Below are 222,289 nucleotides of genomic sequence, written 5' to 3' on the forward strand. Positions count from 1 at the left end.
CCGGACAGCCCCGCTCTCCCCTGTCAGCCCAGCTCTCCCTGACAGCCCAGCTCTTCCAGGACAGCCCAGCTCTCCCCTGTCAGCCCAGCTCTTCCCGGACAGCCCCGCTCTCCCCTGTCAGCCCAGCTCTCCCTGACAGCCCAGCTCTCCCTGACAGCCCAGCTCTTCCAGGACAGCCCAGCTCTCCCCTGACAGCCCAGCTCTCCCCTGACAGCCCAGCTCTCCCCTGTCAGCCCAGCTCTCCCCTGACAGCCCAGCTCTCCCCTGTCAGCCCAGCTCTTCCCGGACAGCCCAGCTCTTCCCGGACAGCCCAGCTCTTCCCGGACAGCCCAGCTCTTCCCGGATAGCCCAGCTCTCCCTGACAGCCCAGCTCTCCCCTGTCAGCCCAGCTCTCCCCTGTCAGCCCAGCTCTCCCCTGTCAGCCCAGCTCTCCCCGGACAGCCCAGCTCTCCCCGGACAGCCCAGCGCTCCCCGGACAGCCCAGCTCTCCCCTGTCAGCCCAGCTCTCCCTGACAGCCCAGCTCTCCCCTGTCAGCCCAGCGCTCCCCGGACAGCCCAGCGCTCCCCTGTCAGCCCAGCTCTCCCTGACAGCCCAGCTCTCCCCTGACAGCCCAGCTCTCCCCTGTCAGCCCAGCTCTCCCCGGACAGCCCAGCGCTCCCCTGTCAGCCCAGCTCTCCCTGACAGCCCAGCTCTCCCCGGACAGCCCAGCTCTCCCCTGTCAGCCCAGCCCTCCCCGGACAGCCCAGCTCTCCCCGGACAGCCCAGCGCTCCCCTGTCAGCCCAGCCCTCCCCGGACAGCCCAGCTCTCCCCTGTCAGCCCAGCTCTCCCTGACAGCCCAGCTCTCCCCTGTCAGCCCAGCTCTCCCCTGTCAGCCCAGCTCTCCCCGGACAGCCCAGCTCTCCCCGGACAGCCCAGCTCTCCCCTGTCAGCCCAGCTCTCCCCTGTCAGCCCAGCTCTTCCCGGACAGCCCAGCTCTTCCCGGATAGCCCAGCTCTCCCTGACAGCCCAGCTCTCCCCTGTCAGCCCAGCTCTCCCCTGTCAGCCCAGCTCTCCCCGGACAGCCCAGCTCTCCCCTGTCAGCCCAGCTCTCCCCGGACAGCCCAGCTCTCCCCTGTCAGCCCAGCTCTCCCCGGGCAGTCCCGCTATCCCCGGACAGCCCAGTTCTCCCCGGACAGCCCAGCTCTCCCTGTCAGCCCAGCTCTCCCCGGACAGCCCAGCTCTCCCCGGACAGCCCAGCTCTCCCCGGACAGCCCAGCTCTCCCGGACAGCCCAGCTCTCCCTGACAGCCCAGCTCTCCCGGACAGCCCAGCTCTCCCCGGACAGCCCAGCGCTCCCCGGACAACCCCCGCTCTGCGGGCAGCCGCTGACCCGGGGCGGGCGGGGGCCAGCCCGGCCTCCCGGGCATCCTCCGGGGCGGGGGCGGTGCGGGGGGAGCGCAGCAGCCGCTGTGTCCCGGCGGAGCAGCCGCGGCCGCCCCTGGGCGCGATGGCGCTGCAGCAGGGCTCTGCCCGGATGCGGCAGCGCACGGTCCTGCTGGTGGGGATCGCCGTCCTGCTGGCCGCCCTCGTCCTCGCCGTCGTGCTGGCCTCTCTCCTGACCCGCGGAAGGCACGAGGTCAGTCCCGAAATGCTGAAGTGGAAGGACAGGGGGACCACTAAGAACTTGCAAGAAGTCATCCTGGGAAGATGCTACAACTACATCACGGCGCAGCACCCGGAGCTGGGGTGAGTAGAGGTCGGGGTCGTGCCTCAGGTGTCAGAACAGCACTGCCTCTCGCCTCCACCTGGCCGTGACCACTGCGTTTGCAGTGGCAGGGAGAAATCGGGCGGTTAAGGACCCTTGTTTTGTAGAAAAAATGTACAGACACAAACTCGGTGCCCCGGTGGTGGTTTTTTAAGGAAACGGCCTGCAGAGGCAATAAAAGTAACACTAATCCTAGGTCAAAGCAGAATCGTGAATGGATTTTGCAACTTCCCTAATGCCCGCTGAAATAAAAGCTGAATTCTAACAGGTTTGAGTATATGGAGGTGAAGCAATTTGCCGTAAAGCTGATCTGACAAAATCCTGTAATGTGACACTGCGGCCCTGTAGCCGGAACTACACGGGAGGGAAGGAAAGAGAAGGTTCAACACAGATATATAGGACAGACAAAAAGGTTAGAAAAACACGGAGAAGTATCTTGGGGTTATCCAAAACTGGTTTTAGCGTTTGGATAAGATTTCTTGATGAGCTCAGTGAGCTCTGAACGAAGAAACAGAGGTGAATCACAGTATCAGCTCAGCTGTCTCTGGAAACACCTTCCCCCGGAGGTGGTCCTTGCTCAGCTCATCACAGCAGGTGGTGCAACACCCCGGGCATCCCATCCCTCCTCTCCTGCAGAAGAGATTCCATGGGCCTAGGTCTGCAACAGTGCATTAGAGCTGAGAACTGATTTTCTGATCCCCTTCGTTGCACAGAAAGGCAAAGTATGGAATAAGGAGTGCCCCGGGCCCCGCAGCAGGCACTGGGGACAGCCAAACCCAGCCAGGGCCTCTCAGCAGGGAACCATCCATCCCTTCTGTGGCACCAGCCACTCTGCTTGTGTCTGCAGTGAGCCTCTGGCAGAATTTTCCATCACCCTGGGCTCAGTGCTGTGGGTCTGCCCCACACCTTGGCCAGGTGACAGAACCATCCTGGTCTTTGTCCCAAAAAATACAATTGCCGCCTCTGGTTTTCATGATATTGAGCTGATGGGAACAAAGCTATCGTTTGAACAGAGCATATAGTTTGCTTGCACTTGGGTTTCTTTTGGCTTTGGAAATCCTGCACTGTATGAAAAAGCTGATCTGCAGTATTTGAAGGGTCATGTGGAAAATCATGGCCTGAGCACAACAGAGACTTGTTCATGCTTTCTTTACATTAAATATTTGTGTGGCTTTAGTGAGGAAAAGGAGGATTCTTTTGCAAATAAAATTTAAAAGCTCCTGAAACTGGCAAAATCATATACATGTTTCTAAAAGTATAAATTAATTTATTAAATAATTATACAATCAATATTTAAATATTTAAATCTGAAATTGTTTTCAAGCCTAATAGCCTTTATTACAGGGGCTCATTTAATTCAATTTGGGGTGCTGAAGATGTGAAAAACATTTTTGTGTGAATATGCTTTCAGCCATGGCCACTTGTGTGTTCACTGACAGCACAGTCTGAATCTGGACCACAAATATGGAATTATTTGTTTAGGCAATTAATTCAAGGAGTGTTTTGAAAATATCACAAATCCATGATCACAAGTTTTCTAAAACATTTGTTATTACAAAGTGCAATATTTTGGGCTATTCATAATCCAACAGTGCTTAATATCTTTGTGGCTGTGAGCTCACTTTCTTTCAGATTAAATGACTTCTCTATAGTAGGACTCTTTTTTGTTTTGTTCTATTTAAGAGACAATTTCTTCTAAAGCATAAAGCACAGAAAAAGGAAAATACGCTTCTTTATGTACATCTGAACTGTTCAGAAGTTTCCTGAATGGAGAATTAAATGCAGGTGCTTTTCTGGGAGTCAAACCCAAGATTGCTCATTTCTGACTGCGCTGAGCTCTGTGCAGTTTGTGATGTGACCCACCACTTCTGTCACTGGCATTTTCTGATAATGACCTAGGTGCCTTTAGGACACATCAGAGAGTGGGATCTTTCATCCCTCTCTCTTTCATCATTAATGTAGGCCTTGAATCCTCTGTTGTATGGGATCTGTGGTGCACTTAATCAAAAAGAAGAGTAGGAACAGGGAACTGAGCTGATGGGCAGTCTTACGAGCTTGGCAAGCTGTGCCCTGTACTCTGCCAGGACTGCTCCTGTCACTACTTCCCACTATGGGAACTTTGTTATTTTGGTTAGATAGCTTCTCATTTTCTCATTTATTTGTCCATATTCTGTTCTTGCCCTTTTAATCTTACACTGACACATGCATTTTTTAAAAAATATTTGCTTTTAGTAAACTTATGGACATTTCCTTGTATTTCTATGTTATTTTATATCAGAGTCACTAAGTTCCACCTTTGATGATATTTTCTGAACATAGAATCAATTCATTGTGGTAGTTAGTGGCATTTACTATGTTTTGGAGTGTCGTGTTTCAAACTGGAATAGCTGGCAGGTTTTGAAAAAAAGGGGGATTGTTGACATATGACTATGGATATTACACTGTTCCTGGCTATCACAGATGGATTAACAGAGTTCTGCAGCCTCCATTTAGTTCTGCTTTTGCATCTGTGTGCTGTAAATCATTTAAGAAGGCCTCTGACATTTTAGTGTACACCTTCACTATCACAGCTTTTTAATCCTTGAACATACCTCCTTGCACTCTCCCCTGTCTTACTGGAGCCCTTACACCATGCCCAGCCTGCTCGCTCTGGTCGTACTCTTCTCTTTTCCAATACAATCTTTGGGCTGAACCCAAGCCCAGAGAGGCCACTGAAAGACTCTTGCTGTCTGCAGCCGAGTTTTGTAAACACCCCACACAATCAGATTTTATCCTGTTGATTTGCTTATACTTCAAATTCATCAAAACTCTGCATTGAACTTGCTCACAAAGGCTCATTTCTCTGGTACAGTATTGCAGCATCTGCCAGTAATGATTTTGTTCAACTCCTTGTGTGCAATGCTCAGGTTTATTTCTGCTGCTGGCTGACTCTTAACATTTGCACACATGCAATTTCCTCAGTCTTCCTGCATAAATTTTGTCATAACAAAGTTCATAAGAAAGAGGAAGTGAATACCAAACATTTCAATAAAACATTTTCAATATTAGCCCTATTTTTAAGGAAGAAATGTGAATGGTCTAGCAGCGGGCTTTAAGGGGCGGCGGGTTGTTCCCTGCATACAGACACCTACATGCTGACAGTAAAGCATGTAGTAAATACTTCTCTTTTGACATCCCTGGAAATTACTGACTACAAAGCAGTACTTTGTCACAGCTTGGTAGTCTTCCTTTTTTTCAACATTAACAGAAGCTAGAAGTTCTGATTTCACTAGTCTTGCAAAAATCCCGTGTGGCCATCAGTATGTATGGTAGTTTGGGCTGAATAAAGCCAAAAGCAGTTTGGTCTGAAGAAACAATTTGACCTCCAATGACCTCGTCCTCTCCTTCCCAGTAATATGGACTCCCTCTCGTGGCTGACAAACTGCTCCCAAGTCTCACCTCGAGTCTCGTGCTAAGCCAGGTTTCCAGGAATTTATCCCTGGTACAATCAGAGCAGGGAGCGCTGCAGGCTCACCTGCACAGGTCAGCGAATTCAGCAAGTCCAGTTGTGGTGACACGGTAACCCAGCCATCGCTCGCAGGGTGCTGCTCATGATGGTTTGGCACCTCTGCACCTGTTGGGGCAGAAAAAGTGGCAACAGCTGTAGCCCAAGTTAACCGGTTTAGGTTTCCTCTTCACCACATTTGAATTGGCAGGCTGAGGTCAGGAACCAGCAGTACTTTGTGACCTGGGGAAGGAGTGGAGAAGACACATTATCTTAAAGGTCATAGTCACTAATGCCCAAAGCATGAACAATGTTTTTTTTAGCATCTAGAAATACCTGATTTTACATTTGCAGCTCAAGAGAATTTTCATTCTCAGCTAATGACTGCTCCCCCCTTCACGTCTGCAGTTACTTCTTGGTCTTTAATTTACAGAATCACAGAATGGGTCAGGTTTGAAGGGACTACAGAAGGTCACCTGGTCCAACCTCCATGCCCAAGCAGGATCATCCTAAAGCACATTACACAGATTTTTGTCCAGAAAAGGCAAAGACCTACTATTTAAAATTTTTTTGAAGTTAAGCCAGCTTATTTTTTTGTCTAACTTCTAACAGGAAGAGAGCACCAAAGACACAGACAGGGAGCAGTTTCAATAACACATGTAACATCGTTTGACCACAAACAATGTGGCCACAGTGCCTGCCTAAGCAGTGCAAAAACATGATGATGAAGCTGAAAGTGTAAAACTTCAATATATTTTTATGCAATCTTGTGTGGACACAGAATATGTTTCCCCCTTAACTAAAATTAGATCAATCAATGTTGTTTTTATTGTTTGTGGCAAGTTCTATTGCAACAAATTTAACAGTCTGTAATTCCATTAACTTTAGTTAGAGTTGGTGCATGTCCAGGAGAGCTCTGTCTCCTGACTGCACAATCATGAATGTATTTTGCCTTCCCATTCCTTTGCAGCCTGTGGAGATGGAGATATATTTTTTTCAAAAAGAACATATGGACCATAATTTTGTGTGAAGTACTATTGATTTCACTGCATAATTTCTTCCCAAAAGAAATCTGGGGCTTGTTGTATGCTTACTTTTGCATTTTGCCTTCATGCTTTACTAGGTATTTTTAATCTAGTTTCTTTGTGTTTGTTCACTGATTATTAATGCTTTCACATCAAGCATGGTACTAAATAGCCATGTTTTGATTCAGTATCACAAAAATCCTAGCTTTGTTTTTATAGCCATGATATTATACTGAAACTTACATGAGATTTGTTTTTTCATTGAGAAAATATGCCTTACATGAGAGAAACCATTACTGAAAGTCTTCTGAAGAGTACAAGTTACTCCCTAATTGTAATGCACCCTCAGAGAGTGCTCTGCAGATTTCTAAAGTTTCCTAATCTGATATCCATCAAACTGTAAAGGACTTACTGTTTCTTTGTTTGTAAGAATACACTTTCTAAAAAAAAAATCTGTTATCATTGCTGCGCCATCTTTTTATGGTCCCAGAGCAAACAAAAGGCTTTATTTGCACTGTCTGTGGAAAAGGTGTCTTGATTTTGAAAGAGAGTTGTCTGCCAGGAAAAGCTAGAGCTTCCCTTGCAATGGAGAATGTAAACCCCCTTCCCTCCAAATTATTATAATTTTGCAATTAGGGACTTTCAGGCAAAGATATGGGAATAGGAGTAGCAGTTCTTTACTACGAATAATTTAAGAAAAAACAAAAAACCACAAATGTAGTAGTACAAAAGAAGCAATCAATCAAACAAAAGACCTGGAAAAACACTGACAAAGTCAGGGGTACAACCTGATACCCTGCTGGTCAGGGTGTTGGAAGCAGTCCAAATAAGTCCTCCTGGAGTAACAGATGTGGTTCTGTGGAGTAGAGATGGTCCTGTAGAAAATCCAGTGGTGGTGAGTGGGTCCAGTATTCCTCCAGGAATCCAGTGGAAAAACAGGATCCCTTGTGTTCTTCAGTCCCAGTTTTTATCTAGCTAGGAACAGCTGGCTCCCCCACACTGTGTGCAACATCTCACCATGGGATGATGGAATGTGTCATGTCATTGGTGGGCCCTAATGGCCCATTATCAGAAGATGTCCCCCTGGAGGATGGAGGGGTGGTGAAAGAGATAAGAAACACTGCCCCACCTGGTTTTAATGGCTGGGCCACTATCAGAAGGCATCTGCCCTCCTCCTCCCTGGAGTAAGAAGGATAAAACATCTCCCAAAAACCAGCTTTCAACAGATGAAATAGAATACACTTATTTTTTGGTTACATAACCCAAGACAAAAGGACACAGGGGTCTGATGACAAGCTGAATGTGACCCATCAGTTTGCCCTTGTGACAAAGCCAGTAGGCTGCATGAGAAGGAGCATTGGCAGCAGGGGCACAGAGGGGACCTTTCCCCTCAGCTCAGCCCTGGTGAGATGTATCTGCAGTGCTGGGTCCAGTTCTGCTCTTATCGCTACAAGGGAGTCAGGGACACACCTGGAACACATCTAGTGAAGGACCATGAAGGTGATTGAAGTGTCTGAGATACAGAGAGGGGTTGAGAGCGCTGAGGCTGTCCAGCCTGGAGAAGGGAAGGCTCAAGGGTATAAATATCAGATGAGGGGAGTAAAGAAGAGAGAGCCAAGCTTTTCTCAGTGGTATTCAGTTGCAGCAAAAAAGGCAATGGACATTAATTAAAGTACAGAAAATTCTATTTAAACATAGGGGGAAAAAAACCAGGTTTTTTTTACTCTGAGGGTGATAAAAGACTGGAACAGGTTGACTGGAGACTTTGTGGAGGCTCCATCCTTGGAGACATTCAAAACTAGAAGAATCCTGGCCCTGAGCAGCCTTCTCTGAGACAGAGGTTGGACTAGATGATCAGCAGAAGTGCCTTCCTGGTCTTTCATTTCTTAGGAAATTCTTTTAGTCTTGTAAGAAGTCCACTGGAAAACAAGGACAAACACTAATGAAGAAATGTTTTAATTCATCTCTAATGAAAATAGCATTGATATTTTTTTCCTACATCTGGTTTGTCTCTCAGCATTAAGACAGACACTGTATCATCATAGTAACACACTACTTATTAATATATCCAAGTTCTAACATTTGTGTATGCCATTAATGTTCCCCTCCCTATTCCATGTACTTGTGTGCTGACTTTAATACCTTTAATGTGTTAGCCTTTGTTATATGAAACCTGAATTGCTCTGGTTTTCTTTTCTTTTATCCGTCAATGTTTATAACACGATTTTCTTTCACAATTGTTTTTCCCTACATTGTATACAAATGACTTGACTGATCTTGTAATTTCTTGGTAGCAAAGATAACATTATAAATATTAACAATTGTTTGAGTCTTACTTAAAAGTACATTTCTATTGAAATATGCTGTACTGATCTTTAATGGGGAACTGGAATATAATGTTTAGTAGGCACAAATAGACAGTGATTAGTACTTGAGAATATAGAGGCAGGGTTACTGGTTTTGGAGTTTGTTCTTCAGAAGAGTTCTCATGCTGCTTAAAGCTAGTTTCCATAACTACTCTGGGCTGTAAGGTAGGACTCTATTTGGGTGTTGTTGTCCTCTCTTTCTAAAGGAAGTTCGTTAGAAAGCATTAATTTTCTTTTAGAAAGAGACAAGTTCATAGGGCAGTGGGTCGCTATAATTTATTTGTTCTTGGGATAGTTAATCACCAGCACATTTATTTCTGCTCTTCTGGAGTACAAATGCCACTTCTAGGCTATGAAAAGCCATCCAGTTCTGTGCAAAGCTCAGTTCTGTGAAAATCTACCCTCCCACACTGTAACTCCACAGGCAACGCAAGGTGTGAGAGTCCAGCAAGTGTAATGGGGAGCTGTCAAGAGGTACATTGACTTTTGTCCATGGCCAACATCAAGGTACTGCTAAGACAGAATGTACACAATGTACAGAAACATTGGGATCTGAATTTATCTCTCACTTGAAAACCATGTGTCAACTCACCTATCAGTTTTTTATATTGAGCTTTTATTGTATAAAAATTGTTATTAAATGACTCTATATTTCTCATATACACAAACATTTTACATTAATTTTACAGTGCATATATATTTAATGTTCTTGCTGCAAGATTCCATAGGATTTCAAATAATTTTTCACATTTGGATTAGTTTACACACATTGCATCACTATATTAAATATCCTTGCGGTCAAAATCTCCTTTGGTTTTAATCCCAGATACTAGGGAGAATATTATTCTGTCTGTACTGACCTTCCACATGTTAATCAGATGTATTTGCTGATGAAATACTTTTCAACTTAGTTTTCCACTGTAACTCTTTGTAGCTATTTAGTCGTGTGCAGTCAGCTGCCTGTTCTTTACCTTCTCTCTTGTTTATTGATCTTATAGAATTGACTCTACAGGGCAATATCTGGTGGCTGTCTAAATTATAGCACCACCCTAGGGTTGAAATTATTAAATGTTTTTCGTAGCTTTTTGCTGAAAAAAAGTTCTCTCCCACTTTTCCCTGCTTCTGTTCTCCTCTAACTTCTGTGGAGATTTCAGTGAAACAAACCCCACACTCAGAGGTGATACCATTCAGCTGTCATTGCCAACATATGGTTAAAGCTCAAGAGCTGTTTAACACCTCAGAACACCATGAGGAAACATAACTCTAGCTATCCATAGGGATAGGAGGAATAGATCCTTTTTCCCTCTACAGTCAAATGGAAGTCTGTCCCAAGTGTCCAAGGAGAAAAACATGCTAAAGATGGATTCTGTCTTCCCAGAAGATGACCACAAAATAAGGAATTAACAAGGATCTCACTCACAGATGTGCTATATCTCTGATCTATTCCTTCGTCTGTGTCCTGCTGACAAAGCCCACCCTTGAAGCAGGGACTTCTCCTAAATTTCTGCATTTATGCCACATCCCAGCAGCTTTAGTTTGATTAAAAACAAACAAAAAAGCAAAACAAAATAGAACAACGTAGTGCAAGTTAATGTTATAGGTGAGAAAAAGTGAAAGTGCATTAAGCCATTGAATATTTCCCTATATGTACTTTAATTTAGATCACTGTTATCAATGTGTTCTTAGAAGTTCAATATTAACATTAAAACTCTTCTACAAATACCTTTCTGATCAAAGGGTAAGATGCCAGTTAAAATTTATTCCCTCTGTGTCTGTTGATGACATGTCCCCTCACTTGGAAGCTTAAACTATAGACCAACTATGACCCTCTGTCAAAATGCAGTCCAGGTGAGACTTCTGCTCTTCTGGAGGCTCTGTTCCAATAACAGAGCGTCTCTGAAAACACCACCTGCTCTAGCAGCTTGGTTTTTTCACCCAGACAGGCTGAAATCCAGGCAGCAAAAGTGTCTGCTTGTAGATGAACCCTTCAGTGGTTACAGCTGCCGCCTCTTGGCTCAACCCTTCCAGGAAGGATGATAAGGCTTAGTGCTGTCCTGCAGCACCAATTCCTGACTCACATAACACACTCCAGGAGCTATAAAACAAAGCCACAAATGTTCCTGCCCTTACAACCTTCTTATTGCTGCCAGAGGTGAAGGACTGGTGTGATGAGGAGCTGGCACTTGCTCCAGGTCATTCTCTGTGCAGGAGCATGCAAAGCCCTGAGGTGCACCCAGCAGCAATCTCACTCAGAGCCTCTTTTCCCAGAGCTCCATCCCTCCCTCTTTGCCATGTGCCTACAGACAACCTTTCCAGAAGTCATCTTCCTGTGAGGCAGGGTTCTGCAAGTCCCTCTCTATGCCCAGTCCGTCCCTCCACCGCTTTGTTTACTGACTTATGAACTGTTTAATTAGCAGAAAGCAATACTTAACCAAATCAAGCTGCCAAAAAAAATCAAGCGTGTAATTTTCATGTTGACAGAAAGTCTGTTACCGTAAGTGATACGGTGGCAGACACTTTGCAATAATTAAACTAAATGGGAAACGAGAGGCTTGTGCTTATCGAAGACGCTGAGATTGACAGGTCTGATGTTTTTCCTTCATCTTTTTCCTTCCTATTTTTCCTCCTTTCCATTATCCCGATGCTAAAACCAGCAGGCAGTAGTGTCCTCAAATCCTCAGCAACGACAGTGTTTCGGCTGACCTCTCTTATTTCATATCTGTCTGATTTTCAGGACAAAGACCCCTGATGGGAGGGTTTAGGTGCTCCAGCAGTAAGAAGGAAGCCGATCCACTGGATGCACATCCCCATTTCTAGCTCCGTGCCCTGGAGCCGGGTCGCGCCGTCCCCCGGCACGGAGAGCGCGCTCCTTCGGGGCTGACCCCGGCCGCTGCTCCTCAGGAGCTCCTTCTCCCGCCTGATGGCACTGTTCTCCTGCTTTTAGCTCCCGGCCCAGCTTCTCTCCGGGCCCGCCATGGCAGCGGCTCCAAAATACTGCTCCAGGGCAGCAGTGAGGCACGGCAAGGCTGGAAGTAGGGAAGGGAAAGCCGAAGAAATAAACCCCCAGAAATATTTAGGGCAGAAAGGGTAGCAAAAGGATTCTGAGTTACAGAGGGCTTCCTCTCAACACAGGCATAAATATTACTGGTCCTTGTATAATTTCTGATGTAAAGACATAGCTACACGTAAGCTCACGTGAAAAAACAGGTTGGCTATGGACGTATAAATTTCACTGCTGTCTACAGCCATCACACAGTTTACCAAAATGCAGCAGATAAATTGACACAGGCAAAGATGGGTCTGTTAGAGGCAGAAATGTTGCTACGCCATTTAGTTCCTTCGATACGCATTCTCCTTCTGAGATGTCTGGGCTTTTACAGGTGAAGCCCGTGCCTTAGATCTCCAGAAGAGTGAAAATTTGCTGTATGTCTTTAAGGAGCTGTGTGATAACCACAAACATCTTGCTGGCTTTTTAAAGTGTCAGATTTCTGAGTGCTTAGGTTCATCACAGTTTTGGCTAGTGATGGTAGCAAACGAGAAGGATTTTCTTACACAAATGTAACTTCAGAGCTTCACCTCAGGGCCACAATTAAAAACTCAGGTGGCCTGAAGACATTGCAATGTTTTAGAAATAAAATTCTGGACCTTGGAAAATCTGATATTGATTGCAGGGGAGAAAAGGTCTCACCAGAAAAGTGTTTCTGCTTGGAAAGGTGATTTAAAAACATGGGCAGAATTGACTGAGTTCTGCAGAACAAAGTCTGGAAGTAATTCTTTACTTGTAAATTTGAAATGGGTCCCATACTTTAAGCATCTTTCTCAAATTCTTAAGTGGAAAACTAGAGGCAACACAGCCCAAGGGAACACTGCCCTTCTTAAGGTGTTTTCAGCATTCAGTGTCAATCCAGTGCTGAATCAAAGGCAAGACACTCTTCACAGTGTAATTGAAATCAGCGGGGATGAAACTTATTCTTGATATTATACCAATTAAATCAGTTTCAATTGGGGGTGACTTTGCTCTGTCAGGTCCAGCTAAAGAAAAAAAAAAAAAATTCTAAAGCAAAGCAAAAAAAATCTATAGTCAGAGTGATTTACCAGATACTTCAATGCTATGCTGTTCCTTTCAGTGTAAGGATATTCTTTCAAGGTTAGCCAGACCAGTGTATAGATATGAAAGAAATAATGATGAAGATGCTGTCCATTTTTCTAATATGCACATTAAAATTTGGCTGCTGGAATAAATGCTAATGGAAATACTTCTGGCCCCAGATTTTGCGTGATAGATTAATGTGATATTCATATACAAGGCAAACGGATAGAAATACTCAAATTTATTGGAAAATACAATTTCTACCCCAATGTAAGGACAAATGGAGGATATGCTCTGCAGTATGTATAACATTTGGATTTAATAAGGCAAAGTTTGTTTGTATCCCAGCCCTCATTTTATGCTATACTGAGTTCAGGGTAGAGTCTCTGGCTCAAAAAGGTCTTAAGGCAAGTTCTTCAGTCCTTGTTTTCCAGAGAAATGTTGCAGTTTTTAACCTTTCAGGTTTCTTGTGCTCTTTCTGTTAGTTATTATTTCAGGTTCACCAGCATTGCCCAAACTCTATTCATAAAAATAAAACTTGAAAAAATTAAACACAAATTTAGAGTACATTTATGTTACATATCACTGAATTTGGATACAATATTTCAGAGTCTTTAGTAGAATAAAATGCCTTAGCTATTTCAGCATAAACAAAACTAGCCTCAAAGGAAGAAGTCCATTATGCCTAAAGAGATTATATGGTATTTGCAGATAGGATGCAGAATTAGTTTGTACACAACCTAAAATACACAAACAAAAGCCAGAGAAAGAGAGTGCTCAAGGTCCACAGCAATGTGGGACATAAGAGTATTCTTCATGGACTCCAGAATTATCTAAATTAGATAAATTCAATTAACTGGTAGAGAGAGGATCTCTTTTGCAGCCTTTCTTCTGTAAATCCAGAAGGAACAATAAAACAACACATTCTATGACTTGAGAGCAGCTTTAAGAGAAAAGTTCATTTCTCAGGAATTTTTACTTGCCAAGGCACATGTTCTTGTTTCAACCTGAAGATATTCTTGCTGGAATTTTTAGCATACCTCTTGCCAGCAAACTTCTTATATTGTTTCAGAAGGCCCAGAGCTACAGAAAGTCTCTGCCCTCACCTCTGCTGGGTGTGAGGTAAATGCTGCATACCAGACAAGTATTTTCTTTCTGTGTTGTAAAAAGGTCAGGTGAAAATTTATTAGCAGAACCTACCTCAACAGTGAGACTGGAAAGAATGGTGCATCTTCCTGGAGAGCTGGGATATGCAGGTCCTCAAGTCTTCTCACTGCTTATTATAAGTAAAGCAAAATCACAGCTCTATATGCCTGATAATCTCTTTAAGATGTGAGACAAAATTTGTGTTTCATATCAGAGCAATATCTTTCCAGTGACAAATCAATGTTTTATTATTATTCATTTGTAAAAAAAAAAAAAACCAACCCCTGTTGATAGAGGAGGACAGCAAAAAGAAAAGGTGGTTTAGCTTTTTTATGTGGTTTTTTTTGTTTGGTTGTTTTTGGGTTTGGGGTGTGTTTGTTTGTTTGTTTGTTGGGGTTTTTGTTTGGGTTTTTTTGTTTGTTTTTTTTGCATTGATGACCTGTATATTTATTTCTTAAACAATGCTGAATTTGCCCACTTTCTGTAAAAGCCCGTCTTCATGACTTACCATTCCTCCCTGTGATACACTAGCAGTACCACACCGATCAGTAGCTGTAGAGGAGCCTCCCCCACTTGCAGGCTAAGTCCTACCAGCTTTTATGACATTAGAGATACAATTTGGCTCAGCTCTGCCAGGACTGTGCATAAAGGCTCTTGCCTCAGATATTGGTGACATTGACACACGTCAGTGCTGAGTTTGGTGTCTTGAAATGAGAGAACACTGATGTTTGGATTATTGACTCAGCAATCCGTCTTGGCATGATCATGTATCGACTGGATGGTTTTCTTTGTGCCTCTCATGGCCATGACTTGAGTCTAGCAGCAGAAATGCATTATATTGTGTCAGTCTTCTACCTCTCTGCTTTGGAAATTTAAAAAAAAAAACCAAACTGGTTTTTTATGGTTTCTTGAAAAATATTTTGTCTTCTGAGACCAGGTATAAAAACTTTGCCATATGACAGGATAAATCACTGGGTACCCAGCTGTCGCCCGTGGCTGTTAATGCTCTTACACAAAGCAGATTTCAGGAGTAGCTTAAACAAAAAGAAAAAAAGGTCTGCCTGGAGGACAAATCACTTGACAAATTAGAAATTGTGAACCATATAAATGTTTGTGAGATGTGCCTGTGCTTACAGCCAAGCTCTACAAATTGTCTTTATGATACCATTGACTGTGCAGAGCGAAGGGAACAGCTGCCTATTCTCTAATGTCACCCCTCAATCAGCAGGAGCCCTCTCTCTTGGAGGATTCAGTGTGTCCATGTTGTAATCCTTAGTGGCAGGGAGAGATATTTACAACTTCCTAACCCCTAAATAAAGTAGCAAATTTTGGAGCCTGGTCTGTGTGGGTTATTTACACTTTGCAGCCAGAGAAATGTTCCTCCAAGAGAAAATTGAATACACCCAAGTTAAGTTCTCCTAAATAAAATGTGAATTCCTGCTGACACGAGTGCAACAGCAAAACAATGACCGTGCTCCCTGCAGCACCCACAGCTTGGCTTCTTATTTCTACAGTGATGTAACTGAAAGTGCATTTAGACTCTTGAATGAAAGAATAGTCCTGTTAAAAAATCACCACTGTTACTCATCTGTATTCACCAAGAGGTAAATTTGGTTGATATTAATGAGAGATGTGGTTCCTAATGCAGCTGGGGCTGGCCCTGTGACACATAACACGAAATTTGGGATGTGCCAGGGCTGCCTCACTAGGCTGCTTAGCCAGAGACCCTCCAGGCTGATGTGCCCTGCCCCTGCTCCCAGCCTCAGTTTCAGAGAGCATTGTACAGTGGCACCTGATCTGGATCTTGGTTATACCTGTGCAAATCAAATGTGCCTCTAGCAAAGCCACTGGCTGCAAATTAGCACATAAATGAAAATAATCTCAGGTTCCAAACAGCTTTTGTTTTAGATAAAATTACAGATTTTTTCCTCTGCAGGGAGATACAGGACCATATTTTTGCCTTGCTGTATCTGACTATGGTCAAAGTCAAAGGACACAGCAACATACTGGCCCTCAGATACAACAAGGCAAGGTTGTACATTTTAAAATGTACAGCCTATATTCTGAGAAGCTATTTACTTCTCATGATTTGGTAAATAATGAATAATCAAGAAATTTGATCTTTTGATCATGTAAAATGAGGACTGATCGTTTTAAGGGATAAAGACCTAAATGACATTCAGATATTTCAATAAACTAATTTAAAATGCAGGAAAGAAAAATTATTTTGAACTGTTCATTCCTCAGGATATACGCCATCTGCTGAAGATATTTTGCTTTTGTAATGGATAATGTATTTGGTGCCTGAGCATAGTTGGAATTCTTCTAACATCTAGTCCAGAGTGCTTGACCACATCAGAGGGTGAACCTTTCACAGGCAGAAATACTCATAAATATTTATTAATTACGTTGTAATCTCTTGGCAGAGATAAGGATTGTCTAAAAATATGGGAATCATTAAAAGATGCGTTCATTTACAAGAATCCCTGCAATATCACACCCGAAGATTATCAGCCTTTAATGGAGCTAGCGAGCCATCCTGTACCCTGTAACAAGGTAACAGTGCAGGGTGGGCTGCGGGGGGATGCCAGGTCTGGGCAGCGCCCTGAGCAGTGGGATCTCACCCATAACAACTGTGAGGGTCTGGAGGCTGATGAGATGGCATTTTACTTTTGCACTTACTGCAGCAGTCCTGCAGTTACAACTCTGGACCCCAGTAACTCTGTCCATACTCTGTCACAGGGAATTCTCCCTGTGTGAGGCTTGCCTTAAGCCAGGATCATCCCAGTGAAGTGACAGGGATGTCCCTATTCCCTGAGCATATGGCTCTCTGTAAGGAGCATGCCACCATGCTCTTAGAGGGACACTGCTTCCAGTGCTGTTCCTCCATGTGCAGCTCAAAAGTAGACAAAAAATTTGGTATATATCCTATGAAAACTAGTCAAATCTTTCTTTCAAAATCCTTTAAAAGCTAAACATGTCCCTTTCCACCAAAAAAAAAAAAAAAAAAAAAAATCTGCGAATGAGAGTGTTCGAAAAAGAACTGACCCACAAGGGTGAACTTGCTGTGTTTCAATAAAACTAAAACTCCTTCATTATCATGAACTTTCTGGTTTTCTTCAGAAACATTTTCTGACCAGCTGTAGTATATCTATCACTTACCAGACATTGTACCTTATTTCACAGTCACTGTTTTGGAGCAAGACAGGTGACCTCGCTCATCGTTATACAAAATCCAATCAAAATTTCCTGACCTTGGAAGACACCTTGTTGGGTTATATGGCCGATAGAATTTCATGGTGCGGAGACCCCTCTGCCCCAGGTAATCTACACCTAAACACAATCCTTTTCACATTATTTTCTAGTGAATTAGTTTAAAATTTTAACTGTCCACTATTTTGGAAGTCTGAAAATAATACCTGTTTCTCAGGTTAAATTAAAAATCACAGCTTTGGATGTTATTTTAACACCAATTTGTTGCTTGAACTAATGGCCACATCTAGCTCCCTTTACTTTGTTTGCTTCCACCCTGTGGTTCCTATGGGAACTGGTTCCTGTGGGAACTGGTTCCTATGGATCGCTGACCATGTGACTCCGGGGTTGGTGCTTAAGGCTAGGAACCTTTAAACTGGGCTGGAATTTCTGAAAATGTCGGGCAAAGCTTAATTTTTCAATGCAATCAGACCAGGTTGTGAAGAGCCAGCTCGCTTCTCACATTTGGGACTCCGTGTTGTCCCTTCGCGATTTTCTGAGAATTATTTGTGATATGGGATCTGCAGCTGCCTCCCTGAAAAGACTGTGAGCAAACAGACCTTTGAACAGATGCACATTCCCTTTCCTTTTAGAGCCCTCTCCCCATTTAGCCTTCTTGCTTTGGTGCAGGCCAAATAGTTTTGCTCACAAAGCCACGTAAGCCTTGCAAAAATATTCCCTTTAACCTTAGCTATTCTATAAATGTATTTTTTCTCAGGAATCAACTACGAATCTTGTCCAAAACGAAGCGAATGTGAGAGCAACCCCGGCTCTGTGTTCTGGAAAATGGCATCCAAGCTGGTAAAATCTAGATTAAATCTCCCTGAGTCCAAAAGCAAGGAAAGGCACTAAGTTCCTGGCATTGCCAAAAAATATGATTTTGCAGATTGATATTAAAAGATGGAATAGCAGAAGTTGACAAAAGCTTTAGCTCCAGGTGTTAAAAATCATGGTGTTGGGATCCAAGGTCCCATATTTTATGTACAACATTTGATGTCCTTGTAGTTCAGGCATTCTTTTTGTGGTCAGAGGCTGGGTGTCAGTGTCTAGAACAACCCTTGGCATGGAGCTGGAGCTCTGCAAGTGATACTCACAATTGTAACAATTTCCTTAATTAAATCACAGAATGTAAATTGCTACAGTAAAATCTATTTTAGCATGCTAATCTGGAAAAGAGCACCCAGATTGGCACAGGCGTTTCCCAAGAGGCTGAGAATCCCCTTGCACTTCCCAGCATAAACCTGAAGAGCACATCCTCCCACACTGGCACCCAGCAAGGTTCCTGCGATGTCCCCACCCACAGACACACACCAGTTCCCATCACAGCAACGAGATCCTGCTAGTTCCAGTTAAGCAATTAGCCTGGCTTTGTTGAATCAGCACTTTGCAGGAACAAACTGCCAGAGAAAAACCTGATGTCTTGTATTACTGTAATTTTACATGTCTCTCAAGATTTCACCCTTGGTATGACTATTAGTAGATGACTGCCCAGGTGGAAAACAAGCATTCCTGTACACTCCAGCTCTCATGTATGTAAAAAAAAAAAGTTGCTTTGTGGGTAAACTAGGGGTGAAAATGGTTCATTTCCAGAGTCTGTGAGAGATAAAACCACATACAGACTCAGGTTTGCTCAGCTGCAGGCTTCCTTGCCATATAAATTCAAGATCTACTATAACTCATGCTTATTACATTTGAAAGTTATGCATGATGAAACTTCCTGAAACTTTGCAGCTCTCAAGATCTGAGTTTGAGCCACATTGTTTAAGAGGATGTGAAAGATTTGATAAGTAGTTACCTGCATTAAGCTTTTTAAAAATCTTTGCCTTACCAATGGATTATATATCTAGAATAGGTATTTTGCAGACCTTAGTAGTCTTTAAATATTCGGACATGAGTTTTAAAGAATAAAAAAGCAGTGATTACATGATCCAGTATATTAAAAATCAAATAAAACTCGGTGATAGTTTTACTAAAATATCAAGAGAGAAAAATCCCAAGTCACAAAAGAACACAGAACATGAGTCATGAGGAAACAAGGATGTGGTGGTCTAAACGTCTATTCTGGCTTGTCCTTACTTTCTCAATTAAAGCAGTCTGAGGATTTCTGTGACTTACCACAGACAGCTGCAGCTGTAGGGGCTCTGGAAAGCCCTATAAAAACTGAAACCAGACAAGGTGCTGCACCAGCCCCGTGCAGCCTTAGACTGCCAATTCATAGCTGTCTAATGAGGCTTTATCACAGTTTTGCCATAGCCTTTTGCACTGAAATATTCTGCAAAAATATTGCCCAGATCCTCTGCTTGTATTAGACAGTGCTGAGGACATCAATGAACTCTACCAGCCCCAAGTCTGCCATGGCACTGCATGTAGTGTCAGAGTGTAATTAATGTCCATTGGTTTGGTTCAGTTTGCAGAAACAGCATGTGGTGTGGTTCAAGTGATGCTCAATGGATCAGCAGAAGCTGGAGCTTTCAGAAGCAACAGGTATGCACTCAACACACAACAATTCATGTTTCTGTGGGGCTGCATGTGGTTGTCTGCCCGTGAGTCCCAGTGCAGAAGGGATTTTGGTAAACTCACCCCTGGCTGTTGTGATCCTTTCCACTCCCTCTATACAGAGATTGTAACTCAAATCCTTAGAGGGTATGTGTGTGGGGTGTCCAGTGTGCTCTTACTGCTCAAAGTAACTTGATTATTACACTTTCTTTGATTTAACTTTGCTAGACTTGGCTACCTGGCTGCAAGCGCAGTCTTGAATAATATCAAAAGATGAAGAATATGCTTTCTGGGGAAACAGCCATGGTGATTTCCCTGTGACCAAATAAATCAATAGCCAGGAAACTGAAAAGGAGAAGAGGCATTAAAGATGGCAGAACCTCAGCTTGTTTCTGTCTGCAGGCAGTGTCAAAAGTTCTCCTGAAAGTGAAATAAGAATGGGGACACAACATAAAGCAATTAAATAGTTATGAAAATCCACTGGCAAGATCGTGTTCTCTCTCTGAGTGTTATAGGAGCACTAATAAGCGCTAGTATTTGAGGAGCATACTCCCTACATCTTTCTGAGATAACTAAGACTGTTTTGCTGTTTCATGTTCCATTCTTACAGCATTTTTGGAAGTATTGAAGTCTTTAACCTGGATCCAGATAAAGTCTCTGAAGTGCACATTTGGCTTATGCAAGACATTGGTGGACCTCAAAGGTAAGTCACACGGGTGCACGGTGATGAGCAGTGTGTGGAAGGCACAGGGCACAGCTCAGGTCTGCCAGCAACACTGTCTTATACTCATGAAATCTGCTTTACGCTCACCTTCTAGGTGCTTACTTTGCAGACAAAAATAACATTTGTATTGTTGTATCCTCTAATATTTTTTGTTGGTACTGCTGAACAGTTAGAGGTAAAACACAGTGACATTTCCCTTGCTTTCAAGCAGTCTCATGACCTTTAAGTTCCTTTCAACTCCACTGAGGTCTACAGACCTTTGCTATGGGTGCAGCACTGAAGTCAGAGACCAGGCTGTGTCTGCAAGGATAAACATGTCCATGTATCCATCCAAACATGGGTACGTTTGTCCGCAGGAATAGTATAATTAATATATACTATTATATAGTAATAGTGATAGTTAATTATAGTATAAATAATAGTATAAAAGTGTAATAGTATAATAATGCTGAGCACAGCCATTTTTGAATGACACAACAGGTTGTGGAATCTCCATCTATGGACACACTCAAAACCTAACTGAGACCTGGGCAACCTTTTCCAGCTCATGTTGGTTTGACTAGGAGATCTCAAGCAGTCACTTCTTACCTAAACAATTCTATGATTTTTAATAACAGTAGTTCATTCAACTGTAGTTGAAATGTTTACCTTGGAATTACTGATACCACAACAGCAATCTCAAATCATATCCTTTAGGAGTGATATTTTTCATCCCAATCAGATTTATTTTCAGATCTGCCATATTTGAAACACTAAGCATGAGACTCTGTGCCTTTGACCCCTCCTTTGAGAGCCAGTTCTGTGGCTCACGTGGTCATAATGCACTGCCACAGTTTTTCCTATTCTTACCAATCTCCATGACAGGAACAGCAGCTTTGGTGCCATGGATCAGGAAGCAAGCTGTGAAGATGCAGTCCAGCTCAGGAAGGAGCGTGGACCTTGCTCAGACAGCCTCACTCTCTGACACAGTTCCAGCTCCTGTGTTGCAGCCCCTCCTTTAGCCCAGACACCCAGAAGGTGTCTAACCCTAACTCTAACCCTAACCCTTTCCACATGAGCTGGCACGCCTGCCATGGTTCACAGGTGTGCATCTATGCTGGGGTCAGCACACTAGACTTAGTCTTGTGCTCCTTTGCATAAAGGTTTGCTGAAGAAAAGGACACTGTGTAATCTTTACGTCAGTTTCCCCAGACATGGCACTGGATCCTTTGTCCCATGATTTCCCAGTATCAGAAAAGCCACCATGTTCCTCCTCAGCATCTTCAACAAGGCAGTGCCCTGCCAGCCCTCTTGCTAGACGCATCTTCCTCCTGTGACAAGTTCATAGCAATTTCCTTTTTATTTTCTGCTTGCTTCTAAGGAGAGAGTGGGGGAGCAGCCCCGATAGTATGTATTCCTTATATCTTCTGATTTGTATTCCACTTGAATCACTGATACTTTGTCAAGTCTAGTGAACAAAAAAGAGCTGGCAGTGCTTTCCACTGATGTCATATGCTAGGAACTGGATTTGTCCCCAGTAATAGAAGTGAGTCCTATGCTCTGGATGAGGGGATGATTTTTACCTTGAGGTAACAAGATTCTTCTGTGTCTCTGTCTGTGCCTATGACATTTGTCAAACCTCTTACTACAGCTTTGGAGCCCTTGGGCTAATAAATTAAACACAGAGATAAAGATCTTGAAGGTATGGGAGTGCTGCTACATGCTTCTTGAAACCTTTATCTGGATGGGAAAGAAATACATTAGTAAGGGCTCCTAGGCTGAAACAAAAAACAATTGAAACAGCTCCTTGCCAAAATAGAGCAGCAGCAGCAGCAGCCATAAACTGAGTCAAACATACAGCAGGTGCTCATAGCCTGCTTCCTCCCCTGCTTTCTATCAGTTTCCTCCTATCTTACTTCCTACCCGGGACTTAGCTGCTGGCTTTCATGACTGGCCTTTTCTCACATCGAGGACTTGACCCTTTTGCCCTTTGACAGATTTCAGTAAGCCTTGCATTGTGCTGCTGTGGGTGGAAGCCGCCAGCAGCAATGGAGCAGCTCTAGAGCACCCTGAACTGTGAACGGGACTGAGTCATGTCCCACAGATGTCCTCCTGCACAGAGCTCTCATGCAAGATGCACGGATGAACATAGTTTCTACCAGCAAGGGCCCAATGGTAGCCAAAGCTCCACAAACCCAATGGACTTCACTGCACTTTAGCAAACAAGCTTTTAAAGAATCTTACCTATAACAAAGCAGTGACGTAGTGTGGAATTTTCTACACACAAGGAACACAAGTAACTGAAGTCTTCTCCCGACAGTGAATCCTGCTCAGGTCATTCCATTCAGACGTTAATAAGCATTTTAGAAGAGCGAAACTTTAAGATCATCTGTGAAGACAATTACAGGTAATTATCCACTTTTATCGGTGATGACTTTGCTAACATAAAACTACTATTGCAGGTTTACAGTGAGCTAGCGCAGACTTTCTCCTTACTGCCATGACGTCCCTCCAGTGTGGCTGGGTCATTTTCAGGGGCTTCCAGCCAGGCTGCAGCCCTGGGGCTGGCTGGGTCTGGGGCTTGCTCTCTGCCCTACGCTTCCCATTGAGCATGTTCAGTTGTTTCCAGGGAGGGAGCAATCCAGCTGACAGATTTTCTTCTGACTGGGCTTTTACCTAAAATAATCTGAACCAAACAGGCAGCCTTCCTCCCTGCTGCATGCAGATAATGCAGGGTGCCAAGGGTGGTCCTTACCTCCTTCACCATAGTTTGAGTGTGCTTTCTGTCCTGCTGCTGTGTTCAGAGAGTGAGGCGTGAGACACGATAAGCATTACTAATTACTATAATTTGCCATTGTCAGGAGCGAAAAACAGGAGTCTGGGAAACAGCAGCCCAATTCCTGACTTGCCTGAAATCTCCATCTTCCTGCTGAGGAAATACAAAAGCCAGAGACCCTTTATCCCTATGTGTGGGTTCAGAGACCTTCACACAGAGGAAAATTGTTCTTTAGAGACATTAGAAAAGCAGCAAACATTCAATAATTCTCATATCTTATCTCTCAGGAAGAGCTTTTCAGTGTCAAGGACTCATACTTGGATAAGAACATTTCCAAAGTAAACATAGATTTCTATGAACTTTTGAGTTTGTGACAATAGTTTAAGTAAGGAAAAATTGGTCTGCAAAGAAGAAAAATGATAGGTCTTTAATTCTGAAGGCAGAGCAATATATTCCTGTCTGGGTATTGCTGAACCTGATTAATGGGTGCTCTGCACTTTGTGAAAAAGTTAGCGCTGGTGGGCTGCATAAATCTGCCAGATTGTGTGCTTACTTTCTTGTTGGATAAATGGAACCTTTCACCAATACTCCCAGGACCTGTAACTAGGCACAGATTATTTCAGCCTATGATGAACCAAGCTATGGGGAAATGTATTATAGCCTAGATCCCTTGTGGCTTAGCCCGGGGAGGAACCTGACACGCTCATTGCTGTGTCTCACATCTCACTTCTGAAGGCAAGTAACAAGTAGGGCTTTTAGTCAAAGCTCAACTAACATCTGTAAACAACTGGGTTAAGCAACATGGACAATTAATTGTACTATTTTAGATTATGAATAATAAGATAAGAAATTTACAGGTAAAGCCAAACTTTAGGATAGACCGTGTAAGTTGTCTTCACTCCCCTGCAGTCATCGCAAACAGAACCGTGTGGGTCTGTATCAGCTGAGCATCTGCCTTTGCATTTCATGTAGCAACTGGTGCTGGTCATTTTCTCTTGCTTTGTTCCATGTCAACAGTATCTTCCAGAAGTAACTCTAAAACTGGATTCACTGGATGCGTTAGAAAAAAATTCTCATATCTGACGTTCACAGCAACAGCTTTCTGTTGTAGCAGTAGGGTTTACCAATGAGTAAGACAGATGGTGGACTTCCAGCATGGCAGGAACTCCACAGTCTGTGCAAGAGATCTTCCTTCTTTTATTGTAATTCTTTTTTATATTGCAGCATAGGTGACATACTGTGAGGTCAGATCCTACTTTATTTTGTACTGACTCACCTTTGTCCCTAAAAACACCAAAGTTACCTTTCTGCAGCAAGATCAAAAAGAATTACCCTAAGAAAACCCATCTGCTTGATAAGCATGGATGTAACAGGCATTTTGACTTTCACATTGCATTCAGTAACCGTGAAGAAATTTTGTTGTACTTGCAAAGCGATTATTAAATATTTGTTGGGTTTTGTGTCTTATTTCAGGCCTGTTCAGCTCCTTCAGTGTGTGCACAACCCTGACCACACAGACTGCAGGCTTTGCACCAACAGCACAGCAATTCCATGAAACAGAGCTCTCCGCACTACTGAAATTTTTTTTTACTTGTGTGTGAAGCTGGAGAAGATGTGGCAACATAGCTAAGAGTGATAACAGTAGCATGGTGTGTCCTGAGGCCATAACCAGAAATCCTTGCTGTGATACTAACAGCTAAATAGCAGGAGACGATACTTGGGGAGTGATGCTGTACACAGACACACACACGAACACTGTTTCAGGTGGGCCGGGGCTGTGGCCAGCGACTGAAGGCAGGTGCTTGGCCCTGGTTTGCTCCCTCCTGCACAGATCCCCACTGGCACAGAGCAGGAATTCCCTGGAGCATGCACAGAGAAGAAAGAGACTTTCCAGGGGAGACAGAACTCGCCCAGATCAGTGCTCATCTTCCTTCCTGCTGAAAGGTTAAGCAGGAAATGACCAGGGCATGCTACACTTCCCCTGCATCCCGGTGTGACCTTCCCCAGAGGGGGATGTTGCCCAGTGGCACACAGAATAGATCATGGCTTTCTCAGGTCCTGTGACGCTTCTGACCACGTAAAGCAAGCAATGGAATAGGCAGAGCAGTTCTTGCCTTTTAATGGGTATCACAGTAAGCAGGTGGTGGAAAGACAGCTGAGCTGAGCCAAGAAAAAAACCAGAAACTGCTCAGAGGGTTGCCTGCAGCTGTAAGAACTGCTGACTGTGCAGCTGGAGAGAAAATAGTGAGACTGACTCAGATAGCTCCATTAAAATCCTACTGGATATATCATTGCTGGTCAGATTACATTTTGTTCTTAATATAGCAGTAAACAGTGGCCTTCCAACTTTCATAAAAGGTCCCTCAGGCTACAACTTGGCCATCCACCTGAACACAAACAAACATCAAATGGTTGCCACAATAAGGAGTCTCTCGACCTCAGTTTCTGCAGTGAAAGGCGATGCCTTGAGGTGCGTAATTCACAAGCACCGACTCACTGGTGTACTGAAACAGCAGATTTCACTGATTCCTTTTGATTTCTATTTTACCAGTCTCAAGTGCGGTGTTTATAGCAAAACAAATATCTGAGGCCAGCTTGTGGTCACAGCTGCAGTGCCTCTGTGCAGTGCCATTGACACCTAGAGAACAGAGCAGGCTTTGCTACAGATAGACTCCTAGGTGCTGAGGTGACAGTGTGACCAGCAGTTGCCAAACCTTTAGGCAGACTGGGGTTTCCATGATCCCACAGGGAGAAAGTTGTACTTCCACGTGTTCTAGTAACTACCCAGAGTGCAAAACATTGTTATGGAACTATACAAGCTGGTGTAATTTTTAGCATCTCTAGATAAACCTCGACTCTTTAATAGCAATAGAAAGCCTGCACTGAGCCTGGCTGGACCAACCCAAGACCTCACCCATAATGTTTACATTAAGTGAAATGTATTTTTATTTGCAAGCTGTTATGTAACTGCTTAGATGAATCAACATAGACACATACCAGTACTTTCAAATAGGTTATTTCTGACTATCAGTTAATAGTTTGTCTTCATGCTCACTTTTGTACCTCTTCTGTTGCAATATAAAATATTGACTGTAAAATCAAGATCTATAATAAAATTGCTGATGACAAATGTTCTTAATTCAGTTTCACATTGTACGTAACCCCAGAAAGCTAAGAAAGAAAGAAAGATTCTCAGAAGACCAAAATAGGCCACTTCCTAAAAACAATTCAGAAATCTGTTCAATGTATGAAACACTATATGCAACCACCCAGGAGAGCAGAGAAACAGAGCACATCCTCCCCAGGCTGTGTTCTCCCTCTGATACAGAGAACTGTCTTTTGTAGGTGGGTAGAAATGAAGAATCCTGAGTCTTTATCTTGAGCATAGATTATTCTTGGCCATAAGAGTTAAGAAAGATTGTTCTTGTCAGTAGTTATGTGCAAGATGCTAAGAAGAAAACTGTGCTTTTGGAAGCTGAGGTGCACAATTAATATGGGCAACTGTGCTGGAGTAAGTGATGCCTTTGTAATGGAGGTGGCTGGCAAGTCTGGGCTACTGGGATCACATGCATGGCAGAACATGAGCAAGCTCATTTCCAACAAACACTTTTATTATGCATGATCACACCTCTGAAATGCCATGCAGACATGCCCTACCAGAAAAGTATACTTGCAAATCCTATTGCTGTGCTAAAGACTTATCAAGCAAAAAACCCTCCCAAACCAATACAAAGTATTCTAAATTCACAGAAAATAAATAAAAGGAAAAATAACTATGCATTTTTCCCACTATTCAGAATAAATGTTTCTTAGTAAGTTTTGGAAAATGTTGGGATTTGAAAATATACTTTTAGTCTGAAAAAGCTACCTTTCATAATTTGTTCAGGGTAAATAGGCTGGCTTGTGCCTCGGGCCCACATCAAACACTGCTAAAGAGTGCTGCCCAGAAACATGAGAGGAATCTTAGTTACTGTGTGATAAGGTGATATCTATGTTATCACTCTCAGAACCACACAGGGCTGGAAAAGCTGCTGCTTTGACCCTATCACAACAGCATTGCTGCTCCCCTGGTCTTTGATGCACTTCACCTGACCAGAGCCTGCAATCATTAACCTTATTAGAAAACAAAGGAAATCTAGAAAGATTCCTTCTCCTTGGCAGCCAGCACTTGGCCTTATGTTTGATTTCACGTAAGATAGAATGGTTTGGTTTGGGAGGGGCCTTAAAAATCACGTAATTCCAACCCTTCTGCCATGAGCAGGAACACCTGCCACTAGATCAGCTTGCTCAAAGCCCATTCAGCTTGGCCTTGAGCACTATAATATGGGGGGAAATCTCTGAGAGGAGTTTTGATTTTGTTTATATGTATATTGGCAGCATATTGTGCAGTGGGTCTGGGTCCCCTGGACTCTGGTAACAGGAGAGCGGTTTTGGGTGGAGCCTGAGGTAGTGGCAGCACTGCAGCGTCTATCAGAATGAGGCAGAAACTTCCCCTTAATTTTTTTGGGCTTCCCTTCATGCAGGTACCTGGGAAGACTCCCTGATACTCAAAACAGTGACGCTCAGACGTTGCCTTGTGTAAAAGAGCTCAGTAGAATAGAAATATGAGATCAGCAAGCGTTCAGGTAGGAAACCCTGCGGACAGGCTGAATTTCAGAAACTTTCTCTTAACAGCAATATAATTTACAGTCTTAAAATGTCAATTGTGTGGACTAAGAGGCTGATCCTTCCTATTAAAAAGCTTGAAAGGAGCAATGGTCAATCTGAAGAAAATTCTTTGCGTGCAAAATACGAAGGTTGGTTGTCGCCGTGTCCTTTACGCGTGGCAGGCGCTGGCCACAGGCTAGCTCAGCCCCGCACTGCGGCTGACGCGAATTGGGTCGCGGTTGCAGGCGAGGCAAGTCACCTCCTACCTGTGGGGCCTTGGCTCCCCCACGCCGACGGCAGGACAAGGTGGCAAGGCAACGCTGGCAACGGCCAAATGGTCGACTCTCTTGAGCAGGGTATAACAAGGTTCATTAAAGGGGAGTCCGACCAGGAGCTCCACCTCTGACCACTGCTGCCCAGAGAGAGCCCCGAACAGAGCTGTGCGGGAACTTTTAACTGGGGGAGGATCCAGGGGTGGCGACAACGTGTCAGCCAATAAGGGAACATGGGGGGTGTAACAGGGAGTGTCAACTTCTGAACAATGAACAAATCACAAGAGGGGAGGAGGGGATTCCCCGGGCACCAGCCTATCACTCGATGCCTCTCCTGGATCTTTCCAGAAGCCAGGGAAGGGTCCTGAAGTGACAGACAGGGTGACCAAGAGGAGAGAGGGGGGATTGACAGGGACAGGTTGGGGAGTGGGCTGATTGGCATATACCCAAGGGTTATATAACACACACGTGGGGAAGGAACCATTACAGAAACCGGGGAGCACATTGGAACAAACCAATACAAAACTCAGTATAAAATACATCGAACAAATGAAATAAAACATGCACCGCCACAGTTGGTGAAAAGATTAAAAACAAATAGTATGTCTCAGTGGTTATCCCCTTGCTTTGCCCACAGAAATTTCATGAAATTCCTGATGAACCAAGAAAGGCAAATAGCCTGGGATGATACTTCTTTTCTTGCTTATGAAAAAAAAAAAAAAATCTTATATCTAATGGAAAAAAAGCTTTATAATTTGAAGAGCATGTTTATTTTCAGCACTGTAGTGTGGATCAGGAGAAGGCAGCTGCCTGCTTGCTGTTCCTCCTCTCTTGTGAGGCAGTGATTGCCCAAATCAGAAGACCCAAGAAGCACACAGAGCAGCATGTGCTCCACACCAGCATATTTCACAGCAATACAGCTGCTTTATCCCCAAGAGACTTAATTACTGGGATTTGGGTGTGCATGGAGGGAGAGCAGGGCAGAGAGGGTTAAAATCCATGCTAAATACTTTAGATTAGATTCCTGCTATTTAAGGTCAATCACCTGATTGTAGAGATTTTCTCTATAAAGGAGAGGACAAACCAGGCACCTCCTGAAAGCACTTATCCTGCTCTGCAGCAGTGAGGGCAGCACAATAGGGATGATGGGCACTCTAACACAAGATCCTTATCTCTCTCCACTCCTTATGAATATTTCCTAGATTATCAGCTCAAATTCATGAAATTAGCTTCCGGGTGGATAAAGTTGAATAAAAATTAACTTCAAATATATTTCCCTGTGAGAAATATTGCAAAGCAGCAAAGGACATCTGAGCATCCTCTCAAATGCAGCAGAAAAAAGGGGTTTTGCAGAATATTTAAAAATTATAATTTCACAATGTATTTTCTGAGTATCTAAAGCCACGGTCCTAAAATTTGCTGATGATTTCAGGAACTGACTGTGTGATAATTAAGTCTTGAGCATATCAAATGCAGTCAATTAGAAAATCTGCATTCTGTTAGAGAAAAACAAATTGTTATTAATCTGCTCACTCTCTATCATATCTTTTTTTTTTTTTTTTCTGTTGACTGCCTGAATTTCCAAGACTGAGATCACATTTGCTTGCTTTAGAGTTTTCTTTTTCTGCACATGCCATACTTGCTTAGATTTTTTGCCTTCTTTTTCCAATTTAGTTATAGGACCACAGCCAAAATTGTATATGGAACTGCCATGGAAAAAAATCTTACTATTTCTTTCCTATGGCCTAGTGGAATAAAAATCCAACAGGTGTAAATTATATTTACACCTTAAATAGTTTAAAGGATAGCTTAAAAATTGGGAGGGGGGTGGTGGTTTCTCAATGAATCTAGAAATTAATTAGTCAATACAAGAGAGTGACAATAATAGTTTGCAGACGATTGGGAAAACCCTGGGGGAAAACATTTTTCCATTCTTACTCTTCTTTGAATACTAATCAAATCAATAGCTCTCTATTACAATTAGACCTGGGAGCTCTGCAGCTGAGTTCTGAACCTTTGGGGAATGAACAAAAGGCCTGAAAACAGCAGCAAAGTTCTGCTCTCTGTGGGTCAGACACAGCGGGCATGTAACTCACTGAACAATCCTTTGGAGCCACACTGGGATGGATGAGAAACTTCTTGATGATGAGGCCTCACACAGAGCATAACTCTGTGCTACAATAGGCTACATCCAATGTTAGCTAATGAAGGAGTCAGCTTTGCTTCCCAACATCAGGCTTTCAACATCAGTTTGTCGTTATGTGCTTGGTTTACAGTAGGGAAACAATAAGAAATGGTCTAGACAGAGATAAATTATAGAAATAAACACAATTGTAATTCAGATTACTCACTCCCTGTGCTAAAAATGTTACTAAAAATAGGAAGTAGGAAGACAGTTACAGTCTCCAAATTCTTTATGTTCTCAATTTTCTTGAGTAATATCAGACACTCCTGATACGTGGCATGTGGGGCTGCTTCCTCTGAAGAAATAAAACAATAATACATGACTTGATAAGTTTAAGCAGGTCCTGGTATGCTTAAGTCTTTTCTTCATTAATCAACTGCATTTTTTTGTTTGAGCTGTAGCTGTATTGAATGTACTGTGTAGCCAGGGATTAATTTCTGTGGCTACTAGGGACTTGCTATGGGACACTAGGCAAACGATTTAATCTTCAGATCTGAGATTTCCTGCCTGAATGGGTGGCATGATGAGATGATATTTTACAATTTTAAGATCAGAAGGGTTATCATAATGCCTAAACTGACCTTATGAATATTACAGCTTTTTTGTTTCATCTTATGCCACGCCTCTGTTTTATCCTCAAATTGTGCTTTAGGTAACACAACTTTTGCAGAGCAGCACTGGTCTCATGCTCTGTGATACCATGAGGCAGTGGAACACTTTTCATCACAGGCTATTCCAGTAATTGCCTACCATCTTACTGGAAATTCATTTATGGTTTGCCTATATTGGCCTGGTTGGACTAGTGGAAGGTGTCCTGTTCACCCATGGCAGTGGGAATGAGATGATCATTAAGGTCACTTCCAATTCAGGCCATTCTATGATTCATTCTATGATTATTCTCAGGCGTTAACAACTTCCTCTTGTATCCTGTGTCAAAGATAATTTCTTCTGTGGGGAAGGGCAGCTTCTCTTCCTGATAGGAATTCTTAATCCAGGCAATTTTCACGCTCTTTTCCTGGCAAATTAGAGAGATCAACCTTTGAAAACATTTCAGGATGATACTTTTGCTAGAATCTGTATCTTTTTTCTTCACCCTCTCCCATTCTTTATTATTCTTTAATGCAAAGGTTCATCTTGTATTCCCTGTGGCCTGTTAACTGACACAGTTAGACTGAAATGCAGTCCCTACTTTTACTGTGTTTATCAGTAACAAGTTATAATAATATGATTACAGAAAGCATTCACAAGTTTGCTAAGGCAAAGTTGAAAGGCCAGTTCTCTACTATGTAAAACCAACCCAGTTGTTACAATAACCAGCAGAAGTGGGAGGACATTGTTGTTAAAATGCTTGGCTGCAGGGAAGCTTCAAGGAACCTCTCTTTCAAGTATCTTTCATTTGATCTATTTCTCACATTATTTTTCATAATGTAATATAATGGCATCAATTAACACATTAGTGTAGGCAAGATTTCTTTTTTTCAAATTTACACCAGAATACTCTCCTATCATTCAACCATGGTTAATTGATTACAAAATAACCTTTCCCTTTAATTATTAAGCCAAAAGTTCTAATTGAACAGAACTATAACAAGTTGCTGTTTTTCTAATCCAAACCTTTTATCACTCCATCCTCCTTGAGAAAAGGAATTCTTCACAATAATATACCTTCAAGTACATATTATATGTATCCAGCTTTACTTATTAGCCTTCCTTAAAGCCTAAAAGATTTCATCAGCATCAACATTTCTCTGTCTCATTTTACCAGGAGAAAAAGAGTAATCCTGGGAAATTAAAGACATCTTTACCAATGTCTGAGTTATTTCCTGATTTGAATACTAAGTTGAAGCCCAGAAAATCATGGAAACATAGCTATAGACATAATTATGCTCTGCAGTCACCTTTAACTTCCCAACCCTGCTCAAGTGCCACACTTGTGTTCTGCAAGTGCACTTCAAGTGTTCCATTTGGCCATAATTCTACACATTTTTCCTGTTTATGCTGTTTTTACTCAGTTCTCCTGTGGAACAGAGATCTCCATTAGTAAGGCAAATGGAAGGCACAGCACAGGGACTGTGAGACATAGCTGAACATTGAAGCCAAAAAGAGATGATCTACATTTCAAAGAAAAGGAACAAAATCACTTAATATTCGATGTCCTTTTGGTTTGGACTTGCCCTTTTGGCTTGGACTTGTCCTTTTGGTTTCACAATATTGTCTCAAAGGAGCAGAGATAGTTTGTTGGGAGATGACTGATTCTGATCTCGGGATGTGCAGCCTGACAAATCATGCCAGTTTAAAGGTAATTGCTTTTTAATAACAATATCAAAAATTATTCAGCGCACAGTAGAAACAAACCAGTCTGCCTCTCTAAAATTGCCTTTCACTCTTTTCACTAACATAATCTTCAGCTGGTTCCGGACAGGTTACTGTGGTCATGGCTTGACATGATAAAGCTTGATGTAGTGAATTAAAAATGAATAGGAAATTATTCGTTTATCACTCCCTGTGTTATGTTCAGCAGCAGGTGATTTGTTCTGAATATTAGTGCCTGGCTGTCCGGTGAGCTGACAGGCACCTGCGGGTCAACGAACCCGCGGCAGAGTCTGTTGCAAAACATCCCTACCCAGAGATAAGAATGTTGTTGTTACCTGAATTCAGTTGAAACCCTGGTTATTGTATTGACAAGGATATTCCAGTTAATCATTACTGAGACAGAGCCCAGCCTTTTGTGCTGCTTTGTCCCCAGTTCCGAGTCCGAGCAGGAAACAGCCCAGCCCCTGCACGCGGGAGGAGCAGAGCCTTTCGTGTCCCGCTGCTCTACCGCAGCCCAATCCATGGCACGCCAGCATTCCTGATGAACACCACTGCAAAGAGCAGTGCTGACAGCGGGACCCTGCCCAGAGAAGGAGAGTATCAGCCATTGCCTGGGCCTGCTTAAGCAGCTCAAACCTGAGGAAGAGGAAACAAGAACCACGGCAGGGAGGAAGGCCCCCTGTGGCTGGACAGGAGCCCTGTCACTACAGACCCAGCATTTCCCAGAAAAAAGAACTGTAGGCCGAGGGAAGAAATGTGATGAATCATTGGCAGTGGTACATTTTTTTTCCCTTTGTGACTGCCAGGATTTTTGATTGCCCTAGAAAAACCAGTTCTTGGTAAAAATGTTGAAATCTCTGAGAGGTTTCACCATGCACCCTGCAGCTGAAAGTGCAGCCAGAGGAGAGGGGGATTAGCCAGCTTCTCTGACCACTTTCACACTTGGCAGCCAGCAAAGCTCTCCAAACAGCCACTTTTTAATTTTTTTTTTGACGCTCAGAAAATGCAGTGAATTTAAATCATAAATAATTTCTTGAATGAAATAATACATATTTATTGGTAATTTACATACATTACTAATTATGATGATGGACTAGCACAATAAAGAACATCTAATTATGTAATTATGTATTTCCCTGTCATGGATATAGTATCTTAACACAGGTCTCAACAAAACCACAGCTCTTGCTACCAACTGAAACAGAACAAACTGTTCCCTATAGAAATAATGCTTCATGGGATGTTGCTGCCTGCAAAATTTGCAAGATAGCCTCAGGTAACGGCTCTTTTCCTGCCTATAGAACTAAGCAAACAAAAGCTGATTAATGTTGGATTTTGACCTGTCAGCTTCAGTTTTTTTTTTTTTTTTTTTTATTTTCTGCATTCAGCAGGTTCTGTGGAAAGTATGCTGTTTGCAAGCCTTAGGGTTATTTTGGGTAAACCTTTCAATGAAGTAGCACAGCAGTAACAGAAACTCAATCTGTGACCTGTAGGACCTTGGACAATGGCACGTGTCTAAACTGCAAGAAGCACAGATAAGATTAGCATTGGTGTCACACACTCCTAGAGCTGCTGTGAATTTGTCTCTGCTCTCTCTGTTTCCTCTAAGAAAAGTAACATACTTAACTGTGGTTGCAGGAAGCATGTGAAGTGACACAAGTCTGTCCAAAATATAATAATATACTTTGCATTGCGGTTTCCCTCAGCTATGTTTAAACTACGAGGTGTCCAGAATCCTGAGTGAATGCTGCAGTCCTCAGAGAAATCCAGGACTACATTTCTTGATGAAAAATAGGTGAAGTTCAGGAAAGGCCATGCACATTGGTCATATGGTTTATTTCCCCAAAGGAAAATCATGCTGCAACACGTTTCTCTTTCCCCTTATCTTTATAGTTTTTATTGTAGCAGGTTTCAGCTGTTACCAGCAAACAAGTTATTCAACATCCTCAGACAGGATGAGAGTGCCTGTGCGGGGCTGCTGGTGAGCTGAGCCCGTGCAACCTGTCCCATTGCCTTCTGCAACACTGTTCAGCATGACCATTGCTGTGGCTCTGCTGCTGCTCCTTGTTTCACGTCTTATTCCTCTCCCAGGTCTTGCTGCTGCTGATCCAAAACACCAACACCTTGCCCCATTCGGGTACTCTGTACTGCTGCTTGTAACTAAGCACAGCAAATATTTGGTTACACGCAGTCAAACACGTCCCTCATGTCCCGAGGCACTTCAGCTTTCTTCATTAACAGGTGATAGGGAATGAAAGAGTATGAATGAATAACTGTAGGCTTTGGACTAAACTGAAGACTTAGGCGTGACTGTTTGAATATTTCATTACACATTTGATCCACCTCTTCACAGGAATGGCCATTACATGAACTATCTAGCACCAGGTACTTGATTCTATTGTTATATGATTACTGCTCTCTGATTTTCCCAAAAATTTGAGTTAAGGCAATTATTTTATATGTACAGCTTTGTGATAACTGAGGTCTATTCCAAAGGCATTTAACTTGAATTTGTGTCTGCCATGCAGTGGGAGCACAAGCAATGTTCAGCTGTAAGGTGTTTGAAAGGGATCAACCTCCATCTCTGGGATCTTCCTTGGAATGTGGTGTTTTTCCTTCAAGGCAAGATGAATACTGTAGACCTATCAGTGTAGTCTAGAAATCCAAAGAAACAGTGAGGCCATGGAAATTATTTCTTGTAAGATACAGATTTCTGTAGTTTAAATGTGGACATAGAAGATGAAACTTTTTAAATTGTGCAGAAAATTCTAGGTTTTGCACAAGCATTTTAAAAGTCTGCACACAGTGGTGACTGGGATTGCTGGCTTATTTCATTTGTTGCACCCATTGGTCATGGATTTTGAGATGATGCCCGCAAAAGAGGCACATTAATTTCCCGGTGGGTGAAAAAGAGTATTTCTGAACTCTTTTTCCAAACTGAACTTAGCAGCTCACCAGTAATGATATCTTCATGAGACAGACTTCAGTTCCTATTAGCCTCACAGTGAGACCTCCTTAAATCTCAGTAAAGCAAACTGGATTCTGGAAAGAGCAAAGAAAGCATTGCTCATACGTCCTATGTGTTGCCAGACAGATGCATATCCAATGTGAAATAAATCAACTGGGTACAAAAGGAGCATTGGTAATTGTTTTTCTACAATGATTTTCAAAAGTGATTTCTTTTATGGCTCCAGTCTGGAGCCCCTGAAGCTCCTGAATTGTCTGCGATGCACTGCCCAGATTGCGCCTGTTATTTGTTGTTTTCTGTGCACGAGCAGTATGTCTGTTTGGTGATTTAGTACCATATGACTAAATGGAATGCAGGAGAAAGAGAATTAAACAGCTTCCATCAGAGCTCTGAAGCATAATACAGGTCCCTCCAACTCATCATCTGATGGATAAAGCACAGAGACCCCCGGATTCCATGAAAATATATTTTCTTATGGCATTGAGAGTTCAGAGGTCAAGTTTTAGACCATGTTGATTGACATCTGAGAACCCGAGGCATTTGGAAACACCACCACCCCAAATAAAGGAGAGAAAATAGGACCATGAAATTGCCCAGTCTCAAAGATGTTTCTTACAAACATCAGATAAGCTGTAGTCTCTTGCATACATGCAATTGGTCGATGAAATCTGAGGTGACTGTGATGAGCAGTAACTCGTCAGAGGTGGTTGCAGTAACAAGAACATTTAAACTAGTGAGAACATGCCTAAAGAAAGCAATCATTTCAAGTGCTGCTGCAAACAGTGAAGTTTGTTTCCTTCTGTATTTAAATTAGGAGGAACACTGTGACAGCAGCCTCTGGATTGAACTACTGCTCACAACCAATGATCAGTTGGACTTTGGGCTGCAGGAGAGTAACACCCTCAAGAATGTCCCATCATCAGCAAAAATCAGGAGCCCCCAGCCTAAGAGTGGGAATAACACTCCATGATAACTGGATGTCCCAGTCACAAAACCAGCCAGAATTAACACATTTGGATCTTTTTAGGCAGACAATGGTTCCCTGTCCATCAGGTCAGGTACATCACCTCTAGGTACCAGTGGTGTCATATTGACTGGAGTGTGTGCTGAACTCCTGCAGCAGCTGTGTCTTGTATTCATGAAGAAGCCTAAAAGACATGACCTAAAATACATGACATATTGTTACCCTGGTTTTTCTGAGTTTTTTATAGCCTTTTGATTTTTCATAAAATGGAGTCAGATCTTTTTAGTTATGGTACAACATTAGAAGCAGTTTTACCTTTTTCCCACAGATGTAACATAAACAAATCCTTTGTTTTTCATTCTCTGTCCTTTGTTTGCATATTTCTAACCTGAAAACAATTGTAACTGACGGCTAGTCTAGCCAGTTGGCTTGAGAGGTAAAAACTCTAAAAGCCAATCTTCTGCTAGACCCACAAATGTATAAAAAGTAAGAAATAAACAAGGAGGCTCTCTCTCTCTGCCTGGATTCAGCCTTAAGCCGGATCGGAGAAGGACCTCTGCCCTGCGAAACCTCTCTCTCCGTGTGACTGCTTTGTGTGTCTCAGTGACAACGTATGAGAGTGTGGAAAGAGAGAGCTGTTGAGAGAGACATTGATTGTGCCTCTGCTACCTTCTCCTTTGATCCTGTTTTCAATTTTCCAATTAATTCTATTTGCAAGCACCTAATTATTTGGCCTCTTCTGACTTACTCATCAATTGTAAATTACAGTAGCTATTTCGAAGGATAAAATTAATCATAATGATAGCCAAAGTTACTTCTGAGCTGTGCTTATGCAAGTCCAGAGGATCTTCATTAGCACTGAATAGACATATGTCCTTGAAAACTGCTTTTGTAAATGGCTGGAGCTCAGCAGGAAAACACAAGGCCACACAAGGAACACAAATACAAAGAGAAGTCAAACTCAACATTCAAGAGATAGGAAGGGTGATATATAGACCAGTGGTATAAGGAAAATAGGACAACTTTAATCTCCAAACACCTTTCTAGGCTTCCAGAGGGTGAAGCTAACACACTAATGGAAATGTCAGCTGTACTCTTGGCAGACCTGTTTACAGGAGCAAGTAAGGGGCAAATTCAAGTGAGCTATGTAGGTAGGATCACAAGCTCCTACAGTCTGTTTTCTGCAAATTACGCTTCTACTCCCCACTAAGCATTACTCCCAGGGAATCTCATGTGATTATTTCTGAACATTTCTTTTGCAGGTACATCTTCAATCCTTTCTTTTGAAAACGTAAACTTTACAAATGTAACTTCTACTAATACTGCTGGCATTCGATTGTCTGGTATCTCTTCTCACAGTGTAAAGTACTCAAAAGTTGTGGATCACCCTTATAGGATTAGGTTAGAAAGCAATTTTTAAGGTAATAATAAATAGAGGGCTCTTGGTGTTTGGAATTTGGCTTTTGAACTGCTGATGCAGACTTAATTACTTAATTTATGTTTTTAAGCTCACACTGTGAGAGCAAAGATACATTTTCATAAGATTCTATGGATTGTAGTATAAATGAAACATCAAGCACAAGGATGTTCAAGATAAAACCGCTGGATAAGAAAACTGCTTCTATCACACTTTTTTTTTTTTTTTTTTTTTTTTTAGTATCTTCTCTCTAAATAGCAGTTGAAAATTATCTTAATTACTGATGGTCCTTCAGACCTGAGGGACTTCAGTAAATATTATTCCAGTCTCCTGCCTACGTGAGATCAGCCATACCAGAGTATTAACAGTCAGAGCACAAAGCAGTTTAAGACAGTGAAGAAAGATGCATCTGATATGCATCTGATTGAAATTCCGAGAAGAGCTTGGGCAGCACAGTGTAATTACCTCTCTGGACATTGGCCAGAACATCATCAGCTGATGTCCTCACTTGCAGTGAGAGTGGCCTGGGAGCTGTAATAGTCCCTGTACAAGCAGCAACCTGATCACTAACCCAGATGGGGGACTGCACCCCAACACCCCATCTGCACCAGCAGGTGCAGCCCATGTGTCATGGTTTCTTTGGAGACAATATCTTCTCTGGAACTGCACAAAATCCAGCATCCTTAGTGTTCCAGCTGCTGTCTATCTCTGAGCTTACCCTCTATCTCTCTTCTGTGCCATTTGCACATGTAAGTGATGAATAGAGCATTTCTGAGTTTAACACCTACCTGGAGGCCTCCCTACTGGACACTGAGGACTGCAGGTACTGAGAAAAGCAGGAACAAGGCTGCCATGGCATGTACATCTGTAGGGATTTAGCTGATGTGGAGTGGGCCAAAAGCAGTGCAAGATTTTTCAGGGAACCACACCATCTCTAGAGTGACTCTAGAGACCACAGCACCTTCAGGCAAAAGATGTAAAGGTAACTCGTATTATTTAAATAATATTCTATTATCTAAGCACACTTACTACATATAATTAGTGCATATATTATGGATGTATAGAACACATTCCTTCTACAGATAATATTGTAATTCCTTCATTTTAAGAATAATTTTAACATCAAACGTTCTGGCTGACTGAAGCAACTCTCGTCCTTGGCATACACAAAACACCTCAGAGTACTTACATGTGCACACTGGTGGATGGTTTTGAACATGTCACAGGCTCTCATTATATAACAAACTCCCTTTGATGTGTCTGTTTGTTGCCTGGCAATCAGTGTGAGACTTACACGTTCCACTGGGAGCCTTGGGTTAATTAAGTTTATCATTTCCACGTGGATCTTGGTATGATCTGAGGCCAAGGCAGGCAGGTAACATTGGCTTGGTGGGAACATTTCACTGCTCTTCCACTTACTCACTATTACTTCTTTAAAATCCAAGTATTTCCAGTGGGATTGATAAGCAAGTTTGGAAGAAATTCTGGCAACTAAATAAAACACATACGTTACATGGATGTAAAGTACCTGGATGTATGTTTCCAAAGAAATCCTTTATGTATCAATCCTTGTTTAAGAGCTAAGCTGAGCCCTAATGCATCCTTTCCTGCTACAAAGCTCTGCAAACAGGTAAAAAGCTTTATGACATGGCCAGTCCACTCTCTTTATCTGTGAACATGTATTGTCTCACTGTAGCAATAGCGAGGGAAGGAGCAGGAGAGACACACAGGTATTCCTCCAAGCCCTCCGGGTGTTCAGTGTCTGATAACCCCGATCTTACTAGGAGTCTTGCACTCTGCTTTCTCCTCTGTGGCTCTTTGACTGCAGCCAGGGTTCAGAGTTCCCCTGCTTGGTCAAGGAGGGAGCAGGATGCAGTTCCAGGATATTAGAACACAGAAATGCCTTAGGATTTGCAGCATTTATGGTGATAACAGGCAGAGGACATGCATGCTCTCGTTAGGAGCATCATCCGAGCGGCAAGATTGCGAGGAACCCCTGCAGGCTGGAACTTGCTGAATTTCCCATGCTTGGAGCTGGATTTTCCCTTCTGATCATTTCCTGTTATGGTATCACTCTTGGAATAGCCTGAAGGAACAAACTATATAATATACTGAATTGGAATGCAAACCCAGTCAAGGTACGAGTGAGGCGCAGCAGCAACCAACAAGTGTTGAGCTGCCTCGCTCAGGGCAGCATCAGAAAAAATCAAGGCAAAAGTGGAAAAGGGAGGGGAATTTATTATCTAGGTTCAGCTCTGTCTACACAGAAGGAGGATGGCAGTGTGAAATGTGTCTTGTCTGAACACAGTCTCCACTATGGTTGGTCAGTTCCAGGTGAGGTGATTTCAGGTGGCAGATACCCATTGGCCCCCTCAGGGGAAGAGGAGGGTGGGGAACTCCTGGAAGCAGGAAGGTTGAGTCACTGGGTTCTATTCTCCTTCAAGTAGTCAAGCAACACATGAGATTAGATATGTAATCTGTCCTGTTGCCAAAGTGGTAAATGAATAAGGGAGGTTGCAAAAGGAATGGAAACTCATTCAAATTCAATTGTGTATGAAAGTGGGCATACAATACTGTGCAGTAAATAGTAATGAATAAAACTTTCAAGGAGCTGAAATTTTACACATCCTTAGATAGTGCTGCACTGCCAGAGCTATTTGCTGGGCATTAAAAATGTCTTCCCATATGTAACTTTTTCCATATAAAACCATGTTAGGAGATAATATATGGTTCAGAAAACGAGTAGGAAAAATTCCAAATTTGCCTCTTCTCTTTTTAAATTAAAATTGATTTTTTTGACTCTCTTAAATTTGAGGAGAGATTAAGAATTTTTGGGAGTATGTGGGAGTTGGGTCTCTCTAAAGATATCATCAATCATTGAAAGCATTTACCAATATATATTCCATATTGCAGGAGAAGAGAAACTCCCTGAAGCTAAAATGAGTTTCCTCTCTTCAAAAGCCCTATCTTTCTTCCCAAGTAAATTCAAATTATAACACCCAGGGTTGTCTGGAAAACAAACTGTATTTCCTAGAAAATAATCTAATTTTTCACCAAGATACTCCTAATAATTTTAAAATACCTAGAAGTTAGCTGGATATCTTCAAGAATCTGCAGTTCCTGTGCAGAATGCTCTAATGATGAGGCATGGGAGAAGGGAACCACTGGAACTCTAGACCTCTGCCTGGTTGCTGATCCACCCTCTGATATTCTTCCTATGCTTGTCAAGGTCATCCAGCCTTCCTGTACTTTGTTTCCCCAGGTGTAAAATAGGGCTGATTTTTCCATAACTCATGTTAACACTGAGAAGGCTGAGACTTAGGTTTTCAGTATGGTAGGACAGAGGACTTGGACCACGCACTCAGAATTTAAACCCATTCATTGTTTTCCTTCGCTGCAGTCCTGCTTGCCCACTAGAAGAGGTGCTAGAAAAGTCACTGCCATCAAGTTCTTCAAAGGTGATGTCCTGACACAATGACAGCTGGTGCACCTGGGACAAAGACTCAGAGAACAGAGCTCAGTTGTGAACTTTTTCATGACAAGCAGAGATCCTAAGGTGAACAATACCAGGAAATGTTTTATTGATGTTAAGTAGCTTGACTCCACAATCACCAAAGTTATACTGACTTCAGTGAGTCTGTAAATGCCTTAAAGAAAGACTCATGTGTGATTGCTATCGGGTGATTGCTTTTTGGATGTTGGCTGAAAAAACCACAAGGCTTGCTAAGCGCAATGAGACCTTAGACCCTCTTAGCTACAGAACGGTGGTCCGTACAATTATAGAACAGGATGTAATGGAGTTAGACTCCAGATAGATTTGCCTCAGACCCTGCTCTTCTGAAATGCACCCTTCTGAAGAACATTCAAAACTACACACTCATGGAGGAAAAATATTCTGTACTGTGGCTGAGACAGTTTTGAGGTCTTCACTCTCACATTAGCCCACCTTCTGAGGAAAAAGGCTGCACAGAGATCCCCTTTTTCTCCTGATGCTCCACACTGTCCTTGCACATCTGCTTGCATTGAAGGTGAAATGCACCCATGAACAGCTGAGAATAAGCATGTTTTCCTCCTGCAAAGAGCCACATGTGAAGATAAAAGTCAGCCCTGAATGGAAACAAGATGATGAGGCAGAAGAAATATAATGCATCCCTGGAGAAGAACGTGCAACTCCAACACATGGGTCCAGGTGCTGACGGTCCTGCCCATGGAGATGTAAGTCACAGCTCTGGAATGCCGGGCGGGAATTTGCTGTGGGCTATGTCAGTGGCCCGGTGTGCCTGGCTGGCTGGCAGCCACAGGGAGAGCAGAGCCTTCTGGCAACTCAGAGCAGAGAGATCCTGCTTCAGGCAACAAAGCCCTCACCAGTGCTCCAAGAGTAACAATAGCTAAGGTTAGGTAGCATTGGACATTTTCCAAAATATCTGGAGCAAGTAAGCCTCTTAAATCAGGCCTGCCCAGTGCTTTGGTTATAATCTGGAACTAATAGAAAGGTGTCTGTATACCACAGTAGACATTAATAATTAATTATTGCAGTGTTTGATTGCTTGGGCCAAATAAAGCTCCTAATAGTTCCTCTGCATTTTTGACTTATTAATGTGAAGGGGTATAGGCCAACACACAAAGTGTCTAGCAGTGACAATTTACCTTAAATTCCAGTATTTATGTAATAATGAAGAGGTGGTAGCTGTTTTCCCACCCTACTTGGCAGCAAAATGGCTGTGTCTTCCAGCCTCACTGTTAGTGTTAGTGTTGATTCCCCCTTTTTACTGGAATTTTTCTTGGCTGTGGGCACCAGTCCAACCAAATTGATCCTGCATGGCCTGCTTAGAGGCAGTGTTCGGGCACGCAGAGACTAGAATTTCAGTAAGAAGAATCTGCTTCTTTATTGACTTTTTTACTCAGTAAAATACGTCTGAATCCTTCTCAAACACAGTTTGACTGACTAATAGCAGCATCCCACATTCAACTCATAACTACCCATCTTAAAAATATTCTAGCAATGACATATTAACAGAAGGAAACAGGCTGTATTTTCTCAAGAGAGGGAATGCTAACTTAATTTGCTAGACATTATCAGGGAAACTGTTTTTCATAAAATTTCAAGTTCCCTCAAGTGGACCACTAGCAGAAGACCATACTTCTGTGCTCAGATCTACAAGAAAAGTATAAGTTGCATTTTACAGTTCTTCCAGCTGAATTTTCAAAAATTACCAAAGATCAGCTGTCATTATTTAGCTTTACATTTTCTAAAATCTTTGTTCTTGGAGTTTTGGGTGGGGTTTTTATATTGTGGTTTTTTGTTTGTTTGTTTATTTAACACAGATGAAGCATAACGAACAGAAAAATATTAGTGTCCTCCATACATAAAAATAAAAGAATATGGAATTTCAGAAAAACCCATGCAGGCAGTGTTGAATATAAGATCTTTATTTGTTGAATAAGGGATCTAGTCCTGGGCCTGTATACAAACTTGTATAACTCATTCTATGTTCATGTCTCTGTTTACCTACCAGAAAGTTTCTACAATGTGCTTCGGACTATAGGTAGGAGAAAAGAGGGAATTGATGTTTTCAAAGAGTTCTGACATCCTTTGGGAAGACTAAAAACTGAGTATTTGTACACATATTAACAAATCAGAAAATCTCATTGCCCTTCATTACTACAATGATTAAAATCTAACGATAATGTAGCACACCATCAAAAGCTGAAGTCTGCAAAGCTGCAGCAGTATTTTTATAACTATTTCATAAACAACACCTAGGTATTGTGAAAGGTCATTCTTTGACAAAGGTTTAGCACTTACAGAGAAATCTAGTAAAACACAGAGAGAGGGAGGAAATATTTTTAATGTATTTTGAAGTTTATTTTTCTTAATAATTTTTAGGTCAAAACCATTGTACATAACGAAGAAGTGCATGGCACTGAATTCATCACTTTGGCTAGCAGAGCTCAAAGAGGGCCAAGGAGATTTCTGATACACTTCTGCACAGAGTACGTAACATCCACTGGTAACACATCCAGCAATCTGTGGGCACATAACATCTATAACATCTTCAGATATGTTAGTCTGTTGTGTATATACAAAATCAGAAAAAATATATTCCTTCATGCTTATGTACACTATATAACATGAGAATAAAATCTGGAATGGTTTGCAGTAACTAAAAGAGACCAGACTTTCATGATCCAGTGCTTTGGAAACACTTCCTCAGCATCGTTTGTCTTGGACCATTGTGATAAAAAAGTTGCAGAAAGAAAGCAAGCTTTCTGGACAGTATTCCTCAGCCACCTTTTTCTGGTCAACGTAATCTACATCTTCGACACAGTCTTGAGGACTGTGTTCTAGCCTTTTTTCAGTCACAGAGGCATCTGCTGGAGTCTGAGCAACTTCTTTTGTGTGATGCATTGTGTTCTCTTTGGCAGGACCCACTGCTGTTAGTAGACTTGAGTGAGTCAACCTGAGGTGAGCACTTTGTGGGCCTTTCCTACATAATTTAGATTTTAGTACACTTTTAGGGTCTCGACAAATCTGCTTCTGCTTCTTTAGAGATCGGGAGACTTGTTTCCAGTAGGATTTCTGGTTTGCTGCATACTGTGCACAGCTAGAAGGGTCTCCAGAGAATTCACACCAGAACTCACTGTCACCATGCTTGCACTGTACGTGCACAGTAACAGCATTTGTGTCTGTCACTGACCAGGTGCACTCAGCATTTTCTTTGGTTTCAAACTTGCCTTTAGGAAATGATTTTCCTCCTTTTGACTTCTGCCCTTTTTCTTTTCCTTGGTTAGATTCCTTTTGGTTTTTTCCACCATGTTCTATGCCTTGTCTTCCCTTTTTTCTTTCCTTCTGTCTTTCACAGTTGGCTTGTAGCATCTGGGAGACCAGCATCAACACACAAAGGAGTCCAAAGCTTTTGATCTTCATGGTCTCTGTTCTGCTTTTTATCTGCCTTCAAAGAAAACAAACAAACAAACAAAATTATAAAAACATTTTCACTTAATGCTGTATTCCATTTGACAGTTGAAGCTTTTTAGACAGGGCATTGTACTGCCCTTTGGTACCTATTAAAGTAATGTTATCAGCAAAATTATCTGTCCTTTGTGTAAATAATACCTGGTTCAAATACCAATATGAATTATCCTTGTAAGAGGCTGTGGAGTAACTCTGAGTTACTTCATTATCTATGCAATGGGGAACAGAAGAATCACTGCCAGGACATGCTACTGCCCAGTGACTGAGCTACTTAAATTAAAATCCCTTCTGCAGTCAGAGAAGGAATTTGAACCTGGGATTTGTCAGTCTCAGATGGATATCTTACATTATAGCAATAAAACATTTGTTTCCACAATATCCCATTTTGCAAAATGACTCATAAGCATTTTTGACTCCAATCTCTGGTTACTCTTCAAAAAATATGCCAGACAGAAAGGAAACTGTTTGGTTCAAGTTGAGGAAAATAATTTTTTAGGTATCCTGAAAATCCTTGTAATTCACTGGTTATGCCAGTATTTCAAATATGCGCTGAAAAAAAAGTTATGGTTGTCTTTCCAGACAGGAAAAAGTAACTTGATGCATTCTTTTCCACCTTGACTGCTAAACAAACAGAACTACCTTTTGTCGTTGAAGATAACCTGCAATGTACTGGGCTGTGTTTAAAGCCACCAAATTCCAGGGATAAACGTGCAACCTCAGCTTTGAAATGTAGCTTGCTAGCAAATTATTATTAAGGTGATCCCGGCATCTGCACAGAGCATAATTATTTCTGTAGGTGTTTGCCTTTATAAAGCAGCTTTCAGGATCAGAGAGGGGTGTAAACTGGAATTTTGATTATTAAATCCCTAAATGTATTTTTTAGATGTTTCCATCATAGTTCTCTCTGTAGCCAAGTTTTTGTGTTAGAAAGCAGAAATGCATGTGCAGCCACGCTAATAAAGAATCTATTTCAACATTCAGTTATCTGCAAATATCTTTAGTTACACGAATACAGAATGTGGAATACACAGGTAGCAGCTTATGTGAGCAGGCTCTACTCAGTTCTTACTCGACTTGTTTCATGCCTTGTACTACACACAGATTTTCACTCCATAAACCCTCTTCAGGGGACCTGGTATGGTATTCACAGTTCTGTTGCAAACACAGCAAATGATAACATTAAAATGGGTAACGATTTGACGGTAGCCTTCTGCTGCAAGTGGAAGAGTCAGTAAGATAACTAAAGTAAGATGACTTAAACACATACCTTGCAGAGGGCTCGGAGACACCCAGACGCGACTCCTGATGCAATTCCCCTCTTTCAAAGGAGTCGGAGCTCGCTGGGAGAGGAGCGCGGTGTTTATAAAGGCAGGGACACACCTTCGTGTCTCTACAAAGACTGTTACAACACAATAGGATACTTCAGTGCCATGTTCGCTTACCTCTGACACACCTCCCTGGAAAAGTGCCAGTTCTCATTCTTAGTACGAAAAACGTGCCCGGCTACAGGGGTGACAAGGTGAGTTTGCGTAATTTAGGTGTTCCTTTAGCCAAGTCCTTCCTTCCTCTTAAACAATACGAACTTTTTTCAGATCAAGAGCTTCTCTAAATATATATTTTTTTTTTTTTTTTTTTTTTTACCAGCTATTGAGGGATGTATCCTGCAATGCCCTCAGCATGTTGCACTATCATTGTGTTTAGCAGAATTTGATGATGATAATGAAAACAATTCCACAAAGAATTTCAAAGTTACCTTTTGAACTTTTTTTACCCCGTGTCACAAAAAATGGTATTGAAGAGCTTCAAATACCCCAAATAAGTACCTATTTGAGTAGTAAGGAATTCCAGTCCAGAGGGGAGCCACTAAGTTGATCAGAGGGCACCTCTCCTGTGAATACAGACTGAGGCAGGCAAGTCAACCTGGAGAAGAGAAGGCTCCAGTGAGATTTTCCAGCAGCCTTTCAGTACCTAAAGGGGGTCTACAAGAAAGCCGGGGAGGACTTTGTACAAGGCGTGTAGTGATAAGACAAGGGCTAATGGCTTTAAACTGAAAGAGGTTAGGATTAGATGAAATATAAGGAAGAAATTTTTTTTATGATGAGGGTGGCAAGACCCTGGAGAGGTTACCCTGAGAGGTTGTGGACTTCTCATCCCTGGAAATGTTCAAAGTCAGGCTGGATGGGGCCCTGAGCAAACTGGTCTAGTGGAAGTTTCCCTGTCCATGGCAGGTGGTTGGAGCTAGATGTTATCTAAAGGTCCCTTCCAATCCAAACCATTCAAGGATTCTCTGATTATATGGCTGCATTTAGGACAGTGTTCATAAGCACGAAACTCAGAAACAAATTCAAACTCCTGCAGAATTAGTGACAGAGAGGTCTAAGGTTCAGCTGCACAGCAATGATCTATGTTCCCCCCTCTGCCAACTTTTGTGTGTGTAAAGGTGTGGGTTACATCATGAGTGCTCATTACAGGACCAGATTGAAAGAAAAAGCATTAAGTAAATCTAAAAACAGAGCTGGGCATAAGCATCCCTCTTTGTAGCTTAGCTGCTTCAGGTGGTTTTACTGAAGAATTGTGAGGCATTTGTTGTGTATGCTCGGAGAATATCTGAATAAAAGAAGGATAGAAGAAAAGAGAAAAGCAGAAACTGGTGCAAGATATAGACAGATTACAGAAAAAGAGCTCTTTGGTTCTTTCCCATCCAACGTGAATGGAATGATACAAAGGGACAGAGCTATATGCAAGGCATTGTCTAGACTGGTTTAGCAATGAGGAGACTGTTAACTTTCTTTAAAAAAAATCACGAACAAAAATTAAGAAGAAAAAGTGCAATTCTGCAGCACATGCAGGACAGAATTGTGGAGATGAGGATGCATTTATTTGAAATCCAAATGGTTTGATCTGTATATCAGGACTATCTCCTAAGACATGTCTGCTTTTTGATCGAGTTCAGCCATCAGATGTGTCTTGTGCACTTTTGGTTGGCATGAGTATGTAAGAAACTCATTGCAACAGGCGACTAAATGTGACAGATTTGTAGTTAACACTGGCAAGGGATGATGCATTAGGGGCAGGGATAACTCAGGGATCAGAAAATATATAAGAATGTGTGGTGGAAGGAAATCAGAGAGGTAGGACAATATAAGAGTAAGTAAGGGAGGCACTGTCATGCTCAGGAATCCTAAACTAATGCCACATAGTAGGTACAGTACCCTCTGAAATATTTAGTATTTAGCTGGGATCCTCAAAACTGTGCAGCTGCATTACTGTGTCTGTGTGCTGTAGCTAATGAGGCTCTCATCAGGACTAATTACTCTGGGGACACCACAAAGCCAAAGGGCCATGCTAACCTCATGTTCTGGTACTAATTTAGGTAGAGTTTTAACGTGCCTGATTGCTTGGGTAATGTCTTGGTTTGAAAAGACAGGTTTCTGCTAAGGAGAGGCAGGCCTCTCTAGGAAATGAGGAATTCAAATCCTTCCCTCAGTGTTATTATAATTTGGAAGATTAAAAAAAAACTTTTCAGTCAGAGCTATGGGGAAAAGGAGTAACAGTCCTTTACCAGTAAATATAACAGGACAGACAAAAAACCAACAGCAATTATAACAATAGTAGAACAGAACCAAGAACCCCGAGGGCACACGGTGGAAGCTCCGGCGCTGATGGCTGGAAGCCGGGCGCGGTGGGCTGTCCTCCGCAGGCAGGGGGTGTCCTCGGCAGGCAGAGGTGGCAGTGCCGGAGAAGCCGCAGCGGCGGGACCCGGGCTGACCCAAAATCCAGCAGGACAGTGGAGAAACTCCGAATTCCTGGGTGCTCCAACAGATGGTAAAATTCCCAGGGCCAGACTCCTCCATTAACCGTGGACTCCAGCAGCCAGCCGTGGCCCGATCCGTGCTCCCCGGAAGACTCAGAGCCGTGAGACCACCACCCTCAGCTCTCCCCGGAGCTTTCTCCCTCCCCCAAAACTAAGTGATCAGCTTCCTTTGTCCAGGTTAAGCACTCTCTAACTATCAGTATTTAGTCTCCTAGCAACTTGGGATGGGGGGGAAAAATTCTACAGGAAACTTAACCCTCAACAGGTAAACATACTATAAATTGAAATATTTTGACAGATGAGGGTAAAGGTTTAGCTATAAGAGCTTTGAGCAAGCTGGTCTTTTGTCAAGGAGCTGACAAAGACAAAACCTTCTCCAAACCACCAAGACATGCCTTCCTACTGTGGCTGAACTATGTCTTCAGACAGGTGAGAGAGGAAGGTTACAAGTAGGTAAAAACCATGGGAAATGTGACTGAGCACATGATTTACAGGAAGGAGCAATGTGTTCCTATTCCAGCTCTGTCACAATCTATCTCAGAGACATTCACGAGGAAATACCAGATAGTCTTCACCTGGAAAGGGTAAAGAATATCTGACATCTCCTAGTGACTATCTTATGGATTGTGTTGCAATGATTTTTTTGTCAGTGTTTACAAAATGCATTTATTGGTAAAACCAGCCACAAGGTATTGAAAATATTTAAGCACTCCACCATTTATCACTTCCAAAATTCCTGGTTTTGATAGCTTTGACAAGCAAAATAAGTTTCAATGTCAATCTCTGTTCAGTTGCCCCCTTGTCAATAGGACTTATCAACCTGGTCCTACTACTTCATAAAAATGGGGAGGACAGGCAAAGAAAAGGCTGCAAAAGTGAAGAGCTGCTTTCTGCTGCTTTGGCACTCCCTCCCCGAGGTTGTGGCAAGCCAGACATTTCAGCTCTTCCTGTCTTTAGTGTGAAGAAGCTCCTGTAGAGAATTCTGCACTCAGGTGTTTGTTGACACGAGCCTATCATCTTTGAGATAATCTGTCTTGAGCCATCTGGAGCTCTTGCCTGACCTGCTTAGATGATTTCAAAATCTCAGTAAACTAAGATTTACATATTTAGATGCATAAAAAACAGCCTCAAACTATGGATGTTGGTCTGGACATCAGGCAGTTTTATTGTTATGCCCTCAGAATATCTTTTTGGTTTGTTTTGTTATCATTAGATAAGAACTGATATTTTGTGTATGTCTTCTACCTTCCTAGGCATATAATACATATGCATCCTGTACCTCAGAAATCCTTCTGGGGGCTGTCCTAACAGGTGATCAGAACAATCACTTCCTTCTATTTTCACCCTGAAAAGAAAGTATGCAAAATTAAAGTATGAGTTCAATTTCTTAAATGCTTAATTGGCATCTAATTGCCAACAAAAAGCTTCTGCAACGACCTGTTTGTGATATGATTTCCAAAAAAGCATTTTTTCCTCTCATGCACATTTTCAAGTTGACCTTAGTTGTGCCCTTTGCTGAGCTGAAATGCTGTTTGCTTGTAAACTGCACATACAGTTTTGCCATAGAGCAAACCATGCAGACAATTCATCAAAACACAAATTGATCCATGCAACAAATGGCAAACTTGAACAGCTAATTTGGCAAGGTAAAACTTATGGAGAGCTGTTTAGTTATTAAAATAAAAAGGCATAGTAAAAAAATTGGCAACACCAGCAAATAAAGGTAGTAACTGAGAATTACAAATATGAATACCCAAATCCCAGTGTAAATTCTGTATGGAAAATCTCAGTCTGGAGATACTCCTGTGCCTTTTGACTGAAACTTCAGACAGGTAATTAGCATCTTTAGTTTTTCATCAGAACTGCTATAATTAGTTATAATACTGTTATAATTAAATCAATAATTAAGTTTAATAATAAGAGGGTTTTTTTTCCTTATTCCTAGCTATGATTCATTGGTTTGGAAGAAACATAGTATTTTATCGGTTATTTCTTATTACTGCTTAAATATTATCCACATAGATGTATTTTTTATATAGGAAATTATTATCATACTGTTAGTTGCAGTGGTGCATTATTTGCAAACTGCAGTTTCTTGTGGTGTTGTCTCTGTGACATCAAGAGGCTCCTGTTCATTCATGGCTTTTTCCTCACAGAATAAAACCTAAATTTTACATACAAACAGTAAAACCTTAATTTAATTTATGAATAGTAAATGGTTGATTGAACTCCTTTGACACCTAAAAATAGGGCTTCATAGAATATCAGCTATTTGTCAGTCATATGTGTGGACAACAGAATGTTCTTCTCTGTGCAAACGCTCAGGCAGAGCAAATTAAAACAGATCCAGCATAAATGATGTGAAGAGCTACTTACATTTCAAATTAAGGTCCATCAGCACTGTCCTGCAGCAGTCAAGCAATTTTTGGTGTATAGGTACACGCATCATCAATATGGAATTCTTACTGTAATTAAAACAAAGTAGCCTGTTCTTATGCTGTTCGCTAAGAAAATATAATTAGGCACAGGCTATAGGTGTACATCATTTCTCTAGGAATACCTGCTGAAAGACTAAGTGTGTTAATTAACAGATGTAGCAGTCTCACCTCTGCCTGCCAGTGCAATAACCTTTTTACAGTGACTGTGGGCTGTTCTCTGGCACGGCATTCCCATCCCTGGGTAAACAAGCTCCAGGCAGGGAACTTGTAACTTGATTTCCTTCTTGATTGTGTGAGGTAAGGATTTACAAAAGACAGTAAGCTATCAGCCCTGAGTGCTGCAGCGTTTTGACACAGCAACAAAATATTTGTCACACAGGCAGTGACACCATCACCAGTTCTTCTGCATCTCTCTGCCTGTGCCCAGCACTCCAGAAGAATATTCCATAGCCTATTGGCCTTCCTCTGGAAGTGGCTGTTTAATTTAAAATGTAGTGATGGTTTCAGTGCACTGAGATCTGCTAACTAATTATTCTACATGGAGGCACAGTTATTTGAAAGAAGTGGAAGCAAACTCATCAGTGAACAATTTTCAGTTACTTCTGACCTGGGGTTAAATTCATATTAGTTAAATAAATATGAAAAAAGGTCATCAGGTTCTCTCTGTCGAGTCTTTAATACTGTCTTATTATTTCACAAGCTGGCCAAAACTGACAACTGAATTTGGCAGAATAGCATCCAAATGAAAACTAATATCATGAAACCCAAATAAAAAGAAACAAACACTAGTTAATTCAAACAAGCATTTGCTGTAAGTTAATCACAGAACAACAGAAATCAAATGACTGCTTTATATTTTAAGCTAATAAAAAAAGAACACTTTACAAGGTTAAATAGCAAGGTTACTTTATAGCAAACTCCAGTTCATGCAGAGGTTCACATTTGCATTTAAGAACTATATTCCTAAAACATTAGTCAACTGCGTGAACACTGCTGCTTCATGCAGTGGTTATCTCTAAGTGAAACTAAGTTTGATCATTTTATCCATCAATTGTAACTCTAGTATTACTGTTTACCTTCTTCAGCTATGAAGTCAGTGGTTTTATTTGTGTGTTTCTTTATTCACAAGATGAACTATGTTGGCAACATTCTGATTAAAACCTCCTGACGTTCTCCACCACCGAGGTTCTGTTCAGCAGAGGTTCAGCCCTCTTGGCTCCCAGCTCCTGCGCGGCCGTCAGCAGCTGTGAATCTGTTTCTGACCTGCTCACTGGACACACTGTCACGGGCAGCCACGAAAAGCAGAGTTTGCTTTCAGCAAAGCAGAGCATTGCTTTATCTCTGTAGGCAAGGCCAGCAGCGTTTTCACAAAAATACAAGCTCTTTTGACTAACTCAAGCAGATCCAAGCTCGTGATAGAGGAATGTTCCTGAAATAATGAGGAAATTCATCTTGTTTAATGAGAAAATACAGAGAAAAATACACATATTATACAGAAGACCCAAAATTTTGACACTAAATCAAGTTTACAAAGTGTTTCACCTTGGCAGGAGGAGGCCCTCTGAATTCAAACAAGGGAAATTTGAGATGTCTCCTCTACCTTAATTTTATTGTGAAAGTATGTCAGGCCAACCTTAGAGAAAGTTTTCCTTGACTTTGAAACAATTCCAAGAAGTATTAATATTTGCCATTAAATAAACATGACTGCCCTCTTTTATACAGGATGTTAAATGCTGATGCCATGATAAAAATAATTGTTAGTATACAAGACACAAGAGCTGGAGGTAAACACATCCAAATCTAAGCAGACCCTAAGATTTTGATTGCTTCTGATAATGCTACAGGAACACCAAATAAGAGATAGTACTTGATAGATAAAAAACCTCACAACTGCTTTTTCTTCTTCTGTAGGATTTATCTTTCACAGAATAGAGGGGATACATTTTATATAAAAAGAAAAAATCTCAAAATAAAAATAACATGAAATAAAAGGATACTAGACTGAAATGTGTTTCATACTGACCTTTCCAGTATCAGTAAGAACTTATCCTCAAAACCTGAATTTGCTTATTTGCATTTACTTTTGGCTCTAGTACAAGTTAATCACTTCTCTACCTTAAGCAGAGCTAAGGATTCTCCAAGAACAGTCATTTCAAAGTCTTGTAGTTTAATTTGAGCAGGCTGGCTGCTAGATTTATTAGCATAGATTCAGGATATTCAGGACACGCTCAAGTTGGTTTGGCAGCCAGGGGAAAAGGCTATTGACTAATTGCTGTCTTAGTCTGCTAAGACTTTCAGAGCTTAGAGCAACACAACTCTGTCTGACCAGAAGAGCTTCAGAAATACCATCAGACAAAGGATGGATCTCTCACAGAGAGATGAAGTGAGTAAAATGACAAAACGGTGCCATGGTAAATTACTGACTGCCTTTAGTCTTCTCAGGGTAATTGCAAGTCATGCATAACTTATGAGAAGGCAGAAATGGACACATTGCACAAAATCATCAGACAGTATCACTAGAACATGAGGGATTGTCCTGTCTGCCATAAGCACTGAGCCTGATGCTCCAGCCTCTTCCAGCTCTCATGAGTGCCTGAGTTCTCTTTAAAACACTTCAGCAAAAAAGTACCCAGGTGCTTCCAGCTGAAGGGCAGAAAAACATTTTTGCATTAAGACAATACTTGTAGAGTTACTTCAGGAGGATGACGGTAAGAAATGAGATTCAGCCCTCTTCTAGTTATAATCCACCTTCTCATGAAGGTAAGATTTATTTTTCTTAGTGGGAATTTTAAATTACTTAGGTATTTGTTCTATGGTTTTTTGTGATGTATGCACTGGTCAATACTGAATTACTTCGTGTAGAAATACTAATTTCTACTAATTTCTTATACGGCAGAAATACTGATTAATCCTGCCTAGGTGAAGGGAACCAAGAGCAGCAAAGGGTTACAGTATGGAACATTTCAAATACTGACTAGATCAGTGGTGAAATTCTTCCACACTGTGATGTTATTGCAAAGTGACACAGGATCAACACGAGAGGAGTTGAAGACAGAGTATGCACAGGCCAAGGTGTGGTATATTAGAGAGACATTCTTCCCTAGCTGTTGACAACTTCTTTTGAGGCTGTGTCTGGGCTTCTGTAAACCACATATAATCTGAACCTTTTACTTTCAGAAATCAAAGACACTTGGATTTCCTTTCTAGTTTTTCTCTAATGCCTGGTCAGAGTACATGGACTTTCAAAAGTCTGGTAATTGTATCAGTGATAACTCTGGTCTTCATCTACTGTCATGACTCTTTCCATAAAGCTGAAATCTGTAAATAAATTAAGCTGTACCAATAAATATACATGTGCATATATAATATAATATAATATAATATAATATAATATAATATAATATAATATAATACAATACAATATGCATTGAATAATTTCTTTCTTTCTTTCTGTTATGGTAATTAATATTAATGATTTTATTTGTATAGTTGTCAAAAAGACCGGTGCATATTCTGTATGGAGAGAGAAGAATGGATGGTTCCACCTTGACTAAGAAACTATACTGCATAAACTCTTATGAGTTTATCACTGCCTTATAATTTTGTGCAGTTTAGCACTGGTTCCAAGAACAGCAAGATGTTTCTAGCACTTGCTATGGAATAAAGATTCATTTTACTTACACTTTTTAAGTACAGTGGGAAAATGGAAACAGGAACCAAGAGATTTTTCCAGGAAAAGGAAACCTGGAAAGAGGAATGAAAAACCAGGGACTTTATTATGTCGGAAACTGTGCTGGGTCTGGCTGGGATGGATTTAACTTTTTATAGCAGCCCATATGTTGCTGTGTTTAAATATGTGACTGGGACAGTGCTAATAACACATTACCATGTTTTAGCTGTCACTGAACAGCACAAAGGCCTTCTCTGGTTCTCACTGTGCCCCCTCTCCAGCAAGGCTGGGGGTGTGCCAGAGGTGGGGAAGGACAGGACAGCTGACCCCAGCTGACCACAGGGATATTCCATGCTGTTTGACAGTGCACACAGCACCGAAACTGGGGGTTGTCCTTCCAGAGCAACTCCAACTTGGAGACTTAGTGGGCACCAGCCTGCTTGGGGGAGGTGTGAAGTAAATGCCTTTGCATCTCTTGCTGCTGTTTCTCCCCTTTCCCCTTCACTTATTATAATGTATTTATCTCTACCCCCATTCTTTCCTCTCTATTTCTCTCCCAGTTCTCTCCTCCATCCCACTGGAGAGAGCAAGTGAGTGGCTGTGGGAGGCTTCACTGATGTCTGGGGTGACCCATCACAGAGACCTAAATCCTGCAAATAATTAATAGGATTTTTTTTTTTTTTTTTCCCAGTGCATTCCAGATGGAAAGGAACAAATACAGAACTTTTCTGTCAGTAAAAATACCGATGTCCAAGTTACATTGACACTGCCTTGGCTCCTAACTCCCACAGCAGTTATCCCAGCAAAGACAACAAGAAGGTGCAGTCACAGTTGTGACAACTATTTGACTGAGTTAGACTATTACTTCTTTAGAAGAAGCTATTTCAGCTACACAGAAAAAGTTGTCTTGGGCTATGCCTCCACAGGCATGTCAGCCCCAAAGTGGGACCTGTCCACTGACAGGAGTAGCCACAGAGTGAATCCTCCATGATTCTTGGGTTATCCTTGAAACACAGTATAAGCTGTGAGGCTCTGGAGCTCACATCTGGAAGGGGCTCAGAAAACTCCTGCTGAAAGCTCAGCCAGTCAGGAGAATGACCACAGAGGTCTGCACTTCACAGCTGCTCTCTGGGCTGGCAGTTCTCAGCATTTCCACATCTGGCACAACCCTCTGAAGGCACAGGGGAAGGACAAAGGAAATGGAAAAATCTTATTTGCCATTTTCATTTTAGTGATCTCAGCAGGTTCAGGTATGTAGTGAATAGAAGCCAAAGTAAAAAATAAAGAGGTTTCTTGATCTGTGTTTCCAAGTTCTAGTGCTACTTGTCATGGTTAGCAAAAGCTGAAAGGATGCACATACCTCAACATTTATGATGGATTTGGGGGTTGTTCAGTTAACCTGGAGAAGATAAGACGTCTCTGACGTGTTTTTTTCTGGGATCATTTCTAACTCTACGGCTCCTCCATGTGGAGACCATCAACAGACAAGAAAATATTAATCCTAAACATTAGGTATTAATACATTTTAATGGTTTTGCAGAGAACTAGCAATAATATAAATATTTAAGACTTTTTTTTAGAATAATTCAGTCCTGTTCAGCCAGAATTTCTCTGAAAATGAGTGGAAAGCAGTGCATCAGAATGTCACTGCTGAAGGTGTAGCATTACATTTCCAATTCTAGTTTAAACTACCACTTTCCCCTCTGATATCACATGAATTGCACCAAGTAACCTTTTACTTATTTTTATTTCTATTTGTCCTTCTGTGCCTGTAGAGGAATCTCACAACTAAATCCTACTTCATGCCATCAGGGAATTCAGAGATTTTTCTCCTGTACATGGGTAAAGAGGACCTAAGACCTTGTTAATGAACCTGCTGGCTGGGAGCAGGGCTGAAAGCTGTATCTATTAAGGAACAGCCTTTCCATAGCCACTTCCCACTTTGCCTGTCCACAGCCTTCAGAAGCAGAGTCCTAGACTATTTAACACAGTCTTTAATTACTAGATAGTATTATATGTGTATTATGGATGACACAGTCCAAATAACTTCAGGTTCTGCAGAGTGATCAGGACAGGCTGGATCAGGGGGCTGAGCCCAATTTTATGAGGTTCAACAAGGTCGAGTGCCAGGTCCTGAACTTGGGTCACAACAACCCCAAGCAGAGTCACAGGCTGGTGGCAGAGTGGCTGGAAAGCTGCCCAGTGGAAAAGGACCTGGAGGTGCTGTTTGACAGTGACTTAACATGAGCCAGGGTGTGCCCAGGTGGCCAAGAAGGCCAATGGCACCTGGCCTGTGTCAGCAGTAGTGTGGCAGCAGGACCAGGGCAGGGATTGTCCCCTGTACTGGGCACTGATGAGGCCACACCTCAAATCCTGAGTTCAGTTTTGGGTCCCTCACCGCAAGGAAGACATTGAGGGGCTGGAGTGTGCCCAGAGACGAGCAGTGGAGCTGGGGAAGGGGCTGGAGCAGAAGTTCCATGAGGAGCAGCTGAGGAAGGTGGGGGCGTTTAGTCTGGAGGAAAGGAGGCTGGGGGGAGACCTTATCACTCTTAGAACTGCCTGAAAGGAGGTGGCAGCCAGCTGAGGGGTGGCCTCTGCTTCCAGGTAACAAGTGACAGAATAGAAGGTCATATCCACAAGTTCTGCCAGAGGTTTAGATTGGATATTAGGAAAAAATTCTTTACTGAAAGACTGGTCAGGTATTGGTACAGACTGCCCAGGGAAGTGGTAGAATCACCTTCCCTGGAAGTGCTTAGAAGCCATGTGGATGTGGCGCTTGGGGATATGGTTTAGTGGTGAACACAGTGGGGCTAGGTCAGGATTTGACCTGAGATCTGAAAATAAATGGGGCTACTCAATTCCTTTTGACAATGGTATTTTACAGTATAGTTCTGCTCAACAAAGTACCCTTAGACCTGCCTCATTTCAGCAACAGTAAAAGTCTAAAAGTGCTCCAAACTAGCACAAGCTGCTGACTGAAGTGTTCTGTGTAACTGTGGTCTACACCAGAAAGGGCTCAACAGCAGACCCACTGCTGTGGTAGGGGCTGAGATGGGGTGCACCAGGCAGGATCAAGAATAAAAATTGCAACATTTGGACAGCTTCTGAAAGGACAAAAAAGAGATTTTTGAAGGTCAACAAAATTAATTAAATGATCTCACAAAATAATTTCAAACCATAATTTATTTAAGCATTACATAAAACAGAATAATTACAGAGGGCAAAAGCCACTTTTTTCATTGCTGTCTTCTTGCCATATAGACACTTGTAAATTTTAGTTTTGGAATAATCAATGAAACCTTGGCATCATCAAAGGCCATTTCCTGTTAACCCATCAACATGTCTTCTGGTGATCCAGCTACTCCAGACTAGCTGTTTAGTATTTGCACAAAGCTTTTTTAAAATATAAAAACACAAGGCTAAATTTTAAATATCATTTTTGTTCCTCTCCTTTTCAGCTTTTTCTTCCTTCTCCAAATCATTGTATTTAAGGTGATGAACAGAGAGAAGTGAAGAGTAATGGTTTTAATTAGGTATAAACAAAACCAAACCAGAGAAACACTGCTGCCTTCAGATGGGAGATTTATATTAAACCCTGTGCCGGCACACATAGGCAGGACTGTATTCACTAGGCACAACAGATATATTAGTGGCACACTATATATATCAATCTGCACTTCGAAGCATGACAGATTTGTTTGGAAGAAAAGGTATGGAGAGTGAGTACCACAAGAAGCAAGAGCTGAGAAAGGGGCGGTTTGCAGGGCAGTGCTGTATCCACGAGCACAGCCCCTGATGACAGCCAGCCAAAGCACAGGACAGGCTGGCTCTGCCCTCGCTGCGCTTTCGAGCCCAAAGCTGCAGCATGCGAGGCACAGGCTTTGCTCCCATGTGTGTACTCATCCAGCAGAATTACAAAACGGTGTGTTAAATTTTTGTTTCTGCTTAAAAGCACCCGTAGAACACATTAACATCCTATTTTCTGTTGACACATCTGCTGTCAGAGGCTCCCTTACATGTCTATTTCTTCTAACCTTTTAAAGACAGATAATGATACATGTCTATGTCACACAGATGCAAGAACCCATATTTATATTTCTTTTTTTCTTTAAATACCCTGAAATGTACAAATACAAGGGAATGTGGACGTAAAATGTATTACAATTGTAAACAATATCTACCACTGAGAAATTTGTAGCTGAGAACAGTATTCTGTTGCATTCAGTTTTCTTTTCCAGGTCTCTGGGCTGACAAGTGATGCACTCACACAAAGCTGTTGTAGAAAGCACACTACAAATTAAATACTACATGTGTTTTCATATGACAATATTTTTTTTTTTTTAATACATTTTATATATGGCACATGGAAGAAACACAGACATGAAAATCCTGAAGATGATCTTTTTAGGTGAATTTCTTCCTATCTCTCAGATATTTACAATGTACCTTTCTTCTCACAGATGCTAAAGTCAATCAATTTTCTACACTGCTTTCTAGTCCAAGATAGGTGTCTTTTCTTTGCTCACGTAAATTATGCTGTAGCTGCAAGGTAGTCATATACTATTCTTTGGTATTTGAGTTAAACTGAAACGTAAATGTTTAAAAAGAGCCATGATATACTCAGAATAATATTTTTTTTCTGGTGGTAAAGATTAAAAGTAATCTTTAAACACTTATGACACAATCCTCCAAAAAAAAAAAAAAAATTACTAGTAAGGAAGAAAAATATTGCTTGTTCCTTCAAATCATTATGATTGTTTCTATTGTGCTTCAAATGAAGTATGTTCTTGCCGAAGAAGTGAAATGCTCAAGTGAAATATGTAGAGTTCTGTAAAAGTTTTACAGTTCCCTAAGGTGAAGGGAAATGGTGTTTCTGATTTCTTTCACCTGCTGACTTACCCTGAGCCGACATGTCCAGATGCCACGTGATCAGTGTGAAGAAAAATCAAAGGATACTGAACTGATTCCAACTATGCAAAAGATTTCAGGCCCAAGAAGGCAGGGGAAGCACATGACTGCAGGTGATGTTCTATTGTTTAACGGCTCTTATCTCTCCTGGTCAGGTATATTGCAAAAAAATACCTCCTGTCACCCTGGAGTAGCTTCCCTTTGTGGCAGACACCATGTGGATTTGTGCACAGGGGCTTTAACAACAAGCCTTGGAGCATCTCCCTGATGAGAGGAAGTGGCATAGGACGGGTCATGGGGGCCAGGTCATTTGGGGAAGGTCTTGGGGAAATATCTTGTTCTGAAAAAACACATCTCCACCTGCTCTGGCACCCACCTTTGGGGCAAACCCACCTGCCCACAGCCCAAGTTTACCAATTTGACTTGAAAGACATTGGTGTCTCTCCTGCTGTGGCCTCCACCCTCCTGTAGGTCGTGCCAGCCAGCCCTCCCCTGAGCACAGCCGCTGCAGAACAGCCAGAATCCAACACCTGGCAGCAAACCCCCATCCTCAGCACTGCCCAGCACCCCAGAGCCAGGGCCCGAGCCCAGCACTGCAGCAAGGCCCCAGAGCATGGCAGGAGCGCGGCAGGAGGCGCGGCAGGAGCACGGCAGGAGCACGGCAGGAGCAGGCAGGAGTGTAATAGACTATGAACACGAAGAAAAGTTCCAATAGGAATTTATTACATTGCAGCAGGCAAAGCAAAGGCAAATACAGCGCTGGACGGCAGGGGAGTCTCGCTCCACCAACTGCCGTGAATTGGCAGGTTTTTCAGTCTTGCTTTTATCTTGCTTCTTTCCTCCGATGATGTATGTGTGACGTGTTGCTGGGAGGGTCTCTTTCTGTCCCTCGGTGGTCGCAGAGATGAAGGCTGTAGTTGTCCTCTTCCTTATATGGTAACTAAGCTGGAATTCCTGAAACTTAAAGCTGATTAAGCAAGTAGAGAGAGAGAAAAGAAATGGGCAAGGGTATGTTTGCCTATAAGCTTAGACAGTAACATAGTAACTTCCTGTTATCTTGAGTTATTTGATCTCCAGTGAACAAAAAATAGTTAATGTTTATCACAGGAGCAGGCCAGGAGCGCGGCAGGAGCAGGCCAGGAGCAGGCCAGGAGCACGGCAGGAGCGCGGCAGGAGCAGGCCAGGAGCAGGCCAGGAGCGCGGCAGGAGCGCGGCAGGAGCACGGCAGGAGCAGGCCAGGAGCACGGCAGGAGCGCGGCAGGAGCAGGCCAGGAGCGCGGCAGGAGCACGGCAGGAGCAGGCCAGGAGCATGCCAGGAGCACGGCAGGAGCAGGCCAGGAGCACGGCAGGAGCACGGCAGGAGCAGGCCAGGAGCAGGCCAGGAGCAGGCCAGGAGCACGGCAGGAGCAGGCCAGGAGCACGGCAGGAGCAGGCCAGGAGCAGGCCAGGAGCAGCCCCAGGCCCGGCTCAGCCCAGCCGCTCGCTCCGGAGTAGCCGTCCCGGAGGTGTGGGAGCTCCCCCTGCGCTAACGCTGCTGCTGCTCACACACTCGGCCTTCAGCTTCATCTGTGCCATCTGAGGCACCAACAGCCATGACAGGCTCAGGTTATGTTTTCTGCACGCAGATGTGGAAACCTTGCTCCATGGTCCTCACTCGTGTCACCTTCCCGCGCCGAAATTATTCCGAGGGCATCTCATAAGCGTCCCCAGCTGCAAACACACATTTGTGGATTCCTATGGTAAATTTCTGGAGTATAAGAAACGGGGTCACCTCAGGATCTCGGTGAGAGCACCCATGTTTTCTGCACCTGCCTTGGAGTGGAGTGAGAAGGGAGGATGGGGGCAGCACTCCTGCCCTCCTGTTTGCCAGAGGAAATGGAGAGGCCAGAGCCTGAATTTTGCCCACCATTTCCTTTGTTGTGAAGATTCTAACCTAGAACCTAGGCACATCCTTCACTTTATCACAGCTGCATTTGTTGGAGTGCCCTCATGTTAAAACAGTAAGACAAATAAAGGGGCAACCAATGTCACCAGCAGCACATTAATTTTTATGGGCCACAGCAGTAGTGACAGAGCAATGCAGGTTTTTTTTACATCTGTAGCCAGCAGAATCTAAAAGACTCCTCTGTCTCCCTTCCTGACTACAGTCACGGTAGCCCGAGGCGGCAGGGCCCATGGGAGCAGTGCCTGGGGCGAGCAGCGCATTACACAAGCAGTGTGAGAACCTGCTGAGGAGGGCAGCGGGGAGCGGGACGCCAACTTCTGCTCCAAATCAGACATCTGCTTAATTTTATTCTTGCTCTGTACACACAGTAGCATAGCTACTCTGGAAAACCAGACCCGGCCTCCCGCCTATCAATCGAGCAGTTTAATTTGTATTCAGGATGGGAAAGTGAACACATCCATGAGATAACCCCAATGTTCTGTCATCTACTGACTGCACCTCCTCCACCTTGAGCTCTTACTCCTTTTCCTGTATGTACCACTTCTATGTATGTACCACATACTTTTTGTCACTGTAAAATCATCTGTGAAGTCTGATTAGAACAATTCTCATTTGTAAGTGGAAAAGCAGAGAACTCCAAAAAAATCTCCTGTGCTGTGCCTGACTCCTCTTCCAAGAAGAAAGCAAAGGTTGGGAAAAGCAAGAGAAACAGAAAAACAAAAAGTGACGACCATAAAGCTTCTACAGAAGTGGGAACAGCAATGAGAAACATCAGGGAAATTTTAGTTTTTCCTCTGTCTTTTTGTGAGAGATATCTGTCCCTAAAATCCATGCCATATTAACTATGACATCTACTGAAAAATCAAGAATGCAAAATGTAAGGCTGCATACAATGCAAGAATAACCAGAGAACACACCTAATCAATTCTCTCAGTAAACACCAGAGTGCACCACTGCATAGCTGTCGTCAATTCAGAATACGTCGCTTTAAACTTTGTCCAGTTGGTCTTGAAAAGCTCCACAGATGGAGATCTCAGAGCTGCTCTGAGAAATCCATTCTCCTCCTTAATGTTTTCCCTTTCACTTAGTCAGAACCTCACCTCTATCAATTTTTAACCAGGATCTCTTCTTCTCCTATCACACACATCAGTGAAGGGCCTGGCTCTGTATTCTCTATAGCTTTCTCATATGGATTGAGGATCAGCTATTAGGTTCCCTCCCCAAGTCCTCAGGCTGAACAAAACCCAAGCCCTTGGCCTTTTGGAGCACAGGAGGGTCCTCCAGTCCTGACCATCTTGGTAGTTTTCCATTAGACTCGCTCCAGTCTTTTTTTTTTGATCTTAATTATTTGAGTCAAATACACATTCTTGTATACACACATTCTCCAAATGTTTCATTTGGCTTTTTTTGGAGGCTTCTGCGATCAAAGTAGCAAGTACTTGTGATGCTTCTATGGAAACCCAAACATGAAGATTCTGAAGCAGGTGGACACCTCACACTACACTGAATTATCAGCAGAAGTAACAGGCCTGGGTATCAATGGTCTCCCTGCCTGCAGGAATCCAGACAAACTTCTTTTCCCTGCTGTTCTTCTGTCAGGAAAATAAAAGCAGATTCCACCTCCACTTGGATTTCCTGAGGTACTTACATATACAGGACTAACTAATTCACCTCAAAGGAATGAAACAGCACGTTTCATTCATTCATGAGGCTCCCAAACATTGCATTAAACTCACCACAAGCACTCCTCAATTCATCCTTTCATTAATGAATAGCACTTTCATGCTCAGAAGGAAACTGAAATGTCACAAAAAACTGTATGTTTCTGGTACTGGACAATTAAACAGTAATGTAGCCAGTACAGTCACAGTGCTGTTACACTGGAGTATTTCAAAGAACATCCAATTTTTAAACATTTTGAAAGTAAGACCCTTCTATGTAACTGACTTGGTGAGGGTGCATAGTGTTGCCTAAAAAAATGCTATCCATGGCATGCATCACCTTCACCTCTTTCTAAAATGTGATGCTTCACTATGGTCCTGAGTATGTTACAAAAAGCATTTCAATAAAGGGGGGCCTTTGGTGCAAGACTTGGATTTCTGCTTTCAACAGTGAAACTTCAGGTGATCATTCCAGGCAGCACAGCACAGGGAGCCCTCTGCAGCAGAGTCCTGCTCTATTGAAATGAGACACAAGCTCCCTGGGAAATAGCGTGCTGGCGTGTGACATTTGCCCTCTGATGAGCAGACTTAGTGATGGCCACAAATTTTAGACTGTATCGAGTTCTACAAAGAGACAAATAACTGCTGCCTCCTGAGCTCACTGTGTACACAAAGAGAAGAGGGCATGAAGGGGAAGATGTTCTTTTGGTGAATGGATGAAACCTCCCCTTTTCTCCCGGTGACCAATTGTCCCAGACTTCCCCAATGCAAGTCACTGTCTCATTTTTGAGGTCATTACTGTTGTGGATACTATTGCAAAATACTCACTCTGCAGAGTGGATTGTGCATCATATGTAACAGGAGTTTTAAAATATTGAAAAGCACACTTCAAGGAAACCCTCAACCTCCCTTTAACACCGCAAACAGTTCTCTAATACCACTTTGATGCATTGTGCATGTTTGAAAATCAGATAATTATGTTAATTTCTATGACAGAATTAGGTGAGTAGGTGTACTACAACATGCTTTACTCATAGCACAAGAGACTGGCACAAGTGAAAATGAACCACAATGGATTCATGGCAGAGAAAAATACAGTTTAGACATCTTATCTACATTCAAATTATATTTCTACCTTGTATATAAAACCTCCTGCTCTGATCCTGTGTTCATGACTTGCTATTCTTTTCCATATATATTAAGAGATTAGTAGAAAGAAAAATATTTCAAGGTTTTTTGGTACAAGGCAAAAAGTTTAATGATGGGACAATCATGATCTGGAATTGTGTAGCGAGAATTACGAACTTGTGAGTAAAGCTAGAGAAGTACTTCAGTGAGAAGTACCTTGCAGAAACTTTGGAAGGCAAACACAGAGCACTATTAAATTCTACCGTATAAAGTATTTCCAGTTACATCCCAGCTGTGAAACACTTGGAAACAAAAGGGATCATTGTTAAATAATGATCTGAACAGGACTGTATTGTACTACGACAACAGGCCATTAGGTCTTGTTTTGTGTTTTGAGATTTAGGCAAGTGCTGAAGTTGCCAAGTAAGTTACTTTTCAGAATATCTACTGAAACCAAACATTGGTTTCGTGGTCCTGGTAACACCATCACTGCAGATGGTGAATACTCTATCACTGGTGAACACTTTTCATCTTCTATGTTCAGAAATGAATTATTACGTTACTCTCTTCTACTTTTTTTTTTTTTTCCTACTGGCTGAAACTCATTATTGTAATATAAACCTCATAACACTGAAAATATTAATATTCATGCAAACTTGTTCATAGTGGGAAAGCAATGACTCAGACCTGTAACTTCTCTTACATGTTCTACCAACTATCTCTTAAGAAAAAAATGTCAAATACTACCACTTTATACAAACACCACCAGTTAAAATTTCAAGAAAGCACACCACGTACCTTTTCAAAAATCTTATTTTTATTGTTTGTACTAACTGTATAATCACTAACAGCTTTCAACTCTAACAAACTGAAGCAAGTCAGTCCACACAAAAACCTATGCAAGGTCAAGAAGATCCTTGGTTACATAAATGCAGTAGACCTCAGTGTGTAACAAGCCTAGGGGCAGTTAGTTCCAACTAACACTTTAAGCAGAGTCACTCCAATTTTGTGAATTTTTAAAGAGCTGTTAAAAAGTCTCATTTTTTTCCTTTAAAAAGGAAACAGCTAAAAGATTAATACAAATTACACATTTTTAATCAAAATTCTTATGTCTAAATTATTACAATGCAGCAAGGACCCTTCTTCAGCTGTAATATCATTGCTCTGCAAAACAAACAAACAAAAAAAGATAAAAGAATTAGTCACTTTGCTGTATTAGGCATAAATCATCATTAGCAGCCTAAACACTTGCCAGCTTACACTGCATATATTCCCATTTCTTTCAAATTTGCCAGGTCCACTCACCAGCTCCTGGCTTTCTCTCTGAGCTGGAACAGAAGTGGGTATAAAACCAACCACTTCTGCAATAAAGGGCTTTGCCTTTTTAAATGCTGCCTGAAAACCTGAGACTTACCAAACAAGTACCTGCATGTGATCCCCCTATTGCCCCTACAGTAACAGACTCGCAAACCAAGACAGTCCACTTGGGTTCACTCATTTCTGCAAGGCGTTTATAAAATAATTTTGTAGATTAAAATATTTCGTTATTAACCAGCAGTTTTGATGAATAAGCTTTATTCCCTCTGAATAGAGTTTGTTCTAACTGATGCATTTGGCTGGATCTGATGCACTTGTTATTTATCTTACTTCCCTGGTGTAAATCCAGGAGTCAGCACAAGAGGGAAGGAGTGACAGAAGGCAAAAATTAGCCCAATTCAAACAGAATTGAAATACCATAGGCTTAACAACAGATAGGGCAAACATCTCAGTACATACTGAAGACCTCACAGGAGGCTGTATGGGAGTCCTGAACCAATACGGATCACTGGAAATTTAAGCTGCCCAGCCTCTCAAAAGCCACAAAACAGGCCTTGTAATATTAAATTTCAGCAAGCAAGCTTAGCACATCCCTGTTCACATCCCTGAGACCCTCAAAATCAAAATAACAGTACAATATAATTACGCTTAGGTATATCCTACAGTGCTTCCAGATTAGTTTTACCTGAAGCAAATCCTTAACCCCTAAAGATGCCAATGATGTAGGAGCAGACACCATGCAGAGATTCCCAGCAATGTTCCCGTGCCAGTTTCATTGCTTCTGTTTCATTTTCAGACCCTTGACCATGTTGGGTTGGGTCAGAGCTTTGCTCCACTTCTCTCATTGGAATGGAAGCTTCCTGGACTGATTTTTTCTGGTTTGTTAGATCTTCCAGCTCCACACCAGCAGCTATTTGCCTCATGAGAGCCTCTGGGGGAGCCTTTTGGCACATGCTCGTCTTCAACACTTCCATGGATTCGCAAGCATGCGGGATCTTTCTGAGTTCCGCGGCAATCTGATTCCAGTAAATCTTTGGATTGTTTCTGAAAGCACGGCAGACTGATGGCTTGCCAGTAAATTCACACCAGTAGGACATGCCTTGGCTTTTGCATTCAATTCTAAGTTTCATCTCCTCGTCATCGCCACTCACGGTAATTGTGCAAGCATCTTTGGTTTTAGTCCGAAATTTGATTTCTTCACCATTGCTTCTTTTCTTTGGCTTCAGCTTCTGTCCGAATCCTCCCATGCCACAGATCACAACCAGGAAAAGGAGAGCAAAACTCTTCATGGTGAGAGGAGTGAACCGAGACAACGATTCAAAGAAGTGAAAGCACTAAGTAAATGGCTGCACACAATTTAAAGTCTTGGTGCACAAAGAAGCCTCTTTCCAGCAAAAGACGGGATGTAAGGGTTGGGCATTTTTATAAAAATAATAAATCACACTTCAGTAAACAAGTGCCCATAATTTATAGCCTGAGGGAGTGTCAAATAACCTCGCGAGTGTGAACTCCCAGAAAGTAACAAGACAAGTCTTGTAAATGCAGATTAATCAGAATGATAGTTGTATAACTGAGAAGCACATTCCTCTTCAGGATGAACATGTCATATTTGATTTTTAACAGATATTTTCCATTCTCCAGCTGCTTTACAGCTATCTTCTTGCTAGAGCTTTTAAGACCATATCAAAGAAAAAAAAGAAGTGCCAAAGCAAGCTCTGCATCTGAATGATTATAAATGTCCCGATAGTGTACGGGTCCTGGCAGAAAAGTTGTTTGTGGAATGGGCTTTCTGTGGATTTTCACAGTAAGGATGCAACTTTAACTCTACTTTTTGTCCAATACAATGGGGATGCATGGAAGAATCAACTGCACATTCTTTGATCCACAGAAGCAATACGTATGAAGAAAAAAAATAAAGCTTGAGCAAAATAAGGAATTACAGGGCTAAAAACCCACCAAACATTTGTAAATTTTATCATCATTTTCACATCACGAGTCACTTCCAGCCGACAGAGCAAGACAGCAGAACTAACTTATCACAGTTCTCAGCAGCTGGGAACAGACCACAGAGCATGTCAGACAGATATTTGTGCTCAATCACTTTTTTTTTTTTTCCCCAAGTAGATGTTTTCCTGTTTATAGCAAGTGAACTGCAAAATGCTGTCAAAGGCAGGAGAACAGAAATCTTGTAGTGCAGAATCCTGTCCTAGCTGTTTCTGCTGCAGTAACTAAAAACAGAGCTAAGGAAAAATCACTGTAACTCCCTTAGCATTCAGAAGGTCATGAGGAAAAATCCCTCCCCTGCTGTGGTGATCCCCAGTACTTCTCTGGCTAGTAAGCCCCCCTCTGGCTAGTAAGACTAGGCAGCTACAGCCAGCCTGACCTGGAAAGGGCTGTTGGATTGTTCAGGTATGCTTCAGTAACTGTGGAGTGCTGGAAACCCTGGGTTTAAGACTGGCCATACATAATGGAACAGAACAGCATTTTCTGTGCTTAGTCACTCACTGGGTAGCGCTAAACAAAATGCCAAGGCAAAACCATTCCTTTTAACACAGATGACAACGCAAAATAACATCAACAACAACAAAAGCTTCATTAACGGAAGAGGGACAACAGTCCCTTGCTGATGTGACAGCCCAGATAACCTGAAAGCTGCCTGCTTGAAGCCATTCTGGGTACCCTAACCTTGTTCTTCGAGTCAAAGTGCCATCAAGTTCCCACAACTAAATACCATTTGATAGAGAGAACAACCTTGTTTTCTTTTCATTCCTTCTCCATGGCTGTTTTAATAACATTTTTAGCAGACCTCATCTCTAGTTTCTTTCCTTTCTCTTTCAAGGCACTGTGGTGTGGCTCCAGCCAAGTCTTAGGACAGCAATGCCATAAGCCTTCTTAAAACTTACTGTTCACTCTTCCATTGTTTTCTGGGGAGTCTTCTCACCCTTCAGCCAGCCAGACAGAAGAATCTTGGTTACCCACCTCACACTCGATTTCAAGGATTTCAAACCCCTACTGCAAGCACTCAAATACCTCCTTAATATTTGACAAACATGTATTGCTTACACTTTGTTATGCACACCAGCACTGAGAATTTTTCGATTTGCTGAAGAATCCAAAACAAAACAGATCTCTTGTTCTCAAAGTTTTTCAAGTCTAGTCATGAGAACAAATAAACTGCAAGGATAAGGAGAAATACCAAAGCTTAGACTCAAATATATTTATGTGTTACGGCTACGTTCCCACCAAGTGTTTGTCTCGTTCTAATCTGACATTTCAGTCCTGTCTGCCTGCGCTTCAGATGAAACAGTTTGTGGTCTCTCATATGAGTAGAAAACAATTGTCCTTTTACAAGGTAAGCTAGGATGCCAGCAGTGAACCATGGGAGCTGAAGAACAAGCAAATGTTTAATTCTGCTGTCAGTGCTATACAGAAACAGGTTGTACACATATCCTGCACAGCTCATTAGCTTGAATCCTACCACCTCTGCATAATTCACATTCTTGGTCTAAGTTAGAAGCTCCCTCATCCAGAGTCAAAGTTCTTTCAGCCCTTCCTGCTGCAAAAGTCAAATACAGCAAAATTTTTTAATCAGGGTAAAGAAATTCATTCTCAGAAGATTTTAACTCTGTGCAACACTTCTGACAGATGTCTGAGCAACAAAACAAGGAGAACCAAACATAAGGTAGTTAAGCAAGATCTTTTTTATTTAAATGAACTGGGAAGATTTTCTCAAATTAAAAATAGAAACTTTTAAAAATCTGCAGTTCTGAACATTACATATACACATATGCTACATACTGTCCATTAGAAATGTTTCCATTTATGACATAAAAATGAAAAATTTAAGGTTATTCCAGATTAAAGACTGGTATCACTTTTCATCTTTTCCTTAAAATTATAATAATGATGTACAGGATTATCTCTACTTCAAGACAATGAACCCTGTTTGAAACAAAGTTAACAGTACTGATAGATGAAGAAACACTATTTTAGATCAACATATTGACTACTTCACCTGCCAGAATGTTTACACTGGTAACATAGTTTTGGCCTTGTTGATAAAGTCTGCTGTTAACTAATTCAGCAATTCAACCATATGCCTAAATTCAAGGAAATAACTCTAACAGTACAAATGCTAACTCCAATTGCTAAACAGATTTGAATTTCCATATTGTAAATCACAGTTTAATATTATTTTGCAAAAATACTATCACTGCCTCCAAAAGAGCCGCAGTGATACTATTAAGGACATTACAGAAGGAGGTGTGAAAGAAAAGATAAGAGAATGTAAAGTATTCTAAAAATTGCCAACGTAGGACATCCCTCATGCTCTTTTTGAGTACTAGTGAACTCTAGAAAGCTGAGCTTTTTCACTATATTATGCATTCCGCACGCTCCCGACCCTCCCACCCAAAGTTTAAAAACAAACTTCTCCAAAAAGTCCCTTTCAGGTCTATATAGCAAAACCCACTAAATATTAAATAATTAAGGGAAAAAAAAAATAGGGAGAAAACAAAACTACAACTGAGCTTCTCAGACACAAAGAGACACTGTGGACCCCATTACAATCCAAATTTAGTCCAATGTAGTCATTCGAGAGCACCAAATAGCAACACTGATCATGCTGGTAAATTCATTTGTGAAGAGTATTATACAATATTAAAATCTTAACTAAACACTTAGAAGTTTTAAGAAAAATGTATATACAAAAGTCTCCGTATACAAAATGTATTTTTATGTAAACGTGTATGTACTGTATTTAACACAAATCAACAATTTAAGAACTTGAACAATTTTAAGAGAATTGCTAGGCAAAGGCTGTTAATCTAATTAATTTATATACTGTGATGTAAGGTAGAAAGCCCAGTGTAAAAAAGTAAAAAAACAAAAAAACATTTTAATTCAAGCCTTGAACAGTGGTATTTGAGAGGCAGTGCCCTGATCACAAAATATTCTGTACAGTAGTTTATGGCATAACATTCAATAGTACATTTGGGATTTACAGTACAGCTGACATAAAACAAGTGGCTCAGGATCTGTCAGATGAATGGAAATGCCAATACTCTTGGAAGAATAATGATGTACTCCCATAGAAGAGTCTTGAGCCTCACTTATATAGCCTGGAAATAATAACAAAACACAACTCAGGAAGAAATTTATAAAGACCAAATTTTAATGTAATTTAAACAGACTGAAGGGATAGATTTTAATATGAGCATCAATATGACTGAATAACTTTTTTTTGGTTTTAGACCTTACAGTCCACTCATGTTACAGCAATCAGAGCAGCCTTCCTAAAACAGTGAAGTAGAAATAGATCTAGAATTGATTTAAGCTTATTACTTACCCCTTAAAATTTCCAGTATGTGTTACCACTGTTCCACAGAGCTACACAAGAAAAAAAACAAAAACATAAAACAAACCCATCATTTTCTTCTGCCCACAAATGAAACAGAAATACTGTGTCTAACTTACGAGAGACAAGCTCAGTTAGCCTAAGATATTCTCAATGTTTTACTCATTTAATCAAGCATTTTTCAAACAAGAGGAAATAGATTCATGGCTTTCTCCACCAACCCTTCAGGTTATCTTTGTTTCATGATAGAAATAAATACTTGGATTGCCTATTCAACACCCCTCTTTTGTGAATTTAATCCAGCCTCACATTTTGCTCTCACAAAAATGGTGGCTGCATTTGAGGTTATTTGTGTCTCTGACACAAGGTAAATGTGTCAAGGTATAAAAATACCTTTGTGAGACGCATGTACCTCATGTAACTCTTACTCGTACTTATATATCTTAGTGTTATAAAGATATTTGCATCTCTTTTCAGCAAAATTATCCAGCTGATTTTGAAGGATAAAAACACCCCAAGCCCAACCCTATAGGATTCTTTTAAACCTGCAAAAGTACAGGTGTTCAGAGATCTATTCAAAGACATATCTCTCAAAGTATCTCCAAAAACAATCTGTAGGAAATGAGAAAAATCAATGATAGCATAAAAGCAAAGAGTATGCTGAAATGAAAATTAAAATCAAGATTTTATTCATATGAGAATGCCATACTGAGAAATTCAAGGCATGTATGCCACAATTAGCAGTTTTTCAAATTACATCTGTTAGTACATCAGAAGACAGCACTGCATCAAACTGCATCTCTAAATGTTTTCATTTTATCAAAGTCAGGACTGAACTAGTGGATCTCTGTGTAAAAGATTATTTTATGCTAGCAATTTTTAAGTTGTTCAGCAATGCTGAATTAAACTATTTACCAATGACTGAAGTATCATAAGAAGACATGCTATGAACCTCAAGAATATTAACAGTCATATTAAAGATTCAAAGACCAGAAAAGGAATTCTAAGGCCTGGAACTTATTCATTTTCTCTTATGTAAAATATTTAAAGTCCTTAAAACTGAGAGTCCTTAGATATGCCAGTGGAGAGTTCTTTGGCCTTCAACTCCTTGTCAGTTAATTTGGGGAGTAAGCACCCTTAAGGTGCAGAACAGACCACAACAATCGTGATCATAAATATCACTAGAAATATTGTTATATAAAGAATTCCTTCAGAAGGAGATATAGAATGAAGATTCGGTCAGTAAATAATTATTGTAGAATGCATTACTAAATAATAATAACCATCCTCATCCCCATAATCATCATCATCAGATGTAACCATGGACTCTGGCAAGACCCAAACTTCGAGCTTTCTCCATTCACCTGTTATTTAAAGCATAGTGGTATCTTCTCTATAAATACTCAACCTATACATTCAGTCATGAAGTTGCAAAGTAAGGCACAGTGAGCTACAGATTTCAATCATAAATTTAAGCCTTTCTTAAGCAACTTGCAGATCTTGCAAAACCAAATAATGAAGTTGTGGGATATAGAACATTATCCCTCTGGAAACTGAGTTTTATAGCTAGCTAATGTTTTACAGCACAGAAGTTGTAGAGGCAGAAAATAATCCCAATGTCCTCCTTTTTTCAAACATAACTTGAGCTTCCTGCTTTGTGATGCTACATTCTCGTCCTACCCATGCACCCCCATTTTCTATGTTCATGCTTTCTGCATACCAGGAACACTTGCCTTTTACACAGGAGATCTCTTCTCACCATTTAAAAAATAAACCTACTCAGGAGTACAAATGCATTTCCATCCTATCACTTTCATCTGCTATCAGAGCATTTTAAAAGGTTTATCAATTTAGGACCACCCACTCTGCTGATTAAATACCTGATTACATGGATTTTAAGATCAAATTTACCAATTACTTTGTTATGTTGCAGAAAATTAGTTCTATATCTGCAGTTATATAAAAAATATTTGAGAAACATATATCATACAGCATTTGCTATAGTAAACAATCATGCAAAAAAAACCCCCAGAGAATGAAAAGATTCCATTTAAAGCATGAAGAAAATTGGAAATGTGATTTAAAGAGAAGCTGAAGTAAGGACACATGAAGGCATGCAGTTTCAGACTTGGTTTACCTTGTAAAAACAGGATTGTGTATACCATATAAATGCTCTTTATGATAACCATTATTACCATTTTCCGTACTGTAATAAAATAAATACACCGAGAAAGACCATGTTAACTATAAGATGCACTATGTACAATATGGCTTCTAAGACATGTACATGGATGATGGTATTATATGCAAAGATAAATTGCGTCTGTACAACAGAATATAACTTTTCCTTTGTAACATTCAAGAGTTATGGCATAATTATAATTTTACATTTTACACTATTTTTGTATTTTTTTGTTTTTTTATATTCTCCAAAAACCAATTAATTATTTTTTTATTCTTGTTGAGTTGGAGACTCTAATATAATCTATCAAGTCTGAAGAAACACAACATGTTACCTCTTTTGAAGTAACATTAAAAATATAAACCTTCCCACATTAATAAAATAGTTTTAATAAATATCAGCAAAAATGTCTAATGTTTTCATGGGTATATTTTGGAAACTAAAAAAACACAGAAAAGGAGGAGTAATTAACTAGACACTAATAAGTGAGTAATTTCAGCTGTACATGCCTGTTTCTGCTCTACTGACTTGTGAATGTGCAATGAAAAACAACCACTTTGAAATGGGAGAAATGCAGTGCACAGGCTAACTGAACAATGAGCAAAACAAGAAGCAGAAAAGAAAACAGTAAAAAAAAAATAAAAATCTGATAGGAAAATATGTAAGAATAGTTATCATAAAGTAAAATGCCAAGTCCCTGAGACAGAGGAACTGCAATTGAAAAAGGAAAGACTGGTTAGGAATAACTAAGACAGCAAGAATGCAAATATTTAATTCAAGGAGACTACAAATCAGGCCCAATTCACTTTTAACAGGTTACATAGCAAAGCTAATAACGTGCACATCTGGAACTCATTTATATAAATGCTGCTCACAAAGCTCTGAAGACCTCATTCTGACATAAGATTTTTAAAATCAGAGCCAGCACTATCATCATTCACAGCAAGTCAAGGCTACCAAAGGCCACCTGCATGAAGCACTTTGCAGGCACTGACCCAAACCAGCAGCATTACACGTGAACATGCAGTTCCAACTTAGCAGCACAGGTTTAACAATTATAGAGCCTTCACATAAAACACTAGAAAAAACATTTTAATCCATTTGCCATTTAGCTTATTTTGGAATATATACTTACTCATCATAAACATCCTCTGTATCCATCCTACGATAGTATTTAGAGAGTTTTACAGCAAAAATTATGGCAGGAATTAGAAACATTGAAGAGCCTCCCAAACCAAACCAGAAGGTATTCTGAAACAAAAGCAATAGAAAAATCAAGGAAAAAAGGTCATGGAGAAAACTAATCAGTACTGAACCCTTGCTTCGTATTCTAACCGTTGTCACCAAAGAACACAGTAGAAATTAGTTCTTGCAGTTTTTGTCAAAATATGAGTTTCCAGCAGTCTCTCAAGGCACTTTATAACTTGCAAACTGCAGTCCTGTTTGTGTAACTAATTTCATTATTATACAGTTGAACTGACTTATCACCTGGTGTTAACATGATGATTTTCCAAATTTGATTTGTATTGGCTGGAGGCCTTTTGACTTCCAAGTGACTCAGCTAAGTTCTATCATCAGGAAAATCATGGTCCATCTCTCACAAGATGGGTAAAGGCTCCACAAAGGAGAACAGAAGCTCTGTAATGTATGAGCTAATCAATGAGTACAACATAGATTAGGAGGTTTTCATGGTTAAGAATTACCAAGATCAAATATTTCACAGTTAAGCATTATCAAGGCCAGAGTGTTTTGGCTCTGACTGATGAGATGTATTACTGGTTGTGTGATTAGGATCTGTCTAAAAGTGCCATAAAGCTAAGTTAGGAAGCATTTTAGGTACTTTCCAGGCACATAGTGTCTTATTTTACTTTTAATACATGCTGTCTTCTTTCCAAGTCCTTTCGGCAAGATGAAAAAGCCAATATTGCCCTTCTATTCTGCTACAAGTCATGCTCAATGTCTCCAACACACCAAAAATTAATCAAGATCTGTCTGCTACAAGTCTAGTGATAAAAACTCATTCAGGTTTTCTATATTTCAGGAAAGACACCTGAAGAACTTTTTCCTTGGTATTGTCCACTCACCTCCTGTCCACACCTCACCCCTGTAAGTTAGCAACAGTTACAGATTAAGCTTCAGATCTTTATGCTTTTCCATTTTCTGTTTCAAGGTGGTTCAGAATCAGTTAATTTTACAGAATTCTTGCTAATAGAAGCTTACGTTTACTGAAAAATCTAGAAAGTTCCGCACTGGTTTGTCATTGGACTTGACCCAGATCAGAATATTTTCCCTGCATAACTCTGTATGTGATACTTTATTTTCTTCAGAATAGTCTCAACAGAATAATTAAACACAGATGTATGTTGGAAGAATTTTCCCCTTGATGCCCTAATTCTGAGTAACAAAATGTTTCTTACCACAGAATCAGCTATATAGCTGCATAAAAAAATATCTACTGCTGTATCTATTACATTGGCAATAGGCTTGCACGCTGCTACTTCCATGGAAATCTGGAAAAGAAGATTAAAAAAATTACAGTTTTAAGTATTTAACAGACTAACATAAGATTCTCGAAACTTGCTTACAGTTATAGTTTACTAAATTGTCACATCTTACCCTATCCAGATTCAAAATAAATAACATTGGATATGCTATCAACTGAAAGTCTTTTAAACATCAGCTTACTTTCTCAAAGGCTGCAGCTGAAGATAGAAAAACAAAACAAGATGCTAACGACATCAATTTGAACTATGTAGGGTCAGGTTCGGTGTAGTACTAGCACAAATGGTAGATTTCAGGCTAGTCCTGAAAATGATACTGTTAAATTTGCACTGCATTCCAACCAACACATCTCATCATTTCCATTCTGCAAATGCAACAAAACTATAGGAGACTGATTTTCCCACTCACAGTACGTAAAAATGTATTAAAACCTAAAACTATAAAACACAATATCAAAGTAACATTATTATTATTGATTTTATTACTAATATTGTTTAGCTTTCTAATTTTTAAACACAGCTTCTCTCAATAAAGTAAATGCACCTTACCGACTCCTTGACCCACTCAGTGTACTGCTCAAAGTAGCCAATTATGGTATCCATGTACTTCTTTGTCTCCTAGGACCAGATCAAAGAGAACAAAAAGCAAGTTACCCTCTATCTCCATGACATCATAAATTAATGTACTTTGATCAAATAGAGCTTACCTGGACAATAACTTGAGAAGCATTGTTATTTATGAGATTCTGGGCAGCATTAACAGCGCTAATGACATTTTTCACCTTAACCTGGACAGAAAGAGATGGTGTTTAATATAAACAAATTCCCTTTCGGCTGTTGCAATGGCTCTATGGCCACTGCCAGGAACCTATTCTCCTGATAAACCACTGTCTTGTCAAAACCTGACAAAAAATGCAATTCCAGACAGAACATGAGCCTGCGCAAGGATTCATGATCATCTCAGTATTGTCTCATTGTGAAGAAGGACATGTCAGTGGTTATGATATGGTATCTTTTCCTGGAACCTACATAATTAATTTATATACTAGGATAGGTTTTATCTTCCACTCTCTTTCCTTAAATCAATGTATGTATATATACTACAGACACACAAAGTGCACAGGGAGAAAACAGTAGGCCAATATACCACCATAACAACTCTTGATGACTGAAGATACAGCCAAAATATGCCTCTAATCAATTACCTGAAGGACTGAGATGCTTTTTCATTATATGCACAACCCCATAAATACTCTCACAGAACACACACAAGGGACAGTGTATGTACAGCCTGAAAACATAGAGATGTTTCTTCAATATACATTAGAGTCAAACATCCCTTTCTTATCAATACCTTACATCATGGGTTCTCTCCTCACCCAGTTTCAAATCATACCTTCTAACAGATACCTAGGTGCTCTGCTGCTGTGGATAGGTGAAAACTGTAATGAGAAGCACTCAGGTAGGTAGGTATGGCCCATAATGCTGTTGAGACTATGCCACTAGTGTGGCTGGATTCTTGCTACGAGGGCCAAGGCAGGGTGGTGGCTGAAAACTTTTGCTTCCAGGAAATCAATCATCCTGTTGCTCCCTCTCTGGCAGAGTAAAGCCAGCTGGTCTCACTGTGGTGCAGGCACTACTTAGAGGGGAAACATGGGCTACCCTGGAAAAGCCTCTATACAGATCCAGGATCCCACAGCAAGGCTGATGGTGCAGAAGCAGGGATGCAATGAGTACAACCTAAAGAAACGGACCCCAGTGGGAGCTGGGCACGGAACAAAAGGTGGTTAAGGAAGTCAAATCACAAAGCTGTCTTTTGTCAGTTGTACTTTTGCATTGTTTCATGGTTGCTTCCCCCAAGTTTTGCTTTCAAGGGTTCTAGAAAAGAAATCCTTACATTCTGAGGAAAATTAATAACACACTATACAGACTGATACTGAAGCCTATTTTATCACCTGACAGTTCAGTTTACAATTCATACTCCCAAAACCATCCCAAAATGTTGGGGTTTTTTTATTTTTCTTTTTATGCAGAAGAGAGATCTAAATCCTTATTACTTTCTCAATGCATTATAATCTCTTGCAATAATGGAACAACTAGAAAAAGAAGAAAACTTTATTGAAAATATATGCCCTGCATATGTGGTGGAAGGCTTTGAAACACAGAAATGTTCCTGTTGCCAGAAATAAAAGCTTACCATAAGTTCAGATGATGTCCTCTTCAGCAACCTAATGCTCTGGTTTAAAGTGCTCTATTGGAAAGGAGAGGAGAAAAAAAGCTTCAAAGTCATTACTACAGGTTAAGTGCCCACCTGATTTAAGCTCATATTCGTGCTTTGATCTTCTATAGATTATTTTGTTATTAATACTATATATCACATTGTATACAACAGTAACAACAGCTGCATGAAAATTAATACATTGTGGGTTTAATCACTGAACCAGTACTTTACCAACAGCACTGATTTAACTGAAGTTAGATGCAATAAACTAAGTAAGATTGGAGGAAAGATGGAACAGTTAAACTCAGACCCAAATGTTCAGAGAATTCTATATTGTGCACTTTCTGAAGGGAAAAAGCACTTACCCTAGCTTTAACATATTTCTTGACAGTCAGTTTTGTAAAAGAAAAAAGAGATGAGAATAATTAGGAGTTAATTAGGAAAGAACAGCATAGAATCAGAGTGGACCAGAAGACCTGGTATTTTTCTGTAAGTGGCACAGACACACAGTATCAGATGCTAGGATAAACTAAAAGTCTTCATGTTATGCAGAGGAAAAAGCAAAACCTAACATGCAAGAGATTCACAGCTTGGTACTGTACAAATCTGTGTCAAAATCAAGCAGAAGTAGCTCTTTTGTATCTTTCATAGCATCAATAAGAAAAGACTTTGGCTCTACATACTACTCCCAGGAGTTTCCAATTCCAATACTATCGGGTGACTGCTAACTCTGAGAAATAAAGTGTCAAAGAGATAATGGCCTTTTTAACTGAAGACCACTGACAAGCAAAAAAAGAAAATTACTGATTTGGGGAGTTTTAGGGTTAAGAGCTTTGTAAAGTTCTCCCCTGCTTCCTCTTCTATTCATCTATAATCACAAATAGCTATTGAAAAAAATGGGGAAGAAAAAGGCTATTATTTGAGACAGCATTATAAAAGAGTAGCATTTTAAGTACGAAAACTATTTATTAAACACGTACTTCAGCCACATTATTCTTCATTGACACAATTTGTGCTTATAGAAGTCCAGCTTTCTAACCTCATTAAGAGATTTAGAGATTTGTATTTTCTACAAGTATGTTTCAGTATTGCTCTAATGTTTTACCATAGCTTGCTCCAGTGGAACAACTTGCTGGTTATGAATCATTCGAATGCTGTTTGCATGTCCTTTTAAGGCATTTTCCAGTGCTCCTTTTGGCTGAAAAAAATGCAATTATGCAATATTGTTCAGTAACCTCAACAAAGCAAAAAACAATCAAAGTTACATATCTACTCTAGAACAGCTCATGCTAAAAATGGAGTAGGGCAAACTGAATTCCTCAACACAAGGAGGGGGAAAAAAAAAATCACTGTATTAATAATTCAAACCTTAGCAACCAAACCAGACACACTACCTTGCTTTTCTGGCTATAACATTATCAGGACAGATTTAGCTGAAGAGAATTTTCACAGGATGCACTAAGTCATTTCAAATACAGAAGAGTGAGCACGTCTCACACTCGCCACAAGCCAAACTCGACTGCAAGAACCCTGCAGCATTGCACCCCAGCTGGGACAAGTATCTCCCAGCCATGGGTTCTTGCTTTTTTTTTTTTGAAATGTGCCTATCACCCTCTGCTTTCTGAGGGGCACAGAATTTTATGTATTTTCAGCCAGTCACTTGGAAAGGCACCTGTGAAGGATTATTTCCCCTATCTTTGTGGCTCCCACCTTTCACTCAGAAGATGTGAGTATCCGCTCTGATTTTCAAGTCCAAATGCCTGTCTGGAGCTCATGCTCATTGCCAAATACTATAAAATTTGAGTTTACTCCCAGATATAAATTTATTTTCCACTACCTTTTGGTGGCAAAATCATTTGGTTCCCGGCATACCCACTGAATACACACTGCTAACTCCATTCTGGATGTGTAATAATGGCAGACCTCAGTGCTCAGAGATGTGTTTGCTTCCTGTGAAGTGTTCATGTGAGCACTCAGCTGGGTTACTGAGCGATTTCAGGATGCTTCATCTCCTGTACTGCCAAAGTGAATTCATTTACCTAATGCCACATGTTGGTGGTATTGCTCGCTCCTCCATAGCCTGACCCCTTGGTTTGATCCAAGTTTTATTTTATTTGCTCCTTCCAGTCTAAAAAGCTGTGTTCAATTTTGTGTAAGGTGCCAAACAAGACACCCAAAATTAATTAATTATGTAAGTTTTATGTTTATTTTTTAATTGGTTCTAAGACCTATCACTAGTAACAAAGTGAAATTATAAAATATCCTTCAAAACCAGTGCCAATTTTTTAATAATCTAACTTTTATAATACATTATTGGGGTTTTGGCATCTTTTTTGAAGACATTTCATAGATTACACTAAATAGCATCTAAAGGAAGAAATAAAAATACACATTGTAACAGTGAACACATTTAGTTATTTACACTTTTTTTTTTTTTTTACATATGAAGAAATTATTCTGTCTGATCTACTCTCAATTCTGATGCCTCCTTAAGAGTCCTCTACAAAAAACAGGGAAAGCGACCTACCAGCACAGTACACTTTCCTTTATGGAACTATGTTTGAAGAACCCCAGCTCTCACTTAAACCTAGAGCTATCTAATCTTGACATGAGTGCATGTGTGGCAGGAAAAACCCTCGACCAAACAACAAAACCCAGCAACAAGTATGACTGAAGGATGCAAGAGGTAGAGCAAACACACCAGGAGCCTTCCCTAGTGCCGTCCCTCCACTTGAGGAGGGATGGATATCTGATACACTGCAAACAAGGTGGTCTCTCTCTGCTGTGTCCCTCAGCGATCCAAGCAATTGCAGCACATGTGCAACGTAACTCTTCCTCCTGCATCGCAGTGCAGGAATCTGTCTTGGGCCAGCATCCAAACCATGACCCTCACTCTGACAAGTGAGTGTGACCTGACCTGACACGCATAACAAACAGCTCCACTGAACAGTTGCTGTCTGTTAACGCAGATCTGTGCCACTTGCAGATTCATTTCTGGGCAATGCTGTAGCAATACCCTCTGACCGTTGTCCTGCAATCAAAAAGCCCTTCAGAGAAGACAGTTTCTTTTGTGCATTCTTGCTCCACAATGGAGCTCCAGTTCTCATTACAGTCCTTACAAAGCTGACACAGTATTAATTTTGTTGCTAATTAAAACATCGCCTGCTCACTAACTGAACAAAATTGATTCAAATAATTTTTTCCAGCGTGATCTAACCAATTTTTCTTCCAACTGGAACCCTAAAATGTAAAGGCCTTAATAGGAAATACTGAAATGGAGCACTCCCCTCACTGCCCAAGTAAAGAGTATAATTTAAGAAAATACACTTTCAAAGCAGAAAATGTACAAGACTATACAAAAATAATTAGCAACATTTAAAATACAGCTCATATGCAACATTGTTCTTGAAGAATGTTTTTCCTTACATGACCATACATTGCACCATGTATGTAAATGTTTGAAGTCCAAGAATTCTCCCATATAAAGTCTACCTTGCTATGTATTTATACTTACATGGTATATAACTGATATATTTTATGTATTATTATATTGCTGAATTGAACTTACCAGCTGGTCTGCTCTTGCTTCTAAATCATTAGCAAATGAGAGAAGATCGACCTTGGTAACACTTTTATTGATCTGAAACAAGATGTGAGCAGTAAGAAAAGGAGTACGTTGTTATTTTATTTACAGACAGTTTGCACTTAACTATACCACCTATTTACTCTGTCTACTCTTAATTTTTTTATTTATTAACTTAAACTTCTTAAGTGTTTTTTTTCCCAACTTGTATGAACATCCAAAACATGGTGTTTCACACAAAAGCAGATTTTGCTGTTTTGCCTGTTGGTAAACACATATTTTATTTTACGTTTTGTCCCAGTCATGTCTGTAGTTGACTACCAGTCTCACCTCTGTCAAATATGCTGAAAAGTCTATCCCATCTAATCCTGAAGAGCTGAAATTCAGAAGATTCTCCTTCCCAATTTCATCCAGCAGAATGATTTTGCTGAGGTTTATCTGAATGTGTTCAATTTTAAGAGCTATATCTTCTGTATACTGAGAGAGAAACAAAAGAAAGTACAAAAGTAGTTTGCAACCAGCACATTATAGCCCCTGCCCAAAGCATCCTGCTTTTGCTGACTCCTCATTTCCATGAAGAGGCACACATTGATTTTTGGCTCACATTAGTTTAATTCAATTAAGCTGAACAGAATCCACCAGGCCACATTCTAACCTACCTTTGTCTCTTTCATACCAATTACATACTCCATTCTGTTCTAACTAACATCCCTCCAGGAAATGTTATCCTTTAAGAATGGATCTACCCCGGCCCTAAGCAAGGAAACCTAGAGAAGTCGGTATCTCAGTTGTGGCCAGGACAGACACTCTTTGCCACAGAACTGGACGAGACTCCTTGAAATACCTTTAGTGGTGACTAAAGGTGATTGGTTATTTTTACCTGAACCTTTCTGCACTGCAGCCAAACTATGTTACCTGCAGAGCTATAGTTGAGGAATCTGAAAATCTGACTTCATTTGCAGCCTTCTCCATTAGTCCATTCTGGAAACTCAAAATAACTTTCCCTCCTAGTCAATCTGCCTCGTTAATTTTCATTGTCTGTTATCTGGGGCAGGAATTGTATCTGTTATGTGGGTACAGTGCCTGGCAGAATGGAACATGTACCCCCAAGGGGTTGCTGTAATGAAGACAGGTATTACAGGCAATCCCAAAATTAGTAATGTAATGACGGTGTAGGCATATAACATTACAGCTTAACTGAAAAGACTGTTTTACCCCAACTACTTCCAAGCAAAACCAGAATAATTCTTAAAACCAAAGGTGTATCATATCCTGGATCAACATAAATCTGACTAGAATCAGATGAGAACACACCCAGACAGGCATTTATATAAAAAGAAAACTGTCACTGAACACCACAAGCAGTCTTTGGAAGATAAGGCTTCAACCTTCCACACAAGTCTCCAAGTTAAACATTGTTATCAGCACATTAAAAAAAGGACATCAGAAAATCTTCCCTGGCCCACTGAGACTGGTAAAAAATATCTTATTTATAAATCAAATTATTTGTTTCAGATTAGCCTGGACAGCTCTTGCCTCCCTGTAGGACGTTTTGTGTATAAAAACTGAAAGCCCATAAACCCCAGATACACTATATGGTGTTCCAAGAGCGAACATCCTTTAGAATCATGCACTCACTCATAGTTTCTTTACTTACCATACTAATATTTAAAAGCTCATTAATATTAAACAGATGTTCTAGGTGAAGGGAAGTATAAATTCCTTTGTTTTCCTTGCAATCACTGAAAGAATACAAATACACAGGTCAGCCTAAAAACCATCTTGAGGACCAAGTATTAACAATATTTTCTTATTCTAAGAACATCAGTCCTTTAGAAAATAAAATACTGATTATATTTTTTAAGCTCAGTCAATAAGAGATGTGATTAACAGTTTCTGAAAGATGAAAAGTATTTTATCAATTAGCTTGACTGGTATTGTCATACAATAGTATGCTGACTATCTCTAATAACTCATATATAGGAACAAATAGTTTTTGCTTGTGAATCACTAGAATTAAAATGTGCAATTTTTGGATGTGCCCAACATATGAAGCATAGAAGATACCACAGAACCAGTATGTATAAATTGATTGAAATAAAAAAGAGTTAAATATTAACTGAATCAAATCTTAATCGTAACTCTAATACCTGTACACTTTTTCAAAAGTCAAGTCAACATTTGGATTTTTAAAGATGACGCCAGCAAGATAGTTTTTCCAGTGCTTATTTAGTAAGTAAGGTGTATCCAAAACCTAGAAGACAAAATTTGGTAATGTTACTGTAATTCCAAGTTTCTTTATGTATTTATTCATATGTGGTCTTTTGACACATAACCACATCTAAGCCTATCACCCACCCACTAACGAAAATACAAGCAAAACAGCGAATTCAAACTCTCTGGTGCAGAAAGTCCCCATTACCAAGGAACAACTGAATCAGAAAAATCTGTCTCCAACGGAAGACAGGCATGCAGTATTAACACTGCAAAGCTAATTAAAGTAATAAAGGATGAACGTCTCGATTTGGTTTGTAAGGAGGAAGTAAAACCAGATCCAAATTCACTTGAAGTGTCCTATAAAAATGATAGGCCATACAGAATGGCCAAGACCACCGGGCCTCATGGGGATTCTATTAATTGTTTAATAATATGAATAACCTCACCTTGAATAAGTTTTTATCTTCAAAGGGCTCACAGACCAATTTTTCTACATTTCCACCTGCGACAAAAGTGAGCACCACTACAATCATCAGCAGCCAGGAGAAAAGAAAACTGAATCCAACACCACTGAAAAAGAAGTTGAGTAAGTTTTTGGTTTATAAGAACACATTGTGTATACATATATATATACACACACAAATACTTGGGGCAAGAGTGAAGCCAACAGTTAGCAGCTATAACTGAAATAGGAAAACTGATGGTTGAAATAGTTCTGTTTTCCAAATATGTTCTTGCTCTCTGAAACATCTTAAATGTTTCAGCCCCGTAAAGTCTTTAGCTAAAATGCATTTGAAAACTCACACTAGCATTGGGAATGCAAATTAGTTTAAGAATTACATTTAAGGGATGCAAAACCAGACAATTATCTTTTTAAAATTCAACTCTTTAGCCTTGTGCTCTCAAGAAAGTCTTAGACTTCCAGATGCAAGCTTCTCCTGCACCCAGCAGAAACAACATCAAATCTCAAGGCACTTTTCAACCCCAAACACCCAGAAACACTCTCAGAAGGTCAAGTGTTTCTTGTCTCCCTGCATGGCTTTTTCTGCAACTCTGAACAAATGTTCCAAGTTTATTAGAAAGTTATGAATTTCTCCTAATATATTCTATTGTTTGTCCCCAGTTTTTGCAGTTTCCAAATGGACTTGCAAAGAAATTCATTCGCCACAGCACTTGCCTTGTAACGGCAAATTCAGAGGTTTTAGCCTTCAGCTGTGATCCTCAATGAAAGAACAACCCCAAATCCCTCAATATAAGTGTGTGAAATCAATATTTATTTCTACTTTTTCTCAGCAGATATACCTAGGTAACAAACCAAATTCTTTTCATACATATATGTCTTTGAAAAACTCAATCAAACCAGGTTTCTATGTTTATTTTCTTTTTCCCTGGTACGTGAAACTTACGCCATAAGAAAGTTTCCTCCAGTGTTGGAGATACAGCCTCTGGTTGTTGGAGAAGCCTGTTTATCATACCCACAGGTGCCACATAGCAATCCAAGGTAGTAAAACACCAGAATCAGAACTAACATGCAGCAAAGAATGAGACAACCCAGCCACCTAAGGAATAAAAAGTAAAGTTCTTGGTTATTTTCACATGAAGAACACACTGGAGACCTTCAGGAGACATCATGCAACACTATATTCCCAAATGTTCTGTTTGAACAACCAGTGTCAGCAAAGATAAATATATTTGCTATTAGCACGTATTTAGGGCCAGCACACTGTCACTGCTGGTTTGCACTCAGCTGCTACTGAAGGACTGGGGGACAAACACCACAGAACAAGGTTCCCCAGGTAATGCAGATCAACTGTGCTGAGGCGTTAAAGTACTCCAAGTGGAGCAAACAATTACTGAAAGGAAGCAGATGTTCAAACAGCAATTTAATCAAGAATAAATGGAGAAATTTATGAATGTGGACTGGCCATTGGTCATGAAGCACATAGTTGCTATTACTGTGAGGCTTACTAACATTTTGCAGACTGTGTTAAGCTTGTAATTGTAAATAACTATATTTAAGGCTGTAAAAACTTTGGCTATATGTGTCTGTGCTGGATTGCTTTCAACATACAGAACAGTTAATGGAACTGGACCAGAAGAAAAATCTTGGATTGGAAATTGTCCTAGGTTAAGATGTGCCCAAAGTATGTATTCTATCACCATCTAATGAGCTGTTGAAACTAGGTTGGGCAGTGTTTCCCTTGCCCCCTCCCTCCAGACCATCTTCTGTTAATGGCCCATCAATGCCCTGCTGCATGACTCATAGATAACTCCCTCCAGGAGCTATCTCTGTTTAATGGGCAATCAAGGACCCATTGCAAGGCTGATACAATGATATCAGCCCATTGTGAGATGCTCCCCCCAGGGGGAGGAGCCAAGCATTCCCACCTGGATATAATCTGGGATTGGGAACAGCACAGGCAGCCTTACCCACTGGATTCCTAGAGGACAAGAGCTATCAGACCTTTCTGCAGGAACACTGCTTCAACAAGACCACTTCATCTGGACTGCTACCACCACGGTGTCAGGTTGTATTCTGACCTGTCAGTGATCTTTTGTACTACTGCATGTGTTTTATTTTATTTTACCTTTTTTTTTCTCTCCTATTGAATTGTTTTTTCTGACTTGGAGTGTGTTGCTGGTTTTGCCTTCAAGCCAGCACAGAAATGAACTTTAATTTTTATTAATTACATCATCTAACAGTTCTATCTGTCCAGGTATTTGGAGCATATCCATTTATTCATGCATCTATCCTTTCATCCTCTCCCAATGCCCTCTGCACTTCTTTTTCCCTTCTGCTGTCAATTCTCCAGCTTTTATTTTTTAAGTTCCTTTTTCTCCTCCCTGCACTTTTTATAGAGAAAAATCTGTAAAAGAATATTGTAATGAACATGCATGGCCAATAAAAGAAAAACACTAATGCTGACAGGCATATTTATAAAAGGATACTTCTTAAGAACTACAAATAATGTGCACGTAATTAAGAAAGGAATCAATAGAAGGTAATTTGGACAACTACAGGCTTACTGAAGTACTGTTAGGTCAGGTTTGACAAAATTTAAGTGCCATGTAGACGAGATATATTCTCCTGTAGCAGAATGAAACAATATATTTATTTGATTAAACGCAATACAAGCTTCAATGAAAATATCAATAAATTTGTCAAATTATGGCCCACCACACAAAGTGTCAGATAAGAAATGGGCTAAAGGTAAGATTCTAAGCAAGGTTCTAGAAGTTCAGTTCTCTGTTCACTTTTATTTATCACTGCATTAAAGCCAGCAACACACATTCTGTAGCAGTGAAAGTGATTATGACACAAATGGAGAAGCAAATAATGATTATAAAGTCAACTAAAGTATCAAACAAATTGTAGGGAGAATTTGATGAGCCTGTGGACAGATGTGACTAAATCTGGACAAAGACAGATGGTATGAAATGAAAAGCTTTACATGTCAAAATATGAGGCTACGGTAAGAAATGCCATGTCTCAAAAAGTATGTTTTTCTCAAGGCACAATCGACCACAGACCAGTACTACACCAGCATGGGCAAGCATGAAAATATACAAGGTGTGAAGCAGAATCCCTGCTACTCCTGCTCTGCAGTACCAAAGGTGCAGTAATGCAGTAACAATGGATTGGCTTCAAGGCCTCTCTGGTCCTCTGCTCTCACAATTTACCAGAAACTCGATGGAAACAAGACCTAGATAAAAGGTCACCCTGGCATTATGAAATAACCAGCTCCTTTGGGTGGTACATCTTTGATGTCTACCTGGATCTATCCTTCCTGAAAAAGATCTAAGGGTCTACAGAGTAGAAACTATCTCTTGCTCTGTGGTGAGACAGCATCCAGTTATAGATTAATTGTGTCTTTCACTTTTACCAAAATGCCAGTACCAAACAACTGCTTTATACATTCTTCTTTCACTGTGTTCATTATTAAGAGTTTACTTACCTTTACAGAACATTAAAATATCACAAAATATTAACAACAGGTAGTGCTTCAGTCCTGCTTTATTTCTTGTACATACCTGTAGAAATCGTACTGCTCCACTAATGGAAAATAATCTTGAACGTATGCCTCACTCTGTGTAAGGTACACCATCAAATCTCCCAAAATCTTCTGAACAGGGAGAGCTCTTGTGAAGGTCGTAATATTTGAACCAATGGATTCCAGCACACTTTTGATATCTAAAAGAACAACCATATTTCATTTTTACAGATCCACAGAGGAAATTTACATTCCATGTATGCATTATAAAATGCTATTAAGCCATTTGCTACATATAACAAACAAGCCATGAGGACAAATGTGAAGAAGACACAAGCAGGCAACAAAAGCATCAAGCTTCAAAGTAGCACAAAGGCATTTCAAAATGCACACTTTGTTTTAGCATTCAGTTAACTGATTCAAGATGCAGACTTGAGTCAAGAGTTCTTCCTCTTTCCTCTCATTATAAGGAATGTGTCACTTTTTATCTAGCCAACTTAAATTTTGCCTTTCATGCAATATTGCAAATGGCAACACTGAGCAAGACAATTAGCCACCAAGTTAACAAAGAAGAACAAAATCTATTTAAACTCCATGCCTTGGGAATACAACACTGTGAAAGAAATTGAACTGCCTATATTGAGAATCTATACTAGTTATTTTCAATCTTATTGAAAGAGATTACTTAAATTAACTCATTCCAATTAGTTAGAAACACTCCTGAGGTAACAATCCATTAAGCCATTTCCCCCTCAGATTATGACCAAACATGTTACCCTCTACTTACAGTTTAGATAGCCACTATTTAGATGCAGAAAGACATGATAAATTCACTTACTATACATATTGTCTATGTGTAAAATGCAGTTTCTCTATACTTTTCCCTTCCTTCAACTGGAAAACTACTTGAAAAAGCAGGATGTGTAACTACAGGTTGTAATTTCATGGTAAGGCAGTACTTCCTTCTTTCTCAAAACACAACTGGACAAGCCTTTGTCTGTTTTGCTGATTACTCCTCAAATCCAACAGGTAACAAATCAGTTGTTTTAGAAGTTTACAGATAAATGCAATTTTTTTCTAGTAAACCTATTTATTTTATTTGCTTTTGTAACTCAAACTCAGTTTTTATACAAACAAAGCCTCAACAATTTATAAATAGATAAATTAAGATGCTTTGTCTGTGTTTACACATCTCAGATATGGAAAATGAGAAAATCTGCTCTAGATTTCCTAATGAAAAGTGTAATATCAGTAGAAAACTGCCTCATTACAGGCGAGTTCACACAGTACACTATGCTTATATCTATACTGTGCTTTATTTTACCCAGGAGGGAAAAAAAAAAAATAAACCAGAAAAACTTACAAGGAACAGCTGCTTATATATAATGCAGAACAGGTCCACAATGCAAGGACAAAAATTAAAATAGGTTAGTATAAATATGCTATACTGCCAAACAGGTACAGTCAAAGAGCAAAAAATGTAAAGGCCAAGTTACGAAACAACTGAGTCAGCCACTGAAGTTATCCTTAAGGCATATTTTGACTTTCACTTCACCATCCACCCCATTTTAATATAGCAGTGGGGAGGGGTCAGTTTTTCTAACATCATACTCCTAAATATGTCACAAACACATCAGTCAAGGAAAATCAGTTCTTCAAACAAATAAAGCATCAGTGTGAAGGGAGGATCACGAGATTTCTCATTACTTGAGCAGTAAAAAGCCTAACAGATAAAACTCCTCCATAAAATATCATATGGTCCATTTTTAGATTTATTTTAGAGTCCTCATCAAGACACAGTTGCTTTGCATTTTGTTTTCCTCAGGCACCAAATTTAAAAAAAATAGTTAAGTTTCATATTTCTATTTTTAATGATATTTAGTCAAGAAAATATATTGCCAACAAAAGACAATGAAAACATTAAACAAAGTGAAAAGATAGCTTGTCCTCACCTGATAAAATGTTCCTGGTTTGATTCACGACCAAGTCTGGAGTATCATTAAATGCTGCATAACCCTAATAAAAAAAGGTGAAAAAAATTTGGCATGTTTCTCATTGTCAAATTGTTTGCAGTTCTTTTTCCTTTTATTCAAGAATCAAAAGTACACATATACTAAAATGTATATGGTAATACTAAGAAAAATATGGTTTTATCACTGCATATTAGAAAAGGTGAAAGCAAAATAGGAACTCTAAGTATATTTCAGATTTAGTTTGGTCTCCAACATATTCCTTGGGGGAAAAAAAATCTGTATTTAAATAACAAGAATCAGTCACAGACATCTCAAACTTTGCTGCCTGAAAACCCAGAAACACACATATGATGATTCACTAAGTGAAAGGAGTTACTCTGTACCAGCCTAACACCTCCTGTTTCCAAGTCTATGCCTTCCAAACATGAAATGCACGTTACAAACAATGAAATCCTATTGCCTTTAAAGACATTGCAATGCATTCTTCAGTGAGAAGGGGAAAGAAGGGGTCCACACTATGGGGAGCAAGCTCCGTAGCTCATTGGGACAGAGAGGAAAAAGCATTGCAGTGGATACTTGAAGCTTTACTCCCTGCAAGCCTGATCCCTGCAGAAGCAGGAAGGGGCCTCAATCCCTACACACAGCCTTTGGCTTCAGAAAGTGCCTTCTATTTCTAGCACATGTTTTGAGTTTCCTAGATTTTTCCAACTGCTCAAACTACGCCATTCTTTTCCTTGGTGAAAATCATAGGGTTTTTCTGGAGAATCTTGCAAAAATACTAATAGCCATTGCACCAGATTTAACGTTAAATACGCACATAAAGAATTTGAAATAAATATTTCAAGATAGCTGGAATACAATAAAACTTATTAGGAGACCATGTATTTTTTTTTTTTGTTTGAACCAAAAAGTAGACGGCATGCTACTGGATCCATGTTTCTGTCTTTTCATTTTTTATGGACTGTTCTTTCAAGAAGTCAACTTGCAAAACATTTTAGATTTGTATTATCCTGGAGATACAAAGCACTACATTCATATTTTCAAGTGTTAAATCTTGGCCAAACAATGAGAGATATCCAACCATGAAGCAGGCTGAGGTGGCAACAAAAGAATTCTGCTTGAGAAACCAAGGGAAAACAAGTGATACACATATCCCAGTTTATTCATTAACAGTTTAATAATCTGTCAAGAAACATACCTTCTGAACCAGACTAGAAAGGTCTATTTTAAGGACATCATTGATCTTTGCAAGCTGTGAGCTCACACCTGGCAACTGGGAAGGAAAAAACATGCCTGAGTCTCATTAAAGTAGCAGTTTTGCTAATTCAGTAAATATTTCAAAGTTAGGAGAAAGGGTAAAGACACTAAAGTGATCTTTAGGAGAATCTTCCCAAACACTGAGGTGAAACCTCTGCTGTACAAAAGCAAAGCTTAACCCTCAGCATTTTTGGGAGGGCAGATTTTTTCACTGCCCAGACCAGCACTTTAACATAGCTTGACACACATTTTAACCTTTTCTACACAGAAGATGAAAACAATGACTGGAATTACCCAGAAACACACAAAAAGGGAAGGTCACTCACCTCACAAGTGACAGCACACACCAAGCCACTGAGTTGCAGAAATACTACTGCGCTTATTCAAGGCAATCACACTCTGAGAGTCTGAAAAGTATTATTAAAAGATCTTACCCCACTAAAATTGGCATTGATGTTCAGCTGACCTAACGAATTCCTGATGATATTGCAAGTTGAGGCAGCCTGAGCTGCATTGCACGCAGAGTCATTGAGGGTGTTGCTTAGGTGCATTTTAACATCAGTCAAGTCTGCATGAAGTCTCTCTGTTCCCTCCTGCAAAACCTCTACAGAGACACTCACATTTTCCAGAGCTTCCTTCGTTTCTCTGATGGCTGCCAAGATGTGAAATTTTTTAAAAAACACTTTTGTTAGAAAGCAGCCTATAGATACAGATATGAAGAGAAATGCATATATCATATCAACTTCTTAACAATACTGATTTAATTACTGCTTCCCTCCCAGAAAAACCCTCTAGTACAGAATATGTACTCATTGCATATAAAAATATACCACTTATGCACTCCTATAAAGAAATTAATGTGCTCAGGTTACTTTTATTGATATTTCATCCACTTTTCTACCCTTTCCCTTACCTCTCCTTCCTTAATAATTTCAGTAAAGAACTTTAATGCTTGGCCATTAGAAACTAAAAGCCCATATCCATCAATTTGCATTTTCAGTATTCTCCTTATAATCCAACTCACAAATCATATAGCTGCAAGATGAAAGGTAAGGAGATCATGTTGCATCAGCCAAGCATTAATGAGTGTTCCACACTGTCTGGCTTTAGATTCCATCCCAATCACACCAAACAAACAAAAGAGAAGAACCCCAAACATTGAATAGGTGTTGAGTACACAAGGAACCACACAGCCACAACTAAGAAGATACAAAGTTACAAAAATAAAGTGCACTTCACATCACACAAGGTTTTATTGTGAATTTTACCTTTGATAGCCCTTTCCACTTTGACTTCAAGACAAATAAGAGAAATAAAGCAAAAAGAAGGAGAACGATGACAAGTGCATGAGAAAGAATTCATGGATTAAAAAAAAAAAATCAAAACCAAAGTGACTCATGGATGCCTTCCCTTTGCTCTGAAAGCTGTATCTGATTCCTGAAAAAGGAAGCCTTAAATGGAAAAATAATAAAATAATATTTCCACTAAAGGGAGAGAGAACTAAGAACAAGCAGTGCCAAACTCAAAGATATAATAAAGAAATGCTGGTTAACACTCTCATAACTATCTTGGCAGTGTATAGGAAAAAAATCCCTCACCTGTTAAAGACGGATCTGCAAATAGTGCTGGCTATAATAACACAACTCTAAAAGGACAGTTTTCCTAGTCTCCCTTATGTTCAACAGAAAGGGACAACAACCTGAAGCAGGAAATTCAGATTTCATCTCTATTCAATGACTGCTAAAACTAAGTATCAACAATAGCACGTAAATGTTGATTTAGCTTTTAAATGTATCTATAAATCTTAAGAAGTCTGAAATCCTCTGTTTAAAAGAAATATCCAGGCATGTAGAAAAATGGTAAGTTGACCCATGGTGTTGCACAAAGCTATCCTATGCCGTGCCTGTTTTACCATGGTAACAGAACATTATACAACATGTACATCTTTACCTCCTGCCATTGTCAGAGCTGCATCGAGTGCAGGACGTACTTGTTTCCCCAGCTGTTCTTGAACTCTGTTTCCAAGCACACGTCCAACATCTGTAGTATGGAGAGATAAAAAAATCCCAACACATTATACACTAGCTCAATTTAAATTCCCTCTTAAACCCCCTGGTGTCAGACTCTACTTAACAAATACATTTATTATGTATTTACATATATGTATGCTTATATATCTATAATACATACAATTTAATTTATATACATATACATATGAATAAATATAGTTATATTATTGAAATTTTTCCAAGGCCTGACAGTCAGAACTTGAGTGACAGAAGGTAAAGGAAGTTCCACTTTAGCTAGTTATAGGCCTATAAATGAAAGAAGTAAATCAAAATATGGAGGAAAATATTCGTTTACACTTCACCACATGGGTAAAGACACGCAAGAATTTCAGGAACAGGATTTTTTCCACAGTTTATCTTAAAGAGGTCCAGCATCTGGACATGATTTTTGTGGCATAATCTTTCACTACACACTATGTTTTCATAGTACAAGAGAAATGAAAAAGTGGATTCTTTCCCTTTCTCCTGTTCCTCATGTATCCAGCAACATCAAGGTCACCCACGAGCCAGACCTGGGCGCCAGCTCCGCTGAAATCCCTTAAGCGCGTTAAGCCCCTGTACCCTCATGCAGAACATCCAGCACGGACACTCACAGCCCCAGCTACCCCCACCTCCAAACCCTCCAGTCCCACAAACAGAAATGAACCTTGGTTCAGCAAAGCAGCAGAGAAACCCTGAGCAGAGCTGGGTGAAGTATTTTAATGTGACACATCCTTTAAGTAATCACCCGCTCCTCTCCATTTTCAGAACACTGATTTTAAACTGATTTTTCAGTTGTTTTCCTTTTGATGAGATGGGAATACTACATGGTGCAGAGGCATCCCTTCCTGTCAGCACTATCATGTCTAGCTTGGGATGAGAATTTCTACCATGTAGAAATCACTTTTCAGCATTTCCTTAGGGTGGGCAAATTGAACTCATCTACAGCTCTCTAGAGATTTCTGCTACTGTTGACTCCCTTAGGAAAAAAATCATGTACCTAGATGGCACACACTTAATTCTGGTATTTCAAGAAAATAAAAGCTATCTCTATTTGATGATTGATCTCATCACAGACCCTGTAGTTTCTGTTAACTAACATTATAAATTTGCCTTGGGAACATTAAACATTTAATTTGAAATTTCAGTTTGGAGTGGCTGGGAAGCTTCAAGCTAATACTCAGAATACAAACATCATTTTTTTAATTATTATTTTTATTATTATCATATACTTAAAGATTACATCTATTTTTCAGACCAGAGTGTTCCTGCTGAGAATGAAGTAGGAAAGCTACTTAACTACTGCTACTACTACTTTCACAGGCATATTCGATGTGCAATAAAGCCTCACACAGACAGGACACATTAACCACCAGGGTATGCCAAGTTGGATAAATTGAAAACTAATAGTAATATACATTTTAAACCTACACAGAAGCAGAGATTCTAGGCAAGAAAATCAATTTATTATAAGTGGCCCAATGCCACAGCTGCACAGTTTGATCCCAGCAACAATACCTCAATCCAACAATGCAAACCCGTATGATTTTATTAATACCCGGTAACAATGCACCTTGAATCATTATTTGTACTGATTATGGACAGCCCTTTGTATTGGGAATTGTGGAAAGTGATTCTTGAATTAAAAAAAAAAAAAAAAAGTTTGTTTTCTGGTTGCTTTTTTTTACTGAGACCTTTAAAAGTGGTGCCTCATACTGCAACTGTACTGAAGGGGAAAGTGCAGCAGTTCAAGTTTTATCTCCTGCTCTTCAACTGCTTGTTCTGAAATGGCAAATACATTAAGCAGCTTTAGAAAGAAGATAAGCTTATACCTCAACTCTTAGCTGAATAGAGGACAAAGGTAGAACAAGAAAAAATAAACAGAGATCCCTCTCATTGGAACCATCACAACTGCTAATAGTTTTGTTACTTGATATTTGGCTCCAATTTAAAAACTGAGGACAAATATTCCAAAGTATTCCAAATATTCCAAAACTAAAAAAGAAAATAAAATATTAGCCTGACTTACTGGATAAAAAATTAATAAAATACTTTCATTTTGGGAAATACTATGCATTATACCAGCTGAGACATTTTGTGTGAAAAGAATTTTAGTCTCATTTACCACTGAGAAAAGCACATCTATTTGAAAATCATATTCTCATAAATAAAATTTCACTTTGCACTATGAGCTAAGATAATGTATTATCTTATTGAAGCTTTTAAATACACATTGATAACCCCCTTTAAATAAAAGTACTTACTATTTAGGTCATAGAGTGCTTTATCCTTAGTTGTGTTGTACTGGCTCACCAAGTAGTCAATTTGCTGAGAAGAAAATGATTAAAAAAACTATTAAAAGAACTGAAAAAAAGTAACACTTCTGAATGTGTCAAATAGTGACTTCGAAACAATCAAAATATTCGTTCAACCCCTCCAAACACTGGCCTTCAACTGTTTTCAACTAACTATTTTATTTGCTTAGAGAACTGCACATAGAGAAAGTGTTTAATTGGGACATCTACTTAACTGCAACATCCCTGTGGTCAGTAATTCAGCTCAAAAATATTAAGAAGCAGCAATGCTAGCCCTAGGGAGGCTTCAAGTCAGTCAGTCAATAAGGTTTTCCATGTCTTCAACTTTGGTACTTGATTTTCTCTCGGCACTAGTTCCTCCTTCATGGAAAGGTGTGGCATTGATGTGGTGGCAATTTTGAAACAATTCACCAACCCAAAGGATTTGTATTTGGGCAACCTTGAGCTTCTCTTGTGGAAAGGAGTCTTAATATAAACAGTTTTCCTTACCCCAAGTGGATTTGACCCAGTCTCAACTTGACCTCTACCAAGACATCATAACAATAAAAACCAGCAACTCAGTTACCACCAAATCCTGGGTTTGGAGAAAAGGCTAATGAAGAACCATCCCAAGTAGAAAATTTACACTAATTTTCAAAAGACATTATTGATTTCTGCACGTTTAAAATAACGCACTGTGAATTCTACCCCGACGGAGCTAAAGCGGTATAAAGGTTAACACACTTGACAAATGGATTTCCAATTTTAAGTATGATTCAAATGTGTACCAAAATGTATCTGGCTTGCAGTCTAAAACTTTCTGTGAAATAAAGAAAAAAAGACAAAAAATCCACCCTCGAAACAACCTATTGATTAGTGAAATCTAATTAAATGACAAAGTAGGGAGTGACCTCATTTTTCTAAAACGGGAGAAAAAAAAATTCATAGTTTCTTACTAAGAAGGCTGTAGGGTTTTTTTGCTTATTTATTGTTTTGGTCTATCTTGGTTAATCAAAGGACTAAAATTTTGCAGGGCTACAGGTTTTGCATTGTCTCCAGCAAAGTCCCAGACAAAAGGCGATTCTGTATAACAGTGTTGTTGCCCAGTACTCACAGTATGCAAATCTCCTGTGACACAAATTCTTAACACAGGACTTCTTTTTCAAATCCTCTTATATGCTGTACACACCTCATACTGAAGAGTCAAGGACATCAGTTTGAATTTCAGAGCTTTATAGACAATTAGTTGGATACTAGAACTTTTTTCAAAAAACTGTAGCTCTTTTCCTTCCCTCAAGAAATTCTTATAAATGTGTGTGTATACATGATACTCGTGCACCTTGTCTGAAAAAATGACTCAGGAGATACAGGTGATGACTGCATCAACAGCAAGTCTAGAAAAGAAAAGGTAATGATCCTGCACTGAAACTAAAAAACTACTAAGTGAGACTTTGACCAACCTCTGGCAAAAGTGTTCAAGTCCTGACACTTTTAAATTCAGTAATTAAGTGTTTTTATTAACATTTTAGCTAGTGTCTATTTCTTTTTCTTAAGGTAGTCACTTCTACATAACAGATTTTCTCCTCTGAAGATCCCAGCTGTCGGAACCCAGCACACAGTCAAGGAGACTCTGGTGGTTTCTGATGGGACTGGATTGATCCTTCTGTGCCCAGCATCATCTCCAGACTGACCAAAAGCACTCTGTTTCAAGAGGGATTATTGGCATGACCTCTTCCCATATACTTCCACCACCCATCTGTCACAACAACATACACAAAGTTTGGGGAACACCTCCAGACAGGAAAACATTTGAGGCATCCCCCAAGATGACTCCTGTTCTCGCACTGCCCCGGTCAGCAGAAAAGCGCCCCAGAATTACTGTGACTGGGATGCTACCATACTTGTACATTCCACATAACTGCATGAATTCCACCTATTTCTAATTGATCAGTCATGTGGAAGTAAAACAGATTAATAAAACTGAATTCAAATAATTAAAACTAATGAAAGCCAAGCTAATAGAACTGTCAGACTTCTTTTCCCCCCTACAAATTCACAAAGAATTGAAATTGCACATTGTCTACAAATCTTCCTAACTAGTATTTTTTTTTTTTTTTTTTCCCAACACTAAACAATATATGCAGAGGACTGTTTATGGAAGTTTAAGGAAAATTTGAAAGAAAATAATCTTTCCTGTTCAGTATGGTACAGTGTGACTCTGGTTTACAGAAAAAAACAGTCCAAAATATTCCTGGAAAAGAAGTTATTATGGCTCTGTCCCAGAGCCCACAGAGATATGCCCAAAACAAAATGAATTAGGAAAGAGCAACAAGGAATCCAAGTTTTCATGTCATACTTTTCTTTAATGTTTTCCTTTTAAAACCTCTTTTTTTCCAAATTATTTATCTTCTGCTTGTGCTCCACACTAGTTCAGTAGGAGAAAAAGGGCCTACAAGCATCACAGCAGCATACTCCCAAAGAACAGCTCAGAAGTTGTTCAAGGAATGCTGGTCCATCAGGATAACTCCCAAGCACTTACTGCTGTGTGAAAACATCTTACCTTGTACTGTTTATTCTACTTAGTGAGACTCACACACAAAGAATAAACAAAATACTGGTGTACAGAAAGAAAGAATTATTTTCTGCAGTATCTCTTATTTATATATCTTCCCTCCCACCCTCATTCCCCATAAAGAAAAAAATTCTTTACCGCTGGAGTGTCGTTAAGGAAAATTTTCAGATCTTTAAAATTACTGTTAACCAGTTTCTTTGCTCCTCGGACTTGGTTAGTTAAATGCTGGTTGGCCGCATATGCACAGAGCACTCCAACACTACAAAAAATATAGATAACAGATACTTGTTAATGTAAGTGCACATTCACAAAAAATTATAGCCAAAAAAAAGTCAGTAGCAAAAAAAGAAAGGCCTCCATAAATTATTACAGGTTCTCACACACACCATGAGACTGTAAGACTGAGCCAAAAGGGCCAATATTGTACTTCTAATTAAAAAAAAAAAAAAAAAAGAAAGGAAAAGCAATGTTACCACAAAGTCTTCCGAAGTTATGTACAACGACTAATCCATTTGCATGGGTACTTTCAGAAAATGTGTATAGCCTAAGCAAATTGTAGGAGACTTAGAAACATTAGGCTCTTTTACAAGTATCATTAACCTTGACACAGCTGCAAGCAAATGCTTGCCAGTTAACTGTGAAAAGCAGTATTTTTCATTTGATAACTTCAGCAAGATTATTAATAATAGCACAATTTACGTAACTGCATGGATCATTCAAAAGCACACAAATAATCCCTAGCAATGCTAAAATAATATGCATTTCCTGATACTGAAACAAAAGGTAGAAATTGAGCTAGACTTCTTGTCAGCACTGCTGTTGATTATTTTCTATTTGCTCACTCCTCACTGCAAAGTTCTCATTATGGCATGGCAGATCTGCACAAACAGTAAGGTCCCATGAGAGACTTCAAAGATCTCATCATACATGAACCTTAGTTTTTTGTTTAGCTTAGGTATAAAACAGACTTAAAGAGAAGGATGACTTTGAAATATCTCACATTCACAACAGCTAACCTTGCAGACAAGTACCAGAAAAGTCAAGAGTAACCACCAGAGTGGTAACAGCCTCAAACCGGGCTAACTACAAAACCATCTGATGGGCTAAGCACTAACTCTGAGATTTACCCAGCAGAAAGCTGAGATGCACTCACAGGCAGGATTTACCCCCAAAGGGAAGACACTGCCTGGAGGCTGCAGTTAGGCACATTACAGGCAATTCATGGTTGGGACATTTGTTAAGTCTCTTACTTTGTATTGCAATTCAACAGCTCAATACTAGAGAGGCAGCACCCCAAAAGGCCATTATGGACACCCCAACACAGGAGAAGGGAATCTCTGAAACAAATGGTACTGTACTCCTGCCTGACTGTCAATCTTCCTAAGCTGGGGTGTCAAGAAGACCTGGATACCAGTATTTTTAAACAGGACTTAAAGAAAACCTAATCCAGGCTCTCTATGGGGAAAAAGATACATGGTAAGTATAACTCTTGCCCCAAAGAATATACATTCCAAGGAAGCCATAATACAGGCACATAAAATGAATTATGGAGAGCTAACAGGAACCTAAAATAACATCACGTGTGCATCCTGGCAAGACAGAAGCAAACACCATGATTTATGATGCTCATCTCCTTCTTCAGTGAATCAATACCAAACCTTCATCTTTATTTTGCTTTTCCAAACAATGTAAAGGCTTGTCTTGGATTATGTAACCTAAAAGTTCTCCTCATAAAATTGGTCACATGTGCAAGAATTTGTTTCTCTGAAAAATATTCTCTGAAGGAAAATTCTAATTTCAAAGAGGGTCACAGGGAGAAATGGCAGGACTATATGCTACAGGTCAGACCTATTAGGATTCCTCTACTAACATTTTTCTCAACATTCAAAAATATTCATGACAGGATGACAGAGATTGACATTAAAAGGTTGCTTCTTTACCCTAAATTTCACAGCTATGTCTTCAAAACTGGCTGTTAATTAACCTTCCAGAAGTCACCAAGGAACAAAGGGACACACACATTTATCCTCTTACTTAACCTACAGCAAATGGCATATTTTTATTACCACTATCACCAACACTCAAGCAGACACTATTATCAGCTACCAGCCAAGGAATGAGAACTCAGAACGCCTACATACCAAGGAACTGAGTAACTTTCAATTCAAACTATTCTATAATTCTCTGACAAGCACAGTGAACAGTTTCATTTTGGATATAGGCAATATGTTACCTCTTTTCACTCTCCTGTGGTGGCAATTGCTATCAAAACATTTTCAGCTTTTCTGTTACTCAGAAGACAAACTATCTTGAGCCATCAGGAAAAGCAAACGTGTATATTGCTCTGAGGCTCAGAGTTTATAACCACATCCTCATTCTTTAGACAAGAGCATTTTTATGTCCTTTCAATTCTATGCTCAGAGATCGGAAAGGTCAGCTGGAAGCTAACAAAGCAGTACTTTGTAAATTTCAGCACAACCATCTTTCTCTTCAGCTTCCAAAATGGAAGGAGTGGGAGGAAACAAGATAGTGGAGTTACTTAAAGCAGCCACGGTACTCAGAACAAGTGTGACTATACTAACTAAACAAACACACAACATGAGAGGAAAAATCTATTTATTATGTAACTGAGCCTTGAGTCAACTTCAATAAGCAGATACAAGGAGAAAGTAAAAAAGCAGGAATAAAAAGGACATGTCACTTCTGTAACAGGTTAAGAAAATAGTTTTAACAGTTCTTCAGGAGTCCAATATTCCACACTCAAGTTTCTGGCCAGGTTTCACAGATGCATATAAAATGTTACTAAACCAGCTGCAGGGGAAATCCAAAGCTTTTCTTTAGCTGAGCTTGAAAAAAAATTTCAAGTCACAAAATAGAAACCTTGAGCTTATTTACATACAGGAAGAATACCTCCTTCCTCGCTGCCACATAATAAATTTAAGGAAATAATGGTATGGAGATTTTTGTAGTAACTTTTCCACCAAATCTTTCAGATCCTATTGATTTCCAGGTTCTGAATATGTATTACCAATCCTACAAAGCCAAGAGGACATATGTGAAGACTGATGAGGTACTTGCCAAGATGCCAAACACCATTTGGCTTCCTCCAGACTTGGATTTCCCTAACATGCATTACTTCAAATAAGAGGTTGTAACACAAGCTCTCTTGGAGGCACAGAAAACTGACTATATGTTTTTCTATGCAATAGCCAGGACACTTTCTATCACCAGCAAATTTGGTGTTGCAATATATGCTTTCTTAAAAATCAAACATTCCTTCCTTGCCTTTATAATGTACAAGAACTAATGAAATTACATTTCTTTCCCAGAGAAAACATGTTTACCTAAGCTTGCAGATGACCAGTGAGTAAGATGTAATAGCAGGTCTCTGGAATATCCAATCTACTTTAGCTATGTAGTTGATAGATTATTTCTACATCCTCTGCTCTTTAGCCATAGACTCTTACTTTATAGGGGAACATTCACATATAAAAGCTGTGAACTACCGAAAACACTGAACGCAGTTTTTACTCAATCTATAAAGAAATACTTCAAACAGAAAGTGCACGTACTGGAAAATGACAACCTAAAGGCCTATTAAGAGAAATAACTGCATATATAATCACAGGTTTTCTGACTTTTTCTTATACCCCTCCTTGAGGAAAGTGTACTTCTCACCTTAAGCTCTACCTGCAGAAAACAGATCTAGTTGGAGCCTTCTTTTAAATTGAAAGAAAAACCCCCAAACTTGTATTTCCTTTACACATCACTCCAGTAAGCCGAGTCTAAAACTTCATTCTAAATTACCAGTGCACTTCATCAGTGGAAATGTGAGAAGGAATATTCATCGTGATTAAAATCTACTGGCTGAAATATTCTAAAATCTGCATTAACAGCATATATATGTCAGTGTGAACTTGTATCCTGACACACAGGAAAATCCATACTCATGTTACTAGAGTTTTCTAGAGCTGTTGTCTAGATACTCGAGATCATTCAAGTTTTCATTCTTTTGGCTCTGTCTGCAAGTAGCCACAAGCATTTTACCCACACAGAACTAAACTCTTCAGGTTATTGTCACAGCTTACATATTCAGCTCTGACACAGTCCTTGAGAAGTGTGATTTTGGGAAGAATTATAGGTAAACCTTCCACCTAAACTGAAATTGCATAGGAACTTTGGGGAAAAGCAGGTAATAAAGTTTCCACAAATATGTCACCACAAGGACACTTTTTGAGTACAGTACAAAGAGTACATGTAGAAACAGTTTTAAGTAAACCTCAGGCTTCCCCCATTATTTTTTGTTGGGACAATGGCCACCAATAAGACTGTCCTTTTGTATTACAGCACAGCAGTAAGCAACCTGACATGGGCTTCTTCTCATCCCTTGTTAAAGAAGATCCAGGAAGGCAGGATCTGCCTTTATACAGAGGCATACTGGAGATCTGAGCCCTCAGTCAGTCTGGGATCAGTAATACTAGCCTTGTAAAGTTCTGTCCTGCCTTGCACATCACTCACAGCATTAGACACTTAACCAGGGAGTCCTCAGATTATCTCCACTCAACCTGCAGACTAATTTCAGGCAACACCCCCTGCTTAGGGTAAGCATCTGACACATCATGATGTGTCATACAAAACACAGGGAGGGGGGAAAGGAGAAATTAAAGAGGCAATTTCCTTAGTTCTGGAAAGCATATTACTAGGGATCTGCCAGTCATAACCTGGGAAGAAACATTTCCCCGTGCTGCGTATGCTTAATCCCACAAGGACAGCTGGCAACAAACATACAAGTTAAAGAGACCAACAAGGGGGACAATCTTAATTTCTCTACTAACAGGCAACATTCCCCAGCCATTAAAACCAGAAAGCAGCATCCTGCAACACAGCATCCTGCAATGTGGCGGAAAGACAGCTGGCAAGCTCCGTGATCTGCCTCCAGTTTCAACATGCTGAGAGGTAATTTAATAATTTAACTTACTGTCTTCAAGGCACACCTGAACGATAAAGAACTTTTGTCCTGTCATCATGGCAGGGATGCACCTATCACCCTACACCATTCAGTTTTTGAGTCTTCAAATTCTTGAGGGCCATGTTTGTTATTGATGTCTGGGAGAAAACAGCCTATCCTCTATTTGACTGTAAGCAAGGTCACCATTTGTCATGACAAAGAGTAACAGAAAAAAAAAGATATAATTAGATTACAGTGAAGTGACAAAGTACATCCCATATGACTGAACAGTCATGCTGTATAGATCAAAACACTTCTTTGTTCTTTAACAGAACCACAAAATAAGGATTGCAGGCAAGTGAAAACATTAAGAAGTTAAAGGAAAACAGAAAGCCTGAAAGCAAAAAATGTATTTTGAAAGCAGGAAGAAGTCTTGGTTGTGGCTCCTCACCACCCATTGCACACCCAGCAAAGGAGTATTTTCCTAACACAAACAGTGCAAAAATTACTCCAGATTCCAGGATTTACAGGGAGTGCATGCATGGTTTAAATAACACAGGGCCCAGAAGAAAACCCATTGTTTTGAACTGGTAAAAATATCTGGAGTACAGCAAATACTGAAGGAAGTTGCTTGCTTTCTTCACCACTACAACACTACAAGAAAAAAAACTGCATGTGATATCTCAGGTTCAATGGGGACTGATATGGGATGGGGACTGAACACAGGACGTGGTCTCTTGTGTTTGCAAGTGTAATTAACATTCTGCAACTGGTGTTTTGAGACTGACAGAAATGTAATTTGCCCAATACAAGCATAACTTTTTTGTTTGTTTCACACTCACATTCTGCTTAAGTAAGTACATAATGACCTGTGGACAGCAATGGTGGCAGCATTTTTTATAATGCAGTTACATTTTCTTTAATAAGCAATAATAGTACTTAATCTAATAAAATAATTTCTGCACCTGTACACTAATACAGTAATATTATTTGTCATTTGACACTGCAAAGTAAGTGCTATACCAAGGTTCATATTGTTCTCTTTATCACACTTGCCTTATTATTAAAGAAGCAACAAAAAGAAATGTTGCAAAACAGCTCCTCTGACAGTCAGCATTTTTCTTCTGTCTTTGATGCATTTCCCCACCACAGTTGTCACAGCAACGACACATACAGAAGCAAAGTCCCACAAGAGGCAGTAACAAAATAAATAGCAATCCCAAGGCTGCGGAGACTATAAAACCGATTTCATAGTAGATGGCCTGTAATTCAGACAAAAACAGTGGTAACAGCAGATATCACACAGTAACTGCAATCAATATAGAGAAAATAATTAAAAATCAAACTACAGACTAAACCATCTGCTAAGTTACTGAGGTTACGGACTTGGTATATTTTGTCAATAATTGACAACTTTTCTAACAAAAAGATACATAATATTGTAGATACTGATAGCTAATAAATATTTTGCTAGAGTATTAGCTAGGCAAACTACAAGAGCGAGGGCTAAGAGAGAAGTAGGCTCACAAGAAATAAATGTGAATCAGTGCAATGGAAACAGGTTAAAAATGAACACATCTGAATTCCCAGACAACGAATTTACTGTTTCTCACATCTGTTTCCAAATAGGCTCCACAAATGTCAGCAAAGCTAACTAGAGCAACACCCCATCAGGGGGAAAAGGAGGCTTTACTTTTTCTCCTTTTTATTCATTTAAGAGTAGAAAAATTCATCTGAACCCCAAAGGGAAGTATTTCACTGGATGATCGATTACAATAGCAGAAGTCACTCCTAAGTGCTGAATTTAAAACTGCTTAGGGACTGGAAAACATGAAGAAGCAGACAGATTTCAAGATCTCTGAGGTAAAGACATTTATTCTGCTGCCAAGCAGCAGAGCAGCAACAACTAAAAGGACGTTTTCAGAAGCTGGCGGGAGTGAAAGGGGACGATGCAATGCAATACCCTGACTTGCTTTCACGCTGCAAGAGCCCTGGCACCAAGGAGCTGGGCCAGGCAGCCCTGGCAGGGCCCTACACGAGGCAATGTGCCTCCCAGGGGACACACAGGGAGCTGGCCATGCTGTTTCCCTCTGCTGAAAACACAGCCCGGCCAACACTGGACCAGGGAGGTGTCTACGCAGAGGCAGCACAGTGTGGGCACACCCCAGGAGTCCTTCCCTGATAAATCTTTCTTCTCCTTCCCTTTCCCAGCCTTAGGAGAACTAACTCTCACACTACTACTTTGAGTCCTCTTCTGTTTCACGTATCCACCAGCACAAGGGCAATTTGGCAGCAAAAGGATGAAATTGAGGCTACGTAACTGTTCTGTAAAGTAAGTTACAATTTCTCACAAGATATCAATCATGCTCTAGTTCCAGCTTTGCTGATGCCCTTCCTCACAATTCCTAATTACCAGCTGAGCCAAATACAGCAACTACCACCATTAGCAGAGTTGCAAATTTCTGCCCTAATTACCAATTCTAGGATGAAAACTACTCTTTTAATTATTATTAACTGCTTGTTAAAACTTGTACTTCCTTCTGAAGAATATGAACTACGTACTTGAAAGAAGAATTTGGCTGGATTTTGCGAAAGAATCGCTGTTTTCTTTCCTATATAGCTGAACGCTTCAAAAATTATATGACAGCGTATGCTATTTTAAGATAGGTTAGATGGACAAACAGTATTTAAAGTCACATTAAAAATGGTTATGAATGTTTTAACAAGAGCAGTTCAGACATGGTTAGTTTCTTTTCAAAGCTGTACATCTAGCATAAGACATTACCTGAAGAGTCAGGACAACATTTTCTGGCTGTGGGAAGTCAAAACAGATGGAGAATGTGTATAATACACAGGCAGCATGCACAGAAAACAAATCCCGTGAATAATGAATAATTAACCATGACTACACCAGAACAATTAACAACACAGAAACAATAACAAACAAGGCACTAAAGTAAAATAATGCACAGAAGCACCATTAAATAATTATGGAAAAATATTTACAATAAAATACATAGCAGATATTTTCTGGTTTCCTTGGTGAATCAAAGGAATCTAGGATCTGCCCAACAAATACTTTCATCTTGAAACAATGACAGACCAGTAACTTCCACATTGAGCATGTTTCATATAATTCCCAATATATCTCGCAGAAGGCCAAAGACTAAATTATTTTGTGGTTTGATGACTTCTTCAGGAATTCCACCTGTCGTAACTGATACGATATTCATGACTAACTTTCTTCTCAGTGCTTATTTTATTTTACTAGCTCCAGTACTTTCGGGATTTTAACACATAACACACAATATTCACCCTCACTTTTAATTAACCATGTAGAGGTTCAATTTAAATTATTCAAAAGAAAAAAAGAAAAGGCATTCAAAAAAGATTGAAGAAATCTATTTAACAGTGCTTACCTATTTTCTAATCTGTAAAACTAGAAAAACACTGAAAATAAATATTCAATGACAGAATTTCAGAAGAACCCTGTTTCCCCTTTGTTTCCACAAAGGAAAATTAATTTCTTGTATTTTCCCCTTCATCTCTGCCTGCCAAATTCACAGCTGACGGTGCTTTCCCCTTTCCTCTAACTGGAAGAAAAGCAGACAAAGCTAAAGATGGCAAGACCCCTCAGCCCAAAGTCTGATGTGTGAGAATCAGAAATGTTCACATTTTAGCAATCTATTTATCAGTATCACAACCATCCTTTTGAAACCTCTACTGTACAGTACTACTTAAAATCTTAAAAATTGTATTTTGAACATATTTTCTCCTGTATCAATGGAAGGATGACTAACGCTTCCCCTCCCTTCTTAATCTGGTACCAAGTATGATTTTGAATGTTTCAAGCATGCAGCCTCCCAGCAGAGGCAGCAGCGGCGAGCTGGCTCCCCCGAGCACGCATGGCTCAGCTGCTGGGCTGGCCTGGCAGAATGCTGCCCCTGGCAGGGCACAGGCAGATGTTCATGGTTAGAATCCAACTGGGAACACTAGGACACACAGCACAGGGGTGGGAAGGGCCTCCTGGGTCACTAACACATTCTATAAATAGGTTAAAAAAAATGATACAGAGGAATGACAGCAGAAATTTAACAGGACAAATAGGAGAAGCAGACTTCCTGTTCCTGCTACTGAAGGGCTGTTCTCAGTTCTTGGTGAGCAAGTCGTCTCACATTTTAGCCCCCATGCTAGCACTGTATCTTGCCCAAGAAGCAGAACCTTCTTCCTAGTGTTTCCTATCCATATATATTTTAAAAGAGTAACCATACCTCTTATCAACTCTTTTCCTAAGCTAAGCAAACTCCTCCAGTTTTGTCCGAAGATCCACAGGTTTCCGAGATCACCCTAACAGACACTTTCTGAACTCATCCTAATCTGAATTCATTCTCCCTGAATCTGAGCGATCAAAACCACAGGTAAACATTTCTAACTACTTATTCACACCTTCAGCAACATTCACACTTCCCTATCTCCACTGGAAATTCTTCCAGGGGCATATCTACAGCCATGCTGGCTGTTTCAAAGCTGACTCTCATTGATGCTTCTGTCTTCCGAAGGACACTCTACTTGTCTTGATGTATTTTCCAACTTTGTTTCTAGATTTTGCACTGTATTCAGACCAGAATTTGGACTGATGAATGCCTACATCTGTTCTGCTTCTTAAGCACTCCTAATATTTTAACTGCCAGCCTATAATCACATCCCCTACACAGGACTAGTCTCAGACTTCTCATGACTTACGTACTAGTTACTAAATACTCTGCTTGTGGCTGGGGATACCACCTACAGTCTAACGGTTCTGTCCCAAGACTCTCCCATCCAAGACCTATCCTTAGGTATGCAGGAACAATCTGTGATGCACCACTCTCCAGAGTCCCACAAAGCAAGCAGATGGGATCAGCACGAGTCCCTTGATGCAGCACAACAACAAAACCCACACACCAGGGTGTCATGCAGAGCTTATCAAGCTACTGGAGACACAGGCTTGTTGTTGGGAAGACACAGAAGCACCAGTAAGGCCATCCTGGTCATAGCAATAGCTGAGTGTCTGTGTGCAGGCACCACACTCATCCTCCCGATGGGCGCACCGTACCACAAGCAAGTAGTTCACAGGAAGGAACCTGTCCATTGCCTGGGCACAGTTCAATTCCTACTGCAGTAACTCAACTCCTGATTCGAAAGTGAAACACTGTGCTCGAGAACAGCCTCCAGTATCTCAGGCACATTCCATTCCAGCCTCTTGCTAATATATAAATAGTATCTTTATAATATAAATTCAACTTTTGGAAAACAATAGACAAAGCTTACATGAGAGCTCCCTAAGTTTTCTGAAATAAAACCAGTATTTTTTAATATAAAGAGCCATCAATCTTTGTGCAACAATCTCATTACAGCTGGAATTTGTAAGTCATCCTTAACTATGAGTAGTTTCTTTACAGTGGTTGGTGGAATTTTCTTTATGAATTGGGCTCATATTTTTCATTAAATACTTATTATTAAAAACAATCATATTTTATCTATTCATATAATTTTAAAATACTAATTTCTGGTTTAGAAAAAACCCTGAATTTCAAAGTCAATTTTCATTATTTTAAGCAGATACACATGGAAAATTTACCTTTTGATAATCGCCGCGTGTATTTCCAAACTGCTGCTGTGCTAGTTTTCTGATGAGATCTGAAAATAAGCAAGAATATTCCACAGCTTTAAACAACATAGTTTATAAAAGCAGAGGAAAGAGAATAGTATGAATTCTACTATTAGGTTGGCAAGATGAAACTAAAAACAGCAATCAACAATATAGGCAAGCGTTTAAGTGCCTCCATAAATCTGTCTAGTAACAACATTTCTAATCAACTGTGTGTTTTATGAGCTCAGAGGAATATAGCCAGGTTGTCTATCAATTAATCAGTTGCTACTGAAATATAGTGAAGGTTTTTCCAAGGTCCTCCTCTGTACCAAAAAATCATTAAAACTTCATCACAAATGTATCAATTACTTGGACAATGTTTTGGCTATCAGCTTTGCTTCATGTTAATGCCAAGTACATACATGCATAAATATACATACACACAGCATTACATACCTAAAGTGCAGAATAAACATGCTAATGATGACTTTTTGACTGAGGGGTACAAAGAAGACCTTGACATTTTCCCAATCCTTCTCCACCTTTTTACTTTTGTATTTTCTTTTTTGATCTCTGGATCAACAGAGATTATGTAACACCACCAAAACAAATCAGAAAGCAATTTCCAATTTACTGTGCTATTACTATTTACTGTGCATTGATCCAACACTCACTGTAACTTATTCACAATACCAAAAAATAAAGCAATCACAAAAGAAATGGTAGTAATTTAACAAAACTAGTGCCACCTTCAGTAAACCCTGGCAGTTGCAACAAATGGGTCCCCTTTTTGGGACATTACCAGCCTACCATTACTGAGGTTTTGACAACCCTATAGAAATCAAGTTGGGAACTGTGGCTCCGAGTCACTTCTGTGACACCCTGCACTGGCAGGAGAGGGGCCCACAGCTCTGCAGACCCTCTGACTCAGAGAAGCACCAGTGGCCCTGGGCATGCTCCATGCTAGGCAGTGTAAAAGCAAGTGTTTGGAAGCAACCTCCAGCTGGAGCATAAAAACCTCCAGAAAGTTACCTAACCTGGGGATCCATAAAGGACCTGAAGGTGTAAAACTGACTGTTCACCTCCCAAAAACACAAGGCCTCTCAGAATTTATTGTAGCAGTTGTGAAGTACATCAGGAATTTCACAGGGGCTGTGATGTCAGTCCTCTGTCACCCCACACATGGCTCAGGAAAACAAATTCCTAAGCAAACAGTGTCCATAGTTCTCCCTCCTCAACACCCCACAGTGGGAACATGGACGTGACTGATTGCAGAGATCCTGAAGACTTCCTCACAGAAAACTGTCCAAGGAAAGAAAACACACAACAGCAAAACACAAAATGCTGTTTAAGGCATGGAGTCCCTGCAAGGGAACTGCAGCCAGAAAGACTGCCAATTAAAAAATAAAAATCTGTTAATGCATCAGTGAAGTGCCAAGCCACAACTCATTCCTTGCCTGGGGAGTACATTCCAAAACACCCAGAGAGGGGTGGTGGCATGTAAGCAAGGACTCTATTCTGAGGCAACCTCATTTTGGAAAGTCCATACAAACAGTACAAAGTAAGGCTGAATCCAACAGTAAGAGAAAAAAAAACAAAACATACACGGAATGAGCACCTGGGAAGCACAAAAGAGTTAATGATCCCCACAATTCCTTTCACACTCTACATCTTGGGAGTTACGAGACTGCTGGAAGAAAGGGCACACACCACTGCATGGGCAACACAGCTGATCCACTGCTGCAACTCTGAAACATCTTGCACACTGGGACAGACTCTGACTCCCTGCATCAAGACCTTCCCTGGCAGCATCTGTGTTTCTCCAAAAGTTTCACTAACAAAGAGATACAAATCTAAGTGAGGCAAAACTGCACAAACCCCAAAGACTTAATTTGCACCAGTTGTTAGACAATTTTTTCTTCGTCAGCAGAGGTAACATTTCTTTCTTCCTGATGATTTCTATGCTACACAAATAAATTTTAGAAATATGGCTGCATGAGATAATAAATGCAATTTTTTTTTTTTTTTTACAGCTAGATGGCTTTCAGCCATCATACAGGAAAAGAGGTAAAATAACTCTCTTGTTTGCATATTGATTCAAGTACTTAGCACTGTGTGACAGCCACTGATGAGAAAGTGACCAGCTTCAATTAGAATGTGATAGGAAGGAATAAAAAGCTTTTGTGATCTTCAGTGCATGAAGCAGCACAGACTGTGCAGGTGATCAGATGCAGGAGCCAACTGCCCAAGATTCTGTGGCATCACTCTCCTTGATGCTGCTCTGAAGAAAACCAGAAGTGCCCCCAGCAGCCTGCTCTCATTTCCATGCTGCTCCTAACTTCAAGGTTCATCTTGCTTTGGAAAACCACTGGTCTTGATGTCTGAAGATCCCTTTCAATGTGAATTATTCCAAAGTTGTCCTGCAATCACAATGACTTTCTATTATAAATTATTAAGTGCAGTAGTGAAAACACTGTGGGAAACATGCAATAAAGCAAGATTTTATTATTGAAAAAATGTCCTTTGATACATTTCCTACTATTGAGAATTGATACAAGAAAATCTTAGAAGCATTAGCTTTTTCCTGTTAAATAAAAATTGAAGGCATTTACCTGTTCTCCTAGTTGAGTGTCTTTCCCCATAGTAAGCTAAACATTTAAAAACCCAAACCCTCAAGTATGTCACATTAAGTTTTACATACTTGTATAAACACACAACCACACCCACACAGATTTAAGGACCTCTGTAGGCACACATTATGCATATGAAAGTAACTACTCAAGAGAAACAGAATAGTTGAAGGGACCCCTCAAGATCATCCAGTCCAACCTCCCAGCTCAGACCAGAGTGAACCCCACAGGTTACCCAGGGCCATGTCTGGTCAGGTTTTGAGTATCTCTGAGTAGAAGAGACAATACTTAACCAAAACAACCCAAAACTTGCCCTGATTTCTTGCGATATGCCTAAATTGCTGAGAGTGTTCCTGATTCACAGCTTTATTTACACTGTTTCTGTATTTTATAGGCTGTGAGTAAAATGACAGAAGTCAACCTGAATACACTACGACAAACTTATGCAGAAAATAGCACTTTGTGCTGTTTTTCTGAAATTTACAGACTCTAAAGCTTGTTCATCAGAAAATAAAACATCTTTAGGCTTGATAATAAACAAGAAAGCCTGAAAATTGGTACAAAAGGTTCCCATACGGACTGAGTAAATTTAATAGCAAGAACAATACAGGTTTCATGCACAACACAAGGGCTGCTACACAGCCCATTTTTTGCCTTAATTTTACAGATTGTGAGACTGCCCTGCTGAATAAAGATTCACTACTTAGATTACTTTGCAAGGATTTTTCAGAAGTAACATGACACTCCAGGGTGTTTTTGTTTTTCTAACCAAGCAGCACACAGTGACTGACCAGTCTTTACCACTAATTGATTATTTCAATCGCTTTCAATATCAACACATATCCCCAGCTGATTAATTTCAAATGAAATGTGGAAGTTGTATACAGTCCATAAAAAAATATTTTTGGCTAGAACTGAATGTGAGATTACCTGCAGTTACTCACCTATGTGCACACACAAACAGGCCTTGGTGAATTCACAGCACCGAAATCCTCCCTGCCCAGATGATCTTCAAAGGTCCCTTGCAACCCAAACCATTGTGATTCTACAGGTTTTATTGCACATTAATGATAATCACAGTTACTACTGCAGAGCTTAAGGGTTAAATGGGGGAACATCCTGTGCCAGGTACTGTGTAAACAGGAGCTACATATGGCTACACTGCTCACTGTAGCACAATGAAAAGACAGCTCAGCTCACATTTTGTTCAGCCTGGGATTTTGGTCCACTTTTATGAAGCATCCTTCCTCCCTTGGTAGACTCTCTCACCTCTAGCATTCAAATAAGCTCTTATTTACAACTGAATTCAGGTAACTCCACACAACTGTCTCTTGTATTATTGCAAAGTATCATCTTGAGGCCAATTTCTGTTTCAAACATAAAAGTGTTAGGAAAGTGTGATAAAAAGTGGTGCCCTTTATTTTCAAATTAACTGGATTACTTCCGAAATCTTGGCTTGACCAGCTGTACACATTGTTTAATAGGACCAGTAATCCACAGCTTTAGCACAAAACACATTTTATCATTGGGGTTAAAGAGATTTACCTTGTGAGGCTCATTTACACTGCTAATTACATTATTGCTTTGCTAAATCCTTTTTACTCTCATCACACATGCAAAATGCCATCTGCCTTAGTAAATCTAACTAGCCAGATGAACTCTTAATTTACCAATGCAATTTGTGAAGAAATATTAAGTACCTCAGAGGATCTCCAGTTAAGAAAACATAATCACTAACTCCTGCATTGCCGAGTACTGTGTGTATAGACTCAATACCTCATTACTCTGGCAGGAAAATGAGGTTATCATTAAGTGTGCTCCTTAGAACTGCTCTATAGAAAGGGATAGCAAAAATAACAGAGATTTAAAAATGAGCTGTCTGGCTATTAAGTACCAGTATAAATTAATTACAAATTCTTCTGCCAAGGAAGCTTTTCAAATCTAGGAAAATAGCTGGAATAAAACCTTTGGGAATGCTATGCTTCCACTTCAGTCAAAAAATTCCACTGAGCCAATTCAGCTGTAGTGTAACTCTACCATTAATCAAATTATGCCAGAAATTAATGTATTTTTATGCATAAATATAATATATTAGGGAATTATGCATAATATAATATATTAGGCTTCTATTCTGAAAGGTTTTCAAACAAACCAATAAGAACCATCAAGAATTCAAATTGCACTAAAAGAAGATGCTTTCCAAATTAAAAGAAGATGTTCTATGAATTCTGGGGAGAAATACATAGGTAATACAAATGATCAATTAGTAACTACTTTATTGTTATCTCATTCTCATGTATAAAACAGTATTTCAGTCCATTCCCGTTCATCTATAATAGATACAGAGTCAATGATTACATACACATTGAACAGTTCAGAACCTCTCTGAATGTAGGTCAATTAGTCTGACATCAATGAATGAAAATTACTTGAAACTTGGTGGTTTGTTTTTTTTTTTTCCTAATTATGAGTATAATGAATATCTCCTGCAAAGCCAAGATAACTAGGAAAGCCTTTCAGACTTATCAGAGACAAAAGCCTTCCAGCTATCATAAAGCAAGTTTTACAGCAAGTTCAGTTTACTGACATTTTAAAATACTTGCTTTGACTTGAGTGGGGCTTTGTTTGTTTCCCCAAAGCCTCAAGCCAATAGCCTCTACCATGGTCAGATTTGGCTCACACTGAAGACGTCTCCTTCTTAGGGTAACCCAAGGTGGCACCTTTGGTCCTCTTTACTGTCCCTGCCTCCATTAGGGCTCCGCTCACTCTTGCTGTCCCTAATCCCACAGTATCACTTCCTTGTGGCTCCACGGCAGAGCAAGGTGAGAGCTCAGGAACGCTGATGGCTGGGAAGAATCCATCAGGCAGGGTTGGCGACTGCAGAGAGGGAGGGCCCTGATACACTCACATTGCTCACCCCATGTGCTCTGCCCTCTCTGTGCAGAGCAGCAAAACTCACTCTGTAGGACAAGTGGGAAGTCTCATAGACAAGGAGATCTTCCCAATTCCCACAGAGTAAGAGATCACTGGTGCACAGATAAGGAGGCTAATCCAGGCATTCACTCATATAGTCTGGACTATTCCTTTCCAACTTCAAATTGAAAAGCTTCACTCCCCTCTTCACAATATTTTCCTCAGACAGGCCTGGGACATAGCCCTTGTCTTTAACTACGAAAAAACCCCCAGCCTCCTTAGATAATGTCCTCCCCGCCTCTTTTTAGGCAAAGCCTCTCTTCATACAATTCACTTGTTGTCTTTCCTTTGAGTAACTGGGAACATTAGGTTGATTCAGCTTCCACCCTCTTGTTCCTGCGATTCTGACCCTCCTCTCTTTGAGCACAACTCCTGAACAACACACAGATCTTCCCCTGCTTCAGTAGCCCACACACAAGATCACCCATTTCCATTAGAGAGGTGGTGAAAGGAAATTCTCTGTTCAGCCACCTATTTAGGTGCATTAAAGAAATAGTGAGCAAAAAATCACCAGGCCCTTTGGACAAGACAAAAATGCAAGTAAGAAAGGAACTCTGCTGCTGCACTTCACCACTCATGTGCAAAATAAAACCCTAGAACCTATTATTACATAATGCCCAGAACAACTTGTTTGAATGGAGACCAAAATGCAACAAATACATACTCAATTACTCAAGTATTTTAACCTCTCATCTGCTATGGCAATCTGTCTTGTCACCCTCTTCTGCCTTCAGCATGCAGTTTCCCCTCATCAACATGATCATCAACATGATTCATTCCCATTCTTTGACTTTGCATTTTTAATTACATGTTGTTATCGTACAGCACTCTGGCTGTCACAAAATTCAACAGCACACAATATGACACAAGCAAAAACACAATAAATACATTTTTAAGGTCTGAGCAGATTTATAAAGCATATGCTGCTTTATTCATAACTGAAAGGACAAGCTACCAGACTACCTAGAAATGCACCTTAGCTTTTACTGCGTGCAGTGCGGGGCAGTGTGAGAGACACAGGGAGCAGAGATGCAATATGAAGTGGTAACGAGGGGATGAACAGCTATGAGCAGGGCTGAAACTGTAGGAGTGGCTTAACAGGAAGAGCTTTAGCCAGAGCACAGGTAGGACTAAGCATGGTGGAACTGCTGAAGACAAGGAATTGTATGGCAGCAACAGCTTCCAAGGTAACTGGAATTGAAATTAAGGAGACTCCCTTTACACCCTTCCTAACAGAAAATAACACTGGTCTACTGAAGAAATAAATTACACAGCAGTGGATCAAGTAAAAGTAACAGTCAATGAACTTCGTTTACATACACAAAAAAGTTCCCCGTTTCTCCAAAATGGAAGTTATTTGTCAGGAAGACCAAACAGGTAATTTAAGTCTTCCACAGGAAATCCACACACCATACAGCTGCCCCTGTAAAACTGGAGGTCACTCTTCAGTGCAGTCACATTTCTCTTTAGGCACATTCTGCTTTCCGTTGATGTGCACAGACAACCTTAAAGAGCCTGGCCAAGGAAAAGGTTTGAAGAAAAAAGAAACAGCCACAATATCAACCGTTACAGTACGCATGGAATGAAAGACTTCTCCTTTGAAAATAACCTTTGCATGGGCTTTCTAGTTGTTCCTTGCTACAAAGAAAGTTCTGTTCCTGCTGAAGTTTTGGAAGAAGAAAAAAGAGAGAGAAGCCTTTAGAAAAATCCTTCCTTAGGAGGCTGCAATGAATTTGCATGCATCACGCAGACACAAAATGAAGCTGAAAGCTTTGAAGAAGTATTCCACACAGAAACTACATTCTCTCTTTTTCTGAAGGCAAAAAAACTTCTGTAGCACACTGTTTGTGCTATGCCAACTATTTTTTGCCACTTGCTTTGTTTGCAGTAGCTACCTCAAGTTCTCCCTCGGCCACCATCTGGTAAGGATTTACAACAGATTACAGGCAAAGATTTAACTTGGTGCACTGTATGTTTGTCTGGTTTAGCACACTGCACAGGCTGAGCATCTTCTTGATAGGTTTGGGTGTGTAGACGTACTGGACTTGCAACGTTGATCAAAGTAGTAAACATTTGGACTGTATGAAGAACATTTTTTTTTTCTTCCTTTATCTCCCCAGGAGTTGCTGTAAACTGAGGAAAACACAAAAAATCCTCTCTTGCATAACTTGGATTATTGGAAATATGAACAGAGATAATTAATTGAGAATGACATGCTGGAGCCCTGCTGACCAGATTACCTCAGTGACAGGCATTCTGGAATCTTCCCTGAGACTCCTCAGAACTCCCTTTCTCTGCTTCCCCATTTTTGCAAGAGCCATAACTTTGCACGTATGTTTGGTAACTGGGGCATACATATTGGTTCACTACAGAGACCACTACTTCACTCAAAAATCAAAGCAAAAGTAAAGATTGCTACTCTGAAGAGATGCTGATGCCTGATGCTTGGATTTATTCGACAAAGGTACAGGCACCTTTCAGCTGAGTTAAACAGCCACAGCAATACTTAACAGAAGTAGCAATAATCACATTCACAACTGTAATCTCATTTTGAAGTTCACCAAAATAAAAGCATTTTGTATATTTTCTGACAAAAGAAAGACCTTGACTATGTTATGATGCAGTACAAGTCATAATTCAATCACACAACTGTTTTTAGGTAAGAAATTTATGTGCTTATTGAAAAAGGTGTCCAAGTAGGCCTGTGGGGCCTTTTTATGACTGGCAGACTTACACTAAAATGTATATACTGATAGATTAGTCAGCTTAAACTATACTGACTGACATTTGTGGCACCTGGTTTCTAACATGAAGATAACTCACTTTTGGAAAAAGGAAGATGTATACTCAAAAGCTTTAATACATATATGGAAAACTGTAATACTGTTAAAATGATTTAAAAGCCCATTATAATTAATATTTACACATTTATTTTGCTCCAGCAACTTTTGAATATTGCATATTCACATGGAAAAGGCACCACTTTGGTTAAGATCTGAAAGCTACACAGACCATCTTGAGAGGCAAAAACAATAGTGAGAAAAAGGGAGAGGAAAAAATATCAATTGTCATTTTCAATGTAATGAAACCTTGACTAGCAGGACTGTGGGAAGATTTGTTGCAAAGATCTATCAAGCTGTCCTTACTTCAGCTGACATCATTCAGAAAAAGCCATCACTGAACAAGACTTACGAGTTTATTGTTCTGTCAACGACCACCTAAGCAAATTACCAGACAAATATAATAGGGCTAGGCTGTGCTATCTTATGATGATGGTCTGTAACAAAGAAAAGAGAGGCTCAAATGTTACTGGCTTTTCCAGTAACAGGCAGTCTCTGTACAGTATTTCACATGATTAACTCAAAATGCTTCATAACAGCCAAGATGATTAAAGAACTGAGAAGTCCCTTAGAAGCTTGTGCAAACATAATGGCAGTAAGTTCAGTGATATCCCCCCTCCTCTCTCTCCCTATTGGTTCCAGATCTACAAGTTAGAAATAAGAATGAGGTCCAGCACTATGTGGCAAGATAAGCCTGTAAAAATTAAATGAAGGGGCAGGATGGACAGCACAGTAGTAGCCACTGCTAAGCTGGGAAAACCACAGTGCCTCAGCAGATGACCCAGAAGATGTCTGCAGATGTTGGTAATTTTGGTTCCTCTATGGTGCCACAATGTGGCTGAGCCAAAACCTGTTCTGTCCCACTTCTCATTATAGGAGATGCTGCAGGTATGCTCTGCATGTCTCAAACAAGCTGTCGTGCTTTTAAATGGTATTAGAAGTGCAATAGTGCTAATTATCTAAATATATACATTTTTTGGAACATGGCATCTTTGCTTTTTTTCTTTAAAAATATTCAAACCCCACCAGTGAAGACTCTACTCAGGAAGACAAACAAGAAGGCCATGTTCACTGACAATACCATCCTGGACTCACACTCTTCCCTTCCTTGTTATCAGCACCCCAGATTTAGTAGCATCCAGAACTTATCCCTGAAGCAGGGAATGCTGCTCATCAGCTCTCTGGCTATATTTTGTGTCTCCCACTAACATCCACAAAGAGAACAGGGTCAGGACAGTTTTAAGGACTGTCCATGCTATAACTATCAGCAGGTTTCCTGAGTTCATCAGCACTCCACACAGAACATGCCCAACCCACTGGCCAGAAACGTTCCCACAGACAGAAAGTACGTAGCTGTCTCATTTGGAACAGGGAGAAGGCAGTTTAGATTGGGGAAATATGAGCTGTCTGAATACTGCATAACTGTAAGCCTCTTCAATTCATGATTATTATTAAACTCCAAGAGGCATGCCTGTCTGAGGTACCCTGCAGGAATTACCACAGACATCTGTGCTAATGCCACTTCTGAGTACCCTTCCCACGGAAAGTAGCACAATGCCCTCCAAGCTCTACCTGAGGTTTGTTTTCTTTAGTTTCTCCCTTCTGTCCTAAGTGTTGGAATTGCAAAGTTGAACTGATGTTTTCTAATTGCTGTTAAAGCATGTTTTTTCTCCTAGGCACAGCTGGCAGGGAGAATTATACCAGATCAGGGCAAGCACTGAGGATACTGTAGAGATAGGATTCCAGTTGGGCATAAAGAGCAAGAATTTCAGATTATCAACTATGCTATACCGATTAAAAAATTATTTCCATATTTTCCATAAAATGCCTGTCTGCAAAAGAGATTCCTTGTTTACATAATCTAAAAGAAGCAGGCAGGAAGGCATCAGAGAACCCTTAATGTTTGCAGCTGTAGTTTTCTGTGGTAACCTCCAGTAGATATCTATACAAGCCTCCTCTCCCTAAAACCCGTCTCCTCCCTGCCCACAGAAAGTCCTTTTGACAAGCAATCTGGTAGCCTGCCATTCTGAATAAATCAGGGGAAAAAGAATTACTCTTCTGATGCCTAAGAAAACTGAAAAGCCGGCCTTAACCTGCTTCAGAAATGTTCTCAAGACTGCTCCTCGTTTACATGGGCATGTGACGAAGCAGAGAAGCTCTTAACTTCCCAACACGAAATGAGCAGTGATTTTTTTAATGCTATTTCCTTAAATGTATACCAGTAGGCAGAGAAAAGAAGAGGCTAAATTATCTTGTATCTTCCTGCTGCTCCATCTTCCACAGTATTGCAAATATTAAGTACAAGAAATTTCTTTCACTGTATACACTGTATTTCCAAATAAAGGAGCACTGTTATCCCAGTTCCGCACCACCGCTGTCTGTAACATCTGTCACTGCATTTTTGCAGTGTACCTGTCACACCTGCATTTTTAATATACACACTTAAGCCACTATTCTAAATTCACACCACAGCTCTACTCACAGCTGTGGAAAAACACTAGAGGGATGGAGTGAAGGCACTGACTGTCAATTGACAACAGAACTGACCCAATATAACAAGTCAATCTAACAGCTAACTTACTAATGAGCAGATTGCTCTTCCCCTCTTCTCAGTTCCTGCACCAGTTCCACCTGTACTCCCAACCCAGCTCCAGCATGTAGCCTTTGAGAAAACTAACCCACCTGCACAGGAGGGTAGCTACCAAATACTAGCTCAAAAAAGTAGTACACCACATCCAAACTAAAACAAATTTCATATAACTGGAAAAAAGGATATCCTAAATTATGTTTTTTATGAAACGTCATAATGGCTGCAGGTACCTGGGCAAAATTTTATGGTGCTGGACTGTAACACCTGCAGAGTCAGAGCCGGAGCACAGTCCTTTCACCTTGTGCAAACATGCCCAACATTCCTGGGAAAATCTTAAGTTTAAAAATAAAAGGGCACTACCAACTACACATAACTGAGCTTAGCTCCATCATCCAGACACACATATTTGTTCCTGGAGGGGAGCTTTGGAAGACTTATTACCAACAGGAAACAAAATTAAAGTAAAAATGAGTACTAAAGAATTAGTTACAAAAGGTTGAGAAGCTAGTTTCACACAGAAAAAATAATTTGCATTACTAAGTTTAAGTGAGGGGGTAAAGTGTTTTGATTACTTGCTTTAGAACTTCAACACAGCCAATAGATTAGAAAAGTCGGTATCCTAGGAGCTCATCAGACCTACCCAAAACAACAGGGGGTTGGATATGCATTTTCTATTACAGCTACACTAGTTACAGATACTGTTTATTTTCACATCAAGTTACAAGGTTCTTTAAAATATCTGTAAATAATTTAATTGCTGAATACACTCATGTGATTTATTACTGAGATAACACAAGACTAACCTGGTGAACTTCACAATCTGCAGCTGCTTTAAAGGCTGACTAGATGAAAAAAAGACCAAAAGGGGTCAGACACAAGACCTGACATTAAAATAGTCAAGTTCTGATCCTCAGTCTAATTAAACTGTTCAGCAAGTAAGATTCCACAGTCAGAAAGAACTGAGAGGTGTAGTTCAGGTCTAAAAATCATCTTGATTTTGTTCCTCACAGCAAACAGTATATTTAACTCTTCATACTATCTTTTGCCCGGAAAGTACCTGCATTCAACCGTTTATGTACCTTTTATGTTAAAGCTGTACTCCCACTTCAGCAGAAATGCTTATCTAGAGTAAAAGTCAGAAGCTGGAGAAAATCAGTTGTAACTTAACTGGTAAAATTGCTCTACAGTATGTTCACCTACAGTAGGGTAAGGTAAACAAGCCTTTAAGTTTTTGTTTTATTTCACTCAAAAATAGGGGCAGGAGCTTTATTCCCAACTTCTTTCCTTTTTGAAGGCTTCATAGTTTTATTACAAGACACAAGTTGTGAAGCCAAAGATTTGTTGGGCACATCCTGCTGGCAACTGGAATCTCAGATTAACAGTCTCTTATTTCAACTAACAACTGTTTCCATGGGAACAAAGGCAAATTAATTCAGAGCAGCCACAGCATCAACTGACCATGCCCTGTCCATACCAAGTTCATATCTGATAGTTTCCAACACAACAGATTACAAGCACCATCTCACAACGATGAAGTGACAACTTTATCAATAAATCAATGCTACAGTTTATGAAAATTTTTATGTAAGAAAAAATGATTATTTGTTTTGTTACAATTCCTCTTTCTTAGCAATGTGATAGAAGCAACTTGTAATTTTCCTATTATCATCTCTTTATTTAAGTGGTGTTATTAACAAGAAGTTAATAACAGTTCTCAACAAAAGGAGTAGCAGCACAATCAGTACCATGGAGGAACAAAGGCATACTGAGATTAAAGTGACCTAATGAGCCTCAAGTAGCAAATCAGTGACCAAACAGTCTTTTCCACTCCAGTGTATCATTAACTCAAAGAGGAGGCTGCTTCCCTGAATAACAGTTTACACTTAAGTAAACACGTTCCCAATTACATCATATGGTAATGAGTAGAGAAATATCTGACTGCTGGAGTTGAAAGCAGAATCTATTTAGACTCACTGAAGCACTGCAATCAGATAACCTAATCCACTTCTTTTGAACTAGTTTCTTACCATATCCAAAGAGCACAGTGCTGGTACTTAAAGTTTCAGCAATTTAAAAAATCTTAAAGGCGTCACAGTTCCTTGCCTGGTTCTGTTACTGTACTTTACATGAGAACTATATTTAATCTAATTATTAAGTTATTAAACTTACTTACTAAATCTAAACTTAGGTTAAAGTTGTATTTCCACAAACTTGACGGCGTGAACAAATTTAGAAGGGAATAAATAATTACTTACATAGAAGTAACTGGAAAAAAACCATCTCACAAAATCTTTCTTTTTTTCTTTAAGTGAATATTTATACAGTATAAAGCATAAAAGCATAAAGACGTACTTTGGACTGAAGAAGTATGAACATTATCCTGCAACATATTCAGCCCTAGCAGAGCACTATGAGAAGATGACTTGCAAAGGCAGTACTATCTACATGCAATTAGACAATCCTATCACTTCTTTTCCTCACAGGTAAGAGTATTAATAGATTGGAAAACTGAACATTGAGTATTTCCATGCATTAGAAAAAAATATAAGACTACTAAGAGATTCAAAGGTCTCAAAGGTCTAAGAGATTGCTGCCAAGGCTTACACACAAATGATACTTCTCTATGTTCTGGTTATATGCAATACATTGGGGCATCAACCTCGACCTAACTGTTCTGAAGCACCAGTCCCATCAGAATGATGAAGTCTGAAATAGAAACATTAAAATGCTTACTTTCTATGCCCATTTGTCATCATGTTTATTTTCATCTCTGAATCAGAATTAACTCTATTTCAAGCCAGAATTTAAAAACAAACAAACAAACAAAACAAAACAACCATTTTGAATATGTAACTGCACCATTAATACACTGAATGTGAAAATAGAACAGCATATGGCAAAAGAGATTATGGGGATTAGCCAATTAAATGGCATGACTCAAACCAACATGATCCCTCAAATCTGTTTTGCAGTGAAGTATGTGGGGCCATGGGAACATGACTTCACTTAATGCAAATAACAAAGGCAAAGTTCTGAAAATAACTGATTTGGCAAAAAGTATCTTCAAGGAAGTAAGGCGAAGTATGAAATGTTCAAAGCTTACAAGCTAAGAACAAATTCTTTACTTCTTTAATGCTGGAATTCACAATATCAACTTGATGCAGAGCTTATTATGAGCAGTCCCACTGGACAATAACCTTGACCATAAAGTCTATACTCACTAATTATTCACAGGCTTAGGACACAGGATAATAATTTTGACATTCAAGCCTACAGACCAAATTCTTGGGAATATAAAAACACAGTAAACCTCTCAGTGAAATCAACTTTCCACTGTCGTAAGAGAACAAAATGTTCAAGCAGGGCTTCAGGCAGAGTGGAGGCCTGTTTCTAGGAGCTGAATGCAGATAGCAATCCTCACCGTCAGGTCTCAAAGAGACACAAATAGCTCACCTGCATATTTAAAAGAAGGAAAGAGGCAAAACAAGCAGAGGTACCTGGAAACAGTACCTCCCAAAGGAGAGATTCCTGTCACCTTCATGCAACTGCCCTCATTAGACCTTGTGTAAGACCTGCTCAAAAGACACATCCTGCAGGAAAACAGGCCAGGGTATTATTCTGTTGGTTAACCTCTGGGACTCTGAGCACTTGCCTAAACAGAATTCATTCATTCAAGTTCAGCTGGGCTCATTCTTCTAGCTGTGTCAGAGACGCATGATGAAATGTCAAAAATCCAACCAAACAGGAGTTAACAGATATCATACACATATGTGACCAATATGATGAGTGACCAATATGACGAGAGAATTTAATGCTTTATATTACTGAAAGTTTGAATGTATAAATTGAAAGCTGTATTACAAAATAATATAAACACCTTTTATATGGAGTTGCAGCTAAACCACCAAAAGGAATCAGTTACAAAACAAAACCATTCTTATATTTAATTAAAGGTTCACCTTGACATAATTTTAGGAATAACATATATTATATTATATTATATTATATTATATTATATTATATTATATTATATGACAGTATTATACAAACACATTAGCACTTTTTAGAGCTAAATTAAACAAAAAAGCCTGTTGAAAAATTAAGTTGGTAAAATTACCACATCCATAAAAACCAATTTCCAAAAGCACCTTTTTTATCAATGCAACCTCAATAAGGTTGCACACACTTCTCAAACATCTTAAGTTTTCCTTCAGAAGGGTCAGCTTAGTAGGAAACAAGCGGGGGGAAAAAAAAAGTCCCATTAAAGCAAGCGCAGTTTCAAGTTTTAACCTGACAGCTTTCAAAGGAACAAGCTACACCTGGCTATGTAATGGAATTGCTCTTACATAAACCTTGACCATGGAAGTACATATATAGAAACAAATGAAATTTATTTCAAATTTCCTGGGCTAAATCTTGTAATATTATAATCACCTGACTGTTTATTACAATATGCAAAACTAAGCTGTCTTTTATGGATTTAATGTTAAATACAAAGCAGCTTATCCTCTACTTCCATCTCATCCTGTTACAGTTAAGAAAACATGCCTCAATTCCATCAGTGACAGCTCTGAGATATGTAAGCAAAGTTCTTTGAAATGTCACCAACATTTCATTTTCATTAACAGCCTCCTCCCCATTATGCTTAGCAGAAAAATAATCTTTTATACAGAACTGTACAGATTTCCAAGCTGTAACACGTGCTACTTACAAAGCCCTTCATATGTTTTACTTCCTGATTATGGCCTAGGTATCTACAATAAGGTGAACACATCAATAACAAATACATCAATAACACATCAATAACAAATGTTTGCATTTTAAACAAAAGTAGTTTATCTGCTTACCTTGAGGAAAAGTATTTGGTTGTACTAAGTACAGGAATGCATGGACTATTTTAAACAGAATTCCTATTGCCCCAGGTTCATGGTATGCACCTGTATCATACGTCTTGGCTGGTACAAATCCAAAATCCAAAGTTCCAGGAGGTGGTTTGTATATAGGCTGTACCTCTGAAATAGTACTTCCACAAAACAGCAGCAGCAGCAAACAGAGTTCCACCGCCATAGCGAGCAGTATTCATAAAATTGGAGGTAGAGGTACTTGTCCGACCAAGTCTAGAAATCTTCAATACATTCACTTGAGGGGTACCTTTCTAGCCAGGAGAATGCTGCTGCACTCTCACACCTTCAATTCTTAAATGTATTTTTACTTCAGAGTGGTACAGCAGCCTCTCTTGAAAATGACTCGGCACACCATCTCTGGCAAAAAAAGAAACAGCTCGTTAAGGTGTGTGTAAGCAAACAGGAAAGCGCAAGACAACCTGCAATCATCTGTGAAAACTGAACATATCAACAGTTGCAAAAGTTAGCCTGATAGGACAGGGAAGAAAAAAATATTGGGGTTTGTGAATAATATGTTATACTACATACATTGTACTTGAAAGAGGTGGAAAAAGAATTATGCACAGTTCCAGGTCAGTGAGTTTTCAAAAACAAAGCAGAACGTTGGTACAGCTCCAAGGGAAACAAAACTAAAGGAGCATTGTATGAATTCCGCTTTTGACTAAGTACAATATGTCATGTCACAACAATTACATAATGCATTTAATTACCACCTGATGGTTCTGTAGTTGATTACACTTATTAGAAGTCATACCCTGTATTTTCTTTAACTTACACCTTTTAGCAAAACCTTCAATCCTAGATACTCTTAACTATCTTCCAAGATCGAGGAAAACAATTATACATCACTGAAAAGTTACCAAAACCAAAAAAACCCCAAACCAACAAAACATCACCGTCTTGACAGATGACCATGGTTGTCAGAAATTACTTTCTATTAATTCAAGCTATCTCAAGGCTCTCCTTAGGAATTGGAGAAGTCAACAATTTTTATTTACAGCTTGCTAAAGCTAAGTGTCATTAAGTTGACTTTGGATGGTTATACACATTTAAGAACATTCTGAATCTACAAAATCACAGCAGCCTAATCTAACACTACTTAAATGTAAACAGAAACACCCTTGGGTTTCCAACAAATCAAGTGACCATGTCTTGATCTACAAGAAGGCAGGTAAGACTCCTTCACTTCAGCATGCAGCAACAGTCTCTGAGGAAACAGACCAAAACCAACCAAATCAAAGGCAAGACAGAAACTGCTGCCCTTCTCTGATTCTGGAAGCTGCAGATACTTGATGAGTGAGCACCGTGCTGACTTTCCCATCCATCAGCCTGGGTCTCTTGGGGACGCCTTCGTTGATCCCCCGGAGTGCCACTGGCAGGGCTGTGTGGGAGCACAGTGCTCATGACAAGACATCACTTCCACATGGAGAGCACCCAGCACCAACCACCGTCCCCAGGCACAGCTGGGCCCCTGCTGCCCTTTGCAGCAGCACCACCCAACAGAAATGCTCTCAGTCTCCACCTTGGTACTCAGCTCATTCACCAGTAAGAATGACAGCAAAGTAACACGAACACCTCGTGGTTTCAGTCAGCCCAAGGCTACACCAACACCTTGACTTCCAAGGTACTTCCAGGTCAAAAAGATGTTGAAGACAGAAGAGTTAAAACCTATAGTAAGGTGATACTTAAATCTCTCCCATGCTTTACGGTCTCTGGTAAAACACCAGCTACCTTTCTGAAAACCAGTACTTTGCAAGAAGTCAAAAACACACTGCAAGCTTGTTTAGTAGTCTGTGCTGCACTCAAAGGATAGATCAAGAAAAATATGGAACAAAGGAATACAAGATCAGATCAAAGACCTAGAGAGGGTTTTGTTTTTTCACTGTTCAAATGAGTTGAGAGAACACTCAAACCTATATTTCATCCTCATGGCTTGTGAAAACCAAGAAGAATGAACAGTAATAATGCTACAATTAGCACAATTATCCAACATGTAATACCATGAGGATTTTCCTATCTGGAATTAAAGATTAATGAAAAGAAGGAAAAAAAGGTTCAAATCCAAAATTTTCATTTTCCTCCTTTAATTTTTTACAAAGACTAGTTTTCTTCAGCCTCAAAGATACATTTTAGTGAAGTTTTATAATATGCACATCTTGCTATAAGGCTGAACATAGAAATGGTCAAAAAGTGAAAACTGCTTAGGCTGAAGTTTATTTTCAAATCTCCAGAAACCATACAGGACAAAATATCATAAAACCACAACAAGGTAAAAAAAATCATTTTGCCTTTATGGGGCTCAAGAGGCAACAGTTCAATTTTTTTCCTTAAAAAGAGATCGACAATTTTTCTAACTCAGGTTTAGTTTTCTGGAGATTTCTGAAGTACAGTTGCAACACTTCAGTGAGTCAGGAGAAAAAGCTTACACATGGTAACTGAGCCTTGATTCCAAAAGTTAAAGAAAACAGATGCAAAAGCATCCATTTCAGTGAAATGTTAGTGAAATGTGGTTGAGAAAGATGAAATTGAGAAGACGATGACTTCTCTGTCTTAAGGCAAAGCTCTCTGTAGTGTGCTCTGTTACATTAGAGAGAAGGCAGAAGAAGATCAAGTACACACACAACTTTTTTAAGATTTTAGATTAAAGACAATTTAAAGTCTATCTAATTGCACTAATAGGCAAATAAAACAGTTAAAATGTTCTCCCAATACAGGACAACAATCACTACACCTTCTAGGAGTAAGTAGTCATGTATTAACCAAGATAAATTGGGGAGTTTTAAGACAAGGACACTAGTGAAATTGCAAGGACACTCCCTGTACTGTGAAAACTGACAATATTCTGCTAAGTGGAAACACACAAGTCTCCAATTCTACACAGTTTTCAGTCAAGCTTTTACAAAATTCAGGTGAGTTTCCTGCAAATCAACAAATCTGCAGAATTATGACCATACTCTCTTCATCTCCCTTTGTTCACAAATATATCACAGTAAACATCATATATACAATCTATACTGAGCAATTCCTCCAGACTGACACCAGTTCTTCTCTATACTACATAAAATACTAATATTTTCAAGGTTACATCAATAATAATAATCAGAAACTTGCAGAAACACTATTAAAACTATAACTTAAGATGCCTCTGAGTGTCTAATATGTATTCAACCTACCTAAAAATAACTCAGATGTAAAAAGCTCCCATCAGTTCTCCTTTTCTTGATATCTAAAAGAAACTTAGCTGGGAGCTTATTAGTAGTTAAATACGCTAGACAACCAGCATTAAAGAGGAGAAATCTATCCCTGAAATCTGTAATTCTCAGAACTTCAAAAATGACATACACAGGAGTGACACAAATAAAGAGAACTGAATAACAGTTTATGCTAATCTTCATTGCAGCATGAGGGCATCTCATTTCCTCAGACACAGTGTGGCATCACTGCAGTCAATGGGTTACAGGAACTGCCAGCACTCTCCAAGTTCAAGTAAACAGTGAATGAAAAGAAGCTGTGTGAAAATTTGAAGTGCTTACAGTAATTATCAAATAAGCTACCAATTTCATTACTACACACCCTGTGATGTACTTAACAAGTTAAAATAAATTCAAGATTTTCCTTATTATGTGTGGTTTGCAAATGTCCATTTGGAAGAGACTCAAGCTTTTGCATTTTATTCTGTGGTTGACACATAATATTCCATACAAGTGTACAAGTCACTAAGCATAACTCCTCGGGGTGTAAACACTGCCTGGGGAGAACACCATCACTCAAATATGCAACAGCATTATCATCTCAGATATCTCCTATCCTACCTGTTACTGAAAATATTTTCCAAAACCAACCTCTGCTTTAAATTTAACAAGAGAAGAGGAGACAGAGCTAGATGCTTTGGTTCAGCAACTTCCATGACACATCAACTCTGAATAACAGAGCTCAGAGGCAGCATGATGTCCAGCTCTTTGTTCCAATGGGACTGGCCTCCTTCTGTTCAACACTGCAATCCATGTGAATACAACACTGCAGTGCAGCGATGCGACCATGATTAACCCCGTGAACTGAAATTCAATCAACCAGGGGCTAGACTGCCAAAACTCAATGGGGGTGCCTGCTGGCAGTGAACCAGGACCGGCTGCGATAGTGGTAGATGCAGTTGCTCATAGGAAGCCCACACAAAGGTTCTGAGTAAATCTGTTACATTTTTTCAACTACACATTTGAAAATCCAAGTCCATAATCCCCAAGCACGGAGCCAGTAACCAGCAGAAGTGAAATTAACCCAGCCACAAAACACAGTTACAGGCAGAATGAAACTCCTAAGTCAGGAAAAAAAAAAAACAAACCCATACCACCACCTTCCCATTCAAGAGAGCCAATGCAGCAAGCCAAGTTAGATACTGGCAGGTTAAAAAGGTAGTTTTCTGTTACAAAATCTGCCGAGGCCTACCAACAATTACAACCTGTTGCCATCGGAGGATTAAGAAGCAGATAAACCTAATAAACACTAGGGACTGAAGAACAGAGCTAGGCAGCACTGAGAAAAACTAAACAAATAGCATCTCCCACACAGGGCAGTCTTGGTACCCATCTGATTTGCTTGCTGTATGTTCAAATCGAGTAAGCGCTCAGGTCAGGAAAAACTGAATATTCAGAATCCAGTTTGCTTTGAGCAGCTTCTAATTTCAAAATTAATAAACTAAAAAATCAAGATAATTTTTTTGGTTTGTTTTATAAGCCACAGCCATTTGCAAGCAGATCACATCTGCAAAAATTTCAGGTGACATACCTTCCCCCAAGTATAAGTAGGTCTGATTTTCAGCTGACTGCCTAAATATTTAAAGTACATTTTCACTAACCAAACAAAATAGTACATTTAACTTGATTCTAAGTGGTGCATTTACCCCAGTATTCATAGAGAATAACAATTCTTTGTTAAATTACTTTTCAGCATCACATAGAAAATTGTAAAACACAGTAAGTCCAGCCCATATACAGGCAGTTTTTGGCAAGTTGAACTGATAAGTGCTGTGTACGTGTCCCAACACCAAGGTACTGCAACACGACACACGTTTCCCACTAGCTGAGCCTTTCCTTCGCCTTCTTTCCAATCACTCCAACTGTAGACACCTCTTCCTCTAACAGGCTGCCTCGTCCTTATCTGCAAACTGCAGAGGAGCGCGAGTACCGCAGCTCTGCCTCTGCTGGAATACCGACCGATGTAGTTCCTTGACCGGTCCTCCGCATCTGTGTGCAGAAGGCACAGCCCACGTTTGCTGCCACAACTGCCTCTTCTCCACAGCTCTCGGATGAAGTCCCCGGCTCACTGCAGAGCTCACCTCTGCTGAGGAAAACGTCTGGCCAGCCGGGGTGGGCTGACGATCTGCCCAGGTGCACAGCGAGCAGCCAGCGGCAGCACCGCCTCAGGGAACTCCAGCGAGGCGGGCGGCATCCGCCGCAGCGCTGCCGTGCCCAGCGCCGAGCCCTCTCCCCGCTCACATCCACGGCAGAGGATGTGAGCCTCCCTGCCCACCCCCCCGCCCCTGACGAGCCGATTTCGAGGACAGCACAGCCCCGTCCCCGTCCGCCTCCCCGAGACGGCTCAGACGAGCTCCACTGCCCTTCTCCCCCGTCCTCGCCCCGGGCAGGTGCCCTCAGCGGCCGCCCTCTTCCTCCTTCTCCCCCCACCCCGTGGAGCGGCTTCCCCTCTCCCCGGAGATCTCCGGGGCTCTCTCCGCCCCGCTCTCGCCGCTCCTCTCTGTTCATCTGCCGGTGGCTCACAGCTCTCCCCGACCTCTCCCCCGTCGCCACACACGACCCCCGGGGAGGGAACGCGCACCCCGTGCCCGCCCTCCTCGCTCTGCTGGGCGGCAGACCCGCCCTGGCTCCCCGCGGACCGGCCGCATCGCCCCGCCGTGCCGCAGCCCCCTCCCCGCGGCCAAAGCCGTCTCTCCCGCCATCCCGCTCCCCAGCCCCTTACAGCACCGACCTGCCCGCCGGCCGTCCCTCTGCCCCCGCCTCACCCCGCGCTCCCAGGGCGCCTCCATCCCGCCGCTCCCACAGGTCGCTCTCCCAGCCCCTGCCGAGCCCCCTGGGATCCCTTCCCGCGGGCAGCCCCATTCCCTCGGGCACCCGCCTCCCCGCCCCCCCGGCTTCCCACGGAGCTCCCCCGCCCGCCGACGCTCTCCTCCCGCGAGGGAAGGGGCCGCGCTCCCCCGGCCAGGACCTCCCGCCCGCAGCGGGAGAAGGCGGAGGAGCCTCATCCCCGCCTGCTGCCTCTCACGGCCCCGCCGGAGCTGCCCGGGACCCCTCCTCACGTAGACCCCCCACCGCCCCGCCGGCAGAGCACTCACCGGTCGAGCGGGAACAGCGAGCCGGAGGCGGCGGGGCACGGCCGGCACAGCACAGCCCGCTCCGCTCCGCCTCAGAGCGCCGCGGCAGCCGCGGTGGCGATGCCGCCCGCGCATGGATTATGGAGGGCGGGCTCTGCCCCGGGCCGGGGCTGCGGGACCACCCCGACAGGCCGGGATGGTGGGGGGAGGAAGAGGAGGAGCGTGAGGGGTTTAACCCCGGCGGGATGTGCTGGGCCAGCGGAGCTGGGGGTAGCGGTAGGCTGCCTGCTGCGGCCGGTTTAACGCAGCCGAACGGGTCGGGCTGAGCCCGCACCCCTGTGAGTGCGCAGCCATCGGAGACCTGTTGCATCCCAGGCAGGCTCCTGCCCTGTTCCTGGCCGGCAAGGTGCTCCGCCACGCCGGGACCCGTGCCGGGCTCCGCCGAGGCACATCCCGCCTGGCCGTGCTGGACACGGCCGCGCCATCTGCCCTTGGCGATTGCCTCTGGGGGCTGGTTCGGGGTCAGGCGAGTTCGCTTTTTCCATCAAGATGACTTACCCCATTAGCTTCTGAAAAAAAAAAAAAAAAAATCTTGTTTTACTCCTCTCGAGAGGTGTTCTTATTTCCTGATGGGTCTAGCATTTCCTTTAGGGCTGTTATCTGTGTTCTTATGTGTTCTCTGTTCCCGAAGGCTAGCGATTTACTGGTAAAAGAAGAAGTGTTTTTCTTACAGGTTGCAGTACAGTGACATTTCCAAAGGCTGTTGCGCTTTCCTTCTGCCCTGTGCAGATTTTTTGTGCTTTTCATTTGCAACTTTGGTGTATTAATGTGGTTCCTCTGTTGCAACAGTGAAATATGAACATGATTCTTGCTTCTGTTACTACACTCTCTGTTATTCAGCATCAGAAATGCATTGCAATAGAAAGCAAGAATTTATGTTGGACATCCAGGGTTATGCTGGTTCCTTGGAAATCAGTAAAAACTGATGGAGAAGGCAGTTAGTCTCCTTCATGCAGGCAGAAACAAAACAAGGCTACAGCTATGGTGCCATTCTGCATTTCTAATTTAAGCCTGGCCAAACATCGAAGAGTTTTCCCACAGGTAGTATTTGGTGATGCTCAAATCTACCTGTATTTCAGCTCAGGGCATTTACCAGCAATGTACATCAAAGAGCAAGTTGCTACACTGGCTGCACACAGAACAATTATCCTGACCAGGGTTAACCTTAGCTTGTTCAGCAGGAGGATGTGTAAATGCACAACCCAAAATTGAGTGGTACAGAGCTCAGAGAAAGGCTCTTGTCCAAGTTCTTGTTATAGCTGTCATCAGCACCCTAAGCCAGGTGTCAGAGAGGAGCAACAGAGTGGCCTTGGGGAAAACAAAGCACCTTGATGGATGGACAAATGTGTTAAATTAGTCAGATAGTCTGACAAAGGGAATTACAGTTCCTGTCTTAAACTTTGGATGAAACTTGTTCTAAATACAAGAGAATTTTCCTTCCATGTAATGTGTTGTGAGTGCCCAACACTGTTAATGAGACAATACAGTGAGTTTGATTCCCTTGCTTCCATTCAGGGTTAACCCAGAAAGGCCAAGTCCTACTGACCTCAGTGACTCGCTGACTGATTTTAAAATGCAGAGTGAAGGCATATGGGTGTAGTGATAGATATCTGTAAGGATGGAATAGCCTGTAGGAACTCAAAGAGAATGTGGGAATGCAGAGGAGAAGAGTATGGAATGAAGCTGCAGAAAGCCTTGACTTGCTGGAGCCAAAAACATTTAGATTTTCTCTTGGATTACTAATTTATAGAAGTTATAGGTTTTCTGCCATTTATGGTAGGCTACCACAGTACTTCTGGATCGGAAATGTCTGCATAAACAAGGACATGAAACTAGAGTAACAGGAAAAAGATATTAGCTTTCAGACAGAAATTGAACCTGAATCAAGACCGACACTACTAATGGGGGCATTTCTTCAGCAGACTAAGCCAACACCTATTTTATGATTAGTATTACCCATGTATGACAGATCTCCTGCTTATTTTCATGGATGTTGCTATCAACATAAGAAAGTTTTCCATTCATATCTGAGTTTCTCTGTGTTATTGGGATCTAGCCTGAAGTAAAGGACTTGCCTAAGGCATCTGGAAGTGACTGAGTTAAGATAATTTACATTGTATTGGGTACTGAAAATGTGTTGTCTGAGTAGCACCTAGTTAAGATGTCAGAGCCTGTCACTGTGAGATGGTAAATGGAAGCATGACCTCTTCAGCTACCTCCTGTTACATTGCTGGCAACCCCAAGCGTGTGTCTGGCCTGAAACTGCTCTGAGCAGCTGGTGACCTTTCTTTGATGTTTCTTCTCTGCTAACTGCATGTCAGGTAGAGGCAGACAACTGTAAAGTGGGAAATACTGCACCAGTTTGCAGTCCTTTCTCTCTGTGTCCCTGCCATCCAAATCAGCTGTGCCTGGGCTTGCTTAGCTTCACACTCCTGTGGGCACAACGAGGGATGTGCTGGTCTGTGGTTTGCCTGCACGTGGATCACCGTCACATTAGAGAGGCACAATGTCTAAGAACAGGGTGGAGTCTTAGCAAGCTCAGAGGCATCAAGAAAATTTGTCCTTGAGGGAATGCATCATCTTCTATCTGTGGTCCTTTGTGCCTTATTAGGGCAATTGGGCTAAATTTAATCAGGATGCCTTCTAGCCCTGTTCTTTATGGCCAAAACTTTTAAATGATGTCAGCACTCAGAGCTGTGGTCAGGTTCCCAAGGCAGCTGAACCCTAATAGCACACATAAATGAGGAAGCAGTCTTTCAAACCACAGCACAGTAGGTGATAAGGCCTCCAAAAGCCTGCTGTATAAGCATCCAAAATAGTAACTGCTGGATGAAAAAACCTGACCCATACTCTGTGGTGAGCATTTGAAAACCTGGCTGCATCTCGATCATCTCTGTTATCTCAGAGGAAAATCCTCAGATAACAGGAAGATACATGAGATTTAGAGCTTAACTATAATGATTATATCATAGATTTTTAAGTAGAGCTTGTGATTAAAGGTCTATTAGATAAATAGCCTTTTTCATTAGTTGGAGTTAAGCTAGGTATACCATTCCCTGAACAGACTTAAAATCATAACTCCAAACTTTTCACCTCCCAAAAAGAAAAGGGACAAGGTAGAAAACATCTTATATTGTGTTTAGTCTTCCTCTGGATATTTATTTGGGGAGAGAAAGGTGCATGGAAGTATGGGAGAGGAGCAGTATGCCTTCCCCTGCACCAGGGCTGTGGAGAAAAGTGATTTATGTACACCCTTTGCCAAGAACATGTCAGAGTGACAGCGTTCAGCATTCTGCCAGCATCCCAAAATCAAACCAGTCTACTTATCCCTATTGCCAGCTCTGCCCTCTAGCCTGATGCCTGCCCACTTTTCTCTGCTTTCTATGGGTTACAGTCCCTGAGTCCTTCCCTGTCCTCTGCCACTGTGCACCCTGACTAGCTCTGCCCTTCCTCCTGCCCCTCAATACCACCCTTCCCTTCAGGCCTGGCTTCGCCCTTTGGATCCTGCCAGCCCTCCCAATTAGCAAATGCTGCCCAGCAGCACTCACCAGCTCCCTGCATAGCCCATGCCCTCCTTCTACTCAGCTCCCCATCATCACCCTTTCTCCCCTCCCCAACATCTACAGCTGCAGCCTTCCTCATCCTTAATTCTTCTGTGGGATGCAAGGCTTAAAGGATTACAGGCTGTATGAGTTCACAACCCGAACTCCAAGCTGTGAACTCTTTGAGGCTGGAGCCAGGCTCACCCAGGGCTGGAGTGAGAGCAAGCAGGAGGAATATGTTGCCATATTGACACAAAACATGCAAAATATGAAAGAATTATTGGAACCCATAAAAATGGTGGGAAACAGTACAATTGCTGTGTGCTTGACATATATTTGCTTAATTTCTTACTCCCAAGGAAAAATAAAAAAAATGTTAATTCTCAAGCTTAGAAAACAAAGTGATGTTTCATGGTAGACCTTTGATTCATGGCAGTTTAGGATATGATTTCAGTAAGGATTGCCTTCATTTGAATGGAAGATTTATATCACTTTAGGATGTCTTCAGAGAGTTGATGTTTTGTCAGCTACATGTCTTGCCATTACACTCTGTTATGCCCCTTTCTTGTGACTGTGATAAATCTGCACGTCAACTCATCAGGGAACTTAAAAATTATATTCTTGTTTTTCATCTGAGGAAACAAACCAGCAGTAGTTGCTATAACAGATTTCACAGCTATACAAAAATACAAAATGACAGGGATTACATGATGCATGTACTTGGAGCTTGTATCTTCTTTCATGAGCTGCCTCCTCCCCCACCAAAGACTGTTTTTCCAACATTTCTGTGTTTTATTTCTGCTTTTAGGCTTTGACTCTTGGCATCCTGATAAACTACAAAGTCAGGAATGCTTGAAACAAAAATGAGAAAGGCACATGTCTTTTTGACACTAGAACAAAATTAATAACCCAAAAGAAAATCAAAATTTCTTTCGCTCCAGCAAGTCAAGATTTTCTGCAGCTTCATTCCATGCTCTTCTCTGCATTTTCACATTCTTTTCAAGTTCCTGGTTTGGTTCTGATGCTTTTTGGTAACAGGCTGGGGTGCAATGGCCAACTCCCTGTCCCGATTTTGGTTCCAGCTCCAGCACCTTACACTTCTCAGGTGACAAAAATGTCCTGCTCAGCATCTCCAAGGTTCTTTCTGTGGGAACTGGATGCAATGAGTTGTCTGACAGAAAACATGGCCATATCAGCAAGGACATTTCAGTTTGTTAGAAAGCAACTTATGCCTTTGAATGAACAGTTTCAGATGAAGTCCTGAAAACTTCCTGCACATGTGTAATTTCACCAGATAGAGAAAGAGATTTTAAATTAGGATGCTCCTGTTTACAGAAGAGAAAGAGATTTTAAATTAGGATGCTCCTGTTTACAGAACTTGAACACACAGTTTGGTGCCTTCCCCTTCAGAAATCAGGGTACTGCCATGGGACATAGGACTGTCTGTCTCAATACTGGTAATCCCTTGTTGTGACCAGTTAAGCACTGGCTACCAGTACAGCTCTTTCTTGTGTTATATGGATATCTTGTAGGGGACATATAGGCTTCATCTGGGCTGGGTCCCACAGGCACAGTCACAAGGTTCAGTCCTGGCTAACAAATTCGTCTGTGCAGATGGTGCAAGTGGCCAGCAGCTGCATGTGGGACAGCACGAGCCTAGACAGTGACCTCAGCTCAGGCTACTGCCGTGGACACCTGGAGATTAGAACTGACAGATTCTTCTTCTCTCTCGTGGCTCACTTATTTTGGATTTTTTTAATGAATGCATTTATAAATTTCTTCCGAAAGCCAGGACCTGAGATGGACTGCTTGGGCAGAAGCAAGAGAGGTTGTAATGCATGGCTTACACAAACTATGAATCCAATAGAAGTATCTGTATGTCAGTAAGAACGGAACACTACAAAAATATTTAATCGGCCAAACGGAGTGCATATGTAAACACTGTCACAGAAGCAAAGTCATTGATCTGGATAGTCACTTTTCAGGAAAAAAACCTCTCCATTTTCATCTCTGTTTGTGACTCTCAGACAAGCAGAAGCCCCCTCAGCACAGGGTGACTATCCCACGCTTTCCACAAAATGTAATCCTACCTCAGGAGCTTAGCTGCTGCAGTGACCTTCTTTTGTCTGCTTGCTCTGTAGTAAATGCTGTCTGACGTGAGTAAAGAAGATTGGAAGAAGGTTATTTTTAATATCAGTATTAAATAATCTGTAGCACAACAAAATGCAAGAAAGAAAGAAAGGCATCCGTTCATTATGTTTTCAGGGAGAATGACACCACCACCTACAACATCTTGTGGGGAGCTCATAAACAGCACACTTCACAGGATTAACCTGACAGGGCCCCTTGCGCTCCAGTTTCTATTATTAACTTTACACCTAGTGCAAGTCTCCTCAAATGAACTATATGAGGTATAATGATTTACCTAATACAGACTATAGCTCAGTTGTAAATTTATTAGAAGGATAGTAAATGGCCTGGGTTTTAAAAGCCCTTCACAGAATTGTGCTGAGCACCTGCTCCCCAAGGTTCTTACAGGGTGAGTAGAGAGCAATTTTTATCATTGTCCAGGTTTCATGGTCTAGGTGATGAACGTTTCCCTCTCTCTCCTTGTATTCAGCTCCACACTTAAAAATTCCCCCAATATTTCTGTCCCCATCCCACGCTCCCAATTTCTGCTGAAAGGCTGGGATAGCAGTCTACTACCCACAAGCTATTATCCCACAAACAGGAGTGCAACCTCTCCCCTTTGCCACCTCACAGCTCCAGCTCCCTCCTTGGTCGTCTCAAGTTTGATACAAAACTGAGTATGCATTATGGCTGAGTGAAAAACTGCAGCCCTATTGATAACATGATCCAAGCAAAATTACTTTTTTTTCCTATAATGTAATGATTTTTTTTTCAAGGAAGGTATTTGCAGAATTTTGTGAAGATTGTCTCTTTCTTTCCCTAGTGCTCTCATTTATGTCCTGTATTTTACCTTCCGGCTGCTAAGCTATAAGAGACCAAGAAATTGTGAAGTATTTCTACTGTTGAAGCATGCAAAAGGTAAAAAAGAAAAGCTTACCTTTAGCCTCCTTTCTTTGTCTTTTTACATGTCAGAATATCAATTGGTTTTCATTTTATAAGTATTTGATGGCAACATTAAACCTTTGAGAACAGAGAACATGTATGTTGTAGGACACCTGAGGTTTGTTGCTTTAAAGTTAACTGTAATCTTAAATTGTAGCCTTAGTTGAAATAGCACACAGCTGTATTTGTGCAGGCAGCAGAGCAAGAATCAACCTCATGCTCCAAGAGCCACAGAGTGCCTCTTGGTTCCACCCTGCTGCAGGCTACAGCTTCCCTCCCTCTCTGCTTGAGTTCACAGTGGAGCTGATGAGTGCAGCAGGGCTGCAGCCACGTTGTTATGCTTGTTTGATCTTTGCTCAGGTGTCCAGTCGCTGGCTCCATAAGTCCACATGAGTCTCCAGACTGGAACAGTACAAGAAATAGCGGAATCTGGGGGTGCAGGTCATTCACCTGAGTACACCCTGCAGTCTGCACCCTTTGGCCTGGGAATGAGGCCCACATAGACACAGGAAACAGAGGCATTGCACACATCCTCCATGATCTGAGCAAAACAAAGACTAACTGTTATCAAGTTTGCTCCTCACTTGCTTTCACAGAAGGGACTGCGGCAAGCACTGCGCTCTTTGGTCGGTACTGCATGCTGTGAAGAAAGGAATGGTCAGGTGTTGTTTCATAAGCCAGAGAGGACTGTTCTGATTACCTTGTGTATGATTCATATGCACGACATACACAAATCCAGGAAGACTTATACTAGTTTTAATATTAAGCTAGCAGGTATGGCAGGCTCCTGGGAAGAGGGACCTGGGTGTCAGATGAGAGTAGACTTTGGTGAAATGTCTGAATGGACATCTTCTCTCATCATTAAAGACTAAAATTTGAGCCTTCACCTCAGTAGTCCAGTTTAATTTTCCAGTTTCTTTTTCACTCTTTTGAACACCCTCACAATAGTGATGACCAGTATAATGGATCCACAGTACCAAGCAATACCAAAGAATTAGGTGTGGTACCACTTGGTGGTGATAGTAAATCTTCGAGTCTGACCTCTACATCTTGGCCCAACACTGTTTGGTGCCATTTGACCTTTATGAAATTATTTTAGTCTTTTCCTTTGACAAACTGATTATGATTATGATAGTGTGGCATCATTCTTGACTCTTGCCAGATAGAACTTCAATGCTTTTCTCTTTTTTTTTTTCCTTAATAGAAATTAGAAATTGTATTAGAAAACAACAAGTTAATTAATGAATCAAGTTTTTAAAAAGGGGTCTGTCTGTTCTTGAAGCAGGCAGTAGTCCAAAGTGGACATGACAGATAAATTATTAGGATTTTGGTGCCAATTCCAACTAGAAAGCAGCAGTATTCCCTTCAGCATATGATGCCTGCAAATCCTCCACAGCTGCTAAGGTAGAAAAGGCCTTTTGACAAATCTAGAAGCCAGTATTTATTATTCTAATGCTTTATCTATAAATCTGAGCCTCACTCACTCATATTGTGGCAGTCTTTCTGCTCCTTAATTCCCTGGACATTGAATTACAGATATTTGAAGATCTGAGGTCTAACAGCTTAGAGCTTACATTGCAAACTCCTGTTCTCATTTCTCTTGCTAAATGGACACTTCATTAAATTCCTCTGCATTTCATTCTGACCATTTGATGAGGCAGCCACAGAAAGGCCTTACAAGGGAGTTAGAGGAACAGTCCAAATAATAGTAATTTTCACTGGTTTTTGCTTAAGCTTTCTCTGTTTCTGTTGCACCTTGCTCATCCTAGCATTTGCCTCTGTACAGGCTTGAATATTTGCTTTTTCACATTTGTAGCTGTTACCCTCTGCTATTTGTAGTATGGAAATAAATAAATTCCCAATTTGTGCTGTAGTTGTAGAAGTAATCATCCTATAAAAAGTAATCCACAATTCACTGCAGTAAAACGCATTAGTTTATATATTCTGTATGAGCTGAGAGTTGGTACAGTAAAAGCATGTAATTAAAAAGTGTTTGAGATGTATTTTGAGCTTTCCTTAGCAGCTGCTTCATATTATGAAACATGCACAGTGCAGTGGTTTTGTAATTGGATTTAAGTAGATTGCAGAATATCTCAATACACAGAGCAAAACCCAGCAAAATGTTATAAAAAATGTGCATAGTAATTCTGCCTAGGAGTTGCCAATGAAAGAGCAGAGAGATCACATCAAAAATATTTCCTGCCTATGTGAATCTATGAAAATTCCAAGAAATGCTAGGAAACATTCCCTTGGATGGAATGAATACAGTTTACACTAAACTCAGCAAGAGGGGATAAATGTGTGTTTAGCTGTCGGCCAAAGCTGAATTCTGGTATATATCAAATGTTATTAGTTTGTACTTAATGACACAGGATACCACATATACTTGAAAAATCCTTCCAGTTGATTTTCCAGCCTAAGTTAGTTTATATTATAGCCATTTTGATATTTATTTTCTGTAAGTATCTTGTCTTTTGATTTGTACTGAGAACCTCAATTTCTTTTTTAACATTTGGCTTCTTCTGGGATGGAGGAAGGGAGATAGTATTTTATAACTGGAAGCTTAAATCACAGAATCCTAGAATACCAGATTGGAAGGAACCTCAAGGATCATCTCGTCTAAAGTTCTTGGCAGAGGCACTTAAAGATTTAAAGTACATTATTTTCTCTATTTCAAAGTATATTATTTTCTCTCTTTCTTTAAGAGGGAAAAAAAAAATCTAAGATATTTTTGCTGCTGAAACAGCATTTGCAATACTACCAGGGACTGCTGCTCTATTTGTGAGCTAAGATTACTCTCAGTGAAATGGCTCAGCTCCCTGAGGTTCTCAAAATTTCTCTTATGCCTTTGCCAGATTCACAATAGTCTCGCATTTGTTATTACATTAAAAAGGAAAAAAAAAAAAAAAAGAAAAGAAAAGAAAAGAAAAGGGAAAATTATGTGTTTGGCTGAAATAAAAAGGAGAAATGTTTATGGCTGAAAATCTTCAAACGCAACTCCATAGAGCACCTGTGTGCTGAAGAGCACTGAGGATCATTTACTGCTTAACCAGGAGCTGTCCATCCCAGGCTTGGAAAAACAGACAGGGGGATGGACGTTGAGAATCTAAAGCCCCTCACTGGGAATCTGTCTGTCCCACTCGTTCTCACCTTGGGGAAAACACTGCACTTGCTGCAGTTCACTTTACTGACTGGCAAAATGGTTAAAATAAAACTTGCCTTGTTTCACAGATTTCTGCCAACTTATATTTCAGCAGTGCTTCTGGAGCCCTGTTTGAAGTGCAGTGTATGGTACAGTACAGTGTCTTGGGAAATCAGACAGATAAATGCCATGTTTAGAGATTATTTTTCTGTTAAATGAGATCATAATTGGTTAAATTGCTGGGTAGTTAAGGAATTCTTGCTCTTCTGGTTAGATAAACAGACTTTTATTGCAAATAATTCTTGTCTTTCTTAATCAGTTCCAGGAAACCCTACAATGTCAGTCACTATTAGCATTTGGAATAGCATTAAGAGCTTTATACAAGCTCATATTAATCTGTCTAGGTTAACCTTTGTATCCGGGCTGCCTCAGTTGCTGTATTTCAAATCTGCAGAATGTCAGTTCTTGGTGGGCAGGAAGAGGTTTAGCACAGATTTAGCAGTGCTTTGATCATAGTATGAAGTCATTTTGAACTTATTTGTGACCAAAATAATTTCTCTGGGGCACTTTTATTCATTCTTATCAACTGAGTTGTTTAATCATTTGTAGCAAACTTGTAGCCTCTCTCTTTTGCTCCAGAAGCTGCTATGAAGAACAGATGACTGTTGAGACAGAGAGTAGTGTCAAGAATATTACATTTCATTGGGTCAGTGGATCTCATAACAGGAGAAATACCACATGTGCAGAGAAACAGGATGGGAAGGGTCCCCAGTACCCCGCTTCCAGCTGCAAAGTCTTCCCAGAACATCCTGAGGCACTTGTCCAACTTGCACTCTAGCACCTCCTGGAAGGCAATGCCTCAGACCATGTCCCTCAGGCAGTCTGGTCCAACACTTAATTATGCTCATAATTAGAAAATTTTCCTAATACTTAACCTAAATATTCTTTGCTGAAAACCAGGGTAATTTCTGCTCATCCTTTCCTCAGTGGACCTGGGGAATAATTGATTGTCATTTTTATAACGGTGTTTGAAATACTGAAACATGCACTGCAACATGTTATTGTGTCCTTTCCCTGGTGTTCTGGTTTCTGGATCAAAGCCCAGCTCTTCAAAGCTGTCCTAGGGGTCATGTCATATCTGTCTTGTGAGCTCTCTCAAATTTTCATGTGGCCTTTAAAATGTATAGTTCCCCTGTGTAAACATGTTACTCCAGCAGAGAGCTCCTTTCCCGAGGAAAGCAACCAACAACGTCCCACATCATAAAGAGCCTCTTCTTCATGCACTGATGAATCTGCCTCCTTGGCAGGCACATACACAGTGTGTGTATTGGCTCCTGCAATATCCAGAATCTCATATGCAACACTGCTGGTAAGGCATGTGTTTTAGGGGTTGGGGTTTTTTGGGGGTGTGTTTTTGATTTTTTTTTTCCTTCTTTTCATTTTGCTTTATTTGATTTCATATATTTGATTTAGAACTTTGCTAGTTTCTAATAATTCTGTCTCCAAAATGTTTTTAATGATTCTGTCTCCAAAATGCTTGCTGTTGTCTCTCAAATTGGCATCAGTTGCATATTTTATAGGGACATCCTCCACTCCTTTATCTGTATCGTTAAGGAAAGTTTTGAAAGGCACAGAATTGGGCCCCCAAAAACTCTACTTGAATCAACTTCAAGTATTGTCACTGAAGCGTTGACACCAAACATCCTATTGTGTACAATGAAAAGAATAATGCACCATCAGTATTCTTGGTTGCACGTGGTGCAGGGTTAAACATGGTTTTGTGGGAATAGCACAAAACCAGGAGTCAGAGAGGTTTGATTTTGTTGGTTCGTTTGTCCCCAACTTCTAATACATATGGCAGGAAGTTATTATAACCTCTTTTTTCACTGATTCCCTTGTCTGTAAAAGGGAAGCAAAGACGTTTGTGAAGTGCATGGCTCCTCTGGAGAAGGTGCTGTTGCAGCGCAGGATGTCCGTGGCTGTGCTCTGGCCCTGTCGTCACTCATGCAGTTGAAACAAACCGTGCTGAGCCCGGTGAACCTGCAGGACATCCAGGGTTGGTGTCAGAACCCAGGTCTGCGCCATGCCCTGGTCTGCCCAGGACCCTTTGCTTCCATTTCTCCTTCTAGCTCCCAGCAGTGGGATGCATGTTTGTGCTTGGCTGGCGCTGGCGCTGTGTGAAACGTGGCTGGAAGCAAATTCTAATTGCAATTCCTCGCGTGCACCTGGCACAAACTTCAGCACTGCTAAAATGTACCAGCCACCAGTCAAACAGCGGGGTGGGATGAGACTGCCTTCACGGTTGTTGCTGTGATTTTGTAGTTCACGTTAAATCGTTCTCTTCTTTCCGTTCTGCTTTTAAGCTTCCTGATAGTGATGCAAACTAGGCTTTTAAAGCTTATTTGCAGTAAAAGGTTGTGATAATACAACAGCTTGAAGCCAGAGTGAGATTAGGAATCATGGGGGTAAACAAAACTCGTTCCGAATAAGAATGTGCTGGAGCGCTTGCTTGGTGCCCCACAGAGCAGCGGGAAACCGTGCGAGGCTGAGCGCAGCTCCAGCCCTGCGGCCCCACGCAGGGATTGCGCTGCTCTGCCAGGGACCTGGGGCTCAGCCCCGGGGGGGTTCTGGGCTCTGCTCCCAGAGCACCTCTGGCACAGCCTGTCAGACCCTGCCCAGCTTCCCCCTGCTCTGGGCTCACTGTGATGCTGAGCCTTGGAGAGCCGAAGAAGAAATGTAGATGATCCTGAAGGAATGATTAAAAAAAAAAGTTGATGTTTACGACTGGCTGGCTGCTTCTTATTTAAACATGCAGGGAGACATTTGATAAATATTTAAGTAGTACCAATTTATCTAGTGCTGTACATGTTTAACGAGATGAATACTAAAGAGGATAAATAGATTAAGATTTCCAAAATGATTGTGCCAAATATGTCTTTTTACTTTGGGCCTCTGTGTAGCAAGGATGGTTGCACCAGTGTAACTATCTCTTAATATATTAATAATCCATGTGCTTTGAAACCCCAACAAGCATATCCTGCTCCAAGGTAGCAATGCTGAACTAAGCAGTATTTTGTGCCACGGCAATACTTCCACGTGTATCAACAAAGCATCTTCAGGTCAGACCAGGCTGGGGATTCTACGCCTCTGCTCTGGCTGTCACCTTGAGCATCTTTATTCTCACCTTGAAAAGCTTTGCTTTGAAATGAAGACGGTTTTAATGTTTAATAGTTCCCTTGCACACATGCACACTTGTCTCAGCAAACTCACATGTAAATACATGTGTATATATATGAAAGGTGTGACCTCTGTGCATTTTTCTCTCAGTCACGTGTGGTGAGGAGTAAGTTTGAGTGTGGAAGATTAGCTTGAGTACTTTGTAAGACACATAAAACCCCCGTGAATCTCTCTTGATTAGTTCTCCTATCCTGACCCTAATACAGAGGTAAAAATATTTAATGGCCTGTACTAAATTAAGTAACACAAGACTGTGACTCAAGTATGCATGACTAAATCTAGTTTAGTGATTCTTATGCTGGAAGTGTGTCATCAAGCTACCCCCAGAAGAGAATGGCTCAGGTAAATACACTATGGGATCAGCTTGCGAAGGAAGCATTGCATCTGAATACGTGTTTATATTAGTCAAAACCATGCAAGAGCCCTCTGGCAGTACTAGGCTTTCGCTTCAGATGGTAGAATACCCACTAGAAATGAAATTGCAGTGCCATCATTGAGACTTGTTCCCTTTTGTTGTGTTTAGGTTGAGAAAAGAGACTGTCTTCAGTGTGGCAATAGTGCAGCTATCAGGACAACTGACATCAGGGCAGAAGATTACAAATATATTTAGCCCCTTTTTCATGCTTTTATTTGCTTCCCTCACCACATCAGAGAAGCTCAGCTGAGATCAGAGGATCATGTCATAAACACAGACTCATCTTCCACAGAGGTTCAATGTCACATGGGTCAGGACAGGACAAGACTGGAGCAATTCTTGATAGAGCAGAAAGAGCTGAACTTCTGTTCTCTCACAGTGAACATCTCCTGATACAGCTCCCTATGAAAAATGGGGCAGAGCTGCCTCTGCCCCCCACCAGAGCAGCCCTGCCCCACACAGCCAAAACCCTCACCACCAACAGCAATTCCTCTTCTCCTAGGCAAAGGTGGCAGTGGCTGCCTCTTGTGGGGTTTTTGCTGTCACTGTCAGGCTTCTGCCTTCACCAGCTGCTTCTTTTGCCCATTTATTAAACCACTTAAAGGAAGGGGAGAGTTTCCACATGATCTGGTGAATTCTCTTTTGAGCAAAACTGGTGCTATAAAAACCTTAAAAACGCTTTAGAAATTACACCACCATGTATGAGAAATATAGGCTATATGTCCATATATTAACAGGGATTTCATATTAAATGCATTTATCCTCATTCTGTCACCCATGGAAAGTTATTTTTACCATTAAAATTCTGCATGACAACTTGTTTATCCATTCTGAATGCGCTGGACGGGAGTTAGTTTTCCATATCCAGAGACAAACATACATCACCTTCAAGAACAAATATCACAAATATTTAAGATGTTTTCTGAAAGATTTACTTTCTTTATCGATTTTTTTAGCCAGCATATCAGACAGGGACAAAGCTCTGGGTTTTGTACTGTGGAAAGATCCTCCTTTGGTTTTATTAACAAACAGGAAGAGAGAGGCTGTTGAAGCTCCCTCCCCAAGAAAGGAAGGGACACTTCACCAGTGAGACAATAAAAACCCTAATGGGAAACTACCAAAGCCACACTATTATTTTATTTTGGAGCAACTTGCCAGGACAGCAGGAGTGCTGGTGCCTCAGAGGCAGGGGGCTGAAATAAAGAACAAAACACTGCTGCCAACTGGAGAAAGAGCAAGGCCCTTCAGCTTAGTCTCCTCCAGTTAATCTGTGGAAATCAAAGAGGAGGTAAAGGGGTTTTCTTGTCCTCTGTAATTGGGAAAATATGTAGAGGATTTATTTTCTCCAGGTTTCAAATGATGTGGTTACTTTTAGTTAGCAAAACAAGCAGGTCCGAAGGAGGACTCCCCAGCATGGAGACAACACAATTTTTCATGATTCTGCTAGGCAGAGTTACCTGGGGGACTCTCCACTGCCCACCCCATGGCAATTACCAGAGCAGAGAGGCAGTAGATAAAATATCAGGATATAGAAAACAATAGTTGCTTACTGGGTTCTGTATTTACAATTGTTTTGCTCTAAATACAAACACTGTGGTCTATTGCAAAGAGCCATTTAGGGATGTGGAAGCAGAGGAAGAGCTCAGGGTAAGTTTGTGCAGCTTTTGAGTGGAGTTTCAATAGCATATAAACACTGGCAATGCTCAGCCTCTTGCTGTGAATATCTTTTTTCCCTAGTCCTGGGGTGAATTGCAGTGTGAGATACAGCCTTTAGAAAAACATTAATTAGTATTTCAATCCACAGCATCTAGCTTGAGCCAGCTGTTCTTTTAAATTCATATACAGCAGCACATGCCCATTTCTGAGATTTTATAAATAAATTAGATTGTGCATATACTTGTTTTCAGTTGCACGTAGAGAGGACACACATTTTAGGTGAATTTTCACTCCAGCAACTGAAAAGTTCAGTGTTTGAACATCCTGCAATAGAAGCCCTCCTCCATAGATTTGCAAAAAGACCCTTGTGATGAGTGAGGGCAGGAGAGGTGAAGGAATCATCAAAATACCATTCCAAAATTGTCATATTGCCTTTGTAATGGCTGCTGGGAGCTGTACATGTTCATGCAGAGGCTCATTTTGAGCATTATTGTCAGGCTCTTCCTGGCACATTCTCCTCTGTTTCATAAGTAACAGGTCAGAGTTACTAAGTGATTGTGCATTATTTACACATCAGTGCTGTGCAATTTCCATCATCCACCTACAGATACTATCCAAATTCAACAGCATGCTTACTTATTCATTATGCATGACTTCCAGAGTCTCAGATACACACTTCAGGCCATACTTCCCAACTTTTTTTTCCCCCTATTTACTAATTTATACCTCCTTTGCCCTACAAATATATGTAATTAATTTTGAATATTTTATGCAAAACATAATACTAATGGGATTTGAGTCTTGCTGCTAAGGATTCAAGTTCCCTAACTGGTATCATACAAAACTTAGTCTCTAGGTTTCAAAATAGATGTGATCCACAGTGCAAAGCTGCTTAAAGACACAGAAATAACAATGCTTAAAAGAAGAAGAAGGAAAAAAAAGAAAAAAAGAAAAAAAAGAAAAAAATAAAAAAAAAAAAAAAGAGGGAGAGAGAGAGAGAGAGAGAGAATGACAGTGCTGAAACCTCTCCTATTACCCATTTGGAGAAAGATTTTAAAAAAGGAAAAGTCCATCCTCAAGCTGACAACTGGTTTATGCGGCAATAGTCTTGTTTTTCAGTGTTCGCCGTGCTCACCATCAGGGTAGCCAGCTTAAGGGCAGAAGATGACACCCTCCCCCCTCTGTTTTGGTGTAACAGGAACTCTGAAGTCATCCAAACCCACCAGTTATTTCAATTTCCAGTTGCAAAGAAACAGAAATATTTTTGTTCAGCCTGGCACCTTTTCTCAGTATTTTCTGGGTGCACCCAGCTATGCCGTGACCAAAAAAAAACAACAAAAAAACAAAACAACCACAAACAAAACAAACAAACACACACCACCCCCCCCAAATTAATATATATATGTATATATATTAGCTATTTGGTGTTTCATCTTCTATGGCCACCACTTTCTTACTGCCTGCACTTTGGCTCACTGGGGAAATTTGAATTGTATTTGCACTCGTGATATTTCCACTCAATGTCATAGGTCATAGTCTCTATCATACTGTGCCCTCATCACTCAGCATCCTTCTATTACCCCTGCTGGGTGAATATTGCCTCTCTTGTGGCATTCATAGATCAGGGAGATCTCCTCCATGCTCTCAAAATCAAACCAACCATTTCTATTTACACAATTATGTTCTACATAATGTGGGTTTTTTTCATACAATGAGACAAAACCCCAAGCCTACTGTTCTAACAGCCAAAGCAAAAGTATGGACACCTATAAAAAACAATGAAGCAGGGGCTACCCTTTATTTGCTAGTGCACATCATAAAGAAGATCCAGAGGAAGAAGAGATGTCTGATATCCAAAAATTGCAAGCCAAATGCTCCGTCTCAAGCATCTAAAACAGCCAGAGCTATTGCTGCCTTCACTTGTGCAGGACTACAGTCCCTGTTACATGAAGGAATCCAAGACTAATTCAGACACTTGTGGCTGTGCAGAGTAACACTGCAATCACCTGTACAGGAAATCACCGGTACTGAAATCACCTCTACTGTAGCTTGAAAACAGACAAGTTATCTGCCAGAAAATTATGTATCCGAGATGCAAAGATACTATTTTTTCAGGACTGAATACTTTCATAAACATTGGGAATTGACCGGGCTTCTTGTCAAAATAATATACAAGAAGTTTAATTTGTTTTCTAAGTAACTTTTTTTTTTTTTTTTTTTCAGATATTAATCAAAAGATTTTCTGGTGACAATGGTGTTTTTTATTTCTGAATTGGACATCAAACAACTACTGGACAGAGCAGCACATAAACCTGGAAAATTTCTCACTGGAGTCTTTTACAGATATCAAATTCCAGCTCAGTCTCTCAATTGTTGACAATCCGTGGGGATTACAGGAACTGCTTTTGCTTGTATCTGTGCAAGTGTCTTCCCTGATCATTAGAGCTGTTGGGAATATTATTGAATCTGGGAAACAGCAGCAGAGTGAGTCTAGAGGAACCTCCCCTGGCAGAACTCCAGCAGCTCCACTCAAACACTGCAGCAGCTTGTGCAGCACTGAATCTGAGTCCGAATCTGCCTTCAGAGCTCAGGTTTCCAACATACAGTGGCCATAAAAAGGCACAAACAACTTGCATTAATTGTGCAAGAGATAGCAGTAAAGCAGTAAAAATTTGGAAGATGAAAGGTGGAGAACAGATTAGTATCAATGCCACATGTTCTGGAAAAAGCGGTCCTGGCTGAAAAATGAGAGATTGTTGACAACCCAGTTTGTACACTAATGCACAGTTGCATTTATCTCCATCTCTCCACTGCTGCTAGTGAAACAGGGTCTTTGGAAAAGCAACTGCTCTTTGGTGTGCTAGGGCACTGTCCTTGTCTCTGATAACCTCACTTTTCCACGTGGGTTCTTCTGCTAACCCACAGTGGAATCACCAGGACACTGGTAGGTTAAATGAGATTATTCAGGTGTTAGAAGGGCCTTGTAGCAGGAAATAAACAAACTGAGAGGAGGGGCTGGATGTTAAAAAGGGGGTCAGGGTTGGTTTAGGGAGGAGAATGTGTGTGAAGCCCTACAGCAAGCGTTGGCAGTGCAATTCAAACTCATTTCTGCCCATCAGCCACCAGGACATACCGCATTGAAACCATGCCCAGCAAGGGAAGAGGGCTGCTGTAGTAAAGCCACGTGTGTCCCCGTTTCGGCCAGGGCAGGGTTAATTTTTTACAGGAGCCGGTTCGGTAGCACCTCACATCACCGAAGGTACGGGAGTAAGGGACTCGATCACTCTTGCAGGGCAGGGAAAAATGGTGTGGTGGGGAAGACCTGGTTGATACCTTGTCGTGCTTTTTCTGTGTAAATAGTTTCTTTGTCTTGTACCTTTTATTATTAATATTGTTGCCGTTACTTTCGTTTTCTTATCTCGATGTCCTTTCCAGTGAATTGTTCTTATCTCGCCCTGTAATCTCTGCCTCCGGCCTCCCGCCGGTGAGGGGGAAGGGGAGCACGGCCTGCCTCGGGAGACTCTCGGGTCTCTCACCCACGGAGTGCCCTTCCCAGCCCACGGCACGGGGTTTTCAGGAGTGCTACCGAGTTCAAGGGGAAAGCCCGGAATCTTATTAAATACAGGGTTTAGCCACAAAGCTCGCTTGGGCATTGCTTATGTAGGTGCAGGTACAAGCACGAGAGAAGGAAGAAGAGCTCAGAGGGGGCCAGTGGGGACTGCTGTGGGTACAGCTGCAAAAGCCCACACAGCAGGACCCTAAAAGAAAGTCTTTAAAGACAGGACTCTGGGTCCTGCTGTAAGGCTGATGAGATGTTAGAAAGCGTGGCCTTGCCCACGAGACTAGATGGCTGCCGAAGGTAAAGGATGAGTCTTGACTCTCTGGCTTGGTTGGATAGTTCTGCTTTTATTCTTATGTCCTGCTCAGCCTTGAGGCCCTGCCCGATGGAGAGCCGATGCCAGAGAGTGCCGGCCCCTCCCCTGCCGAGGCTTTTCCCCCAGGGGCAGGGCCCACAGGCAGAACCCAGAGGCATGGCCCAATCAGTGATAAAACAGGTTACATCTCAGTGAGGGGATGGGCACAGCTGGACGGGGACAGAGAGAAAAGAACATTACAAATATAAACCCAGTTAATGCACCACAACAAGAAAGGACACCAGCCTGTTTGGTCTTTTTCAGGTTCTGCTAAACAATGCCAGTCTTCGCCAGTATCCTGTTAAAGATGCATCCATATTCAGTTCCCTCCTGCAGTTAAAACAATCTGAAACACCTTTCTGATCTTTCACTGTCCAGCTTCTGTTGTGCAGCAATCCAGAGTGAAACCTATGAAGAGGTTAAGAAAATCCCTGAGTTACAAATTAAATCTGCACAGCAATCTGTGTTGCTCTAGGGCTTGTCTTTGTGTTACCATGAACAAGAAAATGAAGATGAGCATTATAATTCTTTCTAACTCTTGTAAGAAAGCCTCCTAATAAAGCTCTCTGAAATTAAGGGACCTTTAGTGTTCGCATTGAGGAATATGTGAAAAACAGCATTTGTTTCAAACAGTGTCACTATATCTTTGTTAAGTTCTATAAGCTAGAGAGGTATGTTTGGATTTTAAGACAGAAGCATTTGATTGACATTTTGTGATTTTTCTTGAAAACAAATAAATTTGAAGTACAACTTACTCAGTTTATTGAAGAGAATTGGTCTATCAAAATGTCTGAACAGCCAAAACCTGCCTTCTTTAGCACAAGAGAATTGCTGTGCTGTTATATTTTCATGCTCCCATTTAACTTCTGCAGGTGAATACTGCTAGAAGCAAATGGTACTCACCCAAGTCAAGTTTTCAGATCATCAGTTACTGTCCTCAAGTGCTCACACAGCTATGGTCATTCCCAACAGCATCTTCCCTGAAACTGTAGCACAGCGGTTGGCCTCGGCTCAGTACAGTTATAGTCACCAGATAACAAATGCTCCTGCTAGAGAGGGAAATGCCTTCAGTGCTCATCGCTGAGCATGTGACCAGTGCTGAATTTCATTTTAAATAACCATTTCTGGATGGCACAGACATACACATTGATGTGTTTTGGAGAATGTTGCTCAGATGAAATGAAAATAGAGGAAAATATGTTTTTTCAGTAGTTATCCAACCTGAATTTTACTGTTTGCTTTCTACCACGGCCAATGACACCTGCCAGATGAACAGAGGAGCTGCAGTAGAGCACAGCTGCCAGTCAGAACTTAACTGGTAGGTCTGATTAATGTGTACTTTACCTCACCAAAGTGGTACAATCATTTTAATATTGCCATACTAAATTTGGTCTAATTGTGCATCAGACCTGAAGCAGACCTGCCTTCTCACTTCTAATTGTACCATTCAAAGACATGGAGAAATCATATGGCCAGGACAGAGGAAGATTATTCTTTAAACTTAGATTTCTGAATTCGCAGACATGCATTGAAGGAAAGAGAAAAAATGTTCTCTGTGTTATGAGATTATTATTAGCTCTAGAGAATTGCATGTGATTGTAAACTCAAAAACTTGTGACAACAGTTCAGTCAAAGTGAATTGTTCTGCAAGTCATATGTCAGCTAACCCTGCTCACAGTCAGGTCTGCTCTAATTGCTGCCTTGAAAGAAAGCTGTGCACAGCCAAGGCAACTCAGTAACCTGCTCATTACAGACATGGGAATTAGGAGTTGTTCAGTTCTTACCATGATTGCTCTTAATAAGCCCATATAATTATGTGATAATATGATGCAAAATTTCTTCTGTGGGTTCTCTGCACTAAAGGAGCATTTCACCCTGGGAGAAAATGTTTCGTTAAGGTGGCAACCATTGTTTTTGCACTGCAGTCTCACAATATTTGTGCTTGCTGTATTTCTTGAGGCTGGAACTCCTGGGATCATCTGTTTGTACAGCAATCTGCACTTTATGTATTTATTTTTGAGAAAAAGTCTCCAGTTCTTAGACTTACAGACAAAAGCCTCCAAGTAATTACCTCTAATAAAAACGATGTCCTGGAGGTCCAAGAAAAGAAAGTGGCATTCAAGGCTTTTTGTTTTTCAGATCTCACTGTGTATATCAATCATGGTGCTTCAGACAGGGGGGAACCTGCCCTGAATTTTATCTGTGGAGAATGGATAATCCTGAAACCTGGTCTTGAAATTGCCTTGCACATTCACTTGGTGAAGCGTAACACAATGAGTAAATCTAAAGTAAATCTAAGAGTTTCTTTGCTTCAGGCAAGTGCTGTTGTTTAGAATGGACCAGCACTATAGGTACTTCTGACCTTGTTCCTTACTCTGTGACAGATTTTGGGTCAGTGAGCTAGATGTCCTGTTCTTCATTCCATGGATTTCTTAAGCAGAAATAGTCTTCTATGTCCCACTGTGAGAGAACGTGCTGCTGTGAGGCTTAATTGAGATTTGTTGGGTTTGAGATTATCGTCTGAAATGTGAAAGCATGATATTACATTTGCACAGGGATTTATTGCACTTTTCAAAAAGCAGGACTGTGGCTTAGGTGAAAGTTATTATAGAATTTGGGGTGTAGGTTTTCATTAAGTGTATCACTTTCAAGCAGACACAAACTTTTAAGTAGTGCCCGTTGTTTGCTGGAGGAGTGTCCCAGGATGATCTATAGTGAATTTCCTAATTAATTTCTTCAGATTAAAGATGCATTTAAATGTTACTGCATTGAAGAGAAAGCTATAGTGGTGCTTTCAACTTACAACCTAGAAATTACTAATAGATTTGTTTAAATTAGGAAAAGTCAGCTGCAATTTAGGAGCTGCCCTACATAATTTTGAAGATTTTTGGAAATTGCAATACCCTGGAAATTGCTAACATTTGCCTGATAGCAATAGTCTGGGGTGGGCTTTGTGGAATTTTGTGAGGTTTTGGGTTTGTTTTGCCTTTTGTTGTTTGTGGATTTTTGTTTGCTTGTTTGTTTTCATTTTCTGGTTTGTTTGTTTTTGTGGAATTTGTTACTCTTTTTTTAAACAAGTATTTGACTTTAGATTTTTTTTCCATTAGATTTTATAGACAAGATTGGGGTCTTTACACTAAATTAGCACTGTATAAAAATACATTCATTGCACAGAAAACCTGTCAGGGTGAAGTATGTCTCTGATTCTTTGTGGTCTGCTGGTATTGCATTGAGAATTCAGGCGCAAGGACTTAACTTCATGCCTGAAGTAATTTATTTCAATTCTCATCCAAAAATATAACCTCCAAGTCTTTGACACCTCGCTGGAAGCGTAAATGTAAAGATTATTGAAGTGCAAAGGAAATTGGGCAAAGCTTGCAGCTTTCATCTCCCGTTCGCAGCACTACATGGAGGATTTCATTGTCAAGATAGTGACATTGTAAGTGGAGCTATATTGCATCTCAATTACCTGCTTCAGGTCTTGAAATAAAGTGATGTTTGATTATCTGCAATCAAGGTGTCAGGGCCCCAAAGCCAAACCATTAATTCATATTTATGGGTATTACACCTGAATAATGAGAAATGCCAATCTCAACAGAATATGCAAGAGATCAATTTTATAAAAGCATTCTGGTGCTTAAATAAAAATAATTAAAATCTAAATCTTTTTAAAGTCCAACCCAGACTGGGTGCAATTTGGCCATGCTGCTACAGGAGAAACATCCAAATTTTATTCCGACAGAGACAACTCAATGATAGATTTGCTTTATCAACTATAAGTTACTTCCATAGAAGCATAACACGGAAAGGAAGAATCACACTGTTGGTTTTGTTCCAACAGAAGGTTTTCGTGAAGCCTTGACGGGAGGACAGCTTCTAGTCTTGGGACCAATGCAGACAAATTAGGGAGACTCTAGAGGAAAAAACCTTAATCTACTTTAGTCTAGGAAAAGAGGTGATCAAGAAGAGTCATGATAACAGTCTTCCACTAAAAATATAGTTAGGAAGAAAGTGATTTGTTGCTCACACTACCTGCTAGGGTAAGGAGGAAGGAAATGAATGTATCACAGGCTTCCTCTGCTTCTGCTTGTAGCAGGTAGCACCAGAATAAAGATGGTTTGTTATGCTGCTCCAGTACCCTGCCAGCAAGTAAGGATTCATTCTTTGTCGTATAAAAGAACAAATGTCTTGCCAAAAAAACAAATTGCAATCATCACTGCCATGAAAAAGCAGCAGGGGCAGGTGCAGCTTTCAGATGGATGTGATGGAAGGGCTCCTGCCCAGGAGACGTGTTCTCTGCACCCAAGCAACACAAAGATAATGAAGAGTCACACAGGAAGGGATCCTGGCCAGTCAACCAAGGTTCTTAGAAAGAGAAGGAGACAAAATAGTAGGGATGCTGCTCTAGACTTGTGTGTGATCGGGACACGCAAAGCAATCACACGGAGATGAGAGATTTTGCAGGGCAGCGACGTTCCTCCAAGAGAGCCCAGGGCTGAGCGAAGGCCAAGAGCCCTCTACCTGTTTATTTCTTACTTTTTATACATTTGTGGGTCTGGCTGTGGATTGGCTTCTGGAGTTTTCACCTCCCAGCCGAATGGCCAGACCAACTGTCAGTTACTATTGTTTTCAGGTTAGAAATATGCAAACAAAGGACAGAGAATGAAAAACAAAGGATTTGTTTATGTTACATGTGTGAGAAAAGGCAAAAACTGCTACTAATATTGTACAGAAGCTAAAAGGTCTGACTCCATCTTATGAAAAATCAAAAAGCTTTAAAAAACTCAGAAAAACCAGGGTGACACTTGTGAATCTTAAGCCTTCTGCTCTAGGGTCAGGAAAGCCCAAACTTCCTGGAGAGAACCACACAGGTGATGTTTCCAAGATGGCTTTGTCACCCTCAGCCATGGGATGGCATTGCATGAGCTGTTGAGGAAGATGGGAGCCCTCTTGACAAGGGAAGCTTCTTTGTCAGCTTTCCAGGGTGGGAAGGCTTTAAATCAGATTTGGGAGGAAAAGTGTAACAGGAGCCCACAGGTGAGCAGCAACACTTCAATCTCAGCTAAAGCCTAAAGACCAGAAAAAGTCAGATAGTTACTGTAAATCCAAGGGAAGAACAGGTAGGAATATGCCTCCACTGAACATTTCAGATGCTTGTGGAGACTGCCTGAGCTGCACACCACTCCATCTCCCTGAGACAGCAAAGGACTGGGACTGAGAGAGCCACAGCCCTTACCCTGTGTTTGAGGGTCATGGTCACTGACCATGACAGGACTTTGCTTTCTTGTTTCTCATCACTGGGCACTTAGGACATCACAAAATGCTTCAGAGATTTATCTCATATCTTCTCTATTCTTGCTGAAGGGCCTTTGGGAAACATAAATTCTGGTGACAGCTTAGCACTTTTCTCCTTTCACCCATAGAGGTAATCAAAGGCACATTAGTAGGGGTTTGCACTTCATGGGAGGTTCTTACTTTATTCATATCACCCTTCCCTGTGGAAACACCACACTAAGACAAAACACAGCAGTACAAACCCACCATTTTCCCTACCAAATATACCACCAGAAATCTCACGGGGAACTCATGGGGATCTTGACACATCAGTATGGAGGTATATGAGATTTTTCACTCAGCTCAGGTCTTATTCTTGGCACCAAAACAGAAAACTGAAAAGTGGCTAACAAAGCTGTTAGCAGATTTCTTGTGATTTAAAAGAGCAGTCTTTGGAAAAAGGAAATGATAGATCAAACTGCAGTCTTCCAAAGTTTTTCTGGGCACATAATCAGATTCGGGTTTTGTTCTTTTCAGCATTTGAAGAGTAACGTGATGATGAATGAAAGCCAGCATAAATTTGTCAGATCATTTCAAACCAGTGCATTTCCCTTCAACAACACAACATACCATAAGGTGAGAAGCAGAAGATAATTACAGATGTTGACTTTTAAGAGGCTTTTGATACTCCTTTATGTGATATTCTCAAAATAAGGAAATGTAGTAGAGATTAAAATTGCTTGGAGCAGATGATAAAGCTTCTTGGGAAATCCTGCTTGAGGAATATTTATCACTATTTCATCCTCACACAGCAGTAAGATTTTGCAGGGGTCTCTTCATGCTCCATTGCCTCTCAGTGTTTTCAATCAGTAATATTGGGTAGGTGCCAGAGAAAGGTGAAGTGCAGGCTGTGGATACACTACGCGACAGGAGTTCCAAACAAACTTGACTAACCACAGAAACAGATGGTAAAAGAACTTGAATTGAAGCAGCTCTAATACAGGATTTTACATTTTGGCAGCAGTATACTACAGCACAAGCGTAAGCTTGGGGATAATCACGCAGTTCCATTGGAAGCATGTTAATTCCTGCAGCACATTCCAACTCTCCTGGGTCAGAAGTGGTATCCTGTTTTTAAGAGGTAAATTCCATACCAGGATATGGCAGCTAAAAGCTGGCTGATGTAATCCTCAAGTTCAGCTCAGCTGGGATGGAAGGTATCAGCTGGAGTTCTGTGCTCAGAATGAGCATGGGACACACTCTCCACACAAACAGAAGCTGAACTCATTGTGGGAGTTTAGCAGGAGCCTGAAGGGAAACAAAGCAGTCTCAGCTGCCGAGGATGTAAGAAGAAAAGAGAGGGAGAGGTGAAATCTATTCTTCATGCCACGGATGGACAAAAAGTAGGGGGGATTAAATTTCAGTAAGGAAGACTTGAAACAGATAGTAGGAAGGTAACAACAGCATTCGCAGTGTACATATTTACTGTTCAAGAAGATTGTGGAATCTGTCATTTGAGACTGAGAAAGATGTTAATATCAGGATTGAACACTGCATTGGGCATGACCTGAGCTAGAATCAGTAGCTCTATCCAGCTTCTGATACTGTTGAAACAGGCTTGATTAACAAGATTTAAAAAACAGGTGAAACGAGCGCAGCAGTGAGCCTTGGAATTAAACAAGCAGACACCAGCTGAACAGTGCAGAGGACAAATCTCAGCTCTGGCACCAAGCTGCTCTCGTGGCAGGGAACCCAGGCATTGGTGTTGGACTGTGGGACAAGCACCAACACACAGCAACAAGGGGGAGCAGCAGCACAACAGAACCAGAAATATCCAAATTTTGACACTGGCTTTCCAGAACACTCCAGTTGCTCTAGCTTAGTGCGCTGGACTGTCTTCCCTGATTCTTTACAAGCTGTGACTGGCCCAAGCTTTGAAAGTCCCAGTAGTGTAAGGGCTGGAGCTGATGTAGCATGACTCCAATGCCTTCTACAAGGCAGGTAAATCAATTCTACAAAATGCTCTGATGCCATAAGCAAAACATTTCTGCAAAGAATCACTATGGGGCATTGGTCCTTGTTTTGAGAAATGAGGGTCTAGCACAAACACTGGCTGGAGAATTTATTCATACCCACATGGAAGCCAAATAGCTTGTGGTCAGTCAGTGAATGGCTGAACAGGCACCATAAAGCATTCCCTCAGATGCAGCTGAATTTGCTCTAGTCCAATATCAAAGTAATTTTAAGTGACTAACGACACAGAGTTTTTGACCAGCCCAACAGGTGGGTCCTCTGCTATAGTATTAAGGACATTGTCTCCATCAGTGGTTAGTGCTGAGTTTCAACACAAGGTTCATTTTCACTGCAGCTACACCTCGAGAGAATCCAAAGGGCAGAAAGCGTCAACCTGAATACTGTCCCACAGCTTCCAGGTTAGATACACACAATACTTCAGGAATTGTTCCCAGAAGAAACTAACTTATCACAGCTCCTGTTGCCTTGGCTATAAAGAGCTGGCTAGTGGCTGTATTTCTGCCTTCAACAGGAGTGTCAAATTCAAATCAAACCTGCAGGAGAATGTTGGTCTGACAGTCAGAGCTGTCACCAGGATTGTACTTGGTAGCATCCATTCACACACATTCCTGTGTCGATTTAGTGTATCAGTCCTAAGAATATGCTGGCTGATGTTGGATTTTAAGTTTCGTTTCACACTTCTCTGTATATCAAATGCATCACTTCCTAAGAATCTGCAATTCCACTTATTTTAAACTGTCAGCATCAAACAAGTGATTCCGGAACTACCTTGATACTTAATGTCAGGGACAGCAGACAGGGGGCCTACAAGATGGAGAAACTTTTTACAAGGGCATGTAGTGACAGGACAAGGAGGAATGGCTTCAAACTGGGAGTAGGTTTAGATTAAACATCAGGAAGAAATTCTTTACTGTGAGGCTGGGGGGACACGGCACAGGTTGCCCAGAGAAGTTGTGGATACCCCATCCCTGGCAGTTTTCAAGGCTGTTCAGGTTGGAGGTGGCTCTGAGCAACCTGGTCTAGTGAAAGGTGTCCTTGCCCATAGCAGTGGGGCTGGAATTAGATGATATTTAAGGTACTTTCTAACCAAAACCATTCAATGACTCTATGATCTAATCACCTGCCAGGACTGGGCATCACAGGAACATACTCCTGATATTGAAAACAGTCAATAAAGTTACTATTGCTCTTGTCCAACAAACTGAGCATGGATGGAAGAACAACCAACATGTCTTGGGTTGTAATATATAACCAAAACCATATATTTTATTCCCAATCTGTTGAAACCAGTTGAAGATGTGTTTTTATTCTATCTCATAACTCTGGGCGGGGAGGGATGGGTGTCTTCTGTTAATGGGTCAGCTGTTAAAACCAGCTGGAGCAATGTTCCTTATTTCTTCCAGGACCCATCCTCCCTCCAGGAGAATATCTTCTGTTAATGGGCCATTAAGGCTCAATGCATGACTGATACAATTACATCACTCCATTGTGAGGTGCTCCACCCAGGGGGAGAAGCCAACCATTTCTACCCAGATAAAAGCTGAAATTCAGCACAGCCAGTTTCCACTAGATTCCCAGAGGAAAGAATGGACCCATCTCACCACCACTGGACCCTTCTACAGGATCATCTCTGCTCCAACAGAACCACATCTATTACTCCAGGAGGATTTATTTGGACTGCTTCCAACACCCTGACCAGGGTGTCAGGTTGTATTCTGACTGTCAGTGTTTCTAGGATTTTTTTTTTAATTGTTTGTTTTATTACATTTGTATTTTTAATATTCCTAGTAAAGAACTGTTATTCCAATTCTGAAATCTTTGCCTGAAGGCCCTGAATTGCAAAATTAAAACAATTTGGAGGGAGGGGCTTTACATTCTCCATTCCATGGGAAGCTCCAGCTTTCCCTGGCAGACATCTCTCTTTTCCAAACCAAGACAATAAAACCTGAGACTTCCTTGAACACCAAAACCTGCTGTATTAAAAATATACTGCCTTGTAACATAGTTCTCATACCGCAAATTCAAGATCAGTAATTTCTGCCATAAAAATGTGGAAGCAGTAAACACAATATATAATGCATGCAACGTTTGCCTAAACAATACAGGATTTATCTAGCAAAGCTTGTAATAGAACTGCACAAGCCAGCCTAAAAAAACTAGAATCCAAGGGAGTGCTGCTGCAACCCACATCTTTGTACACACAGAAATTTACTCCTCTCTCTCGCTCTTCCCCCAGTGCTCAATATTTCCTTGCAGTTCATCTCTCAGACAGAACTGCCTCCAACTGAGAATGAACCTCAGCTCTGCTTGATAGCATCACTCTCCTAGGCATTGGTGATGAATGGAAGCAATGACAGCCTACACAGCCTAAAGCTGCAGCTGTGAGGCACAGATGGGCAGCAGAGTTACAAGGGCACAATTTAAAATCTGAGTTTATTTTATTGCAACTATGGTGTTTCTTAAAAGGTGTTTTCTAAAAAGAATTTTTTAAAAACAGGAATTTTTGATTTTTCTGTTATTATAACTGTGAGATTACTAACAAATGTTCTTTGGTGTTATATATTTATGATCTTTTACAACTCTGCTGGCAGTGTTTTCCTAAATCAGGGTATACTGAAGTTCTAAAAAAAGCCTAGACTCAGGCTTGGTACGTATGGTATGGTTGATGAAAGTTACTATGAAAAAGACTTACAGAAATGATACATCAAGTGTTTTCTGACAGCCTTCAGAGTCTGAAGTTTTATACCATTACATACAGGAAAATTTCCTCGAGATAAAGCTGGTCCCAACTGTAGCTCCCCCTGACAGCTGGTCATTATTTACACCCAGCTATTCGCTTCCCTGCAGTCAGCAAAATTAAGGAAGTCCAAATTTCTAAGAAAGCGCACTTACTCTGAAGAAGTTTTAAAAGCAAATTTTGTTTAGAATTTGTGAAGAGCATTCTGAAGCTATGACTCCTCAAGACTGAGTTGGTACAACTCCTAGTTTACTCACAATGGAGGAGCCCAGTTTATAAGACAAAATGCTGCAGTGTTTCAGGAGCTTCACAGAGTCTGATTACATTTGTGCTATAATTAAGTTGATCCATCCTTGCTCACCAACACCAAGAAGATTCACATCTCCAGCCCAACAGCTGAGCTGGCACAGCAGCCACAGCTGGGCAAATACTAGCCTTAACAACAGTGACCTCGTCACTTATGCTGAGTCACAGAAACAGACTTTGGAACGAATTATTAGACTACACAAAATTTTGCACCACAAAAAATTAAGACAAAGTTGAAAAGTTTCCACAAACTCACTTTAAGAGGAGAGTAAATTAACAGCATGCTTATGATTGTAAAACTACTATGCTTGAGGGGAAATTCTGCTTGGCTGATGAGCATCTGAAAGGCTTCAAAAGATTAATTAAATAATCCTGTCAAACCCAGTTGTTTCTTAATGCTCCCATAATGAATAATACTAATTATGAATATACACTGTACTCAATGTGTGCTTTTGGAATTAATTTGGCAACTGTGACTTTAGCTGAAATATCACTGCTTGCCTAGATTTTATTTTTGGAGGGATTTATCAATTGAAGAACTTAATTTATTCACTGCTTAACCTCTGATGATCTTATATGTATCACTGATAAGACAGGAGCTTTTCAAGAAAACCCAAATTAACAGCTGTATGTATCAAGGAGAAATTCAGTGTTGCAGTTTTTTCTTGTTTGGTGGTTGTTCCTCCTCAGCTATCTCTAGAGTTCTGAGAGGACCACCCAGGGTCAGAGAAGCAGCTGTGACTTTTCATTAAAGATGCACTGCTAGATATCCAAAGAATTCCTATAAATCATGAACAGAAAGATGAGAACAATCAGAGCTTCCAGCAAAAGGAAGGAATGCCCAGCTGGGCCCCCACCAGACTTGGGGAGTTCAAGGGGAAGCGCTGTGTTTGCCATGCCTTCTGCAACAGTGCCTCGAGTACACCTTTGCGTTACAGTGAGCCCAGGGCAATGAAGTCACACCTCCACAGCAGGCAGGGATATACCAGCCATACCCCAAAGCCCAGCTGGACTGCTTTAGATCCTGACACCACAATTCAAGTGCCAGAACAAAGCCTCAGGAGAATTCAGACCAGGACTCAAGCCCCAGTGCTGTGAGCCATTACCCTTCCACTGGCCACCACTGTGTGCTCAGCAAGGGCTTTGCCTGTGCTGATGCTGAATTCACACTTGGCTTCGCTGTGTAGGTGTAAATCCAATTGTAGTAACTGACTACAGAAATTACAGCTCCCCTGAGACACAGAATTTTTTCATTCACACGGTGTGTGCCCTTAAAAACCAAATTAATAATAGGATGGCATCAGTATTTTCTTTCTACAAGTGGCAACAACCAACTGCTACAGAAATAGATCTGAAGCCATTGATAACCCAGTTCTTACACTCATTCGCGTCCCACATTTGCAAGAATCCTACTTTATGGAAATTGGAATTTAATATATTAAATACTTTGTAAGATCACCAACTCTTGAATACTAAAAAAGAAATGTCAACGCTGTAATTTTCCTTTTTTAAACAAATATTACAAAATTGAATTTTATTGAGTTTCACACAAGATGCACTTATAAAATTGATACAGAATGTCATTCAACAGAAAAAAATGAAAGCAATTTTAAGCTTTCTTTAGCAACTGCTAAATAATTATAAAATAAGATACACCAAATTGACAAATAATTTTAATTTCAATGTGTGAACATCTCCAATTAGTATAAAATACATCAAAAATTAAAGATTTTCAATTTTTTCCACAGCACAAGTCCTCTTCTTTTTACTTTCATCCCTGAACATAACCACAGATTTTGGCCATTACTCCCACTACTCTTATGGGAGAGGAGAGGCTGAAAGACTGCAGCAAGGAGTTCCCACCAGAGCAGACAACCCTAAACTGTACAGCAGAGTTCTCTCAATATCAAGTCTGCTCAGACACGTAACTCTGTCCAACTGCCTCCACCTGCTATATTTCTGTAGTCCTGCAAGTTTCAGGGATTAGCAGATACATTTAACTTTCACATGTTCATACAGCAAATAAACTTCAGCTTTCCCATTCTGACAAATTATGAAATTAGCAAAGAGCAAATTGTCTTCATTTGTTCAGCACTGAAGTACTTTTATGATACCTTCCCTTGGAAAGTAAAATTGGTGCTTACTTGAATGTCTGAAAGGCATTTTGGAAGCTAATGATGTGTTTTTACAACATATGAAGAATTTATCATTAACTAGGGGTCTCTTCTGATAAAACTCTCCAGCCTATGTTTTGAGCTCAGATTTAATCCATTCTTGGTCTGAGGATTCCAAAACTTCTTTTTTCAACCCTCCCAACTTCGCATCTCACACCAGAAAATTAAGATGCATTGTAATGCTTAAATGCTCTTTATAGATCCAGTCCATCTACTTGACTACAACCAAACAATTGCATTAAATGGATAATTATGATTTGATTGTCAGTGTGAGCTTTTATAGGCATGTTCTCAGGCAAGTTAATACACAGATGTAATTCTTCTAAGAGTTAAATGCAAAATGCAATGTGTTCTTTACTGCTGTGTTAATGTCATACATACAGTTCCAACAAAACACTTGTTTGCTGCAATTAATGTTGCCGTTCCTTAACATTAGAAGTGCCCCTTCATTATTTTTTCCTACAGCAAAAAAAATCCTCAGCTTTTAAAAAAATTTCTAAATTATTTGCCTTGCAGGACACACAACACATGAAATGAATATGCTTCATATTTGCCCAGTTAAGCAGAACCTTCATTACTGTGATCTTTCCTTGGTGTTCAGCATTCAGATAAAATACTAAGCAGTAAGTCTTTCACTTAAAGGCAAAATTTTATTCTGATTACAAGATTTTCAAGATACATCTTGAAAAGATTTTTCTGTTGACAAGAATAACTATCTTGACTTACTGTTTTATGTACCAATGCTTTATGTGTTTGCTGATATAAGCACAAGTTTTGAATTCTGCTCGCAGATGTTTAATAAAAGACGGTAACTGGATAGGCAAGCTTCCGGTCAAGTCGCCATACATTTCCAGGAACATCCTTACACTGGAGGAACCTTCATGAAAAATAGTGTTCTGGAAGCATGGTTTCATAATGCAGAACAGGGTTATGCTTTTTTCCAGTCTGTTTTCCAGAAAAGTGATACTGCAGCTCTGCCACCTGGCTAGACACTCACGATCCACCACATTTTCCAAGAGGCAAGTTAGAGATCACTTACTTGACCTGACCAGATACCAAGCCAAGTTACTTGTAGAAAGAAATTAACAATTTTTTTGCCATTAATAATTTAAGTTTTTAAATAAATATTTATGTGCCTTTTGGCAATTGTCCATTCCGGTAGCATCTGCTGTCCCAACAGCTCAGTATCCTTAGCACATTGATTTAAAAAAAAATAAATTCTTAGTCAATTCTGTTTCCACAAATAGTAAACCTGTCTATCTCCAACAAGTCTTTCTTTGCAGACCTGTGTTTTAATTCTGAACTGTCCTGGCTTATATCTTTTTCTTCTCCATCAGGAGTTGTCAGAAATTGATCAGAATTGCTTGTTACAAGTAAAGATGGCATACTCTCCTTCTGATGCATTGGTTGATTGGTAACTGATGTAGAACCGTTTTCATCTGTGGAAATTCCTGTTGAAACAGAAGACAATTACAAAGATAATAATGTATTTAATGCAGGCATATTGACAATGTGCAACATCCAGATTCATCCAAAGGTATCATGAAAAAGTGTGCTGCATCAAGTCAGCAGAAGCAACAGAAAAATTCTTTCTGGAAGTCATTACCTCTTCCGAGCTTTACTGTAAGATATTTCCTTTTCTGATTTAGAAAATATATAGAAAATAAAGACAGAAAAAACAAATTCTACAGAAGTTTAAATAATCAGCAAGAGTATAAGCAGGAGAAGTTCGGACATACATGCTTATTTCTGTTGGCTTAAGCAAAAAGATTTCTGACAGTCCTTGTGTGAATCACACAAATGCTTGCTACTGAAATGAACAAAAGGAATTTCTGTGGCAGGAACTAGATGTGCCTAATCCTCTACATGAGTACAATAAACCTGCCTTCTCCAGGGATAGCTAATAAATGACTCATGCACTGCTATGCACTTTAATAGCACTGGCTCCTAAAGGAGCGCTATTAAAGATGTCTATTTTTATTCCTGTCTCTTACTTTAGTGGAACTGAACACTGGCTTCATTAACCTAGGATACTGGTAAGTAATATCCATGTATTTTTTCCATATTTTGTTAAAATGTTTAAAGAATTAAAATGCACAAGCAAATTACAAGGAGAAAAAAAAAAAAGATAAGAAAAAAAAAATCTCCTCCTCAGTAAAGATTGAGTTATTGTTTCTAAAGGAATCTGAAAAAGTCTGACTGCTGTGGAGAGTACTGCAGACCAACCCAAGGAAATGTTATCTGTCAGAATGGCAGCACTATCCAAATTACTACAAAAAACTTATTTCTGCAGAGTGTCTATCCACAGTACACCATCTACTACCTGGAGGTACATGGGTTACCCTCTACAATCCTATGCAAATTAAAGGTAGTAAACTTGCATTGAGAAAGGAGACACGTAATTTTAACTCTAATACTTGGTTACAAACATAAGCATTTTCTAACCCAGCAGCTTCCAGATGTATCTGGTCAGCCTATAAATGATTACCAGTAATCAGAGCTTTCATCCTTCAAGAGCAAGTTTAAGAATTTTATTATCCAAAATTTTAACTGTTTTTGTGGACAAAGTAGAAACTCTTAAAAATTAACTGACTTAAACTATAAGCTGGCAGAAAGGAGACCAGATGAATTAATTCCCTTACCCTCATCCTAACAAGAGATGGGTTGAGATGTATTGTAAAAACCTGGTAAGTGGGGCACAGAGATTAACTAACACTGCACAGCCCAGCAGTAATAATGCAAAAGCCAGGGGAAGGTAAAATCATTCTTTCATGTTACCAAGATTTCTAGTAAATAAAGAGGTGTTAAAAATATAAAATCCTCAAAAAACTGTAAAATTGAGCTTTTCCCATCACCAATGGAAGCTAAGAATACTCTGAATAAAATCCACAAAAGCTTTTTGGTTGCTACTTTTTGCTCAAAATCTTTCCATTGGAGAAAATGAGCATCCCCTCTACTTCAGCTCAAAACAGTCTCCAGGATTAATATACTGTAAGTTAAAGGCTCAATATAAGTAAGTACAACTTACTAAGTCTCATATCCAAATGTAGTAATAGGATGTTTATCATCATTATAATCCTCTAATGAAATACAAATTTGAATGCAAATATGAATTCAGAACACTTCATACCACATTCTTCCATCAAGAAAGTAAAGCAGCTGTATGAAATTCAAAGTAAACATTTGCACAAAGTTTCTGCCTGATGTGATTTGACACATGAGATACAGAGGTTTATGCCAAACACGGACAGATTCTTAACTCTCCCCTTGCTGGCGAGACACTCTGACGACTAATGAGCACCTTGCATTTCAAGCTGTTCAAGTTGTTGGCAAGCCATGGAGTGAACACAATAAAAGCCCCACTGTAAAGTTCTCTAAGGCTCTCATTGAGCTTTTCCCACAGGAAGATGCAATCCAATTCAGTTGATGGGAACAATGAAGGTTTCTGTTTCCTTCTATAATGTGTGACACAAATACAATAATGCCATATTCCCATTATAAATGAGAACCTGTAAGAGGAAATTGTGCTGCAAAGACTGGAAATGGGGTATAGACACACTGAAATTCCTATCTGGATTTCATAAAGCTTTTCATTATGTGTTCATGATAACTACAAGTAATTATACCTATGTGTAAACCTACCATGTTTTACTTTGATTTCCATGAGAAATACAGATCGCTTCCCTACTAAACTTAACCACTGTCACAGATGATGTGTAAATATTCACTTACTTGTGCAGTGACATGGCAGAGGGGGTTGGAATAGATACTCTTCAAATGTTCCTTCCAACTCAACCCAAACCATTCTATGATTAAGATTTTAACCATAGAATCTATGATTGCTTCTATCACCTCTTCATATCACAGAGATCTTATCAGAGATATGAGAATTTATCACCAAAAGAAGATTCATGAGCTAAAAGCAATAAATTCTGTTGTATTTATAGAATTGTGTTCACAGTGGTGCTCTGGCACAATTACGGTCCAGCAACAGGGTTTGTACAGCAAACATTGTCATGCATCTGGTTTAATATCAAATTTAGTCTAAAAAATTGTCACTGAAAACAAACCAAGGCAGTTAACCTTACCTTGGGTAGATTTAAATGTGCCTTGCTGTTTGCCAGCTGGCTTCCCTGGGGTGGCAGTCAGGACAGGATTGAATAATTTCTCCTCCATTTTTGCTTCCTTTACATATTGACATGATTTCCCCAGCAATACAATGCTGTTAAGGACTTTGAGAGAGATTAACCTGAAAAAAAATTAGTTTACATATTTGCATATTATTCATATTGCAATTATTCATATGAAAATAATTGCATATGGTAAGTGCGGTCTTAGAAGGATTAGCTAACAAATAAAATCCTTTAAATATCAAGATCAAAAGGTAATTTCCTTTTCCTAACAATTTGTTTCAGATTCAATGCTTTTCTTTTTCCTCCAGAAAGCATATAGAGGAAAGCATAAAATTTTATTATTTAACTAAAGGAGTACAAGGACAGTTAGCAGCCATTTAAGACATCAAATATTTAAACACAGAATTAAAAAGTGCCCTCAATACAGCAGGTCCAAAATAAATGCACCCAAATTAAGTGTGCCCAGCCAATAGTAGATTTGGAACCACAGGACAGCAAATACAGAACCACAGAATCATTAAAGCAGCACTGCCAAGTCCAACATCTAGCTTTTACAAACTACAGGCTAATCATATTTAGTCCTTTTTCACATCACAGAAGATACTCCATAAAACTCAACAAATCTAAAGAGGCTGCACTGCATTACCATTGGAGCTCAGTCCAGATGACAGCACGTTCTTTTCCTACTATGACTAAATTGCAGCACAAACTTCAGGAAATCACTGAATCCCTTTCAGATCTCCTCGTCTGAAGAAAAGGAAGGCTTCATCTACCATCAAGTGCTCTTTTACCATTCAACTAAGTTTTGCAAAATCTAATTTTCATTACTAGCAACACAACTCATAGAGCAATGTCCATTCCAGGGAGCGAAGGCTCACTGCAGAATGACAAGGAGAGAGTGATCTGTTCTCTGCAGGATGAATGAAATATTCTCTATGCAAATCAAGCTATGTAACAAGAGTGAACCAAATGCAGACTCCAAATTCATTCTCCACTCCCTGAAAAGTCTGTTTATCATGTACATCGTTAACAGACTAAAAAGACAACTTGCAATGAACATTCACAGATCTATGGAGCAGGTCTAACTGCTTAATCATTAAGTGACCCAAGCATGCTCCAGCAGCAGCTCCCCTATCCCTCTGTGTAAACAAACAGGAAAAGCAAACTACACTACACTTTTAAAGGAAAAAGTAAGTTTTGTTTATTCAATTTCAATAGAGAAATGGAAGAATGAGCAGAGCACATCACTTTCAGTACTCAGAAGAAAATGACATTTTAGTATCCAAGCAACCACAAAAGAGATATTTTATACAGGCTGAAAGCTGTGTTTCTCTTCAATTTTATTACATTATTGGGACAGATTTTATTTCAGAGAGTTGAGAAGCTCTCCTTCGTTTTTAATACTTTAGAGGTATTTTTCTTATGCTTCTTATGTAACATGTTTTTGTTCTGAGAGAGTAAGTTTCTACAGCATAGTTTGACTCTGATTTAATGAGATCAGAAGTGTAAAAGGCCATAAATCACCACTTCCCTGTATCAGTTCCAGCTTCTCATGGAAAACTATGCAAGAAATGTCCAGCAATTCTCCTTTATTCTTTTCTGCCAGCCTACCCCAGGCTCAAATTTCTAACAACGATGTAAGTTTGCAGTTGTTCAAAAGTCTAGAAAAAGAAAACTCAAGGGTTTTGTTGGCAAGAATCTTTTAAATTAAATTAAAGTTTAACTAGAGTTGTTAATAAACAACACAAAGTTAATTCATCCATAGTATAGGCTCAATTCTTTGCTCAGTTGCAAAAACTGCTTCCGATTTTATCATGTCATTTCCCATGTATCTATGCTATTACGTTTGTAGTCTATTAAAATTCTCACATCTGATGAAAAGCTGAAATTTATGTTCAGAATAAAAATTACTTGAAAGATGCAGGAGGTGAGCTATCTCCAAGTCTGAGATCACAGCAAAAGTAAATATTTGTTCTCACTTTTCAACAAGGACAAAAACAGACCAAAATGGATTTATTTTTGTGACCGATGTCTTTCAAGAGCGGCATTAAACACTCCATGTTAATCACGTTACTTCTTTCTGCCCTCCATTCTCCAAGCAACAGGGACAGTGAAAAATCCTGGGCTGCAGCAGTGGAATGGCACAGGTAGGAAAATATGACATATATTGGGAAAAGGGAAAAAACCACAGAGCAGGATGAAAGTGCTGACCTTGGTATACCACAGCTTGAATGTGATGATCAGGGCATAGAGCTTTGAATTATACAAAGCTGGCTTAAGGGAGAACATGGGCACAGCAAGTAGTATACTGGGAAAAAAAAATCTAAGTATAGTGCAGAGGAATGTGGCTAAAATTTTAGTGTTCGGCCTATGTGCAATATCTCAACGTCTCAGTTATCTGACACTAAACAGATGTGTCCCTACACTGATATAGACAAAACACATCTGATCAAGCTCTATTTTTTGCAGATCAGGGTCAGATTAGAGATAATAGTCTACCTATCAATAAAGAATGTGTGGTAATCCTGTTCTTTTCACAAGCTATTATAGAACAGTAGTCTCCTCTCTTCCAGCATGGTCTCCTCTCTTCCTGGTGAACCACTGCCTCAGTCTTAGAAGTCTTATGCTTCTCAAGCCTTGCTGCCTTCACTTAAAACACAACTTGGTAGGACACTGGAAGAAGTACTCCCACAATACCGCAGGCAGGTTCTTCTGTCAGAAACTTAATTGCTTATGATCAATTAAATTAAATCACTTAATTGCTTATGATCAATTTTGAGAGACAACAAACAATTACAGTGCAGTATAAAGCTTTCCTAGAAAAGTGGCCATTCACAGATAGCACACAGCAAGTGTCTCAAGACAGACAAACTAAATTGCATGTAAAGTACAGTTATGCAGCCTCAGAAGTACCTATCAACTGGTGAGAAGTTAAAGGGAAGACATGTATAAACTGAGCTGGCAGTGAAGGGTTGCTGAAGGGATACTTGCACATCATTGGCTATGGAAAATGAATTGCCATAGAACATAATATTTCTTAACTAAGATTACTTACAGACCCCACCCTTCCCAGGAAAGGTGAGCCTTGCCTGTATTTTTTTTTTTAACAGCAGTTTCCTAAACCAAAGTAAACCTTGCATTTAACTACCTAAGAAAAATTCATGATCTGCTCAGAGCACTTGAACTGCTTATTTTTGTTGGCTTATTGAATCTTTTGCTCTTTTTACAGAAAACTTCATTCCTTGGAATTCAATTTCCCTTTTTACACAGAAGTATGGCGCCTGTCTCTCAGATTCTCTGTCTTTTATACTGAGTTATTTCCATTACTGAAGTTACTTATTGAGGGTTATAATCCCCCAATGTAGTCACAGTACTTAGGGACAAATCTGCACTCTCAGTTTCAGATTATGAGCATACAGGTTTTACATTTATAGTCTACTGAATATAAACTGTGTTTATCCTTACATCCAGAAATATCAATAGAAACTGCTTTCACATATATAATCAAATAATGGTGAATACTTTTCAATTGTGTGGATTTACTTACCCACAGTAGAACAGCACAACACAAACATAAGCTAAGACTCCTTGTACTTTTATTGAGCTTGTTACGACTCTGATGAGCTGTTTTAAGAATAAAGTTAAAATTTAGCACACAGTTACTAATAGAATATCATAACAGATATTTCTTATTTGGTTAATTCAAGGAAAAGTAGAAACATTTAACAGAAATTTAGTCTAATGTTCCCCTTGGCAATACTAACTACTCCAGATTTTGGGTTGAATAAGTATTATATTAGCACTTAGTTGCAACTTTGCCAAAACCAGAGTCTGACAATGTTTCCCTAACACTGACTTTCAAGTAAAATAAGAAGTGGAAAAAGCCTCCGAAACTCAAGGGCTAGAAGGAGAGTTAAATTTTGAGGAAAATGTCAAGAGATGAAATGGAAAACAGAATCAGTGTTACACACTATGCTAACCCTATGATTACAAAACTGCTTTGTGGACAAGGCATATGACTCCCAAGTTTGACTAACAAATGGATCCTGAAATTTCAGTTTTATTTCAGTAGTTTAAAGAAGTCCTGTGAATAGTATTTTTCAACATCTCTATGGAAGAACATTACGTTTAAGTTAATTCATATTGCTATTCTTCCAGAAACATTGTAAATTAGCATATTTGCTGACAATGCATGCACAGATCCCCAGCATTATGATAACTACTGCTTGTCTACATATGGGTAAGGGGAAAGTCAGAGCTGCTATTTGGAGAAAACATTCTGCAATAGTTAATTCAGGACAGCATGTGGACACAGTTCCCTTAATGAAGTCATTCATTCTATAGCAACATGTACGTGTAACAAAGTCAACTATTTCAGAGCAATGTACTCAACAACAGCTCAGATCAGTGCCCCATATAAAAGAATATTGAGTCATTAAGCGTGCCATTACAGGGACAGCCACAAGGACTCCTATGAAAAACCTAAATAAACTGCTGCACTACTGCTAACCTTCTGGCAACCAGCTGCTATGACTATTCCAAATGAATGAATAGGATAACTGCCAAAAGGAATATATCTTTAGTAAACACAGATGTAGTTCAATTTCACTGGTACAATTCAAGTTCTTACCAATTCTACAAAATTAATATATATTCGATTTTCTATGAAAGGCTGAGAAACAACAATGCATTTGTGATGCCACAAGTAGTATGTGATATAGGTTATACTAAGTGTTAACTCAACCTTTGAGCATCATTTCAGTTACTACAGATGATAATTTCATCCTCAACACAATCAGCCAGCTATTGACAGAAAACTGATAGGAATGATACAACTTACTAAAACAGCAAGTGGAAGAGGAATGAAACCCATTCTTCTGGAAACTGAATCACTATAATCTGTATATGCCTAGGAAAAGAAGAGGAAGAATTATGAACTACTTATGCAAAGGAATGAACTTATTTTAGCTTGGCACACCCTCCAGATAAGAACAAAGCTCTGTTAACAAACACTATAGTGATATAAAGTGTACCTATTCACATTTTGGAATTCAGAGATAGCTGCACTCTCAGACAAAAATGTAATACTACCATGACTAGTAAGATTAGCTTCAATGCTCAAAATCAAGAGCAACTGGAGTATAATACAAATCTCTAAATCGAGAGCAATTAAGACACTGAATCCAAAGGCGCTATGATATTCCATCTGTACAGTATTACCAGCTTAGAGACCTCTCTGTATTAATTTGACTGATCCTCAAATACTCTACAGAAAAAACTGTTACAAGGATAAAAGAACAATTATCCACCACACTAGCAATTTTAAATCATTCTACAAATATCTATAATTAGCCTTAAGATGACTGTGTTAAAATTATTTTGAAAATGTTTTTACATTTGAAGTCAAAACACGAATACTTTGCATGACAGCTTGCCTGCAGTATTGAACATCAAACCAAAGTTAGTGCCTAAATGATGCTATTTTATTTCCCACAGAGGATCCTTAGGAACAGTACTGGAATTTTCAAAACTAATAATCTGGTGTTTTTATTATTAAGAAATTATTAACTATTTGTAGCTCATGGTGTCTAGCTTCTTTGTAAGACTTAACTACTGCATTCCTCACAACAGCCCAAGAAACAAGCCCAAGAAAACTACAGAAATCATAGTAAAAAAGTTCATCTAATAGTTAGAGCACACATCTAAAGCACTGATGAGTGAAATGCTAACAGGTGAAACCTAGCCAAGTCCTCATCCATGAAAGGTGTGCAGTAAACAGCTTTCCAAAAAATGGTACTAATTCAAAACAAGTGGTCTGTGTGTTCTATAAATACCCACGCCATGACAGTAGCCTGCATAGTACAAACATCTCTAAACATCTGTGTACTCTGTAAAGAAATAGAAATTCCTAATGAATACTGTGTTTTAACCCAACACAGCTAAAATACCATAAAAAGAACAGTAGTCTAAAATTACCTTAAGTTTACTGACTTCCCATGGATGTCAAAAATGTGAAGTTGTTACAACTGACCCCTTACTGTAAGTGTATTTGGAAGAGACTATTCAGCAGTATATTAAATAAAGCTCAAAGTGACCCGAACAACTAGATAAAATAATATAAATCATAAAGAAATATTTGTGTTATCTCTTATTAAAAACTCAGAGCAGAGTTTCAGTGCTGCAGGAGTGCAACAATACTGTATGTGTTTCTTTAAGTGTTTGTTCCAATAACCCCCCTCTAACAATTGTGTTAGTTAATACAGGAAAGTGCATTTTATTTTCAGGCTTACATTTTTCTGTCGACTGCTAACAAGGTCAAATGCAAGACTGGCTCTGTATTCACTGTAGACCTGGAAAAAATCCAGCATGTCAGATGTGTGATTAATTTATTGTCACACTTCATAAAAGCAACATAGACATTACTAAAATATTTCCATAAAATATTACAAAATTATGCATTTGCTGAAAGAGTCACAGCCAGTTTTTCTGAGGTCTAACTGTACTCTTCAAGAGATGAGCCTCTGTTTCTGCATAAAGTAATGTGTGTGTGTGTAAGAGAGATGAGCCTCTCTTTCTGCAATAAAGTACTGTATATGTGTATATATATATACACACGCACAATAAACAACACTATGGCTATGGCTTTAGGAATTGAATGAGACTTCATAAATTACTGAATTTCAGGATCATGAGAAACACAAAATAACAGAAATCACATTTAGTTTCTTCTCCCCGCAGTTCACAACTGTTTTTAAACTACAGGAAAGCTAGCCCTGGGATTAAATTAAACAAATGAGAGAGCTTTCTTATACACTAAGCAAATAATCCTATGAAAAAAAGCAAATTGCATCTGAAGATGAATTAAGTTTTTCCTTCTGTTTAAAACAGTTCAGCATATTAAGAAAGAAAAGCATCTATTTTAAGGATAAGTGGCAGGACAACTTGCTCTGCAGGTGTTAATAATTCTGGAAAAAGTCTGACCTAGCAACCATAAATCTTCAGCTCCATACATAAACCCCACAAAGTTTATTAAATAAACCTAGCAAAATTGCCAGTAACTACCCCCCATCCTCCAGCTGTTTCAGCACTCTGAAGCATGCTACATTTTTGGCTACCATGACTTCATTACTGCTCTATTCCACACTCTCCATATGGAAGTAGGGCATGCATAAATGCCTCTGGCATACAGGAGCTTATTAAGTTCATCTATTACACTTGTTTCTACACCCCACAATGTAGTTACTTTAGAGATGCTGAAAAAGAAAGCACTTCACAAGTTCTGATCTCCTTTCCTGAGAATTGGTTTTAATAGTCAAAATACACTAACTCTCATGTTCACAAGTTTAGAATTCACAGTGTGGAACACAAATGGTGCATGCATCACGCTGCAACACACGACTACCTCATCTACTGCTTTAAAAGAAGGACTGGATAATATATGCGGCCTAAAAAATTTCAGGAGTGGGAAACTAACATAACCTACTTCATATTAGTGCTCCAGGGACAGTGGGAAAAAATCTGATTTCAGATTCCACTTTTAACACACATGCAAGACCAGAATTAAAGCAGCCTAACAGGATCTGTTTTTCCAAAAGCCTGAATTTTAACCTACAATCCATTTTGTCAGGAAAGGCTATAAGCTCTGTCTAGACTGCAGAACAAATAGCCTTCTTTCAATTTAACTAATGATCACTTCACAAAATGATCTGCCAGTAATGTGAATTGTAGCTGTTAAACAACACTTGCAATAATTTATGCATCTGGAACTACTAATTTAGAAGCAGACGTGTTAGTTACTTAGAAGTATATTGTATCAGGAAATAAGCAAACTTTCCCAAGTGATATCGAACATACGAAAATAACAATTTTAATGTTTTCTGCACTGGAAACTTGTAGTATTAAAAAAAAAAAAAAAAAAAAAAAGGCAAAATTAAATACAATTTTAAATAGCACCCAGCTATTTTAAAACAGGATACCTACATCTGCCGTGATGTCATTGAATTTTGTTATAAAGGCATGTTTCACAATATCCACTGCAATTTCTGAAGCAACCACCATGCAAACATCTGGGAATAACACCCAAAGGTGATCTGCAGGTTGTGAAGAAACAAGTTAGGCCATTTAATTTAATGCCAGCATACAAAAATAATTATAGCCATTCTATTCAACAATGAAAAATCCTCATGAGTCTGAAGAATCTCTAAGTTTACAACCTCACTGAGCATGCAGTGTGCAAATTCTTGCTTATTCCACTGCAGTCCTCAAAACTTATCAGTACTGTACAATCACACCACAGTTAGGATCAGGCTCTAAACTCTTCACTTTGTGAAGAGTTCACTTCTTCTAGTAGGAAGACAGCCTTTGTAAGTACTAGATACTACATGTTCAGTATGTGTAAGACATAGACAAAGCATCTGCAGTTTTAGATACTTAATGTAAATTTAGGTAGACTGATGAGATTCAGGCAAAATATATCACAGATCAGGGGTCAAAATTACTAAAACAATGTTTTAACAAAATTACTATTTTACATAATATTTATTAAATATGTAATTAAAAGCCTAAGTATAATCAAAATTAGACTAAGAAATTATTTTTTAACATAATCTTTATCACATTTCAATCTCACTAGCCACTTTCTAGGGGTCCTTCATTCACAGTGTACTCCAAGGCTGGGAAGAAATTGTTCCAAACACTGCTTGAAAGATAACTATACATGTTTATAGCATAACAGTATATATTTCTAGCAGAAAGAACACACTCATTCTTAAAAGAATACCAGAAATAGAAAAACAAGAATCTAAAATATTTGACAAAATTAAGATTTGTTAATTAAATATGTTGATTACCCTTATCTTTCATATTGAGAGAAGAAGCAAGAGATATAGCTCTTGACAGCACAGGAGTTCTTCTTCTAGTTTACTCACCTGGATTCCATGAGAACTGTTCCATATTCCTTAGACATACAATTAGTAGCAACACGTAATTGGTGAACCTCTCCTTTATATCTAGATAAAAAAACCCAAAACCTGTCAGCTCCAAAGAAACGTATACTTGCATACAAATATATCTACTCATTCTGAGGTTCTATAATTTATTAATTCTTGGATTAGATAACATTTCCCACAAATTATTTAACTGAATTTAAGGGGAGGGGGAAATGCTGGGAACCACACTATGGACAGGATTTCTGCAGTAGGTTGTGACCTGGTCTGTCTGATGCTGCCACAACTTGGGGTTCCCAGCAGCAGAAGGGACTTGTGACTTACTATCACATCTTCTAATATATTAATAAAATAAACATTCTTCTTGATACAGTCTGTGTATTCCTTCTATGGTTCAGAAATGTTTCTTGTCCTATCTGGGGTGCCAGTTATTTCTGTCCTCTCCAGGGATGTCTGTGGCTTTTGTCCCATCTGGGGTGCCAGTTGTTTTTGCCCACTCAGGGACGCCAGTTGTCGGGGGCTCCTTTTCCCTGGAGTTTAAATTCCCCGGCATTCAGGTGGTTTTAGAGTTCTGGCCCTCTGCAAAGCTCTGTGCCAAACGCAGGAAAAGACGGAGTCTTCAAGGTTACATGCTTCGTTTATTAGTTCTTATCTTACTATTTTCTCAGTGTCCAAAAGATTTTTGCCATGGCTCGGACATCTGGTGACTCCCCCTGTCTCAGGGCTGTCCTTATCTTTTATACTAATTGCTACGTATTTCTTATTTACTACTTCTTACCAATGTCTATCACTATTACTAAAAAGGTCATCTTTACTCTGACCCAATCCTCACTAACTACTTTGTGCCAACATCACTGCAGAAATGGAGTGAGGGAACAAGAAGGAAGAAGAAAGAGACAACGCCCCAAATTCTCCATCTTGCCCCATTCACTTCAATGCCAAGAATCCCAAACTCACTGTTTTTTCACCCTGTGATATACTAAACTACTATTTTTACACTCTTGTGGCCTGCAAGGCTTCCTGCAGTGCAAGAAGCCTCTCCCATGGACTGAAATCAAATCCAGTGTCTCTCTGAGCCCTGGGCTCTGGGCTGGGGTCCCAGACCCCCCTGCCCAGGTCCCTGACCCTCCAGGGCAACCAAAGGAATGCCCTGGACTCCAACACAGAAAGAACCAACACTTCCTGTTACTAAAATGAAGAGAATATACCTATCTGTCCTTTCAAGCAATGAACAAGGTACATTTCATTTTCTACAGACCACAGATATCCAAATTGCTGCATACTGAGTTCAGTAGAAGGAAGAAAAAAATGTTTGAAGACAACTGTTACACTTTAGCTAGAAGGCTCCTACCAGTCTTTCACACTGCCATCTTAAAAGGGAAAAGCAGATGTACCAGAACAGTTCTCAAAACTCTAAGCACTGTCACACAAAAGCTATCTAATTAGGGACAAAGTCCTATGACTTGCCTCCCAGACAAGGCAATCTTTTTTTCTGTTTTGTTGTCCTGTTTCCAGAGATGACACACACAGCTTGCTTCAGGAAGCATCACATTTTTTAGCTTATTAAAAAACACCTTCCTGAAACTGTATTATTGAAAAACAGGGTAAAACCTGAAACATAATATCATCATATTTTAGGAAGTCCAAAGAAGTCTTTTTGGAAGACAGAGCTACTAAGGAAATCTGTGAATACACTGTTATTGCTTGTTACATCATTTTCTTAAGCACCTCCAATATTGCTTCTACCTACTGGCTTTGGGAAACAAGAAATAGAAATGTTCCAAAGAACACGCAGGGATTAAGCTGGACAAAAAAAAATTATTTGACTTTGTATCAACAGTTTCCATCACCTCTGACTGACTACAGGCCAACAGCAATGCTCATGGCTGCAGTTACTGCAGTATAATAATAGCCCTCAGAATAGAAGTTTGGCAATACTGGCAAGTCTGAAAAAAAGGGAGTAAAAAGAAAATAAGAATTCCTTCAGGAAAAGGAAAAGAAAAAGCACACAGAATTCAAGAAGAATGAGATTGCTTGCACAATATAAAAAGGCACATTTTGGGGTACACAAATTCATCTGTCAGTATGGGCTGGGAAAGGGAACAAAGAAGCACAAGCTTTCAAAATGGAATGAATGGCATATATGTTGGGGGGCGGGGCGGAGAAAAAGGCAATCTTTCAGTACAATAAATTTAAAGCAGAAAAAAGGACATAAGTAAAACCTAGCCAAAAATTCTTGATTTCCTGTCAATAACACTCCAACAAGTGAAGCACATTCTTCTATGCTTCTGAATTCACAAAATACCACCCAAATGACCAGAATACAGTATTATCTGAAAAACCTAATTACAAGATACTACTTGGCGCTGTCACAAATAGATGAAAATCAAGCACTCATTGATCTGCATCCTTAATCATGCCCATCAGTGACTTGGAAATAATCACTGAGTTTTCAGAGTTCTGCACAGAATTTCAAGATCATTTTATCTTCCACTTCCCACATCACATACTTCCACACTGCCATGACAGCAATATATAACAAACACAGGTCTCATCTTCAGTTTTTCAGGTCCCAGGGAGGCCTGTACAGGGAGATTTTCTCAAGTGGGAAGCAAGGGACCTTAATTCAGGCCTAACATTAAAGCATGTCTCAAGCTAATCCTCCAGATTTATTACCTGCTTTGTATATGTTAGCTTACCAGTCAACAGGATTAAATTGAGAAGGGACATTTTGGGCTTTAAATTTCCTCTTATAAGCTGTAATAATACCAATTTTTCTTCCACTAATTTCTGAGACTGGGTGACAGGCTGATACCTATTTTTCCCCTCTGCTTATTTTCCCTGTTCTCAGTGGCCTCCCTTCTAATCTGCTGTCTCTGCAGCCACAGCTGTTCAAGGCTGTTAGGAGGGAGAGGAATGACTGTGGCTGCTACTCTTCCTCCTCATCCCTCATCAACTGTCAGAGTTGCAAACAAGGTAGACAGGGCACTTTACAGCAACTTCAACAATAAACTCAAACAATTCAAAAATTCATTTCATTTCTCACCCTCATGGACAAAGACAAAAAAGGCTTCAGATCATCCAAAGTAACCACTGGTAATCAGTCCTAAATACCAATTAAAATTCTAGAGTACAAAATATGTACAGTAATGTTTTATCATTTATTAGGAACTTATTTGATGTTGTATATGTACATTTGGGTGTAGTGAAAGGTCACTTCTGGCCATGGAAGAAGTGTTGGAACCATAGATGATTTTTCAAGTCCCTTCCAACCCAGGCCATTCTGTGACTGATAGACTGCATTCTAACACCATGCTGAAGCTGCACTCATTCCAGGGCTGGTCCTGCAGCCTGACACACATCATGCTACATACTGCCTACACATGCTCCAGATAATTCTGAAAGATGACCCTATCTGCCTGTGCCTCTATGCATCCTCTAGTGGCGCAAGTGATATGATTAAATCTTTTCAACTGCCTTTAAAGTATGTATTTCAGTATTTTGAAAAGGGAAAGGGAGAATCAGACATTCCAAGACTTAGTACATCAGAACTTAGTGGTCACATGTCAAAAAATAACCACAATACATCCTTTTCCACTAAGGTAAGTCACATGTGCCTGTAAGGGTTGTCATATGAATAGAAGTGGTAAACATTTATTTCAAAGACATGTAATGCATATACTTCCATAAATGCAATAAAGGGAAAAAAAGAAAGATGTATTTTTTTTCCTCTTGGTTGTGAAAAATAAGGCCAAAAAAACGGACTGCACATAGCCAAATCAGATTTTAAACACTTTTGCCCCACTTACATGAACTCTGCCCTTCCAATTTTAATAGAATTTTATCCCCATATTAATAACATATTCTGCCCTTTCATAAATCCTCCTGAAAAATAGGAACACATACCCAGCAATTAATTTTCAGTGTGCCAGAGGGTATCACTGCTTTTAGAAAGCATGTAAAAGACATGAAACAAATGTTACTGGAAATAAAGATTCTTAGCACGGTACTGCATCTACTATGGACTAGTGTAATTACTTAGCCCATATCTCAAACAACCATCTACTGAACCCTGAAGATCTTAAGTACTTTGCAGTGGTAACTAAAAGAGACAGTGAGATCCTGAAGTGGGGTAAAGAGTCTTTAGAACACATAGCTATTTCCTTCCAGATTCCCTGACAAATTATGCAGGAATCCCAAATCAAAAAGGAAAAAAAAAAAATTATCATGTTATACCACTGTTTATATGTTTAGATCAAAAGCTAGTTATAAATTGTAGCATGTATAAAGTGAAACAAGATCTTTTACTTTACATCACAGCAACTCCTAAATAGCTATAGTGCCAACTACCCCTTAACAAGTGACCACAGCACAGGAAAGGATCAAACACTGAACAAGGAATCACCAAGGACACACCGATCTTAAACATAGTCCTGCCCCAAAATCCCTCATCCTTAGAATGAACAACTTGATTAGAATAATGGTATTAAAAAAACCCTAAAGCCACATGAGAAAGCAGTTCAAATTTCAAATACCAAAGGTAAAAATAAAGGCTATTCAATATATCGAAGTCAGAGACTGATAAATTTGGAACAAAGAAGAAGATCAGAGAAGAAAAAGTACAGAATAATAAAAAAGAAAACTGAAGTTCCTAAAACTCCAGAATAAATATGTTAATTTTTTGAGACAAGAGATTTAAAAAACAAGGAAGAGTCAGGCCTAACAACCAACTGAAGGAAATAACCTAATGCACTATATTTAATGCACTTCTTTGTATGAGGTACAATTGAGTTTTGCAAAAAAATTTAATTTAGAACACAGCTTGAAATTAAAATAAGACATTTAAAAGCGTAAAGGAAGGCAGCACGCTGGGCTTTCAACAAGGATGAAAGAACTTCTCTATATAATTTGGTCTCCTTGTTTTCTAATACTGACCCTACAGAATTAGTTTACAGGTAACTATTTCAAAAAGAGACTATACTATTTAAATGTAGGGGAATATTTCTTCCTGATACAACAAATAAAAGTTTTTTTGTATAGAAGTGTTTTCCAATGGCCACAGTGTTTAGATTGCCTGGGTGGACATAAATTCCCTTGCAAAAGTCAGGGTGACAATGCTAAAGTAGTTTTGCTGCAGCTGATAAATCAAAGCCGTGAGAACAGCATGGTTGAAGTCCCAAATTCTGTAGCTGCAGTCTCAAGCAGCTATACAAGCCCCAAGGTCTTTGTTTATCTGCCCCTAAAAGAAAACAGGTTTAGTTTTATTAGATAACAATTAACTAATGTATATTTCATGTCCTGTTCAATTTATTTTTATGTAGATGATTCAGTTATTTTAGTCTTGAAGTCTTAGAGAATTAGCTGTTACAGCAGAATTTTAAATGGTCATACAAAGGTGAGAAGGATCACTGACTCCACTAAGTCCAGAAATGTAAATACTGGGAAAAATAATACAGCCACACATCAGCGTACTATCCACCAACTGGTGCTGAGCACGATGCCAAGCGAAAATGATTTCACAATTTCCAGTTCTAAACTGGTAGCTTGGTAGCACTTCCCATACTGATGTCTTATATAGAAGCTTAAGCAGGCAGGGCTCTGCAAGGTATTTCAATGTGTGATACAGGACATGTCTTAGAAAGTAATGCTTACACGATTTGTTTCTGTTTTCACACTTCTACTTTTTTGAATTCTAGTTGTAGTAACTTTTGAACACAGTATCTACTCCTGTGATCATTGCTTATCTTTTCTGCTATGTCGTATTTTTCTTTTGATTAACATGTTAAATAAGAGAGTTTCACCTACTTGTGAGAAATTCCTCAGATGCCCCTGTAAGATTCCTGTTATTCTCCTTAAGAATGAGTATATTTAGCTACTGTGTAGCTAACTAGCTATTAATCAGTACCTTTACACTGAATTGAAAACAAATGTTTGACAACAGCAATATTTTGAACTGAGCCCCAGAAAAGGTGGGGCAAGGGGAATCCATTCAGCGTGTACAAGCCTAACCAGCTACTGCAACCATCATTACCCTACAGATGACTGCAGACCTCAGAAAACTCCTGGAAGGAGCAGAAAAGGTGGGAAATATATAGGAGCGCCTAGATTTAGTGTTTGCCTTCAGAAGTTTAGTTCATCCCAAGCATACAGTTTAAGCACAATGTATTCTAGGACACACAAGACACTCCAAAGGCTAACTGGAAGCTCAGCTGATGGGACCAGACTAGCCTTAGTTCCAGGGTAGGATAAAGTATTGGCATAGCACGCCAACACAAGATGCACCATCATTTCAGCTGCATGAAGTAATACATGAATTGAAACAATATTGTTGCATCCTTACTGAAGCTGTGATGCAGTAAATCTGCTCAAGTTCAAAAGAGGTGAAAAGCTCTACTAAAAATCTGTCTGCTATTTATCTCTGAGAAGAAAACAATGCTATTTATAACCATACTGAAAGGTGTTCCAGGAAAAATCTGTTTGAAAGGAATAAATTAGCTTGTTTTGTGCACTCTTCTATGTATGTACTCACTGCTTCCATCCCCACACTGTTTAATGAATAGCAATACTTCTTCCATCAACTGATAAAGGATGACCTGGTTTTGCTATTATGGGTCTTCAATAATAATGTCCAGCAATAAAATATTGATATCTTTTTCTTTTTATGGAGGAAATTACTAGCAATTTCTAGTATCAGTCCCTTGCTTATTTGAACATGAAAGAAGCTTGACCTTTAGGTAGGAGAGCTAGATGCATAGTTGTAACTATTTTCCGCATTAGTAAGAAATTTTATCTAGGATTTCTGTCAATAGTTAAGCAAATTTCAATTTTAGCATTCTCACTCTAAAGTTAAATATCTCTGATTTTATAAATATAAGTTATTAAATCTTGGAAGCAAAAATAATACTATTATCACAGAATAAACATATAATCAACATAGCTGATCTTTTTGGGGAGGTTTAAGCTATGTGGTATCTTAAAATTTAGTGTTAATTTTCTGATTCATAATTTTCTGTGACATATTTAAGGTTTTATGTAAATAGTCTTTCATCCAAAGTATGAGAAAACATTTGCATGTAATATTGCAGTTTGCAGATGAATTAGACAAAGGTCGTATCAATAGTCAGAACTCAAAACCTGATGAAAGCCTGTTGAAAATTTAACTTGTGATACAAAAATATGAATCATCTGTTTTTAAATAAGTAGCTATTTTATTTTTTTTAACCTATTGTACATTTGAGTTATCTGCTTTAAAAACTATGAGCTGGAATAAAAAGAATATATTCTATTTTCTTTGCTCATCTGTATAAACGAAAGTGGGGAAATTCAAATCAGATATACTTAAGAAATTCTTCACAGTGAGGGTGGTGAGGCACCGGCACAGGCTGCCCAAAGAAGCGATGGATGTCCCACCCCTGGAGCACTCAAGACCAAGGTGGATGGGGCTTTGAGCAACCTGGTCTGGTGGAAGGTGACCCTGCCCATGGCAGGGGGTTGGAACAAGATAATATTTGAGGTCCCTTCCAGTTCAGGACATTCTGAGATTCTACAAAAGTAGTACAAGCAAAGAAGCTAGCACAACCTTAAAGTGCATTCACTCCTACTGGCTTTGAAATCAAAAATTCAATAAATATTTCAAATGCCTGATATCAGTATTAGGAAGAATCTCCATCAAAGGATACCTGAACAACTTTTCATCATGAGACACACTGAGTTCGAGTTCCCAAAATTCATCCTAAGCAGCAAAATAGTTAAGAAGCGCCAGAAGCATGTTTTGTAATTACCCTCTACCTATTATTTTGAGATAAAATCAAAAATTAGAGTAATCTCTGGTACCTTCCTCATGTGTCAAGTACTTTGTTACACTGTTTTGTTTGTTTGAGATTTTATTTGTTTGTTTTAGGGTTAGGGGAAGGTATTTCAAGATCTACCTGACATCCACCCAACATGCACTCTGAGATCACTATATTAATACAGCACGCTATAAAGTAAATTTTTTGAAAACAGAAGACTTGATCACTTGGAAGCACAGGCATTTCAGCACAAAGCCTGTTCGAGCACCTCAAATAAAAACTTGCCATGAAAGGAGTAAGTGGTCCTTGAAGTGGATCTCAGTTTCATCCTACTGAACCAAACAGTAAAAGGGGTAATGAGGAATGCAAGTCAGAACACTTAAATGTACCAAGGTAGAATGTTTACAGTAAGAATATTAAATACATGGATTACATTAAATACATTAATGAATTAAATAAACAGCCTCTCTTCAAATTTTCTCCTGATCAGCACTGCTATACATACCACTATTTGACATTTGAAAAAGATTGTTCTTCTCAAACTTCTTGAAAACACTTCCTTTTATTTCGACGAACTGCAATTTTTAGAAACAGTTAATTACTTTTTATTCATAATAAACTGATATAAACAAAAATATTATCAAAAAGATGTTATTTAAAAATATTAATATTTAAGACATGATACATAGACAGGATTCTGAAACAAATTACGGTAGCTATATGAGAAAGCTACATACTTACATTATTGGACATCATGATGGTAAGCAGTGATTTATTGTGAGAGTTGAAGGCCACATTAAGGGTTGTTGCTTGAACCATTATAAGAATAGCATGCAGGACTGCATAGCAGGGTTAAGGAAGAATATTTGAAATAAGTTTTCTGCACAACACTACTGAAGAGCAGTGAAGCACAGATTTCCTATTTTGTTTTCAAAGTTTGACAGGAAAGTTTCCATATCCCTGTAAATCAGACTTACAGCAAGACAATACTTACATGTAATACATGCTTTGTAGCATGCAATAATGATGCTAATTTTTTCTTGTTCTAAAAGAACCCAATGACATTAATCATGAGAAACATCAGTACAATCTGAAGGAAAAAAAAAATCTGAGGTAAAGATTCAGAATCAGCCTAAAGATTTCAGAGAAAATAGGGAAAAATGGTAAGAATTCTAAATTCATTACTAAAACTACTATAGTCTGGTATCTCTTTAGATTCATCCTAAGATTATTTCACACAAGAACATTTGCATCCTGAATATACATGAGTTTATCCCTTCACTTTGAGAAAATATATTCAAGCTAGAGGCATTTAACGTTCCACTAAATAACAAAACTCCACTGTCTTTATAGGCCCTGTGAGCCAAAATACTCAAATACAAATCAGAAATAAAATTTTCCATGAACTATCCAATTATGGTTTTGCATTTTATAGGTACACCATCATGAAGGGATTCTTTTTTTTAAAGCAGGTGGTACTGGCAATCTTACTTTTCAAGTAAAGGAACACTGACTTAGGAATACTATCAATTTTTCAAACATATTAAAATAAATTAATGCAGAGCAATTACTCTAAAATTTAAGTTAGAAAATTTTGTAATTTATCAAAGAAAAAGGATACAGACATACAGCACTGCCATGAAGAAGTGAGGAATCACACCTATGTGAGCTCTTTTTCTTTCCTTAGGTTCTGTAGCTGTCCAATAAAGAGCATCCAAAATATCTTGTCCAAATGAAGAAATCAAACGATCAGCCACCTAAACAAGAACAACTTTACTGTCTTTTACTGACTACCTTTCTCTCCAACACTTGAGTATGCCCAGTTCAAGAACAGTTTAAACTAAAAGTACAACTCAATCTAAAAAAGGTTTCACACATATATCACTTTTGACCTCTGACTTATTCCATTTTCTCTCTGGATATCAAAGCAATATTGTTCCTTTCGTATATTAAGCAGTTTATTTTCCCTTTCAAACTTACTCTCCCCTTTGCAACAGTATTTGGAATAAATAATCATATATTGTTATCTTAGACAATTTCTTAAAGACACTCGAATACAGTTCAAACCTCAGCCTTTGGTAAGGCAGTTTGTATGTTGTATCAAACCATTTAAAATATTTTTCTCCATCCCTCAGGGTTTAATAGGAATAAAACCCCAACAATAAAAAGTGAATTCCAGAAGGCAGGGGACATTAGCTCACAGGTACAAAACCCTCTAAAATTAGACTTGGCTCTACTGTGTTCTGTATACTGAAGTATATACTTAATGTAAATGTCTGCATAAAGCAGAATTCAAAATTAAAAGTACTGTAACACAAAACCAAGAGATTAAGAGGGATTTGAAAGTCTGCCAAAAAGGGGAAAGATGTTGGAAAAACAACAAACACCTGGAGTATAATCCAAAAAATATATGCACAAGCAGGAAAAGAATGCTCTAGCAGTAATTCTAAAGATAGATAACATATGGACAACATTTTGAACTTGCAATTTAATATCACAGTAAGAAAGGTCACAGGGAGTTCCACCAGTTCCCAACATCAGCAGCAAACATATAAAACTGAAAATCATTACACAGCAAAACATTTTTTCTGCCTATACACTGCAGTTCAGTAATCTTAAAACCAAGCTGCACAGGGCAACAAAACCAGAACTTCAAAAATTAAACTCGGCACATGTCTGGCTAAAAAAAGAGCTGTCATTGCTTGCTAACTCAACCAAATGGAACAGTTAAAGATGACAAACTGGTTATCTCTACTTAAGAAAGACAAAGAATATTTTCTCTTAGTGTCTTTCTGTGAAACAACAATTTTGGACATGTTAAATCAACATGTAGCAATACAGAACCAGGTGCACAATGTATCTGCAAATATTGATTCTACTAAATAGAAAATGAGTTCTTGGGACAACACAAATCTAAACTTCAGATCATTTCCTGACTTTTTAAATTAAATAGTTCTCAAGGTTCCTCACTGACATCAGAAAAGTCGTACTTATTTCTGACACTATTACTGAATGAATTCCCTAAAATATGAAAATTGCATTAAAATTTTACAGGATGCCTCAAGTAAATGCACAGTGTGCTGCACTCTAAGAATAACTCTAAGAAATAAAATGCACAAAGCCATAAGCTGATGAGTTATCATAAATCTGAAGCTCCCAACCCCATCAGTTTGAGAGATATTTACAGTGGCCTTGTTTTCGGCTTTTAGATTTTGTAAATTGAGACTGTCTGCCTTATTTGGTTCCTGCTCATTGTGATGACCCATTGAGTAATTGCACCTGGTGTAGTTACAGCAGCTACAGAATGCTTAAGAGTTTGGTAAGTTTTTGTTCACAATATTGTGAGGGTTTTAATAGATAAAATGGTGGCTTTGCTTTCCTTTCTATTTAAGCAGTCCTTGCTCCTTTGCTGAAAGGATAGAAAATTTTAAAACCCACCACACAATATTGTTGCTTGCTTTTCCAAATACGACTTACCTAAACCCTACATGCCGGCTCCAGGCTCCAGCAGAATTCCATGGTGAGTGCTGTCACCAACGTAACGCACACTGGGGCTTCACAAGGAGCAGGAGCCGGTGGGTCTGAATCTAAAAAAGAAAAGTGTCATTTAAGCCAAATGTGCTGAATGCTCCCCTTAGCCTGTCAGTTGGGAGCATTCAGCACATAATTTGAAGATTTTGCATTCCTCCTATCTGTCCAGGACAATACTCCCTGGACTTGCCATCAGCCGAAAACATTAGGGCATTGTAAACATCTCTGTTGCTCAGTGATTTACTGGACTAAAATGATCCTCCTTATTCTGAAAACTCGTGAAAAAATGTAAAGCGTATTGCTTAAAAAAGGGCATTGTAAGAATTCCTTAAAAAGAATTGCTTTCATCAGTAGCAAAGACTTTTAATAAAAATCACCAAAGCAGCCTAAGCGAGCCAATACTCAAACTGTTGAAAGCTGACTATCAACCAAGTCTTTCAGTGGGATACCATGAACATTTTCTGTCAATATTGCTGCAACTTGTCATGGTAAAAAAGCCCCTTGAAAATACTCTGCTGGGCATGCTGGGTTTCATGAGACACCATGGAAGTTCAATACAGTTTCCAAATTCAAAGTCTAATGTAATTTTCTAATAACCATGAGTAGTAACAGACTTCCCTCTTTCGTAAAAGAAACAAACTCATGCAGCACTTTTCTCAGTTAAAACACAATTTTGGCTCTGCCAAACAGGAAAGTAATTAAATTCCTCATTCCAAACAGGATGACACATGGCTTCCAATTCACAGCAAACACTGCAGTATCACTTCAAACTATGTGGTAAGCACATAAAACTGAGAAAGTATGGTACTAAGTGATTTGAAGTAGTCTTGAAATAAAGAGAAATTACTATTTTAAGCACATGGATTTCTTTAGTAAGTGATAATCTCTCATCAATTATGGAACTATATATGGATGAATATTTCCCCACAAAACTAAAATCCAGATAGTAACTCAGTGCTGATTTAATATTTTAAATATTTTAATATTTAACATATTTAACATATTTTTCAGCAAATGTAAAATCAAAGGAAACAAAAACCCTACGCATTAACAGGTGGCTTGTATGATATTTATTCCACTTAGTATAACAAAGTGTGTTCCCTATGAAATATTTTCATATTTTATTAGGAAAGAACAAATGCCTTCAGACAAAATATTCTGATTTTGCAGAATGCAACCCTGTTTCAGCAGACTTCAAAGGTACAACAGATGTTCAAACAAGGATTAATATATCATTCAGGAATCCCAGAACCCTAGTAGAATATCTTTTGTGTACAAAGCTCTGACTGAGTCCATTTAAGAGGTTGTATTCCTACTATATTTGTCCTATATTTGCAGGATGGAGAAAAGATTGTGCCTATGAAAACATTATTTACTTTGTGAACCACTGATCATAGAAGTACAATTAAAAATCTTATCCTTTACTTTAATAGCAAAACAGAAATTGTTTTTCTCGACGGAATTTCTCTTGATTTTACCTCCCAAAACAGAATTTCCTTTTCTTGTGTCACTACATTCATTCATTCATTCACCTTATAGGCTTGTGTCTGCTAGCCAAGACTGAAGTAAAGCTGTAACGTGTTCTTTGCATACGTTGAAAGCTGTATTTGCATAATGATGAATTAAAACCCAAATTCCATGTTTTCTGTTATCCTCCTTCTCTGCTCTCTCTCAGGATCTTATCATTACTTCAAATCAATAGTTTCTACTATTTTTTGCAAGTTCAAAATCTCATTACCTGGCATTTCATGAGACACTTCTTTCATTTCCATTTCTCAAGTTTCTTGCTATGAAATTGATTAACAAGTTCCATAAATTAGGCATTATGAAACAGTACCTAAACCTTATTCTTCACAAACCTATCTTTTTCACTGCATCTACATTTATTATCTTAAGCGTGTGCAGATTTTTTGTGCCATATTTTAAGTACAAATACTGGAACACAAAATATTTTAGATAATCTGACAAAAGCATGCTTCATATTCTGATGCCAACATTCTTACCTCAAGCATGTTATAGATGATGTAGAGCTTTATGACAGACTGTCCCCTTATCAGATGATACATCATGGAGTAGTCAACATAGTGCATCATGAAGTAGCAGATGACCAATATAACTCCTTTGAGCATGTCACATACCTGAGCAGGTTGTAGCAAACGTCTGTCACTGAAATACAAAGGGCAAAAAATTCCACTAAATGTCATATACCCACAAAATACCGATGTTACTAAGTCAATATGATTTACAGAAGCTGTTCATCATAGATATATTTTAATGTAGTTTATTATGCCCCTTCCCCTGCCCTTCACTTCAACACCATGACTATGATACACATTTATAGACCACACTCATGAACAGGATCACAGTCTCTTACTTGCCACATGCCTGTAATTAAAACACTGTATTTGTTGAGAGCTCCCACTTTTTAAGAAGCTTCTGCATGCATGCCCTTTGATTTCTAATAGACCTTCCCTCTTCCACACAATTCTATGATTTTGACTTCTTCAGGTACAGAAATTGTATTCACTACAATCAAAAAGAAATGAAGCAGTCATCTTCAATTTCAGTATAATGAGCTTGATGCTAAGGAACAGGTTGTAAATTCTGTATCTTCATTTAGCTCTAAGCTCTGCAGCAGTAAATGCAAACAATTTGACATCAGAGCTGGAGGTTGACTGTGAACCAAATGCAGTTTTCTCTGAGTAACCCAGGAGACTAAAGGAATCATTACACAATTTCTTCCTAGTAAAACTACAGGAAGAAAATAGCTTTATTGGAATTGCCAGAACAGTATATATAAGCATAATGAAATTGCAAGGCCATATTCACTTGCCTATTTATTTAGTTTAGTATTAATAGGATGTAAAGCAGTTTAAAAGCTTTTGAATTACAACAAAAGGTTGAGAATTAATTATAATAAAAATGAGTAAATCATTTCTATTAAATATATTTATTTCTTTTTAAATACACTGAAGTGCTGTTACACAAGTTAATGTTTCAAAGAAGTTGCAAGCAATTAGCATAATTCAAGCTATGAATCTTCAGTTTCTGTATTCTTAAATCAGTAGGTCACCCAGTGATTAAGCAATGTTCCCATGAACTGATAACACATTTAGAAAAAAAAAAAAAGAATTATCTTGTAAAAATGTACTCCATTTGTAAAAAACATCCAAACAGTTACTTATGACCTCTGGAGTAATTCTACAGACCCTGCAGAGAGGTCAAAAATCCTTGGTAACTCACTCATTCTATTTAAATCACAGCTGGAGTGTTATACTTGGAGTTTCTTTGTTGTCTTCCATTCAAAAGAAAAACGCCCTGAAAACAACATTCATGCATTGTATCACTCCTGGAAGTACACAGTGACATTCCACAATGGGCAAATAGGTCATGCTCTTGTTGGGAGTACGAGCAAGAAAGTTTTCAGAACTCTCAAATTTACAGTATTGCACTTTGAACAGAGAGCAACTGCTCCTTTTATGATAAACCTTTAACTGCATAAACTGCATTAAAATCAATTACATTCTGAATAAAATAATTTGACCTGTTCCAGTGTACTAGAATTGCTTACAGGGGCTTTCTCTCCATAAGAGACATTTTCTTGCTTTCAGAAGTCCTCTAGTAACAAGCAATATTCACACTGTATCTTATTTCAGCCTAAGTCCTTGACAAAATGCCTCAGTGAATTTTCTTCCTTTCTCCAGTCCCCAAACCGAGTTTTAACTGCAAATACCAACTGAAAAAATTAAAGAAAACTGAACCTGTACCTTTTTCTCCCTGCTTAAAAAGCCTATGACTGTCTTTGCATGACACAGAAAAAAAATGCACCCTCCCCAACCTGTAAAATCACACTTTGAAAATGTACTGCCTTATTTAATTATATCTGACTTAAACGATTATAGATGTTAAAATATAAAAGCATATCTTGAAATATTTACAAGACTTAAACAAGCCTATGATTATGATTACTGTTCATATGCTGAGTAACAGCATATTCCTTTTTCTCCAATTTACTTCCATTTTGGAAGTGTATTTAGTCATTTCTGTACAACACTCAAACTCTGAAATACAGACTGGGATACAGTGGTAAAGGTACTGTTATGCAACAACAGTTGCCTTAGCCTTAGCACGTGAAAAAAGAACCAGAATTCATTACTCAGAAAATCAGCATCTTCATTCTTCCAGCCAACAAGTACCTTATAATTAGAGAAGTAGTGAGTACCTGACAGAGAAAACATGATGAACAGAAGAGACACCCACTTGAAAATCTCCTTCACGGTCTTTAAGTTACCAACTTTAACGATAGGATGGTCTCTTACTGAAATGCACAAGTGAGTAGAATCTGTTTAAGAAGCTTCTGAAGCAGTCCAGAAAGATTCTCACAGGAAAATGCTTTGATGTCCACAAATGAATACAGACTAAAAATATCACATCAAAGGTTTTCTGGCTTACAAGTAACATCAAAGATGCTCAGCAGCCACCAGTCACAAGTTGAAGATGTTCTGTACTGATAACTCTATCAGTCTTCTGCTTGTTTTGATTTTCATCTGTATGACTACACTCAAGAAAAAGCAACTCAGGAGAAGCAAAAGTAAAAGCATACAGCAAGCATCACAGGGGACTACAAATTTTGAGAAGAGACTACATAAAGCCAGGAGCACAACTGCTCTTCTAAAGGTGGTCTCAACTCTGAAAACTATTTCAGGAGACTAATTCTGTATGAAGGTGCATACTAACTTGCACACAGCATCCTATATACTTTGGGATTAAAATATTTTGAGAATGTGCTGTGTACAGAACAAACTTGATTATCACTGAGATTCAATTCAAAAGCTGCTCTAAAGAGTCAGGTCAATGACTCTTGATGGCTGTGCTTTACAGGAATTAAACTTTTGTAGAACAGATCCCATTCAAATAATGGTTTTAGAGAATTTTAGAATCATTTCGGTTGGAAAGGATCTTTAGAATAATCAAGTGCACCTGTTAACTTATCACTGCCAAGCCCATCATTAAACCACAGTCTATGCATCCTTCAAGTACCTCCACGAATGGTGATTCCACCAGTCCCCTGAGCAGCCTGTTCCATCACTTTACAATCATTTTGGTGAAGAAATTTTTACTAATATCCAATCTAAACCTTCCCTGGCACAATGTGAAGTCCTCTTGTCCTATCTCTCAAGGTGACTTGGATTTATTTTCTCAGTAGTCTGTCTATATGTCTAGGAAAAAAACTGCAATAAACAATATTTTTTCTGATACTTTAATTAAAAATACAATCTATTAAGGTTCTATTCAAAGCTCTATGTAACTTCTTGTGCTTCTCATCCACACGAGAAGCAGAACCAACAGTAATACTGTGACAACTTCAGAGCAAATGTTCTGGTTTGGGCTGGGACAGAGTGCCTTTTATTTTTAGTAGCTGTTTTTTTGGATTTTGTGTGTGAATGCTGATAACACACTGAATGTTTTGGTTGTTGCTAAGAAGTGTTTACAGAGTCAAGGATTTTTCAGTGTCTCTTGCTCTACTAGTGAGGAGCTGCACAAAAGGCTGGCACAAAGTGTAGCCAGGACAGGATGTCCCAAACTGGCCAAAGGGATATTCCACACCACAGAGCATCACACTCAGTATATAAACTGGGGGAGTTACCCAGAATGGAGTCTACCACTGTTCAGAGACTGGCTGGGTACCAGGCAGTAGCTGGTGGACAACTTATCACTTGTTTCTCTTAGGGCTCTGTTAGAGTCTCTCCTTCTTCTTTTCATTACTATTATTGTTACCATATTTAGTATTATTATTAGCATATTTTGTTTCAATTATCAAATTGTTCTTATCTCAACCCATGAGCTTTACCCTAACTCTCCACTACCCTTCCCCACAGGTGGAAGATGGAAGGAGTAAGCGAGTAGCTGCATGGTACTTAGCTGCCAGCTGCGACTAAACCACATCTCAGTCACAAAAATATCCTCACAGTTTCAATTTCCTCAGTTTGATGATAGAAGAGATGCCAGCATCTCAAACCTCTACTCAGTACAAGGGATTACTGCAAAGATTGACTACAGAAAACCGCTTTCAGGAAAGTAAGAAGAGTAAGAAGATCCTGGTATTTAAAATATATTCCAGTGTTCTTTCATTGTATACTAGGAAAGACCCTTTCATATTGACTAAGTAAGTAATCTACAGTGTACCACTATAACATGTTTCCAATTGAGAGAGATTAAAATATGCCTACTCCATAAATCCACAGAAGCATTTTTACTTGTAGCATAATCATCTTCCACTCTGTTTAATAACATTTAAAAAGGGATTTTGAGGTGAGGTTCTGAAAATCATATAGAAAAGGGATAATTATTTCCTACAAAGGCAAGGAAATCAAGTAAACAGATTAAGTCTAATGATTTGTCACCTTTTGGCAAATACACAGAACTGACTGCAAAGCCTGCAGTAATGAAATGATATAGTCGGTGTTCAGTGAGAGCTGACCATTGCAATTTTAGTATACAATCAGGCACACAGGTTTAATCTGTATTTGTCACATCATTCCTATCCTTTGCATTAAGCTGTTTAATACATACAAACACACACAGGCAATTTCATGCCTGTAACAGCATCCCAGCATTCTGTATTCATTTTTCTCAATATATGTTTTTACTTACTGTCTCCAGTAACTACTCAATGCCAACACTGAAAAGTACTTTCAGGACAACTTAAGCACTAATCAGACCTCGTGATTAGTATACCATACAAACTCATACTGCTGTAGTCATGCACATCACAAGTACCACAGAATCTCAAAGAAACAAAATTAAAAAGCTCATATTGGCCAAGCTATGACAACTAAAAAAAAAAGTCCAAAAACCAAACAACAAATACATAGCATAGTGCTGGTAATTTCAATACCTCACTTGAAAGTAGGGAGTCAAGTTTTAAGAATTAGACATTACTGAGGTGATGTGATATTGTACAACTTTAAAAACCATTGAATGGAGATATGAAAAGCTGAAACAGCTTAGCTCATTTCCAAACACTTCACATTTTTACAGTGGTGCATGAAGTATGACAGCGAGGAAGATTTCACATGAAAATTACATATGGGTCTTTTTTCTCACGAGTGACAAAGTGATAACAATAATTAAACGGCACTGCAATGATACAACTTCATTCTGGTAGCAAGGTACCAAAACAGCGGGCAGTAGAACTTTTCTGTAGAAAGCAGTTAGTCTTTTCCTTCAAAGCTATCCCAGGCATACAGTGATGCTGCACAACTGGTTTAAATATTAACATTTGCCTGGCTTTAATGAACTGTGCTCTGGAAAGACAGTATCATGAGAGCCTTTGTCCAAGATGTAGTTCCTCTAATATCCTACCACATTCCAGAAATAATGTTACATGGGGTCAAAATTTAGCTGAATATAATTCACCTCACGATTCTCACACCGCAAACCAGTAAATAAGAGGATCCAGGGTATGTTAAATGTACCTTATTTACATGATTTATAGCTTTTTGCCTAACTATTTTCTGCCATTATTTGAGCAACCTGGTTTAGTGGGAGGTGTCCCTACCCCCATGGCGGGGGGCTGGAACTGATGACCTTTAAAATCCCTTCCAACCCAAACCATTCAATGATTCTACGATTATTCCATTACTACTTTAAATATTTTTTGTTTTAAGTCATGCTCTTTAAGATGCTCTATACAAAATTTTGCAAGTGGTTTCATAATTCTAGATCTCAAGTTCCCACATTAGCTGTATAGCCTAGATTATCAAGGAATCAGATTTTAAAACTTCTTCAGACAGACAAGTACCTTAATACTAAAGAATAAGACTTATCCATTCTATTATCCACTATGTAAAATCTTATATTGCTTTACTATTACTAACACCGAATACACCAAAATGTTTCAACATGAGATGATCCTTCAATCTGCATGAATTCAATGAAAACGCAGGCATTCCTCTACAGAGAAACTCTCTTGCACTGTAATGTTAACCAGCAAATTATGACAATACAGAAACAAACCCTGCAGAGACTTCACCATTCTACAGCATGTACTTATCAAGATGTTCAAACTCCTCAGCCTTTGGCTCTATTTATCATTACAGTCAATCTACTAATTGACAGAAAACCTCCCGTGAAACAAAGCCTTACTTCTCAAAATAACATAAACACAGAAATCCATACTTAAGGGGATACACAGACTTAATATTCATTGAACATAAAGTGCAAGCCATACTACTACACCTCCCTATTCCACTACAGCATGCTTCTGTTTCAGCCCAGGCAATTGTGAAAAGAGCAGAAGCACGCCACACTCAGTGCTCATCCTGCAATATTTAAAGCAGTTGAAAGTCAAACTATGGCAAAATTTCCACAATGCACTGACTGACATCAACCAGGAACTGAGCAAATCAGTCTGTTACAGGAAAAACCTACTTTTTACAACACAATAAAAATCGAGGTTTAATACTCATGCTTCAAACTTTCCAATTTACGGTTTGTTCAGCATGAGACAAATTTAGAAAGTGTAAATCCAGGTCCTTCCTCAGTTTAGAAAAGCGTTTGATCTGTGTATGTCCTCTCCCTTTGGAAAGCTAAAAGCAAGCAAATTGCCTTTTAAATAGTTAGGAAGGATTACTTTGCTATTCTACAAAATTAAATTAAAATACTATCAAATTAGAATGTTACCAAATATCCTCACTACCCACAAACCTGGATAAATGTTAGGAAAAACAACATTTTTTTTTAAGATGACTTGTGAAACTTGTAAAAAACGTCCCCTCTGTTACAAAATCAATTCAAACTTATCTCACAAACTACATAAAACACATACCCAATGAAGAAAAATCTAGTGTGAAAACCAATGCTCATAATAAGCAAACTCTTTAAATAAGTGAAAGCTTAAGGAACAAGCTACCTATTTAATATTTAACATCATACTCAAAATACCACCATGAGCCACATTTTACACAGTAGTAAGAGTTCTGTCTCCATCTACTGGTTGAAAAGCATTAGGTTCCATCACCCATATAGGCTATGACTACCCAGATGGGCACACTACTGATCCTTAATGCTTGCTACTGGACAGCATGATGGATTTCACAGTACTTTCACCTTATTAAAGCAGCAAACCAGCTCAAGACTAAGTATTGGTATCTACCCGACCAAACTAGTTTTTCTTCCAACAGCTGTACAACTGAAGTCACTCAGCATCAAGCAGAGAGTTATTAAAAATAAATCAGAGTTTACCAATATTTGTCTTAAATATGTTCAAAATCACAAGTAGCTAATGCACAAGATTGCTTAAGCAAGTGATTTCCAAGAAAACCAAGATTGTGTGTTATGTATTTTAATAAGCCTTGCTTATTGAATTTAAAGTAGTTAAGCCATTTGGAACATAAATGAAACCTGGACAAAGAGAAATTAGTTCTTGCTGTATAAAAACATCTAAAAAAGTCTCACTACAGTTGTTTCTGGTACGCCTTTCAGTAACTGACACTACAAAATGAACAATGCTTTCACTACACTGTGTAATCTGCAGAATTGTCTGAGTAATTAGTTACTTTGGCATCCAACCCATATGCACTCTGAATATATTCTTTTAAACTTAACTGCACAAACTGTCACAAGATGTCATATGATTTCTTTATTTTTGTCTTCCAGGCCTCCTGGTGCTCCTCAATTCTTCACTTATCCGATTACATACGGTTTTCCAATAATCTTTTAAAATTGCTTGGGTTCTGATTGTTTTGTTAGTTTTTTAAAAAAAATCAACAGGCATTCAGGATTTTTTTTCTTGCTTATTGATACAATTCACTGCATTTTAATTGGTTTCTTTAGTTTAGACTATTTAGCCTCATCCAAATAATTCAGATTAAACAATTACTTCTATGAAGTCAACACATACAAAATTTCCAATACTGATGTCATACATACAGTAATTTAAAGATACAAATAATGCAAAAATGTTTTAGATGGATATTTCCATCTCAATAACATACACACATATATATTTTAAAGCTTTTGTAACAGTAATGTTTCTATAAACGTTGACACTTAAAAACCCCTTTTTACTTGGGTTTATTGTTCAGATAATAATGCACTGAAGAAGTCTTTTAGCAGGTTACAAGTTCAAGCATATTTTATAGCAAACCTCTTCTGACAGTATTATTTATGCAACGCTAACATTTTCAAACAGGCAACCATTGAGGTTTATAATATATTTCAGTTATTGAGATGGTGGTCTAGTTAAAGTTTTGCTTAGGTATTTTTTCTTTCTCTATTTCACATCAAAGATACTTGCACAGAAACTGAACAATGGGGTTTTGTTTTACATGTACTCTTTATAAAATTCTCAAATTCTTCAATATATCTTTCATTAATGAACTGTGGTGTCACAAATTTCTAAATTTACATGAAGCACTAACAAAAATTATTACATTAACACTTAAGGGGATATTTTCCTGTTAGCATAAGTAAAGATGTTAGGGAAAATAAATCCAAGCAAGGTTATCAGAAGGGTATACTTGCCCACGTAGCTACACACTACAATTTTTAAAAATGGACTATGTGATCTATTGGAAATATTTTCCTACAATTATGCTCAAGTTTGGTTTCAGGAAAAGAAGATATTTTGAGCAAATCTAATTTCCATTTTTTAAGAAGAGGAACACCTTTCAGTATGCATGACTTCCCTGATGTAAAATTGTGATTATACAGACTGATAAGAAAAATATGTCCCAAAGAATTCTGAGAAACTGAGAGCTGAGCTTGCCAAGTTTAGGTGGCACTGCATTTCTCAAACAAAAAGCCTCTACATGCACACAATACAGCACGAGACCATGCTAAGAATGAAACAAAACCAACCTTGCTGTTAGGCCCCGATGAGAGCTGTCTCAAAAAAATAAAAAAACAAAAACAAAACGAGGTTTCAAACAAGTGACAACTAGAAAAAGCTTTCATCAGGCTTTTATTTTTTAAATAACAGAACCAAATATAACTGAAGACAGTAAAGAAACATATGCTGAAGTGCTGCATTTTATTATGCATAGAGTTATTGGTTAAGTCTAATACTAAGATACCTGGCAATGAACTTTCTGAACTCCCTAAGACTGAGGGTAAGCATTACAAAAAAACCTGCTTTAAGTACACGCAAAAATATAGCTATGAACTTGACTGAAGCAGTACTTAAAAGAAACCTCAAAAAGCTTAAGGCACTATAAACTGAAGTACAGCAGGGGCTATAGTTTTTCCAAGATATCCTTTCTTAAACTGGGCCAAATTGGTCCACAGGCACTCTAAGTGAAAAATGTTTTAAATCTAAGATAACTTATTTTCACAATGACATGAAGTTACATTAGAAAATATACCTACCACAAATAGCATTTAATCCATTTCATGGGTTTATTATTAAAACTAAGTTGGTAGGTTTCTCCTTTGAGGTATGTTGTAATAGCTATACTATCCATCTGTAACCAGTCTTTTCACTGATTACATGTAGATGTGTGAATTTGGCTGACAGCACAGAAGGAAAAAGAAAATCAGGATTTACTCACCAAGGAGGAATCCCTGTGACACCACATTCCATCCTATAAAGGAAGTGAAAGTGCTCTTCCCTTCGGTCTGATTTACAAGAAAGAAAGAAAGAGAAGGTTGTAATGTTGCTACACTATGCACTGTTATGGAAAGGAGAAAGGAGTACTTGATCTGCAAGTATACTACAGAAAAATAATGAATGCATCTTTTTCTTGGTTGGTAGAATGCTACACATTTTCTGGGCAGATGAGCAACTTCCTCAATGATCTTCAGGTGACAATAGGAAGTTTATGGATGCCATAGCTAAATTCCTCAGGAAAAAAAAATAGACTTGGGAATAATTGTGCAACAGAGGTTCAAATTTATTTAACAGCCTGATAATACAAACAAATAAATAATGTCCATAAGAAGAATGCCATGTTTGTTTTATTCTTCCAGATGTGGTTTCCTTTTGGAATAATGCTGTTGTACTTATTTCCTACTGAAAAACATGAATCTGTGAATTCACAGAATGTCAATGGGAAGTTTAAGAGGTACATACAATATAGCTGAAGTTATGTTATTGCTGACAGCATCTAAATTCATTTATTTCAGAGAGCAGAGTAAAACAAAAATACAGAACATGTATTTATAATCTATCTGTATCTACTTCCAGATGGAAAAATGTACAGATTCACAGAATATTCTGAGTTGGAAGGGACCCACAAGGATCATTAAGTCCAACTCTTAAGTAAATGGCCTGTGCAGGGATTGGACCCACAACCTTGGTGCCACGAGCACCGTGCTCTAGTTCCTGGTGGGATTCAGCTCCGGTGCAAGGCATGTGAGGGGTATGTGGCTGCTGCACCCCAAAACAGGATCTTCTTGGGCTTCCACCATCCAGGTGCTGCCCTCGTCCCTTGGAAAGAGCCCAAAGGGTCCTGGACCCACTCCCAGCAGTAGCGGGGTGGGGAACCCCTGCAGATGAGGTGTGTGTGGGAGGTCTCTTGTAAAGGTTTTGTCAATCTTATCTTTACGTGTAAGAAAATCCATAATCTACTGTATTTTCTTGAGAAAACTAGAATTTAGAGAAAAGAATCTCACTTTCCCTCACAAATCCTTTCTTGCTCTGTGGAGATGATGTAAAATGCCTTTAAACATAATTAAATTGGGAGTCTCATCAGAGTTTCACTAACTAATTGCTAATGCAATTTTAGCTTTCATATCACGGTGTTTTACAAATCATGCGGAACAGCTTTTCCACATTCCCAAATCGCCTTTTATTGATATGCAACACATTTTCAAGAGAAATAGTAAGTTAGCTCTATGAAAAAGCTTCAAAACAGGCAGCAATATTAATCTACCCAAATTCTTTGGGCGTGAGGTATTAATTAAAAAATTGTCTGAATTGTAAAATGAAACTGTACCTTTCAACGTCGGGCAGAGTTAGTTTTAGGAACCTGACACCAAGGACTCTAATTCAAACAGAACTCCACCAGGTCTACTTCTCTGTCTACCTTGGCATGTACTTCACTGAAATAACAAACTTTTTATGTTGTCAAAGAATATTCTGATAAAATGAGAATAGTCTACAAAATTCAAAGAGAATAATTTAGGAAAGTTCTTTTCTTGTCTCAAAAGAAAATACAGTAGAGCTGATCTTTTGTAATTTCAGAAGATGTAATCTAATTCTGTGAATTGTGCGTGTTAATTTTTTTAAAAGCACCCTGCTGCTTATAGAGCATAGACATAATGAAGTTGCACCTGCCAAAACTGTCACCATGTGATGATTCAGCCTTTGCCAGTTTGATTTCAGTAATAAACAAAGCAGTTTAGTTCAATCAATGATGGAATCTTGGATTCCTCTGACTGAAGTTCTTGAAGTTTTAAAAAAATTGCTTTGTCAGCACCAAAATAGCTCTGACGAAAACACAGAACTAAATTTGCTCAAAAAGAAAGATCAAGTGATGAGGAAGAATGACAGAAGTCAAACTGAAGTGCTTACACTGTCTAGGCAGAAAAAGGAAACTATTTTTTTAAGATACATTACTCTGTTTTCCTTCAGAACTCTGTAAAATGAGATATTACAATGTGTGGAAGAGGCTATAAACCACTCCCTCTATATTTATGCACTTTGCATAATATACCATAAACAGGAATTAGCACATTTAAATAGAATCTGGTTTTATTGTTTAAAAAAAATAACGGGTAATATAATCTTTGTCTACATTGAAAAGAGATGATAGAATTACAAGGAAATAAATAAACTGAAGAGTAAACTGGAAGGGAAAGAGAATGCTCACTGCTCAATTGCTTCACTGAGATGTCGAGAAAAAAGTCAAGATGAAGGGAGGAGCACTTTTATTTACTACACAGAATGGAATATGATGTGGCAGGTTCAACTAACATCTAGTCAACATTTATTTGGTATTTGCAAGGAAGAGCAAGCTAAAAGATGAACAGCCACCTGCTTTTTAAGTACCTTTTGTAATTATAAATGCGCTTTACCTGTTCAACTCTATTTTGTTACAAATACATAAAAATTTCCTGAGCTGGAAGAAAATCACAGATTTTTTTTCTGTAACAAATAAAATCAGCATAACTAAAAAAAAAAAAAAATTTCCAAATGCAGGCTGCGAATACTTGGAAATAAGAATCATTACTTCTGAAGAAGTTCCATTACATGTTATAGACATGAGTCTTAATACTTTCAGTAAAATGTCACCAACTTTAGAACATGTATCAATTAGACAAAGCCCCAGTACTGAACAAGTAGAGATTCTAGCGAACTAAATTCCAAACACATTGGATAAAATTGTGGTGAAAGAAATTGCTTCAGGAGTTGTTACAGAAACAAAGACTTCTTCACTCAAGATAATGTGTTTCACAGCATCTTACTTAATAACACTTTAACACAGTCAAGTTCAATAGATTAAACTGGCTTCTATTGTGCCTTACACACAAAATACTGTCAAGCAAGCAGACTAAATATTAGCATTGCAGGTGCATGTATACAGATATACACATATCAGATACATGAGTGCATATGGTGCTTCAAATTGAACAATAATCTAAACCAGCAATTGGTCTTTGAAATCTTTAATTGTAATTTCCAAACAGCAGAAAACTTTCTTTGTCAAAAGCAAAGCTGAGTTTATATACAAGGAAGAAGATTTTTAAACAGAAAAAAGTAAGATTCAAACAATACGTTGTTTGAATTACATTTACCTGAATTTAGTATCCATATAATATCTACAAATAGCCACATAATCTGCCTTGTCGTCAGGCTAAAACCAAATAACTGTCATTTTTATACAGCTAAGAAAACTCTCTTGACATAGTAAGTCTGAAGTTCAGTTCAAAATTAACAGCACAATAAAACATTAGAGACTGCCATCTAGTGCCTGTGTTTAACATTATCAAACACAAACATTTCAACTTTAGACTGTATTTTAAAATATTATGTTTTTGTAACTAGACTAGCATTTGCTGTAATCAGAACATACATTTCTAAACTATGCATCTAAAAGACCTTCACATACAAAAGACAATACTGATAATGCAAATACAAACAACTTGTTTAAAAAAAAAAAAAAAAAAGTAACCATAAATCAAGTTTTGGAAAATTCAGAATAAAGACCTTGATGTCTTTATTTATTCAAGCAAAAAGACAACATCAATACAAGTGCTCCTTCTATTTCAGGCTACACTTAAGGTTAATACAAGCAACTTTACCATGAAGTAACAGATTTTATGAAGAAAAATAATTCTATCCAGTTTTTGATGCCTATGCCAGAGGGGCAAACTAAAAGCTTTATATGTATTAACAACTTCTTAGTATTGATATGAACAGAAAATCAAGGCATTAAGATCTAAAATTTCTTAATATTCTGATTGGTTTTCCTCCCCATGTTTCAGTCCCCAGGATTCATCAGAGGAAAGGACATTTTATTCAGGGGTCTTTTCAGCAAAATTTTCCATGAAAATAAGGAAAGCTTTTAAGAGCCTATCAAAAGGCATGAGCCAAGTCTAAGAATTTTTAAAATAAATGTTCAAATAGATGTCAGATAAAAGAACAAAACTATAAGGTAAGGTTACATCTCTCTCCTTTACTAACCTGAATATGCCTAAGTGGTGCTGTTTGATAACTGTTGTGCCTGAAGGAGGCAACGATGACAGTGACTGCTGGTAAAGCTTAAAGGTCCCCCACACACCTTTACTTTGGCTAGTTTAGACTGAGACTTCTATTTTACAGTGGAAGAAGTCATTAGTAGCTCAGATGGCACTGAAAGGCCATAAAATGAAGCACACACAAAGGTGACATACTATTTAAGGGTATCAACACCCTTCTCTTGAATCAACTTACCGTAAGCCATAGCAAGGCAAAGTGATGAACCGGAACATTGCCAGAAAAACTCTCAAAGGAAGCAGGGTGAACACATAAAGAAAAGCATCCAGGCACAAAAAGATTCCAAAAAACATCAACTAAATTACAAAAATAAAACAGAAGTATGTTAGTATCAAATTTACAAAAAATTTATAAATAATTATGTTATGAAAAATACATTTACACAAGACTAATTAACCAAATAAACACAATATTCACACTTGTTCAATCAGGTGAACTGTAAAAAAAAAAAAAAATTAACATGCAGTGAATTTGAAGATTATTCAGCAAAAAATTCTGCATCACGAGGTCCAAGCCCCAAAGTGAAGGCTTTTGTAGATATTCACAGCTCACTGAACTTAGTCTTTATTTAATATATAAACTGCAATTGACTATAACTGTAGCTCATTTTCCAATGGTGGCTTTCCTGCAAGGTTACCAAAGTTCATGTTTTAACCTTTGGGGAAAAAATCCATAGAGTTGTGCGTAAATATGCACAGCCATTTTCTGCCTACCTCCTTTTTCAACATTTCCTCCCCAAAAAAGTTTTCTATTACCTTGTAAATTTTCTATTGCACAGCCAATTACAGCTGTGTTAGATCTCTTTCAAAGAATAACAACCTTTTTCATACAAAGAATATAAAATATAAAGAGGTAAACTTCCAGTTGCCCCCAGTTTAAATGTTTTATCCTTAATTTACACAAACATTAAAGCCATTCATTGTGGCTACAAGCCAAGCAGCTCTAATTAAACTAGACATAAACTCCACTGCTTCAAAGCTCCTATATACCAGACTCTTCCCACATGACATTTCTTCTTTACGTGCTCTTTAAATGATTCTATATTCTATCTAAATTGAAGTCTAGAAAAATGGGTTTTATGCTTCTCTCAGACCATGAGGTAGTATTTTTTCCTGCAAGGATAATCCCATAGAAGCCATCTTAACTGGCTACATAATTAAGACTAGCAACATCTAAGCAAACCTAGATACCCATGTCAGATATGCATTTACATGTGAAAGCTGTATGCACTGCTGATGGGAAAAGAAGATACCGGGGTGGGGGCGTAAACCAAAGTACAAGTAAATTACTTTTATCTCTCACAATCCCTTTGCCTTTCAAAATACCTTCTTAGCTTGTACAATGGCCAGTTCCACGTCCAGTGACCCTTACACCTCATACATCCTCATAACTCTGAGAGCAACCCTACAGACTGCGCTCCAGAACAACTGTCCACAAGCCACATAAGACAACTGACTCGGGCACAACAGCACTGCAACCATCAACGTCTTTACTTTCCTTTATAAAATTATTTTAACCAATTCAACAACAGTAGACTACTTCAATACTGATGATGTTAAGGTCTCTTTCCTGATATTTACTAATTCACCTCCAGTACAATTTTCTAAACTTTCAGCATTTTGAGTTATTACTCAAAGTTATCGGGAGCAGTGGTTACATGAACTGTGGATAAATTTATGCACTGCCTTAATATGCCATTAAGTTATCTATTTCTTTTAAAATAACTTTTAAACTAGGTGTTGAATATTCAAGCACTGAAGATGACTGGAACTGAACACTTAGTATTTTTAAACTCCTTAACCCAAACAAAACAGAAAGACAGCCAGTCATTTTGCTTTTGTTCTTTGAGGACATCTTTATAATCTCAAAAATAACACTACTTTTTCTTTTTAGACAGACTTTGTGTCTATCCTAGTGCAACGATGGTTTTTCGCATTCTATAAACTTGCATTAATATTTGCAATTATTGTTTAATGTCCTCAGTTTCCCAATGTTTTTACTACACGTACCTGATGAAATTTAATCCGTGCTGAACCCTCTACTCCTTTCTGTAAACATCATTTTTTCTGCTCCGTTCCAGATATTTAGGAACTAACAGAAAAACCTACGGAGCTTTTCCATCACCATAACTATAATTTAACTAAGGAGCACAGAGTTTAATTTTGAGATCAACTAAAAATTGTTCCCTTAAGATTTATTCTCACTCTACCTGATTAGAGTTTTCATTCTTATTCTGTAATTATACTATTAGATAGTAAATAAAACAAGCCATCAAGAAAATTCTTCTCTTCCTTTACTAGTGTCTCACATGCTTTATTTCAAGTAAGCAGATTTTTGTGTCACATCAGCAAATGGTTTCTGCAACAGGTGATGATCTGTACACTATTTAGTTGATTGCTAGATGCTCAATTTGATATAGTTATTATGTATACTAACATAGAGTAAGCCAATGCAAAGAACTAAAAAAAAATTTCATAATCTCACTGTAAAAAGATAACGATCATTTTTTTAAATCTCTTTATTATTCCGTTTCATAATATTTCATATTCAAAGCACAGACTGAAGTTTGATTTACCATGCAAAACCTCTCAACTGCACCACTTACAGCATTAATCTTATTTATAAAAAGACTGCTGGATATTGCATGTTCTTACACACTGAAAGTTTTATTAAGAAGCTATGGTGACGATCCTTCAGAATAATTTCCGTGCCTTGGAGATATAATTAAAATGGAGATGACGTCAAAATGCTGCATTGCTTTACTGAGTCTCTGCCATAAGTGGAATATTCTATCATAAACTGGAATGGGTAAATACGGAGGATGTGAAGACACCATCACTGGAGATGTTCAAAGCCTGCAATCCTGAACAACCTTTTGTAGGTTACCCAGCTTTAAGCAAGGGTATGGACTACCCCATGGGTCCATCCCAATCTCATTCTTCTGTGATTTTCTGCAGTAACTGATTGGGAATTTAGTTTGGTAAAGCCAGGCCTCATCATGGCTGAAGGATGAAGTTAATAATACTGAAGGGGAAACACGAGCACTACTGACCAAGGGAATTCTGCCTACCCTTCCTCTCTCCTCCACTGCTCTTTCATCTTTAGTTATAAAGCTCCCCTTCTGTCCTTGTGTAGGCTCTAGATTCTCAAGAATACTGGCTGAACAAATCAGCTCACTATTCTAGCACAGAGCAAAGAGAGCAAGGAAGTATAACATTCACTGCCAAATTACGAGCGAATTTAACTCCTGGAATGGTCCAACAAGCACCACAGCTCAGGCAAAACTGGCAGTATGTGTAAAGCAGGAGACTGAAGTGGGAGGAAGAATGAAACAAGCTTCTTCCTTTAGTCTAAATTAAAATTATTTAGCCCTGTGTAACTTCATCTCTAGAGATTTTGGGAATTTTAACAGTATTAATTTTAATGCTATCATTACACTGCAGCCTAGACAAACCTTATTCTCAGTGTTGCCTCACTCATCATTCCTCAGCATACCACTTCTGCCACTGCCTCCCAAATCAACGTGGTTAAGCCAGAACAAAATTAGCTCACTGTAGGGCCAGAATGATCTCTAAGCTGACATAAAGGAGGTGGCAAGAATCCCTCAGAAAAGGCCGCAACATAGGGACAGAGAGGGGAGATGTGGTAAATAGTGGCAAGAAGCAAAATAAAACACGAAGAAAATTAAGTCAAAAACCTTAGAAAAACTCAACTGTCACCGTATTTTTATAAGACTGAAACCTTCCCATCCTCAGATAAATTTACCCTGGGAAAAAATCTGTGAAACAATTTTTTTTTTAATGTAAAATTACATTTTGCTGTAAAAAGTTCTTGATTATTCTTTTAAGGATCAGTGACATCTTTATATCTGAATTAGTTTGTCATCATCTGAACCTGTTTGTCTCTGCTAATAACAAGAGTTGCCAGCAGCAACAAGCAAACAGAGAAGAAAACCCTGAAACAAAAATGTTTAAGTTAGTAACATTGAAAAATAATCATTATAGAGGTTTACATCTTGTTTTTGTAGCAAAAGTGGTTTAAAAATTAATAATTCTTTAAATATTTTAATTCAACAGATTTAATTTCTGAATTGAATTAAATATTAAAGCATACTTCACCTTTTCCAGTTCTTTTGGTATCCGCATGCACGTGTACACTCTCTCTCGCCGCTCCGTGTACTTTGCTTCATTATGTTCAAGGAAATAACCTCTTGTTAGCTCAGCACTGATGAATCTCAGCAAGGAAAGATCTATGCAGAAACACAGTAAGCAGAAAACACTTCAGGCACGACCTCCAGAGGGTGAGAAGCTGCTATACTTTTGTTACTTATTACTTGCTACATGTTTCATTTACATGGCCTCTAACCCAGACGGTTTCTGCTGATGGTTAAATAACTTGGCAGGAAAGGAGTTATAGGAGATGTAAGTCCAGCTCAAGTCCATTCATTCCCCCGCTGCCTCCCAACACACAAGCCATTTTCCCAGCCAATCAGACACCCCACTTCTACAAAACACTGCCCAAAGCCGCTACCCAAAATCCAACATGCTGAGTGAATCTAATCCTTATAGTATTATCAGACCTAAATTTACTAAACTCTATTTTCAACTTCTTAAAAGCTATTTTCTCTCTCAGCAACATTAGCACTTGTTCTTTCTTTTAAAGAATAGTTTTCTGCAAGAGCCAAATGTTCACAGATACACAATCCCAAGCGATTCAGTGCACAAACAGTACAAACACACTACAAACACACTGGACCTTTGGTGATCGGGTCTTTCACAACCAAAACGGCGTCGAGCACTCACAGATCTCCTACGCTTTAATGGCTGTCGGTAAGTAACCTGAGGACCGACTGGCCTGTGTTTAAGCAGCTCATACGGCTTCTAAAAAAGACTTTGCACAGGGCAGTCTTACAAAATTAATAACATATGAAATTATAATTATGAAATTCAGGCTGTCAGCACAGGAAGGTTGAACTTAAGTTTCAACGCTCACTGAGGAGGTCTGACATTACCACCTCCTTGTGACATTTCAGAAGCGACAGAACACTACAATGAAGTTCAACATCTCTGGTTATTGTTACTTAAAACCAGAAACTCTCAATGTTGACACAGCACCCAGATGATGAAAATCACTTATCTAGACAAACAGATGAAAAGCTACAGACACTTACTATGATACAACCACATGTTCACAAACAGTAAATTCAAATTTCAGCCAAAGTCTTAGGGACTAGAGGAGGGAGAAGAAACCTCGCATGGTAGAATGCTCTACATTTTTCAGGGCAGGAAGAGGCCTTACATTCTTAGTAAAACAACTCAGGTAACAGCTGTTAAGAGGGGAATGTAAGTATTGACACCCTGCATGAAGAATTCACCCAAAACTATCTGAGGCAATGCCTTCTCAATATTTACCACATTGAAGATGAAGACTTTCGCAGTAGCCAGAAGATTACCAAGAGTTTTAAAGCAAAGAAGGAATCAGCTCAAGCAGAAGTATAAAAGAAGCAAAAGAGCATGTGTTTACAGCCTGCATTACCTTGGGTGGGAGGAGTGATTAGAATTTGGGGGGATTACAGGCACTTTGTTGTTTGTGGCGGTGCATTAATATTCTCTGTATGTGTGGCATTGTGATTTATCACATTGCTGATACTGATCACAGCTATAAAACTCACCAACTACCCGTTAATTAAGTATTGTTAATAAATCATGATTTCCTTTAAACTATGAGAACTGAACCATTTTCCCATGTATGAGCTTGTCACTGGATAGTGATTTTGATGATCTATGTATTACTGATCCACTTCTACTAAGTAGGCCAAACCACTTGAAGCCTTAAAGGGATTTATTTTAAAACAAACAAAACAACATGTTGCTTAATGAGTAGAAATAAACTAATATTTACTTATTAAGTTTCAATCAAAGTTCATTCCGTGAAATTACTGCTCAGACCTCTTATGAATTTGTTTCCCGGAGTCTTCCTTCGTAACACTATCATTTGTAACTTTTTTTGATTATGCTAATTCTTCAACGTTTAAAAACTTGAAAGTAAAAACAGCATAAACACACCAAGTAATTACTCTGTAAACTGCCTCAAACAACCAACCTTTTCTAACTTAAAGCAATCTCAAACAACTCAAGTTTCCTATACAGTAAATACATGCTTATGGGCAAGAACCATGGGGTAACTGAGAAGTCCCTGCCAAATTCAGATATTTTAAGATTTTAGCTAATGAGCTATTTGTTCCCACACCTCCTTATCTCACACAAGGTATTTTAGAGGCCTATAGCTGAAAACCAAATGATTTTAAGTTTTTAACACCTTAGACTTTCATGCCCTAGATACTGAGGGATAATCAATCCTCATGGAGGTTGATCAATACATAAGCACCAGAGTGTGACTGCAAAAATCATCTCTCCAGTGACAGGGGATGCACTAGAGCACACAGTCACCCAAGGGATGCACTGGAGCACACAGTCACTCAGCCACCTCCTCTCTGAGCACTCATTGCCACCCAGCACCAGCCTCAGCCCTGTGCCAGCTGTGAAACAGATTAGTGGCTGACCCTGTAGGAAAAACACAGTAACCAAAAGAACAGCATGAGACACCAAGGCAGAACAAAGTAATAAGTCATTTGAAAAACAGCTTAACTCTGCTATCAAAGCATCAAACAACATTTTCTTTAAAAAGTAAACTCTACCTCCTACTTCAAATTCCTTCCCTACTTCAAATTCCCCTCTTTTGCAGTCAGAAAGTTTTAGACTGTGGCCCATGCTTAATCTTAAGCATACTCTTAATGCTTACAGTATACTCATTTATCTCCACACCCCAGGACAGGAAAGCATAAGCATCTTCAAAAAACACGAAAGGACACAAATTCCTTCAAGGTAAGAAGACAATGATTTAACTAAGTTATACTTCAGTGCATAGCTGCACAAAGGACAACTATTAACCAGAAAGGAGAGGAAAAGTTGTGGAAATGTGAAATGCACTGCACTTCAGTAAGTTTCTATGATGTAATCATAAATTTAATCAAAAATACAACAATTCCAGGCATTCACTTCACTCCTGTTAATCCTAAATACAAATTTCTTCCACAAGGATGCCAATTAATCAATCAAGAAAATATATCTTTAAGAAGTATTTTCTTCTCCTCTAATTAACTTCTCTTTAAAGTACTAGTCCTGATTCATCAATGTGAAGAAAATCCTACTTCTATTATTTAACATATTGCTATCCTTAGATCAGTTAGAATTTTTAGTTGCTCAATAAAGAAGCCCATTCCTATGTTTTCTTGCCATGACGTGTCAGATAGCACCAAAGATTTTTAACTATTTTGAAATTTCAAATCAATTGCATGAACATAGTTAAGTATTCTCCACCACTTCCAGTAACAATCTCCTTTTTATAAAGTTATTTGTTCAGTTGTTTTTCAGGCACATCTATATGTATCTTGATCTCTTTTTTTTTCCCACCTCAAAGCAATTCATACTACTACAATCAAGCCAATTCCTTTATAACTGGAAATTACATCACCTTTACATTCTGTAGTGTTTGTTAACAGCACAGAACTGCAGTCAATGATGCTGCATGTCTGATGATATAACAGATCAGAAACAGACACAGCACCCATCAAACTCAAGGAATGCATTCAATTGTTGATACTTTAAAGTTAAATCCTAATTCCCTTTTTTTTTAAAAATAAGACCTGTATTATCACATTCAAACCAAGACTGAGAAAGCCTCGAAAGTTTACCACTTCAAGCACTTTCCAGATTTTCAGCAAGCCAATGAATTAAAAATACAGTGCTAATATAGTTATTTATAACCTTACCAATATTAAATTAATCCTGACAGGGTGACTGACAGCTTTTACAAAAACAGCACGGCTATTTACAAAAATTACTTGGTGGATACCCAAAATAAGCAGTAAGTGTGAATGTAAATATAGCTGCATATTGATTGCAAAGGCCATGACATTTTCCTTTAATTTTCCTTATAAGTCCCCAATTGGTAAATTTAATTTAGTTTAAATGACTTCTAATAATTTGCGCACAATCTCAAAGCTCTAACGGCATCGTTACTGCCAGCAGCAAAGACCACTGTAGATACAGCTGTGAGTGTGTAACAAGAACTGCTAAAACGACGAAACATTTCTCGCACTTCAGCAAGAAAGTTGAGCGAACCCGCAACCTGCCGGCCGCGGTGTGAGCGGCCCCTCTCCGCTCCAGTCACGCACTGCGCCCGCTGGAACCGGGCAGGTATCGAGCCTGACAGCCAGAGTCCCACCTTCAGGGCATAACACACCTGCACGGCGGACGCCCGTGCTGCCTCACACCTCCTGAGCAGCAGCAGTTGACAAAGTGCGTGACAGGGCACGGGGACCCGTCCGCCCGCGCTCCCCTTCCCCGACAGACCCGTGCGGAGAGCCGGGACACAGCCGGCCACGCCGACGGGCTCCACCGCACCGACCGGGACACTTCACGGAGCAAACCCACCGGCAGGGCTGAGGGAAAGCTCCCTGCGGGCCGCCCGGCGCTCCCGGGGCCCGGCCGGTCCCGCCGCACTTTCTGAAGTCGCTCGCCCAAGTTCGCGCGGGCGGGCGGCGGCGGCGCTGCCAAGAGCCGCCCGCCCCGGACAACCCCGCCGCGGCCAGCCCGGCTCCCCGGAGGGGCCACCCTATATCCCGGGCCCCCCTCCGCCGCCAGGAGGATGCCGCTCGCCCCGCCGCCGCCCCTCACCCGAGAGGCTCCGCTTCTTCTTCCTGCCCCGGTCGCTCTCGTAGAAGCCCAACGTCTCCGTTCGCTGCTGCGGGGACGGCTGCCCCGAGCCGGCGGCGGGCGGCCGCGGCTCGCTGCTCCCCCAGAGAGTTTTCGGCTCCCCGCGGCCGCCGTCCTGCCGCCCGTCCCCGCCGCTGGCCGGCGCGGCGGCGGCGTCGGCAACGCCGGCCATGTTCGCCGCCCGCTGCGCGCCCGCCGCCCCCGCGCCGCGCGCCTGCCGGTGACTCATCACCGCGCGACAGCCGCCGGCCCGGCCGCGCGCCACTGCCCCGCGCGCGGGGGGCGGAGAGGGGTGGGCCGGCGCGCCGCCATCTTGCCGCCGTTAACCCCTCAGGGACCGGGCCGTCTCCCGGCGCGCCTCGCTGCCCCGCCCCGAGGCTCCCCCTGGCTCTGAGGGTGCTGCAGCGGAAGGCAGTTTGCGTAAGGCGACGGAGCCGGCGGGCCCTCTGCCGTTTCTCGCAAAACGCGTGTGACGGTCACGGTTTCACGCCCCCCTTCCCCTCCCCGTGTGGGCCGTGGGACAGCAGTTCGAAGCGGCTGCTAACAAGGTGATTAAACCTTGAGCTAGGCAAATAAAGACCTTGTTCAAAAATGGAAAGCCGGTGGTGAATTATTAACTTTAAAGCCAACAGGGTTTCAATGAACTGGAGAGCACGAGTTGGCCTGGGCCGGGCGCTGGAGGTCACAGCCCCGCGCTGTCCCGGCCGGGCGGCCCCGGCGGGAGCTGCGGCTGCCGAGCCCGCTCCGCCCGGTTCGCACGGAGCCAGCCGCGCCCCGCAGGGCCTGAGGGCCCCAGCCCGAAAAACGGCCCGGAATGGCCCGGCTCGTGAGGTGCTGGAAACGCTGCTCGTACCTGGCAGCGTGGTACCGGCGGTGAAGAGGCTTGCTAGAGATCATACTAATGAAAAATGTTTTTTCCTGCCACAGACTGCTTGTAATTTATACACAAACGTGAGCATAAGAAGCAGGCAGGTCGAGGTAGCAGTGAAGCACTTGTTTGCAGGGGAATTCCCACGGGCACGGGACAAAATACCTGGCCTGAAATTCAAGTACGAGATCTCCTTCACATTCAGTTCTCGTGTTCTTATCATACATTAACAGGCCAGGTTCACTCAGCTTAATATTTAGCCACTCACCCTGGGAAAACAAAGAATGCTTTATTCTTTCTTTGGAAGGCCATAGTAGTCTTCATCTATAACTCCAAGTGAATTGTACAGTTGTCTCAAAGAGCATTTTGGGCTTTGGATAGACTGGATGTGCCCATTTCCATTGCCATGTAGTTCTAAACACCCCAAATCTGGCATTTCAATCCAAATCTTGTGTTTTCAATCCTAATTTTGTATCCAATCCAATTTTGTATTCAATCCAATTTTTGTATCCAAATCTAAATCTTGTGTTTTCAGGAAGTGGAGTGCTTTTTGCAGACAGTGATACTGTGTAATAAGAGTATCACAGAGGGGGCTAACAGTGATAGCTACTACACCATACATTATCAGTCTGGAGTTTCATCTTTTCTTTTTAGATGTAAAAAGCAGTTGGAAAAACAGGATGAAGAACAAATGCTCCAAAAGGAACAGAAAAATTCTCTCAGCTGAAGGGCTGGTGCAGTCTATGCAAAGTTACATGGTGCCCTGAGAGATGTTCTGCTTCTCTCCTTCCAAACGGTATAAGAGTTTTATCCAACCATAAGATGCATTGCTTGATATTTAAGGACAACAAATTGTCACAACCTCCTTATCAGTCTTATCGAAAAGAAGGTTTGCAGCATCGAGCATCATCTAACATCTTATTCAGGCCCACTGAGAAGCTATCTGATGAGTTGCTGGCACCATTTGTGACAGCACATACATTTTTGTCCTCAGGGGTTGACCCAAGACAACCTTGCTTAATTTACAAGATCTTCAGTTTTCTGCTTGAAGTAATTCAGCTGAAGGCACGATAATATAATGACTGCAATATGCTTCTATGCTTCAGCTAAGAATTCACTCTACTTTTGACACTTCAAAAGCACTTTGAGCAGATACCGTTGAGTTTCTAGCCAGGGACTCCTGCTTTTTTTTTTTTTTTTTTTTTTTTTTTTTTTTTTTTTTTTTTTTTTTTTTTTTTCCCCTTTCTTTCTGTATTTACATGCAGCTTATCGAAATGATTTGCTGGATTATTGGTATGTTCTTTTTCACATGCAAATACATGTATTCTAATTATTACATGTGATATTTTGGCACAGTGGCCACTTCTGGAAGTTCAGGCCAACTGCAGCAAAATCCAGTGTTTAGTTATTTGAGGTCTTGAACTAGCCAAAACAGAGGAGAAAAGTTGCTTGGTGAGAAACGTTAGCAGTGTTCATATAGGAAGTAGTGGTTCATTATGATATCTGCTGTTGGAAGTTATCTGGAACTATCTGCTGTTTGGGCAGGAAAACCTGAATTTTTTTGCTTTCCATAGCTTATCTGCTTTGAGATATGCTGTGGGGTGACTCTGCAGCAGGTCAGAAGAATCTGCTTTACAGTTTCATAACTGTTCATGGATCTTTTTCCTGAAACAATTTTCTTAGAACAAGACACAGCCCTGTCAATGTTCCTACAGCTGCAGTTTTACCTTTTCCCCAAGAGATAATTAGCAGGTGGGGAGGAGAGAGAGGTTTGTTTCAAAACAATGACTGCCTTCCAGGAGAAAATCCAGTCTCATTCATAGAACAGCAAAACCCACTAGGATAGTGAATACAGACTGAGAAGGGCTACTTAAATTTTATTAGGAATGCCAGCTCTTTTGATCTCTGGGGCTTTTCTTTGCACAAACTTCTTAATTTTTTGCCTTAAATTTTCCATACATATAGTAGACTAATGTTTGAACTACTCAAAAAGCATTTTATACGTAATCATTGCAGAGGGATTTTTTACTAATTTGCCATCAGAAAAGTTTTTCTGGCACTGTTAAGTATTAAAACTTCTATAATGTATCCATCTCAGCTGTGCTTTAGTCACTGGGTACTCATTGCAATTACTCTCTCTCCTAGTGAGGAGAGTTCTTTTACCCTGAAGAACACTTTACATGGTTTAAAACTCCTTTTTTGCAGTGGATTTTTCCCCCCACAAGACTCCACAAAAGGTCACTAAGAAGAAGACTCAGAAAATGCATAATAATTTTTTTTTATTAGTGCTTTTTGTTGGCAGAGCTTTGTTTTCTTTTCAGACCTTGCCTTCTATGTAATTCAGCCCCACCAACTCAGACAGCCCTCTTAAGAGAGATGATATATCAGTGATGTGTGTTAAAAAGAAGTAAACTAAGATCTTTTTAGGTAGTAGTAGAAACACGGAAAAAAGATCTATCACCAAAATTATATTTCATATGAGAAATTGTGGACCTGTGGTTAGGAAATGTGAAAGAAGTCTAGAGAAACTCAGTGTACTGCCCCAAGCAGAGTTAAGTGAAACAAGAATACATTAAGTAACAGTAAAGAAGAGGCAGGTATTAAAATGATGATGATAATAACAATGCAATATGAAACAGTTACAAGTAACTGCAATACTCATAACTGTGTGAAAACATCTGGTTTCTTTCCATTGTAAGCTTTTTGCTAGTGGGGCTCAAACTTCTTTAGACTTTGCAATATCATTCAAAACAGACTAGATACTAAAAATGCATGGTTTAATTATTTAATTTCTTGAGTCTCCTGCGAGAATGATCTTGAATTATGGTCTTGAATGCGATTTTCAATAATTTGGCATTTTTAAAAGTGTCATTGGTGTGTACACTTTCTGTGAGGAGGCAAGTTAACAAAATTCCTGGTGAATTCCAAGTGCAATAATGCTGATTTATTTCCACAATAAAATATTTTTGGCCCCTTTTGTAATATAAACAATTTATTTTTTGTTAGGTTTGTGACTTTTAGTTCATCGATCCACTTATGTGAGTGCATATTCATTCTTCTACTGAAGGCAATGCATCTCTTAGCAACAACTGATATTAACAAACTTAGTTCTAAATCTTTCAGAGTTGCAGCTGTCATATATTTTCAAGGTAAAAAAGTATTGGTTGGAAATATAATCTAATTCTGTCTCAGTCAGTTGTGTTTGGTGGCTGAAGTTAAAAATATCTGTTTACGCCCACAGGGGAAAAATCCCGTAAAGACTTTTTCCTCCATTTTATGTTCAATATCTAAGCAGCACATTAATTTTGCATGGGATAATCCTCAAATAAGAAAAATAATCAGTATAAGAAATTTTCATATGCTGTTTCACTTAAAAAAAAAAACAAAACCAAAAACAACTCAGTAGACAATAATAATGTGAGAGTTTACCCTTTTTTTTCCCGTGTTGTAAACGAAAGATTAAGGTGACTCCTAGGTAAGCTAAGGGCATTACTCAACATCAGCCTGTCCTTGAATAATGAAAGTACAAATCATGTTACACAATACTACAGTACCTGAAAGTCGAGTTTGACTTCTCACTGGTACATTTCCATTGTTTGTTTGCTTTGGATACCTCATTATATAGCACAGAAGCTATTGCAGAGTTAAAAATCAATGGTACTTTCCAGTGACGCGGTTGTCCACACCTGCCATCGTTGAAATTTTTGGAGAAATGGTTCTTTTGAGATACTTTTATATGGCATTTTATCCTGGGACCGTTGTTCGAGCAGGACTGAAGGGAAGAGGTACAGAAAGTTGGTTCAGTAATACAGGTTTTTAAATGCATGCTCACATTATCTTAAAAGTAAAATTGATAATCTTATTTGATTTTTAAGGCTTCTAAGAGTTTCCTTTCTGTGGCCATCAGTGATGGTGTTTTCCTGCCCATGACCTGATCTCCATTTCTCAGTGCCAAGATTTCTTCAGGTTTTATATCTTGTTTAAAATGCCACAACTAATACTTAAACTGCTGCCTCTGTTGAAGTGCGAATATCTGAACCTCTGACAGCTTTTATGTACAAAAAGCAACAGAGTGTCTTTTCAACATCAGCATCACTGAACTCTGTGATGGGGCATTTCCCTATGAAGTTCAAAGTAAAGTTTGAAAGTAGAGCAGTACCAAGATTCCTAAGTCTCTTCAATTCCTAGTTACTTTTATCACAACCTTCAGCATGAGATGCTGGAAAAAAAGGTTTTGTAATCTCTTCTTTTCTCTTTTTCTGATATTATGTGCCTGTAGCTGCATAACATTCAAAGATGGCTCTATACATGACAAGATAGTTTTAAGTGTTATAAAATAAAAGTGCAGCTGCCTTTGACTCCATCCTCAGCTGCTTCCTCTGTAAAGCTAAGGCAGACATGAAGTGTGAGAGAACTAGGTGGGAGGAAATTGGTGGAGAAAATGCAGATGGAAAAATGATTACAAAGAACTCCAAAAATCAGGAATTGAGAAGAGAGCACCTGGCAAATAGGGTCTCAGCACCTAAACATGAATTTCCTGTACCTTAGAATGAAACTTCCAGTATCCTACAGAAATTGGCTGGTGTTTTGTTTAGATGTCAGAAAATAAGTTACCTCTAAAAATGAATTTCCTAATGTATAAGTTTCAGTCTACCATTTCTTCATATTTTTCAGGTCCAGGTAGCAGAGGTGAAATCCCAAATTTAGAGTGTCTGGGATTTTATGACTGAATTTACATGATGAATTTTCAGTCATGTCAAATCCAAGTGGAGATGGAAATCTCTGTTACAAGAATCATTAGCAATCAGGTTTGCTGTAAATGGTCTTATTGGTTTTTAATAAGTTAAAGATCTCAATTCAACAAGAGCATTTTTATTATGATAATGTAAGAAGATATAGAGGTATAGAAATGTAGATATGTATAGATCTACTCATATAGATGCTTTGTGCCTAAAATTAGGTTGTGAGATCTCTAGATCTTAAGTCTCTTGCTTCTGGGAAACATCTCTACTTAGGAGAGAATTCAAATGTGTTAAATTTGAATTTAACAATAAAATGGTATTTTCTGACTTTGGGCAGTAAAAATCATAGAATCACAGAATGGGTGAGATTGGGAGGGACCACAGTGGGTCATCTGGTCCAACCTCCCTGTTCAAGCAGGGCCATCCCTGAGCACATGGCTCAGGATTTCATCCTGACACTTCTTGAATATCTCCAGTGAGGGAGACTCCACCACCTCTCTGGGCAACCTGTTCCAGTGTTCGGTCACCTGAACAGTACAGACAATCTTCTTCATGTTCAGGTGGAAATTCTGTGCATCAGTTTCTGCCCATTGCCTCTTTTTCTACTGCTTGGCAGCACCGAGCAGAGCCTGGCTCCATCCTCCTGGCACCCTACCTGCAGATACTGACAGACAGTGATGAGCTCCCCTCCCAGTTTTCTCTCCTTGAGACTGAGCAGGCCCAGCTCCCTCAGACTTCTCATAGGAGAGATGCTCATGTCCCTTCACCATCTTCATTGCCCACTGCTGGGCATGCTCCAGGAGCTCCCTGTCTCTCTTGTACTGAGGAGCCCAGAACTGGACACAGCATTTCAGGTGTTGGCCTCAGTAGGGCTGAGTAGAGGGGCAGGATCCCATCCCTCAGCCTGCAGTCAATGCTCTCCCTAAGGCACCCCAGGATACCAGTGGCCCTCCTGGCCCCAAGGACACACTCTGCCTCACGGGCAGCTTCCTGTGCCCTTCCACCAGGATTCCCAGGTCTTTTTCCACAGAGCTGGGCTTTCCAGCAGGTCAGAACCCAGCCTGTGCTGGTGGCCAAGTTTATTCTTTCCCAGATTAAGGACCCTGAACTTCCCTTTGTTGAATTTCAGATGGTTCCTTTCTTCCCATCTCTCCAACCTGCCCAGGTTCTTCTGAAGAGCTGCACAGCATTCAGGGGGATCAGCCCAAAGCTCCTCCTTGTGCTGTCAGTGAACTTGCTGAGGAGGTATCTGGACATTCATGCAAGTCACTCATGAAGAAGTTAAACAATCCTAAGACCAGTATTGAGCCCTGGGGGACACCCCTCCAACTAGACCCTGTGCCACTGATTGCAAAGCTCTGGGATCTGCTGGTCAGCCAGTTGTCATTTCACCTCACTCTCCACTCATCCAGTCTGCAGTTCCTGACCCTATGAGGAGGTTGTGGGAGACAGTATTGGAAGCCTTGCTGAAGTCGGAGTAGATAATATCCACTGCCCTCTCATTATTCCTCCAGGTAGTTGTTTCCCCATAAAAGGCAATCTGGTTGGCCAAGCACGATTTACGTTCAATGACTCCATGCTGACTACTGCTGATTACCTTCTTGTCATCCGTGCGAATAGAGATGGCCTCTGGAATGAGACACTCCATTACCTTTCCAGGGATAGAGGTGGGGCTGACTGGACACTAGTCCCTCGGGTCCTTCTTGTCCTTTTTGACATTTGCTTTCTTGTAGTCCTCAGCCACCTCTCCTGATCTCCATGACCTTTCAAAAATGATCATGAGTGACCTCACTATAATGCCTGCCTTGTATTCTTCAAAAACATCATGCCTCCTGTAGGACTAACTGAATCAATTAAGAGGTTCTGAGACACTAAGTTTAGATTTCTATTTGTGAAAATCATGGTTCATTTTGTAATTATACTTGCATGTGAAAACAATGAACTATAGCACAGTAAAGGAAATGTATTGCATATAAATGTAGGACTAATGGCTTTGAGACCAAATCTTCAGTAACTGTAAGACAGCATAAAACCGTGACCTTCACTGGACTCATGCAGTGTTCATGAGGTTGGGACTGGTTTTGAAATATTTGAAGTTTGAAAGAATAAATGTTTTATTGTTTGATTGTTATTTGTTATTTAAACAATGCTAGAATAGGTACAATGTGCACAATAAAATGAGGGTGGGAAGCTTCATACAGAACTGCTCTTCATGAATCCACATATTGTTTTATATATATAAACACACAAATGTTTATTTACATATATATGACAATAAAATACTGAAATCAAGGTTAACTGTAGGAGCTGAAATCAAGGTAATCTTTAAGTATTTTTTAACATAAAAGATATTCTAAAATCTGCCATTCTTGTTCAGGAAGGGGTTCAGTGCTGTGTTTTTTGAATAACAACCATCCCTTTAGATAGATTTTTGCTTTATTTGTTGGTTTTGTTATTAACTCTTACAACTCAGTTGACAATTGTGAGAACAGAATTTGGATCAAATTCAACTCTAATTTCAGTAGCACCAATATAGTCTATATGATCTTTTATATGTTAGTCTGCAGGTGTAGAGTTTTGATACATTTACAAACTATGTCTATCAATGTATCAAATTAAGTCTCTCAACAGCAGAGTTAGAGCATCAAGGGAGTGATTTCAAAGAGCCTCTGTGGAAGTTTGATGAGATAAAAACACATCATCAGCTGGACCTCAAAATCTCCTGTCCTTTTTTTTTTGCTCAAGTTTTGTATTTTAAGCAGGCAATTTTAATTTGGCAGTCTCCATACAAGTCCAATTATCATTTGGAACTGCAGGAGTATTGCTCTGCCTTGATGAGTAACAAGATCCAGTGGAATGTGTTGGATTGCTCTTTCAGCTCTGACAGATGATAAAGAAAGGCACTTGACACTGAAAAAGCTTGATATTCCTGCAGAATTACCCTACCCGCCCTGTATTTGAACCAAATAGCACAACAATAACTAAACATGTTTTTCCTTTCCATTTTCAAATTATTATTGTTGTGAGATTCTGTAATTCTCAACAATTTATATCCCCAAGAGTAATATTTTGAGTTGACAGAACTCATGGAGAGGCATCAAGAGTAAAACTTGAGATTCTGTTTGTCAGTTGCAGAGTTCACATTTGGAATACCAGAACATATGCATTGTAATCATCAAAAGTTAAAGAATAATCTAGCAATTTATTGAAACAAAATGAAATATATTCATGTTTGGAAAGTGAGATCACATTTTCAGACACAAGCAAATGACTAAAAAAAAGTCATGTAAATGATGTATCTAAACACTTTTACATTTAAAGTACTGACAACATTTGAGTTAGCAGGATTCACTGGGAAGTACTAGATTAACTTCTATCTCAGCTTTATGAATATATACTTCTTTACATTCTAATGGCTTGTTCTGGCCTAAAAAACTTGCACCAATATGCATTGATATTCATGTTTGTTTAGAGCACCTGCACACAGAGATGCACGTTCACCTGACCAATATCCAATATCCCATGGAGGTGTTGATGAAAACAAGCCTAGACAAGCAATTATTCAACCAGCTTGCACAAAGATGATTCCCATGTATAAGGATATTTTTGTGGGCATTAGTCAGTTGCTTGGTTATGATAACTTGATCCAAAGTCTGACTGGAGTTATTTTAGTGACCAGGGTGCACTATTTTAGTTCTGTATTATAAATCCCAATAATATAATTGCTGACAGAACCTTTATCGCAGCATTGCTAACAGGTCATCTATGATCATTATGGTCTGCCAGAAGACCATTTATTAATTCAATCCAGGAATAAAATGCTTGATACATAAATTTTAATAATTGTAGCCCTGCCCAGTCAGGATGACCCTTTCCGAATGACTGGAAATTACATGACTCATTCCCTCGTTTTTATATTCCCAACTGGTACATTCAGTTCCCTCCTAGTACTCCTATATTTCACAATCCATAACAATCATTCTCCTATTTCCTTAAGTGAGATTGTTTGAGATGAAATAAGGAGATTTATAGATTGAAATAAGAACAGTTGAATCCCTGAGTGTTGCCCCTTGGATGAATGCAAAGCTATCATCTTAATTGAAAGCAGCATACTTTATGGTAATATACAAAGTATACCCTTCTGATTATCCACAGAGCACAAGTGTACATTTAAATTGGAGCACCTGATATGGACTAAGAAAGAGATACCAGAGAATTAGCAGAAAGAAAGTTAATGATGTTCACAGAACTACTTTGCCTTATTATTTACTCTTTCCTACTCACACCATATTCTTGATTTCTGAGGCTGTGACTTAAGTGATGTGGAATCACTCAGTTTTTTTTCTGTAGTGCCTCCAGGGCACATCTTGGTTTTGCCCCCTTGAACATGCTTTGCTCAGGTCTTCAGCAGCCAAACTTTACAACTTGCCTGAACAGTACTGTGGGCTTTTCAGAGCTCTAGCCCAACTTGAGTGAGCGCATTTAACGCCTGGCTGAATCAGCCACATGATGAGCACCGCAGTGTCCAGCAGGCACAGCCAGGAGCTGCGTGTTTCACTCTGGAAAATAACTGGTGTCCTGGGAGAGAGGAGCACCCTCCCTTTTGTTTGTAATGACCGCTCAAACACTGTTATGCTAGAAGCTGTCTGTTCTAGGAAGTTAAGGAATAGGCTGATCCCGGGCCAGCTCTTTCTGTGCAGCAAAGCCCGGGTTCTATGGGCTTTCAGGGATCATTGAGCACATAATTCAGTGCTGAGAAAGTGAGAGCACTGTGTCCTGCTGAGTTAGAGGCAGTTGGAGGTGGTAAGCAGTTTTGCAAGGGGGACATTTTTATTTAAAATTTTAGGTCTGCGTTGTAGAGTATCATTTTAGATACCCAGGTTTAAAAGTTGGAACTTAGTTTTAGGTGTGGGTTAACAACTGGACTTTGTCTCTTGTGGGAAATGGATTTCTGGCTTGGGAACTACTCTAACAAGGCAGATTTCCCATTTACTAAATGTAGCTATTAATTTTATTTGGAATAAAAAGAATAAAGAATATGGATATATTAGTCCCCAATTACTTTAAAGGCAGGGGTATGATGAAGTAATTAGTTCAATGAGGAAATGATATTACGTAGTGGAAAGCTTGGTTTGCCAAGGATCAATTTGTTGACATTTGAATCCAACTAAAAATGAAATGTGTGGAACAAAAAGTATTTTAGTAAAAAGCCATCTCATCAATTTGGATACAAATTAAAAGCATCTCTGCTTCCCAGCCAGAGGGGCAAAGTAAGGGATTTCTCTGCAGCAGAAGACTCAAATGACCATTTAAAACAGAAGAAAAATAGAAGAGTGTATCATTAAGGCATAAGGAATGAGCATGTTTCTTTCTTTATTCCAGACGCAGAATCATTATAGCACTTTTTTCCTATGTATAAAATGAGGATACTGCTACATATGCCACCTTTTACCAGAACTGTGGTGGTTAATCCTGGAACACAGAATCATAGAACAA

The 222,289-nt window shown here is 39.7% G+C and overlaps 5 protein-coding genes across 14 annotated transcripts; 1 reads left to right on the forward strand and 4 right to left on the reverse strand.

Moving 5' to 3' along the window:
• The first annotated feature begins 1,486 nt into the window (after positions 1 to 1,486).
• Positions 1,487 to 25,369, forward strand: LOC120753523 (ADP-ribosyl cyclase/cyclic ADP-ribose hydrolase 1-like). Its single transcript, XM_040065809.2, has 8 exons — positions 1,487 to 1,726; positions 16,283 to 16,412; positions 17,043 to 17,178; positions 17,827 to 17,909; positions 19,516 to 19,592; positions 20,215 to 20,307; positions 22,628 to 22,714; positions 24,557 to 25,369. Exons 1-8 carry the CDS (start codon positions 1,488 to 1,490, stop codon positions 24,636 to 24,638), a joined length of 927 nt encoding a protein of 308 aa, XP_039921743.1. The 5' UTR covers position 1,487; the 3' UTR covers positions 24,639 to 25,369.
• Positions 25,370 to 44,034: 18,665 nt separating this feature from the next.
• Positions 44,035 to 44,792, reverse strand: FGFBP1 (fibroblast growth factor binding protein 1). The gene has a single exon (XM_040065415.1). The coding sequence runs from the start codon at positions 44,775 to 44,777 to the stop codon at positions 44,061 to 44,063; it is 717 nt and encodes a 238-aa protein (XP_039921349.1). The 5' UTR covers positions 44,778 to 44,792; the 3' UTR covers positions 44,035 to 44,060.
• A 20,415-nt stretch (positions 44,793 to 65,207) lies between these two features.
• FGFBP2 (fibroblast growth factor binding protein 2) lies at positions 65,208 to 67,592 on the reverse strand. Its single transcript, XM_040065080.1, has 2 exons — positions 66,392 to 67,592; positions 65,208 to 65,553 (listed from the first exon to the last, which is right to left on the reverse strand). Exon 1 carries the CDS (start codon positions 66,993 to 66,995, stop codon positions 66,405 to 66,407), a length of 591 nt encoding a protein of 196 aa, XP_039921014.1. The 5' UTR covers positions 66,996 to 67,592; the 3' UTR covers positions 65,208 to 65,553; positions 66,392 to 66,404.
• A 1,792-nt stretch (positions 67,593 to 69,384) lies between these two features.
• PROM1 (prominin 1) lies at positions 69,385 to 130,871 on the reverse strand. Of its 9 annotated transcripts, none has more exons than XM_040065071.1 (28): positions 130,766 to 130,871; positions 124,363 to 124,776; positions 108,471 to 108,529; positions 105,636 to 105,662; positions 103,907 to 104,112; positions 98,041 to 98,161; positions 95,301 to 95,364; positions 92,939 to 93,028; positions 91,423 to 91,640; positions 90,930 to 91,004; positions 89,711 to 89,774; positions 87,799 to 87,958; positions 85,173 to 85,325; positions 84,213 to 84,336; positions 83,700 to 83,803; positions 83,207 to 83,291; positions 81,880 to 82,026; positions 81,535 to 81,606; positions 79,072 to 79,164; positions 78,332 to 78,349; positions 77,943 to 77,996; positions 76,453 to 76,533; positions 76,295 to 76,363; positions 75,662 to 75,754; positions 74,380 to 74,495; positions 73,200 to 73,268; positions 71,054 to 71,094; positions 69,385 to 70,826 (listed from the first exon to the last, which is right to left on the reverse strand). In XM_040065071.1, exons 2-27 carry the CDS (start codon positions 124,580 to 124,582, stop codon positions 71,076 to 71,078), a joined length of 2,601 nt encoding a protein of 866 aa, XP_039921005.1. In that variant the 5' UTR covers positions 124,583 to 124,776; positions 130,766 to 130,871; the 3' UTR covers positions 69,385 to 70,826; positions 71,054 to 71,075. The 9 variants fall into 9 exon arrangements, with proteins under 9 accessions (XP_039921005.1, XP_058276679.1, XP_058276680.1 ...); XM_058420696.1 differs by lacking the exon at positions 130,766 to 130,871 and adding an exon at positions 130,436 to 130,491; XM_058420697.1 differs by lacking the exon at positions 105,636 to 105,662.
• A 30,760-nt stretch (positions 130,872 to 161,631) lies between these two features.
• Positions 161,632 to 211,355, reverse strand: TAPT1 (transmembrane anterior posterior transformation 1). Of its 2 annotated transcripts, XM_040065153.2 has the most exons (15): positions 211,145 to 211,355; positions 206,525 to 206,655; positions 202,584 to 202,702; positions 197,570 to 197,593; positions 188,710 to 188,872; positions 184,797 to 184,932; positions 183,917 to 184,014; positions 183,681 to 183,750; positions 175,368 to 175,448; positions 174,421 to 174,530; positions 172,731 to 172,790; positions 171,281 to 171,349; positions 169,988 to 170,064; positions 166,396 to 166,556; positions 161,632 to 163,758 (listed from the first exon to the last, which is right to left on the reverse strand). In XM_040065153.2, exons 1-15 carry the CDS (start codon positions 211,353 to 211,355, stop codon positions 163,529 to 163,531), a joined length of 1,740 nt encoding a protein of 579 aa, XP_039921087.1. In that variant the 3' UTR covers positions 161,632 to 163,528. The 2 variants fall into 2 exon arrangements, with proteins under 2 accessions (XP_039921087.1, XP_039921088.1); XM_040065154.2 differs by lacking the exon at positions 197,570 to 197,593.
• Between the last annotated feature and the right edge of the window lie 10,934 nt (positions 211,356 to 222,289).

The sequence above is a fragment of the Hirundo rustica genome, chromosome 5 (genome assembly GCF_015227805.2).
Source record: "Hirundo rustica isolate bHirRus1 chromosome 5, bHirRus1.pri.v3, whole genome shotgun sequence".
Lineage (NCBI taxonomy): Eukaryota > Metazoa > Chordata > Aves > Passeriformes > Hirundinidae > Hirundo > Hirundo rustica.

Bases quoted from the DNA above. Each gene is read 5' to 3' on its own strand.
- LOC120753523 (XM_040065809.2), top strand. From the start codon at position 1,488: ATGGCGCTGCAGCAGGGCTCTGCCCGGATGCGGCAGCGCACGGTCCTG. The intron at 1,727-16,282 runs GTGAGTAGAGGT...ATCTCTTGGCAG, and splicing joins GCGCAGCACCCGGAGCTGGG to AGATAAGGATTGTCTAAAAA. The intron at 19,593-20,214 runs GTATGCACTCAA...CCATTCTTACAG, and splicing joins GGAGCTTTCAGAAGCAACAG to CATTTTTGGAAGTATTGAAG.
- FGFBP1 (XM_040065415.1), bottom strand. From the start codon at position 44,777: ATGAAGATCAAAAGCTTTGGACTCCTTTGTGTGTTGATGCTGGTCTCC.
- FGFBP2 (XM_040065080.1), bottom strand. From the start codon at position 66,995: ATGAAGAGTTTTGCTCTCCTTTTCCTGGTTGTGATCTGTGGCATGGGA.
- PROM1 (XM_040065071.1), bottom strand. From the start codon at position 124,582: ATGGCGGTGGAACTCTGTTTGCTGCTGCTGCTGTTTTGTGGAAGTACT. The intron at 104,113-105,635 runs GTAATGTCTTAT...TCTGAATTACAG, and splicing joins ATGTTGTCCTGACTCTTCAG to GCCATCTACTATGAAATCGG. The intron at 75,755-76,294 runs GTAAGGTGCATT...CTTCTTTTCCAG, and splicing joins CTGAGTGGGTCAAGGAGTCG to ATTTCCATGGAAGTAGCAGC.
- TAPT1 (XM_040065153.2), bottom strand. From the start codon at position 211,355: ATGGCCGGCGTTGCCGACGCCGCCGCCGCGCCGGCCAGCGGCGGGGAC. The intron at 197,594-202,583 runs GTAAGTTGATTC...TTTTTGAGACAG, and splicing joins TTGCCTTGCTATGGCTTACG to CTCTCATCGGGGCCTAACAG. The intron at 171,350-172,730 runs GTAAGCCTGAAA...TTCTTTTCCTAG, and splicing joins TTAGCAGTCGACAGAAAAAT to GCATATACAGATTATAGTGA.